General features: G+C 46.0%; 2 protein-coding genes and 1 long non-coding RNA gene across 4 annotated transcripts; all 3 read left to right on the top strand.

The window, feature by feature from the left end:
* Nucleotides 1–60,573: 60,573 nt before the first annotated feature.
* On the top strand, nt 60,574–183,781 carry LOC142803361 (uncharacterized). 2 transcript variants are annotated; one of them, XM_075888478.1, is made up of 14 exons: nt 60,574–60,666; nt 76,035–76,154; nt 77,623–77,728; nt 90,910–91,013; nt 119,542–119,589; nt 121,156–121,239; nt 128,496–128,601; nt 145,878–145,990; nt 148,854–148,901; nt 153,777–153,882; nt 157,594–157,709; nt 162,218–162,265; nt 182,486–182,591; nt 183,547–183,781. In XM_075888478.1, the coding sequence occupies exons 2-14, from the start codon at nt 76,055–76,057 to the stop codon at nt 183,707–183,709; spliced, it is 1,248 nt and encodes a 415-aa protein (XP_075744593.1). In that variant the 5' UTR covers nt 60,574–60,666; nt 76,035–76,054; the 3' UTR covers nt 183,710–183,781. The 2 variants fall into 2 exon arrangements, with proteins under 2 accessions (XP_075744593.1, XP_075744594.1); XM_075888479.1 differs by lacking the exon at nt 182,486–182,591.
* A 19,451-nt stretch (nt 183,782–203,232) lies between these two features.
* Nucleotides 203,233–218,945, top strand: LOC119188285 (zinc metalloproteinase nas-6-like). Its single transcript, XM_075888477.1, has 4 exons — nt 203,233–203,324; nt 204,344–204,464; nt 217,576–217,751; nt 218,636–218,945. Exons 1-4 carry the CDS (start codon nt 203,246–203,248, stop codon nt 218,860–218,862), a joined length of 603 nt encoding a protein of 200 aa, XP_075744592.1. The 5' UTR covers nt 203,233–203,245; the 3' UTR covers nt 218,863–218,945.
* A 19,684-nt stretch (nt 218,946–238,629) lies between these two features.
* On the top strand, nt 238,630–244,771 carry LOC119159953 (uncharacterized). Its single transcript, XR_005108177.2, has 3 exons — nt 238,630–238,765; nt 241,088–241,124; nt 244,567–244,771. It is a non-coding gene; the product is annotated as an uncharacterized LOC119159953 (long non-coding RNA).
* Nucleotides 244,772–288,358: the final 43,587 nt, after the last annotated feature.

Genomic DNA, 288,358 nt, shown 5'->3' with positions numbered 1-288,358 from the left:
TTGGTAGACGCGTCTTAGGCCGGCTCTGGCGTAGAGTGGGCTCAGACGGCATGCTGGGCAGCTGTTGAGTCGGTACGGTATGGGGTTGCAGCTGTCGGCGTTTGTTCGCTCTCTTGGTAACAGTGATCCATGGATTTGCGTTGTACTCATTGCTCACCTGCGTATCGGCGTCTTGACTGGTCTGCGTATCCATCATGTGGTCCGTGTAGCGAGAGGGCAATGAGTGCTTCTCGTCGGCTGCGACGCTCCCAGAGACGCTCGCCATCCGCTGTAGAGCGGGGCGGCGTTCTGTCCAAGTCGCGTCTCCGGCTTGTTAGGTTTAGCAAGGTGGACCTCTTCAAGAACTTTCGAAAGCGTTAAAACGTTTAAAACCGCACTCACAGGTTGAAGTCCGATATAAGCTTGACAGTGGTGATGCTAGGAACAAGTTCCTATCGTTGCAACAGGTCGCCAGGAAGAAATTCTTCTTGAAATTGAACCTGAGCCGGAGCCGATGTGATTCGCGTCCGTCGCATGCTCTCGCTACTCGGCGACTCCCAGATCAAGGGCAGTTCGAAGAAGACGGGGCAAGCGGAAGGTCGTCACCGGACCAGGCGCTCAAGATGGGCCGTCGGGCGTCGGACCCGAGCCTGCAGGACTTCAACCGGCCGGGGCCTCCTGCCGTAGTGTTCCCGCTCGAGAGGACCGTGGCCATCCGGTCCTGAACTCCTACCTAGGGCCTGGGTACTTTGGTTTCAACAAGTGAGCAACAGCCGTCGGGCTACGGGCCTGAGCTGTGCGCCCAGCTGCTTGGCCAGGCTGACCCTGGTTCCCTGACGTGTCGCCACCAGCCTGCGTTCTCTCGTCGCCGACGGGTACACACTCCTAAAGCCCGAATCACCGCGTTCCGGTCTGGTTTCTCGACGTGTCATCAGCAGCCAGCGTTCCTTCATCTCCGACTTGCCCGCGTCCTGAAGTCCGAATCACCGCGTTCCGGTTTGCTCATCGTCGTCGGAATTCAGCGTGTGGGTAAGACCAAACAGATATCTTGCCCTACTCCACCGCGTCGCCCCATTCGGACTTTAGATCCAATTGAACACTTTTTACTTCTTTGTTGAGTGTTGATAGATGGATTTCGCCATGTCCAGTTAACTGTTTATTAGTTGTTTCGTTTTATGGGTGATTTTCGTCTTTTTACTTGTGAATTAAATTTCTTGTTTGAGTTTTGGTACAAACGGCTTTGTCTCTTCGTTAAGTCTCTCGTAGGTTTAAAGATTAGAGAGCTCTTCTTACTAAACATCTAAAAGAACCTTGCATGACGAATTGGCGTCCGCGACAGGACAGAGCCATTGGTGTTTCATGTGGATTTTTCGAAGCGATGAAAGTCATGAAAAGCACTTCGGAATTATTAGATCTGGTGGAGAATATGGGTCTCAAGGAAGCGGAGTTCAAGGAGTGGTACGACAAGCAAATGGCGCAAGCGCAAGAGGAACGGGCTGTGATATGTGATGCTAAAGAGAAGTAGATTGTATTGTAAACACACGCTAAGAGAGAGGAGTTCTAGCGAGAAACACGGGCTAGGAGAGAGAAGCTCGAGCGAGAGACATGCGCTAAGAAGGAGCAGCTTGAGCTAGAAATGCGTGAAAAAAAAAGGCTGCTCGAGATAGAGATGCGCGAAAAGAAGAGACTGCTGGAACTGGAATATGAGGTTTCGCAGCAGTGGCTTAAAAGGGAAAACCCTGAATATGCGTGGTCTGAAAGCCAGAGTAGTCAACCAGTCGATGAGGTGTGCTCTGACAGCAGTTACATTGGGAGCGATTTGAGTTTACCTGAGGCTGACCCTCTACCTCGTCATGACCTTTCGCTAGAAAAAAAAACTCTGAAAGAGTATGACAGGGAGGTAAACATTCAAAAGAGTAGAAGACTCGAGAAGCTTATTGAAGCGCAGGAATGCTTCGTGAGCATGGAACAACAACGTTTCATTCAGAGTAAATGGTGTTTTGAAACCCATGAGAGGTCAAGCGCACTTTATGCAGAGGTAGGATTGCCTCTGAATAGCTCCGCTGAAGGAGCAGTAGAAAGTGTCCTAGGTAATGCCGGCGAATGCCATAATGAAAGCTCTGATGTAGCTGCTTCTGTTGTTTTGGGCCACTGAAGATAGCAACAGACGCTACGTAGATGGTTTTTCACAATGATTATAGCTTGCCGATACAGAGAGATGACTTGAGTTCTCGGGAAATTGTAGATAATGCTTCTATGAGAATATTGAAGCAAAATGCAAAAGCCCATGTCGAAGAACAGAGAGTAGAGTTGCAATGCAGGTCAGCTATACGTGACGATGAGGGTAGTCACGAAGACCCAGACAGAAGGGTTCAAAGTTTTGATGAACAAGCAAGACAAAAAGCTGAAGTGATGGAAAGTGAAGCAGAAGGCAGTAATGATCCAGCAGGTAATTGTACGAGGAAGGAAGCCGACTGGTGCTCTCTGGCATCTTCGGTTGAAGAGGTCACTTCTAATAAGATGTCTGAGTGATTAGCGGCTTACGAGCTCAAGCAAGGCGTTCCTGGGAAGGATGAAGTCATTCAGGCGTGGTTGTATTGGTGCGCCTGGAGGGAACGCTTCCGAGTGACATACAGACATTCCAGCGTGTATACATGTGATCTAGAGGTTGGGCGCCTGGTGATACACAGCTTTAGGCTGAGACGAGCTTACGGTCGAGAATTCTTCCACTGGCGTCCGAATCCTTACTGTTATCAAATGGTTAGAGCCGTTAAACGTGTTGTTTGGAACGCTATAACTTAAGCGTCAAGTTCGAGTTCCCGGTGGTTTCTTTTGAATCTTGATTGCGGACAGCGGAAGGGTGTTGCTTGTAAATATTGTAAGAAGTTGCATGCAATGTAACATTAACATGATGTATAGTTTTTGAGATGATAGAGTATATATGAAAAAAAGAAAACGTGGTGTACTAAACAGGGTAATTTGGGGATTTTCAGGATCCTCTAGATGTGTCCATATTTTTCTCACTTCTTGCGTATTTTGAGGTTAGTGAATGTGGACCTTTGGAAAATGCAGTGAACTGTGTGGCGGACATATATGTGGGTAAACTGTGGTGTAGTGCGAAACGCGCACTCAATGGCACTTTTTTTTCTCGAAAAAAAAATTGATTTAAAGGGGGGCCTATGTGATGAGTGGAGTGCGCGTTCATAGTGCGTGCCTTTGGAAAGTGCGCGTCACAAAAACAGAAGAGAATAGAGTTCACGCGTGGTGCTGCCTAGACAACTACAATGACGACGGCAGTGAAGACAATGCATACATAAGAACGCGTGGCACCCCATGAACAAAATAAAAGACAAGGTGACCAATGATCATAGACCACGGAGATTTCGAAGCCCAATGGCTGGGTACCACAAAAGTACAGAATCTCCGATGGGGACAAGACAAGTGGACCCGAGTGGAAGCAGAAGCCTGAGCAGAGTAGATCAAGGGGAGTTTGAAGAAGACGGGGCAAGCGGAAGGTCGTCACCGGAGCGGGCGCTGAAGATGGGTCGTCAGGCGTCGAACCCGAGCCTGCAGGACTTCAACCGGCCGGGGCCTCCTGCCGTCGTGTTCCCGCTCGAGAGGACCGTGGCCATCCGGTCCTGAACTCCTACCTAGGGCCTGTGGACTTTGGTTCAAATAGGCGAGCAACAGCCGTCGGGCTACGGGCCCGAGCTTTGCGCCCAGCTGCTTGGCCAGGTTGGCCCTGGTTCCCTGACGCACCGCCACCAGCCTGCGTTTTCTCATCACCGACGGGTACACACTCCTAAAGCCCGAATTACCGCGTTCCGGTCTGGTTTCTCGACGTGCCATCAGCAGCCAGGGTTCCTTCATCCCCGTCTTGCCCACGTCCTGCAGCCCGAATCACCATGTTCTGGTTTGCTCATCGTCGCCGGAATTCAGCGTGTGGGTGAGACCGAATAGACATCCTGCCCTACTCCACCACGCAGCACCATTCGGACGTTAGATCCAATTGAACACTTTGAAATTCTTTGTTGAGTGTTGATATATTTCGCCGTGTCCAGTTAACTGTTTATTAGTTGTTTCGTTTTATGGGGGATTTTCGTCTTTTAAATTTTCAATTAGGTTCTTGTTTGAGTTTTGGTACAAATGGTTTTGTCCCTTCGTTAAGTCTCTCATAGGTTTAAACCTTAGAGAGCTCTTCTTACTAAACATCTAAAAGAACCTTGCTGGACAGTGCTATACGTTGACGCTTCCAGGTATAACTGGAAGCGCTGCGTCGTCACTAAGGTAAGCAGCGACACGAGAAGCATGGTGTCCAGCGCATCAGTGTACACTACATCGATCACCAAGGACGAGTGTTTCGCCATCGCATTGGTGATTAAAAGCCGAGAGTGCAACGACGTCCAGACGTACATCACCATTCTCTCATCACCTTACTCTCGGCTATTCACGAAAGGCCGCCTCTCATTGAACACTTGAAAACTTTTAGGCGGCGAATTGGGCAACACTTATAGGTTGGTCTGGTGCGCACGACATTCAGGCCTAGAAGGTAACGAGAGGGCGGACACTCTAGCTTGAGCACTCACGAACCAAGCGGAGCAGCAGCCTTTTTCGCTGTTACCACTACCCAGCACTACGCCGGACGGCTTTCGCGAGGAGGAGGAAAATGACCCAGCTTAGAGGGCTCTGCGAGAGCTTCTTGCTCACCAGTGATGCACGCGGCAGAAATATGGCACCCGTCACAAATATCTTAATTAGAAGACGCCATAGAACTCCGTAAAACTCAAAGGGGACTTTGTACAAATTTATTACGACTGCACAAAATTCATCTAACTTTGTATGGGCGTGATTGTCCGTGGTGTCACGGCTCGTTACCGACCTTTTACCATATCTCGTGGAATTGTGCTAAACTGCCAAAGGAACTCTATCGTTTACAGCGTATGTATAGAATGGAGGACTCATTGGAGCAGTGGTAGGCACTCCTCACTAGCTCGGACCCAGAGGTGCAACTAGCACTCCTAGACCACGTCCGGCAGGCGGCGCAAGCCAGTGGAGCCTTGGACATGGGGCCCCACCCACCTAGCTCATAAACTCATTCTTTTTTCAACCGAATAATGTTATTTCTCTCTCTTTCTTCGCCATAGACAAACGTTAGTTGCGCACAGTAATCCGAAATTCGCGCCAGTGAAACCAAAACAGGAAGCGCAGGTTAGTTCCTCTCACCAACCACAAGGTGCGCTGGGGTCGATTGGGCCACAAAGGTCTATGGAAGTGTCCGCTCTTCTTTTCTTTTTCTATGGGACGGCTTTATTCTCTCCCATAGGGTACCTGGTACATTAGATCTTCACCCACGTTTTCCAAACCCTCTTCCACCTCCACCCCCCCCCCCCTGATTTAGTGAAGCCCACCCAAGGGAAGTCTTTCAGGTCTCCTATAGTAGTGTACCGAGTACTCTAAATCATGAACCACATTTTCTAAAGGCACTTATTGGTAAATGTTTAAATCGCGTGTTGAGGTGGTAGGGGAAAACTTTATTCGTGTGAAGGCTAATATGCAAATTAATGTTTTAAATAATTAAAAACCAACGTTGTGGGCAGCCTTCAGGTTGCCGGTTGTGGCGTCCAGGCAGTGCCTAGCCCCGACGTCTTCCGCTCAAGCCACCAGGCAATGTTGCAGGTGTGGCCTGGTGCCTGACACGGCAGCCTCCTACTCTTGCAGACTTCTGAGGTGCCAAGAGGCAGGGGGCAAGTCTAACGGACAGGAGTCAAATATGTGTTGATAGTTGGTGATCGAGGTGCACACATAAGTGGCAGGCCGGCGATTACATTCCGGGGTGGAAGAAGGCAAGACATGTGGGTGCAAGAAAGGTGTGGGCCTGAAGTTGGCGCCACAGGTGGTGTTGGTGCTGGGAAAAATAGTTGTGTGGTTGGGGGAAAGTGAGGTGGTAGAGGCGATAGAGCAATGTGTGGTGCATGGTGTAAGATTATGCAAGGTGCTGACACTCTCCCCGCCACGCGTTGAAAAGTGCTATCCCAGCATGTTCAGACAATGTTCGGGCCGTTATCAGTTATCTCGTATATGGTGCTACGACGAACGGGGTCAGCCATCTCGGTCTCGGCAACACGCTCGGCAGAAACGTGCATGCTGCTGATTCTGGGTCTGTTTGTTAGCATGTGTGACCACGCTGTTTTGAAGCCAGGTTTTCTTTCTTCGTGTATGCTTAATCTAATTCTGTCGACGAAGGGGACATCAATCGATTTGTGGGGTTTAACGTCCCAAAACCAACATATGATTATGAGAGACGCCGTAGTGGAGGGCTCCGGAAATTTTGACCACCTGGGGTTCTTTAACGTGCACCCAAATCTGAGTACACGGGCCTACGACATTTCAGCCTCCATCGGAAATGCAGCCGCCGAAGTCGGGATTTGAACCCGCGACCTGCGGGTCAGCAGCCGAGTACCTTAGCCACTCGACCACCGTGGCGGGGGACGAAGGTGACATCAAATTGCTGAAAGGTTCTCGAAATGGCTGGAACGTGTTTTGTACCTAATTGTCGTTTTTGCTTCGTACTTGTGCGGAGCGTGTGCTTTTCTTCAAAGTGCCGTCTGACAGTGATCGTCTGACGGTGATCGTCGACATAAATATGTGAATTCGCATCGCAACATCTAGACATGAACAACCGCATTGCTTTGGCGTGCTGTATTTAAAATACTTGCGTGGTTCAAATATTTATATATTTTATGCAACAAATGCATTGCTCTTGTGTGCTTGTTCTAGAATACTTGCGCGTTTCAAATATTTTTTTATATCGCGTTCACACTCAACAAGCGCGAACGTTCCAACGATTTCCTGGGTAAATGGAAGCAGTGGTACGCATGAAATGCGTTTCTGGTGCAGTAACGATTCTTTTTGAACCCTTTCAGACGCCACCTATGAAGAACTGTTTGTAAATATGTCGAATCACAACAACGTTTCTGCAAGGCACTCAATATGCTATTACGACAAGAATAATGATATAGTTTTCGGATTGACGGGTGTTATAACAGGTCATTTTAATTAACTTTTAATTGAATATCTCTTTACCCTAAAGTCATTGATGGTTACTTTTCACCTAATTGAAATAAGCTCTCAAGCAAGGAATTTAGTGGAAGTATATTTTCTGTTATGCTCATTTTCGGCCCAGAAAACTTATTTTCAGATTGCTCGAAGGAAGGGGCTCGTCGCACAACTTGTCGAACGTGGTAGTGCCTTCAGAAAAGTGACCATATGTATCAGCACACAACTAAATGAGGTTAGATAAAAACTAATTTATTATGCAGGAGGTTCAATTAATCCAAAGTATAAAAGATCTTACTCTTTCCTAGCATTTATTTGATGCAAATAGTGAAGGCGAGTAACGTACACAACTGTGTACATAGCGTTTCAAAGGGTTAACAGAGGGGTAATAAATAATAATAGGAGTTTATGCTTCAAAACCATGCTTTCATTACGAGGGACGCCACAATGGAGGGCCCCTGCCTAATTTTGACCATCCGGGGCTGTTTAACATGCACCTACATATAAGCATGCGGAAGTTCCTTGCATTTCTTCATCACGGGATATTATTTTGATGGAAGCATAGTCCATCAATGACAATCAAATTTAAGTTGTCGCATACGACTACGCTTATGGCATCAGATATCGCTGCTATAAGAGCCGCTTTGCAGTATCTTTTTCAAGAGCGTCCAGGAAAGTGGGTCATATTCTTTGATTCGAAAACAGCTCTCGAGAATGTGCAGTTTTCCATGCGTAAGAGAAATCATGAGCAATTTATGCATGAAATAAGACATTGCCACGATCAAGCTCAAGCATTAGGACACTATGTTGTAAGTCTGTGGCTGCCTGGACATATAGGTATTACTGCATATCAATTTGCTGATGATGCAGCCCGATCAGCCCATAAAGGAACGAGTGTGTTCTCTATTTCCCTATCAATGATTGATGCAGCAAGGCAACTTTACTTGCTGGCTCGAGATATTACAAGCACGTTTTGGTCGTCCACCAGCTTCCAAAGGTTTGACTTATATGAACTGGATCCTTCGCTCAAGTTACAGCTACTGTCGTAACTTTCTCGCTTAGACGCGACACTATTATACCGCATTTGGTTGATTGTTGCATTCACAAAGGCGTACACCTTTCGCATCACTATGGCAGACACCTGTACATGGGACTCCTGCTGAGCTAAAGAGACCATCGAACACGTTCTATGCAGCTGCGCTTGCTACGACAAGCAGCGGTGACAGCTTCGGATGGTTTTGAACCAACTCGACTCTAGACCATTCTCTCTGCAGAAGATTTTGGGACTTTGAGCGTGGGTCCCAATAGCAGAAAAAGTAACTAAAGTGCTATTTCAGTACCTGAACACAACAAACCTGAGCGACCAACCTGTAGACTGCGTGAGCTCCCCTGAGTTTGCTCGTGATTGTGTGTATCTTTATTTCCTCTTTTCAATCTCTTTTCTCCCCTTCATTTTTTGCCCCAGTGCGGGGTAGCAAACTGGACGTGCGTCTGCCTAATCTTACATTGCATCTTTGTCTCTCTTTCTCTTAAGCTCGGTGTTCTTATGTATATTTCCGAGCCACGAATGGCCATTTCGAACACGTCCCTCTGTGCGATTATTCTGTTCTGTGGAGGTGGTCTGTTGAAATGTTATTTTATGTCCACTATCTGTGAGTATAAACATGGTCCCTCAATACTTTTTACTGGTCATGAAACTCCCGCGAAAGTTTCATATAGACACAAAAGTGGCCACCAGAGGTGCCACCGTATACACGAGGGCATTGATGTGCCGCGCTTGGTAGGGCAGGTGCGCGTTCGCAGAAGCGTTTGCCGTCAAATACACTTCTTCAGATATTTTCCTTCTCCGTGTTGTCGCTAACAAATCATAGCAGTGATTAGTATTGTAAATATTGTACATGATGGGCGTTGTCAAATTGCCCAAGTCATTGATTGCTGGCAATGTTTTGACTGAGAGTATCTGTCAAGTGACGCATGTGTTCGGGACATTTTCTACATTTCTCGATTTCTGTATAGTCGATTTCGGGCTTAAACCGAACACTTTCTTTTCTTTGTCCACTTAGATATCTCTTTCAATTTTTTTCAGCTTTTTATGTGCGAAATATTTCTGCCTAACGGAGATAAATTTGTGTGCCACTTACCTAGCAGTGGGTAGCATTTTGAACTTTGCAACAACGCTGCGCCTTGCAAGGAAATGTGGGCGAAATTCTCGGCATATTTTTTTGCTGCAATTACTGGCAATTGTCAAGAATTCCAAACTGCCATGAGCACAGGTACATAGAGTTTATTTAAATGTGCGTGGATGAAACTGTGGATGAAAAGTTGGGAGATAGAGTGAATGACACAAAAAAGATCTCTGAAAAAATAAATATATGGCCCTGGTTTCCTCCCTCCTCTGGCCGGACAGGATGGGTGACCAACAGCACGAAACAGTTTGTTTTGTTCACACGTAAAAAAGTGCAGACGGCACCTAATAAAAAAGTGCACAACTTCTGCCGTGGTGCTCACAAAATGTGTTCCACAGGCAACACTGGCCGAGGAAGTGCGGTCGTCCAGCAAGATGTTTTCCACAATGTTCATGTAGACATTGGCACAGGCTATATTGCCTATGGTGCGCATTTCAACATGTTCCTTCACAATTGGCAAGAGGCGCAATAGTTGCTCCGATGGCACTTGCAAAAATCCTGTCGTCTTAATTGCAGTCAATGCAGTTGGCTCTCGGGAGTTGCTTCTAAGTGTTTGGGGGCAGTCCTTGCAGCTTATTTTAGCAAACTTCTTTACAACATAGCCGCCAAGGTAATCCAAAATGCAGTCCCTCGTCGACGCCAGATGAATCATATCTTGCATGCATTCAGCAGGCTCCAGCAGTATATCATCAAAAAGAACCGCCAAGGTATCAATCTGAAACGTAAATATTGTTTCATCCACAATGGCAAGAGTGAGAAATTTGAAAAGTGAAAAAGCAGAATAGAAGCTCGTTGTATATCATACGACCAGACGTGCATGTCATTAGCATCAAAGGGCTATTCAGCACATTTCCTTACGATGAAGAGACACCCTACGAGCAGCGTTGGTGTGCTATTAAAATGTTTACCTGATTAACAGTAGGTTCTTCATGTTGAAAGAGGTCCTGAATTTTTAAAAGGAGATGTTGACCATCCCCTTCAACTGAGGCTCGCTGTGGCGGACGGATCAAGTTGTTCACCGAGAGCAACCGGTAAATGAACAAAAATTGCTGAACCGTTGGCTGTCCCCCTGCTCAAGCAACATGCCTTGCTATGCCAAAAAACCTCTGAAAGAGAGAAAAGTGCAAAGAAAATGTCTTCAACTCGCGAAAACGTTTAAATTTACCTCGAGGTGGTCTTGTCCAAAGTTTCCAACTAAAACATAGTGAAAGCCACATTTCAACAGCTTTTCGACAAGCATCACTGTGCTGTGCAAAGTCATTCTCAGAGCATTGGATGTTGGCTTGCTCAGAAAGAATAGTTGCTTTTGCTTTGGTAAACTCTTGTTGTAAGTGTGCCACCTGTGAAGCCACTCGATGTTCTCCTTCAGTGTCTGAAAAACAATCTGATTTAATTGGAACTTCAAAGGAAGTGACCATAGCTTTGAAATATTAGGGCTTACAGCAATGTGTTCTGCTTCATCATACTGCACATCTTGTGGCCTCTTGAAATTTAAGCAGTCGAATAGAATATTCGTTCGTCTCGCGAAATTCGAGGTTGCTTTTGAGGCACGAAGTTTCACACATTCTTCTGTACTGCAATAGAAGTCCATTGCTGAAGCGGTGCTTTCACTGAAGAGCTGAAAGATTTTAGAGAAGTTATATGGACGGATCAAGTTGTTCACCGAGAGCAACCAGTAAATGAACGAAAATTGCTGAATTATTGGCTGTCCCCCTTCTGGCATTCTGTAACTTGCTGGCATTCTGTAAAGTGCTTCGCACGCTCGCTAAAACCTACAAAGGTGACATTAGAGATTTTTATTTTGTCTGAATACTTTGCATTCAACCGTCAGAGGCTGATAGGTGGAGCCATTGATGGCACTAATATGAACCAGGCAAGCACAGAATTCTTATTGCACAAAGCTAGTCAATTTGACTTGACTGTTGGTGTAAGTTCCCAGAATACCAAAAAAAGGGTAGCCTCTCATTGGTGATATTGTAAATGGTCACTGGAAGCAGGTTACAACTCATTTTCATTCAGTAACAGGCGCAGAACCAAAGAGTTTTCTGGCATGCGGTCACATACAATGCTGTGCCAACATGGGAATTGCAGATTTTCCTGCTGCATGTGCCTCAAAAGGCGGTTTCTTCGATTCAGACTAGTTCCCAAATGCCAAAGTGGAATCAGATTCATTGAATGACAGTCACTGAGGCTAGAAATCGCTTACAAATTGAAATTAAGAATCTTACTGGGGAATATCTTCCCACAAGTGAGCGCGTCACTACAATTGTGACTGGTACAAGGGTGACAGTGATCAGGTGTGTATGCTTATCAAGCTTGTGAGACATGTTTATTCTGATGAGAATACGTTTTGGTCAAATAATTTTCGCATTCTTATTTTTTATTATTCATTAATAAACAATGCTTGTATATTTATGAAATTTTTTACTTTATGGAATGGAATGAAAAAAACTTTATTTCAGTCCTGCAGGACGCGCTTAGCGCGTAGCGGGCATCTCCCACGTAGGGACCGACAGGGAGTACCTGGCGGCCGCTTCGTGGGCCTGCTGGACGGCCCATTGCTGGTCGGCGAGAAGTGAGCTCCTGAGGGACCTCTCCCACTTGCTTGAGGTAGAGTCGGGAGGAGTTGTTCTACACTCCCAGAGCATGTGTTCGAGTGTCACTGTGTGTCCACATTATGGGCATGTGTCGCTGGGGTATGCATCGGGATAATAAACATGAAGCGTGGCAATGTTTGGGTACGTGTGTGTCTGTAATAGGCGTAGGGTTAATGCCTGCGGTCAGTTAAGTTTCAGATGTGGGGGTGGAAAAATGCGGCGTTCCAAGTAAAAGTGCTTTGTAATTTCATTGTACGTTATTGGTGCATCCCGATTGGTATCCAACCCAGCAAGATGAGGTTGCCCTGTGGCAGTGCGGTCGGTAAGTGCGCGCGCTGCATCATGGGCGATCTCGTTGAGGTTGGATAGGGCACCCGGCACCTGGCCGAGATGGGCGGGGAACCAGATGACAGTGTGGTGCTTCAGGGCACTCGGGTCCGCTTTGCGCAGGATACGTAACGCCTGGTCGAAGATGACTCCGCGTTCGAAGGCTTTGATAGCTGGCTGTAGAAGTCGCTGTTGATGAATTCCCGTTTGCTGTCGAGCATAGCTATAGCTATAGCTACTTACTTTATGGTCACTCTTAAAAAATTTCGAGAAAACTTTTTTCAAATAGGACGCTCTAAACATCTTAAATACACCAAAGAAAAAAAAGGCCCTAGGTAGTATCATTTGATAAAAATATTGGAGCTTCAAAGTCTTATGTGGTTAGCAAACACATTAGGCCCTATGCTCATCATTTGGAGATATGTTGCAACTACTTTGCATAATAATTGGTACATTTAAGTAAGGTGCTTATTAACGAGGTTTTTGTTTTATTGATGCAAAGTTAGCAATTATGCTTCAGAGATAACTCTTAATTTTAAACATTTAAAATAACTTTGAATATACTAATCATTACAAGCAGATATATTTATGCATGACAGTTCAGACATGGTTTACAACATCCATGAGGATATATAGTACATCTGTATTGGGTGCCTGCTGAAAAAGTGGACAAAAAGACATTTTTTAAATTCACGTTCTATCATAAATGGAAAACTAATGACATGCGTCCACAGGGCATGGGAGGAGTCCATGCCCACTGATGCCATGCATAAGGGACCCTCACAGCCAGTGTATTAGAAGTTAGCGGCAGGGTTGTGCGCAATATCTCGAGAAATATGACATTAGGTGCATCGTTATCCTATAAGCTATTCAGCATTCTACTCTTGTCCCTTTGTTCAGTTTAATGTTTTGCGAGGTGTCAGCATTCAACTTTGGATGTCCCAATGCCTGCACAAAGTTTACCCATTGGCATTCGCTGCTATGCACGTTTCTACTCTACTGGTAGTTGCCTTATCAGATAAATAATTTGATTGCACAGAAAAGACTTGTCACATATATGCATGACTTCACGTGACTCCAATTTTGGAAGCCCCGCCGCGGTGGTCTAGTGGCGAAGGTACTCGGCTGCTGATTCGTAGGTTGCGGGATCGAATCCCGGCTGTGGCAGCTGTATTTCCGATGAAGGCGGAAATGTTGTACGCCGTGTGCTCAGATTTGGGTGCACGTTAAAAAATGCTAGGTGGTCGAAATTTTCGGAGTCCTCCACTACGGCGTCCCTCATAATCATATGGTGGTTTTGGGACGTTAAACCTTACATATTACTCAATCCAATTTTGAAACTACAGTTCAGACTTTCCTAGGGGAGGCATTTTTTAGCTAGCAGTTCCATCAGATGGTACACAAAGCAAAACTGGTGTGCGCTTACAACCGTATAAAGTTTAGATAAACTGAAGTTCAAATATACTGCTGTTTATACCGACAATCATTCTGTGAATGTAAGTTTGCATCTTCATTTTTCTTGGCCAGGGATATGGTAGACTCGCGGAATAACAGTGCGGGTCAAAGAACTGCAGGTGGTACAAATAGCCGAAGCCATCCAGTATGATCCCTGTCGTAGTCAGAGTTACCTTGGAACATTAAAACCGACAAATAACTCAACGAACCAGTATGTGTATGTGTGCTTCTAGCTTGTTAGTATAAAATAATATTTTCATAGATGGCGGGGGGGGGGCATCAAGACATGGGGTGAACTTCGTGACAGTCTCATCTAGTTGATATGAGCGCAGAAAGTAAGGAGGGGTAGCACCACTACTGAAGTTCACCCATGGTACTTGGTGGCGTAAGACTGGCCTTGGGTCTAACTCCATTTCCCCGATGTCTGTCTTTCATCTAAAAACATGAGTATACATGCTGCTTTGAGTGTAGCATTGTTAAATAAACAATTAATTTTCTTGCTATTTGCAAAAGCTCTATGGATGAGTCTGTCTTGCCCATGCATTTGTGTGCTTTTAATAAGTGCCAGTAATAAACTGGGCTCATCTAGTCAGACCTTTGCCAGATTGGTTTCTTTGACATTCCACTACTTTCAAAATTGCTTGTAGCCTCATTTGATATAATGGCCACTTGTTTATGGCTTTGCCAAAGTACAGTGGGCTTGCAAAACTAGTCATGGCTGGTCAGGGATGATGAGAGAAGTGATTGATGCCATCCTCAATGTTGTGGTAGTGGCATTTGGGCACCAATGGCATTGATTTCAAAAGAGCAGCTGTACTAATTGAACGAGCTAAAGGTAACAAGAATGACGGCATGTATTGCACATATCATTCTTTGCCATAATATATACTTTTCATAAACTTGAAATACGTTGCATTTGCATTCATTTCTCATAAATGTTTGTTCTAAAATATATCTGTTGCATTGAGTAGTTGCATAAAAACAAGATACACATCAATTCTGCCCCGCCACGGTGGTCTAGTGGCTAAAGTACTCGGCTGCTGACCCGCAGGTCGCGGGGTCAAATCCCGGCTGTGGCGGCTGCATTTTCGATGGAGGCGGAAATGTTGTAGGCCTGTGTACTCAGATTTGGGTGCACGTTAAAGAACCCCAGGTGGGCAAAATTTCCGAAGCCCTCCACTACGGCGTCTCTAATAATCATATGATGGTTTTAAGACGTTAAACCCCACAAACAACAACAACAAACAATCAATTCTGGAATTTCTAACCAATTTACATAGTTTTGATTTCATATTTTAGAAACAAATTGTGAATTTGTTGATTATATGCTGTAACTTGAATTTGATAACATTGTTTCTGATGTGCACTTAGAGAAATTTGGTTTCAAACACTTTTCTGGATATTTTTCTAACAGATTATGTGTAAGGTTGGACCATTTAATACATGTGAAGGCCCTCAGTCCCCAGCAGCTGCGAAGCAACTGACCACGGCGGCGGTCAGATCTGCAATGCAGCAGAGGGTGCCGAGAATCTCTGGATCCAGACAGGCCGCCATTGGAACCTGAACTTGGCAACCTTTAACGCTAGAACCTTATCTAGTGAGGGAAGTCTAGCTGTACTATTCGAGGAGCTAGAGGGTGTTAAATGGGATATAATAGGGCTCAGTGAGGTTAGGAGGACAGATGAGGCTTATACGGTGCTACACAATGGGCATGTCCTTTGCTATTAGTGCTTGGCAGACAGAAGAAAACTGGGAGTGGGGTTCCTAATTCTCAGAAACATAGCTGGCAACATAGAGGAATACTATAGCATTAATGAAAGGGTGGTAGGTATTGTAATTAAACTGAATAAAAGATACAAGATGAAGGTAGTACAGGCTTACGCGCCTACATCCAGCCATGATGACGCTTCAGTTGAAAACTTCTATGAAGACGTGGAATCGGCAATGAGCAAGGCAAAAACACAGTATACTATAGTGATGGGCGAATTTAATGCAAAGGTAGGGAAGAAGCAGGCTGGAGACCAGGCAGTAGGAGATTATGGCATCGGTACTAGAAACACCAGAGGAGAGCTACTAGTAGAATGCGCAGAACGCAATAATTTACGGATTTTGAATACCTTCTACCGAAAACGAGAAAACCGCAAGTAGACATGGAGGAGCCCTAATGGCGAAAATAAGAACGAAATAGACTTTATAATGAGTGCACAACCAGGAATTGTGCAGGATGTGGAAGTGGTTGGCAAGGTACGATGCAGTGGCCATAGAATGGTACGGTCTCGAATAGACCGATCCCACCAGCCGATCAGCGCATGCGCCGGTTTTTCGGAGTTGCCCCGCCGCCATCTTAGTTGTAGTCAATCGGTCAACCAGACTACAGCGACTACGCAGTGGCCGCCGCTTTTTCAGTACTGCGCCGGAGCTTCGCGGACGTCTCTCCGATTTCACCAGCAAGAAAAAGTCGTCATGTGAGTATTTTCAATACCTACATTGTCTGTTAATGGGAGCAGGCGGCGCGAATTTCGGTCATAAGTGCCTGCTACTCCTTCGTTTCGGCGGGACTTAGGAGAGCCACCCGTTCATTGCCTGTTGAGTACCGTTTTCATTTGAGTGATGTATGTAAGCGGTTGTTCTGCGCGACTGTTTTTTTCGCATGTGCATCTCGGGGATTGCAACGTTTGTTTGCACAGTGACGTGCTGTTGGGGACAGGCTTTATATGCGGCGCCGAACCTTTCGTGTCTTACGGCACTTACGTGCACGAGTGTCGCGTTCAACAAACAGCATTTGGTAGTAATAATATTTGAAATTCTTAATTTGGGTGGCGTTCTGATTTCAGCCTCACTCGACTCACTCAATTTTCAGCCTCACTCGACAACGCCACACACAGGTAAATTATACAGCTGTTTGTGCCACTCATCTGCATAGGTGCAGCGAAATCGGCCGCGTGCATGCACCAGATAACTATTTTACGGAAAGGACGAGATTACAGAGGCACCGTTTGCATCGAGGGTGATCCGCGAAAGCTAATCGCCGTTTGGCACAACGAGTTCTGGGTAAGTTGTTGCAAGCGTGCCGTGAAGTACGTTACGTCGTTTCTAAAAAGTAAGGTCTCGATGTACGGTAGAGCTATTAGGAGAGCCTCGTCAATGAGCTTGCCTTCCCCTTATGCCTGCATGCTTGCCACTTGCGTTGTAAAAAAAAAAACGCAAGCCGCGTACGCGGTGCTGCACTTGCGCAATATGAAAAACTAAAAGACCTCAGCACTACAACTCGTAATAATAATAATATTAGTTCGCAGCGGTAACAAAAAACGCTAGAATAAGGAAGATGCGCTAAAAAATGACCGGCATGCACAAACGCGAACCGCGGCTGAGCTATCCGGTAAGAGTATACGCAGGCAGAGTGAGCAAAGATCATATTCTTTGGTATGCTAAGCTTCATGATTAAACATTCACATAAAAAAAACCACCGCAATACGCTTATTTAGTTTCAAAGCGGCACTATACATTTAATAAGATGTCTTACCTGCCGCCCCGTCCAGCCCTGTTGATACGCTGAATCCACGTCTCCCGAAGCTTTTGCTCTTTAGGAAAGACGTAGAAACCCAAGCCTTTATCCCTTGTGCTGTTGTTGTAGCATCCAGGAACACAGCACGTAAATCCTCCCATCGTAAGACGGCTCCACACGACCGAAAAATCTATCGAAAAGGGAACGCTCAGGCACTTCGGCTGGCTGGTGCGCCCGGACGACTACAAGTACCGGCATGCACCGCGGCTGCCGCGGCAGCGGTGGCGTCGCGAAACTGGCCTGTGGGATCGGTCTATTCGCCTAGACTTGAAGAAGGAACGACAGAAACTGATACGCAAGAAACCAATCAATGAGCTAGCACTGAAAGGGAAAGTACAGGAATTCAGAGTGTCGCTGCAGAACAGGTACTCGGCTTTTAGTGAGGAAACCAACCTTAGCGTAGATACAATGAATAATAATCTGACGAGTATTATTACGGACTGTGCAGTGAAAGTTGGAGGCAGGGTAGTTAGACAGGACACTGGCAAGCTTTCCCAGGAAACGAAGAACCTAATTAAGAAGCGTCAAAGCATGAAAGTGTCAAGTACAACAGACAAAATAGAACTGGTAGAGCTTTCAAAGTTGATTAATAGGCGTAAAGTATGCGGTGTAAGAAGGTATAACATGGAGATAATTGAACGCGCTCTGAAAAACGGAGGAAGCGTCAAAGCAGTGAAGAGAAAACTTATAGGCAAAAGTCGGATGTATGCACTAAGGGACAAAGAAGGCAAAATAACTACCAATATGGATAGGATAGTTAAATTAGCGGAGGAGTTTTACAGAGATCTGTACTGTAGCCGAGACAACCACGACCTTAATACTGTAGGCTTATGCCACAGGAGCGAAAGAGAGACACGCCTGAACGATAACCGATGCCAGCCTGGAACGTGAGCCGTGGCTTCACGTGCCACGGCCTAGCGCCTTCTTTATTTTCCTCTGTCGCCATCGCGCGCTCTTCGGTTTGCGCGCCGCCCGAACGAGGGCGCTACAGGGCCCCCCGTGTAGACTGGAAGTCGGAATGTGACATGCCGTTTGTGGTATTCCAACGGAAGATCAGTCGTAGATGAGAGGCTTTCTAGGGCGGTCTCCAGGTACGCCGGCTTGAGTCGGTCCAAGCTGACTGTCTCTTCACAGCCGTTCTGAAGTAGAGTGGCAGTTTTGGGGGTGCGGTAAAGGACGCGGAATGGTCCGTCGTAGGCTGGTGTCAAAGGTGGGCTGACCGCGTCGTGGCGCACGAAAACATGTGTTGCAGTGGCCAGATCAGGGTGGGCGAATATGGTCTTGTGTTCGGAAGGTCTGGGTGGAGTTGGCCGGAGGTCTTGAACGCAGTCGAGGAGGCGTTGTAGGAATTGCTGTGGCTGGTCTGGTAGCTTCGTTGACGTGAAGAAGTCTCCCGGAAGCCGTAGGGAAGTGCCGTACACCAGCTCTGCTGTTGAGCACTGCAGGTCTGCTCGGATGACAGCTCGTAAACCTAAGAGCACCAGTGGCAAGGCATCAACACAGGTGGCTCTATTGAGGCGGGTAGTCAAGGCGGTCTTCAGTTGTCGGTGAAGGCGTTCCACCATGCCGTTGGCGCAGGGATGATAAGCCGTGGTACGGCAATGTCTGGCTCCGAGGATGCAATTAAGGCAAGTAAACAGCGAGGACTCAAACTGACGTCCACGGTCTGTTGTCACGGTGCCAGGACAGCCAAAACGGGATACCCACGTAGAAATGAAAACGCGGGCGACTGTCTCGGCTGTGATATCTTGAATTGGAACAGCCTCTGGCCAGCGTGTGAAGCGATCGACCATGGTCAATATATAACGGTACCCCTGAGACACTGGTAGAGGGCCCACAATGTCTAGATGAACATGGTCGAAACGACGGCCGGGTGGAAGGAAAGGTTGGGGCGGCGTCTTAGTAAGACGGGAGACCTTTGTCATCTGGCAGGGCAGGCACATGCACGTCCAAGCGCGCACATCACCGTTGATTCCGGGCCAGACATAGCGCTGGGTGAGAAGACGTTGAGTAGCCCGAATGCCAGGGTGACAGATGTCGTGTAAGGAGTGGAAAACGGTGCGTCGTAATGAAGCGGGAACAAAAGGGCGGGGAAGGTCAGCTGAGACATCGCACCACAAGCGCTCAGATGATAATGGATGAGGCACCAGGCGTAGTCGGAGAGAACGGGGGTTCTCCCGAAAAGTGGCAAGCTCCCTATCATCCTGCTGTGCCGAGGAGAATGAGGCCCAGTCGATGGTTGGCGATGGAGAGCCAACCGCGGCTATACGAGAAAGGGCATCTGCGGCGGTGTTGTCAGCTCCTTTCACGTGGCGGATGTCAGTCGTGAACTCCGATATATAATTAAGCCAGATGGTGGAGTTCACGGGGCACGTACTTGGATGAGTTAGTGCGGAAAACATACGCCAGTGGCTTATGGTCAGTCAGCACGTAAAACGAGCATCCTTCCAAAAAATTCCGAAAGTGCTGTATTGCAGCGTAGATGGCTAGTAATTCCCGGCCAAAGACGCTGTAGGGGGTCTCAGCAGGAAGTAGCTTCCGAGAGTAAAACGACAAGGGTCTCCACTCGGAGTTAATGCACTGTTGTAAGACGGCTCCGACGGCCACGCTGGATGCGTCCACCATCAACCGAGTAGGGGCGTTGCTGCGTGGATGAATGAGAAGCACGGCGTTAGCGACCGCTTGCTTAGCAGCAGCAAAGGCGGCCTGGGCCTCTGACGACCAAGGAATGGCGGAGGACGGGCCGGCGGTCGACCGAAGGAGGTCGGTGAGCGGTCGTAGCAGTTCGGCGCAGTGTGGTATGAAGCGCCCGGAAAAATTCACAAGCCCCAGGAATTGGCGTAATGGGCGCAGTGTTGTAGGCTGAGGATAATCCTGAATTGCTTTAACGTGGGACCGGAGAGGGCGTATTCCTTTGGATGATATGTGATGGCCCAAGAACTCGAGCTCAGATGCGCCGAAAGTACACTTAGAGGCGTTCACAACGAGGCCGTATTGCTGAAGACGTTGAAACAGAGCGCGTAGATGGTGCTCATGATCTTCAGGTGTGCGGCTGGCTATGAGGACATCGTCAAAGTACGCAAACACAGTAGGAAGACCCCGTGTGACCTCAGAAATGAACCGCTGGAAAGTTTGAGCCGAATTGCGGAGTCCAAAAGGCATCCGCACGTATTCAAACAATCCGAAGGGCGTCGTGATGGCGGTCTTAGGTATGTCGGTGGGCTCGACAGGAATCTGGTGGTACGCCTTAACAAGGTCCACTTTGCTGAAAATTGTGCAGCCGTCGAGGCGCGATGTAAAATCCTGGATGTGAGGTAGAGGATAGCTGTCGTGGACAGTCTTGGCGTTCAACGCTCGATAGTCCCCACAAGGACGCCAGTCACCAGGATCACGCTTTGGCGCCAAATGCAGCGGGGAAGCCCAAGCGCTTGACGACGGGCGGATAATGCCGAGCTGCAGCATGTGGTCAAACTCCCGTTTAGCAATAGCTAGGCGGTCTCCGAACAGGCGGCGTGGTCGAGCGGCTGCCGGTGGACCCCGGGTGACGATGTGGTGTGTCACCGTATGTTTAGGTGGCTGAGTGAGGTTGCACGGTTTATTTAACTCCGGGAAACTCGCCAAGATTTTTTTCGAACGGTGAGGAAGGTATCAGCATGCGGATGGCCATTGGAGCGATGTCGGACAGGACTCCCGAGATGGAGAGACGAGTGTTACCATCTATGAGGCGGCGCCGCCGTACGCTGACGTCCAAATCGAAGTATGAGAGGAAGTCCGAGCCGATGATCGGTTGAACCACGTCTGCGATGACGAAAACCCACCGGAAAATGCAGCGAAGGCCGAAGTCGAGGGTGAGAGATCGGAGCCCATACGTTGCTATAGACGAGGCGTTGGCAGCACGAAGCGCTTGCCCCTGTGACTTTGAACGATCAGCCTTAGTCGGGGGCACAACGCTAATTTCCGCACCCGTATCTATAAGGAACCTGGCGCCCGATAGCTGGTCCGTGACCATGAAAAGGCGGCTGGGACGAGAAGGGAGATCACACGCCGCCGTCAGTGATCCCGGCAGGCGTTTCCCTGCCACGAACATGGGGGTGTACACTTCGTGGCTCGGTGTCGGAAACGCCGGTGGTACCAGCAGAGGGGTGGAGGGCTGGGACTCCGAGCATCTCGTGTGCGTGGAAGAGCTCGACGACCGGAGCGAGGCGAACGAGTCTCCTGCAGGGGGCTCCGGAGTGCGGCAATGGAGGCGGCGAGTTCGTCGATGCGGGCCTCAAGGCGCGAAATCGCTGTGTCTGCTGGTGTTAGGACAGCGTTGACAGATGGGGAGGTCGCTTCATGAACCTGATCGGCGAGCTCCGCCAGGCGGTCGAGATTGACGTCGCCGGCCGCCGCGAGGACGAGGCGGATTGGCTGAGAAAGGCGTTGGAGGAAGAGCTCGCGAAGCAACGCTGAGTGGGCAGAGACGTCGTGTTTTCCAAGAAGCTGTCGCATTCGGCGCAGTAGTTGGGAGGGGCGCCTGTCGCCAAGGTCCCCCTCTGCAAGGAGCTGCTGTAGGCGGACGCGTTCCGAAGGCATGAATCGTTGCAGCACCTTGGTTTTAAGGTGCTGATATGGCGTAGTGTCCGAGGGGTTGGAGAGGACGTCGGAGAGCTCGCTGGCAACGTCAGGAGGAAGGACGGAGGCTACGTGGTAGTAGCGTGTCGTTTCCGAGGCGACGCGGTGCAGGGAGAATTGCGCCTCGACCTGATGAAACCAAACTTGCGGGTCTTGTGGCCAGAAAGATGGGAGACGCAGTTGCACGGCCGAGACGTCCTGCGGACGGGAGGCTTGTTCGGTTGAGGGTGCATTCGAGTCAGTCATTGTCTTCGTCCGAGGTCACCACTTGTAGGCTTATGCCACAGGAGTGAAAGAGAGACACGCCTGAACGATAACCGATGCCAGCCCGGAACGTGAGCCGTGGCTTCACGTGCCACGGCCTAGTGCCTTCTTTATTTTCCTCTGTCGCCATTGCGCGCTCTCCGGTTTGCGCGCCGCCCGAACGAGGGCGCTACAATACTATAAGAACTAGCAATAACCCAGATGACACCCCACCAGTATTGATAGAAGAAGTCAGAAAAGCTTTGGAGAGCATGAAAAGAGGCAAAGCTGCTGGTGAGGATCAGGTAACATCAGATCTGCTGAAAGATGGAGGACAGATTGTGTTAGAAAACTAGCAACCTTGTTTACGAGGTGTCTCCTGACGGGAAGAGTACCAGAGTCTTGGAAGAACGCTAACATCATCTTAATACATAAGAAAGGAGATGACAAGGACTCTAAGAATTGCAGGCCGATCAGCTTGCTCCCTGTAGTATACAAGCTATTTACAAAGGTAATTGCTAACAGAGTAAAGAAAACATTAGAATTCAATCAACCAAAGGAACAAGCAGGATTTCGAACAGGCTACTCAACAATGGACCACATTCATACTATCAATCAGGTAACAGAGAAATGCTCAGAGTATAACCAACCACTATACATAGCCTTCATAGATTACGAGAAGGCGTTTGATTCAGTAGAAATATCAGCCGTCATGCAGACACTGCGGAATCAGGGCGTAAATGAAGTATATATAAACATTCTGGAAGAAATCTACAAGGGATCAACTGCTACCATAGTGCTTCATAATGAAAGCAACAGAATACCAATCAAGAAGGGTGTAAGGCAGGGGAACACAATCTCCCCAATGCTATTTACCGCGTGCTTACAGGAGGTTTTCAGAAGCCTAGAATGGGAACAGTTAGGGATAAGAGTTAATGGAGAATACCTTAGTAACCTGCGCTTCGCCGATGACATTGCATTGCTGAGTAACTCAGGGGACGAATTGCAACTCATGATTACGGAGTTAGACAGGGAGAGCAGAAAGGTGGGTCTTAAAATTAATCTGCAGAAAACGAAAGTGATGTACAACAACCTCGGAAAGCTGCAGCGCTCCGAGATAGGTACTAGTGCACTTGAAGTTGTAAAAGACTATGTCTACTTAGAGCAGGTAATAACCGCAGAACCCAACCACGAGATTGAAGTAACTAGAAGAATAAGAATGGGGTGGAGCACATTCGGCAAGCACTCTCATATTATTACAGGTAGATTGCCACTATCCCTCAAGATGAAAGTATATAACAGCTGTATCTTGCCGGTACTTAGCTACGGAGCAGAAACCTGGAGACTTACAAAGAGGGTTAAGCTTAAATTGAGGACGACGCAGCGAGCAATGGAAAGAAAAATGGTAGGTGTAACCTTAAAAGACAAGAAGAGGATTAGGGAACAAAAGGGGGTTAAGGATATCGTAGCTGAAATCAAGGAGAAGAAATGGACATGAGCCGGGCATGAAGCGCGTAGACAGGATAACCGCTGGTCGTTAAGGGTAACTAACTGGATTCCCAGAGAAGGCAAGCGGGTTAGGGGGAGACAGAAGGTTAGGTGGCCAGATGAGTATAAGAAGTTTGTGGGTATAAATTGGCAGCAGCAAGCACAGGACCGGGTTAACTGGCGGAACATGGGAGAGGCCTTTGTGCTGCAGTGGACGTAGTCAGGCTGATGATGATGATGATGATATGGCAGAGCGCTGTATTTTCATGAAGGAACAACACTTTTTGATATATACTAATTTATAATGACACATGCTAGAGTAGACTTGCCTGGACAGCAAGTTTCACACTCAGTTTTTGGAAAGCGTTGGGCCTGATGTGTGCTTTCGTAAGCTTTGGCACAGCCCGAAGTCCAGCTTGCTGCTACTCGTAGTCTAGCAGAGCTTCAAAGTGGAAATGCTGTACTTCTTTGTCACCAGGCAACTGTTAAATTAAGAAAAAGCCTGTGAGACAAAACAGCCAGAGCACTTTGATGACTTATCTTAAACTGTGTTGTACCCACCAGGAATTTTCGAGCCTTCAGAAGGTTATTCCTGATGCACTTGAAGATGCGAGGTGGGTCAATTAGGACCTGAATGACTTCGGAGGAGTCACATGGATGCTCAAATGACGTTGATACTCTGGCGATATCGCCGCTGACACGTAAAAGGAAGACATTTCTATTATTAGAATCACGTACTAGATACCATGAGGATAAATAGTGTCTATAAATATTTACCCAAAGAGTTCAATGCTGATCGGTTCGAAGTAGAGTTATCGCAAGTGACTGCGTCCACAACGACACCGGCATTCGACAGGAGTACAATGCAAAGCAGGAGCAGTTTAGCAATAGCGGAGCCTGGTGCAGCCCCTGACGCGCAAAACTCTCCGACAGTCTGCGACCAGCCACCGAGGAATGGTCGGAAAAGGAACACTAACACATGGTCACCATCTTTCACTTGGTCAGTAGGCTTCGTGTGCTCTGCTAAGTTGGCCCTTCCAAGCATTGTCATATCCGATTCCCTTACATGAAGGCTCCTTCTCACGCTCATCTCGTCAAACATCAGGACCCCTAAAGAAAAAAAAATTATTATTTCAGCTGTTTACCTAAAGTCCAGAAAAATCAAATGCAAACAAATAGAAATTGATACCTCGGCGTTCTTTCTCTGGAATATTTTCCACTTTGTCTTTGAGGATGGCAAATAAATTTTCATCAAATCCAAAGCCGGCCTTCAGATTTTTTAGGTAGGAGTAGAGTGTGCGAGGGTGTGGTAGAGGCAGAAAATATTCTCGTGAAGAAATGTATAAACTTCTGTCGATTTGATTTTCAGCAGTAAACAGTCGTAAATCCATTCTTTTTTATGGCTGCAATAAATAAAATGCAGAATTTTGTGTTCACGATTCAGCGACAGCACCAGCAAACAGCACTATCAAAGCAAAACAAAATATTTCATTTTGGTCCACAGCATCACATTTCAGTTTCTATCATTATCCAGAAAGAAAACGCACACACTCCGAAAACCGAACTTCACATAAAACTCCAAACACACTTCACAAACGGGATCTTACCGTGCTGCTTTCGTAGACTTTATACTTGCCTTCATGATGCACTGGTCTATAATGAGCTTCTCGTGGTCTGACAGCTTGTGAATATCTCCGTACATTCCACCTTTTTTATTCGCGTGCGCCTCCGCTTTTGCGAGTTTCCGCTGGCGTGATTGAAGCTGTTGCTTCACGCTGCGAAGTTGCGCCTTCACTCTCTGCAGCTCCAATGCTGAAAAAGTGGTACCTCTGTTTGACACTCTGCATCAGCGAAGCCTGGGCGATTCTCAGTTCTTACAACATCTGCAAAGACTGACAAAGAGCAAATTTCATATGGGAAGGAGCCAATTTTGTTAGCGTGTAGTGAGCGAAATTTGTTAGTGTAGTGAGCGGTTAGAATACTTGCAAGCTTTGTGCCAGACTTACCGTCGATTTCTTCGTCGGCTGCAGTGGAGACGTCCGCATTCTCAACTGTCGCATCACAGTCTGGAGAAAGCTCTCGCGGCCTTTTTACAGGTGGGCGCTTTGTTAGTCCACGCGAACGCTGTTTTGGTTTGGAGAGGTAAGCAGGCAAACCTTCGAAATTTCTTGACGCGGCGCCTTCCACCAGCCTTGGCCAATCTCAAGGCAGTGAAACGATGTTCCCATTCACTGTACACACGTCCGCACGTACGATGTCACTTGCATCGAAATGTTTTTCGCACACGCGAACATACTTCGAGTCGAACGAAAATCCGACAGTCTCCTGTCGCGGGATTGCACGTTTCCACCTGTCGCGTTGTTCTGCGTCGGCTGGTAAACAGAACAGGGAGACTTTTTCGACGTTGCCCCTGTATCCCGAGCGATAGCCCGGCACACAGCAGGTGTTGGGCATCGCGGTCACGACGAGGTGACCACGAAAAGAGAAAAAAAAAGGTGCAAGCAGCACAAACAACACCACTCCGCGCTCACACTCGGCTAATGGCGGCCAGCAGCAGGCGGCTTCTTCGTCCCCCTTGTAGCTACGCCAGCGCCGCGGCGCGAAAAGTGGGGGCGGTATATGAAGCTCTCCCATTGAGTTACGCGGGAGTTTCATGACCAGTAAATGTATTGAGGGACCATGGTATAAATGTCCCCAAACACAATTTTCGCAGAGATGACAACTGGAACAGCTTATGGCTCTCTCATAGTAGAGTAAGTGTAGTGCTCTAATGTGTTCACAATTTAATGTAAACACACAACGGATTGTTGTGAGAGTGGCGTGTTTTGTCTGTCTGGGAGTTTGGTATCAGAAACGCACAGCGTAATACCGGATAGAGTAGCTGCCGTAACGTCAAGTTGAAAATTGCACCATCGCCCACTAAAGAGAACCATGAGCAGCATGCGAAGCAGCACATGGGTCGACTTTCAAGTTCCGTTCACCACGGGCACCTTGCCGAATGGTAAGGAGTCCTTGAAAGGGGAGGAAACTATGAATTCACTGTAGTTTCCGTTGGTGTTACTCATCCCGAACTCTCGTTGAAGCACGCCATGCGGGTTGATCGCCGCGCCACACGCGGCACGTGCGTTCGTCGCGCACCTGCAGAATCTAGTTCCACGATGCCATCACGTGATTGCTGACAGAGCGTAAGGGCGAGTGGCCACAGCGTCTTACCCATTCCCTCACACAGGCCGGAAGGCGCTAGCGGGTGAGCGCGTTCTGGCAGTGCTTGGGCCAGCCGTTGCGCACGCGCAGTAGGGGTGTTTACGCACAAGGGATTGAGCTTCGCCATAGGCTTCTTCGCATCTGAAAATCGGGCACGTATCTGCGCGCTGCCGTGCGAGGAATGCGGAAAGACGATGGTCTTCTGAGTGGACTATGGGGGGAGGGAGAATAAAGCGTTTATTTGATGTTTTGCGTGAGAATATTGGCGAGTGCGGCGTGAGGTATTGAGCCATCTGGTAGCAATTAAAGAAACAAAAATAGTTTTTAAAAAGGAAGCTGCTGGTAGATGTCAGCGCCAGGGCGTTTTAGCGAAGCGTAGGAAACACCTGTTTTTTCAATCATGGCGTCAAATTGTCAGCGCATCGTAATAAACAATGTTATCTTCAGAATTACGTATCTATGCAGAACTAAATAAAGAGACACACTACCTCATGCGTAAAAATGATGTTGTGCCTCAAATATGCGTAATATTTGCTTTTTGATTGACAGTGCTCTCAAGTATGAACGCAGCTAACAACTCAAGATGGGTGGGTTTCGAGCACGGGCTTCAACTTTCCCTGAGTGGCTAACCGTTGGACAGACAGACAGACAGACAGACAGACAGACAGACAGACAGACCAAAACTTTGCGTTGAACATTCTAAGCCAAAAGGGAGCAACGGGGGTGTAGGGGTTGCCCTTTTCAGGGAGCAATTGCATTGCCACTCCCATTACTCTCCTAAAAGAAGTAACTGCAGAGGGATGAACCGTTACTATCTTTTCAATTCCTCCTTCGGAGGATGAACAGTTACTCCCTCCAGTTGTTCCCCTAAGACCAGCGGTTAGTCTTTACCGTTACTTCCGCGTGTTCGCAGTTACTCTCTGAGGACCAACTGCACATGCTTTAAGTTGACCTCTAAGCCAAAAACGGTCGAAATGGGAGCAACGGCTGCTTTTAGTCCTCCAGACCATCTGTTACTCCCAGAAAAACCCAAGCGAAACAAGATGGCCGACATATTTAAAAACGGGGGAGCAACTGTATTAGTCTTAAGTTTGTAAGGGAGCAACGGAAGAAGGAACCGGTGCAAATGCTCTCGTCACGCAATGGTTACTCCCCTGAAGGACACCGCGCACAAATATGCATGCTGCCCACATTGATGCTCATGGGCCAGATTAGTATTTGTTCTGTGTACCAAACTTTAACAAACCGAAACAGCAATTTAGCATCCGCTGATAATAAAGTATCAGCGCTGGCTGAACACAGAAGGCCGGAGAATACAGCTACCGCAAGTGCCTAACATACGCAGCAGCAGCATGGAGAGTTGGCACGTCAAAGCGGACCAAACCCCAAAACACCACGGAAAAACAAGGATATTAAAGAAAAAAGCCTAGGCGCGCCGTTAGTCCGCCAGGAGGCAAAATCGATCATTCACCGAAACACGTGTGAAACAACCCCCCTTCCAATATATATATATATATATATATATATATATATATATATATATATATATATATATATATATATATATATATATATATATATATATATATATATATATATATATATATATATATATATAGGCAGGCATGGTGGTTGAGTGGCCGTAGCGTTGCATATAGTCCAGTAGATCCTCCGTGAGCGGTCACAACGTGGTTTATTTCGACGTTTCGGCCTAGAGTCTGGCCTTCATCAGGATCCTGATGAAGGCTAGACTCTAGGCTGAAACGTTGAAATAAACCACGTTGTGACCGCTCACGGAGGATCTACTGGACTATATATATATATATATATATATATATATATATATATATATATATATATGTATATATATATATATATATATATATATATATATGTATGTATCGAAGGAAAAAAACAGACCCAGACGCGCCTTTCTTCAGTCGTTAAACTTGGTAGCACGCTTCAACGTGTAGTTATAGGGCAGAATGACAAATCTGCGCCATCTGCGGCTGCACGGCAAGCGTGGCGCTAGCATAGTAAGCGATGTAATTTACAAAGTGATCATTAATCGTTGTTTATGTGTACTAGCGCTAAATAAAAATGAAGCTCAATTTTTATAAGTAAACATGAGTTTTAGTGTACCTAAGTTTTTTTATAAGCGTATTAGGAGAACACACTGAAAGCATTGGCGCTGACGCCTGTGCTGCAACTGCTCGACGTTGTTTTTCGGCGCAACTAGGTTCACGTTCACACTACTCATATTGATTTGGTTGTGTGCTCATATTGAGAGCTTGTGTGCCACGTTTTGATCATGCATGTGTGTCGCAGATTTGTGTTTCTACTAATTCGTGATGAAGGTTAGGGCATATTTATCTTTTGAGAGCGCAGTGTTGTTGTGGATTTCACTGCTAGATGGAACAAACGCAACGTAAACACGTCTTCAGCTATCTGCAAACCTGTTCGCTCATGGGACAAAAGACTGTGCATGCATCAGCTTGCAGGTGAGTGGCATTTTTAGCTACATTTGATTCTCTTACAGGGTGGGTAATTACAGTCTAACATTGGCTGGGGTGTTTTCAACGCCCAAGTTTAGGCCTGTTCACTGCTTGTGAAAAGTGTTGAGTTCTCAAACAACTGGTTCATTGTTCTTTTCTCCGAAGATATTGAGTGGTTGCGCCATGTAAAGATAAATGATTTGCTTTTGCTTATTCACCGTATCAAGTGCTAGTTGTATCGGACTAAATTACCTCTATTATTACCACCTGCATACCCTCTTGTTGTCTCTGTCACCACTGCAGTTCCAGTGTACGTTTGCTGTTAAAATTTCCTTTCGGCGACGATACCTAGTTCAAAAAAACATTGGGGCGAGGTTGTTGCTGCCTTCATAGTGGTACTTGTCTCTCATTCGCTTTATGTAACGTTAATGGTTGGGTGTAGAGGTCTTCGGCAACACTTTTTAGAACTGTAGAGTGTAAGTAGACCAGTAAGTGAACAAATTATTTTTGCATCACTTCACTGGCATAGCCAGGTGTTGGCACATAAAATTTTTTTTTAGGCCAGACATAGGGAGCCCAATATGACGACCATATTTGCTTCCCGACCTTCAATTCAGATGAACGGACCCCCCTCCCCGCACCCTTCAAAAAAAAATGACATCACTGCGTCACATACCTTACGTTGAACGTACTATTTTATAAGCGCACCATCAAACGAGCACTTTGCATATGAACAGAACAACGGGAGGAGAAATGACCCAAATCTTTCATTTCAGATTTCTTTAGTGATGCAAAAGCTTCGCAAAACCGGATATTGTGAAAGACAATAGGGAGTTTTAGCTTGTACGTATACTTCTTTACGTTACCGTGTTACCGGTTTACGTTTACCATGTTACCGGCGCCCGAGTTTTAGCAGCGTTTTGCTACACATACGGGAACCTTTACGTTCGTACGTAAAAGTTTACGTTCGCCGATGATGATGATCATGGATGCACACATATTCGTTTTCTTTTCAATAAAACTTAACCAGCGCTGCGGCGCAAATATAACAACTTTTAACATGTAAAATTATCAAGTGTTTTGGTGCTATATAATCACCTAACCCATTAAAGTTGGCTGCGAGCAGAAGGCTATAAGGAGCCACCGCATAATTCTTTAAGCCTCTCTGGCTAAGCCTCTCTGGTTGAACGGTCAGTGGCTAGCCGCATTCGCAAAGAAGTGGTCGTCGATATGGCAATGAGTATGCTCCAAGATTCATTCCTGGCTCAAAATCTACCGTGGAAGTACATCGACGATCTACTGATTATGGATCTGCTACAGCCGCAGCCGCGGAGGAACCTTCACGAGAACGGCGTGTTGGATATCGACGGTGGATTGCTTCGTGCGTCGTCTGCTAGCCACGCCATGCTTCTATGTGCGCGTACGTCTTGGAAATTTTCAAAGTGTGGTTTGTCCAGTCATGTCAGTGCGAGTGTAACTGTTTTACCTATGCCTATAACTACGTACGAGAGCATTTTATCTTTCGGATGCTTATGCGTTGTAATAAGATCAGCGAGTGGAACTTTCCAAAGTGCCGTTTATTGTCGTTGTACCCTCCCTTCACCAGAATAATTTCAGAGTGGGTGTTGCTTTCTGTTTCAAGCATATCACAAAATGCTCTGGGCATCTTCCCAAACATGAGGGCTATTAAGTAGTGCATAAATGCAGCGTGTTACTATAGAGACTCGGTAGCAAAAAAAAAAAAAAAAAACAGGCTCTAGGCCATAAATTTGGGTGCTGTTGGTAGGTGTACAATTACAGCACTGTAGTTTATTGATCGTGCTAGTAGCCTTAGTTGTGTTTATTTGGCCGTGGTATCGCTACATAAGAATATTACTACCACATAAACAGTGTCACATCGGTACTTAAACTGTACTGAAAACAGAGTTACCGCGTGCAACCGTGTGCTTAGATTTAAGAATGCTTTAAAGAAGCCAGACATTGGAAATAATTCAGACGGCATGCCTTATATGTAATGTCGTGTAACTTAACTGAAAATTTCATCTTTGTTACATTGTCTTCAGCGTTTATGTGGCATTGTTAGTGACTGACTGAAGGCAGAAATAACTTTTGTAAAAAAAAACATGCTTGTCTCATTAATCAGGCTTTTGTTGTACCACTGTCATGCACGTAATCAATCGATGAAAGCTTACTGCTGAACTCTTATATAAGATTTTTATGTTATTACTGGTGCGAGAACATGTGCGTACATGTGGTAAATGCAGCATAGTGTCAGCCCCTGAGCCACTGAACGAAGCGCGGCTGCGAGTATTTGTATATGCGCCGTCGACCGCCTATCCACACTTGCGCGGGTGCGGTGCGGGCACCTATAGCCCGATCTTTGGGAGGTTGCCCGATATGACAAATTCTTGAGCCGCTAGACACCAATGGCTAAGGTACCCTTTATTGGCTGCTGTGCTTCGCTTTAGGCATCTTCTTCATAATTTACCTTGATGAGATCAGCTCCTGTGTCATCCCTTCTCTCTGCACATAACAGTATGTTAAAAACAAAGTAGTGCACAACTGTCTGACACTAGGCATGTAGCTTATGCTTTTCTTCATGACTTATCTTCAGATGAAGGGGTGATTATTTCTACACTGTTATCTTCTGTCTTTTTAGGTGTTATGTGTTCTGGTTTAAGTGCAGTTGTTCTCTAGTGGTGTCAGTTCTTCAAGGAGTGTTTAGAAGACGCCTCTGACATTCCAAAAATAACAAAACTTGCTCGTTGTGCCAACAGAACCTAACAGCTACTCATGTCTGCATTTTCCCATTAGTCTATTGTAAGATGGTCTGTTAAAGGCCGCGATTAAGTTTGATGAACTACATGTGTGTGTGTGTATGCACATGACAAGGTAATCATGGTGGTGTTATCGGGTCGCTCCACACCTAAAAATCTCCAACTTTTTTTATGAACCACGACTTAATGAAAATACGGGGATGAGAGCCAGACACCTTGCTATGTGGAAGGAGTGAAAGCAACTACCTGTAGCAGCACCCTCTGCCGATGCTCGTGCTCTAAACCCATTTTTATTTATTTGCAACACACCTTAAATGTATTTAGAGCAAAGTTTTATGCCCATTTCGCAAAATATGCAGATATATATATCCATTTTGATGCACATAGCTGGGCAATAATGGTCAAATATTTTGCAAAGGTTGCTTGTGCTAAGTCTGCGAAGTAGCGAGTGCCAAAAATGAGACACCCAATCAAAATTACGCACCACGCAGAGTTTCACACCGATGGCACGCTTAATTATGCTTGTTGAGTGATTCTGATGGGACTTCGTACACGACTTTGAAGACTTCTGTTGTGTCTGTTTCAGCATATCTTGTTCACGCATACCCAAACACACATAAAAAGGCCCTTAAAATACTTTATGCCTTTTAGGTTATGCATTTTTAGGATTTGTGGTTACATTGATGTATAATTGGATGGGATGTTTGCAGTTGCATAGATGTATATCTGTTTGGTGCTGAAAGATGTGTATACTTTATGCAGGTTTCTGCAGCTGTGTGAAAATGAAGGATTGTTCAGTATCTCACCCAGTGTCGATGTTTTGAAATGGCATAGAGTAGTCTAGAGTAGAAAAATCATGGCCTAGGGTAGAGACTCATTGCTCACTCAAAGTCGCAAAGTGTGCATGAAATTGTGACATAAACCTGGTGAAAAAAATATTTGGTTTTATTTTGTTTCACATATTTCATTACTAAAGTCACTACTCCACTGGGGCACTCAAGCTTTCCAAAGCATCTTTGTAAAATTTCAGGTACAACAAGCATCACAGAATGTATCACATGAGACCTCAAAATGAAAACTATTTTAGTCCAGCCAGAAACTTTGATCTACAAAGTGAAAGCAAGAGGCAACATCTGAACAAGAGCCGGCTAAGCAATGTAAATATACATGAGTTTATTGTCTATCACATAATTAACCGACTAGATTTATTGAGAAGTAGCTCGGGGATATTCAAGATCTTAAGTACATGTAACAAACTTCAGGTACATCTAGTATCACAATAATATATCATGATAGCCCCTGCAATGAAGACACTTTCTGCACAGCCAAAAAATTTCATCTAGCTTTTGACCAAGCTGGGTATGCACAACACCTTAAAAGAAATAGCCAAAGCACAATGCATTTCGTAGCTTGAATGCGTGTCAACCACTACTATAGGGAAACAAATTATGGACAAACTTGGCACAATTTACCACCAGCATAGCCAGAAAATTTATATCTCAACAAAAATTGAAAACACCGTTGCAGTGGCTAATATTCATGGACACGTGCACCTCGACTACAACAGAGGCCAACGAAAGGCCAAAGCGGAGGCTTTGATTTGTTTTTTTGCATGCTTGTTGACGTGACGGAGTATTGTAATAGTGACAAGGGTCACAATTACACTGCCGTAAGAATAGACAGGTTTCAAAGCTGAAATTACAGGCAGCATACGCATGGAACATTCGGAATTAGCAGATGAAGTAGCCATATTGTTGCAGAAAAAAAACATGCACACGAGTGCAGAGTTGGTGTTTTGACAGTATTTGTAGTGATTGCGCAGGGTGTGATCAGTCAGGTCAATTTCCTCCAATCTAAGTGAGCTTTCTCCTTCTTTTTAGTGCAACATCATCCTCCCGGAAAGTGTAGCTACTTCCGGGTACAAATCATGGAGCATTAGTTAAGGCGATGTATGTATGGTTTGAGCCTGGCGACATGAACGTCACTATCGACGTGACGTAGCAAAAACACGTCAGCTGGTGCTATTTCGTATACCATGTCACAAAATTGGCGTAAGGTCTTGTACGGACCAGAATGACAAGAGAGCAGTTTTTCCGCCGAGCTAACACGGCACGAGGGCGTCCAGAGCAGTACAAGAGAACCAAGAGGCAATTCTGTCTTTGTGCTGATGATCGTAGCGTCGCTTTTGAGAAGGTTGCGACGTCTTGACGAGCGACCTCTCGGGCATGGACAGCCGAAGTGATTGCATCGTGGGCGTAATTGGTCATTGAGAATATAACACCAGATGGTAGGAATGTGTCGAACGGCAAGACAGGGCCGCAGCCATACAAAAAAAGAATGGGGAAAATCGAGCGGTTTTGTTACAGGACGAATTGTAAGCAAAATGATTGTACAGTAAATCGGTGGACAAAGTGATGGGTATTGTCGGAAACGTACATGGCCAGCATGTCAGTTAGGAGTGTGGTTCAGTCGCTCAGTGAGCCCCTTCCTTTGATGGTGGTATGCGGTAGCAATCTTGTGTTCAGAAGCTCAAAAACGGAAAGGGCCATCGTCGACCTTTGACAATAAGTAACGGCCACGATCCGTTAGTAACTGTGGAAGGGTGCTGTGGTGTAGAGTAACATCGGGGAGTAGAAAGTCCACAACATCTGCTGCACAGCCGGTCGGCATTGCTTGTGCAATGGCGTATCTTGCTGCATAATCTGTCACAATGGCAATCCACCTGTAGCGAGAGAGGAAGACGGCACTGCGGCCAACGTGGTCGTGTCAAACTCGCTGCTTTATTTGATTGCCGAAGTGGAGCGGCGGCGGCTGCCACGCCAAAACCGCCAGGCGCGTGAGCTTGTTCTAATCCTCGCGCAGCTCGAGCTAGCATCAGCTGCGCGAAAGGCGCGACGCGGTGATCGAGAAATGACAATGATAGTCATGCGTATAGGCCCCTTCCCCCAGCGCTCTGCGTGATTAGAAGTGTATATAACAAAGAAAGAGACTATACACGTGAACGACAATCCGCAAGGTGTCCGTTTGGGAAGTCCAGTTTGTCAACATGTACTGACCATCGAGAAGCAGTGGGTCTCTGGTGGGCGACACTGGGAGTTGCGCAGTGGACGAAGAAGTAAGCGTTCGGCCGCTGTGTGTGCAACACAAGTGGGTGACAAGATGACCAGCTGGGGCCAGCTGGGAGCGCACAGGGTGTCGAAAGTGAGCATTGCAGGTAGAGGTGCGTTCAGGGTGAGATGAGGGCGGGTGTACAAAAGTTGATTTGGCCCCTGCGCGCGAAGCAAGAACTCAGTAGGAGGCATGTCATGTGATCCAGCAGATGTGAATTCTGGAGAAGGCTCTGTGGGCGTACCTTGACTTACCACCTTCAGCACCTTCAGTAGTCGGTGCACGTGGGTTCGTGCGCAGGTCAGTATGGAGACGGGTGCCTGTATGGCAGGCGTGAGATGTGCGGTCTGCTGTGACATAGGCGGACCAGGCACATCGTCCTCAGGAGCGTCGGTCATACTCGCAGCGTCTCGGAAGTTTGGCCGTGGTCGATGGCTGGTGGCTTTAACTTCGGCTGCGGGAGACTGTAAGGGCGATGCTGGTCGCTGCTGGCAGGACGCCCAGAGCGTTGAGGCTGGTAGAGAGTCCCCTTCGAACATTGGGGATGGTGAAGGTTCAGCGACCGGGAGGTGAATAGCGGGTGGAAGGATGTCTGCGCCAGACTCCGAGGCGTGCGGCCAGGTAGCCGTCGTAGAGTCGGATAGGGCCACGGTGTTGTGTGCCGTCGATGTCACGGAAGATGTGCATGTGGCAGGCACGTGCGACGAAGCTGCGCATGGGGGCTCTGAGGGAATGTACCTCTCGGAGGGGAGGTAAGTCGCAGTCTTCTACCTTGTGGTCATAGTCAGATGCAGGAGTGGATGTAGGAGTGGATGGGGACAAAGAGTGGTGCATGAGCGGCGAACGTGTCCGATGACCTGGCGAAGACGGGGAGTGGTAAGATTTTGGCGAGAAATGGATCTGGCTGACGATAATGATCTGGTTTGGCGTGTAGTGCGAGAAGGTATGATCATCAAGCAGCAGGTGGTTGCGACTGGCATAACCATTGACGCTTGGTTTGCCATTGTCGCTGACTAAGACATTGGCTGTCGGTTTTCCAGGGTGGCGGCAAGCACATGACGTTTACTGCAAAGCTCCATCGTGGTACCCAGCACATTCACCAAATGTTGCGGGAAGAGTTCATAGGCACACGAGGGCATAGTTGGTATATTGACAATAATTTCAGCAGTTGTCCAGGGGGTGACGAGTCGCGTCATCTGCTTCCAATCTGAGCGAGCTTCTTCGTTCTCTATATTGCAACAATATTCCACTGGTCCAAAAAAATCAGGTATGCAAAGTTGTCTAATGCAAATCCGAAACAGCAATAAAAAAACTACGCTAAAAGCACGATTCCCAAGGAAGCCTTGGACATTCTGGCGAAAGCGGGCAGATCCCCAAACGTGAGCTCAACCATTTTGTAGTTCCCCACTCACATCACCAACGGAACGTGATATCCTCCCAAATAAAAACGAGACTACACACTTGATGGCCAGATACATGCTGCGCTGAACACGGACATGCCTCTCGTACAATAAGAAACATACCTCATGTATAAGGATAGAATCACTAGCTATAATGAGAAAAACAAAAGCATATGTTAACACAAGAAGGATATTCCCACCGCTTAGTCCCAAACAAAACAGCAGACAGGCCATTTTCTGGTGGTAGCTCTAGATGAACAACTTCCCTAATCCAGTCCGTCTAAGATGAATATATTTGAACAATTATCAGGACGACACGTAAAATTCGTACCAGAAAGGACGTGCAACACTCTAACACATGTTACAGGGTTGTAGTTATGTTGCCAGAATGCTTGCAGTTACTCTGGAGACCCTTTCATTGAGGTTGGCTACTGCTCTGCACATCTCAAACTTTGGCGTCTAAATGTGAGCAGTCCAGCAAGCTCACGAGGCGGCTTTGAGGCAAAGCTTTGACGTTTCCCCGTGCGAGACCAAGCCGATATTGCATTAAGCCTTGATAGACATTCGATAAAGTTGTATCTATAATGAAAAAATTGGAAGCGCAAACCAACGGGACACAAGAGAAGAGACAAACAAGCCTGTTGTCCCATTAGTTTGCGCTTCCAATTTTTTCATTATGAATTGAACTAACGGGACACAAGAGAAGAGACAAACAAGCCCGTCGTCCCATTGGTTTGCGCTTCCAATTTTTTCATTATGAATTTGTACCAATTAGCCCGCCTGTCAACCCTTCTGAAAGTTGTATCCTTTGAAACATAAAGTGAGAGAAAGAGGCAACATCTGAATCTCGAGCTTGTGTCCCATAGCTAAAATGTCTCAGCCTGAAATAAAATTAGGGAAACAACAAATTCCACAATGAAGAGGAGGCTGTAACTCAATGAAAGCATATATTCACCTGCAGGCATCATATGAGGTCGGTTAGAAAAGTATCCAAACTTTGGTGGAACAGCAAAAACGGGCATTATTGGAGCATTGTAAACCTAAACACCCTCAAAGTAGTCCCCTTGGGACTCTAGAGACTGCTCTTGGAGGTGCTGCCATTGCTGGAAGCATTCTAGCACTGCTCCAGTCGCTCCCTCATTTTCCTTGCAATGAAAAAACAATGTGAGCACTGTGCATACCTCACTCAAACACTGCATCCCAGCGACTGACGAAATTGCCAGGCGGGAAAAAATTCACACGTGCACACGAAGGTTCAAAATCGGCTAATGCAAGCGCGCTTGTTCGAAATTCATGAAGTGCTTGCAAAAAAAAAAAGGGTCGGATACTTTTCTAACAGACCTCGTACATTTTCCACTGGCCTTATGTGAGACAGAGGGGCAATGTATTGGCAACAGCAAGTGGCAAACGGGAGGCGCTATCTGCAGAGCTTGTTGAACAGCTAACAGCAAGGCATCATCAAGAGCAGCTGTTGCAGTTTTGTACAACCATAAAATTGTTCATAAAATATGCATAAACCTCCATGTAACAAAGTACAAATCATCGCATTGAAGGTTCTTCGCATAAGAGTTGGTACTTCTATGGCGAAACCCTCTGCAGTGCTATTCAAGTGATTTTATGACTTCTGTATTAGATTACCACACTGCAGTTTTTTCTACTTCAACTCTTTCCAAAATTTTGAAAAATGTATTCCCCTTCAACTGTAGTGGCTGGTCTCTGTTGCACGGAAGATGACTTGACAAACGCTAAAACTACATGTTTTGACCACTGGCACTAGCAGATGTTTTAGTGTATTGCCTTCCTTTATCGATTTTTTTATAAAGCGCATGGACATTCACGTGCTAAATAAAAAATGAAACTTCACCCTTAACTTTCTCCACGAATAATTAATTTCCAACTGTGAAACATGGGGTTAGAGTTCTCAGAGTGCAGTTTGTCAACCTAAAACCAAGTCATTGTATCTCTTTATTGTTCATTCCAAGGAGCCATGACAAGCAATTTTCATAATCTGTATTATAAAAGTTGGTCCTTTGCTGTTGACAAATGAGCTGATGAAATTTCAGCACATTTGGCTGAATGCTTAATTTATAATGAGGATTGTTATAAACACGCATGTGGCCCGGTAGCCTCACAACAGTACATGTGAACCATGACATAATAAGACACTTGCTTTGTGAGCGTATCTATTCCGCCCAACAACTGTTTCATGGTCAGTTGCGGTACAATGGAGCTACTTCAACTTTTGTATGCCTTGGAATTGAAAATTGAAGAATTTGCACTGGCTGAAGTTTGTGAGAAGACAGATCTCCTGCATGAAACACATGACGTCCCACACCCCGTGGCAACATAACGGTAGCTGGCAGTAGGCGGAGTTTATAGCTGGAGACTTCTATAGCTGACTTAGCAATTAGATATTATTTTTTAATGTCTGTTTTTCATACATTTACAGGCACAATAGACGCTCCACAATTTTTAGCTGAGAATAGCAGTACGGAGGGTGACCTTGTCATGGCCCCGAATAAGTACTTAGTTATGGCGGACTTAGTTACATGGAGGTTTAAACGGATACATCTACTTATTTGTGAATGACTTTATGATTTCAAGCTGCGCTTCTTGATAGCTCCTGTTGTGCCTGCGCTCCTCAGCTAGCGCCCCTAGCTCAAGCTCCTTTAGCTTGAATTTTGTCTCCTGCTCCGCCTGCCTCTGTTGAAGCTCCATTTCCTTCAGCTTCATTTTCTCCTCATGGCGCTTTATCTTGAACCGGAGTCGGTCCTCTTCAAGTTGGAGGCGGCGGTTCTCCATTGCAGTGTCCCGATCACAGCGGGCCTCAATGAGGGCATATGTTGCCTCAGCGTACCGCTGTGGACCTGCACAAATTTACAAAGAACAGTTAACTGTCTTAGGCTCAAATGGATGAGCAAGTGCAACAGTTTACAAAGCACCATGATATTCTACTGAGCACACATGGTTCTTTTTAACACAGTAGACTCTCAGTAAACTGAAATCCATTAAAGGGAATTGTTGCTTAAATGAAACAACTTCATTCAACACGGTTGCTTTCGTACTTAGATTCTCCACTTTTTTTTATCTCGGAGCTACTGTTAAATGAAAAACATTTTCTAGTCTCTTCACATTCCATTTAACGAGAGTCTACTGTATAGTACTATTTCAAAACACTAGACGTATTAAACACAGGCAGGTAAATACTGTAATAATAGTCAAGCTGCCTCTGTACCCACAAAATTGCTTGCAACAAAATGTTGCTATTACTTAAAAAAGTATTGGGAGAAATCCTATAAGTTGTTTCTATGCATCAAATGAAAGGTCAAGCCCTCAAAACCAAGAAAGTTCACTTATACACTTGACTACACTTTAAAAAGCAAATGCAACACGTTTTTAAAAAGCTGGTTCTGTTTCATATACTGTATACTGACGTCAAGACACACTGTAGCCACATGAGTTGGCAACATGCTCACGCTAGATATGGTGATATGGTGACATTACACGGGCGTTCCATCATCTATTGCTATACACATATGGGTCAAAGACGGACCAAGTATTGTTCTGGCTGGCATCCAGTTGCTGCACACTTGTTGTAGCACCCAATAGTGAACGAATCTATGGAACTTGTATCTATTGCGGCCTGTTTTGCTACTGAAAGTTTATACAGGGCAAAATGTTGCTGTCATGACAACAAATCACAATAAAATTATTTCCTTGCCTTGTGATCAATTTAGACGATGTTGGAATGCACACACAATGACAGAAGCCATGTTTTACTTAGCTCGATTGAAAGGTATGATGAACTACTGCAATCGAACAGCGAGGAGAAGTGACAGGAAAAGCAACATGTAAGCAGCAATTTCGTATGCTTTGGTATGTGACATCGCATGTGTTCATTTGGGTGTGTGAAGTCACCAGAATTGATACTGTAGCCTGACGTCATGCATGTACCATTCAAATCTTAGCAGCACTTCCGGACCTTTATATTCGCTCAGAGACGTGTCTGTACACAGGAGATTTGTATAAGAGAGTAAACCCAGCTTTGAAAATCGGTGTTGGTGCAATTACAACTGCCTACATGCATACCTCTGATTGGAGTGGCTCGGGGCCGCACTGGAGTTGAAGTGCGAGTCGCAGCAGTCAACGGTGAGCATGGGCTACTTTGAGCCCTGCGCTGCTGCGAATCAACTGGCAACTCTGAAAGGGCAATCAGTAACTGAGTCATGCGAATTTATGCAATACATTTCAACCCCCCCTTTTTTTTAACTGGCTGATTCTGTCCGATTTCTGATACAGTAAAAGCTCGTTAAGTCAAACAACACAGGACCAAAAAATGTTTTAGTTATTTATTCTTGAATTATCAATAGTATCAAGAAAACGAAGAAATGCCTGTTATACCCCTATCACACCTGGCAATATAAGTGCACTTCGAGTGAGTACACTTAGCTGAGAGTGTCATTTGCGCGTTGTCACACGAGCAAGTTTAGTGTCACTCGCCGCAAAGTACACTTGCTGGCAAGCGCGTTCCCTAACCTCACTTCGCTTTGACCAAGTTTGTAGCCTCGGTCCCAGTGGCTTGCACAGAAATACGCTGTTGCCTAAAGCGGTCCTCATACTATTTTTAACTATTGTTTTCATTATAAGGAATTCTGCTATATACTAAAACAAGTCATAAATCAACAACTCTCGCTACTCTCTCCCTCAGGCAGTTTGCGGCCACATCCGCTGTGGGGATGCGGCACCTCATGCTTGGTGGGCTTCGCGGATCATTCATATTACCCACGTTGGAACCAAATGTAACAGAATCAACAGGTTTGATGGCAATAAACTATACAAATACTGGCCGGGGCCAGGAAAAACTCCCGTCATCCAATTTCTACGTCATCTGATTTTCTTAATAATTCATTGAGCTCAAATTAACGAGCTTGTTCTGTATTACTCAGAAAGCTGCATGGACTTGTGCTAAAAAATCATGCACAAATTTCCAAAAATTAATCTTAAAACAAAGATGACCTACTCTGTGTCTATGGCTCTTTAAAGTTAATGCAAAGGCTCTCTGGCTCGACACATTATATATTTTTTGGCAGCGGAGCAAAGGTGATGACATTTTTATTAACAATTTAGTTCTGGAATATTTACTGGAATAGTTCCATAGTCTCCTAGTGCAGCAAATGCTTCGTATCAATCGTAATATGCAACACTTCACTGCACTAAAAAGTAGCGCCTTTTATTGCCACCTTGACTTCACTGCAAGTTCACATCATTGCAACCGACTGGAAGATGATTACGCGTGCTCAAACATTTCTCACAGTGAGAGTGGCCACATGTCCCATAGAGTGTGGATCTATTGAAGGCCACAACAGCACCCAGACAATGGCACACCTAAGCACATGCCACGTCATAAATTTGCCTAACATAAAAGGACACATGAGACACCAGTTTGCTCATGTGTCCTTTCCTGGCCAAGACTAAAGATGCGATAAAGCCATACACTCGGAGATTTTAGGGGACAGAGAAATAAGCTTTCTCAAAGAACGATTTACTACACAATTAAAGTGTTTTTTTTACTCTTGCCTTCAATAGCAAGCATCTTCATTTACAATTGTATACCTGCTTTTTGAATGATACTCTTCTACTAGGCAAAATACAAGATACACTGATATGACCAAGCTTTCTTTTTTTTTGTTACACACCTTGCAGAGGCACACGAGTGTTGGCCACCCGTCTGGTTTCACCAGTGTGGGAATCAGGGGGCTCCCATGCACAGTTGCATTGCCTGGTAGTCCAAGAGGTCACAAGTAAACAAGTTCAGAAGGAGGCTGCTACTTGACTCTAATGCACATAAAGCAAAGTTATTCTCAGGGAGACAAAGAAAAGATAGAAAAGCAGCAAGGGCAACTAAAAGAAGTGGATTCATGATGAAACTATGCAACTAGTTTTTGAACATTGATTGATTTGTGGGGTTTAACGTCCCAAAACCACCATTTGATTATGAGAGACGCCGTAGTGGAGGGCTCCGGAAATTTTGACCACCTGGGGTTCTTTAACGTGCACCCAAATCTGAGTACACGGGCCTCCAACATTTCCGCCTCCATCGGAAATGCAGCCGCTGCAGCCGGGAGTCGAACCCGCGACCTGCGGGTCAGCAGCCAGTTTTTGAACATACTAAAACTACTTACACTTATTAGATACTTATTCTCTTATCAATTTATTATTGCATAGGACAAAAATACTGTACTGAAAAACAAAACATTGTCCTTCGCTGAGCTCATATTAATTTAATTAGGGACTTGGTGCAAATGTTAGCAACAGCTAAAATCTGACCCTGTATTTCTTTCATAGCACAAAATAGAATTTTTCAGGCGATCTTGAATGATTTCCTAGACTCAATAGCTGCACCTAAAGTCGCTTTTGTTGATATGGAAAGCACTAATGACGAAAATCATTTGAGTCTGTAGGCATGCACCAACAAAACTAGGGATTACAAACCTGCAGCAGCAATATCTGAAGGACTAGATGTTGGAGTTTGAGCTCGACTGGGTGCAGCAGTTGTGATGCGGTCAGGTGTTGGGCATGAGGCCGTCCGGTTGTCTTCGAGTTCTGTACATCACAAGTGAACCAACTTAAGAGCTGTGCTGTGTGCTTTGAGTTGAACCCAGCTTTCATTTCCAATACACATCGGCAATAACTCCTCTCATGCAGCAGCTCTTTTGATGAGAAATACAGGCTCTTCCTAGTGCCTTATTTACATGCTGGAGGCTAGGGCTCAATAGTGCCGGTGCAATTACTTGAAAAACCTTATTTTCTATGATCTCCCAGGTATAACATGGACCCCAAAAATGACAAACAACACAGGGTGATGCACAAGCTATCAACTAGCCCCTATTGCCGCCTTAGTAGCTTCAAAAACCCACTGCAAGGCTAAAAATGACAGGTAGGAGAAAAGAGAAAAATAATGAAAAGTAATTTCAGGCCATGCTGAGAGGCCCACCTGACTGGAAATGATTATTTAGAACTATTTTAAGGGATCCATGGTGTTGCCATTTCTTCCGTGTGTTTGTGTACGTGCATTTTTCAGTTTTAAAATGAGTTAACACCAACTATCCCAATTTTGCATGCTACAGCATCCACTAGTTTATGCAACAGTGTATTCAGCACGTGTGTAATGAAAAAATTTTAGTGTTTCTCACTGTATTTTCACTCACCACAGTCAGGCAGATCCATGTGAATCGCTATGTTCTCCGGTTCATACATTGAATTAAGAAGTGTATGAGCGAGCCTGTGACGTGCTTGCACCATCTGCTGGTCAGGAAGAAAACAAATTTTTATTGAGCTCTACCTAATATAGCCAGCAGAAATTTGATTTGTTATAACATAAGGGCTCTAAACCAAGGAACAAGAAACAAAAGAGAGGGAATACAAGTACTTATAATAAGTAGGTTACACATAAATAAGAATAATTATATAAAAATGGAGAACCATGCTAAAAAACGTCTACAAACTCCAGCTAGACAATTATTTCAGGTACACTTATAAATACTCTATTTCAGCCTTGTGCAAAGCTGTTGAAGGCAAAAGTGTCACCTAATTCCTTGAAAAAAAATTTATCACATTCACCTGTTGCTTGATCCATAAATCTAGCCAGTACCTCAGCCCAACAATCTGTCTGACATTGAATCCCACTGTTTGGTTCAGAAGAGTGAAGTTGTTCTAATCTTTGCTAGACACTAAATGGTGTATCACAGCCTTCTTTGGTGAGACAGCTATTCCTCAACCTTTGGCAGAATAGTTCAAGCTCTGACCTAGTAAAATGTTATGTAACTGGTGAAATGATTATGTAACATTGAAAACAATTGCATATTCATAAAAATTTCATGTCTACTGCAGAATGAAGGCTTGCATGAAGATATTCCAATTCGCCCATGTTGTGCAAGCAGACTGCATGCCATGTCTATAGCATTGTCAATTTTGCCACTTGATATAATTCATGTTCAAGGTTCTCTGCGTGACTCTTTTCTGAGCATGTGTGTGTTTGTGAGTAGACATATCTTTTTGCACATGTGATCCTTTTTTACATCACGGTAATCACCTGACACCAGAAGTAGCAAGCTAGGCAACCAAGCAAACATTTCCAGGAATCTTATTAAACATTGCTATATCTCTGTCTCCACCTATCTGGTAAATATACCACAGTGCCACACAGGTAGCACCTAACTAAGTCATACAACAGGCCGCAAAGTGTGCTGCAAGCATGGCTGCTGCCTTCAGATTTCACACAGAAAACTTCCAGAGGTTGTGCCTGCTATGATCGTGCAGAAAGCAAACGTTTACAAATATTTGTCCAGTTTGTTACTCTCTTCTTAACTTACTCAACCGGTGAAGCACTGTAGTATCGTGCAATTGATCAAGTGACACCACCTGTAAATTCAACGCAGGCCAAGTGTACGGCTCACTTGGCCTGCGTTCACTATCAAAACTATCAGTTAAGTGCGAGTAAGAATTGCGAAATCAGCACATTTCTTACCAGGCTCAATACCGTCCCCCGCTGTTAACTCCGCGTAGGCCGCCAGGGCATCTTCTTCCCTGTTGTCGACGCGACGTTTCGCTGGCGGTCGGGCGACCGAGTTTCTTGTGGCTCTTTTTTTGATGTCGTCGCGTTCAGCGAGCTGTCGTGCGGTTGACGGCGGTGGCGTGTAGCCGCACTCACGCGCTATGTCAGCCGCTTGCTGCAGGAGGTTCTCCAGTTCGGACTGCTCCTCTTCTGTACCGGAGCTATTGCGGAGCCAGTAATCACAATTTTTATCAATGGGAAAGAACAGTACATAACAAAGTTCAATACGAGACGCACTTACCTCTTAATTTTCTTCTGCTGATCTCGCAGAAAACGCAGGAGGATTAAGTTAAGCCTTTCCCTGACACTGCGAATGCTGAAGCACCCCCCGAGCACCTCGGAGAGCCGATCGGCTATCTTCAGCCACCTCTCAGGGTCAAGGAAAGGGTTTACATATAATACCTCCTTTACTAGAGCGATGTCATCGCTGAGAGTAAATCGCTTGCACCCAGACATCGATTCCGCTGATGACAGAGCGAATGTAAACAACGTGTTCGCCGTTGGCGCTTCTGCTTCGGCTTGTCTTGACTCGGTGGCTTGCTCCGGGCCGTGAACGTAAAGCCTATCCGGCGAGTAGTTTACGTTACGTAAAGGTTCACGTTCCGTAAAGACTCGCGCATGCGCAGATTCTATCCGGTATCCGGTAACACGGTAACGTAAAGAAGTATACGTACAAGCTAAAACTCCCTAATCATAAATGCTGTTGGTTCACGTTAACGTTGTCGTTATTCTGCATGATAAAGTCTGTATGCGCTGTGAAAACTTGGCAAGCCGTTTAAGTCACATTTTGACGTCAATACCAATCGGCGAAAATTTCGACAACTTCAATAACGCCGTTTGGGATTTGGCGCATGCACATAATCACTCGGCTGTTCTGAACCAAACTTGACTGCTACGAAATAAAATAATATTTGATGCATGTCCTTTACTACTTTTTTCAGGTGTTTGACACAAATTTGGTTATACTGCAGTTATTGAAGCCCCCAATGATGCTAAAGTACAGAAAGCAAGTGAAGTTTGGTTAGTGCAGACTTTTTGCACTACGTATATGAAACCATCACTTTTGGGAGGCAAACTGCGCATGTGTTGGCGAGCGAATTGTGCATCATGCCACATGGTTACACTGGCACTTGCAATTCGACATGGCTCCGCTGGCCCGTGTGTGTGCTTACGCTGTTACCTTTAAGATAAACTGTTCATGTTTTCATTGCAGGAATTGCTGTTTGTACTAGAAAGCCAATGGCCAAGATATGTTTACAATGGTGCTACTAAAAGTGCGTTTTCCTTATTTACACGGGTTTCGGCTTGCATAAAGCATAATAATTGGGTCTAGATTCAAAAAGCTGTCCGTGCGCAGGCCTTCATAACAGTGTTTCTTGACTCCTTCTCACCCTGTCTTCTGCACTTGTTTTGTGGGTTTAAAAGTGCGACTGCATGTTGACCTTTCTCACTCTGAAAAATTCCCGTTTAACGTTTTGCAAGAGTGTGCTTAATTTTCTTGTGCACCTTCTTGCCGTTCCAAGATCCTGAACTGTTATACTCTTACTATAGGACTTACTGTTCTACTTACTGTTCTGAATGTTTGTATTTCCATCACGTTGACCAAGTATGCGATGTGGGCTTGAATGGTAGCACATCCTCAGCAAATGTCTTTGTGGCACATGTAGTACGCAGTACATTCACACCGGGCGCTAACTTGTAGTAATGCTTTTTTTAGGAAACCACAGTGCACTTATTCCAACTTTTCCAATAGAGCAGTAACCTGTTCATCTGTGAACCAACAAGGCGTCGAAATAATAAAAGCTTGACATATTGTTGTGCTCGGATATATGTGTATCGGCAAGCTATTTGTGACACTGTCAAACAAATAAATAGAATATCTGTTCATGCCTTAAGACACATTGCTTCGTTCACAGATCTCGTGGCTGTGACTCGTCAACCAAGTGAATACGTGTACCCCAGTTTCCTAAATATAAAGCATTGTTTGAAGGTAGCAAAGTCTATATTTATTTGCTTCTATAGTTTTGTCTAGCTGTTTCCGTCAGGTACAAAGAAATATACTGAATATCATCATGTAGCCTCTGCAAATGGTTTCTTTCAAGCAGGCTTTGCATGCTTGGCTTGTGCCTACAGGTATTGCACATTTCATGACGCAGCAGCGTATGACAGAACAATAGAATCGAGGGCAACTATGTGCACGAGGTAAATATGTATTTTAACATGAGTGGACGGTATGTGTTATTTGCCACACACATGATCTTGCTTAGAATGCCCATTGGTGAATAGGCTCATGGAAATGTCCCTCAGCTGTGTATAGGAAACAAGTTAACATACCTAAGGGTAGCTTTAACTGCTACAAATATAATGTCTTCTTGAGGTACCACATCAGCATTTATATAGCTTGCCAAGTAACGTTTGGCCGAACCTACCATTTCTTTTTTCACATTTCATTTTGCAGTAGACACCCTAGAATGTAAACGCTTCTGCAGTGTGATTGATTGATTTGTGGGGTTTAACGTCCCAAAACCACTGTTTGATTATGAGAGACGCCGTAGTGGAGGGCTCCGGAAATTTTGACCACCTGGGGTTCTTTAACGTGCACCCAAATCTGAGCACACGGGCCTACAACATTTCCGCCTCCATCGGAAATGCAGCCGCCGCAGCCGGGATTCGAACCCGCGCCCTGCGGGTCAGTAGCCGAGTACCTTAGCCACTAGACCACCGCGGCGGGGCTCTGCAGTGTGTGTGAATCATTGTTATGCATTGATTCTGGCATGTTAAACCTCACACTTCTATTCTTTTCTTGCAGCAATGAGATGCTTCACATATGCCTGCGGTGACATTCCGCTGTGCTAGCCTGATGGAAACACCAGTCCTGCGATACTCGAGTCCTTCACAATTAGAGAAGTTGCCCTTCTCTCTCCAATGATGACACAGACTGCTCTATGCTGGAATTTCAAGATTGCTTTTTCACGGAAGACGCAGAAAACCTTTGATGTATTATGCAGCTTGGTTAGTATTGGCTTCGGTGTGGCGAAGTCTACTTGTACGTGTGCTCACACGTCGCCTAAAAAAACAAAGAAATAACAATAACGAATTTCTTTTCCGTTCAATTTTGTCCACATTTTGTGTTAGAAGCACCCAAGCAGGGCTCTGCCAAGGAGCTCTAGCCTTGTGTTAAGCGTGTGAGAAGCATAGTTGAGATAAATATTCATTTCCTCAAGGGGCATGCGTATCCCAAGAACAGCTATTATCTTTGAAAAGGTGCATATAGCTAGGTATCAGTGCCTCTTATTAGCAGACGTCAAACCATGAAATACTCAAGTGCAACAAATAAAATAGAGCTGGTGGAGCTTTCTAAGTTAATGAATAGGCATACGGAGGAAAAAAAAAGGTATGGAGAAACCAAGATAGGCGATACAGAGAGAAGAGAGAGATAAAGGAAGAAATAGAATAAAAAGAAAACACCTGTAAAACAGAAGGTACACAAAGAAAGAGAAATAGATGAATGAAGAGTAATAAAAAGACAAGAAATGCCACCCAGATGCGCTCTTGCGTTAGGCTTGGCACCGTTGGTGCAGAGCTGCCACAGTTGTTTCAATTGCAATTTTCAACTAGTACCACATTACGAATTTTCGTTAAGCATTCGTATACTCTCTGTTTGCGCGTTAAACTATACCGTATATTTACTGTTCTTGCAAAGATGTCTGCACATTTAGAGGGAGACGTGTCAGGGATCTTTAATCAACGGAATATTCTTGCGAACGGTATAGCTGCAAGGCTCAGAACCATGCTTGTCTTCAAAGTTTACAAGTAAGCGTGCAACACTTCATGAAATGAACACGTCTTTGGTGCTAGTAATTTTATGTTGTGTTTTGAAAAGGACTACCACGTTTATTGCAAATGGCTACCGCCTTATAGAGAGAGATAGCTTGATTCTTGAGTAAAAAATTAAAATGAGGCATACATGGAGCCAAGAAGTTGGTGGTACTGATACGTGGAAAGCGTGAATGGCCGTGGTTATAAAATTTTGCTTACGTCCCTTATGCCATCACCACCTACAAAGTATGCAAACTCTCTGCACATATTTTTGTACCTTACAATATTCTCTTCACCGTCACACCGCTGGCTCCGACGCGTTTTCCTGGGGAGCTACAGACCTAGGGGGACAATATTTACACGTGTAATCTTTGAAGAAGTCGTCATAAACAATACCGGGCAACGAATGTTCTGGTGTGAGAGCGTTTTGTTCAAGCTCATTGCAGCCTTCTATAGCTTCTTGAACGCAAACTATAGTACAGCATCATTGCATTGGCAGGATTCCTTGTTCCCGACTTGAAGCGTTACTGCAAGCTTGAAAACCATAGTTACCTTGACGATCAAAACCTGGGACCTATGTAGAGCAGAAAAATGTGTCCTCTACATCGGCTTCACACCAACGCAGAGAGAGCTTTACTTGAACGTAATTTCATGTAATGTGTAGGAGGAAATTTCCAATTCTTACTGCGTGCTCTTGACCTGCCATACTCCGCTCTTTCCAGTCTTTTAAGATTGCAGTAAAAAGGGGAGCGTAGTTTACATGAACCAGCATTTAAACATTGTAAATAAAGGAAGTAGGTTAAAGAACGTCTTAGTCGGAGAAACGAAGCTGATGAAAACAGTAATTTTACGATCCCCAAACTTTTCGAACTGTTTTTTTTTTCTGGTCGAAAACATGAGAAACTGCGGGAACTAAAGTACGGATGCACAGTGTGCGTAACGATGTCTTCAAAAGAAAGTCACCTAATGCGTTATATGTATATCCTTAAACCAACAAGTGTATCCTATTTTCGACGCTTGCGCTCCATGTATAAATCGCGTTGCGCATTCTCCTACCTTTCTACAAGTGGACCTGTCTTCAAAGCTATAGACCCCCCCCCCCCCCCCCCTTGCAAGCGCCAATGTTCTGCTTTCTGACGATTTTTGGATGAACTGGCTATAGAAACAAAAGGAAGCGCGCGTGAAGCCATGCACTGAACTCAATGCATTTGACAACATTTATCAGATCCTTTCAACAGCTGTTTATTGCTCAGTAGCTGTTTAATGCACGCAAACCGTGCTTCAGGCTACTGATTGAAGTGGCGTATCAAGTACTATATATATATATATATATATATATATATATATATATATATATATATATATATATATATATATATATATATATATATATATATATATATATATATATATATATATATTTATGAGATCTAACAGACAGTAATGCCAAGGAATGTACAGGGGAAGTTACTAGAACCAATGGAATGTAAATAAGAAGAAAGAAAAACGGATGAAAAAATAACCAGCCGTGAGCAGGAAACGAACCTACGACCTTCGAATAACGCGTTCGATGCTCTAACCACTGAGCTACCACAGTGGCCTTCCCTCCATCCACTTTTTCGGGTTTATATGTGAATTTAGAAGTAGGAGTGACAGTCAGCGCCATCTATAAGCCAAACGACGAGTGTGAAAACACTCTTATGCGCATGTTTGGCGTCACGTAGCACGTGAACTTATTATGAGCGGGCAGCTGATTGATTGTCCCTCTTATACAACCTAAACACACCAAGCCTGCCAGTACGAGACTCTCGTTCAATGAAATAAGGGAAAGAAGTGTATACGTAAGGGCTCGTTTTTCCGTGTTTGAACACAATATTAATGAGATCTAACAGACAGTAATGCCAAGCAATGTACAGGGGAAGTTATTAGAACCAACGGAATGTAAATAAGAAGAAAAAAAAGTGGATGAAAAAATAACCAGCCGTGAGCAGGCTCAGTAGGCAGTAGTTGCTTGATAACAAGCACATTTATGAAATTAAAATAAAGTTTTAGGTTGAGCCGTTTAAGCTATATTCTTTCTTATTGTCTCATTTTCACACCATAAGGTTTAAGAGCCCATGTTACACAACTTGCAGTGTCAGTGTTGGCATGTATACACACAAGGATGGGCCGTGCCAAAGATACATGCATCTTGCAGACTATCTCTGACACATGCTTGGTTAGCCAGTATTTCTGTCACATTACCTTTGACAGCGGAGGTTTCAGTGTATGAATTTCCCTACAACGCACGCAATATCTTGTATTTCGAAATACACCTTCAACACAAGTGACTGAGCTTGTATATATCAATTAGGCACAGTTCAGTTTTATAGAAAAAACTGAAATTTCTAGTTGAAGCACGAATATCTAAGACAAACGATGCGGTGCAATGGGAACCTAATTATTACATTTTTTGTGAACTACCTTCAATACTGCTTCTTATGCGAAAAGTTGTCGTTCGAATATATTATATATTCTTTATCCTACCCGTCAACTTTGTATTAGGTGGGTAAGAAAAAACGTGTCGTAAATTGCATTTTCATTCCAGCTAACATGTTTACATGAATGATATGGCGCAGGCAAGACGCATACTATCTAGAGAAGCAGTGTCACGGCCGACTTAAATTGCTGTGGCTACATTTAGCTGCACCAGTGTCATTTACAGATATGTACATGCTCCCACGCTTCGTTATGCTATTTCAATTATGAAAGCCGGCGCTAAAAAGGAAAGCATTGTTTTGCTGCACTCATTTCGCTTGCAGAAAGACCGCGCTGTTGCTGCTGCCACATCTCTCTTAGCCATCATGCTGTCTTAAGCCGTGCGATTCAGGAAAAGCTATTTGACAGACTTTGCCATAACAGCCCTCGCTATAGTGGTTATTCAGCAGTGTCACGAGTCCAGATGTACCAATGTACTAATTTCAAACTTTGTGGCCAAAGAAAGGACAAAAACTGCGGAATGTGTCTGCTTGGCCTTCAAGAGCAGATCGTGATAGTGTGTATACACTTGGGATCCCTGCGCATCGCCTTCTGATCTGCTAGCTTGCTTCGGTTCTCGGTGCATGCCCCAACCATGACGATAGGAAACGAATTACTGTGCGCGTAACACTGGCCGTATCAAAGCGATATTGAAAGCCGATGCGTAGCACATTAGTTAAGTAGCCACAATTGCTCCTTTTGCTAAGTAGCGAAGGCCCCCCTCCACGCGTTTGTTAGTCAACATGTCAACTATATACGCAGCGGTCCATTTTATTGACGCTTCTGCTGCTGATGATGATTACATACGCCGAGCGCTTTTTTGTTATGGGGGGCAATTTTCGTGATTAAAAGGCGGTAAAATGTAACTAATCTCTTGAGAATTGTGGTTATCAGGTTATTACGGCCATTTGAAATAGGACCTCAAAAGCATTTAACTCGTAGTCCTAATTTATTGTAATGCCTAGCGTTACGATTTGATTTATTTATTTTTGTTATTTAAGTCTCTTAACACTTTCGTATAACCTTTAACATTTTCATCTACTCAGTATCGGTGCATCCCCCAGAGTGGCTAAGTGCAATTGCTGTTATTGGAAAAACAGAAAAACCAGCAATACGCGTTGCCAAAATCACATTTTTTGACGCTAGGTGGGATTATGCGCTTCTGCCACGCAAGATATGATGCGTCCTTTCGCTAAACAATATTCATATAGTGTTTTCTTCTAAAGGCATTTCAACGAGTTTTGAGGCGGATAATGACGACTGATTTGCGGTGCTCCCGAATTTGCGAGTATACGTTGACAGCAATCGAAGCCATTAACACTGTCTTCACTAGGTTGGTTTATGTCAAACTATTTGAAGAAAAAAAAACATTGGCCCCATATTTGGATGTTTCACTGCAAATGTCGTCGAAAGACGATAGTCTTGCGTCTGAAGAGAGTGAACAAAACGTTTATTTGATGTTGTGCGCGAGAAAAATGGCGAATTGTATTCTGGAGGCACTGCGTTAGAGAGTCTCGCTCCGTGCAGCGAAAGCGAACAAGCACATCGAGGCACGTTACACACGAGCGCTATCTGGCAGTTATCTTCGAAAACGAAGGAAGGCGTGCGCCTGTCTCGGAGGCGATAAGGTGTAGAATGCAAAGCGACGGGCAGGTGCCACCACCGTGTCGTCTTAGGAAAGCATTGGAAACACTTGCATTTTTGTTCATAGGGTTGGATTCTCAGTGCAGCGTGATGAACGCTACAGTCCTTAGAATTACTCATGTATTGATTGATTGATATTTGGGGTTTAACGTCCCAAAACCACCAGATGATTATGACAGAAGCTGTAGTGGAGGGCTCCGGAAATTTCGACCACCTGGGGTTCTTTAACGTTTAAATATAAGCACACGGGCCTATAGCATTCTCGCCTCCATGAAAAATGCAGCCGCCGAGGCAGGGATGAAATCCCGCGACCTGCGGGTCAGCAGATGAGTACCTTAGCCACTAGACCACTGCAGCGAGGCTTATTTATGTATGCCTCTATAGTATAAAGATACACCTAGAGAATATTGACGTGTTGTTATTGTGCCTCAGATATGCGCAAAAATTGCTTTTTAATTGAAAATCGCACAAGTATGAACGCTGAAACTTGAGCAATGTTGGTGGGCGCCGTGGATAGGGTTGGCCGTTTGGAGTATCGTTTGGGGCATCGTTACAGCGGACAAACAGACAAATGTACAGGCAAACAGACAAATTTACAGACAGACAGACAGACAGACAGACAGACAGACAGACAGACAGACAGACAGACAGACAGACGGACTGACGGACTGACGGATGGACAGGCAGGCAGGCAGGCAGGCAGGCAGGCAGGCAGGCAGGCAGGGAGGCAGGCAGGCAGGCAGACCATAATTTTTACGTCGAAGACCCCAAGAGTGAGTGAGTATGAACTTTATTAAGGTCCTGAGAGGAAAGAAAGCGGTGCCGAAAGCCCCGCCATCAATCCGGCGGCTCCACCCAGGTCGGGACCGGTAGACAGAGTCTCTCGGCGACGGCCCGGGCCCTCTGGACAGCCTTGAGCTGGGCGATGAGCTCTGTGCTTCGAAGGGCGGAGTCCCAGGAGGACTGGTCAGAAAATTCTGTACCCACGTTGGCAGGGCACAACCAGAGCATGTGGTCGAAATTGTTATACTCGTTTCCACAGTGTGGACATGCAGTGGAAAAGTCCGGATTAATCCTGCTTAGTGTCGTTGGTGTGATGTACGTACGTGTCTGCAATTGTCTGTAAGTGATTGCTTGTGCTCTGTTCAGATCTCTGTGAGGAGGAGGAAAAGTTCGACGTTCTAATCTATGATGTGAGGTGAGTTCGTGATATGATACAAGTGGGTCTTTGTAATCGAGGTTCCTGCAGGCTGCATTTAAGCGAGGGGGCGAACCACTGACGCGGAAAGTGAGCTCTCGCGCCAGTGTGTGTGCCCGCTCGTTTGGGTTGCCAGCAAAGCCGGAAATGTTTCCCATGTGGGCTGGGAACCATGCGATGTGTGTAGACCGAAAGTTTTCCTCCTTCGTCTCGTGGTTGAAAAGCCTGTTAACGACCGCAGCTGCCTTCGAAGAGACTAGGGCCGCCGAAAAAGTTCTTATAGCTGTTCTAGAGTCCGAGTAAATGACAGAGGCTTCAGTGCAGCTTCGAAGGGCTAGCGCAATGGCCATTTCCTCTGCTTCATGGGTGAAGTTGGTAACTACCGTGGCTGCGTTGACGAGCGAGCCGTGGGCGTCCACCACAGAGACTGCATAGGCACCTCGATTCCAATATTTTGCGGCATCAACGAAGAGGACCTGCGTATCGTTGCACATGATCTTGGCGAGTATTGCCTTGGCTCTCGCTTTTCTTCGTCCTTCATTGTGGGTTGGGTGTATGTTTCTGGGAATCGGGTCAACTGTTATCGCTTTCATGGCTTGTGTGCAAAGTTGGGACTTTTCTGGCGGCATGAAGAAAGGCTGAAGACCGGCTTCAAACAATATCTCGTTGCCCGCCTTTGAGAGTGAGAGCCGACTAATCTGTGCATGCCGCTGTGCCTCAAAGAGTTCGGTAGCTGTATTATGCAGGCCCAATTGTAAGAGTCGTTCCGTACTAGTATTGCGAGGGAGGCTCAGGACCCTTTTCAATCCTGTTCGAATTAATGTATCAATTTTGTTGAGCTCTGTCTTCTTCCAGTTGAGGAAGGGGGCGGCGTAAGTCACGTGGCTGATGAGAAAGGCGTGAAATGCTTTCATGAGGTTGTCCTCTTTCAGACCAGCCCTTCTACTGTTGACCCTTGATAATACCCTGGTGAAGTTGAAGACACTTTTCTCTATACGTTTGAGGGCCTCCGCGTTGTCACCGCTGTATGCACCAACTACCATGCCCAGGACCTTGATTGTGTTACTTATTGGGATACTACCTCCGTCCTTGGTGTGTAGGTGAACGGGGAGGGAGCTAAGGAGCTGTCCCTTTCTGGGGCCGTGTTTACACAGAAGGAGCTCTGATTTGCTCGTAGATAGCTTCAGCCCCGTATTTTGTAGGAAAGCTTGTGTGGTGTCTAGGGCATGTTGTAGGTTCTGCTCCAGGGAGCCTAGTGGGCCACTTGTGGACCAGATGGTAATGTCATCTGCGTAAATCACGTGTCCTACCCCATGAACTTTCGAGAGTCAGTTCGCCAGATCGTGCATTGCGATGTTGAAAAGAAGTGGCGAAAGCACTGACCCTTGGGGGGTGCCGACGTTTCCCAGCTTGTGCTTACGGCTTCTGATTTGTCCGATGTTTATGGTAGCCGTACGGTCCGCCAAAAACGATCTGACATAGTTGTGAAATTTTTCTCCGAGATGTAAACTGGAGATTTCGTTGAGGATATGTTCGTGCCTGACCGTATCGAAGGCCTTCGTTATGTCGAGCGCCAGGATGCCCTTTACGTCCCGTGATTTATTGTCTATCACAGCACTCCTGATAAGGAGCATGGCATCTTGTGTTGATAGTGATTTTCGGAATCCTATGAGATTGTGGCGAAAAAGGCTGTGTGCTTCGATGTGCTCTGCAATTCTATTGTGAATGACATGTTCGGCGACCTTTCCGAGGCACGAAGTAAGGGATATTGGTCTCAAGTTCTCGGCATGGAGCGGTTTTCCGGGTTTGGGGATGAGAATTATATTGGCAGTTCGCCATTCATCCGGTACGCGGCCCGCCGTCCATACCTCGTTTATTTTCTTTGTAATGATTTGTATGGCTTGGTTATCTAAGTTTCTGAGAAGTTTGTTAGTTAATCCGTCTGGACCAGGGGCCGAGCGGCCGTTAAGGCCATGAAGGGCGTGCACAATCTCTGAGACCTCGAATGGACGATCCAGTGAGCGTTGAGGTGTCCCCTTGTACTCGCATGCCGGGTCGTCCCAGGGGACTGATTTGCTTTCTGTCGGCAGGTATATGTCTGCCAGGGTGTTAGCAAAGTCCTGAGGACTAGTGCCTTCAATCGTGTGCAGGTGGACGAGTCTGTCGAGCATTATTCGAGCATTGCTCTTGGTCGGTTTGTTGCTGTCGGCGAATAGGTTTTTGAGGAGGCTCCACTTGCTTCCCCGTCTCATTTTACCATCCGCCTCATTACAAACCTCATCCCATTGTTGCGCACTCAGCTCTCTGGAATGTTCTTCGATTTTTTTGTTTATTTCCCTTAGTTTAGATCGCAGCCTCCTGTTTAGCTTCTGCTTTTCCCATCGTCGTCTTAGCGCATTCTTCGCCTCCAGGAGGTGTGCGAGTCTGGAGTCCATGACTGGAACCTCCAGGTCCAAGGTTATTTCTTTAGTGGCTTTTGCCACCGTACTTTTCAGATTTTCCAGAAGCTCTTCAAAGGTTTCCCCTTGGCTGTCCTCGCTACCCCTTATTCTTCGGAAAAGGTCCCAGTCGACGTATCTGTACGTCTTAGGTGGAGCGGGTGTGATACGGACGTTGATTTCTAAGATGAAATGGTCGCTGCCAAGGTCCTCTTGCAGATTGTCCCATGACCCTTCCGCGTTTCCGAGGAACGTCAGGTCGGGGGTGGTGTCTCGCTGAACAGAATTGCCTCTGCGTGTCGGAAACCTTGAGTCCGTGATTAACTTCAAGTTGAGGTTGTTTGCACACTCCGCAAGGTTAAGACCTTTCCTGTCATTGGTACTGTAGCCCCAAACGTTGTTGTGCGCATTGAAGTCGCCGGCAACGATCAACGGCCGGTCCTTGGCTTGCGACACCGCCGATGACAGGAGTTTGGTAAAGTTCCTGAGTCGGTCGGTCGGAGAACTGTATACGTTCAGTATGTAAAGGTGAGCTTTAAGAGTTCGACTCGGAATGATTTCTGTTATCATGGATTCCAGGCCTTTCTTGTATGTCGGGGTGTCCCTTTCCATAAAGCTGATGTCCTTACGGATGAGGGTGGCAATGCCCCTGGCTTGTTTGAAGTCGGGGTCCAGGGTTGGCCTGGAAACCCTGTACCCCGAAAAGGACATGTTTTGAATGTACTTTTCCGCCCCGCACTCCTGTAAAATGATGACATGTGGTTTTTCTTTACATGATCGTACTAATTGCGTTAGGTTAGCTTTCTTTTTGTTGAATGAATTACAGTTCCATTGCCAGATCTTGAAAAATTGTGGTGTGCTATCCATGGTGCTGACTTGGCATGACCCCCTGTGTGTTCGCTTCACCTATTGGACCTGGTGGCTGAGGGGATGTCGGCAGCGCAGGTTGGGGTCCCTGGGAAGACATGGACCCCGGGTCCGGCGTGGGAATTCTTCTCGTGGCTCTGGGTTGAGCAATTGGTCTTTCCAGACGATCGAGTCTACCGCAAATTTGTATGAGTGCCTCTTTAATGTCGGCAATTGCTGATTGGAATTTACTGAACTTACTCTTCGTCTTGCGGTGCTTTTTGGCTTTGTTGTCACTAGCTAAGGCGTTAGAAGGAGCTTCGCTGACGTCGGACATAAAGTCGTCTACGTCTGATGTGTCGTCATCTGTCTCGGTGTTTACGGCTCTGCGTTTATTTGGGCTACATGATGCGACCACAGATCCTGATGATTGAGGGATGGGTGGCGGTGTGTCTTTTAGGATACGTCCTTCTAGCCTGGCGAGAGTTGCCTTCAGTTCAGCTAGTTCCTGTTTGAGTGCTTTGTTTTCCCGTTCTAATGTGTGTATTCGTGGATCTGCCACATGCTCTGGCTGTACCTTACCTTGCTTTGAAGTTGTCGGTGTTGTCGGTGCAGAGCCGCTGTCGCGAACCATGTCGGCCCAGGTCGTTTTCTTGCCAGGACATCTCGACCAGGATCGGCCCCTGGAGCAAGAGCGCCCGCTGGATTGAGAGTGCGCTGTGGAACGGGAGCGCCGTCTGGAACGGGTGCGCCGTCTGGAACGGGAGCGTCCTCTGGAACGGGAGCGTCCTCTGGAACGGGAACGCCCTCTGGAGCTGGAGCGCCGCTTGGGAGTGGAACCATCTGCCATCTCCGGTTGCATGTCCGCGAGGTCGTTAACCTCGTCAGCGTTGGCTTCTTTCTCGGAGCGGTGGCGTCTTTGTCTTCGGCGTCGTCGCACGACATATGGGATGTGGTATCTTTTGCTGCAGCAACGGTCACCTGTTGGGTGATCACCTTCACAGAGCTTGCATTTCGGAGTGCAATGGTGGGCTTCTGCAGCATCGTTTGAGAGTGCGTCTCCGCAGTTGTGGCATTTACTTTTCTCTGCCTTGCTCTGGTGGCATACGTCGGCCCGGTGCCCGACTCGGCCGCAGGCGTGACAAACATCGACTTGGCGTTTGTAAAGGGAACACGGCACTAAGGCCGTTCCGCACATGACGTTTTTGGGAACTCGAAGCCCATCAAAGAGTATCACAACAACGTGCGTGTTTTTGATTCTCTTGACTTCAATGGCGGTCGGGTTTCGTTGGTTGACAATCATGCCTCTGAGGGTGTGCTCTTCTATCGAGGGGTCAACATTCCTGATGACGCCTTTACAAGTGTTTTCCGGGGCGGCTAAGTAGGCAGAAACATCAAATGCGCCGACTTTCGTGTGAAGTTTCTGAATTCCAGCGTATGCGACTGCGTTGGATCTGACCGGAGTCGAAATAACAAGAATATTCTGTACCTTGTTGGGGCAGACTGTATCTTCCGATGCTTCTTGGTCAGTGAGCCCAGCTGCCATAGTCAGAGCTCTCGACAGCAGTACCATGTCCGTCTTCGAAACGTCAAGCCCTCCGCGGGGCCGTACAATGACCTTTATCTGGTCTCTCGGCAGCCGAGGGAGTCGCGAAGCGGCTACAACCTTCTGCACTGTTGAGAGGGAGCGAGCGTTGAAACCATGCTTCTTTGCTGTGTTTGCCGTAGACTTTGCAGCGGTAGCAGACGCTGCGTTCCTTGCCGGATCTCGTTTCCGCCGGGCGCCAAGGGCGGTGGTCCACCCCGCTCCGTCGAAATCTTCCGGAGTGATATCCATGCCTTCAACTGTCACCATCTCGGGCATCCTCGCTGCCTAGTCAGGTGCGGCAGGGGCCTGACGAGGCCCGGCGCTGCCTCGAAGTGAACCCTAGCTCCGTGCTCGTAGCCGAGTGGTTAGTCCTAGAGACGCGTCCCTCGCTTCGCACACTTGAAGTTCAAAAACTCGCCGAAAAGTTCACTCACCCCAGCGAGAACGATGTCGTGAGATAGCTTGCACAAAACTGGTTTAGGAAAGTCCAATGGATCGGTGGAGAACACAAGAAAGATGTCCGAAAACATTTAAAGAAGCGGGAGCAGACGCGGCCACGTCTGCACTCCCGGACGCCACCTAACGGACCACCAAGACCCCAAGAAATACTATTCTCTTTAAAAGAGCTCTTCATCTTTGCGACTATATGAAGCTCGACACTCTCGCACTCGATGTAGTATAGGCAAAAAGAACCAATGCCTGGAAGTTTTCTTTTCGGCCAAAAGCCATAATACAGGGTTCCCATTTTGTGCCATCGTTTCCGAGAATGTTGCTAGGCGAAAGTCGCTTTCCAGGTTCTTTCTGCAAAAGCTCGACATTCTGACAGGTGATCACCCTTCTCTTATTAGAAATTCAGACCATCTCATTGACATTGTAAGGGCTGACAAATGAAGGAATTCAGCCTTTTGATACCTATTAGGTACCTTTTTTTTGCTGAATCCTTCAAAAACTGCTAAGAATCGCATTCAGAACGCGATTGCCGGGCGCTTCAAAGGTTCGATTCCTAGCAGGAGAAATTTCTCGCACAGGTTTTTCTTTCTTATACCCTAGATTCATTTTATTATTCTCATATCCATGACGGAAGTACGTCTGTAAAGTTTTGGTGGCCCCTGCATAAAACACTTTGGTGTTAAAAAAAGTCCACTGCCCTTTGTTTTCTTTCGATATTTATTGGCAAGTTGGATATGCGCGTTACGAGCGAGACATATTTGTTTTGAATTCTACTCATCCATCACGATGACTATTTCACATATGTTGCTTCTCGCAATTTAAGGAGAAATGTAATACATCAAAAACTGCATGTTATTGTGGCATTTCAGAAATGCAACCGGCTTTTAAATGACCGCATCAGCTCTATGCCATTTTTCACTTGAAGTACAAGTGCATGACAGCTAAATGCCTGCCTTTCTAGTCTTATTCGGAAACGTGATCGCGTTGGTTGACTTTGTCCGCTGAATTTTACTACCAGTTGAGCTGCAGGAGATCTTGAGGCTTCATCGCTTTACAAGGTAGATATATTTTTCACTTCCATAAATACATGCTGTTGTATTATACGCAGCAGTGTAAAGGCTGCTAGTCACACCTGTGACTAGCAGCGGTCGCGCGAACATTTGCGACTGGCGACCGAAAAGCGACTGATGTTCACACCGGCAGAGGCTGCATGCGAGCGACCGGAAGTCGCAATACCGGAGAGTCACGTGCGGATCTCGTTATCAGCGAGAACTCTGGAGACCGGCGTCAATCAGCTGATCGCCACCAGCTGAGTGAACGGAGCAAACCGAGCGCACCCCATTTCTTGTTTTTATCCGCTCTCGCCAGCGCAATGAAAAAAAAACAAACAGCAAAAATTGAGCATGCTGATTGGTTCCAGCAGCTTTGCGACTGCAGTCACGCGACTGAAAAATTGGTCATGAAGCGAGTAGCCAAAGCAGTCGCTTTGCGACCGTTTGCGACCGTTCGCGACTGTTTGCGACCAGTCGCAACTGGTCGCGTGATTCCTGCTAGTCACCGGTGTGCACCAGCCTTAAAAATCAGTCGAAAGACTGAAAACTTAATGTGTAAGCTAATTGGCTTTCCCGAAGTGGCGCTCATGCATAAAATACTAGTTTCAACAGTGGTGTCACTTTTAGTTTACTCGAACTCTTACAAGGGTCTACAAGGTGGGCTCATACTGCACGTTTAATATAACAAAAAAAAAGGCCAAATTGGACCGATTTTGTAGGAACGCCTTATTCGTGTACTTGCAGAGTGTTTAGTGGGGCATCATTCTTGTAAGAATCATGTAACACTAAAATTGAAAAAAAAAACGACCTTCGGTGATGTGGAAACATTGGTCTTTGGCAGCACAGCGAGCGTATTCAAAGTTAAGCAGCCGGGGAGGAGGTACGAAAACACACTGCAACGTACCGAGACACGTGACTCGCAAGAACATTAAGCGGCACCGTTGGCATGTGTGCGTGGCATACGGCTTTGACAGCAACGTGCCATGCCATGCTCTACTTTATTTAAAGGGCCTGTCAACAGGCTCCTACGCGTGCGGGAAAAGCTCGCGCATTTTTCCTGAGCGTGACTAACCTCCTTCAACGCGCAGTGACTTCAACTCGGCGATCGGTGACGTTGACTTCATTACTGTTGGTTGAGACCTGTTTTGTTAAGTTGACTTCATTAATGTTTGACTTCATTACTGTTTGTTGAGTTCACGTCACTGTGCTTTGAATGAGGTTAGTCACGCGCAAGAAAAATGGGCGAGCTTTTCCTGCGCGTTTAGGAGCTTGTTTACTGGCCCTTTAAATGCAGATGATCATAGTGTTGACGAAAATAAAAAGTATAAATAAAACTCTACAATGGTTACTACATTGGCATTCATTAGCAATGCCATATCAATCACAACGCTTTCTCCGATCAAAAGAGATAAACTACTAATCTGCTTTATACAAAGAAGGTGAAATAGAGTCCGCGATATGGTTAGTGGTTAGGACGAAACAAACGGAATTTGAAGCGCTCGTTTTCTTTGTTAGACACACCATGAATGACCATGAAATAACGTGAAGGCAATGGAATAACGAGCGCGTAACGATATCATCTATAGTGATTATGATAAAACTGTTAAGAAGTTACAATAAAAGAAAGATATCTTTCCGCTCTCAAGAACTTAACGGGCAAACTTTAAATAATGTACCGGATGCTTTTGCAATTGAGCTACGGTGGCAGTCGTCCCCACGTCATCTTTATTGGGTATAACTTCACGCTTAAACATGGCGACGTTAGTCAGCCCCACTTGTAGTCATTACGTCACATTGACACTCTCAAATGTGTAGGGCTTGAGATATGGAGTTTTTTAAGCCTAATTTACCAGCTGGAATGGTTCGTTGGCATGCTCCTTTTCCTCACTGCCCTGGCCAGCTCAAATAAGTGCAGAGCCGTACAGTCACAAAACCGTCGAATAACATTTCTTGGCCACATTTGGGTGCTCTGACCATACAACTGTTCGTGATGGAACGTTATGTTCAAGTGGAAGGTTTAGTGTTTTTTTGTGCGTGAAAAAAAACAAAACAAAACAACTGCATTGCCTTAGCATTTTGAATGAAAACACTACTTCGTATTTTAATTTTTATGGAATGCATTTCTTCTTTCGAATAATTGCCTAAACACAGCTTTGAGTGAAGAGAATAGGTTAACGAAGCCCGAATTTTGCAAGAAATCTGATTTATGAATGACAAGATTTAGGTGCCTTTAAGAAAATACAAACCAAAAAACCGCCATTGCGGGCTACAATGACATTCTGAAATTTAGTTGAATATTTTATTTGGTCAACGTGATGACTCCATCGTGACAGCTACGTTTCACTCGGTACTTTCTTAGCTTCTGCAGCAAATAACTCTATCAAGTGGCTGCTATTTTCCATCTATTAGCTTGAGTTTTGTGCAGTCCTTGGAAACTGACCAATGGAGCACTGTTATTGGACCACTCTTCAAGTCGTATGTGCTCGAAACCAGTGAAACCATTCCAGACAAACGTTTTCTATAGGCAGTACAGTGTCAACCTTCTCGGGCATTAAAAAAAAAGAGAGACGCTCGTAGCAACGTATATGCAGCGGGACAGAGCACAGCTTCAACACTACTTTTGTTTCCGTTACGAAGCCCACTCGACGAAGCCCACTCACTGCGCTTGTCCTTGTATCTTCTTGTCGTCCGTGTTTACTACCGCGCAGTTACATACGTTGTACATGAATCACCAACTCGCCCAATCGTCCACCTCGACATGGCCGCTGGACTTTCTTCGCGCAGATTTTTGAGCTTTCAAGCACTGCAAGAATTATGCTAAGTTGTTCAGCGGGTTTATATTTACACGTGCTTGTCATAGTGCAAAGACCAAGGTGTAGTGAGATCACAGTGCACGATTTATATCCAAGAAGTAGGAAGATAAAACTATGATACGATTCTGGCGTCCTCGGTGTTGCGGGTCCCACACCTAGGCGTTAGCCAGGAGCCTTTGAGCTCTGGCAGTATACTCGGCCCATCACACTTCCCAGAGCTGTTCCACTGGATCTGTGTTGAGCAGCATGGTCTCCAGACCATTGGTCATCATCAGCAATTGCGCGAACCTGCCAGAGTGCCTCTTGGAGGTTCGCAGGAAGTGAGGTAGGTCCACACGTGCATTCCGGCGGGTACGGGCACGTGTTTTTACAGCGAAAGATGTTATGAGATCACTTTTCAGGTCACGTGCAGTTGCATGTTGTCCGCCACCGCCGCCGTCTCCGGTGTTCGTCACCACATCGCGCGAAATTAGAAAAACAAAACTTCGCACCTATGACACTGTGGGGCTTGAGCCCGGGTCGGCTGCGTGCCAGCCCAATATTCTACCACTGAGCTACACCGATGATTGTGACTTGTTGTCAAACTTGTCTTAGGCAGGCATGACCTAGCACCAATAGCACGGTGGGGCTCGAGCCCGGATCCACTGGGTGCCAGCCCATTATTCTCCCACTGAGCTACACCGATGCTTGTGACTTGTCAAACTTGCCTTAGGCAGGCTTCATGTCAGGAAAGCAATCGCGTTAAGACGAGTTATAAAACATTTTACAACAGTGAAATAACAACCAGTCGTTGCACAATGCGAATAGCATAACGAGTGGGCCGTCCAATGTTCCAAACCATAACAAAAGCTTGTTCTTGTTCCCCTATTAACTGTGGCGGATTCCCACTTCAGCCCTAATTTCTCATCATCGCCAACCACTGCCTGGACAATTCGCACAAAATTTCTTGCGAGTGTTTAGCGGATACCACGCTTCTCAGAATAATGACGAAAAATAGCATAGCAAATGCCAGCCTACTACCCTAAACTTTATTGTTGATGCCCTAGTGGGTACCAAGCAAGTGTGCTTGAAGTAGTTATCCAATGAGTGCTTTGAAAAGGCACTGAAAGGCTGGAAGGCTCTGACAGGCCTGCGCGGTAGGCGCAGCACAGTCACAGCTTTTGCTGTGACTCTGTTGCACCTACCGCGCAGGCCTGGCGTTTTGAAGAGGCACCAGGCCACAACATGCTGCTTGATAATGGGCCCCTAAATGCAAATAAAGTTTGTTAGAATGAAAGCTTAATGTATCGCAAATTATAAATTGTCAATATTATCAACAGCAGTGCACTTACTGAGAAGTTACGATATATGTATCACATGGCATGTGGCACGATTGGGACGTTTCGGAAACGATCCCAATGACGTGAGAGCGTCCGACTAAAATTAAACACCAGTGATCAAACTAACTGCCATGAAAAAGAACCTTCCACGCATGAAAACTCGCATTAAAAAGCTGTTTGTTCGTTTCTGTTTCATCTATATATAAAAAGAGAACCGCCTGGCGTTACCATGTAGAATGGCGTGAGTGGGAAAAAATTTCTACTTTCGCCTGGTTAGACTGGATATGTGGTGCTATTGAGCGGGACTCAATTTAACTAAGCAAGCAAAAGATTGCTCAATCGGCATGGTTGCTGTTTGGATCTTGCTACTTTCACTCTGCTACTAGTGTCGACGGCTGCACAGTAAATGCGAGCAACGTTGGGCATGACAACAGTGACGTCAGAAAGACTGCTTTCAGGAAGATGATTTGAAGTGCGCTGACGTGATGCGGACCGCGAAAACGTGATTTAATTTCAAAATAAGCATTGCCTGACACAAACCTAGCACTACGAGGTTTTTGGACCACTATTTGAACCATCAGCGTTGATTTAATGTCTGAATTTAGTGTCTTATAACGCGTGGAATGGTACCGTGGGATTTTCAATAAGTAATATTTCGTGATTTCTATGTAGGCAATCATGCGGCCTGCTCTCGACCACCTCGGGAATGTCTGTTCGGCTCGGTGTGTATGTCGTTGAGTCGCGGATAGAGCCGCCTCGTTGCCGGTAGGACAGGGGTGTGCAGGTACAGAATTAGAATTGTTTTTGTTAGACGCCGGCCATGGCATTGCTGACTGTATTTCTTGCTTGCTCGAAACATAAGCTCGAGTAATCGCGCTGAAGTGCTTTTTTCATTGGTGGCTTTGAAGTCTTGATAAAATATCCCATGGTTAGTGCAGTTTCACACATACACATAAGGACCCAAACAAAGCTAAACTGAGATTGCCACTTACATATCAATGAAACACCCGGTAAAGGAATTCAAACTCCTAAGACCTGCAAGTACTCGAAGTTACTCTGTGCTTAACCTTAAAAACTGTTTCTTCCATGTATTGTGACCTTGATAAGAAGAACAAAAATTTTGTTATAATTTGTTAAAGCGCCGCTGTCACTTCTGAGTACTCTGTCGTTCTCACCCTCTCCGTCTATGTCATAGTTCACGGTCCAACTTCATAGAGAGCACTTTTACCATTCGAAAAACAGCTTTACACACTATAGGTTACTTCTGTTTAAAAAAAGCATGGGAGGAGTTTGATACAAAATGTAGTGACATGCTCTTTTACGGATTAGGCATATTGCGCACTGTGATGTATTGACAAGAAAACGACTAGCACAGACGTCTACGCTGCTCCATTAGCCCGGTCCATTTTCCAAGGATCACAAAGTGAAAACTGCAAAATGTCCGCATGAATATTGAGTAAATCAACGCAAAGTCTTTAAGGCTCTCTTTATTGAGAAACGAATCTGTTTAATAGTAGTTAGTCATAATATTTATAAGGTTAAACTCGAACTAATGCCGTAGGCCGTAAAAGTGCACTATTTACAACTCTTACGAAGAATAATATTGCCAGTGATAAAGCTGCCGGCAAAGCTCGCAATCACGAAGCTGAGCTTGTGGCTAAAAAACCTTGGACGCTTTCGTTCGGGAAAGTTGCAAATATGTTATTTGCATAACGGTAAAACTCGGCGGTTGTGGCAACTTTGCAACGGCATTTTTGCATGGCCATATAGATAGGTTGTTTCATATTTTCACGTTTTCTATATGTCTAAGCGATTGTGCTTTGCACGTATTAGCAAGATGGCTAATTTGTACGCGCTTTGGTCAAGGGAAAAGCAAAGTCGAAAGAAAGCCCTTTCGTCAAAAAAGGACCTGGCCAATTGACAACGATTGTGAAGTGGATATGCTCTAGCGTTGATTTTTTCTGACGGTAGTGAGGGGAGCGTGATGCCACGTCTATTTGTTATCAGCAATTCACGTCTTTAGACGAGATTTAAGCGTCCATGTGTCAGCCATTCGTAGCATCAACCTTGTGACGGCACGACTGCGCTTATGGCGCGTCCTGCTCCGATTCGAACGCGCACTGAGCATCTGTGCTCATGCTATTACACTAAAGAAATAATAACACGTTTATTTGATCGCTTCGAACGTGTTCAAGTCAACATGTAGCCGCTGTGAAATTTTTAAAAGAAGGAACACTGGTTTGTGACGTCCTTCAGCTTCATCTGTTATTTTACAAGAATACTGAATGCCACGAAAAGCAGATATATAAAATTTGACTTCTTCTACACAGCTCTTGTACATATAAAAAAAAAAGGTTTCAAGAGCAACCTTTTTCGGATAGGCTTCAGCGCAATTTAGACAAAGACCATAGGAGACACACAGTCTGTGTTCTTTGTGTCTCTGTAACGAGCTGTATATGGCAAGACCGAGCTCTAAACAAAACGCTCGTATTTGTGTGAAAGGAATCTCGATTACTTAACCATCACCGTGACAATAACGAGGCCGTTTATGCATGAACAAAACCGATGTATTTACAGAGGATGATAGAACTGTAATGGTAGTAAGGAAAATAGAACAAGCGCTAAGAAGGCTAAAGAAAAGTCAATGATCGAACCAAGCAAAGAATGAGTTCACTGGGGGCAGCGCCGAGGTCAAGTGCCGGGAAAGTGCTGACGGCTGAACAACGCTCAGGGAAAAAAGACACTCGATGCTTGGGTGGCGCCTTAGTTGTGCTGCCAGCCGCGGTCAGCAACGTATCTCACCACCGGGATCGTTGACCTTGAACGTGCATGGCTCCTTCCACGCTGCTCACGAATGTTGGCTGAGCCTCGCTGTGGTATACGCGTGTCTCGCCTGGTGGGAACGTCCTGGCGACGTTTAAACCCCGCCAGGCCCGAGGGGGTCTCAAGGCTGGTTCGGCCCCAGGTGCGTAGACGGCTGGTTTGTCCCCAGGTGGGAGCCTGCTGCTACCTCGTGTCCGGAACCCGACATGTCTCTGCTCCCCCGCCCTTGTTCTTTGATCGCCAGCCACGTCTGCCTATCTTCGTCCTCTTCTTTCTCGGTCTCGTCCCACCGCATCTCGCACCACCGCGTGCTCCTATTACACACGTCGCCTTTTTCGATGGTCTCACAGGTGCGCAGTTCAGATGTGTTTCCCGCGCTTCACTGTTCACTTGGCCCTTCACACATGGCCCGCTTATCACACATGCCCCTCCTTCGGGAAACAGTTTTTTCTCCCTCCCCCAAAATAACTTTTCAGGTATGTTTTAGTCACATCAACCACTTGTCGCGCAAGAACACTGCTGTGCCATGGTGAACACACGTCCACAAAAAGTCCACAAGGAATGTCAGAATACACAGAAGAGAAAAAAATTGGAACACTTCCGTGCAAGCTTATGTTACAATCAACTGACGAAGTAGGCCTCTATATTCTCTGACCTTCTACTATGTCTAGTAAGAAAAGCATCATTTTGTGTTTCTCTTTTCTATTCCTGGGGATATTTGTGGGGATAGCTAATATTTTGTGAAGTTGAATTTATTTCTCTTCATCCAAACTCTCAGCTGTAGGTATCGCTTCCAAGCCAACACTTTGGGCAACCTTGCAAGTTGCTAGAGGTTTGTCTGTTTCCTCCTCTTCCATGACCACGAAAGATGCTGTGTGAGAGGTTGTTTGGGGCTGCCGCTTTTTATCGTGCTTTAATTTATTTATGTGGAACAGTTGTTGTCATATCCCAGATCCAATAAATAGTCGGGGTTGCCCCTTTTCCCGACGACTCTAAAAGACCACTTTCTCTGCAATAATAACTTGTTTTCCATGACAGGAAGTAAGATAAGAGCAAGATCTCCAATTTCGAGCTGAAAATTCTTGCTCCCCCGAACGTAGTGTCTCTTTGGAGTTTTCCTTGCATGTGATAGCTTCTCATGAGCTAGTTGCAATATCTTCTCAAGACGATATCAAAGATCTAAGACGCAGCCATATGCTGTTTTCATTTCGTCGCTGAAGTGTTTTCCTGTCCACATCTCCTTAAGTATGCTGCGAGGGCTTCGAACGTATCTTCCATAAATAAGTTCGAAGGACGAGAGTCCCATGCTGGTTTGAGATACCTCTTTGTACGCAAGCAGGAGTAGTATCAGCAGCCGATCCCATGATTTCGGATCCTCTTGGCACAGTTTACACAGCATCTGTTTCAGCGTGCCATTGAATCTTTCACCCATCTCATTGCACATGGGGTGGTAGGGTGTCGACTTCGGAAGCTTGATGGACAGTCAGTCTCTGACTTCTCTTATCAACTCAGACCTGAAGCAGATGCCTGATCGCATAGCATCTCACGGGGAAATCCAGTGCGCGAAAACATTTCCAACAAGCCCTCTGTCACAGTCGCCGATTCATTATCGGGCAATAGCGGGTGAAGTCAACCATTGTCAGTATGTATTGGTCACCTCTGTTAGAGAATGGTTTCAAGGTACCGATAATGTCTACTGCTACTCGCTGAAATGGAGTATCAATCAGTGGCATTTGGCGCAGTGGTGCCTTGCTTACTTTACTTTCTGGATACGTTCTTTTGCATGTATCACATGATAGAGCATAACATTTAATTTCTTCCAGTATTCTAGGCCAATAGAATGATCCCAACACACGATAAGTCGTTCGTTTGACGCCTTGTCGTCCTGACATAAGACTTTCGTGAGCCATCTCAAGCACTTGGCTACACAGTTTACTGGGACGACCAGCTGCTTCACTGTTTGCCAGAGGATAACCGGTGATGCGGTAGAGTATCCCCCTTTTCGCGGTAAATGAATACCGTGTTGATTCCCTTCTAAAATGAACTTGGCCGACTTTGTCTCTGCAGGCATCCAAGGTTTTATCTTCCGCTTGCGAAGCTTTCAGATCCTCTTTAGTCATCTTCAAAGGGTCGACCTTCAGTGTTGTTGAGTTTGAATGGGTTCTTGCACTCTTGAATGGGGCTGCCACTCAGAAAAGGCTTCCAATGTACGCCTTTCTTCTTATCCTTCACATGGGTTGTGCTGTCCGACTCCAACTTCACTGCAGCTAGTCTCTCTTCCCGTGTTGAATCTGGATCATGAACCTGACCTGATCTAGGCATATTTCCCACGATGATGTCATACACTTCATACATTCATTACATTTTATGGTGCAGAGACCTGAAAACAAGGGCGAAAAAATTTCCACCATTGCCTCTAGAACCGTAATTTTGGTTCTGTCTGCCAAGAAATACGTAGCTGTGGTTCCCGTAAGTGCTTCGTCTGACACAAGAGAACGACGCACAAACATCGTGTCACTTCCCGTATCTCGCAATACTGACAGCGTCTTTCTAAAGATGATGCCTTGCAACACTGGCATCGGTCACTTAGTCATCTTAGGTCTCATATTCACCACGCTAGTCATACAATATTCGCTCTTGTCATCATCCACCTCCTCAACTTCCTTACAATTCGGGTTCAGCGACCATATACATTCATGACGTCTCCCGTGTGGTGGCGGTTTTCTTGGTGCACGCTTGACTGTCGTGTAAGGGTTTGTCACAAAACCCACAGAAAGATTGCCTTTTCCGAGATCGGTATTCTGCAGCGATGTGGCCAGACTTGTCACACACAAAACATCGAGTTGGAACCTTTGATGTGTTTGTGCCTTTTCCTACCGAGGTATTTTCCGCTTTTTCACGGAAAACCAGCAAGTTTGACTGTCTTCGACATCTCGACCCATCTGTCAAAGAAACTTGTTAGCCTCGCGGCGTACTGCACGCCCGTTTCACCACCATGTCTTTTGCTGTGCCGGAATTTTCCACGGTATCCCTCCGCGGTGAACCGATACATTTGCAAGAGCGCCAGCTTGGTTTTGTCGAAATTGAGTGCCTCTTCTGAAGACAGATAACCGAAGACCTTGACCGCTTTTCCACTCAAGCACAAATTAGGGACGTGGCCCACTTGTCTTTTGGCCAATCTTGACCAGTAGCAATATTGTGATATGTGGGGTTTAACGTTTGAAAACCACCATATGATTTTGAGAGACGCCCAAAACCCCCATATAAATATGGGAGACGCAGTAGTAGAAGGCTCCGAAAATTTCGACCACCTGGGGTTCTAACGTGCACCCAAATCTGAGCACACGTGCCTACAACATCTCCACCTCCATCGGAAATGCAGCCGCCGCAGCCGGGATTCGATCGTGCGACCTGCGGGTCAGCAGCCGAGTACCTTAGCCACTAGACCACCGTGACGGGGCAGGTAGCAATATTCTCAAATCTCTTCAGGTACTTGTCTAAGTCGTCCCGGTTCTCATTGAACCCTGGTATAAAATTGTTAGCATTGACGTTAGACGATGCTCGAACTTGTCGGCCTTCGTCAGCCACCACTGATTCCTTAATGCCTTGAGCCTGAGCAAGTTGAAGGAGCAGCTGTAAAGTCCTGTGAGCTTCGGTTTCAAGTTTCCGCTCTTGAGCCATCTGCTTCATCTCCTTGATTGCTTCGCTTTCTGCCGCCCTATTCTCTCGAGCTCGAGCCTCTCGTTCCTTTACCCAAGCCTTTAGCTCAGCTCCTTCTAGTCCCATGCGCAATGCCAGTATCGCCAGATCCAAACTCATCTTTGATTGATCTTCTATACACGTAGCCAAATGCAATAACCCTTGCGACTAATAATGGAATGAATGGCTTCGTCCTGTCGCCTTGGACGCCAATGTAACGAGCTGTATACGGCGCGTTTAAGTAGCCGTGGGTGTAGGGCCAAGTGAACAGTGAAGCGCGGGAAACGTGTCTGAACTGCGCGCCTGTGAGACCATCGAGGAAGACGACGTGTGGAATCGGGGCACGCGATGGGGTGAGACGTGATGGGATGGGACCGAGAAAAAAGAGGAAGAAGATAGGTAGGAAACGACTTTTAGATATTCCATTTGCGAACCAAGGTTTAAATTTAACCACAGAAAACCTTCTAAGTTTTGGTGCCTCTGTTTTGGAAAATTGCCACAGAGATGAATTCGATGCGGTGTGTAATTTTATTCAAGACTTTAAACGTTTTTCAACATAAAGCCCACGTTAACAGATACTCAAAAAAAAGGGTCGAAAAGTAATTTTAAATTCTGGATAAATCCGTGACATACCAAATTAATCGGGTTTGGCAAAACCAGCTGTCTGGTCGGCTCCCAAAATCAAGTTGTAGCTATTAGTGTCTACTTTGTTGTTGATTCTTTTTTCTCACTATCTAAATCTTTGGTTTCTTTCTTTTTTTAACATACTGTCTTCACTATACAACTCCCCCAACCCCCCCCCCCCCTTTTTTTTTTCGTTATAAGCAATAATGCAGTTATCGTCCATATGAGACTATATGTTCTCTTGGCCAATCCCCCAGAGTGGGTACGAGCCATGGATTAGAGGATACAAACAAACAAAGAAACAAGTAGCCCCATTACAAAAGCTAGGAATACAAGTAAATTTACCAGTAATTTTATCACTTGGCGGAACTTCATTTGGTTACTGCCACAGGGATGTATGCTCCACTGTGTTCGATTACATCAACGCAACTAAAAGATTACCATGCTAGTGAACCACTACCTTTTCAGATCTTTAGTTTATAATTCGTAGTTATGTCTTTCAAAAACAAAAGATGGTTTGACCGCTTGCTCAGCACACATTTTTTGTTTTTTGGTAGTATTATTTTAAGCTACTTTTTCAGATTGGCTCCATTTTCAGTTTAGTTTCATTTAAGTATCCTGCCGCCCGGTTCTTGGCCCATCCCCCTTTGTGGGTAAGCGCCATTCTTCAAAGGTCATCAGCATCAGCATCAAGCAGACGTGGCTGGCGATTAAAGAACCAGTGCGCGGGAACAGAGACCTGTCCGGTTCCGGACTCGAGGTAGCAGCAGGCTCCCACCCGGGGACAAACCATCCGTCCACGCCCCTGGGGCCAAACCAGCCTTTCGACAACCTCAGGCCTGGCGTGGTTGAAACGTAGCCAGGACGTTCCCGCAAGGCGAGCCACGCGACTCCCACAGCGAGCCTCAGCCAACATTCGTGAGCAGCGTGGTAGGAGCCATGCACATTCAAGTTCGACGACCCTGGCGGTGAGCTGCATTGCTGACCGCGGCTGGCAGCACAACTAAGGCGCCACCCAAGCATCGAGTGTCTTCACTAAGCGTCGGTGAGCCCTCAGCCCTTTTTAGAGACTTGACCTCCGCGCTGCCCCCAGTGAACTCATTCTTTGCTTGATTCGATCATTGACTTTTTCAGCACTCTTAGCGCTTGTTCTATTTTCCTTCTTACCCTTATAGTTCCATCATCCTCTGTAAATAAATCAGTTTTGTTAATGCATAAACGTCCTTGTTATTGTCGTCCCGATGATGGTTAAGTCATCGAGATTCGTTTCACCCGATGATGGTCCCGATGATGGTTAAGTCATCGAGATTCGTTTCACAGAAATAGGAGCGTTTTGTTTAGAGCTCTTTCTCGCCACATACGGCTCGCTACAGTCTCCTACGGTCTTCGTCTAAATCCTGCTGAAGCCTATGAAATTATTTACCAACTCTCCCAAGTCAAATTGGTTTCGGTACAGACCTTTTTTGGTCATAAAATTAGGTAACATTCTGGCCTCGCTGAAACGCTAATACAAGTGCGCTAGAGTTGTTCATGCCTTTGGTTTTGCATAGTGTGTGAAAATCTGCACACCTTGACAATTATGAAAAGCGTGGACGTCAGAAGCGAAGAGATGAAGAAATGTCATACGAGTAAACAGCAAGGAGAGGTATGAAATACACTGTTAATTTTAGATGCGGAGCATCTTATACTCGTGCCTTGTAGTGCGCCGTCCGCGCCGTCCGCGCCGTCCGCACCGCTTCTCGAACATTCGACAGCTGACGCGCGCGCATGCGCCGTCGCGCCGTCGCCCACTCTTCCACCATCTGTGCATCCCTTCCTCCTCTACACACCGCGCGCGCTTCACTCCTCCACCATCTGTGCACCCTTCCTCCTCTACACACCGCGTTCGACATCTACAATTCTCCTGATTCTCCAGTGGACGCGCATGTGGCGTCGCGCTTCGAGAACATTCAACAGCTGACAGTGCATGCGCCGTCGTGCTGTATATATACTCAAGGTCGGCGCTCGCTCGCTCAGTTGCCGCTCGTCGGTTGGTTTGTACGGCGCGTCGACGTCCAAGGTCGCGGTGAAATGAATTCCAACGAATCCACAAACACAATGATCGACGTCCCTTCGACCAGCGCCGCCCTTTCGCATACGTGTGTACGTGTTCACTCATTTTACCCCCTCCTACAACCACGTTAACCAATTTAGCCATCGACCCAAGTAAGTCGCAATTTAACACCCCATTTCACAACCACGTTAACCAATTTAGCCATCGACCCAAGTAAGTCGCACTTTAACACCCCGTTAACCAATTATATGGTCCGCATCCTCCTCAGTGTTCCCCCGAGGGAAGCTGCGGGCAATTTTTTTTTTCATCTGATCAAATTAGTGACTGGCAGGGAATGATCCGGCAATACAATTCTTTTCATCACGTATCGCAACGTACACATATTGGCTTTACATTAACCTTGTTGCTTCTTAGAACTGAAAAGAAACGATGTACTATGGTCAGTATTTTTCTCAGAGCTGCCAGTATCCTAGCAGCTCTGAAATGCCAGTTCCCTGGCATTTCCTACAAAGGAACAAACGCGTTTAAGCTGTGTTGTGTTTCTGAAGACAAGTATCTGCGCATAAATATCAGCTCATCACGCCACTTGAATTTGTGCGTTCTATTTTATGGAGAGGTTGTACTGGAGGAGGCTGTCGATTGAGCAGTTTACAAAGTAGGAAAACCATTTCTTTCATCATCTCTCTTTCGAGATGCATTAGCATTACTAATGTAACACGCCAGCACTATGAGGTTTTCATGGCGTAGCTAATTGTTGAGGCATGCAAGAATCGTATGTCATTAAAGTGCCACGCGTGCTAGTTTTATATAACCTGGCACGACCACGTGACAATACCGGTGCCCAAAAGGTTAGTCTCTTCACAGTTGTCTTAAAGCAGTCTCTAACCTGATTTGTAATCAAGGCCACATATCAAAAGGACATTGATTGATTGATATGCGAGTTTAACGTCTCAAAACCACCATATGAATATGAGAGACGCAGTAGTGGAGGGCTCCTGAAATTTAGACCACCAGGGGTTCTTAAAAGTGCACCCAAATCTGAGCACCCGGGCCTACAACATTTCTGCCTCCATCGGAAATGCAGCCGCCGCAGCCGGGATTTGATCCCACGACCTGCGGGTCAGCAGCCGATTACCTTAGCCACTGGACCACCGCGGTGGGGCTATCAAAAGGACATATGGGGACTTCCTATGCTCGGTGTTGAATTCGACTCATTGCACTGGTGTTATTAGCGGGAAACATGGTGATAAAACAATGGCTGAGGTGATGTAGCGAAGCAAGTACCTGTCGCAGAAAAGCGCCTTTAGAGGGAAGAACCAGAGACGGAGGAAAGTGGAGCAGCTTGGGTGTCACAGAAGCAATACGCCAGTGTTCGGAGGAGGGGTGCAGTTGCTAGATGATGTTCGTAAACAACGTCACTTTTTGTGGAGTATGTTCGAATGAATGTTTGACAGAACATAGTAATGGTACGGTAATTGTCTTGTATGTGCTAAGTAGGTGAAGGTTTAATAGGCGAGATTCTGCAAGAAATGGCTCAGGGGAGCGTACGTTAACACTGTTGGCGTACACTTAATCATATAGCCTGTTTTGAAAAAAAAAACGCCACACACAGATCTCCAGAGCAATACAAGAAAGACCTAGTGTATTAGAAATATTCTGCGAGCAATATGATGAGTGACACAGTGACTCCTAAGACGTGAGGCTCTTCATTGTGTTCGAGAAATAGTGAACCGAACCAAAATCCTAAATCACCTCGCGCAGGCGTTTCGGCTTGTACATTACTGGATCAGGGCCAATGCTCGAGGCCAATATTCTAAAATTTAGTGCTTGTGTGTTCGCCGTTGTTAAAATGCCTCCTCCCCTAACGAAAGCGAAACCTCTACTTTCGACTCTGCTGCATGCAGAACGCCGCTATCAAAATATTACAAAAATACTTTGCGTGATTTGACTGCAATTTCCCGTCATTGTTTCAATTTATTGCTGTTGTTAGGAAAGATAATCGTATTGTTTTATTTATGGTACATAATATAGCATATGTTGCAGAGTAAAGTGTGAGAAGATATATGGAGTTGATATCGTGTCTAACACTGTACTATTTCTGGACTGCGTTGTTCTGTTCAAGAGGACACGCACATGAAGAAGAAGCCGTCGCCTTTGTGAGACGTAAGTAAACTTCACTGCAGTATATGCTAGCCCTATTCTTTTTCAGTACTCACGGGATATAGACACAGTTTTAAAATTTGCAGGGAAATTTTTCAGCCACTCAAGCTGTTTTTTGGTAACAGGGCAACTTCGAAAAATCGACGCATGCAGAAATAAAATTCCGCTATTCATTCATCTCCTCGAAGTGAATCATGACGAGTGGACGAAACTCTGGGTATCGTATTGGTGCATAACTGTACGTTACCTGATTGTCGCCTCTTATATTGTGAATTGAGTGGCGTAATTGTATATAGAAATGGGACTTCATGTCGCCTTCTAGTCGTTTTAGGCAATAGAAAGAAGAATCAGATAACTGCTGTTGGGCAGGATAGGACTCAAAGTGAATCGAAGAACCCACCATCTTACCGTCGGCAAGATAACATTTTTTGGGACATAGAGTGCTCGTAGTGTGCCTTAATGTAACAGCTCTTCTTGAGAAGCCTCAAAATATAGGCACAATCTCGTATAAATAAGCTAATCAAAACTCTTCTCTGTAGGTTACTTTCAATGAATAGTTTACATGTATCCGTTGAAGCCTATTGTAAAACATGTTTGTTTGTGTCTTACACATGTTTCGACTGTAGCAATGGTGCTATAGCACGACCACAATGAGAGGGAATGCTAGGTCTCAAGAGCTTCGTACCTTAAAAGAATCTAGTGTTTGAAAAAGCGGTGGGATTCCAGCAACAGGGTGGTGGGTAGGGGGTTTGATGTTGATCGCAGGAATGTTCTTCAAAGTACTAGAGGGCTGTGGGGTATAAGACTCAAACTGTTTCTTCGGTTTCAAATTTGTGTACATCTATTGTGATAGAGTATGCTTTTCAGTTTATACACATTTCTTTTTATGTTTGTCCGTGCAACCACCTCGTAGTCTCAATGCTTGATTTGCCACATTGAATAACCTCCCTGTCCTTCCTCTTTCAATCCTCCACCTTCCTCCTCCTTGCTACATTGAAAATCAGTTTTTGTCGCGCATGAATATCGGCTTAGCATTACACCTTACTGCACACGTGGTTGTTATATCTTGCTGTCCCAGTAATTTTGGTAAGGGACGTGTCACATGGTTGTGATATTCTCCAGATGTATCACTTCTGGGGCATCCTTCACTTAGGGTTGGAGCCTGTTTGATGTCGATGACCATTATTTTGGATCATGTGTACGATGTTTCTATTTATCACGTTCAATGTTTGAAGCATGATGCTGTATTCGACGCCTCTTTTAACACTATTATTCTGCTTTTTGCGAGAATGCCGTTAGAATTATGTATGTGAACACGCTGCCACCGTATCATTAAAATAACACAAGTTTCTGCTTTCCGTGAACACTTTAAAATGAAGACTTAAAACGAAGACCTGTTACTAAAAAAACACACCATCGAAACTACACGCAACATTCTGAAGCTCATTCTTTCATGTCTTCTATTTTCCAGATGCCTGCAGGTACAGACACCATTATATACAGAGTCCGCTTAATATGAAAGATGAGTGTAAACGATTAACGTGCTCCATATCTGTACGGACGCTCACGGTTGAAGTGTAAGTGTTCTTTTTTTTTGTAACGAGCAATCGTATATTTAAATATCCTACGTAATGTTGTCGCCGGCATCAGTGGTCTCCTCGTTTTTGGTGTAGTATTTATGCAAAATCTATGCAGAAGATTTTGAGGAACTTGTGGCACTCATTCGAAGAATCGAAAAAAAATGAGGTGCGCAATATTACGACCTCACGTTAGGATCCGAAAAGTGAGAAGCGGTGGCCGCAAGAGAAGAAAAATAACATAAACTTCAGTAAAATCCGAAGTTATTTACGTCACTCAAAATCAGCGGAAAACTCACGGCAGCTTTAAAAGACGAATCAGTTTTTTAAGCTGACTACGGTTTCGGCTCTAGGTAAAAACGACATTAGAAGGAAATGACAGTGGCAATGACCCCATTCTATCGAGGCATTCTGTAAGCACGGAACCCTGTTAGCTGAAGTCAAGGATGGCAAGGCCAAGGGCAGAATTTTTTTTAGGAAGGGGCACCACCTTGATTAGTACTGGGATCCGCGCAGGCAAGTGTAGATGGCCGTTATTTTGTGCGCTATATACGGTGGGCAAATTTGGAAGGGGGGGGGGAGCACGAGCTTGGTGTGCCATACCTGGCTATGTCACTGGCGGATAGAAACCTGCGTCGTGGGGTACACACATGGCGAGGGACACCCGGGGAGAAAAATGGTGGTGTCGCAGACTGTGGTAAGAGTTATTGTGGCGAAAAAAGTAAGCTTTAGCATAGTCTGGACCACACATGCATGAAGTAGGAAAGAAGGTTTAGTCGAACCTTCTGACCGAACACGCAGAAGCAACTGGTGACGAAATAGGCCAGGATAGGGGGGAAATAAAGAAAATAAAGGAAAATGAACGGGACTTTCGGGCTATATACCTTGACTCTCTGACGATTGCGACAACAGCGTGCATTCTTGATTAAAATGACGGTGATTCCGCTTCCCCCCTCCTCTGCCTCCATGTACGCTCCTGCGTTCTGTTTTAAAATATACATTATCAGAATGTTTGCACAATATTTCATTATTGTGAACGGGGCTCCAGTGCGGAAACTGAAATGTTCTGGTTTTATGTGAACATTTTCGGTCTGTGCTCATTTTAACCCCATGGACTAGAAATGAGAACCATACCAACAAAGAAAAAGAGAGGTGACCATGGCACTGCAAGAGGTCGCGACAGTGGCATCGCGTACGTAGTGCACTCTGGCACGCCACTGGTAACCTTTACTGCTACTTTCCGCATTGTGTATTCGGCAGAAGTTTGCACAGGTTAAGGCAAAGCAATACAATGCTTTTCAAAAATGAAAACACTGCGAAGGCGCCGTTAAAAACAACGCATCCAACCACCATCTTTCCTTCACCAGAGCGAGGCGCGATCACGTGATCCAACCCTGCACGTCACTGCGATTGCAGCACTTGCGCATGCAGTGGTGGGTATCGCGCCCAATACTTTTCAAATAGATCGTAATGTAGGTGTAAAGGCATTTGTGGTTGCAGTACTGGCTATCCAATATTATAAACATTACATATATACTCCTATCGTACATCTGCCACGTCGGGGTAACGTAAAAGCAGCCATACGCTGAAGTTGATTTGTGTTGCAGAGTTGAGGGCTACCATCTTCACGGACACCAGTGCAAGCACCAGGACTGCATATCGCCTTATGCCGCTTGTGGTGTTGCTAATGTTCATGCTGCTGCTTGCATCGCTACGCAACTGTAAAGAACTTTGGTGTGGTTTAGGGTACCGTTCGGGCGGACAATTTTTGTTTTACTTCATATATCGGGACGGCTCAGTGCTCTCCCATAGTTGAGTACGAAGTACTCAAAATCGTCGAACACTTTTTTTCTAAAAACAAGAACTGCTTATATAAAAACACATGGATGTTTAAGCTGTGTGTGTGCGTATATTCTTGCATATACTTAACACCACTTCATAAAGTCCTGCACAATAAAAAAATTAAAACACATTCACCTACCATCTGCCTGCTTCGCATGGCAGCCGATCCGAAGGTAAGTGATCATCTACAGTACTCCTGGTATCACCTCGATAACAGGGGGATCGTCTAGGAAACCGCATAACAGTTGGCTCGACGTTATATATTAAGTCACAACCTGGGCTGCCTTGCAGGATGGCGCGAGCTTCTTGGGTATAGACGAGTTTGCTCGGAGCTGCGGCCATGGCATGAATACAGTGTGGAGCGCGGAATACTAGCGCTGATAAAAATGGCTACAAGAACACGCGTGGCTTGAGAAACGCACTCGGCGGTTATAGAAGAAAGGCCGCGGGCGCATGCACGCATGAAAAAAAAAATGTTAGTACTGGGTCTAGATTAGACCGCGTAGCCCCCGTGGACGCTTCTATTGCACTGCTGGTTCTTGGACTGATATATTTGGTAGTGGTTCTTGAATATTCTAGCTTGAAGTAGAGCTCTTTACCGTAAGTGTCCACACACACCTATATTTCAAAGAAATTTATTAGGCTAATGTGCTGCCAAGACTGGCGCCAACTTATATTACCGGTATGAAGGGGTTGGGACACCGACAAGAAAATGTCATACACAAAACCGATGCACTAAGGAATGCAGCAGTATTCCTCCCATTTTGCTTAATCAAGTGAACAAATGTAGTACAAGACGTCCGCTGCGGTAATGGCTAATAGCAAATTGTTTACAGACCTTGCAGGAAAAACGCCTGTTCTGAAAACGTACGGCCGCGCGCGTTTACTATTTTAATGCCAGAGCCTATACGCTAGTATTGCATATACGCTAGCATATACGCTAGTAATAACACATGACACCTTTATTTTAGAGCAAGAAGAGAAAATGTCGAAGATGGTGCCATTAAAGCGGCTTAGAAATATGTAGTATGGACACAAGTACCTTTGGGTCACGAAGAAAACGAATGTCGACGTCAGCTTGACGAACGGCGCGGTCCCATTTCGTTCTTCGATTGTCTTTGGGAAATGAGAACACTCGCAACTTTGGTCCCTTTGCCACGATAATTTGCCACACAGCATCATTGTGCAACTGTTCAGACTTGCAGCCGTACAAAGTGCGAATATCCAGTGCACAAAGCCCATAATATATCCACGCTGCAGTTCACGGACACAGAAAAACACGGTCTTCTCGCGTCGCCAACATGCGCACCAGCACGCCACGAAACGAAAACTTTCATTGGAATTGGCAATCCTTGTCTCTCGGGCAACGAGAGAAAGCGTAAGCAAGCGCCCAACCACGGTGGTCTAGTGGCTAAGGTACTCGGCTGCTGACCCGCAGGTCGCGGAATCGACTCCCGGCTGCAGTGCCTGCATTTTCGATGGAGGCGAAAATGCTGTATGCCTGTCTTTTTAGATTTGGGTGCACGTTAAAGAACCCCACGTGGACGAAATTTCCGGAGCCCTCGACTACGACGCCTCTCATAATCATGGTGGTTTTGGGACGTTAAACTCCACTTATCAATCAAAGCGTAGGCACATATGTGGAGCGAAACACACTGGAGTAAACAGAGTGACGTTAGAGACTCCTGCAGAAGTGGTGAGCAGGCCTGAAATTATCTAGGTGGCATTGACTAAGGTGCCCACGCAGCACTCTTAAGCTCCTCGTTTATTTTTTCGGGGACCTTCGACGCGAAAATTTGGTCTATCTGTCCGTCTGTACATTTGTCTGTTTGTCCATTCTTAGCCGCATCGGGTACTTGAAACAGTCGACTCCATCCGCAGTGCCCACCAAAGTTGCTCAAGCTTCAGCGTTGATACTTGTCCAATTGTCAATTAAAAAGCAATTATTGCGCATGTCTGGGGCACCATAACTGTATCATATCTGATGAAAGCACATGTGCTAGGTACATGCATGATTGCCTCGTGCGTACACCTGGCTTTCACCTTTTCTAACCATTTCTACTTTGGACTATAACTACCAACGCAGAATAAACGATGGGGCTCACTTGTTTCTCGACAACCCAGCTGTCCAGTCTATTCATTCCACACGCGAATGAAACATGGTGTCAGAAGTGGGCAACGTGTAAGCAATGACATGAATCACCGGAGGTCGCCTGAACCGCTACGTTTGACAGCTGATGGAGGAAGAAATTGGACGCGGTTTCTTCAGCAGTTCAAATTTTTTCTGCAAGCGACGGCATGCCAAGCTAACCCGAGGTCGGAAGCAGCAAAAACGGCCCCGCTCCTCAGCGTTGTGGGGGAGGAAGCCTTGGACGTTTTCAACAATTTTGTGTTCAGCGGAGAAGAAAACAAGGAGGATTTCGTCACCGTAATTGCCAAATTAGAAGATTACTGCCTGGAGCAACAAAATGAAATACACGAGCGATACGTGTTACGTTTCCGCAGTCAGGGTGAGGCGGAGCCCTTTGAGCAGTTTCTACGCGAGCTTAAAAAATAAGCGCAGCACTGCAACTTCAGGACCATGGCGGATGACATGGTGCGAGACCAAATTGTTTTTAAAACAAATTCGCCAAGGCTTCGAGAAAAGATGCTCAGGGACAAAAACTTGACCTTGGAAAAAGTAATCATCCTTTGCAAGGCGGCGGAAACATCAGCTCGTCAAACTGAATTTTGGCAGAAAACAAAGGAAGAACTCGATATGAACGCTGTCACAGCCAGTAAGAGCACCCCTAGAGGGTCCAGGAACGACCTAAAATGCAATCGTTGAGACCGAAGGCATGCCTACAGATGCTGCCCGGCATACGGAAAAGTATGTTACTCGTGTAATGGCCGCAACCACTTCGCGTCTTGTTGCAGTGAGACAGAGCGCGTGTGTGAAGTGCAACATCAGAGCGACGACTTCGAAGTACTGAATGTCGCCAGCAGCTGCGCAAGCAGAGAACGGGACTGGCATGGGAACGCATGCATTGGCGGCAAGTACATCCATTGGCGGCAAGTACAGCAGCTGCGCAAGCAGAGAACGGGACTGGCATGGGAACGCATGCATTGGCGGCAAGTACATCCCATTTAAGGTGGACACAGGATCGCAGGCCAGTGTTCTGCCACTTTCAATGTTTCGCAAGCTCAAGACGACAACCCTGATGCCCAGTAGCGCAGTTTTGAGATCATATGGTGGCAACACGATCAAGCACATCGGTTAGTTTTCAGCGCTTATCGAGATTGGTGGTCGCAAGGAGTGCGCAGAATTTTTTGTAGTAAAAAAGGACCACAGCACTATTTTAGGATTGGACACCAGCGAGAAGCTTGGAATCGTACAGCAGGCTGTTGAAAGCGTGACGACGAACGACACCGAAGAAATCGTCAAGGAGTTTCCACGTCTTTTCCACGAAACAGGATGCGCCCCACGTGAATACAAGATTGAGCTGCACAGGGATTCCGTGCCAGTCATCCAGCCAGCACGGAGGGTTCCCCTGTCCCTGCGTGAGCCTCTACGTACTGAACTGGACAGAATGGAAAAGGAGGGCATCATCCAGAAGGTCAGCAGCCCCACAGATTGGGTAAGCCCCCTTGTCATTGTATTAAAGAAAGGCATACGCGATATGCCACCCAGAGTGCAACGATTTTTCTTGAGATTGATGAAATATGATTATACGCTGACGTACATTCCTGGTAAACAGATGGCCCTTGCTGATATGCTGTCCCAATCACCTGTTCCTGGAATCAAGGGAGCTGCAGGCACGAGTGACTTCGAGATCCATGCCGTCATGGTCGTATCAGCACTAGTAAGTGAAACGACAGCTATAAAACTTGCACAGGAAAAGCTCTCGATCCATATCTTGGCACAGTGCTAAGAAAGCTTGCCAAGGGAGAGCCTGCCGATGGCCCCCTGAATCCGGTGGCCGCCGAGCTATCCGTAGTAAACGGCATACTATTGAAAGGCACTAAAGTGGTGATACCGACAAGCATGCGTCGCGACATGTTTAAACGGATCCACGCAGGCCATCGTGGCCAGGTAAAGGGTAAAGCTAGAGCAAGACAAATGGTTTACTGGCCGAATATAAAATCGGAAATTCAGTCCTTGATCGAAAGACGTCCAACTTGCAAGACATACGCTTATGAGCAGCCATCGGAGCCTTTATTAATGCAACCAACGCCTACTCAGTCATGGTACCGCATCGGTGTCGATCTTTTTCAGTACTCGGGAAGACATTATTTGTGCACCTATGACTTGATGTCCGATTTCCCTGAAGTGGAGCTACTGCCCGATACAACAGCCAGTACCGTCATCGATAGACTGAGTGCAATATTTTCAAGGTACGGCATACCAGCCGAGGTTTCTACTGATAATGGCCCCCAGTTTAGCAGCCAAGAGTTCATTAATTTCGCAAAGCGTTACGACTTGAAGCATGTGAAATCAAGCCCGTAGTACCTGCAATTGAACGGGCTCGCAGAAAAGGGTGTACAAGTTGTAAAACGCATCCTAAAGAAAACAAAAGCTGCAGGCGGCTGCACACACCATTGCCGGACTTCAATCCAGTGTCAGCAACGCTCGTCAAGAAACACCGGCAGAGAAGTACCCTACCTGGCCTCTGCGACAATGACGTGGTTCGCTTGAATGGGACACCATGGGCAATGAAAGCTAAAGTGATCGGATCAGCCGACCCACGGTCCTTCTACGTACGCACAGAGAACAACACTGTGCTGAGGCGCAACCGTCGGCACCTTCTGGCGACGAAGGAACCATATAGTGTTGGTTCATCAGACGACGAAGATTTTGCCAACAACCACATCCAATTTCAAGGTGAGGCGTCATCGACCACCGCAGCCTCGCCCGCGGAAGCTCCGCAGCCGTCGCCTCAACCACTGAGACGCAGTTGACAACAGACGCGGCCGCCAGAGCGTCTGGGTTATGACCAGTGGTTCCAGCAGACAAGCCAGCGGCATCAATTTCGTCAACTGTTTGGAAGGAGGATGTATCATATCTGATGAAAGCACATGTGCTATCTACATGCATGATTGCCTCGTGCGTACTCCTGGCCCTCACCTTTTCTAACCCTTTCCACCTTCGACTATAACTACCAACGCAGAATAAACGATGGGGCTCCCTTGTTTCTCGACAACCCAGCTGTACAGTCTGTTCATTCCACACGCGAATGAAACAACACGTATATAATCTGCATGTGCGTCTTTTACTAGAAAAGGCATGCATAGGTAATTTTAAGGACTCCAGCGCTTATCACGCTGCGCTGACCATGCAACGCTTGCACGAAAAGGCGAGCGTTTCCAACGCTTTACTAAGACGAGACGGTGGTGGCACCTACCCGTCGCCTTGCGTTCTACACCTTACCACCTCTGATATGGGCGCACACACCTGTCTCAAAGTCACGCGCTTTGTTTTTTAAGAAAACTGCCAGATGGCGCTCATGTCTCACGTGTGAAGTGACTTTATGCGCTCGTTCGACTCCCCTGCACGCTTGAGGCACTCTAACGCAGCGCCTCCAGAATACCATTCACCGATTTTGTTGCACAGAAGAATAAATAATTGCTTTGTTCACTCTCTCCACACGCAAGGCTATCGTATTTTGACGAATTTTGCAGATTAACATGCAGATATGGGGCCAATTTTTTCCCCTTCAAATAATGAACATATATAGGAGGGCACGTAGTCACCAGGGGCCCTTGCATCATTACAGTAACGCGAGCGTGAGTGGATACGTCGTGAGCGCGGTGTAATTAAATGAGAGATATTGTAGCCACGTGATGACATAGCTGCGTACGTGTGTGCATAGTCTGCGCGATATAGCTGATACATGAATCGTATCACTCGCCCGAGTTGCGGCGTGATTACTGCTTCTCGGCAAGAGCAAAGGTGGTGGGCGGATCCGATCTTTGCCGCAGGTGTCTGCCAGTTAAGGTGATAGATGTAAATTAAAGTCTATGGAGGCCCAACTTTAATTCTTGGCTATCACGGTGCTGGTGTCACTGTCAAGCGTTTGATGCGGTGAACTCGAAGCAGCGTATTCTTTGCAAGTAAAATAATTTGATCAGCTTGCACTACTTGTGCAGGGCTGGGGCAACAGAGGACTTCCTGACAATTTAGCTTTTCATCTTTCCAAGGCGATCGTCTGCTAATTTGCTGGATCTGGTTCGAAGCGAAGGCTGCAGGAGCCCTGTAATAATTTTGATTATGCTAACTAGCTAGGCATAATGAACGCAATACTGAGCAGTTTTGTCTTGATTGATAAGGTTTTTATTAAAACGGCTATAGTTGTGTTGATTGCAAGCAGCAAGGTCATGATTAGTACCAAGCTATTTAACGTAATACATACTAGCAATATCCTAGTAATCGTCATATTAGTAAAGTCTAGTTAGTATAATTTATTTAGCGTGCTCATGATTAATGTCAAGTTAATTAGCTTGGCTTAGTTGGCGCATCAAGTAGCATGTTTTGTTTGCATTTTCCCAGCTTGACATGGCTTCTTTAGCATGGTAATATTAAGATGTGGGGATAACCTCGGTCTCACTATGACTTAGGTTATAAGCTTGGTTATAACATGCCCTGGCCTAACTGGCCAAGTATGCCACCCAGACAAATAGCTAAATAGCCGGCCACCCGTGCTCGAGAGCTAGCAGACGATGAACACAAGGAAGAGGGCTTGCGGCTTCGTTTGTTACTGGTTACGGTTTCGTTTTAAAGAAAAGAACAAACCCTTTTGAACTTTGCGACCTGATTTGAAAAGGTAAGTCGAAAAAAAGTAGGGTGGTCAAGCGCAATTGCTGAACATTTGATGCTTTTTGTTTTGTGAAAAAAAAAGCTTTAAGCCACATGAATACACATGGAGTCAAAGGCAGGCCAGAAGTACGAAGATTAGACAAATGTGTGTACTACCCATCATTCCCATGCTCGTCGAAGCGCCGTGCGTTGCAGCTCCCATAGACACTGGCGCCAGAGTTCCCTCTAGTAAGTATTCTAGGAAACTCTATGGGTACACCAAGTCCCAAGGATCATTCGCAAATTAGTTTGAGCTTTGCATAAACTGTGCAGTTTATTACAATACTTCAAGGCTGCGAATTGCAGCATATTGCTGCGACTCAGACAAACGTGTTTCGAGCCACCTATTCACAAAGTGACATGCTCTGCCCACTGGACGTCACCGTGGCGGCTGCTCTGGTTGACTGTGGAACGCGAAGCACGGGCCCCGGGAAGGCGGAGCTTAGCCCTGAGCACTCGAAGGCAGAGTTGAGGTAGTTGAGGAAGAAAGCTGAAGCGGAGGAGGAGGGTACTTATTTATTGTTGGTAGCTGCATTATTAAGCGATGCTTTGATTGAATTATGGTGCATTGATTTGATCCAGTAGTGGTTCAATCGAAAACGGAGTGTAAAAAAAATGTGTAAGGATCCCTCTAAAAGACATCTCCAGAAAATGTTTCTTACACATTTATTGCATAGGTGTACCTCAACACTCATTGGAAAGAGAAACAAATCAAAGAAGATTCTTCTCATTTAATAACACCACCTATCTTTGTCGAGCGTCCTTGACTCGATACCAGATTCCATGTAAACCAATGAAACACTGCGCTCTGGGGGCTAGGTTTGACTTTTTCACACTGCGGGCTCATTCAAAAGAGTGTATCGCTGTGGCTCGGAAAGATCCCAAGTTTTAGCCAATATTTAGCCATCCTACATAGCACCCATGGTCTATGCTTGCAGGTTCACACAACATCGATACTCCCGCTGGGTGGATCAGCCAACACCACCTAAATTAGCTTGTGTTGGATCAGCCTGCGTTTATTTTCAAAGTGATATTTTATATATGTTTAATGAGTAAAGAAGTTTTCGAAATTTGACAGGACATGAACAGATACTGTGTGAGACAGGCTGAGATTTTTTGAGACCATGTTGGTGGCGTCGGCTTCAATACGAACGATGTAAAGCAAAGTTATAGAATTAAGTCAAATGTCCCGTGGTGCTCAAGTGAACTTGCATGTGCATTTGGTGCGATAAAAGTTGCATGATGTTTTCAATTACACCACAGATCACAAGCATATGCGACATGACACTGTCATCGCATGACCAAGGTATACGTAAAGTGAAAGCGTATCTTCTATAGAGCCCCATGTATCGAGTAGTTGGCGGCTCGTTGTCACCGTGTTCTTCTACGTATAGAGGGGAAACTAATAACAAACAAAAAATGAAATAGAATAAATTATGACGTCTCAACCGGAAGTGGTAACGATGTCCTACATTTGTCCTAAATGGCGCGAAGCTGAAATTTTCCTTCATTGCAGGCCTTTTACGTATCATTATAAGAAACGCATCTTTATTGCGCCTTATGGCTCACTAATTGCGTGCGCGAAGACCAAGAAGGAATATTGAGGAATAAAAGTTGTTTTATCAGCCAAATAGTAGACTTACAACATACACAGCAAACTTTGTAGAGGAAAAAGTGACACAACTGTTCACGAGCATAACAGTTTGAAAAATGCCATTGCCTAAACGTGGAAAACCAGTGCAGCGAGGCCACAACCTTTAAAATATCACTTCAGAGCGCCTCGTTGCTTAGCGTGTCGCATTCACCGCCCCGAAAGGCCAGGGCACACCAGCCGTCCGCCAGCGAAGGCAGTCACAGGAGCTATCTACGCATTCTGTGAGCTTCTTGAGCTCTGTAATGTCACGCCAGTGAACAGAACATGAGCAAATAAATCAATCATGAAAGATACGCACGAAACCACTACGAAAAAGTGACCTATGTCTCGTCGACCGGCAATGCACCGAAGTAAACACAATGCCTGATGGCAGATTGCCTGGCTACTCCCCCTTTCATTGATTGATATGTATTGGGTTTAACTACTCAAAACCACCATATGATTATGAGAGACGCCATATTGGTGGGCTCCGGAAATGTCGACCACTAGGAGTTCTTTAACGTGCTCCCAAATCTGAGCACACGGGCCTAGAACATTTCCGCCATCATCGAAAATGCAGCCGCCGCAGCCGGGATTCGATCCCGCGACCTGTGGGTCAGCAGCCGAGTACCGTAGCCACTAGACCACCACAACGGGGCCTCCCCCCTTTTATGGCATTTGACGAAAAATTGGGGCTATCAACCATTCAGCCATTGTCAGATAAACCGTAAAGTCTATAGTTAACTTTCCATACATCAAACTATGGCATTAAAAATGGCAGATCCCACGTACAGTGGGAATCGATGATATGCGAAGCACGAATGAGAAATGGGGATATGTCACTTTGTAATCAGCACAACGTTACCAGGTGGAGGTAAATGATGCCGTACATCACTTCGAAGTCATGATTATCATGTTTACATTTGTCGTTTACCTTTGTAATCTATTCACGTCACGTGATACCGTATTTATTATATGTGGAGCTAGCGAAACGCCCGCGAGCACGCTATGAGCGTGGTATGTTGCCATGTTCTTACATGACACGCGTGTTAGGATTATCATTTTTCCACCAGTCAAATATTTCGTCATTCATTGACGTTACATAACACCAAATTTTGGTACATGTGGAGCTATAAATATGGCAGTGAGTGCATCATGAAGGGCCCAATATGCTCGAATGTAGCGTTGACTCGTGCGCCCGCTGGGCACAGCGACGGTGCCCAGCGACGTTACGTTAGCAAAACGCGAGCACTCTATAGACCCATTCCATGTTTGTAAACACAGGTAGGCCGATGTCGACATTATGAATAAAATTGTAGCGACGTCCGCACGTAACTTGCGCCATAAGCGCTGAAGCCTCCGATGTGCTCCAACAAAATGACGTTGTGAGATGCCATAAGCGTTGTGAAAGCCATAAGCGCTGAGAGCTGCGATGTGCTCCAATAAACAAAACCAAGTTTTGAGACGTGACTCCGTAACGCAGTTCCTCGGCATACCGTTTTTTTTTCTCGTTGCTTGACTGAGAACACCACATGCACCATTGAAAACCCAGCAGACACTGCGGTAGACAGAACATTTATTGCCTACCAAGACAGCGCCACCGCATTTTCGTGACGTGTGTCCGGTGGAATTTGTCTATAGACAAATTATTGGCGCCTTGTATTGACGAAATGTATTGGCACATTGACTGTGGCATGTAGTCATGTTCTCACATGACGCGCATCTCATGATTATCATGTTTGCACCAGTGACATACCTTTGTCATCCATTGGCGTCGTGTAATACCGAGTTTGGTACATTCGAAGCTAGCGAAACGGCCGCGAGCGCATCATGAGCGTAGCATGTAGTCTTGTTACATGGCACGCATCTCATGTTTATCATGTTCGCACCAGTATCATTCCTTCGTCATCTATTCACGTCCCGTAATACCAATTTGGTATATGTGACGCTAGCGAAACGGCCGCAAGCGCATCATGAGCGTGGCATGTAGTTACATGAAACGCATGTCATGATTTTCATGTTATAGTGTTTCGCTTGTGTTCGCCATGCAATCATGCCATACTATACCCGTTTTGCAACATGCCATGTGAACGAAACCACCGCAAGAGCAGAAGAACCATGAAATGTAAATCATGACATTCATGACATACATGTCAAGATTTTCATGTTACGACTAGTCAAGCATGTTCTTCATGCAGCCATGTAATGCCATACCAAGTTTGGTATCGATACTATTATCGAAACGGCCAGGAGAGCTAAAAGTCGTAGGGGGCTAGATAGATAGATGGACGAAAAAAACAGAAAAAAAAACAAATATAGAATTTGCTTTTTTGGACGTCACATAACGCAGTGTATTTTTCTGTTTTACGTTTTTTTAGTTTTTTCTGTTTTACGTTTTCTTTTCTTAGTTCTTGACACGTGTTTGTTTCCGGTTGTGTGCCATCGATCATGGGAGTGCATATTTTGTTATATCACGTTGTTGATGATGACAGGTGAAGTTGAGAATGACGTACATGCGTGTGATGTATTTATTAGTGTTCGCTTCGAAATAAAATTTTCAGTTGCTAGAAAGCGCTTGTCTGTGTCCTCTCTGAGTGTGTGTATTTTTAGCGCTTGTTTCGTCATGATGCTTATCACTGATAAACCCAGGGAATGCAGTCAGAAGAAAACGAAAACACACCCGTATTCTGTGGTGCTGACGAGTATTTCAACAATTACCAATCATTATATAGGAGCTCTTATGTGCACTTGCATTTGCTGCCGAGATGAACCGCGTAGCGAGATTTGCTGTCTATCTATTGAGCAGTAATGTAACTCAGTTCGGGTGACGCATGCAGAAATTTACTTATTTGTTCGTATGTTTTTCTTGTCAAGGTGTGCTGATTCTGGCTCAAATAACAATACGTGCCACATGGGAAACGTGCCAAAAAAGCGATTTCCCTTTTGCTGCCAATCTTGTAGTTCTCGAGAAAACATGAGTAAGTCACAGAATGTTTGCTTTTATGTGGTTAAAACAATTACGTTGATGCTTACTTCGGTTTACCATATTCCAAATCATGGCGATATTTTACGAGAAATCCGTGGCCGCTGTGAAGGTTACACCAATTTATGTTTTGAAACATTACTCTCTTGCTTCGGTAATTTAGTTAAATTACGGTAACCCTTAATGATATCATTTGTTATCAAGACTCTCCCAACAACAAACGTCAATTTCGTGGTTTGAGCTTAACTTCGGCAGGTTGGCATGTAATGATTACGTTGATCTGGAAGGTGTGGTTGTCAGCATGGATAGGCAATAAAGGGTGAAGCTCACTTAGACTCAATCACAGAATATATTTGATGCCTAAAGCTCACTCGGACTCCAACTCAATATTGTTTTTCTCAAGCAGACTGTGGGTGGCAAGTCCCTATACGTAATGGGCCACAAGGCGAATCAAACTAAATTTGCAATCATGGCGGATCCGACTAGTAATAGTAACATCGTAGTTTGGCAGTGGAACTGTTGTAGATCCTTGCGTAAGAAGGCGGGCCTTCAGCAATTCATTTGGTCTAATACTAACAAGCCGGAAATTGTTCTACTTTAAGAAACATTGACTGGCTCATTTATTCTATCGGGCTATAGGTCCCACTGCTTATTCGGACAAGATACAAGGGGTATCTACACCTTTGCCACGACGAAGTTTACCACCGTAGTTCAAGATCTTTCCATGAGCCATAGTAAGACTGAGCACTTGCTTGACCAGGTGATACCAAGTGGGCAACTTCGGAACAGCCTGTTCATCCTGAACATTTACAGTACTCCTAGGGACATGTGACAGCGTTTCACGTCGCTAATATCCAAGGCAGTAGGAAAGGCAGCTGGGGCCCCACTCATTATTGCCGGGGACTTCAATTCCCCACATCAGGACAGGGGAAATATCACCCCAGTAACGTTAAGGATAGAGATCTCTTGCAGGCTGCTTCAGAATACGACCTAACTCTATTCACGGATCCTTCATTCCCTACCAGAATTGGAAAGTCCTGCTCCAGGGACACTACCCCGGATCTGACCTTCGTGGCAAACTCGAGGTCGGTAACCTGACACAATCTCAACAAAAGTCTCGGCAGTGATCATTACATTCTAGTCACTTCAATTGAAATACAGAGCAGACCTCCAAGGGAATTTCAGTTCACAGATTGGGATCGTTTCCGGGAAATCAGGGCGCAGAAAGGTTAGAGCCGGGAGTCACCAGATTCTTTCGATCACTGGGTAGCACAGCTCAAGGAGGATGTACCTGCAGCTACCAAGTCCATAGTTACTGATTTTAGGGTTGACAGAATGGACAGTCGTCTAGCGCATTTTTTCGAAGCTAACAACACCCTTCTCTGGAAATGGAAGGGACAAAAATTGAACCGTAGGCGGCGGAAAAAAATCGCTGAGCTGAATCACCAGACTGAGGAACACTGTCAGACGCTCTCTAGACAACAATGCGATAAAGTTTGCAACTCGGTTGATGGCCAGATGCGCACGGGAGGCAGGTGGAACCTGCTGAAGCACCTGCTAAAAAAATTGAACTCGAAATCCAACCAGAGGGGTGCTATAGACTATTTCCTCCATATGGCCAAACAAGATGACTCAGAACAAAAAGTTTTCGAACGCCTCGCGAATAGTTATCTGCCAGTTTATCTCTCGTGCGATGCCGACTATCCCCCTTACAAGGGTCCGCACGTGGAGTCCCTAGATGAACCTTTCAGCACGACTGATGTGAGGAAGGTCCTCATGAAACTGAACAGTCGATCAGCCCCAGGCCCGGATGGTATCTTAAATCGTATTCTGTGTAATTTGGATGATGCCTCCATACAAATACTCACGAACGAGATTAACAAGGTATGGGAATAGGGCACTGTCCCGAAATCGTCGAAGCTGGCGTCAGTCATCTTTATCCCAAAATTGGGATGTCCACTTAATCTTTGTAATCTAATACCCATATTGCTTACATCCTGCATATCGAAGGTGGCCGAACACGTCATTAATAGCCGCATTACTCCACACATTGAAGACCTTGGCTCATTTCTGTACATGATTAGCTTCCGACCAGCATTATCGACCCAAGATTTTATGAAGTGAATAAAACACCAGATTATCGACGGTCAAATGAGAGATGTCAAGGCAATCTTGGGACTAGATTTAGAAAGAGCTTTCCAGTCTCTCCCTTGCTCATACTCTACTCTCGATCTCTAGTTTGGCTTGGGACATAGATTCCACGCATTCATGAGCTTTTTTCTCCAAAGCAGAAAGGCCATGATCAAGATAGTTGATGTCCGGAAACAAACAGTTGATGTCCTGAAACAATATTGCGAATCCTGCAGTATTGCTCGTGTGCAAGCACGTATGTGCGTATGCGTATGCGTGCGAGTTTGTACGTGTGTGTGTATGCGTGTGAGAGAGAGGGAGAAGACTGTTTTAACCGTAGGCAAGCATGGTCAAAATGAGCCCCCAGAAAATGCATTTTAGGAAGTGCTAAGACGTATACGTGGGGAGATACATTAAGTGTCTGGTGTATTGAAACAGAGGTTGGTTTATATTGTTTTTTGCATTTTCATTTAAAGAATGATTGGAATATCTATATTTTGAAAAATAGCAACAATTGAAATAACTGCATTTAAAAATATCAGTCATTTCGAAAGTAGATGGAAAAGTCTTCCTGCTAGTGTCGGCAACTGTAACATTCATGGCTGATAGAGCTGGCACACAGTTGCTTGGGGGGAAGGGGGGGGGTTGAAGGGAGAGAGTACATGCCTGGTTTTGTTTTGATTTGTTTCTCAACACCCGCTTGCACGGCATTATCGCCCCACCTGCTTTTGATTTATAAAGCGTAAGCTGTCAACAATAGCATGTACAAGCAGGAAGCTTCGATTCGCATAAGTTCACATTTTAAGAAAAGGGACCGAGAGAGGAGTAAAACGCAAAAAGTCAGTGTCTTTCTTTCTGCATTAAAATAATAGCATTTGATGCGACATTCAAGCTTCAAAATATTGTGCTCTTAAAGAACAGCGCAGTCTCAGCAGGAGATATCCTATATGTTTTTCCTGACATCAATTAGAGATGGTATAAGGTTCCCTTTCAAGAGGCACCATTCGCTCAGTGGTTGCAAAGATATATATGTGCGCACAAATTTTTCATGAGCCCATTTTCTGGCCGTGTTGCAAAAAACAAATAAAAAATGTTTAGGTTCTGGCCGTAGCGCAGCGAGTCCGTTTGATTTTGTATGAATTGTAATTCAAGCTATAATACACTATGTTGTGTAATTACACGAATCTCATACGGCTACAACTTTTCAGTGTACTTTATTTTAATTTAATTGCTGAGGAGCCTATATGTGGTCATACTTAGCGGCAACAATTCCCGTCAACAGCGTCACTACTTCTGATCGAAGCATACGGGCACATTAGAGAGGTGGCATTTAAAAGCAAGAACATGTGAAAACAATGGTGTGCGTGTGTGATGCAAAAACGTCGAATATGCGTGGAACCACTACGATGACTGTGGCAACGAGGTCTTTTTGAACTCACGAGTGTTGAAGGTGCAGGAGAAGATCACTACAGGAAAAGCTTCAATAAAACACGTCACAAGGTAGGAGTTCCGTTCTATGTCAAAGATCAAATACAAGATTACTATATATCACAAAAAGGCTTGAAGGACACATAATCACACTGCCAATAGTGTCAGATGTACTTGACACTATTATGAAGGCAGTGGCAGTAGCTACGGTCTGTGACGACTAGAGCTGGGGGCAATGAAAGTTTTGGCTTGAGGATTGCAGTATCATTACTCCAACCATGGCCTCCGAGATGGTGGGTGCGCGGCGTGTTTCTCTTCGGCTGTGCCAATCGCCCACTGAGAACGTGTGTTAGGAAATAGGCGTAGTCTGCTCTTTTCTGCTCTCTACGGCGCTCCCAACAAAGATCGAAAAGGTTGCCGCGCTGTTGGCGCATTTTGCATGTTGCGAGAAAAGAATGGTTCTTGCGCATTTATATGAGCTCGCACTCATTTGGATGGGGTCTTGAATTGGCGAGCGTCACCACCACACTCCTAAAATGAACGGACACAGCAGACGCGGTCGCAAGAAACCAACGACAACACACATTTATTTAGCTGAGTTAGCATAACATAAACAGGGGTCAACACGCTAAGACATCCTTACACATCATTAAACAACACTGCACAACATGGCAAACAAGGCGGTGTTGCTAACGCCTGACTCACCACGTGGGCCCACCGCAGACAGCCCGCGGTGCCATCCACGGCAGACCCACCACTGGAGGCAACCATCCGCGCCACCACCCCACGCCAAAAGAGACTCGCTCAACCCTCTCGCCCGCCACCAAGGCTTGCCTACCACTCTACCAATCACGATGATGATAGTGGTGATCACTGCTCGCGAACTCAACGCCACCTAACGCTTATTAATTGTCACTCCCGAAATACGGCTTCTGTGTGACACACATGCACCACGCGGCGCAAACAACTTTACAGGAGGTGTCAATACACAAGCTCTAACAAAATATGACAACCCGTGTCCCTACATAATGTCCGTGCATGATGACACCGCCATCAGTCGACATTGCTGCACTCTCCAGCTCGAAGACTTCACCTCAGTGCCGCTCCAGCAACAGCAACGTTGCTGTCGGCGCGACGAACCGTCACTCGCGCCGACACGTCTTCCAGCTGCGACCAGCATTCATGAGGGCTCCCGACTGCAGGCAGTTGCGCAGGTCCCAGGCATCTCCATCGCCCGACCTCACGACCGCATTCCTGGCCAGCGGCGTTGACGATGTGCAGAAGACAGCCAGTCGCGGGTTACATTACTCCCGCTGCATACATTCTAAATCACTCGAAAGAACAATGCAGTAGGCCAAAGAGAACGAAGCTTCGGGCCCCTCTCCCACATGGTACGATGGTTAGTACTGCTAGCTAATACATTGGCAGTGGCCGAGACGCCCATCAAAATAAAACAAAACTCACTTTTGCTTAACTCGTGCATCACAAGATGAAAAAAATGCCAGATCTCACGTACAGAGGGAATCGATGATATGCGAAGCACGAATCAGAAAGCTTTATATGTCACATTAAAATCAGCACAACGTTACGAGGTGGAGGAAAATGACGCCGTACAGCACTTCGGTGTCATGATTATCATGTTTAGATGTGTCGTTTAACTTCGTCATCTATTCACGTCACCTGATACCGTATTTATTATAAGTAGAGCTAGCGAAACGCCCGCGAACACGCTATGAGCGTGGTATGTTGCCATGTTCTTACATGACACGCGTGTTAGAATTATCATTTTTCCACCAGTCAAATATTTCGTCATTCATTGACGTCACAGAACACCAAATTTTGGTATATGTGATGCTAGCAAAACAGCCACGTGCGCACCATGAAGGGCCCAAGATACTCCAATGTAGCATTGACGTGAGCGCACGCGGAGCACAGCGACGCTGCGTTAGCAAAACGCGAGCACCGTACTCTGACGCCTGGCGCTACCGGAGTGACCACCGTCCATCGGCACGGCCCGATGAAAACCGGCGTGAAATCCGTCATGCTGCATTTCGTGCCGATGCGTTACCAGGACCACACTCCGTCTGCCTCTTTTTGATGAAGGAGGAACGCCGGACGCGCTAAAACGCATGTAATGATCATGTTTGCACCAGTTACACACAGACTTTCATCATCTATTCATGTACCGTAACAACAAATTAGGTTTAGGCATGTAGTCATGTTCTCGCATGACACGCATCTCATGATTATCACGTTTGCACCAGTCACATACCTTCACTATCCATTGGCGTCACGTAATATAATATTTGTCATATGTGAAGCTAGCGAAACGCCCGTGAGCGTATTATCTGTGTGGCATGTAGTCATGTTGTTACATGACACGCATGTCATGATTATCATGTTTGGATGTGTAATTTACCTATGTCGTCCGTTCGCATTGCGTAATACCGAGTTTGGTACATGTGAAGCTAGCGGAACGGCCGCGAGCGCCTCATGAGCGCAGCATGTAGTCATCTTGTTACATGACACGAATCTTATGTTTATCATGTTTGAACCAGTATCATACCTTCTTCATCCCTTCACGTCCCGTAATACGAAATTTGGTATAAGTGAAGCTAGCGAGACAGGCACCAGCGCATCATGAGCGTGGTATGTAGTCATGTTGTTGCATGGCACGCATCTCATGATTATCATGTTTGCACCAGTTACACACAGACTTTCATCATCTATTCATGTACCGTAACAACAAATTTGGTTTAGGTGAAGGTTGCGAAACAGCCGCCAGCGTATCATGAGCATAGCTTGTAGTCATGTTTAACATGACACGCATGTAATGATTATCATTTTAGGGTCTGTCGCTTGTGTTTGCCATGCATTGATGTCATACCATACCTATTTTGCAACATGCCATGTGAATGAAACCACCGCAATAGCTGCAGGATCATAAAATGTAAATCCTAATATTCGTGACATACATGTCATGATTTCATGTTATGACTGGTCAAATATGTTCTTCATGCAGTCATGTTATGCCATACCAAGTTTGGTACCGATACCATTATCGGAACGGCCAGGAGAGCTAAAAGTCATAGGCGGATAGATAGATACGCTCAAAGTTGCCGAAGTTCGCTAAGAAATGCTTCGCATTAAAGAAAAGTTGGGGAAGCAAAGTTGAACACCTCCACGCCACAATCAACCTAGTTGTGTGACGTGTGACAGGCGGCAGCGCACAGCCTTACGCCTAATGAGGTGCTCGGCAACAACCGGCATCTATCCAGCACCCAGCCCAGGAACAGAAGAGGCAGCCGCAAGAAGACATCCACTCTGTAAGGTGGCCCTATCGCTCACCGCACACAGCAGCTTACCGAGCGATCGGCGCCCACCATCCCGGACGGTGTCACGACGCCCCGCCGTCGAGCCGCAAGACAAGACAGCAACGACACCCGGCTCCCTGAGCCGCATGGAATTGATGAAGCTATTTGCAGAAAATCGGACCACCCGCAAAGCTTCCATACTCACTGGCTTCGGGCTTGGCCTACAATCCACGTGCTCTAAGCCTTGCTCACCCCAGGGTGCAGACCACATGGCTCTCGTACTCAACTGAACAACGTTCTTGAAAATCAACCACAACAACAACAACAACATGAACACTTGCGAGCAGAAAAAAATAAAAACTCGAGTGTCGTTAAGCTCAAAAACCTCAGAAATACCGATATCCTCGCTCTCAACAAAGCACACCGCCGATGCTAGCAATGAGAAGTCCCCCTAGGCCTACTCTACCCCAACTCTAACAAAAGCTTGTACCGAACCATGAAAACTGTCGTCCGATGCTCCAAGAGCCCAACGTTGGGCGCCAGTGTGGGGTCTAGAATGGGCGAGCGCCACCACCACGATCTTGAAGTGAACGGACACAGCTGGTGCGGTCGGAACAAACCAACGACAACACACTTTTATTTAGCTGCTTTCAGAAACGACGACATCATCAGCCGAACTATTATAACATCAACAGTGATGAACACACTAAGACATCCTTACACATTATTGAACACCACTCAGCAACATGACAAACAAGCTGGTAGCGCTAACACCTGACTCACCACGTGGGCCCACAGGAGACGGCCCGGGGTGCCGTCCACGGCAGACCCACCGCTGCAGGTAACCGTGCGCGCCACCACCACACGCCAAAAGAGACTCGCTCAACTCTCTCACCTGCCACCAAGGCTTGCCTTCCGCCAGGGGTCACCACAAGCGCTAGAGCTCTATCAAACATGATGATGATAGTGGTTATCACCGCTCGCGAACACAGCGCCACCTATAACTCAATAGTTGGCACCCTCAAAAGACAGCTTCTGTGCAAGAGAGATGCTCCACGCGGCGCAAACAACTTTACAGTGGGTGTCAGCACCCCCCCCCCCCCCCCCACACACACACGTAAATTTAGCCAGAGTTTAAAAAATGTGCCGGAACACGTATTTACGACGCGACCAAATGCATGTTGCTCACCATTGTCTGAAGTTAGACAATTTTTTGTGTTCTCGAATATTGTTTATTATATTTGTTTATTTGACTAAATCTTGAAGTAACGAAGTTAGATAACGAATTTCAATGAGAAAATTGTAGATCGGTTTGCAAAATTTTCAAATAAATATTTTTCAACTTTATATCTGTTAAGTATTAGTGTTTTTCTGCTAATTAGAAATGTCTGCGAAATACCAAAAAATACCACGTGATAAATCCGCCTGCGCGTCAGTGCGCCAATGATTCTAGTGCTCCCTAACGACCCAAAAACGAACGACAGGCTTCCCTAGCACAGGTTTATGACAACGATAAGCAGACACAGCGATTATCGTATTTGTGGCCGATAGCAAAACGCGTTCACCGTAAAGACACCACATCGTTGCGGCCCCGTGAGACAGCACATTGGGGCAAATGCTATGGTCGTTCGTACGCGGAACGTTAGAGAGCACTAGAATAATTGCGCGCACTGGCGCATGAGTGGGTTTGTCACGTGGTGTTTTTTGTATTTCATGGACATTTGTAATTATCAGAAAAACACTAACACCTAAAAGATATAAAGTTCAAAACTTGTCTAGTCAGACGTTTTGCAAACTGATCTACAACTTTCTCATTGAAATTTTTTATCTATATTCGTTTCTTGAAAAGTTAGTTCTTAAACATATCTAGTTAAACAATAATTGAGAGCACGAAAAATAGTAAGACTAACTCCAGGCAACGGTGAGCAACATGCATTTGGTCACGTCATAATTATGGTTTCCGGCATATTTTTAAACTCTGGCTAAAGTTACGTGGGACACCCTGTATATTCTCAAATTGGCTTTTTGCTGCTGATTCGAGCCGTCCATATTAGAACACTTATAATCGCGGTGCTGCTGCAAGACACTCGCATGTGCTGGGAACTTACTACACTTCAAAGTTTTCGAGTTGTATAGTAGGGGGAACTGGCAAAGAAGAAAAAAAATGACAGCCCGATACAAAGCGAAGTCAGAACAGTGCCGCGCTATACGCTGGCAGTTTACACTCGATTAAACGGGTTAGTTTTTTTTTTTCATTTCATGTAACTAGCGCTGATGGTCATGGTAATGCCGTTTCGAGAATTTTCGCAGACACGCTAATGCATCACAGTTACCTCTCGCCATAACACAGAAGCAGAAGACAGGGAGGAGGGTGCAGGTGGTCGCCACACGTCTAAACTGAACGTCACCGGTTCTGCGACGACCACGTGCTCCTTAAAGGCGTGTTTTAGCGCGATAGCGTCGATAGCGTTAGAGAGCTCGTGTCGCAGACATTCCGCCGTCAGCGTCGGCACCGTTGGTTGTGAGCGAAAAATTGTCCCTGAGTGAAAAATCAAGAAAGAAGCAAATAAAATAAACAATAATTTTTTTGGTGCCATTGTGGATCTAACACGGGCCGTCCGCGTGGCAAGCAGGTGTCCCGTCACAAAGCCACAATGTTACTTGCAGCTGCTTCGGAAAAATACACCACATAAATGCCATGTAGTGGAAGGAGCCATCTTAACGCATTTTGTTCGACAGGTGTCACGACGAAAACGAGACCATTCGGCGATTTGAAGGTTCATTTCGAAGCCAACAAGCTACGTCAAAAAAGGCAGGGATGATGCAGCCATCAGCGCAAAAATACACACAGGAACTTTGAGACAGTTATAAAAATGGACAGGTATATCGATCTAGTGGAAACCATATCATGCCTTTCCGGAGGCGTTGATCAAGCAAACAGCAAATGCTAGATAATGTGCTGTCATCTGTGAGGCATTTTGAGACTCCTTATGGCCACCGAGATGGCGAGCACACGGCGTGTATCTTGGAGGCCAAGTGACTCTTGCGTTAAAGCAAAACCTTTATCTGTGAAACATTGTGAAAAACGTGTCTCGACTGTAGCGGAGCACCGTTCTAGCAGAGGGAAGTGGCCACACTGCCCAGTCGCTGCATTACTACAGATACGTCACGCTTTCGCGCACGCGCGTTTGTGTGCGTGTGTATGTGTGTGTGTGCGTGCGCGTGCGTGCGTGTGTGCGTGCGTGTGTGAGTGTGCGTGCGGGCGCGCGCGCGTGTGTGTGCGTGTAACAAAACATTATAAGTATGCACTTAGCGGTTGAAGGGCACACCAGAGGCCGGGTTTCACTATCGTGTTCAACTATTTAAGGCAAAGATTAAGGGCCCCACAATTTTTGGTCACTTTGGTCACCCATTCGCAGTCTGATTTTTAAGATGTTCTTTGAAGTTTTTAGGCACTGAAAGAAGAAATATTGAAATTTTTTGCTCATTCAAGAACACAACACGCGTTCAGGGTTTGGTGTACCTGGTATGAAACACTGTGCGTTGCATAGCTGTGATACTTTGCACTTTTTTCTCTAGCAGTTTACATAAACGAACACTTGGTTATCATCAGAAAGACGTGGTTCTGCAGCATGTGCGACCTTTTGATTTGGATGTTGCCGAGAGCAGAGTAAATTGACACGACAATGGCTTTGCCACGAAAACATAATAAAAATTCAGATGACAAAAAAGGTGACGATGACAACTCATGCAATTTCATTGTGAAAGACGTGTGAAGTAAATGTAGATTGGCTAATCGAAACCTTCTACTATATTTCAACAAAATTACTTATCACCGTACTATTCGAAACCTTGTAAAATTACTTATCACCGTACTTCGGTGACATGACCAAGGCACTCAGATATCTAGAGCACAACTGTGCTTCAGTTGATCACCTGATAAATATCATTATATGATAAAAAAGTGAAACAATATTATATGCTAGCCAAATATGATTAAACAACACAATTAGCCCAGTTTTACCAATATATGTCTCTAAAAGGGAGGATTTCTAGAATGCCTTTATATTCCTCAAGTCGAGGTATTAACACCGAGACAAAACAGACCGTATCGAAAAAAAGTAATACGGCTACAGACTAATTCATACTTTACCTATATGAGGAAAGTTTAGTAGTTGCGTTTTTCTTCTTAAATGGGACCAAAATAGATGCAGTAACAGAAAAAAAAATACTTGCTTTCAGTGCAGCCAGGATATCATGGCCGTCTCTCTTGTTTGTACGCGATAAAAAAAGCGCACACTAGAATTTTGCGCACTCTGTTTTCTGTCACGGTTTCCGCCGCCATCCGTACCCACAGTGAATGCGCCATCTCGCGGTTTCTGGGCGCTCGAGGCAATACACGTTGGTGTTGCTGGAAAGCGTTGCTTTCAAGACGGGTGGAGAGAAACACACCGCGTGCCAGCAATCTCGCAGGCCATGCTCTCCAACCAAGCTCTGATTCAGTCCGGAATGATAGTAAATTAGTTCAGAATGATAGTACACACACACACACACACACACACACACACACACACACACACACACACACACACACACACACACACACACACACACACACACACACACACACACACACACACACACACACACACACACACACACACACACACACACACACACACACACACACACGCACGCACGCACGCGCGCGCACGCACACACACACACACACACAAAGAGAGAGAGAGAGAGAGAGAGAGACATCTTTTCATTTCAGCCCTAAGGTGGGTAGCCTCCTCAGTATGGGTAGCCATGTCTCGCTTCCACTGCTGGCGCCCTCTTCTCTGATAGCACATGGTCAAGTTTGTCTTCTCTACGCGCTCTTTTCTCTTCGTTTTCACTTGGGATTGATGACAGCGTTGCGTCCAGTTTGTTTGTGGACTTCCTCACCATGTGGCACAAGGTTATGCACGTGAATGAAATGAAATATCCGATAGTTGTTTGGTCTTGCGTCCACAGAAACTGCACCCCATGAGGGTGACAGAGACTTCAAAAGGGCGATGAAAACGGTACATCAATGGATGCGGTGACTGATTGAACATCCTAAACTTTGTATTACGCAGTGAAATCTCGATTGCGGGAGGATTCGTAAACACAGTTCAATCAAATCATGTTGGGCATATTGTTTCCTAACAACTCGGTTTCGACCAAATGTAGCCGCAGAAGCACAGAAGAACATACAGAACAGCTCTTTGAATGCGAAGCATTCCTTAGCGAACTTCGGCGACTTTGAGCGTATCTATCTATCTATCTATCTATCTATCTATCTATCTATCTATCTATCTATCTATCTATCTATCTATCTATCTATCTATCTATCTATCTATCTATCTATCTATCTATCTATCTATCTATCTATCTATCTATCTATCTATCTATCTATCTATCTATCTATCTATCTATCTATCTATCTATCTATCTATCTATCTATCTATCTATCTATCTATCTATCTATCTATCTACTTACGACATTTAGGTCTCCTGGCCGTTTCGATGATGGTATCAATACCAATTTTAGTAAGCCATAACATATGACTTTAAGACGAGCATAAGAGACTCGTCATAACATAAAAATCATGACATGTATGTCATGAATATCATGATTTATATTTCATACTCTTGCTGCTCTTGCAGCGGATTCGTTCACTGATATGTTGCAAAAGTTGTATTGAATCACACGACTGAATGAATGATATGTGGTGTTTAACGTCCCAACACCATCATATGAATTTGAGAGACGCCGTAGTGGAGGGTCCCGAAAATTTCAACTACCTGGGGTTTTTTAACGAGCACCCAAATCTGAGCACACGGGACTACAGAATTTTCGCCTCCATCGAAATTGTAGCTGCAGTAGGCGGTATTCGATACCACAACCTGCGGGGCAGCAGCCGAGTAGCTTAGCCACTATACAACCGCGGCGAGGTGGTATGACATGATTGCATGGCGAACACAAGCGGCAGACCCTAACATGAAAATCATGACATGCGTGTCATGTAACAACATGACTACTTGCCACGCTTTTGATGCGCTCGCGGCAGTTTCACTTGTTTGAATGACGAAGATATGTGAATGATGCACACATGACAATCATGAGATGCGTGTCATGTAAAAATATGACTACGTGACGGACTCATGATGTGTTTGCGGCTGTTTGGCTAGCTTCACATATACTAAATTTGGTATTTCGAGACGTGAATGGATGACGAAGGTCGATGTGACTGATGATGACGATGTGACTGGTGCAAACATGACAATCATGAGATGCGTGTCATGTTACAACATGACTACATGCCATAGTCACGATTCGCTCGCGGCAGTTTCACTAGCTTCACATAATCTAAATTTGGCATTACGTCACGTGAATGGACGACGAAGGTATGTGACTGGTGTAAACATGATAGTCATGAGGTGCGTGTCTTCTCAGAACATGACTACATGCAACACTCTAGGCGCCAATACACTTCGACCTAACCCGGCGCGCGTGCGTGCCGGCGCTCGTTTCATCGTGTCACGCCGGCGATGTCACGCCGATCTGCCTGCCTCATACTCGGAGGCGCTCGCCGCGCTGCGTTGCCTTGACGCATGCACGGTTGAGCACGCCCGGCGTCCCTAAATCAGCATGTTGCGTTTCGCGCCGGTTGCTGCCAGGCCGCACTGACAGACACTAGTCGCGCCTTGCGTCAGACTGTAGAGTGCTCGCGTTTGGTTAGCGTAGCGTCGCTGCGCCTAGCGTGCGCGCGCGTCGTTATTACGTCGTAGTACATTGGACCCTTCATGATGCGCTCGGGGCTGTTTCGCTAGCTCCACATATATTCACTTTCGTGTTATGTGACGTCAATAGATGACGAAATTATATGACTGGTGCAAGCATGATAATCATGACATGCGTGCCTTGTAAGAACATGACAACATACCACGCTCATAGCGTGGTCGCGGCCGTTTCTTTAGCCCCACATTTACCAAATTTCGCGTCATTTGACGTGAATAGATGAAGACGGTAAATGGCACGTCCAAACATGATAATCATGATATGCGTGCCATATAAGCCATGGCTACATTCTACTCTCATAGCGCGCCCTTGGCCATTTTGCTAGCTCCAGATATACCAAGTTTGGTATCAGGTGACGTGAATATATGGCGACGGTAAATGACACGTCCAAATATGGCAAACATGGCATGGAAGTCATGTATGGCATAGTTTACCTCCGCCTCCTAACGTTGTGCTGACGTTAAAGTGACATATAAACATTCCTCGTTCGTGCTTCACATATCATCGATTCCCGCTGTACGTGGGATCTGCCCATTTTAAATGCGAAGCATTTCTTAGCGAGCTTCGACGAGTTTGAGTGAATCTATCTATCTATCTATCTATCTATCTATCTATCTATCTATCTATCTATCTATCTATCTATCTATCTATCTATCTATCTATCTATCTATCTATCTATCTATCTATCTATCTATCTATCTATCTATCTATCTATCTATCTATCTATCTATCTATCTATCTATCTATCTATCTATCTATCTATCTAGCCGCCTACGACTTTTAGCACTCCTGGCCATTTCAATAATGGTAATAATACCAAACTTGGTATGGCATAACATGACTGTATGGAGAACACGTTTGATTAGTCATAACATGACAATCATGACATGCATGTCATGAATTTCATGATTTACATTTCATGGTCCTGCAGCTTTTGCGGTGGTTTCGTTCACATGGCATGTTGCAAAACTGGTATGGTATGACATATTAGCATGGCGAATACAAGCGACAGACCCTAACATGAAAATTATGATATGCATGTCATGTAACAACATGACTACATGCCAAGGAGATGATGCGCTCGTGGCTGTTTCGCTAGAGTCACATATACCAAATTTGGTATTACGGTACGTGAATAGATGATGAAAGTATGGGACTGATGCAAACATGATAATCATGATATGCGCGTCATGTAACAACATCACTACATGCCACACTCATGATGCGCTGGCAGCCGTATCGCTAGCTTCACTTATGCCAAATTTGGTATTAAGGGACGTGAATGGATGACGAAGGTATGATACTGGTGTAAACACGATAAACATGAGATATGTGGCTTGTAACTACATGAATACATGCTACGCTCATAAAGCGCTCGCAGCCGTTATGCTAGCTTGACATGTACCAAACTCGGTATTACGTGATGCGAATGAATGACATAGGTAAATGAAACATTCAAACATGATAATCACGACATGCGTGCCATGTAACAACATGACTACATGCCACACTGATAATGTGCTCGCGGCCATTTCGCTAGCTTCACATATGCCAAATTTGGAATTACGTGACGCCAATGGATGACGAAGATATGTGACTGGTGCAAACATAATAGTCATGAGATGCGTGTCATGTGAGAACATGACTAGCGAGAGAGAAAGAGAGAGAGGTAAAGATGCAAAGAAAGGCAGGCAGGTTAACCAGATGCACATCCGGTTTGCTACCCTGCACTGGGGAAGAGATGAAGGGGAGAAAAGAGGTTGCAGAGAGATGAGAACGTACACACATCACGAGCACACTCGGGGAGTACACACAGTCTACAGGCGGTTGCTCAGGTTTGTTGACTTTAAGTAAAGTAGCAGTGCTTTAGTCGCTTTCTGCGCAACTGAGGCAGATGCCCAAGGTCCTAGTACCTTCTGCACACAAAATGGTCTGGGGTCAAGTTGATTCAAAACCATCCGGAACTGGCATCGCTGTGTGTCGTAGCAAGCGCAGCTGCACAGGACGTGTTCGATGGTCTCTTCAGCTCCGCAGTAGTCGCATGTAGGAGTGTCTGCCATACCAATGCGAAAGGAGTACACCTTTGTAAATGCAACACCCAACCAAAGGCGGCATAACAGTGTCGCATCGGAGCGGGAAAGTTGTGATGGTAGCTTTAGCTTGAGCGAAGGATCCAGTTCATAAAATTAACACCCTTGGAAGCTGGTAGACGACCAGAACGTGCGTGTGAGATCTCGAGCCAGCAGGTAAAGTTGTCTTGCTGCATCATTCCTTGATAGAGGAATCGGGACTACACAGATTTGTTCATGGGCTGAGCGGGCTGTATCATCGTCTAATTGATTTCCGGCAATACCGATATGTCCAGGCAGCCATTGATATATAATATCATTCCCTCGTGCTAGAACTTCATGATGGCAATGTCTTATTTCTTGTACCAATTGTTCATGACTCCTCCTATGCATGGCAGACTCCAAACTCTGAAGCGCTGCCTTCGAATCACAGAATATGACCCATTTTCCTGGACGTTCTTGAACGAGATATTGTAAAGCAGCCCTTATAGCAGCAAGCTCTGATGCCGTAGATGTAGTCATATGCGACAACTTAAACTTGATTGTCGTTGCTGCAGCCGGAATCACAGCGGCACCTGATGAGCTGCTGGACGAGACGGACTCATCAGTGTATATCTGCGTTCGGTCTAAGTACAACTCATGTAATAATAGCAGTGTTGCTTGCTTCAATGCTACTCTGGAGTGATTGCTTTTCTTTTTGATTCTCGGAATTTCTAGACGTACTTGCGGCTGGTAGAGGCACCACAAAGGACATGCCATTCTCGCAGCTGGTGTATATCCTGATGGAATGCTGTTTAGGTGCTTGGGTATGACGCCTGAAAACGTAGCACGTGGTCTTCCGGAGGGTAGAAAGGCCAAGTGGTGGTCGGGGACACGGCTAGCATGTCGAATGTGCGCTCTGAGGCAATCCACAACTCTATATGTCCTGACCGGATGGTCTTTGGCAAGCATGATTGTGGCATAAGTAGAAACACATCGGGGCAGTCCTAGGCAGATACGCAGTGCCTGACCCTGCAAACTCTCCAATGAATGAATATTGGATTTGAAAGTGTTAGTACCGGCAAGCTGTATCGCAATAGACCCAGAAATAGGGCCCTGTACAGCTGTAGCATGGAGGCCACAGAAGTTTCCCATGCTTTCCCGCACATGAATTTCATTATATGCAAAATAGATAGCAGTCTCTTCTTCAAGTACGCACAATGCTGGCTCCACGAAAGACTTCTGTCGATTATTATGCCCAGGAAACGATGCGTCCGTGCATATTTGACACTCTGCCCATTGATGTGAACAGAATATGGCGTCATTGGTTTGCGTGTAAACGCCATCAACGCGCACTTCACAGTTGATATAGTTAATCCTTGTTTCTGAAGGTAGGCTGTTTTGAGGGTTGCTGCCCGCTGTATTCGTGCACGCACCTGAGGGCGAGTAACTGCAGCACTCCAGAGGGAAATATCATCGGCGTATATGGATAGGCACACCGACTTTGGCAGAACCTTCACCAGACCAATGAGGGCAACATTGAACAATGTGGGGCTTAAAACACCTCACTGAGGTACTCCGCAGTAGGTGTAATGTTCAGCAGTTGTACCCTCATATGTTTGCACAAAGAAACCCCTGTCAGTTATATAATCTTTTATCCATTGAAACATTGGTCCACCAATGCCCATTGCTGCGAGAGAAGTGAGGATGGCATCGTGAGCTACATTATCACATGCACCCTTCACGTCAAGAAAGAGTGCCACTGATATGCGCTTGCGAATTTTTCTTGTTGAACAAATGTCGATAAGTCAAGGACACAGTCGATGGAGTAGCGGCCCCGACGAAAGCCTGCCATGCAAGAAGGGTATTTGGTGTATCGTTCCAAGTACCACTTGAGACGAAATACAAGCATTCTTTCCATCACTTTTCCGAGGCAGCTTGCGAGGGCTATAGGGCGATACGCTGTCAAGTCCAATGGTGATTTTTCCGATTTCAAAAGTGGTATTAATCGACTTATTTTCCATTCTCGGGGAACACTGCCGTTGAGCCAGGAGTTGTTGAAACATGTTAAAAGTTCTTTTCTGGCTTTTTGTCCAAGCTGTCCCAACGCACTATAAGTAATACAATCAGGACCTGACAATGACATGCGTTTAGAAGCGACTAACGCACCTTCCAGTTCTTCTATGGTGAATGGAATGTCCATTTCTGGTAATCGCGTCTCAGGAGCGATCACGGCGTGGATGCTCTCGTTCATAATATTCCCGGCAACTCTCGTGCAAAATTTTTCAGCCACCTCGAGTTCTGTTTTTCCATGATGGAGCGCCAAAGTTTTAAAAGGGTGCCGTTGTTGCGGAGAGGAGGGAAGACCCCGAACTGCTCTCCAGATATATGACAGCGGTTTATGAGGGTCTAGAGATTCGCAGAATGCTTGCCAGCGTTCGCTCTCCAGCTTGTAAATGCGTCGTCAAATCTTTTTCTGGAGCTGTCTTGCTTCCTTCAGATCGTAAATTGATCTTGTGCGTCTATATCGTCGTTCAGCACGCCTTCGTATAGCTCGTAATCTTTCCAGTTCGATGTCAAACTGTGTTATTTCAGAACATGACTGAATGCCACAGTCAAGTCACCAATACATTTCGACATGACGCGGTGCCCGTGCTCGCCGGTGTTTATTTCGTCGCGTCACGCCGGAGTTGCCACGCCAGGTGCCTGTCCTACCATATACTCACAGGCGCGCGCCACGCTGCGTTGCTTTGACGCATGCGCGTTTCAGCACGTCTGGCATCCCTCCGACACGAAAAGAGGGAGACGCAGTGTTGTCTGGGTAACGCATCGGCATAGAGTAATGTTACTTCATGGTATGGGCGCGAAGTACAGCATGTCGCATTTCACGCCGGTTGCCATCGCGCCTGGCGTCAGACTATAGAGTGCTCGCATTTTGCTAACGTAGCGTCACTGTGTCCAACGTGCGCGCACGTCAACGTTACATTGGAGTATATTGGGTCCTTCATGATGTGCTCGTGGCCGTTTTGCTAGCTCCAAATATACCAAATTTGGTGTTACGTGACCTCAAAGGATGACGAAATGCATGACTGGTGCAAACATGATAATCCTGACACGCGTGTCATATAAGCACATGACAGCATACTACGCTCATAGCGTGCTCGTGGGCGTTTTGTTAGCTCCACATATACTAAATTTGGTATCACGTGACGTGAATAGGTGAAGAAGGTAAACGACACATTCAAATATAGTAATCATGACATGGAAGTCATGTATGGTATCATTTACCTCCACCATGTAACGTAGTGCTCATTTTAAAGTGGCATATTAACATTTCTCATTTTTGCTTCGCATATCGTCGATTCCCACTGTACGTGGGATCTGCCATTTGTTTTCGTGCTATACTAAAAAATCATAAGTACAAGCGCTTTCGTAGTGTGCGAATCTGATAACATTTTCGCGGGAAGTCACCCAGCCTCGCAATTTTCTTGTCTGGGCGCCATCTTGCAGGTGGCATCATGTATCACATAGCACGCCACCAATAATTCGTGGAAATTTGCAAATAGTAAGCAGGAATGGATGTGTGAGCGCTTGTGTGATGTGTGAGATTGCGCTAAATATCTTAAAATATGAGGGATGCCTGGTGCAGTCTTGATGCAAGCTTTCTATTTTTGGCCGAAGCACGTGGGCTTGACCAGTGAAATATGGGGCTTGTGGATTTGACTGGCCACGTGCCGTTTACTGGCGTCATATTCGTACCAGTACATTTTTTTTCATTGAAATCACCTGTCTAACCAGTCTACTTGCTGTAACACAAATTTTGGCTTATGGTGTAAACCACACGAAATATATTCCGCTCGACAAATTATTCTTTACACTCGCAAAAATGTTTTCAAGATTCCGGGTTGGTAACTGTGCTGACTGTCGTCGAATGCGCGACGCCATCGATGTTTCTTCTCGAGCAAGCGCTGGTCATCGGCCCTACACTCATTTCGGCCACATTTTAAGGTAGACTGGATTACCGTGACACCTGGCATGCCTCATTGTGAGCACCATTGGTTCTGTATACGCGTCGCGTCTGCCCCCTAACACTGCTGCGTGCCAGGTGTTGTTGCCGTCATGTGCTCCTTAAGCCTTGGTCAACATCAGTGGAGCGCCTGTGATTAACGCTCGATGTTGAGAAAGAAAGAAAGGAAGATATTAGCAAAACATAAGAAAGTAGCAACAGCCAGGGCTATCTAGGTGCCAGTCAGCTGCCAGTGCAGGCTAGTTGATCTTCAAGGGCGCTATAATGCAGGTAATTTTTCTATAGGGCCTTTCAGGAGAAATGCCTCACGGTATAAAAGAGATTCATAATTCTCCTTCTTTTATTGTCGCCGTGGGCCGAGGTAAGTATTTGATGTTATGAACTGGTGTGGGTCAGAAACTAAAGGTGGCAAGTCTGAAGGAAAAGCGTTGCTAGGTAGCGTTCCCTCAATTTTATTTTTTCCTTTCTTTCTCCTATTTGTTTTTTTTCTATTCGTTTCTTATATCCGTTTTTAATATGTTGGTTTCTATTTCTTGTTCTATTTATCTGTATCTTCCTCTTTTCTTTTGTTTCCTCTTATCTTCTGTTTTTCTCTCTCACTTTTTTCTTTTTCTCAGTTTCTTTATTTTGACTTATTTCTCTATTTACTCTTCTTTCTCTCCTCCGCTATGTTCTTTCTTTTTTTCTTGTCACTTTTTTTCTCAGCTATGTGCAACTGTATTTCTTTCTCTTGTTCTTTGTTTACCTGTTTCCTTCTCTTTCAGCCTTTATCTCTGGTTTTGTTGTCTGACTCTTGCTTTAGCTTTCTCTCTCCATCCATAGGCGTGGCAGGGTTCCTCTTGAGAGGGGGTGTGAAAGTTCGTCACAGCGCCCCCCCTTGTTATTATGTCAAAGTACAGTGCTGACTTTTTCACCCACCCTCTAGCGTGAACAGGAGAAGGGGGCGGCCACCCTCACTGCTCTGCCCGTGCGCACGCTTTTGTCTCTATCTCTTTCTCTCTTTCTTTTTTTCTGTCTCGTTTTTTCTTCCTCTCTCTCTCTCTCTCTCTTTCTCTCTCTCTCTCATTCCCGTGTTATAAGTGCTCCACTTCACCGAGCAGAGTTTTCGTTTAACGCTGGCAACTGCTGTACTCGGTAGTAGGACTATTCTTGTGGCACGGGTCCACCTGTGATTTTCTGCGGACTCCAAAGCTCTTACGGCCGGTTGAACAGCTCTGATGTTAAAAGCCGCTAGTTCTGAGTGTTTAAGAAAGGTGCATAAATACCAAATAATATTCCTTACTACAACCATTTCGACATTTTGCAGCTGAGTTGTGGAAGTAACGACAAAAAAGACAGACCTAGATTTTCGGACCAAAGTAACTTGGAATTTTCTTGAACCCAGTTTCGAAAGGTGCTTTAATTCTTCACATCGTGTTTTCATTCCGAAGCATTCGCTATTCCTGTTTTTGTTCATAGTTCTATCGTGCAGAGTTAAATGCTTGCTTATATTATGCGCCATAAAACATGAACGTTGAGAAGATAGGCAGGAAGTTATGGCGTTTTTGCTTTGACAATAAAGGAGCCCTGCCACACTTGTCTCAGTAGCCGTAGAATAGATTCAGTAAAGAAGCTTATTCCCTCATGAATTCACCATCATGAAAATGTCTAAAATTGGTACAAAACGGTCGGAGTTACGATGATAGGTCACACATGGCAAATGATTTCTTTCTTCCCTGGTCTCGGCGAAAGCGCTGGAAGCAATACAGGGGAGAAACTTTCTGATGCGTACGTCTTTAACATGAGTACACTTGTTTTCTTGTTTTGTTTGAACGTGTGACTTTTCAGTGCGATCGCACGAGCACGCACGGACAGGTCGCTGCCTCCCGTGAAGGCCCCAGTAACTCCCGAGCGCGCCCTGCTCAAATCAGCCAACGGCGTGATACTGGCCAGTGATGCAATAATTTTTTAGTATGTCGCATCATTTCTCGAGAGAGGAAAAATTGATTTTAGGGAACTTTGGCTATTTATTATACACTTCAAGCCACGTGCTGTGCTATATTATTTGGATCACCTGTTCGAGAGCCTCGACTACCGATTGGCGGCGTTTTCTGGCTATTTTATTCAAAAAAAGCCCCAGCTTTTCCGCAAAGACGAAGCAATGAACACGTTAGCAACAAATTGGAAGGTCACGCGAAGAATGGCAAGCAGAGGAAAACAATCCCCGCGTTTCCCACGCACAAATTATGCACAAAATAATCACAGGTTTATATAAACGCGAATAATTTACGACAAACGGTGCAGAACCTGCATAGCGTGCAAAACCACTGGATACATAGCTGTGTCTCGAGAAGCTTTATCGTTGGCTTTGAACAGTCGTGCGCATGTTGTCAAGGGCAGTTCTCGACAGTGATAGAGATGATTGTACAAAATCAACTTCACCGGAAAGGTTAAACAATGATTGTGATAGTGACGATTTGCAATGGTATACTGCCACAGCAAATTGTCACTGCTCCACGCAATGCGGACGTCGGGAACCAAGTGAAACGCTAACGGCACGACTACGAGCGACGAAGCCAGCCGCAATGCATGAGCCGGCCCTGCATGCGCACGGTACGCCACCAAACAGCCAACGCGCGTGAAGAAGAAGAGAACGAGGGTGCTCGAGGCAGAGGCTCACGAGGACTACCCACCTTCAGATCTTCTTGATTGCTGTGCGTCGTTCACTTTGGACACAAGTTAGCCCTTAATAAACCGTGTAAATAGAACATCCATGTTGTGAGGCTGCTACATTTGGTACATTTTCTGGTGGATGTGCTGGGTGGATGATTCCAAACCCCACGAAAGAACGAAGCCCAAGCCCCGACCATCCGCGAGCCGCAGAGCTTACGCCGGTACACAAATGAACCAGTCGCCGTATTCAAGGGGATTCACCAGAATTCGGACCACTTCGCCCTGTGCTAAGGGCATCGGCGACGGAGACAAGAAATGCCACCACCATGGCTAGCCTAGTTGCACCATCAAAGCTCATTGTCAGCCAACCCGTCATACCGAAGGCGTTCTATGGGGACCCGTTCGAGGACACCGAAGACTGGCTGGATCATTTAAAAAGTGTGGCGAACGTAAACCAATGGATTGAAGCAGGCAAGTTGCGCAACGTATACGTCTCTTCGGAAGATGCAGCGCGAGTGTGGTACGAAAACCACGACGCATTTCTGACGTCCTGGTAAGAGTTCCGGCGGCAGCTACTGTGTACGTTTGGCAACAATTATCGCCGGGAAAAGGCAGCAGCAGCTCTTCGTGCACGGAACCAACGCACAAACGAGACTGTAGTTATGTACATAGATGACATGTCCCGCCTGTTCAAGCGAGCTGATCCCAACATGACTGAAGACAAGAAGGTGCGTCAAGTCGTTCATGGGGTAAAACAAGAGCTGCTCGCGGGACTCGTTCGCAATCCGCCACACACTGTTGCTAAGTTTCGGTCGGAAGCAACAACAATAGAAACGACGCTGCAGCAGAGATCCCGGCAATACAATCGTGACATAGCCTGTTCATCAGCAGTAGTCTCCTCGGCAGACGTTGTCGATAGTCTTGACACTCTGCCGCACCTCGTCCGGTCAGTTGTCGGGGAGGAACTACGCAAGCTGCAGCCACCCGCTTCACCGGAATGGTCTATTGCGGATGTTGTCCAAGAAGAAATTCGGCAGGCCATACGGGAGCCGCAGAGTGATGCACCACCGACACGATGCGTGGTAACTTATTCTGAGGTGCTCAGGCGGCCTGCTGTCCACTGTGCGCCTGTCGAGACACCAGGTACTTGCGCACCGAAAACATGTAGCCCGCGCCATATTGTAGAGGCAACTCGCCGCGCACCTTTTTCGACAAAGACAAGACCTTGGAAAAGAAATGTATGGCGAGATGCGGAACGTAGGCCCCTGTGCTTCCACTGTGGAGAAGCTGGCCATCTGTACCGGTTTTGCCAATACCATCAAGCTGGTTTTCGAGGATTTGCGGTTAACGCACCGTGTCCACGAAACGGCGAAGGGCCGTCCGACATCGAGGAATACCTCTGCTCACGTCAGAGCTTCGACCTGCATCGTCGTCATCAACCGCGGTCCCCACCCCCTCTACGTCAGCGCTCACCAATCCCATGTTCTTTTCCAAACGTACCCAGGCATCGTTCGCCTAGTGCAAACCGGGAAACTGAAGTGGGCGACCTGTGGAGGTGAGGCCACTGGTGATTCAAAATATGAAGATCTTCCACTGTGACACCAGCGTGACGATGACGACGACTGTCTCCAGGTAAAGAAGTGCAGTAATGAGAATATAACTTCAGGCTTGCCATTGGTAATTGACGGGCTAGAGCTCATGGCTTTAATCGATACCGGTGTGGATTACTCTGTGATAAGCTACGATTTAGCGAAGTGCCTCAGGAAAGTTGTGACCGAATGTAGTGGACCTCAAGTACGTACGGCAGGCGGTCACCATATTACACCTCTCGGCAGATGTGCCGCAAAAGTTGAGATACGAGGTTTCACTTACGGTGGTGACTTTGTTGCCCTACCCGTATGTTTGGGAGAAGTTATACTCGGAATGTATTTTCTGCAAGCAAATTGTGCCATTATTAATTTGCAGAGGTCCAGCGTATCATTCTCGACAGAACAAGCTATAAAGGTTGCTCGAGCAGACGAGCGATACACCACTCCACTGCGCATCGTCGATGATGATGTGACTGTACCGTCGCAGAGCAATGTAATGGTTCTTGTCAGAAATGATACGTTTGGAGACTACGAAGGTGTGGCAGACAGCAACATGGATGTTTTCCTGAAAAGAGGTGTTTGTTTGACACGAGGGATTATCCAGCTACGAAACGGGTACCCAGACATCCTCCTGACCAATTACGGGAACGAATTCCAGGACATCGGAAAGGGGACAACCATAGCCTTTCTTTATGAGGTTTGTGAAGCCACAGAAATATGCAGCCTTGAAACAATGTCAACGGATATGAAACCAACATCTGATGTCTTCAACGTAATATCTCTAAATCCTAACCTTTCAGTGATCCAACGTGAACAGCTATACGACCTTGTACGGGAATTAGGCAGCTGTTTCTCCAATAGTTGAAAGGTACGACGCACGAGCATTACAAAACACAGGATGGTAACAGACAAGACAACCATGCTGGTACGCCAGCACCCATACCGTGTTTCACCAAAAGAAACGAAAATTTATCAAGAATCAAGTACAGGAGATGCTTGAAGATGATGTTATTCAACCTTCTAGCAGTCCGTGGGCATCTCCTGTAGTACTTGTCTAGGAGAAGGATAACACGCTAAGGTTTTGCGTCGACTACCGGAAATAAATGCTGTGACTAAACCGGATGTATATCTCCTCCCGCGTATTGACGACACATTAGACAGACTTCGGTGTGCCAAGTTATTCTCATCACTAGATCTGAAAAGTGAATACTGGCAGATCAAACTTGATGAAAGAGATCGCGAGAAGACTGCTTTTGTTACCCCGGACGGACTCTATGAATTCAAGGCTCTCTCTTTTGGTCTCTGTTGTGCGCCGGCAACGTTCCAACGCATGATGGACACTGTACTTACCGGATTGAAGTGGCAGTGTTGCTTAGTGTACCTTGATGACGTGGTCATCTTCGCCGCTACATTAGAGGAGCATATCAAGCGCCTACGAACAGTGTTAGAAGCAGTCCGTTCGGCAGATTTAACCATCAAGCCAGAGAAGTGCCAATTCGGTTTCGAAGAGCTTAGATTCCTTGGGCACGTTGTCAGCGCCCACAGTGTTCGCCCTGATTCTGAAAAGACAGACGCCGTTGCAAGGTTCCTGGTGCCAGCAGACAAAAAGTCAGTATGAAGTTTTTTAGGTCTGTGTGCTTACTAAGACGATTTGTCAGAAATTTTTTGCAGATTGCAGAACTCTTGACGAAACTTACAAGATAAGATGTACTTTTCCAGTGGGAAACCGAGCAACAAAGCGCTTTCAACGAATTAAAAAAACGGTTGCAAGAGCCCCCAATCCTTTCTCATTTCGATGAAACAGCTCACAGGGAAATACACACAGACGCCAGTAACATCGGCCTTGGATGCATCCTAATACAGTAGAAAAATGGCGAAGAAAAGGTGATAGCATACGCCAGCCGGACTCTAACAAAAACGGAGACCAGTTATTCGGCAACAGAGAAAGAATGCCTTGCCGTCGTCTGGGCCATCAGTAAGTTTCAGCTTTACTTGTATGGTAGACCATTCAAGGCAGTCAGCGATCACCATGCGTTTTGCTGGCTCACCAACATCAAGGACCCATCCGGACGATTATGGGAAGGTGGAGCCTCAGACTCCAAGAATTTGACAAAACTGTGGTATACCGATCTGGCAGGAAGCATACCGATGCCGACTGTTTGTCAGGGGCACCTGCAGACACAGCACTATTAGAAGAAGAGGACTTTCCATTCAAAGGTGTTGTCGAGACTTCTCAGATAGCCGAATTTCAACACGTGGACGAAGCATTGCTCCCACTCCTCAAACACCTGGAAGGAGCGGACGTACAAGTACCTCGTATATTTTCTCGAAGCCTCGCATCGTTCTGCTCCCGAAGAAATGTCCTCTACAAGAGAAACTTTGAGCCGAACCGTGAAAAATTCTTGCTTGCCGTTCCTGCAACTATGCGGCAAGAAAGATTACAAGCGTGCTACGATGAGCCTACGTCTGGACATTTGGAGGTCACTCGAACGCCTCCACGAATCAATCTGCATTATTATTGGCCCAAGCTATTGTCTTCAGTACTGCGCTATGTTAAACATGCCGCGAGTGCCCAAGACGGAAAACGCCTCGTGCTAAGCCAGCGGGCCTTCTGCACCCAATAGACCCACCGAAAGCACCTTTCCAAGAAGTTGGAATGGACCTCCTTGGACCATTCCCGACATCTTTACTCGGCAAGAAGTGGATCATTGTAGCGACTGATTATTTAACTAGATACGCGGAAACAGACTCCTTGCATCGAGGAACAGCAGCTGAGGTCGCGAAATTCTTTGTACAGAGTATAGTGCTATGGCATGGCACTCCGACTGTTGTAATCACCGATCGCGGACGGGCTTTTACAGCAGAACTCATAGAATACCTGCTGAACATGACCCACACTGTTCACAGGAAAACCGCCGCATATCACCCTCAAAGCAACGGCCTGACTGAACGCCTTAACAGAACTCTAGCTGACATGATATCTATGTATGTGGATGTCGAACACAAAAAGTGGGACGAAATTTTACCATACGTCACCTTCGCCTATAACACCGCCGTACAAGATTACCAAGATTACCCCGTTTCAACTAGTTACAGTCGTGTAGTTACCACAACACTGGACGCTATGTTACCTATAGACCAAGATGACTACCCTTCTGATCTCGATGACTATATAAAGAGAGCGGAAGAGGCCTGCCAATTAGCAAGGTACCGAAGATGTCACCAACAACGAATCGATGCCGACCGCTACAACCGAAGAAGACGTGAAACATGTTATGAAGTTGGTGACAAGGGTGGATATGGACCCCAGTACGACGACGAGGCCTGTCTGAAAAACTCATTTGTCGATATTTTGGTCTTTACGAGGTAGTACAATGACTCAGTGACCTCGTTTATGAAGTGAAGCCTATAGGACACGGGCATTGCAAACAACGCAACCCCACCGAACGTGTACACAGCGTGCGCATGAAATCGTAACTATGACCGATACGAAGACTAGCCACCCCACTTGCTTGCGGTACTTCACTCTTGCAAACCTTCCGGGACAGAAACGCTGCATACATCATCATCAAAAGCATCGGGGCGATGCCTCTTGAGAGGGGGATAATGCCACAGGAAATTACCATTGCTTCGCGCAACGCGGACGTCGGGAACCAAGAGAAACGCTAACGGCACGACTACGAAGGACGAAGCTAGCCGCAATGCATGAGCTGGCCCTGCATGCGCACGGTACGCCACGAAACAGCCAACGCGCGTGAGGAAGAAGAGAACGAGGGTGCTCGAGGCAGAGGCTCACGAGGACTACCCACCTTCGGATCTTCGGATCTTCTTGATTGCTGTGCGTCGTTCACTTTGGGCGTTATAACGTTTATAACATCACTGGATTCATAAATTTGCTCGATGGTAGCACTATTTTTGTGTATCTGTAAGCAAATTTTTAAAGGTTTTATTAATTTGCAGAGCCCCATTAGCTCGAAAAATGACGCTGCAAACTAAAAAAAAAACTGTCGTCACAACCACTGTATCAGCCATTGGCTGATTTGAGCATGGTGTGCTCGGTCATTACTGGGGCCACCACGGGAGACCGCGACTAGTTCACGAGTTCGTGCTCAATCTCAATGAAAAGTCACTTGAAGAGCTCAAGATCACAAGGCACGCGTGTCATGTTTTTTCTCCGTACCTTCCCTCACTACTTAACTTTCAGCGCTTTCGACGGGGCTAGAGAAGCGATAATTGATGTTCGCGACAAATTTTTGTAATTGCACGTAATAGACGAGTTATAGAAATTTGTGCGGTGGTAAATTCAGGTGGCAACATGCCCTTTTAGTGATTTCATTCTATTTCCATTTTAAAAGATGCTGCAAGGCATCTTTAAGGCAGAAAACCTAAGGAGGAGGTATTTTGACGCCTTTCCTCAAGTAATGCAAATAAGATTAGGAATTCATTATCTCGGCAATGATTTCTGTAAAAAAGTTATTTAGAAATAATATTGATTTACATTTACAGCTATAATCGATGTCAAAATCACGCACTATACAGCAGATGGAGCCCCGGGTGAGTTTTCATGATAAATTTTTACGCCAGCTACATAAACCTGTTCTCGAAGCCAAATCTTTGAAGGAATTGAAATTAATTACCTTCCTAACTCACAAATAAAGCAAACAAATAGATATAATGCTGAAAGTAAGAAATGTGTGTACTTCGGTGCTGCTTTTAATGTCTATTCGAGTGGGCTCAACCAAGTGCTGACATACGAACGGGCGTCGTATTAGAGACGAAATTTGACCGTTGAACAGAACGTGTAGGTAGTTGAACAATTGCTGCTTAATTGCGTAAAATTTTACAGCTATAATCATAATTTGTCTCCAAAAAAGTAAAAATGCTTGCGGTATGGGCTGAACACAGAGTCTGACCAAATTGATTTCGGTGATCAGCCATTGGAGAGCTCCTATAGGGCAACATCACAGTTGCAGAAAAAGTGTTCCTCGTCGAGACTTGCACATATTTTCCTGCCACTAAGCGGCTCTCTCTCTGAGGCCTCCCTATTGACTTCCTTGTAGCACCGGGCTACGAACGGGTAACGATATCAGTTTCCCTTCTAATAACTTTCTATAATTTGCAATATTTTGTGTCCACATTCTTGCATTTTTAGATCAATTTGCCTTCACACTGCGTATTCCCAGATTCCTTGTTAACTGAATTCTTAAAGCGAGCACCTCCGACAGATGTTAGTCCCGGATTCGACACCCGACTTATTATGATATTTTCATCCACTAAGAAGCTTTTTTTTTCTATAAATGAATTCTGTATGAATTTTGTTCTGGCTTCACGCTATGAAGAGTTGGTTGTCAATTCTATTTCTGAGTATTTGAATTACGCTTTAACCTAAAATATCGTAGCAATGTTGGTGACATGATACTAAAATGAGGGAGCACGGGGCTGTTGTAATCTGGGGGTAGCAAAGTCACTTTTAATTAGATGTACGCATGTTGTGATGGGCACTGTAGATTAAAATACCTTGCCATTCCTTCATAAAAGCATAAAAGACTGTCAGGTCATTGTGTGAATGTTTGATGAGCACGAAAATTCTGCTATCTAAAATATATACAAATAAAGTAAACTTAAAGCACATCTGCTCTTTCGTGATGCCTAATGTCTATAAATGCTGTACGTATGCAAGGTTAAAAGGAACGCAATCTAGTAATCAACGCAAAGCTTCAGACAAGCATGAGACCTAGTGATTTGAGCAAAACAACACTCTGATGCCTGGGTGGAGCACTAATTATCATCATAACAAACTTGCACTTAATCAAAATTAATGATACCTTACGGTTTTCTTTTTTTATTAGAAACTGACATTGTCATCAGGTAAGTCGAAAGACGTCCGCCACATTTGAGAAATATGTGACGTCCGCCACATACGAGAAATATTATTTAGGTAAAGAATGATCAGATGATAATTTTGGCCTGTTCAAATAACATACCCAGACAGTCAGTCACTATGTCCTCTTGTTGAAATCCGAAGGTTGTAGCTTTGTTAAATACTGCTTGAAAAGTTTGACCCTGTTGAATGGTTATATGCGACAAGCGTCACAACATTCATAACATCACTGCCTTCAGGATCTTCAGATTACGCCCCTCCTGTAAAGTCCACAGGTCACTGGAGTGCTCCTGCGAAGTATATTTTTGGGGCTTGTAGGAATGGTAAGTAAACTATGTCTTGTTTCGTTTTGTTCAGGCGCATCTTTCGAAGCCTTAAAAATCTGTCGGCGTCCCGCTAAGCCTGCGTTCCATAATGCTCACGAAATACACTTATGCGCAATTGATGCATTCTGATGACAACGTACAAAAATTTTTTTTTCACACAACATGCTAACTGCTTTTTGCAATGTCTGTAAAAGCTTCAAGGCGCATCACTGGAGGCAGTGTTTTCATGCATTAAAAAGCACCTTTTAGGCACCTTAAGTAGTCAAGCAAAACAACGGTTAGGTCTCCAACGTCGCAAATATACGTGCAACGACTCTTTCATTATATGTCCATGATTTCAAGCAAATACGTGCGTGACCTACTCAAACGACAGACACAACCAAAAAACTTTATGGTGACACCGAGCTCCAAAATGCCATGCAACTGTGAACTGTCATGCAACCAATGTGCTTAACTCAACATGAGCGCTGTTTGCATGTAGAGATATTGAACACCAGTGTTCAATAACACTGGTGTTCAGTGGCCATTGAACACCAGTGTTCAATGACCACTGTTCCTTACTCGAGTGCCTCATATAATGAAAGAGGCATGAAAAAGAATTCAAGAATGCCGAAAATACTGATTCAACACCCTATTTTGTATCTTCCTGACGCAGTGAATGCGAGATTATTAGAGCTTAAATTGCTTTTGCCTGAAGATTGTCCGGTACAACTCTGGCGATTCGCTCATGTGCAATGACCCTAGCCTAGTTGATGCAGGGCGTTATAATATTCCTAAGTAAGTTTATGCCCATTTGAAATGCACTTGTTTGAAGGAATCTGTTTAGACAGCACACGGAACTTAATCTAAGAGCTGTGAGAAATGTGGAAACGATAGCTAGCTATTACCATTTTCAATTTTTTATTTCAAAATCCAGCCTCTTGTAACTTAAAAGGAGCTGGCACACTGAAAAGAAACATTTTACATGAACGTATGCTACTAGGCGCAGTTGTATTTGGGAGCTTTTCATGACTCAACCAACATTGGTAACTTAGAATGCTCACCAGCAAAGGCTATTCAAGGAAGTAAAATTTGAAAACCAAGTGTAACTTCCCACGTGCCTTTCAGGCTACTGCATGGTTCTTTTTAAGAACAGCAGAGAATAATGTGCATGGAAATCTAGTGCCATGTTCGTAAGTAGTCTCTCCCGAACATTCGAGTGCCTTGTTGGTGTATATGAGAAACATAAAGTTGGAGCAAAAGTAGGCGTATTCACCTCGAAGGCTCAGTTTTCCTGGCTGTAGAACTCCCGTCGCCTGAAAAGCCGGTACGTACAACCTTGATGTCCAAAAAGTAGCAATTGTAATATTCAAGAACTTTCAGACTGGCTGCTCTGCATTTTGTGATGGGATCCGGAAAAAGGGTACGTGCTGCAATTTATTCTTTCGAAGTTGGTTGAACTAAATGACTAAACGAGGGAAGCATTGTGTACTTGTTGGTTAGTCATGCTTATACGAGTAGAACACCTGTGTGTGTACGTTTCTTTTTTGTCTGTTGATTTTGTTGTTCAGCTCGAACAAGTATAGTCAAATGGCTAGGTTGAATCCCCAATAAGATCGGAACAGCGCCAGTATTTCCTAGTGACATTAATAACGGTCTCAAACGATGTCAAAGTAGGCTTTCACGGGTTATATGTATGTATATATATATATATATATATATATATATATATATATATATATATATATATATATATATATATATATATATATATATATATATATATATATATATATATATACAACAAGAAGCAGAAGAAGGAGAGGAAATAGAAAGGAGCGACGGCGGCTCTCCGTCGCTCCTTTCTAGTTCCTCTCCTTCTGCTTCTTGTTGTCTGCTGCTACCTCGTTCGCCCGTTTGTCTCTTTTTTTTTTGGAGGGTCTTTAAACTGTGGGGTGACCCTCTGCTACGGGAACTTGTATCATTTCGCTTACATCCTCCGAAGAAGGCTGGTCCACCAGCCGAAACTGTTAGGATTAAATAAATATTTTATTGTTTTGTTTCCTATACTGCACTGTTCTCGAAGTTTATAACTTTTTTTACGGTAGCCGGAAGAAACCTTGATCATTTATATATATATATATATATATATATATATATATATATATATATATATACAAACTGAACGTATGAAATGCGCATTCCCATCCGCTCCAGGCATCGTTTTCCAACGAACACGCAACCTCATAAACACACTTGTCCACTTTCAAATCAATACTTCACCCCCCGATAATTCGTGCCGACCTTGTCTAAAGTCACGATGTCTTGTGTGTAAGGCAAAGCGAGAAACGCACAAAGCAACCAGCACACGATCCAAGTTTTCAATTAACATACGAGGAAACCTAACATGCGAATCCTCTAATGTGGTATACCTACTCGAATACAACGTGTGTAGTATGCAGTACATCGGACAAACAGAAACACCATTTAGGATGCACTTCAATAATCACAGAGCCCATGCAAGATCAGCCCCAAATCTACCCCTACCAAAACATCTTAATCTTCCCGACCATGCATTCGACAAACTATCAGTAACGCTCTTAGAGACGGGATCTAAATCAGATCGAGAACGTGAACAGCGAGAATGATACCTTATCCACCGATTTAACAACCTCGATAGAGGAATAAATGAGAATCCTGGTACACTTGCAGCAATTAAAGCATTAGAAAACAATAACGGCAATAATGAAAATAGTAACTAAGTTTGCGTCACTGCAGCTGCGAAGGGCACTGGATAACTCAAAACAATTCCAAGTGGAACTACTCTTCCCAAGTACAGCTGTCGTCTGTTTTCTGTTTTTACTTTACCACCCAATCAATTGTGCCAAGCATGACATACCCAACAGCAACCCTGTGCACAGTGGGGAGGCCCCTACTGCACGCGTAATCCAGAAGCGGGCAAGGAATTCGCATTGTGCCCACTTACCAGCCTCTGCCGCAATACGCGGCACCCCTCTTTCTACGGGGCGCTGAGTAGTTAAAGGGTTAAACTTCTTAAAAAAAGATCTTTTTGCCCCACACCGAACCGCCAGAGCCAGGAGGCGCTGTGTGGTCGGGAAGAATGCGTTAGTGAAAGGAAGCATACACAGACCGCTGACATCAGAAAGGTGAAAAGGAGAAAAGGGAGAGAGATGGAGGGAGAAGTGGAAGGAAGAGTGGAAGGAGGCGCCCGGGCGGAGTCCACCTCAAATTCTTTTGCTCTCTTTTTCTTTTTTTTTCTGTCTTTTTCCCTCTTTCCCTCTGATTTGAGATTGTATGAAGCTGAGCCCCAACAAACTGTACCTTGAATCCTGATGAAGGCCAGACTCTAGGCCGAAACGTCGAAATAAACCACGTTGTGACCACTCACGAAGGATCTACTTGACTATATGCAACGCTACGGCCACTCAACCATCAAACCACCATGCTTATATATATATATATATATATATATATATATATATATATATATATATATATATATATATATATATATATATATATATATATATATATATATATATGTAGTTGAGAATGCAAGGAATAAAAAAGTCATTTGCCTGAAATGAGGTCTCGAGGTATCGCTCAAAACATTTGGTATGTCATCCTTAGAGATTATGAGACTCTTAGATTCTTTTGCTGCGTTTAGATAACTGTTAAATACGCACACTTTCGTTCATTGCTGTCTGTATAGTAATGACAACAAAAGCTTGAAAAAAGACGGTCATGGTAACACTGAGAAAATTAGAACTCATTTTGATGGGAGCGAGCCTGCCATGACGATGCAAAGTGGGGACACTCAAGCTGAACTTGTTCATCTACAGTAATGAGTGCACATAAAGTGGATACTATAACACAGTATACCTGCAGGAAAAACCGAAATGTTAAGGAAAGAGTATATAGAGCTAAGGCGAAAGCCACTTATATGGAATCTGTGTGAAATTTCTACGATATGTGGTTGTGAGAGAATACTGTTGTACGGACATAAATGGACATACACTTGTAGCAATTTCTAGCCGCGCTATGTAAATATGAATAAGAATATGAATAAGAGAAATGAATATTAAGAATATAAGTAAGAGGATTATATGAATAAGAAAAAGAAGCTGAAAGCTACAAATCGTAATTAGTCGGCTCAGGAAATATAATGAAGTAACCGCAGCAAGACTTAAATTCGGTTGAGTAACCAGAAAAAGGTCAGCGTTACCGAAAATAGCATGAAATGAACACGCAAGGAAAGAATAGAAAATTTACAGTGTCACTGAATGATTGGCCTAAGATAACTCGACGAAAAAAGCAATAATCTTCTTTTTTTCTCCTCAGTCAGCTATACAGTGACACTTCCCTTCCACCTTCATTAAGCTCTTCATTCGGTATCGCTCCGCCTTTGATAATGCCATATGTCATGATGATGTCAAAATCTTGGAGATCTGTGATGGCATGATCACGTTATTACTACATGGTGAGACGGGCATTCCCAATGCCACATTCAAAACTGAATAGAGCACACGCCATCTCATTGCGCTTACTTCAAACGCATTCTTACCCGTCGTTAGCATACCTAAAGACAATTTACCCTCACAAATTCCCCGATGCCGCCTGCGCCGCTTGCGGGCAGACCAATACATTAGCACACATGCTCTGGGAGTGCGGGTCGCTTGGACCAACTTATAGCAAACCCGAGTGGGATGCGCTTCTGCACAGCCCAGAACTTCAGGACCTAATCCTGGCCGTCCAGTGTGCCCGCGACAGGGCTGTCAGGACCTGACGACCCCCACGTGGGAGTAGCCGGGTGACGCGTGGCAACTTCAGCGTCTGCACTGGACCACAATAAAGTTGTTCTCTTTCTCTCTCTCTCTCTCACGTTATGCCTTCGCATCTCATGTACCTCGTCTCGCAGTCTTGTGTGCCATCATATAATTTTTAGTATGATTCGTGTTCCTGAAAGTTCGTTTTCCCATTTGATGAAATCTGTAAGGCGTCGAGTGAAAAGTGTAGGAAAACACCGGGTCTCTTTCATCGCTCTTTGAGCTCCGCACGATGCGGTGGTAAACAAATTGAGCCATGCATCAATGAAATAGTGGGCCTGAGCACACATTTTTTTTACTATAAAGCGTACTTCAGCGGTTTTCATTTTTATTGGAAGAAGTAACTTGGAACATTTCCGCAAAAAATAAATGCTTGATTCTGAGGTCGTTTGAGTTGCATTTTAAATATGAGAGCCATCTTTTGAGTAAACAGGATTATGCCAATGTGCAGTAGGTATACTTATAGAGCAGGTCTGGTTCACGGGGTGGGCAGAGGCAACCGTCAAGATGGAAGAACTCCCGGCCCACCAACCGCCATCGCCTTCCACAATCTTATGCAACAAAAAAGTTTTTTCATTGCTTTCCTCTAAAAGGTTTGTCTTCTTCTACTGTGAAGCCGATGACACTGGTATGTATACGCTTACAAGACGTTTCTCTCACCTGGTTCTGAGACAAACGTTGACTCTCTGGCTGTATCTTTTCCTTCGCCAGTGGCATTGCCGGTGACGGTGCTGAATACCTTCGCTGCTAATTTTCTGCTGTCGATTCCAAAGACCTTGAAGAAGCTACACGTCCCACAGCGAGAAACATGTGTTAACATCATGCCATGTATCATCCATGTATTTTTTGTATGCATGTTTGAAATACAGACTCAGAATCAGACAATGATTATCATCTCAATTCACTCTGTTGTTGTCGAGACTTAGAGAATTTACACTTGAAATACAAGCAAGGCAGTCTTGTCTGTGCCTCATGAAAACCAGGCACCTTGGAGATATGCCAACATACAGTTTTAAGATGTTAAAGTCTGGTTAAACCCGTTTTTGTGTGTTGCAAGTATCAACAAATGGGATCACTTAATCTAGCTGCTCAGTGTTTGTTTCGCATTAGAAGACTGCGAAAACGTGCAATGAGAACCACTAGGAGCCATCTTCGCACTAGTAAGATTGGAGCCGACATCTTGACGGTGCGTACCACAGTGTTGAAATGTAGGAAACAGGTGAACAAGGAATCTCTTGCGATAAACATGGGTCGGAAAATAGAGTTTTGACGTGTGTTCAGGATTTGCTTTTTAATGAGGTCGTGCTGACTTTTTATCGCGACAGGAGAAGTTTGTGTGAGAAATGTTGGCATACTTGGACATGAGGGTATGTTTAGTATAAAATTCTCGCTTGTAGGTTAAATTTTTCTGCTGCATAAAATGATGCGTAAAATGCTGCAAATCGCCGAAACGAAGAGAAAATTAAATTGCCGAAACTAAGAGAGAACTAAGTACGTGAGGATATGAGCGCCTCATGCCATTTGTTGGCTAGGGCGACGGCACCCAGCTATGAGTGAATAATAGACAAATAACTAAAAGAAAAAGACAAAAAAGCTCCTAATGCAATGGCCTAAGATGACTTCAAGTCAGAAACCACGTCTTAGGTTTAAATGCGAAGCATCCCTTGCGCACAGCAGGCATATTTAGCATCTATCTATCTATCTATCTATCTATCTATCTATCTATCTATCTATCTATCTATCTATCTATCTATCTATCTATCTATCTATCTATCTATCTATCTATCTATCTATCTATCTATCTATCTATCTATCTATCTATCTATCTATCTATCTATCTATCTATCTATCTATCTATCTATCTATCTATCTATCTATCTATCTATCTATCTATCTATCTATCTATCTATCTATCTATCTATCTATCTATCTATCTATCTATCTATCTATTTTTCTGCCTGCCTGCCTGCCTGCCTGCCTGCTGTGGATATGCTGTGCTGGCTACGCCACCGGAAGAACGTGGAGTTGTTTGGCCATAAGGAGCTTCGCCCCTAAAATATACATTCTAGGAAGCTACCGTACTTATTGCAACGGAACTGGTACCATCAAAGTAACGCGATTCTTTGAATTGGTGTCTGATCCATAAAATAGACAGTCGTCTTTGATGAGCATATTTTTGCGAGGTATAAAAATTGTGCCTGTTTCCCATTCAGTTGCGATAGCGTGCTGTAGCCACCGCCAAAAGATGGCGCCTAATAAAGCGTCTCCCCATATATCAGTTCTGACTGCCTCGAAATATCTTGTAACATAAGTGTAACAAAATTAAACTAGTCTTCTGGTGTCTGACAGGCGCAGAATACTCATCGCAGAACTCGCTCATATAGCATAATTTACTAATATGTGACAATTATCTTTTACTCGTTTCAGGAACTTGCCACTACAGAGGACAGCGAATAATTCGGGAAACTAAGCTGAATACGCCGTGTACAAGCGTGAAAACTTACAAGAGAAATACTTACATCAGAGTCGAAAAGTAAGAAAAGGCAAAGCGTGAGGTTTCTTCAAGTGTGAACAAACTGAAGTGAAGCGACCTGAAGGGCGCGGGTTCGCTTACGGTCAATGCGGTAGCATTTCGATACTAGTCAGCTGCTAGAAGGACGTGTATTGTGTGATGTCAATGCACGTTATAGAACACCAGACAGTCGAAATTTCTGGAGTCCTGCACAACGGCCTCCCTCATAATCATATCATGGATTTGGGTTGTAATAACATTATTGATAATATATTATTATTATTATTATTATTATTATTAGGTGCGTTACAAACATAAAAATGGCCCCTCATGTTTATTACTTTCGCTGATTCGTCGACAGCTTAGCTACCTTGATTCTTGGCCAATCCACCGGGTCAGTGTAAGCCAGTAGCATAGGACATGCTTTTTCCCCTCAGATCCTGTAATATTGTCGTGAATATTTTTGCGCATATCTAATTTCGTTAGATGTCTGTTTTACGGCAACTGCTTTATTTTTCACACCCGACTCGAACGCTGTTGCTTTGCGCTGTACAAGTGGCTCCGTGTAGAGTGAAAAGAGGTGAAAATGAGCTGCGTGTGGCTTGTAGAACAGAACAGCAGACCATCTAGTCCACCACTTTATCACGACACCAATTATATTGAGAAACTCGGCGGACTTTTGCCGGCGCCCTTGTTATCACGTCGCGGATATGTATGCGTATGTACACATAAAAAGGCGCGAAAACCATGAAGAAAAAAATCCGAAGCCCCCTACCGGGGATTCAAACCACAGACTCCTCGCTCCATAGCCGTTGCCTTAGACAGTCATACCAAGCACCTTTCTCTCGCCGTATTATAACGACGCGCTATATATATATATATATACACACCTTCTATCGCTGGCGGTACGCAGTCTCACAGAAGTTTGACCACCTTTTTGTATCACGCAGCATTCCTACATTTTTTCTAATTTGAAAACTGCCGCTAAGACGCGTACAAAAAGTGACTCCCTTCAAAAACCTCTAGTGATGTTAAAAAAGGCAGGTCGTATGTATAGTGAGAATCAATGATATGTGATACACGAATGATTGATTGATTTGATATGTGGAGTTTAACGTCCCAAAACCACCATATGAGTATGAGAGACGCCGTAGTGGAGGGCTCCGGCAATTTCGACCACCTGGGGTTTTTTTAAAATGCACCCAAATCTGAGTACACGGGCCTACAACATTTTCGCCTCCATCGAAAATGCAGCCACCGTAGCCGGGATTCGATCCCGCGACCTATGGGTCAGCAGCCGAGTACCTTAGCCCCTAGACCACCATGGCGGCGATGCTAAACGCGAATGAGGAATGATATTATGTCAATTTAAAACCAGCGCAACGTTACGAGGTTGATGGATGTAGTTCACAGTAAACACTAGTAGAAATGTTACGCGCACTCGTGTATCTAGTAAGATGCAAGAATACCAAATTTGGTATATGTGAAGCTAGCGAAATGGCCGTGAGTGCACTATAAGCGTAGAATGTAGTCATGTTTTACATGACACACATGTCATGATTATCAGGTTTGGACGCGTCATTTATCTCGTAGCCTATTCACGTCACTTAATACAAAACTTGGTATATGTGAAGCTTACGAAACGGCCGCGAGCACACCATGAGCGTAGCGTTGTGATGCAGGGTTCTTGTTGCTGATTTGTTTTTCTCCCGGGCTGAGCCTCAGAGAGTTTTGTTAATAAGGACAAAGCCGTTCGGTTTCCAAGAAACACACAAAAAGTTTAATTGAAAAGTAAAAAGGCAAAGATTCCTCACAAAACAAAACACTTAATAAACAGTTGACTGGACATGACGAAACACATCTGTAAACACCCAACAAGAACGTTCAAAGTCAGTAACTAAACCTAACGTTCGAAAGAGGCTGAGTGATGGGAGTAGCGCAAGAGTACCGGTGCAGTCTCACCCACAAGTTGGTTTTCGGCGGTGATGAGAAACCGGAACGCCGTGACTCCTGCGTCAGTGCGTGGGCTGGACGAGGACGAGGGAACGCTGGCTGCTGGCGACACGTCGAAAAGCCCTACCAAATCGTGATGGTTTCGGCTTGAGGAGCGTGGACACGTCGGAGACGGGAGAACGCAGGCTGGTGGCGACGCGTCCGGGAACTAGGGTCGACCTAGTCAAGCAGCTGGGCGCACAGCTCGGGCCCGGAGCCCGACGGCTGTAGCTCGCCTGCCGGAACCAAAGTCCGCAGGCCCTGGAAAGGAGTTCAGGACCGGATGGCCACGGTCCTTTGGAGCGGGAACCCGACAGCAGGAGGCCCCGGCCGGTGGAAGTCCTGCAGGCTCGGGTCCGGAACCCAACGGCCCATCTTCAGCGCCCGGTCCGGTGACGACCTTCCGCTTGCACTGCCTGCCTCGAATTCCCCTTGCTCTGGTCCCCCCAGGCTCCTGCTTCAGCTCTGGCCCACTTGTCTCGTTCTCATTGGAGATACTCCTGTTTCGTGGTGTCAAGCCATTGGGCCTTGAAATCTCCGTGTTCGCTGCCCATTGGATGTTTTACCTTTTGTTTACTTCACGTCCTGCCACGCATCCTCGTGCTTGACGCTCTTTAACGTCGTCATTCTTGTTTAAGCAGCACCGCACGTGCACTCTGGTATTTCTCCTTTTGTTTTTTTTTTTCCGTGACGCGCACTTTTCGAAGGCGCGCACTTTGAACGCGCACCACACATCACATACGCCCCCCTTTTATTCAAGTTTTTTTTTTTTTTAGAAAAAAAAACTGCCGATGAGTGCGCGTTCTGCACTACGTCACAATTAAACCACATATTTGCACCACGCAGTTCAACACATCACCGGGCTACAGTTCGCTACATCGTCCAAATGTCCACACTTAAACTTTAGATTCACCCAATTGCATTTAAAAGTTCTGAAACCCGGAATAAACCTTTTTAAATAGGCGTCCAAGTCGTCCCGGCTTTCATTAAATCCCGGTATCAACTTATGAGGATTCACGCTGCATGAAACACTCCTTTCTTGTGCTGAGCCTGGTGCTGAGTCAACAGTTCTTGTCTCTACACGGCTATTCTCAGCTTCGGCAAGTCTAAGACGCAGTTGCAGGTTTTGGTTCTCTAATTCCAGCTGCTCCTTCTTTGCGCGTGTCTCCAGTTCGAGCTGTTTTTCTTTTTCGCGCGTCTCGAGCTCAAGCTGCTCCTTCTTGGCCTGCGTCTCCCGTTCCAACTGTTCCTTTCGAGCTTCTCGTTCCGCAGCCCGTTCCTCTCGTGCTCGTGCCTCCTTCTCCTCGTACCATGCTTTAAAATCCGCCCCATCAATTCCCATGCGATCCGCCAAGGCCATTAGCTCTCGCATATTCGACATGATGTCAACCGCGTCAATAAATGAAGGTGTCAAACCAACGGCTTTGTCCTGTCGCTGCGGACGCCAGTTTGTGATGCAGGGTTCTTGTTGCTGATTTGTTTTTCTCCCGGGCTGAGCCTCAGAGAGTTTTGTTAATAAGGACAAAGCCGTTCGGTTTCCAAGAAACACACAAAAAGTTTAATTGAAAAGTAAAAAGGCAAAGATTCCTCACAAAACAAAACACTTAATAAACAGTTGACTGGACATGACGAAACACATCTGTAAACACCCAACAAGAACGTTCAAAGTCAGTAACTAAACCTAACGTTCGAAAGAGGCTGAGTGATGGGAGTAGCGCAAGAGTACCGGTGCAGTCTCACCCACAAGTTGGTTTTCGGCGGTGATGAGAAACCGGAACGCCGTGACTCCTGCGTCAGTGCGTGGGCTGGACGAGGACGAGGGAACGCTGGCTGCTGGCGACACGTCGAAAAGCCCTACCAAATCGTGATGGTTTCGGCTTGAGGAGCGTGGACACGTCGGAGACGGGAGAACGCAGGCTGGTGGCGACGCGTCCGGGAACTAGGGTCGACCTAGTCAAGCAGCTGGGCGCACAGCTCGGGCCCGGAGCCCGACGGCTGTAGCTCGCCTGCCGGAACCAAAGTCCGCAGGCCCTGGAAAGGAGTTCAGGACCGGATGGCCACGGTCCTTTGGAGCGGGAACCCGACAGCAGGAGGCCCCGGCCGGTGGAAGTCCTGCAGGCTCGGGTCCGGAACCCAACGGCCCATCTTCAGCGCCCGGTCCGGTGACGACCTTCCGCTTGCACTGCCTGCCTCGAATTCCCCTTGCTCTGGTCCCCCCAGGCTCCTGCTTCAGCTCTGGCCCACTTGTCTCGTTCTCATTGGAGATACTCCTGTTTCGTGGTGTCAAGCCATTGGGCCTTGAAATCTCCGTGTTCGCTGCCCATTGGATGTTTTACCTTTTGTTTACTTCACGTCCTGCCACGCATCCTCGTGCTTGACGCTCTTTAACGTCGTCATTCTTGTTTAAGCAGCACCGCACGTGCACTCTGGTATTTCTCCTTTTGTTTTTTTTTTCCGTGACGCGCACTTTTCGAAGGCGCGCACTTTGAACGCGCACCACACATCACAAGCGTGTAGTCATGTTCTTACGTGACACGCATGTCGTTACTATCATGTTTGCACCAGTCGTATACCTTCGTAATCCATTCACGTCACGGAACACCAACTTTGGTGTATGTGAAGCTAGCGAAACGGCCGCGAGTGCTGTATGAGCTTAGCATACAGTCATGTTTTATATGACACGCATGTCATCATTATTATGTTCAGACACAGTGGTTTTGTTAAATTCAGCTGCGCAGTCCCGACGCCGGCAATAGAGGGCAAGATGCGTGGATGGGGTACCTTTCAGAAAACTAGCACGCTCCCTTATACGCACGTTGAGATAATGTCTCATCTTCCCAATGTACATGCAACCGTAAGACAAAGCCACTGTGTTGATGAAGCATAGAGGCTAGTGCACGCGCAAAATCACTGAAGCGTATGAAATCAAGAAAGCAGGAGACAGGTGCATGAGCCAACCTTCAATCGCTATTACAGATGCTGAGATTTTGTATCTACAGCATACTTGATGACGTGCTTTGTGGGGGGTGGCAAAGTTGCTTATACTTTCATGTTTGCAAATATATATATATATATATATATATATATGTATATATATATATATATATATATATATATATATATATATATATATATATATATATATATATATATATATATATATATATATATATATATATATATATATATATATATATATATATATATATATAATAAAAGAGGTGTTATACGTCGAAAAAAGTTCAGACGCAGCTTGGCAAAATATGCTTTATCAGGCAGGTCGGGCTAATGGCGAGCGGCGTGCGCGAGCTACTACTACAGCCACCGATCATCATCGTCTTCTTCATTGCCAGCAGAGCGTCCGTTATTCAGATTCAATAACTCATTACAATTACTCCGCGAGAAATAAGGAGCCATCCTGGCGACCTATGGACAAGTAAACACGGGAGGGTCGTAGCAGGGCTTAAGTCTCGAGACGTGGACAATTTCCTGGCCGCGACGACGTTGGTCAGAAGATGGTTCCAGTGGCTCAATGAGGTAATTCACTGGTGACGTTTTTTGTAGCACACGATATGGGCCGTGATACTTGGGGGCCAACTTGGTAGAAATACTAGGTGTAGCACAAGGGACATGCAGCCAGACGATTGAACCTGGATTGTAGGAAGTAGTGTTATTTGATGCGTCATGGTGGTGCTTTTGGAGTCCTTGGTCTTGGGTTGTGAATGATCTTGCCAGTTGGCGGCATTCTTCAGCGTATGTAGCGGCTTGAGACAAAGTCGTGGACTCTGAAGAGTCAGGTTTGTACGAAAGAATGGTGTCCATAGTGCAAAAAGGTTCGCGTCCGTTAAGGAGGAAAAAAGGAGAGAACCCAGTAGTGCTTTGAATGGCGGTATTATAGGCGAACGTGATAAACGGGAGCACTCGGTCCCAATCGGAGTGGTCTGACAAGATATACATAGACAGCATGTCACCAAGGGTGCGGTTGAAGCGCTCTGTCATTCCATTGGTCTGGGGATGATAGGCGCTTGTAGTGCGGTGAACGACGTGGCACTCACGCAGCAATGCTGTGATGACGTCTGACAATAATACGCGACCACGATCGCTCAGTAACTCCTGAGGGGCTCCATGACGTAACACGATGTTGTGAAGTACGAAAGTCGCAACGTCTTTTGCTGCAGACGAGGGAAGGGATGAAGTTTCGGCATACCGCGTGAGATGGTCGACGGCAACTATGATCCAGCGGTTACCGTCAGCAGCGTTGGGAAGAGGACCATAGATATCGATGCCGACGCGGTAGAATGGTCGGGATGGGCATGGTAAGGGTAACAAGGTACCGCTGGCGTGATAAGGGGGAGTTTTTCGTCTCTGGCATGCCGAGCAGGCCCGAACGTATTGTCGTATAAAACGGTACATGCCACGCCAGTAATATCGTAGACGTATGCGAGAATAGGTCTTCAGGAAACCTGCGTGTCCACATTGGGGGTCGTCATGAAACGTGGAACAAATTTCGGATCGCAGATGACGTGGAATCACGAGTAGCCACTGACGTCCACCGGGTGCGTAGTTGCGTCGGTACAGCACGTCGTCGCGAGTGGCGAAGTGCTCGACTTGCCGACGCAACGTGCGAGAAGGGGGGGAAGCTGTCCGCCCAGCCAGGATGTCTAGAATCGAAGCAACCCACGGGTCCTTGCGTTGCTCAGATGGCATGTCGGCGATGGTGACGGCAGTGGCATCACAGGTTAGACTTTCGCAGCAGTCCGGGTCAGGGGGTAGGGGCGAACTGGATAGGGCGTCTGCGTCCGAATGTTTCCGGCTGGAGCGATAGACTACGCGAATATCATATTCTTGGAGGCGTAATGCCCATCGGGCGAGGCGACCACTTGGATCCTTCAGTGACGACAACCAGCAGAGGGCGTGGTGGTCAATCACGACGTCAAAAGGGCGTCCGTACAAGTAAGGTCGAAATTTCTCTATCGCCCAAATAATGGCCAGGCATTCATTTTCAGTGACGGAATAGTTGATTTCGGCTTTGCTAAGAGTTCGGCTTGCGTAGGCAACCACGTACTTTTGGAAGCCGTCTTTCTTCTGTGCAAGAGTAGCGCCTAGCCCGACACCACTAGCGTCGGTGTGGATCTCTGTGGGTGCCGATGGGTCGTAGTGTCGCAGAATAGGCGGCGACGTGAGGAGGCGGCGCAGTTCATTGAAAAAATCGTCACAGGTGGCAGACCAGGCTGAAAGGTCTCTAGAGCCGGCGAGGAGCTTGGTCAAAGGAGCGATGGTCGTCGCGAAATTGCGAACGAAGCGCCGGAAGTAAGAGCACAGGCCTATGAAGCTTCGGAGCTCTTTCATGGTGGTCGGTTCGGGAAAAGCTGAAACGGCTGTAAGTTTGGCAGGGTCAGGATGAATGCCGTCTTTTGAAACCACGTGGTCAAGGGTCGTAAGCTTTCGAGCGGCGAAATGGCACTTCTTCAGATTCGGTTGCAGCCCCGTGGCAGAAATACACGCGAGGACTTTCTCGAGGCGGGTTAAATGGGTTGCGAAATCAGTTGAAAAGACGACAATGTAATCTAAATAACAAAGGCAAACGTTCCATTTGAGGCCTCGAAGGATACAGTCCATCATTCGCTCGAAAGTAGCTGGCGCGTTGCAGAGGCCGAAGGGCATGACTGGGAATTCGTAAAGCCCGTCGGGCGTGATGAAAGCTGTTTTCTCGCGATCGGCCTCTGCCATGGGTACCTGCCAGTATCCAGAGCGCAGATCTAAAGAAGAGAAAAAGTCGGCTTTCTGTAGGCAGTCCAAGGCATCGTCAATGCGTGGCAGCGGATAGACATCCTTGCGCGTGATTCGGTTGAGACGTCGGTAGTCCACGCAAAACCTGATGGATCCGTCCTTCTTCTTCACCAACACAACTGGAGAGGCCCAGGGACTGCTTGACGGTTCGATTATGCCACGTGTAAGCATGTCGTCAACCTGTTCATGGATGGCACGGCGTTCGGTAGTTGACACACGATATGAACGCTGCCGAAATGGCGTCTCTTGACCGGTATCTATACGATGAACAACAGTTGACGCTCGACCTAAGGAAGGCTGATTGTGGTCAAACGAGGCCCGAAAACGCTGTAGGAGCTTGATCAGCTGTTCCTGCTGCCCAGGCGTGAGGTTGCAATCAATGGACTTGCGGAAAGAATCCATAGGTCCATTAGCGTCAGTTGCGGGTATAATGGCACAAGTCGGTAAAAATGGCTTGTCTGGATAGACCGGGTCTTCGAAAATACAAGTTAAAGTTTCGAGGCTCCCCAGACACTCGCTGCGTAGCAGGATGTATGGGCAAGCAGAAACGTTGCACACATAAAGTACCGCCGAACCATTGGAAAAGTTGATGACGGCAAACGGGAGGACAATGGTTCGGTGTTGCACACTAGCTATAGTTGGTTGGAACAGGAGCGTCGAGTTAGTGGCAGCAGGGGAAAACACAGGCACTAGGACGGCGGACAACGACGCGAGGCGGACGTCAGCTGCGGCAAACACTTTCGAGGGACTGTGGTGGTCAATATCAAGCCACGGATTCGTCAACGTGAGTTCAGCACGAGCGCAGTCGATGAGGGCCTGACGCGTAGAAAGGTGATCCCATCCTAGTATGACGTCGTAAGATGAACGTGGGAGAACAACAAAGTTGACGGCGTACCAAACATCTTGAATAAAAACGCGTGCTGTGCACTGAGCTGTCGGCGCGATGAAATGGGAGGTGGCTGTACGCAGAGCAAGATTCGCAAGCGGCGTTGTAACTTTTCTCAAATAGCGACATAGTTTTTCACTAAAACAGAAACGACGGCGCCTGTGTCGACAAGCGCACGTACAGCAACACCTTCTACTAGCACATCAATTTCGTTGGTCGGACAAAGAGGAGGTCTTAGAAAGTTCGATGACGACGCAGTTCTTGCCTCCAGAACTGCGGCTGTCAGTTTTCCTCTCGAGCGGGGCTCGTGCACCGAAACATCGGGGAGACAGATCGGCGACGGGGTGGTAATGACCGGCGAGAATCGACAGGGCGTCATGGGGACAATGAGTCGGTGATAGGAGAAGATGGTTGCTGGGGATTCTGGGCAGCTTGGTAATTTGCAGAATTCCCATGATCTGGAGGCTGGAAGTTGCGACGGCGACAGTAGCATGCTATATGTCCCACAAAACCGCATGCGAAACAGATGGGTCAATTATCCAAGGTGCGCCATGGGTTAACGACAGAAGGTGCAGGTGGCGAAACGGGATGGGGTGCCGTGTATGTAAGCAGCGTCGTAGGGTAGGAGGACCCGGTGCCCCGGTATGCGCCAGAGACAGGTGGGGCTGGGGGTCTAGCAACGACGGCAGCGTAGGTCAGCGGCGTAGGGACGGGTGGCGATGGAGGCAGTGCCTGCGTGACCTGTGTCTCAATGACCTGGCGTAAACGTGAGTCAAACGAGGTCACTGGCGCGGATGCTTCGGCCACAAGAGAAAGCTGACGCGCAACTTCTTCACGAATGAATTGTTTGATGTGGGGCAGTAAGACGGTGTGATCAGCAGCGACGTCATGCACCAGGGCGGAAACTTCAGCCGTATCTTCAGCGGCCCTGCGCGTCGAGACACGCTGCTTACGCAACTCGTCGCACTCCTGACAGAGCTGGACAACATCGGTGACGGTCTGTGATTTCCTAGCGACGAGCATCTGGAAGGTATCGTCGTCAACTCCTTTGATGATGTGCTTGATTTTTTCGCGTTTGGTTAGAGATTCATCGACGTGCTTGCAAAGAGACAAGACATGTTCAATGTAACTTGTAAAGGTCTCGTCTCTGCGCTGGACTCGATCGACTACGGAGACGCTGTTCCGTGCGACGCCGGCGCACGGCGGGACGACCGAAGACCGCGGCGATGGTGGTCTTGAAGGCGGACCAGTTGGTGATTTCGCCTTCGTGGTTCTTGAACCAGAGGCTGGCCACATCAGCGAGGTAAAAGCGCACGTTTGTGTGCTGGTCGCAGGCGTTCCACTTGTTGGAAGCACTTACGATTTCCTACTCGACGAGCCAGTCCTCGACGTCTTGTTCGTCGTTGCCGCGAAAAATTGGTGAGTCGCGTTGCCGAGGTACGCCAGTACAGTAGACTGTCGTTGGTAAGGCAGCTTGAGAAGGGCCAGGAGCAGTCATGGTGAACGGTGAGGGTAGCGTCCGATTGCGAAGTTCCAGGCTGATGGGAACCCCGGCTCCTCCACCACTTAAAATAGAGGTGTTGTACGTCTAAAAAGGTTCAGACGCAGCTTGGCAAAATATGCTTTGTCAGGCAAGTCGGGCTAAGGGCGAGCGGCGTGTGCGAGCTACTACTACAGCCACCGATCATCATCGTCTTCTTCATTGCCAGCAGAGCGTCCGTTATACAGATTCATTAATTCATTACAATATATATATATATATATATATATATATATATATATATATATATATATATATATATATATATATATATATATATATATTTATATATATATATATTAATATAATATATATAAACGTGCCGTATATATATATATATATATATATATATATATATATTGTGGTAAAGCCTTTGAACAGTGGGTCGTCCTCTTCAGCGCCTTCTAGTGGGTCGCCCTTTTCTCAAGAAGAAGAGCAGCTCGCGCAGAGAGTCGATCCCCGCATTGACTGTCGCTGTCGTTAATCATCGCTGAGTGTCCGCCAGTAAACCGCTTAACAATTTGGTGGAGAGTGCTGAGAGTGCTCTGCCCTTCAAACACCTTCGGTCCGCATTCGATGCCCTTGGAGCTTCGATCCCGTACCGTGCCTCCAACCATGCACCAAGACGCCGCCCAGCAAACACTTCCTCCTACGCCGACGCCATGTCCCGGTGTCCCCCGCATCCGCGACCCTCCTGTCTTCACCGGAGCGGATGGCACCGACGTCGAGGACTGGCTGGCCATGTACGAACGCGTGAGCGTCCCCAACCATTGGGACGAGGCAGGTAAACTCGGCAACCTGTTTTTCTATCTCGCGGGTGTGGCCGGCATGTGGTACAACAACCACGCATCTGATTTCCCGACATGGTCCGCTTTTAAAACCGCTGTCGTCGACGTGTTCGGCCGCCCGGCCGTTCGTAAACTGCAAGCTGAACAGCGTTTACGTGAACGAGCCCAGCAGACCGGCGAGTCCTTCACGAGTTATATCGAGGACATCCTTGACTTATGCAAGAAAGTCGACCTGAACATGTCAGAGGCTGACAAAATCACGCATGTTCTAAAAGGCATCGCCGACGATGCCTTCACCATGCTCCTGGCAAAGAACCCCCGCACTGTGGCAGAAGTCATCATGTTATGCCAAAGTTACGACGAGCTGCGGCGGCAGCGCTTGATGACCCGTCGACCGCCACCACGTGATGCTGATCTCTCGGCCTTGTCAGCAATTCCTGACCACGCAACCTTGCTCGCCGAAATCAAGTCGTTCGTGCGTGAGGAAGTTGCCCGCCAGGTCTCTCTACTGGCTTTTGCTTCCCCACAACATGCTCAACAGCCATCAAGCACACTTCTACCTCCGCTCCGCCGAGCCATTCAGCAGGAAATCGCGGAGGTCGTCCCTGAATACCACCAGCCGCCTCCTGCATCTGTGCCACTCAGCTACGCCCAAGTTGTTGCAAGGCCGCCCCCACCGATTTCTGCAACTGTTCCCCTAAATTACACCGAAACCGTCGCGAGGCCCCAGGCCTTTGGAGAAACGGTCTCGCCTACATACGTCGGCGTCACCCACGTGCCCCGAGTGCCGCCTACCATGCACTCATATCAGCAGCCGGCTCGCCAATCGCGTTCTGCGACATGGATGCGACCCGCAAACCAATGGCGCACTGCTGACAATCGCCCCATCTGCTTTGCTTGTGGTTGCGTCGGTCATGTAGCACGCTATTGCAATCGTGTGCAGCAACCGCAGGTCGCCTCCAACTTTCCCATCCAGTCAAGGCGCTCTTATGACCAACCGCCGCCTATGTCACCGTCGTCCCGCCCCGTTCCGTCTACCCGCCGTTCACCATCTCCACGACGTCGCTCACTGTCGCCAATGCGGCCACGTCCACTCGAGGGCGACCAGGAAAACTAGTCGTCGCAGTTCACGAGGCAAGGGCTGCGACGCTGTCGAACTGCGGAAGCCCTCAGGAAAGCCCGTCGAACGTGATAGACGTGCTTGTGGATGGCGTTCGTGCATATGCCCTTGTTGATACTGGAGCCGCCGTATCCGTGATGGACGAAAAACTTAGCTGATTACTGCGCAAAGTGACCACGCCGCTTTGTGGGCTCTGCCTCCGTACAGCCAGCGCCCAAAGTATTCACCCTACGGCGATGTGCACAGCCCGCCTTATGATTCAGGACGTGATGTATGCGGTCGAATTCATCATAATTTCTTCATGCTCTCACGACGTCATCCTAGGATGGGATTTTCTCTCCCGCCACGACGCCGTCATTCATTGCGCACCAGCAGAAATAGAACTCACGCCATTCTCTTCTTTGACGCCGGCCGACAGTCCATCCGCTGCAAGCAAGTTACTCGTCAGAGACGACACTCAAGTGCCTGCAAACTCGTCCGTTGCGGTGTCGCTATACTGCGCAAGCCTTTCTGACACCGCTGCACTCCTCTCGCCATCTCATCGTGTCTTCATAAAAAAAAAGCTTGCTGGTTCCTTTCGCGACCGTGCAACTCACTCATGGCAGTACCACTATTTTTGTTGTGAACTCATCTCCGTACAGCGTTACGTTGGTGCGAGGGGAATGTCTCGGCAGCGTGGAACCCATCGAAGACGCGCAAGTTATGGATCAACCCGATGACATGCACTGCTCAAGTTCCTGTACGCTTGGTGCTGTTTCGAAATCTGATTCATCATCCGATGATATATTCGGTCCCTGCATACCCGACGACCTCACGCAGGGCCAGCGTTCCCAGCTTTTGGGCCTGTTGGAAGAATTCCGCTCTTCTTTCGATGTCGCTCAACCTTCTCTCGGCCGCACATCCACCGTTACGCATCGCATCGACACAGGCGCACAGCCACCGCTGCGGCAACGTCCATATCGCGTATCTCCCACAGAACGCCGTGTAATCAACGAGCAAGTCGACGACATGCTTCGCCGCGATGTTATTCGCCCCTCTAGCAGCCCCTGGGCATCTCCTGTCGTTCTCGTCACGAAGAAGGACGGTTCTGTGCGGTTCTGTGTGGACTACCGACGCCTCAACAAGATCACTCGTAAGGACGTGTATCCACTACCGCGGGTAGATGACGCGATTGACAGCCTGCAAGGAGCAGAATTCTTTTCATCCCTCGATTTGCGCTCAGGGTACTGGCAAGTACCTATGGCTGAGGACGCTCGACCGAAGACCGCTTTTGTCACTCCCGACGGCTTGTACGAGTTCAACGTTATGCCGTTTGGGCTGTGCAATGCGCCCGCCACCTTTGAGCGCATGATGGATACAGTTCTGCGCGACCTAAAATGGCACATGTGCCTGTGCTACCTCGATGACGTCGTCGTTTTCGCTCCTGATTTCTCGACGCATCTTCAACGCCTTCGGCATGTTTTAACGCGTCTGAGCAACGCCAGTCTGCAACTGAACCTAAAGAAGTGTCAATTTGCAGCTCGGCAGCTGACAATACTCGGCTACGTCGTGTCCAAGGACGGAATTCTCCCTGATCCAGCCAAGCTTCGGGCCGTGACCGAGTTCCCCAAGCCGACATCCGTGAAGGAACTGCGCAGTTTTGTAGGACTGTGTTCCTACTTTCGGCGCTTCATTCGAAACTTCGCGACTATCATATCGCCGCTGACGAAGCTTCTCGGAAGTAACGGGCCTCTCCATTCGTGGTCATCACAGTGCGACGACGCTTTCAGAACACTTCGTCGTTTGTTGACGTCGCCTCCCATACTCCGCCACTACGACCCTACGGCCCCTACAGAGGTACACACGGACGCCAGTGGTGTCGGCCTCGGCGCTGTCCTTGCGCAGCGCAAACCAGGGTTCCCGGAATATGTCGTGGCGTACGCGAGCCGTACGCTTACTAAAGCCGAGACTAATTACACAGTCACCGAGAAGGAATGTTTGGCAATCGTCTGGGCCCTTGCAAAGTTCCGACCTTATTTGTATGGTCGCCCATTTGATGTCGTCACCGACCACCACGCACTATGCTGGTTGTCGTCATTGAAAGATCCCTCAGGCCGTCTCGCCCGGTGGGCACTTCGCCTGCAAGACTATGACATCCGCGTGCTATACCGCAATGGAAGGCAACATGCTGACGCCGACGCCCTGTCGCGCTCTCCCTTGCCTGACGACAATGCCAACAACTCAGTGTCTCACCTTGCCATTTCTTCGATTAGCATTCATGCCATTGCTACTGAACAGCGCAAGGATCAATGGATTGCCTCACTGATAGACTTGCTGACTGATCCATCCACTCCATCCACTCGCGCGTTGCGTCGTCAAGCCCACCATTTCGCGGTTCGCGACGACCTCCTCCACCGACGCAATTACAACGGTGACGGCCGCCAGTGGCTACTAGTCATACCTCGCAGTCTGCGCTCTGACATATGCGAATTCTTTCATTCTGATCCGCAATGTGCGCACTCCGGGGTATCGAAGACTTACCACCGCATTCGCCAACGGTACTTTTGGCGCGGCATGTACCGCTACGTGCAGAAATTCGTTCGCTCCTGCATAGAATGTCAGCGCCGCAAAACTTCAACGCAACTGTCACCGGTAGGTCTGCAACCTCTACCTTGCCCTGCCAGGCCGTTTGGGCGCGTTGGCATCGATTTGTATGGGCCACTTCCACTAACGTCAGCTGGTAACCGCTGGGCCATTGTTGCTGTGGACCACCTCACGCGATACGCCGAAACTGCCGCTCTCCCCGCGGCTACAGCGAGCGATGTGGCCTCCTTCCTGCTCCAACGATTCATGCTGCGACACGGTCCACCTCAGGAACTGCTCAGTGATCGAGGCCGCGTCTTCCTGTCTGAAGTCGTCGAAGCCATTCTCAAAGAGTGTAACGTTGTTCACCGCAAAACTGCTGCTTACCACCCGCAGACGAATGGCCTCACGGAACGCTTCAACCGTACGCTCGGCGACATGCTTTCCAAGTACGTCGCCGCCGATCACACAAATTGGGATGACATTCTACCCTTCGTCACCTACGCATATAACACCGCCCCTTAAAGCACTACTGGCTTTTCACCTTTCTTTTTATTATATGGAAGGCACCCGTCGCACACCATCGACACTATACTTCCGTACAAGCCAGATCCGTCCGAGTGGGCGCCTATTTCTGCTACAGCCAAGCTTGCTGAAGAGTGTCGAGAGCTTGCAAGGACATTTACAGCGCATGATCAAGAGCGGCAAAAAGTCATTCGCGCTGACGCCAGCACTACTGCGCCCACGTTCCTCCCTGGAGCGCTCGTGTGGCTCTCGATCCCTACTACTGCAACTGGCCTATCTTCAAAACTATTGCCCAAGTACGAAGGCCCCTACCGTGTCGTCAAATGCACTTCCCCAGTCAACTACTTGATTGAACCCATCGAACCATCTTCGGACATGCGTCGTCGAGGACGCGACATTGTTAACGTGGAGCGCCTGAAGGCCTACCATGACCCGCTCATTGTAACCACCTGTTAGGTCGCCAGGCGGCTCCCTTTTCGTACCCGGGGTAGTTGTGGTAAAGCCTTTGAACAGTGGGTCGTCCTCTTCAGCGCCTTCTAGTGGGTCGCCCTTTTCTCAAGAAGAAGAGCAGCTCGCGCAGAGAGTCGATCCCCGCATTGACTGTCGCTGTCGTTAATCATCGCTGAGTGTCCGCCAGTAAACCGCTTAACAATATATATATATATATATATATATATATATATATATATATATATATATATATATATATATATATATATATATATATATATATATATATATATACGGCACGTTTCTTCCCTTAAACTTGCTGTTGTTAGGCAGCGCTTGTGTCGAGCGCTTTATTGTGTTTTTTTGTACTTTTAGTGCACTGTTTGTGATGAGTATGCTCCAACTGGCCTGTTTGCTACTATACTTTAGAGCAGAAAACAGCTACGTCGCCTAGGGTCATACACTGCTGCAATATTTGCAAGTCCATTATGAAGGTTCTACATCAAAATGGCTCGTCATCCTAGAATGTTGCCCGTGCCACCATGACCAGACGTCCACGAGGTTCCGGTGACTGTTCGACAGTGACGGAAATGGGCTCTTCTTTTATTGAACAGCTTGTCGTCGCAACGTGTTTGTCACTGACCTCATGTAGGTACATGCGATATAGTCGACAATTACTTAGAATCTTGCGCGTGGCTGGACACTTGCCTCGAGAGAGGCTGCCACGAGGTCCATCAGTCTGGTGCAGCGGAATCCCAGCATGAAAGAGTGAAACTGATACGAGATGTCATTAGCATCTTCTCTCTTTGAGCGGGCCCGAATGATGTATTCCAGCTAACTTTGCTGTGGCGAGTTGCCTGTGAGATGGGAAGAACAAAACGATGTGAACAAATTTTACTGTAACCATGCAAGTCAGTTGAGACCCTAGCAAAAAAAAAAGTAAGGGTGCATGACGGAACATCGGGAAACTGTACGAAGCATGGCGCATTCACTTTCACGCAGCCGTTCATTCAAAACACCAACACTTCAGCATTTTCTCACCTGTGTATGCGTGATTCTTTTTTTTTTATGAACGTAGCGCTGCGATCGTATATGCTACGCAATTCTTACGGTGCCCTTACTGTTGGCAATGCTTATTGTCACACGACAAACCTCGCAAAGAATTACTCCTTCAGAGAACGCTGACTTTTCGAAAGCGCGAATACTTTTTTACGTAGTTGCCGCAAGCCTTCCGTTTTCCGTTTCGAAATTTAGGGCAATACACTCGTAAAATCACAAGCTATAGCAATAAATCCGAGCCCGTTTGGGTAAAACGTATAGTGTACAAAAGAAAACGCGCACTGGATATTAAGCCTACTGGCTGAAATGCAATGACTACTAAGTTTCAAGTAATGCCAGTTATTTTCTTACTGCGTGTTCTCCACCTTGATTAAATCTATAAATGTAACTGGTTCAATGCCTTTCTTTACGTCCGTTCTTTTTTGTTCGAAAGTGTTTCAACTTTTTAGGCGTGCATTAGTAACCTAATGGCTGACTATTATAGCATGGCAGTGAAGCTTCCCAATAAAGACAATGCATAGCTACTAAAGCGCCCAATCTTTCAATTCATCAACCATAATTCATTTACTTGCGTCTTTTTTATAGGTGTCCATTGTTTCCAGAAAGCGAACTTACTAACTGTACAAAATTAAACGATGGTGACAAAAACAACAGGTATCCTTATTGTTGCCCACTGTACATGTGTCCTCCACGAGGTCGTAAGTATAAAAAATATGTATGAAAAAACTAACACAAGTTCGCATAGTATAGTTGGTTTAATAAGCCGATGAGAGAGATATTGCACGCCTAATATTATATATATATATATATATATATATATATATATATATATATATATATATATATATATATATATATATATATATATATATATATTATATATATATATATGTGTGTAACGCTATGAGGAATGGCAGACGTGGCCCGGCTCATACTCCATGTTTATTCTATAAGCACTTCTTCCTTCTCGGCTTCTACCAACCATCGCTACCTTCATACGTCACATGATCCCCCTCCCCCCGAAAGAATGCGCGAGGTACAAACTATGAAGCATGAACAAGTGGTGTCTCATCATAGGAAAAAATATCACAAAATAGAGTAGTTCCATGTAACACGGCAGTTCCATGCACTTGCACAAATCTTCACAGGGAAGGCAGTCCAGTGACATCTATAGGAGACCTCAGGTGGACGAGGTTGGCTGTTGCGTTCTGGAGAGAATAACCCTGCATTCGACGTGGAAAATGGTGATGACACAGCCTGGATAGTAGCGAAAAACGAACAAGGTTGGGAGTCCTTGTAGCATTGAAAAGTTGGACGTCTAATGCGTCGGATTTCCAGTCGTGGCTGCGACAGACGCATTGTATCTAGAATGCGTGCTTCTTGAGAGATGGTGACGGCTAGATGCCTATGTGCTGGCGGCGTGCAAGAAGTGCTTCCGCGTCTCTCTGGGCGTTTTCCGTGGTGTTGTCTGTGTAACCGCAGACGCAGAGAGCGTCTGTGGCGATGTTCCTTCATACGGAAACGTCCTACTTCTTGAAATGACCCTTGGATCAAAGTCCTTAATTTTTTAAGTTGTTCAAGTCGTGAGTGTGCTTCCGTTGAAGTTTTCGTTCGTCGTCGTATTTTCTTGGTTTGGTGATAGCTCTGAGAAAATTGTGGTTGGTCATCGTCGTTGAATAAGGAGACGCTGTCGGTATTGCCAGCATTCTTTACGAGTGGGATGCAAGCATGATTTCTGTCAAGAAAAGCAGTAGATACATTTTCGTTTTTATCGGCGAGACTCGCATTGAATGGTGACTCCGTAATGTTTCCACTTTCGGTTGGTCCGGTTCCTGAGAATGACATCGCCGCAAACATCGCTTGACGTGTTTCCGATTCCGTAGGTTCGTTTCTTTGCGGGAGAATTGAGCCAAGCGTTCCTGAAGTACAATCGCTTTCGGAATGGCAGTGGCTTGACAAGGTATTTGGCCGATATTTCAGGTGGTGAGTTGCGTATGTGGCGATATCTTGAGGGGTGCGATGAGAGTGACAAGCACCAGACGAGCTACTTGGCACAAAACCAGGTGGTGGCTTACGTAAGGAAGATGAAGAGTCAAGTACATTCGGTGCTTGAATTTTGTCTTGATTTGTGTATTGTATGGAAGAGTTTAGCGTTGGTGATATTTGTGTACATAAGAAACCAGGTGGAAGGTTCGGCCTTGTAGAAAGACGGCTAGGATGTCTTTCTATGAGCAGATGACTGACTTTGCCTGACGGGAATCGTAAACTTCTGCTCTGTGCTCGAACGCGTGAAGGCTGCTTATGACTGCGATGACTGAGATCGAATGCACTGAGAGCGTGTGTTCTAATTGAATCTTCATTGGAGTCTTGAAACCAGACGATCATTTCTTCTTTTATTTTTTGCCAAGACTCGTCGTTGTCGAATATGTGAGTGAGGTAAAATTTAAATGCCTCACCGGTGACATAGTCGCTGAAGTTCGTAACCATCTCCCGTTCCGACCAAGATGCAGCGGTAGCGTGGAACTCGAACAGGTCGAACCAGTCCTGTACAGGTCCATCGTCCGCTGCTCCGGTGTACTTGGGGATGGGAAGGTCGTCTGATGCTGCTCTCATGATGCTTGGTGGTCATACGTCACACATATATATATATATATATATATATATATATGGTCTGGTTTCCCTTCGGACATCATTGTATAGCTATAGAAATGTACAAAGCTGAGCACTCCTTCCTAACATTGTGAAAATGGAAATAGTAATATGTACCAGTAACTTTCGGGATGCAACTGCCTTTTCGAACTGCGGATACGTATGGATACGTATGGTTCGAACTGCGGATACGTATGGTTCAAGAAGTGCAGCCGAAAATTCTATCCCATAGGAATTGATTAGGTCACTTCCAGTCTTTGCATGTATCTCGTCTTTATATGTAGTTGGAGTTACTTAAAACAGCAAATAATAAACATGAAGGAAAAGAAAATAACTCATGGGCTTGCTTTCTTTGTAAGATACAGTACTATTGAAAAGTAACAGGCAATGATGGCCATGAATGCAAAGAGGGAATATATATATATATATATATATATATATATATATATATATATATATATATATATATATATATATATATATATATATATATATATATATATATATATATATATATATATATATATATATATATATATATATATATATATATATATATATATATATACGAAGACCAGACTTTGGCTGAAACGTCGAAATGAACCATGGTTGACTCATGCATCGAGAACCGAAGCAGGCTAGCAGTTCAGAAGGTGATGTGCACGATTCCTGATAACGCTATCGTGATCTGTTCTTGAAAGAGAAGCTCAATCATCTCCCAATTTTTCTTCGTGGTGTAGCTTCATCGGCTTTGTGTTTCGCTATGAAGGATATTCGGGATCAATGCTACTCACAAGCTCGTTACTTGTTTTGTAATTGTGGTTGCCATTACAATTATTAGGAATGAGGCGGTAAGCATTTACCTAACTTCTAATGCCGCGCATTTTGTTTCTGATGCCTCGAATAACCTAGGAGAAAGAAGGAACTCTACAGAGTGGGAACACCCTGAGTGGCACAAGGGTAAGATTTTTATCATTGCTACATTGTTTATACTGAATGCTACTCTTTGTACTCTGCAAGCCTATCAAGTTTTCCTCAGTAGAGCAGGGGCAGTATGTTTTAATATCAATAGTCTCACCTGCCCGACGCAAATTGTCGAATGAAAGGCTATCATGAGTGTCTTCATGAAATTTCTGCTTATTGTGTAGCAACATATGACAGCTTGTACAATTTTCATTGGCGTTTCGCAGCTATATCACCGTTTGACCTGGACAGAGCCACACTGACACCTTGTGACTCGTCTCCATTGCGAGAACTACCACCCATGACTATGATATAACCGCTGTGGCAACTGAAGTGTGTAACGTATACAAGAACGCAGCGTAACGTTTATCTCACACAAAGAATACATCAACAAGCAGACCTTAGATACTGCTACACGATATGTGTGTTTTCAAAAGAAACCTGGGAGCATCTCCCCGAAGAGAATTCTGAAGGGATTAGACGAAGTAGCACTGCACACGGCTGGCGTCACGAGTTTAATGTTGCTAACGCGGGTGCTGCGGTGAGTGCTGGAAGATTTGTTTGAAGCAATGGCTGGCATAGGTCTTGCAGGTGACACAAATGGACGTATTTCAACGCGTACGCTGGGTGCGCGTCGGGTTTATTGCGTGTGAACCGACGAGTCGTCTGTGTAGCGAGCGCTGGTCGTGGCAGGTGGCGTTGGTAAATGGACGAGGCGGCAGCTGTGGGCGCGGCGGTGAGTGCGCGGCAGGCGAGCGTGACGTCAACGCGCAGCAGCGGCGTGACCTACTTGACACCACGCCATCACCTGTGGTGCGTGGTGCGGTCGTATGGTGGGACAGCGCTACACAGGCTAGTCAAAGAGCTGTTTCGCATATAAAACAGAACGCTGTGCGCTTTTGAAACCTACGCCAGCGTTCAAGCATACTGCACTTCAGTAACTCGAGATGCACAGATTCGTAGCTTGAGCCGCAAACACGTGCTGACATTCCACGTCCTGCTGGCCGAAGTTTCGCACTAGAAACTCACAAAATTCGCCCGTCGACATCGTTGCCTTGCTGCAGTGCTTATTGCAGCAGTATTGTCCATAATCAGGTTCTATCACACTCGAAGTAGTTGGCGGTGAAACATCGTTGGTGCATGTGGAAGCTGCACTATACTTCAACAACGAGCTGTCCAGTGCTAGGAAGAAGCAAAAGGCAAATGACATAACTGCGTCGTCGACTCTTCGATGCTCGCACCCTTAGAGTTTCTCACTGGCCCTGCTGCGGTGGTCTGGTGGCTAAGGTACTCGGCTGCTGACCCACAGGTTGCGGGATCGAATCCTGGCTGCGCTGGCTGCATTTTCGATGGGGGCGAAAAGACTGTAAGACCACGTGCTTAGACTTAGGTGCACGTTATAGAACCCCAGGTGGTCAAAGTTTTCGGAGCCCTCCACTGCAGTGTCTCTCATAATCATATGGTGGTTTTGGGACGTTAAACCTGACATATCAATGAATAAAAACATTAGAGTTTTGCATTGGTATAAGGCAGTTAAAACATGACCTCAAAGACTACGCCCCGACGCGTAGTGTCATATGACAAGCTTTAACTGCGTGACGCTGCATTACTTCGCTTGAGTACTCACAGACGGCGGCACCACCCCGCTTCGCCAACAGAGAGCACAAAGCGAAAGGTAATGTATGGAAGATACAAGGTGCGCTCGTACGGAACCGAGCAAATGCTTCAATAGCACAGTCGGTAGCGCACCATCCATGCGCTTATCGTCGTTTTCCAATGAGCCGGAGGTTTGACGCCTGGCAGGGGAGCTTTTTCTAGAATGTTATTTTTTTCGCTATTTCTGTGTAAATTTTACAAAGTCATATCCGGGATGAAAATACGTCACTGAGGTTTTGCGGATCCCTGCATACCACACTTTTGTGTGAAGAAAATGTGAAAATTGGGGTAAAAAAAAAAAGAAACGTAAGTGCTATTTGAGATAGTTTGGTGCAGCGGACAGTGAAGTAAAAGAGAAAACATTAAACTGCATACAGGCATAAGAGCCGACATGCGGCTCGGCCAACGGCTCAATTCGCCGACTCCGAATTGTGTTACGAATTGTAAAGGCTTGAACTTTTGTAGGCCTTCTTGCTGGTGGCCCAACTTCTATCTTCTATCGCATGGAAGACAAAAATGATCATCTCCAAGGAGCTGAATTATCGTCTCTTAAATTGCGGTTAGGGGACCAGCAAGTGTTCGTGGTGGAAATCCTTCGGCCGGGAACAGCCTTCATCAAGCCTGATGGCTTGTACGTATTTAACATTATGCATTGTGGACATTGTAATTCCCCCACGACATTTGGGAGCTTGATGTACACAGTTCCCAAGGATTTGAAATAGCACAGTTGTTGGTGCTATTGAGACAACGTCTTCATTTTCTCCCAAATTCACTGCGCATCTCGAACGACTTCGGCGTGCCTTGACGCGATTATCAAATGTGAGCCTTGAACAAAATTTGAAAAAGAAAGTGCCGATTCACTGTACGCCAACTCCTGATACATAGCTTCGTCATATTCAAAGGTGGTATTCACTTCCATCCTGCCCAACTCCTGGCCTTTGCTGAATCGCCAAAGCCAACAGCAGTTACAGAATGGACCTTTTTGACGAGCGCCATCTGCGCATACGCACAGGAAATGCTTTAACGGTGCCGCCCCGAGGCATTTTTGGTGACCAACGCCTTCCCTATTTAGATGCTTGCCGCATGAGAAGAAAAACAGCTGCCACACCCTTTCCCTCCTTCAATTTAGAATGTTCTCGGTCGCTAGCGTCACCTGTGGCGGACGGTGCAACGACGCAACACTTTGCATAGCCTCCGAAAGAGTGATGTACAGTTACAGGTCCCGAACATCTCTCGACTGACGCGCCCCTACAGGCCGCAGATGAAAAACGCTTAGCTGGTACCGCCCGCTGCCGTGATGATAGTGTCGGTCGCGAGCGACACCGCGCCGCACTTGTTTGAAACTGAAGGCAGGCCAACTCCGCTGGGAGCGCGAGCCATTCCTGAGGCATCTTTCTAGAGGAGGCGTTCTTGGTGTCTCGTGGCCACCGAAACCTGCCGGCGCATCATCTAGGAGGTACTGGGTGCAAGAGAACGCGCAAGCTCTCACGCTGTCGCGTTGACCGGAACGCCACATGTTTGCTTTTAAGTGTGAACACACTTTATAAGCGACCCCAAACCATCCACCGCCGTCGGCGGCGTCCGCAGTCTTCTCTCTATCTTTAAAAGAAAGAGGACTTTAAAAGTTCTCTCTATCTTTAAAAGAAAGAGGCGGGCCGCAGCGCGACGCTCTACCGAATAAGCCACGGACGCGACGCTGATATCGGTGTCAGTAACGCGCTTTATACCCCCTCCCCCTTCGCTCGCCCCTCCACTCTCCTCGCTTGCTGCAGCTGCGCGCGCACCCCTCTCTCTCGCGCGCCCGCCTTCTCTCTCAGTCTCCCGTCGAGAGCGGGTCGTGAGGGGGAGTAAAGTTAAAATCCGTTGGCATTCGCCAGTGAGTGAACGTAAACTCCACTGTGTGATCAAATTGCGATTCCCAGGAATCATTACACCATAAAGGCACCATAGTGTGATTAATAAATATAATAGTGCGAATTAATAAATACCCCTCATAGCATCACCCCGTGTATTCGCACTTAACCATGTTCACCTTCGGAGAAATGCTTGGGAGTTTTTTTTTTTTTTTTTTGCTCTTGCCGCTAAGGGCGCTGTACCTGTCGTGAAAAAGGTGAATTGCGCAGATTTTTGGCCTGCATTTGTAAGTACGAAAGCAGGCCAAAAGCACAGACGCTTCAGACGTAATTTCGGCACCACAAATTCAAACGTGACAAAGCTCCAAAGCGCTGCCAACAGTCAAGAATGGTCCGCCTTTTTTTCCTAGAAAGACCACTCATTCTACATGTTTAGTCATTGCCATTACGCCCATCCAGCGCAGGAAGGCATCGAGAGAAGCATGAAGATGCCATTATTTATGGCGCAAAATACTCCTAATTTAGTCGCACTGATTCTGACTGCCTTTGAAAATAATTCACGTGCAAACGAAGTGTTTTATTATATAACAGCAAAATTAAAATTTTACTCTGGAATATTTATGGTATTGAGCTTTACAGACTTCAGTGACATTATAGATTCGGGTCAGTTTGGTAAAACAAGTACACTGGAAACAAGTGGTTGGACCATAACCAACGTTATTGTCAGTAGTAAAAAAACGCCACATAAATAACTTAGGCAATGTAAGTACATGAGGCATGCGCGTATATAACACAGATTGACATTTTATTGATACTCAACTTGAACAGGGTGGCTTGCACCACATACTTGCTTCAGACATGGTGCCGGAACCCCGATAAGCAAAAAAAAAAAAAGAGGCTAGCAGGCATCCAGAGCTTATATGAAAACTTAGATTGGGGATTGCTTTTTCCCACCCCAATAACATTACGAGGATGCACATGAGCCTATCTTCACTTGACTAGCCGTATCTTATACACTGTCTAATATTTCTCATCATAAAATTTTACTGTAAGTCACATAAGTATAAGTGATTCGAATGGGCACAATACTCCGGTATTGTAGACACGAACCTCAAATAGATCTATACAAAGGGGCATAAGCGTCGTCCAGCTTGCATAACACTTTGAGTTCAGCCAGTCATATGTTGATATTGAAACAAAATTATAGGCCGTAAAGATAGTAGGGCAGGACTTCTTACAATAGACTTCGTTTTGTTCCTTATCTGGTGCGCCTTCACCCTAGATCATGTATCGGTTCATGTTATGATAGACTACTAAAGTATCTTGTTTTTTTTTTAAATTAGACAACACATTTTCCTTTCAGGGATGTGCAAATATGGGGGAAATGCCTTCGCCAACTACTTTTCAAGTTATGCCCCTTGTCGTACTGCAATTTGTCACACCAAGAAACGTGCCGTTGAAGTTGTAACGTAAGTTATGAGAAGACATATTACAGATATAAGTGTACAACTAAGCCAGAATTCTTTTGCAAAAAAAAGCATTTGTCGCGGAGTGATTGGTTGTGGCTGCGTCTGTGAACAATGCATGGATACACAAAAAAAATACGATTTTCCACAGGGTGTTTGTGGACACAACTTTCAATAAAATGTTGCGGTCACTATGCGGAACAACGATAATAATCATGCCCCGCCGCGGTGGTCTAGTGGCTAAGGTACTCGGCTGCTGACCCGCTGGTCACGGGATGAAATCCCAGCTGCGGCGGCTGCATTTCCGATGGAGGCGGAAGTGTTGTAGACGCGTGTGCTCGGATTTGGGTGCACGTTAATGAACTCCAGGTTGTCAAAATTTTCGGAGCCCTCCACTGCGGCGTCTCTCATAATCATATGGTGGTTTTGGGACATTAAACCCCAAATATGAATCAATCGACGATAATAATCATGGTATGATGTGTGGTCGAGAGAAAATTGAAAAGGCAGTGTTAGTCTCAACATGCAGCTCGAGAGCCAGTTCGAATATTTTTTTTCGCAATTCTGGTTGTTGCCATGCACGTTTCTTATTTATACTATTGCTTCATTCAGTTTTCGCCCGCAATGCCTGTATGGAATGCTCAGCACAAACTGCGCCTCATTGTTCGAGAAGGTTTGCCATCAATGTAGATTGCGCGCAACATGCAAACGCTTTGGATAATTCCTGAGTTTGCACGATGGCCAGTGATAAGACTGAAATATTTGACGGCACATGAATAAATTCTGACACGCTTCACCACTGGTCAGTTCATCGATGGCCGATGCTCTGTTTGCCGCTATGAGTGCCAGTGTCTCGCTGACTTTTCATTTACGTGACCACAAGTTCGGCCAATAAACAGTTTAACCTGAACAACAGTCTGCCCCTTTGTCCGCATCACGACCCCCTGACAACATTTAAAAGAAATGTGAATGTATGTACTCCGCAGAAACAACTTGCACCAGGCGTTCCAAGTTGCTTGTGCTCGTTTATGAACATAAATTTCAAGCGAAATTACATTTATTCGAAAAGGTGATGAGAAAAACTTTCATGGGTCACAGCCTTACGCTGTGAATGAAAAAGGTCTTTGGATTGTCATAGACGTGACGCCGTTTTGAGATAAGTAAATTTACATTTTCCCAGAAGGTGTGTTGCGCGATATACTGCAATCAGGGAGTTGCTCTATGTTTTGGTTATCAGGACGAATGCATTCAATGGTGTTGTCTGTTTCATTCTTCCTTGTTCAGTAAGTTCGATATTGCGGGCCTTCTAAACATATTTTGCGCTTGTGCACTGAAACGGCTGAACACTCCTGCCTTTCACATTTTGGCTTTTCATTCAAGGTAAACGTTGCATGCTGAAGAGTAGGTATCACTGTAGTCGTTACATAATACAAGAGCAAGGTTGAACACATGGCGTACGTAGAAACAGTGTGAACTTGGCTGGACCTATCACAGGGTTTTAGATAGCTCGAGAGAACGTTAGCGTCAAGAGGGGCCGTTAAAAAAGGACAAAGTAGGTATGACGTATACGACCGAGATCTTGTATATATTAAAGCACCTACATTTAGCATTTCCTCGAGGTAATTACGACATTTTATGGCTAGAAAGAGAGCAGCACAATCTTATCAAAGTTGTACTTACCACTGGGATATTAAACGCCTGCTGTAAAGAAAATACAGCTATTCGGTTTCAATTTTTTCTAACAAATATAGGTGGAAGAAAAAGGGTCTACCAGCACGAACGCTTAGTTGAGTATTAAAATTATTATCGGGTAGACTTGATCCCTTAGACATATTTTAATGCAATAACGTTAAAGAGTTCATTTTGCAGAAATTGTCGCGTGGCGGTGTCTAGGGTGGTGAGCGAGAAATCAGCGTTGTCCGTGAGTTAAAATGCGAGGTAAAGGCAACTTAAAGAAACATTTAGAAATGTTTGGTTTGAGTGTGACCAGGGATTAGAACCTGCGACCGCTTTCTCTATGGAGTGATGCGTTTATGTACTTGGCCACCATGCATACATTCTCTTCCATACTAACAGGTAGCTATTTATATGAGCCATTTCGAAGTTATGCAAGCGTACTTCTCGGAGGTTCTTCAGTGGCTTGACTCAACACCCGCGAGACGGCGCCAAGCGCCCCCGCCGAGCTTTTAAACGGTAGCGCCCTGCCATGTGGTTGTGTTTCCTAGTGTTTGGTCACACCACATGCATAAATATAACGCGGGACTCATGGCACGATTCAGCATCCGATCCGACTAGCGTCGTCGCACGTGTTGTACTCCGATTCGCGACACATGGGGCGAACGAGCCACGAGTGCGCAGGCTCCGCCTGCATACAGCACCAAAGCTTGCAAGCTGGGAAGAGATCATATCCTCTTCAATAAGAACCAAGCGAACAGCCTCACAAATTGTTCTTCGTTGTCAAAGAAAGCTAACAAAACATTCGCGAGTGATAAACATCGCAACAGCCCACATTTGCTACTCCCGACTCCAAGCGTCCTAGCGAGGCCTAAGCTCTCGGTAGCGCCGCTTGCGATCAAGTCCGAGTTTATCGTAGGGCGCCTATTTTGGCCAATGCGAGAAAAAGCTGTACCCTTATGTGTCGCGTTCACCATGTATTTAGACGCCTAAGCATTTTTATACCGACTCTACAAGAAGATGGGCGGCCTACAAGGATAGCTTTGATTAAAGCCCCTGAAATGGTCCGGTAAAACAGATTGGCTGACTTGCAGTCAGCGTCTAGCATGTGTGCAAGGCTCGCTTTACGTAAGACTTCGGAAATAATCACTAGCTGAAACCAACAAATGCATTGTGGAGGTAAAAGCGGCGGGTCAGACTGCACAGGGCTAGACTGCATAGGTTAGACTGCATTACGAAATAATTAATTGTACCCTACTGATATACTTGAAAAAACATACAGTCACCTAATTAGTATCCGTGTAGAGTGGCAATAACATGAAAACTTAAAAAAAGGCTTGAAAAATTCTGTACTACTGGTTAGCAGGCAATGAAAAGAAAACATTAAGACGTGTGGATGATAGACATAGCAATAGCATGGTGGTTTGAACGACAAGTTTGCACGGAGAGTTTATTTTTAGTCGAAATTATAAGCAAAGAAGGTCAAGAAGTATTACGCGTGTCGCTAATAACCTAAATAACCAACCGTTTCCATTATCAAGCGATAGATTTACCCAAAGCGAAAGTGAGGAAACAGCCGCGCGTAGCGGAAAGTTGTGCGATGCGATAAGATACGAAAAACCGGCTCTTTTAAATGGCATAGAAGATCAACGCAAGATGCCGTCGTTCTCCAGTCGTTATAGATATACGCTGATAAAAATGGTAACTTATAGTAATAATAACTACACTGATGCGTCGTGCTGTTTCTGCCATGCACAGTGCTCGCAAACAGGAATTTCCAATAATGGATGCCTACACATAAGTCCCGGTGGTATGGAACTTCGAGAGTGTGACTGCTACAGTACCGTACCTTATTCCGAAAGCTTTTGTTATTGTCACATCTTTATTTAATGTTTTCTCGTGGTTAGTCAAATGACGTAAATGCTCGTGATGGGCAAGCATGCATATTGGCTTTGAGCAGATACGAGAGCAGTTGCTGGATGGTTTAGACTTGAAGCTACCTGAATAGTACATGTGTGCCTTATTTTGTCGTAATTGCAGGTGCTTACACAAGGAGGACCTCAACTGGACGCAATGCAGAGCTGTAGTACCAGTCAAGCGAAAGTTCGGCAACCATCCTGTGTGTTGTCCAGACTACCTATGTCCGGATATGAAAGGTAATCGAAAAAAATGATAAGCAAGTAATAATGCATTGTCGTGAATGTTGAACAAACTCTTCAATTATAATTTACTATCGTCTAGAGCATAAAATTATATTATGGATGAAATATCTTCGAATTTCTGGGTCTGGCGTTCCGACAAGTTGCTATTGTGATAAAAACAAGTGCAGTCATTGAAACATTGCCTTCAGCGAGATAGTTGTTGACGATTTCGCACCACTTCAGGTTTCCATGTTTCTCTAAACTTCTGTATTGAAATAGAAGAAATTTATTGCTTTATTGATAAGATTCTGTCTTTCGAAAAGTTACATACGGGAGAAAACAACTGCTCCCTACACACATGTGCTATGATGTAGGTTGCATTGCATTGAACTTGCATACCACTATGCATATGCGTGGTTATACCAGGAATATAACGCACCGGGTCTCTAGCACATTCACGCAAGAGGACTGAAAGTGAGATGCATCTTCTTTTTCTTCTCAGTTGGTGTATTGACCCAGCCTTCCCCATGAAAGTTTTCCGAATCTACCAAGGATTTGCACTGCTGGGCCCTCCCTGGCTCTCTCACATTTTGTATCTAGCATGGGAGGCATCGCCAGATTTTTTTCGCGTCAATTGGTGCGGGGTTGCCTCTGTGATTGATGCATCTTCAAGAACATTTACCACCCCCCGTTCAAAGATGAGGGGCCAGTTTTCTTCTCTCCTTCGCTACCCTTCTCAAACGCCATGCATCCGTCTCGCTCCCTTAATTTCTAAAGCACATGAACAATGTCTCAACACTAAGCGCTAGAGCCTATCAGGATTTCGCTCTTCTCGGCTACGCGCTGTTATCTCCGCTTGCGCAGTTATGAACACACAATATGAATTGCGATTGGTTGATCATGCACGATACTCATTCGATTCAAGAAGAAGAACGAATAGGTGGCTGCTTGGCAAAGAGTGCAGGAGACAAATCACTGTTGATATATTGCGTACGCGGAACAATGAAGAGCGTGTACACTATATCCTTCACGGAAGCTACTGTCGATGTCACAGAAGTATGCAAGAAGGACAAGAAATACCAGGAGAGAATATTGCATTTTTTTAGAGAGCCGGGTGAGAGGTCCTCTAACCCTGCGGTGCTATAATTTGATGACCTCATTGTGTGACGTCACGTTCAACACCTTCTCTGCCTCCAAGATTTAAGAATTTTGCTTTTGTTAATAGGGTCTCTTCGTAAAGCAATAAAACCCGGTATAGCAAAAAAGTCACAGCATATCCACAGAGTGAATGATGATTGGTGGGGAGGCGGTAATGCTTCTGGCCGTGCTTCCGTCCGTCCATTAGTTCTTGCTTCCGTCCGTCCTTATGCTCATCCATGCACGCGACCGTTGGTGCGCCCATCTGTCTATGCGTCCGTCCGTGCGTCCGCCATTCTGTCTGTCTGTCTGTGCGTCCATCAGCCCGTCCGTCCATCTGTATGTCCATCCGTCTGTCCGTCTACCTAGTGAACACTCCAAGTACCGCCATCTCACATCTTTTCATCATGTATTCATCATATACAAGTACCGCCATCTAGCGGACAATATAAAGACCGCTCTTTCGGGTATGTGACACCGGTGGTTACAAACGATAACGGGAGACGAATTGGTGATGCCATAAGGAGCTTCGCCCTTAAAAAATAGCTGAAAGCAGGCAAACACACGTTTGTGAAATTTAAAAGCAGCGGAGCTGCCGCGAAAGCGCCACCACCTAAGCGACGCTGAATTAGTTTTCTTCACCTCCTTATTTCTTTCATCTTGCTTTATTTATTTTTTCCTATACTGCACTCTTTCAACCGTTTGCTCTTTCTAGTCATCAGTGCCCCTCATATTCACCTTTCTTCCCCACTTCTTTCTAAGCTGCACTGTGCATGGATATCATATAGTTCATCCTTTCTGATTCTTATTTTCCCGATCTTTCTCTCCTCTTGACCCTTCCACGATTTCTCACTTACATTTCCTTTTCCATTTTCTTGCTAAACTGTACCACACAAAGCTATGCTTTGCCCCACCTCCTTTTTTCTATCATTACCTTCACATAAATCCACCGCATCTTCACTCTTCTACACTCTTTCTATATAAGACTGTGCAACGCTATGCTAGGCTAGGCGTTTCTGTAGGCAGATAAATGCTTTTTGTAGCGCATAGCCGCCAAGAAGGAGCAGCCACGACGAGATACCCGTGTTCTGCGCAGTGTAACAATATAATCGAGACAGCATGAGTCTTTTTCTCTGCTGACATACCAACGCTTTCTCCTTTTTTTTTATCTCTATACTCTTACATCGCAGTCCTGCCCAGCCCTGGGCGCACGAAAGCGAGCGTGCATTTCAGTTTGCCGTGTACGCAGCGAACAATGCTCACCGTGTGCGCAGTCCACTGCATATTGTAGGTAGCGTGTTATGAACCTCTCTGGCACAACGTCATCTGTGAAGTTGGCTGGCGGTGACTTCCACTCGACTGGAGACACCTTGATCTATCATGGAGACGGGATTTCGGCGAAAAGGTTAACAACAGCTCAAATAAGCAGCGCGACGATGTCTAGAGCTGGCGACACCTTCACAATGGGCTGCTGTGGTTTTTATAACATGCCGCGATGCTCCTGGCCCGATTAGTGTCGGAGGAGCTGAGGCAATCTCCCCGTCCGACGCCGCCTAAGTGCAATCGACCACTGGAACTTCGCTACATCAACACAGTGCAACGACACATCTCTGACAGTGTTGCGTTATTATGCAACTGGCGTCTTGGTGTGTGGCGTCTTGCGTGCGATTGGCTACGAAATTTGAAGGCTGGCCTGAGCTGTTACAACTATGTCACAGAGCGAGAAAGACGTAAAAGCGGGCTCTGCATTGCAGCTGTGACCTCTCAGGCTCTGAGACAAGGCTTTATGGCTCACCCAGTCACTATTCACTGAACTCTTTCTATGTAGACAATTGCGAAAAGCTTTACGAAACCTGCCTGTTTTTCTTGTACGGTTTCCTGAGTCTTTCATAATCCGCAGATTCAGGCGTGCCAGAAAGCGAAGTTTGGTTATGATGTAACCCCACCCTTAAACGAGTGATGACTGTGATGGGATGGAGCTTATGATGGGGCCTTACGAATGCCACAACGGCGAGCAGAAACGTGACTACCATGATCCCGTCAGCGGCGGGGGTTTGGTGGTTGACGTTAGCATTGAATTTTGAGTGCGCAGCAAAGCACGGAAGTCTAAGTAAGCTGATCGATGCGGGAAACTTTAGCGCACGAGTGAATGGGAAGTAACCGGCTACTTTGCGGATCAAGGGACTGACGTCACAACGGATAATTGGGTGAGTTGGTGTGCTTCCATCTTAAACAAATATTAGCGCGACAAGAACGGGGACGAGAATAGAATAGCTGGTATTTATTGCGCTTCTCTTTGGAATAAAATTTAGCTTTGATTGATATGTGAGGTTTAACGCCCCAAAACGACCATATAATATATGATAGAAGCTGTAGTGGGGGGCTCCGCAAATTTCGACCACATGGGGTTCTTTGACGCCCACCTAAATCTGAGCACGTGGGCCGACAGCATTTCCGCCTCCATCGGAAATGCAGCCGCTGAAGCCGGCATTCGATACCGCGACCTGCGGGTCAGCAGCTGAGTACCTTAGCCACTGGACCACCGTGGTGGCGCAAAATTTAGCTTCGAGTCAACTCTATATTTTGTCACTTCTATTCTTGTTCCCATTTTTGTCGTGCTGACATTCGTTCAAGATGCAAGGGGCAACATTGCGAACACACACCCTTGAGACTCACAACACTGAAAACTAAATGAACAGCCCTTATTTGTCTGTGTCGTCTTTTTTGTGGGGAGTATGTTCGCGTTGTTATTATTTGCTCTGCAATGAGCCAGTTCGCCGAAAAAAGAAGTAATGCAGCAGCCCACCTATTCCTAAGAAACTAACAAAAGAAAGTGTCAAAGCGCTCGAACTTGTAACCTTGGCGCAAGACCTTGGGTCTGTGCCATTCAGACCTCCCATGCGGCTGCCTGCGGGTTCATGAAAGTGAAAGGAAAGAAAAAGGCACCGAGAGGTGTACCAACTGTTGCTGGTAACTCACATAAGCTTGAAAGAAAAGAAAAAAAAATCTTTGGCTACGGCTAATCTGGGGGGCTATAAGTAGTCTAATGGCAAGGCTATTCTATAAAGTATACCAGAAAAAAAGCTTGTGGGTCCTCTTCGATGAGCTGTTTGAAAACGTCGAGGAAAAGGGAGGGAGAAAGACACACAAAGAAAACTTAAGTAAACAGATGGCACGAATGAATGAAAGACAACAAGGTGCTGAGGCCTGTGCCCCATCTTCGCCCAGTGTTTTAGCGCTGTTTTCCAACCAGTAACCATGAACCAACCAGCCAAAATTCGTGCCGTGCTGTCTCTGCAGCACAGTAAGCAGTGAAACCAGCTTTTGACTGTACTTTGAAGGAAAAAGAACAACCAATTAATTTCAACTGCTGTCTTTCTTCCCAGTGCGTAGACTGCCTCTGCCGGAAACATTCACATCACGAGTTCAACTAGGTAAGTTTCACATACACACTTGTCGTCTTTGCTTGGGTGCTAAACGAAAAATCACAAACAGCTAGAGAAAAGTTTTCAAATAAAGATATGAACGTGCTTCCTTGATCGTGCCATACAGCAGCACGCCTGAAGGAGAAAGCCTTCAGTGTTGCAGAAGAACGCTTACGGCCTTTAATGTACAATTAAAAAATAATGTAATCTTGGATTTGGTGGTTTGTTGTGACAGTACAGTGGCTTCTGAAAAAGCTGTTCAGGTGACCCATGGCTGGTAAGTACTCATGGTTACAAGTCCGTGTACAGCGATACGGGAAACGAAACATAGGTGCTGTACTTTTTTCAGTGTGAAATTAGGTTTGCTCTGTAATCAAACTCATGATTACTTTGAACAGGAACGCGATCTATTGCTGCGAGACTAATGGCGTTAGCACACATCTGAAAGGGCCACTCACTGCGTTCTTAGAGTAGAGAAAACAAGCCCAAAAAACTAAGAGCGACAGAAAAGAGGCTCATTGTGAGACAATTCAGATATTATTCGTTATCCAGCTGCGCAGACACACAGCAAATGAACACACTTTAGCGAATATTAGAGGAGGTTATTGGTGTTTGAGCTATAAAGGAGATGTGTGTTTATTGCTTGTTAACAAATATTTGACATCAACACACGCTCAGACAGTGTTAGAAAGATCTATATGATTACCACCACGCAAACTACACGTACTAAAGAAGACACGCAACTAACGTTGACTCGGAACTGATAAATTTACTAGAAGAAACTATAATATGAAGAGGACTGTGCAGCTTGCCCGAATTACCCTTATTTTAATTTACCCAACACTAAATCTTTGATTCACCAGTAGGTGTTTATGTGTCTCTTTCTACGTCCGTATTGGAAACCAGCTGTTGGTCTTCATTAAGGTTTCCTATAATAATAAAGTGAATCCTGAAAAATTATCTACCGTAAATTTTAGTCGGTGTTATTTACGATGCGACTGTCATGTTGAAACCACACTAACTAGTGAAGGAGTCGACCTTGTTACTTCATAAAGTGTTTTCCTACATTGATGGAAAGTGCGCAGGATATTGAGATGGGAGTACTAGCTATAAATGCCTACATGTCTGGGAACCGCTATTTCCTTCACAGTGAATATCACCTTTTAAACTTAGAAGAATGTTATATTTGTTCACTCTCTATCACACTGATAAGGTATACAATGTATGCTGATATATTATTCACCATTTCAGTAATGTGTTGGCTTTATGTGTGGTAATTTATAGTTGCAGAATTTAGGCCGCAACTGATAAGTGTGAATGCTGTTGTGAAGAGCGCATAATTGGTAACGCTGCGCTGAATCCAATCAACAAACAATATCGTGACGTAGTGGTTTGCGATTACCTTCACGCCTGGAAACGTTGGTGCAATTCTAACAGCAGACCTGCTTGGTCTGGCATATTGTTACACGACATCGGCAACGAAAGAACATCATAGACGACGAAGATGATGAAAGCGACCGTGCTCGTGTTGTTGTTGCTGCTGTTCTTCCATCTTGGCTGCAGCTGCCTCTGACTTTCCCTGTATATTTTGTAAATATATTTATTTCATTCATTCTCTCACCCCCGTAGCATATGGTGGTGGTGCGGGGTACAACACGATATAACGGAGCTCCGCAGTGACCGACACTTGGATTTTTCCACGATGGCAAACCAGGGACCAGCTGTCACCGAGGCGACAACAACAACAACTCTTGTCCTTCTGCAGCTAAAAGATCCTCGCACGTTCTGTGGCACGGATGATGTCGACATCGAAGAATGGTTGCCGTTGTACGAACGTACAAGTAAGAACTACCGCTGGGATAAAACTCTTACGTTAGCCAATATCCTGTTCTACTTGAAAGGAACAGCAAAAGTGCGGTTTGAGAACCACGAAGATGAAAGTGGAAGCTGGGATGCGTGCAAAGAAAAGATGCGCGCCCTTTTCGGCAAGTCTGTGGGTAGAAAGGCAGTGGCCAAGAAGGATGGCATCTCGTGCGCAAACGCCATCAGAGTCCTACGTGACTTACATACAGGACGTGCTTTCCCTTTGCCAAAAAGCGAACAATGGTATGGAAGAAACCGAAAAAGTAGCTCACATATTGAAAGACATTGCAGATGATGCATTCAACCTTCTCATATGCAAGGACTGCAACACGGTCGATGCCATCATCAAGGAGTGCCAGCGTTTTGAAGCCGCAAAAAGTCGACGTATCGCCCATAATTTCACTCGACTACCAAACACAGCAGCAACCTGGTCGTGCGAAGACAGGCCTGCGCTACAGACGCTGTTCACTGCAGAGCACGTGACCAAGATCATCAGACGTGAACTTGAAGCTCTGTCTCCTGCGTCCACGTGCTCCCATGCCTGTGACTCTAGCCCTCAGATGGTGCCACTGGTACATGCCATTGTGCGACAAGAGCTTTCCAATGCTGAACTGGCCTCCGAGTGCACTACAGCTCCCTCTCAGCCGATCAACCGTCTTCGACCCAATGTTTCGTATGCCGAAAGCCAAAACCTTCCGGCACATCCTCGCAATCCAGCCGAGTGGAGGACTGCTGACGATCGCCCGATTTGTTTCAACTGCCACCGTATCGGACACGTGACCCGCCATTGTAACACTCGGTGGTATTGACATCAGGCATCCTATGGGTACTTCCATCGGCCAGAGAGGGATTATGAACGCTTTCAAACTTACCGGGAGTCACCTCAGGCCACCAGTGAAGACGTTCCTTCTATGCCGCCATATCGTCGTCGCTCTCCATCTCCGCATGCTCACCAGTCCCATTCACCGCTCTCCCGTCGCCCATCGTCTCGCTCGCCCCGATTTCGCCGACCAACGTCGCCGACTGACCACCTGCCGCGGGAAAACTAGATGATGCAGCACCCGGAGGTGATGCTGCATCGACCACTTGCCCGCCAAATCCTCCGACCATGCTGCGGACTCGACGCAACCTTGTTGACGTTGAAGTAGATGACACACCCATTGTTGCACTGGTGGACACAGGGGCTCACATATCAGTGATAAATTCAGAACTTCGTTGCCGCCTTAGGAAAGTTTTAATGCCACCCACAGTGCCACTCATCCAGGTCGCCGACGGTGGCACGTTTCCCGTGCTTGGAATGTGCTCCGCGCGCATAAGTGTGGCTGATCGCTCCACGACAGTGCTATTTGCTGTGCTCGAGAAATGTTCCCACGAACTTATCCTCAGCGTGGACTTTTTATCCGCCCACTCTGCCCTTATTGATTGTGTAACCGGTATGCTTCAACTTGATTTACCGTGTTACCATGACGACCTAACACCAGCTCAACCCCGTCTGTGTTCTGCAGATCACGTTCGCCTAGCACCTCAAGCCGTTACTTACGTGAACCTGAGATCTGTCCCTCCTGTTCTCGATGGTAACTACATGTTGACACCTATTGCTGACGTTCTGCTGGCCAAAAATGTTGCCGTGCCTCACACACTTTTGACAGTCACGGGAAATACAGCATCTCTTCCGATCCTAAACTTCAGCTGGTGCACTCAAGTTATCCCAGATGGTATGACTTTGGGAAACCTTTTTTCTATAGATGCTGCTATTTCGGCGTTCGTTGTCGAATCTTCTTCGTCCTCTGCTCCGTTTTCATCCTTGAAGAGCGCAGCGGATGCCACCATCAACAAGATGATCGCTCCGGACCTTCTTCCAGCACAGATAGCTGACATCCGGCACCTGCTGAAATCCTACCACGACATCTTTGATTTTGATGACCACCCTTTGCGTCAGACATTCTTTGTAACTCATAGGATTAACACTGGAGACGCCAGCCCCATCCGACCACGTCCTTATTGCGTGTCTAATGCTGAGCGACAAGTTATCCAGCACGAAGTTAAAAAAATGCTCACAAAAGACGTCATCGAACCTCCCTGCAGTCCATGAGCATCGCCGGTCGTGCTAGTCAAGAAGAAGGATGGCAGCTGGCGCTTCTGCGTCGACTACCGTCACTTAAACAAAGTAACACGTAAGGACGTGTATCCACTGCCGCGGATTGACGATGCTCTCGACTGCCTACAAGGGTCTGCCTACTTTTAATCTATCGACTTGCGATCAGGAAACTGGAAGATTCCTGTCGATCATCGATACCGTGAGAAAACCGCATTCATTACACCGGGTGGGCTTTTCCAGTTCAAGGTTGTGCCATTCGGATTGTGTAATGCGCCAGCTAGATTTGAAAGAATGATGGACTCTCTCCTGCGTGGACACAAATGGACCACGTGCCTGTGCTATCTCGATGACGTCATAGTATTTTCACCTACATTGGAAAGCCACCTTAGCCGCCTAACGGCTGTTCTTGAGGCTTTCCGGAAAGCAGGACTTCAGCTCAACTCTTCCAAATGTCGCTGTGATGGTTAAAGAACGTTCGTCACTATGTTTGTTGATAGCGGACGAGAAAGGATTAACATGAACTTTTTATTTCATGACATGGGTGGAACGGCTGACGGCGCACGGATACGCTACCCTGTGCAGCGCCGTTGAGTCGGACGTCGCGGTCAACCCAGCAGTCAGGGTCGCAACTCCGGAGGTCTAGGATCAGGCCACGGCTTACGACGACCACACCCGGTAGGCCTCGTCCACGAACCTGCTCGCGGCCACTGCACCCAGGCAGAACCGTTCAGCAGGCCCCGTCCTTGGACCTTGTACAGGCCGACGGACTCGACCTCGAACCGACACACCGGAGCTCGACCTGGCCGACACGTACGGGTCTCACGTCCGGCTCAGGAACGCTGCCAGGAGCTCGTTCTCTCGAACGGCGCACCGCTTCCTCTGCCTTCATGGCCTCAACCCTCGAGCTTTCTTTTCCGCACGTTCCTTCTTCTTGGCCAGGGCACCGCCAGGTACCCTCGGGTGCACACTGCAGCTCATGAGCTCGCGGCCCACGTCCAAGTCTGGCGCGTCGCTCGGTACGGCTCGGCACCGCTGGCGATCCTCGATTCAGCCCGCAACTCCCCTGGCCCCTGGATCCTCGGCCACCCTGGACCTCGCCCGGCTCCGTGGTCCTCCGTGCACACGCCCGCGTCTCGCCCGGCAGAACGTCTCGCTCGTCCCTTGCCGATGTGCGACACTCTGGTGACACCGGCGCTTGATGGCATGAGTGCGACTACTGAGCAGTCAACCCGCATCGGAGACGTGATGCTCCATGCGGGGAATGGCCAGCCCGTCCAGCGAAGAGCGTGCGCCGAGACGCGATGCTCGACGCAACCATGACCATTAGCCAGGCCACGTTCATCGCTGTGTCGAACGGCTGACCGTGGAGACGCCTCGCCGAGATCCGCGATGCCCTCGGCAAGGAAGAGAACAGTAGGCCAGGCCGCACCCCGAGATGCAGTACTCGTGCCGGCAATGCCGCCCCAGCTGGTAGTTGGACGGCAGTAGCGTGGACAGCCGCGTTCACCGGCCGGAACCTGGATCGCCTGCGTCCGACGCTTCGGCCCTCTGTCTCCCGTCTGTCGCTGCCCCGGCTCGTCCCCAGCCACACAGCCTACTGCCACGTAATGGTCGCACGTGGCCCAATCGTGGCACGCCACCTCTATGGGCCACCACTGGTCATCAGCTGATTGGCGCACAGTTGCCTCGTAATCGCACGTGCCTTCTTCTTCTCTTCTTCATTTCTTGTTGTCGCCTTCGTGCCACCTGCCCTCCGCTCGTCTTCTTCAGTTTTGGTTCGACGCTCCTCGGCGTCTTTAAGTCATTTTCTTACAGTCGCTTTGGCCGTCGGGAAATCACTGTGCTCGGCCACCTTGTCAATGCTCGAGGCGTGCAACCTGATCCTGACAAAATTCGCGTTGTAAAAGTTTTTCCCTTACCGCGTTCCGCAAAAGATGTACGGAGTTTTATCGGCCTTTGTTCTTACTTTCGACGTTTCGTGAAGAATTTTGCTGACATTGCCCGACCACTTACGGAGCTACTGAAGAAGGACATGCCTTTTTATTGGGGTACTGACCAAGCAACTGCCTTCAGCACCCTTACAACATCACTTACTTCCCCACCCATCTTGGCCCATTTCGACTCGTCAGCCCATACTGAAGTTCGTACCGATGCCAGCGGACATGGAATTGGTGCTGTTCTCGCCCAGCGGCAACGAGGACAAGATCGCGTCATTGCTTATGCCAGTCGCCTCCTCTCTCCTTCGGAGAGCAAATTTTCCATTACAGAGCGTGAACGCCTCGCATTAGTCGGGGCAGTCGGAAAATTTCGACCATACTTGTTTGGCCGCACCTTTTCGGTAATTAAAGATCACCATGCCTTGTGCTGGCTGTCGTCCCTTAAAGATCCAACAGGACGACTTGGCCGTTGGGCCTTAAAACTACAAGAATACAGCTTCGACGTGGCATACAAATCTGGCCTAATGCACCAGGATGCCGACTGTCTATCCCGTCACCCCGTGGACGCACCTGACCTTTCAGCACATGATTCTGACCCTTGTGTCTTCACCATGTCGGCGTTCACCGACATACGCAAGGAACAGCTCAGCGATGTCCACTTGCAGTCTATCATACAGAGTCTACGCTTGCCCCATGTAGACCCGTCGCTACACTTGTTCGTTCTACGCGATGGCATTCTTTACCGACGCAACACCAGCGCCGAAGGACCAGAGCTACTACTCGTAGTTCCTGCGACACTCCGTTCCGCTGTACTTGAACAGCTTCATGACGCCCCAACCGCGGGACATCTCGGGGTCACGCGCTCGTACGATCGCGTGCGGCGTAGATTCTTCTGGCCAGGCCTTTACCGTTCTGTGCGCCGATACGTTGGTGCGTGTGAGTCCTGTCAGCGCTCCAAACCTTCCACCTTGCCACCAGCTGGTCCGCTCCAACCAATAGACATACCCACCGTTCCCTTCTACCACGTCGGTCTTGATCTCGTTGGACCATTTCCAACTTCTGTCACTGAAAACAAGTGGAACAAGTGGATAGCCGTAGCCACTGATTACGCCACAAGATACGCTATCGCACGAGCACTACCGACAAGCTGTGCCAGTGACGTTGCGGACTTCTGGCTTAATGACGTAATTCTTCACCATGGCGCTCCTCGACGGCTTCTGACTGATCAATGTTGTAGGCCCGTGTACTCAGATTTGGGTGCACGTTAAAGAACCCCAGGTGGTCAAAATTTCCGGAGTCCTCCACTACGGCGTCTCTCATAATCAAATGGTGGTTTTGGGACGTTAAACCCTACATATCAATCAAGCTTCTGACTGATCGTGGTCGCTCATTTCTTTCAAAAGTAGTAAGTGACATCCTTCGCTCGTGTTCGACGTGTCACAAGCTCACTACGGCCTATCACCCACAAACAAATGGTCTTACCGAGCGCCTTAATAGAACATTGACAACGATGCTCTCCATGTAGGTTTACAAAGATCACCTTGATTGGGACAGTACTTTGCCTTATGTGACATTCACGTACAATTCATCACGCCACGACACCGCTGGCTTCTCCCCCTTCTATTTATTGTTGGGCCGCCATCCAGCGCTACCCTTCGAGACTCTTCTCCCATCAACGACGCAAACGGTTACAGAGTACGCCCGGGATGCCACTTCTCGGGCTCAAGTGGCCTGCCAAATCGCACGGGAACGTCTTCTTGGGTCGCAGCTCTCTCAGAAGGCCCGCTACGATAGCCATCACAGAGTAGTTTCCTACTCTTCAGGATCATTGGTCCTCCTCCGGACACCATGCCGCCCCGTTGGCCTCTCTTCGAAGCTCCTGTCTCGCTACTCGGGGCCTTACAAGGTTTTACGCCGGCTTACCTATGTCACATACAAGATTGCTCCGTTGGACAGTCAGTCATCGTCGTCCGCACCTGCTACTGACGTCGTCCACGTGACCCGCCTCAAACCGTACATATCCGCATATGGCCCTACTCTCCTTTAGGTGCCGAGACGGCGCAGCCAGCAGCGGGGGGTTACTTGTTACACGACATCGGCAACGAAAGAGCATCATAGACGACGAAGATGATTAAAGCGACCGTGCTCGTGTTGTTGTTGCTGCTGTTCTTCCACCTTGGCTACAGCTGCCTCTGACTCTCCCTGTATATTTTGTAAATATATTTATTTCATTCATTCTCTCACCCCCGTAACAATATATTCGCCATGCGTAACGCCCAAATTGGTACTAGCATGTGCAGTGCGGCAAATCGGGTGGCACGCTCTCTCTTCATCATCGGTTTCACTCCACGAACAAGTGCTTTTGCTGTTTTACCACTGCGCCGATTCGTACAGTGTGAAATGCAATAACTTGAATGGGTAACAGAGCGCGCGTATAGAAAGAAAAAGACCAATAAAAAGAGGCGGAGATGAGAAATAAAGAGAAAGGAAAAGAAGAAAGAGGAAAAGCTAGAAAGGAAAAGGATGGCACACTAGAGAAAAACTGAAAAAGAAAACTGAAAACTGAAATAGAATGAAGAAGAATAGGAGAGAACTGGTGAAATAGAGAGACAAAAAGAATGAGAGAAGTAGAAAAAAATTCGAAAGAGTCAGAAAAAAGATGGATTCTTAAAGAAAAAAAGAAACATACAGAGAAAGTGCGAGAAAAATATCAAGAAAAAAACAAGAAACAAAAAGTTTGTGAGAAAGAAGAAAAGAAAGAATGAGAAAAGTGAAGAGAAAGAAATTAGGCCACCTGCTTCGCTATCCTGCGATATTCTGGCACCGCTAGTGCAAGGCTGTGTATGCCATGAAATTGGGGACTCGCTCGCTGCCCTCGTGATTTCCGACGTCAGCGTAGCTCTCGCCGTCTGGGCTGGCCCTACGCCATCTCCTGACGCCGATCTCCGACGACAGCGTATCTCTGACCTACTGAACTTGTTCTACGCCATCTCCTGACGCCGTCAAGATCTCTTGCAAGTGGTGGCTCGTCCGCGGACTCCTGTGACCGTGTTTCCATCTTTCCTATCTCTCCTATCCCCACGATATGTCGTCGCTCGCTAGCTTACCTCATCTCTCTTTCTCTCTCTCCACACCTCTATTCATAACCTTTTAATCCCTCCTCACCCCCATCCCTTGTGAGCTACTGCTTAGGTGTCGCACCCTGATGCAGACAGTTGCGGGGCTCACTTTTCTCTTATTTTCGTTCTTATACATAAACACTCCCCCCCCCCCCCCATGAAATTGGCTTAGTGTTTGTGGATGCATTCGACAACACCTAGAAGCGCACGTTGCACATGAAGAAGTATTTGTGCTGAACCACAAGCATTGTCAGGCCAGTGTTGTTGTTAACCCCTCTAAGAGCGAAAATTTCTTTGTAATTTTCTCGCAGTTTTTGTGACCTCTGCGGCCGTTGCCCGGCCGACTACGTGTAACTTCTATATTGATTTCGGCTTGGCTGCTCAAATAAAAACTATCCTTCCTATACCCCCGTAAGCCGGATGATCTAACCACTAGGTTGTCAGCAGTCAATCGTTTCGGGTCAACGCCAGATATATTATTATCTATGCCGTTTATGTTAGTCGTATTTTTGTGCCGCCAATAAGAGCAAGATAGGTAAGATCCTGTGTGGCTTTTCAGAAAGCTCTCACCATAACTGGTTATATGCCCCAGAAATCAAGTAGATTCCACTGCTCACCACTTGTGCACTAAAAGTGTAGAAGGCACCAGGTAGTCCTGTTGACAGAAAGAAAGCTATCATAATCGAAATTTTGTATGTGCCAGAGATGTGTAGATTCCACTATATACCATTGATATACTAATAATCAAGAAGGTAACAGTTGTTCCAACTAAATTCTACAAAGCAGTGTGCTGAAGACACCAGGCCCGTCTAAGGAATGGTAAATGCAACAATAACTGCAACAAGATCCCGAAGCGATAGAAGGCCTATGCCAACTGCGACATGCCAATACATCTATGAGGGGTACGAACGCTTGGTTTCTGCATGGGTTTCTCTCTCTGGAGTTAGGGCCCCCGTGTCGCGTCGTTGACTGTCTGTGGTTTAGGTCGAACCTCTGTGTGCTGAGAAACAACGTAAAAACAACCTAGTTAAAGCTTAGCAACGACCTAGGAACAACCCAGAAACAACTTGCATTCGCTAACGAAGGCCTCAACAACCTACAGGCAAATCGGAACAATCGTTAAAATCGGGCAGTTTGGCTGTTTCAAGGCTTGAACGGCTGAGCGCAAACTTCACATTTTTCTTTTTTTCCATGTCCTTCGATATATGGATGAATGTATTGTCACAAGGTCGTGACTTCGACGAAGAGAGCAGGCAGTAGGTTGATTGATAGATATGTGGGGTTTAACGTCCCAAAACCACTGTATGATTATGAGAGACGCCGCAGTGGAGTGCTGCGAAAATTTCGACCACCTGGGGTTCTTTACCGTGCACGCAAGTTTGAGCACACGGGCCTACAACATTTCCGCCTCCATCGGAAATACAGCCGCCGCAGCCGGGATTTGAGCCCGCGACCTGCGGGTCAGCGGCCGAGTACTTTATCCACTAGACCACCGCGGCGGGGCAGCAGACAGTAGGTTGAAGATTAAACTGTTTGTTTGGCCGACCATGTAGCCACCTAAAAGGAAAGTAAGATTACAGCAAGGCACTGCACTGACAGCGGTGAACTAAGCGTTGGCCATCGATCAACTAACAAGTGGTCAAGCGCGTTGGCATTTTTATACACGAGTCGTTGAATACTGTAGCGTTATCGCTTGCGGTCACACAGGTTCCAGAAAATAATATGCCATGTTCGCTAAGTTGGGCGTGATCTCATCGAAATGGTCTACTACCGTCGGGAACACTACAGGCGTGGTTTGCGCTGATAATTATGTACAGTGAAACGGGGCGATAACAAAACTTCAGGAAAGAACGTGGCAGTATGGTTGTATGGGCGTCATGAGCGTCCCCGCTACCGGTGATCCAGCAAGACTTACACGACTTTTCTGTGAATGCCTGACACTTCAGAAGCTACCAAATTTGACTGCCAACTTGACTACCCGAATGGCTAGCGAATTCGGGGCAGTTTACGTTACTCTCCCAATCTTGGCCGAATAGTGCATATTACAAAAAAAGGGGCGGGGGGGGGGAGGTTGCATTTACACGAGCTGCAATATTTGGGCAAGTGAGAACTATCTTTTTTGTCCTACGATATCCTATGTTTGGCTGTTTCCTAGGTGTCCTATGTTCTTGTAACCTGGTGTTGACACATCTTCCCGTTCGGCCTATGGAGCTGAGACCACAGGACAATGGTACAAAATATACAACACCTGTTCCACACTTAACATGCGACTGCCTATGATTCACGTCGCATCATTCTCGTTATACGATAGAAGACTGACGCAAAACGGTAAGGGTCGAAAATGAGGATAATGTGACTTGAATCATAGCCATTCGTATGTTAATTGTGAAACAGGTGTTGTATATTTGGTACCATTGTCCTGTGGTCTCATCTACATAGGTCAAACGGGAAGATGTGTCAACACCAGTTTACAAGAACATAGAGTATCATTGGACACAAAAGATTGTTCACACTTGTCTAAATGGTGTGATTTCTTTGTTTGGGGACATTGTCGAAGGAGAAGCGGACATCCTAAGAACGCTGTTGTCGTTTGTGCTGCTGTCGTAGCCGTTACCTCGGTTGACATAGCTTTGACTTCTATTTTTCGTATCCCTTTTTGCTTCCAACCTCGAAAATAGTCGAAAATGAATTAAGTTCTACGGTAAGGGTTCAACTAGTTCCTGCCCGGTTGTCCTCGTTGAACCCTTGAAATAGTATACCAGCTGGCACATTACCACGTGGAACCACCGGATGCAAGCTTTGGAGAGTGAAACCCAGGGTCAGAACTCAAACTAGAATTTCATTCAACGTAAATATTGCCCGTTTCCTAGCAGAACTAATTTCTTTTAAACATGAAAGCCTTTGGTTCTGCTATGACCTCCCTAATGTCATTTCCGCCACGGCTATAACGTTGATATACTACACACTAACCATTGACAAAAAAATTGCAAAGAAGTTTATTTGAAACGAACCAAATTTGCTGTAAGAATACTGTTAGACGCTTTTTATTAAACAATTGTGTAAAAAATGTGTGGTTCTTGGTGAACTCTCAGCTGGATGTGTGTCAGAAATTCACGGATCTACTCTGCCATTTGTTGATTCGGATAACCCAGGGGTTAAGCCCTCGACATCTCGTATAGTCACAGTAGTTGCTGGGTGCATTACCGGCTTCACTAACAGTGTAAATTAAAGAAATTTTCAAGCGCGCTTTACATCTCTGTCACCATTTATTTTTCACAGTACTCCTGGTTGGCGGCACCTGGGTTGCCATCCAAAAGGGCTAAAAAGCGGTCCTTCAAAAAAAAAAAACAGCATATCTACGGAGTGAACGATGATAAGTGGGGCGAAGCGTCCATGCATCCGCCCATCTGTCCGTCCATGCGTCCGTCCGTACCTCCATTCGTTCGCCTGCCTGTCTGTCTGTCTGCCTGCCTGCCTGCCTGCCTGCCTGCCTGCCTGCCTGCCTGCCTGCCTGTCTGTCTGTCTGTCTGTCTGTCTGTCTGTCTGTCTGTCTGTCTGTCTGTCTGTCTGTCTGTCTGTTCATGCGTCCGTCCGTATGTCCATCTAGTGAACACTTCAATACCGTCATCTCGCATCTTTTCGTCACAAATTCACCTTGTAAAAGTACCGCCATCCAGCGCATTTTCTAAGCCCTAAACGAGAGGTGCCTACTACGACGAGAACATGGGACGCACGACCCATGGCGTAAGGAGCTTCGCCCCTAAAAAACTGGCAGCTTTTCAGTTCTTACAACGCAGCAATGGATTTCTGAGCCACATTGTAGGAAACTCTACGGGCTCCGTATTGGGGCGTTTGCGGCGATTAGCTAAGTTCGTTGAAAACGCAGTTACGTGATTTGCCTTTCGCGTCGTGTTAGCGGGTGACATGTCATCGGCAGAGTAGTACAGCTTTCACATACACCAAACGGTGTTTCTCAACTGTATACTGTAATAGCATCGAAGAATGAAATTTCTGCAATAAGAGCCACAGCCAGGCCACGAAGTCTACAGGCGTATGTCACGCAACTGAGTGCTTTGATGAAATGAGAGGCATACCAGCGGGAATTGGAACGCCTTCGTGCATTCATGGTTAACGCTGCCTCTCGCGTTCTTTAAGCGCTGTGGTGTAGTGTATGCATACGGTGTACTTGAATGGGGCAGTCTGCCACTTGACGCCGAAAGATTGGATCTTTTTGCGATGACAGCGAGCGCTGCCGGAGCACACCATACTAGTGTACCGCCACCTGTCTGCGCCCTGAGAAGTAATTTATGAGCAGCTTAAATACAAAGCCTCCAACGTTACTAGTTGTAGTTGCCACGCTGGTGGTAAAATGTATAAAATGATTTGTGCAATATATAAAGAAGCAGAGCACTACAACATTGAGCGTTATTTTTCTTCAGTCATCGTGACTACTTACTCTCCTGGCTAATGCAGGTGGTCGTAGAACTTATTTGTTGATAACGTTATCCTTCAGGGCCTCTTCGTTTGTTTCGTCACGTGGCTTGGTTAGTGTGATAGCTGGGCCGGGGTACATGCAAACCAAATGAATAGCAATGTGCTTTTTTATGCATTTTGGAATAAGAACAGTAAGCAAGCAGACGATCTGGGACTTTCTGCTGCGATAGGAATTCGGCGAGCTCGGACTACGCAGAAGCAGAATTATTCATCTCGCTAATGCATTCACAAGTGTTGGATGTGTTTTAACCTTACAAATGCTTCTCATTTCAATTGGGCTATGCGACTATTCTCAAGAGTTGCACAAAGGCCGGCAATGCAAATTTGAATCACGCGACCTGCGCACGTAATTCTATGATGGCGCCTGCTGCTGGTGCCATCGCGAAAACGACCACCATTGTCCCATATTGCACTGCTGTGAAGACGCCTCATTTAATTACATCATAATATGCATGAGCACAAGCGTTGGTTCTATTATTGGTGAGCGGACACTGGTTAGGAAGCCTTCGTGTGTGTTTTACAGCGAAAGCTGTGCATGACTAGAAGAAACGAATAACTATTCGGCATTAGTTTCACGAGTGGCCTCTGTTGGCTGTGCTATAAATTACGTCGTTTTCAGTTTCGTACCCAAGCGCGTGTTATATTGGCTGCGCTGTGTGTGACGTAGTCCATCCCGTCACAGCCGCGGTGCCAAGCGTGCGTGCATCAGTCTCTACTAAGACATTTCACATGGGTAAACCCCAGATCCTAAGAACTCTCGAACAGTGGAGAGCTTTAGAAGAGCGCCGATAATAGAAACGTAAGAGAGCTCGGATTCCGCGGGTCCACGCTGCACTCCGGGCACAAAAACAGGCTCGGGAGGCAAAGGCCGGCCGCAACTGCGTGCCGATGTTCCGGCGGCCTTCCAAGCTGCTCTAAAACACGAACGAGAATGCGAGCGCTGGTGGTGGCTGGATCGTGCAAACTACGCCTCCGAACCAGCTCACGATTTTAAACGCTTGCAACAATGGCGTGCCGAAAAACACAACAACATTGATGATTGCTAGAGCGCGTTCGCCGGAGGGAATGCCTGCTTTCGGCGGGAGTTTCTTCAGCGGCACTTTGGCTTTCGCTAGTTAAGCGTTTGTACGGAGTGCTTGGGTGGTGATCCTTTTGTCTTTGAATGAATTTGGCTTTGAAAGAGTACATATCGACTACAATGAATCAAAATTCGGCAGATTCCACGTACCTGGGAATCGACGTTATGTGAAGCATGCGGAGAGAAGGTGACCATGTTGCAATTTGTTATTGAGTGACACGTGATGAAACGACACTAAATATATGTGCAAATGTTGCACACAAAGACATATGTAGAAGAATTGCAGATGTTTATATAACCATTTGTTTGCACTTGCGCAACGATGCCAACTAGAACATGCATATTAGCAACACCAGAAGCTAATATGAAGCACTGATGCTCGCGAAGATGCTGGCCCTGGTTACTGCTACATAATTCAACTTAGCGCATGGCACCTAACCACAATTGACCTTAACCCGACGTGACGGCTGTATCAAAGGAGTACAGATGTAATGTTTATAAAATTGGGTAGGCAGCACGTGCTGCAAGCACTATTGAAGTTTCACGAAGATTGGCGCCTATTTGCAAAGTAGTTCCGAGACCTTGCGTAGCTCTGTGGTAAAATGCTTCATTTACACTCAGGTTACTTGGGTTCGATTCCAGCTGAGACCCTGACGTTTATTCTTTGCATTGATCGGGTCGACACTACCAATGTCGATTATTTCTTAACGCTCGCGCATTAAAAATTGTCCATGTGTGTTCTCTTCATACGTAGGTATACACTAAGTGTCACTCACCTGTGGCACATAACAGTATATATTCCAGCAGCACAAGCCCACCCGTGGGTATGTGCGACTGTCTGGCGGGACGTGTTTGACGACGCACGCAACGAGATTGTGACATTATTCATGTCTTGACCAGTGCGTCATATTCGTCAAACTTCTTACCCTCCCATGCTAATTTTGGTTCACGACAAGTTAAACAAGTTAAGGGAGTGAGCACAAGAGCCCCCAAACGTAAGCGGCTAGATAGATAGATAGATACGCTCAATGTCGCCGAAGTTTGCCAAGAAATGCTTCGCATTCAACATGTTCATGTTCACACAATATTGTGCGGCATTCAGAGTTTGCTGTGCCAAAGTGCATGTTAGCTACTTCAGTTACCAGAAAGGTCTAATGTAAATCACGTGCATTATTACCGCAGTCGAGATGTCCGACTATCAGTAAACGTGAGTACATGCACGTCGATTTGAACTATAGCTGCCAAACTCGAAAACACATTGTGCAGGCTTCGTATATATCAATGTAGTTTGAACAATCAAAAATATAAATATAAGAACACACTGCATTTGCTTGTTACAGCTATTGCTATTACCCAGAGAATTATTCTGCTTTCCTAAAAGGGCATGCAATATTGCCTTAATTTTTTACATTTCGCTCCAGAGTTACATATTATGTTTCGTACCTTTTTGAATTTTCTTTCATTTTTCCCTGTGCACACTGTGGCTGTTTGTAAGTTGCGGTCCGCGTGCGTAGAGAGTGGTTGCAACTGATGCCAATGTGTGTTCGAAAGTGCTATACTTCTCAGCAGGATTAATTTCGTTTGTAATGGTTTGTCGACGCCATGACTGATGAAAAAAGTGCGGCTTACAGTGAGAATTCTTTAATAAAACTGTGTGAATATAACCACATTGTTTTTAGCTCAACGGTAACCGCCATGATGGAGCAGTGGTTGCGATGTTTGGCTGCTGACTCTAAGGTCGTGGGCTCGATCCTGGCCGCAGCAGTCACAATTTAATGGAGGCGAAATTGTAGCGGCCCGCGCATTGTGCGATGTCAGTGCTCGTTAAAGGACACTGAATGAACCCAATTTCCATAGTCCTTCACTACGGTGTCTCTACGGTTTTGGAACGTGAACCCACAATGAATAATAATAATAATAATAATAATAATAATAATAATAATAATAATAATAATAATAATAATAATAATAATAATAATAATAATAATAATAATAATAATAATAATAATAATAATAATAATAATAATAATAATAATAATAATAATAATAATAATAATAATAATACAAATATCTCGTGCAATGACATCCTTAGCTGCATCGAGTGGTATACGTCTCACTTGTGAAGCTTTTTACACTTAAACACAGCCTCACAGGTTCTACGGTTGTATTAATTACGAGGCTCAGAACTTAGAGGACACGTGAGCTTCGCGATAAGAATAGAAGGCGACCGCGTAATCGGGGCCCACGCACATCGTCCTTTTGATTGGTAGCCTAGCTTCAGATCTCGGTGCATGTCTTGAGTAAAGAATGACTGTGCGTGTAATATTGGGCGTTTCAAGTCCTCCCATGGAATGCCTACTGGAAGTAGAGTTGTTAAGCTCCTACTACGCCCTAATTCTTCCCTTTGCGAATGAGCGGAGGGCCCACTATGTGTTCATAAGGCAACACGTGAAGCTACGCACCTGTTTTGTTAATGCTCTGGAAGCTGGTGAAGAAATATATCTGAAACTTTGCAGTGGGAGGGCGATTAAAACACGCTGACTGCAATATAAATGCTTTTATGTCTCGCGATTCTACGCTTCTGCCACGCAGTCTTAGGTTTATTAAAGAGACTGTTAGCACTACATGGTATTCATAGAGCGTTTCTTTCGCCCCGCCGCGGTGGTCTAGTGGCTAAGGTACTCGGCTGCTGACCCGCAGGTCGCGGGTTCGATTCCCGGCTGCGGCGGCTGCATTTCCGATGGAGGCGGAAATGTTGTAGGCCCGTGTGCTCAGATTTGGGCGCACGTTAAAGAACCCCAGGTGGTCGAAACTGCCGGAGCCCTCCACTACGGCGTCTCTCATAATCATATAGTGGTTTTGGGACGTTAAACCCCACAAATCAATCAAATAGCGTTTCTTTCGAAGCACTCCTTATCAGTATCATCGCTCTGTGGTATAACTTCTTAACGCGTGCACGGCTCGGGTTAGATTTTCACTCGCACCAATTATTTTTATGAAATGAAATGACAAAAACCTTTATTTTAGTTCTGCAGGACGCGCTTAGCGTGTGGCGGGCGTCTCCAACGTAGGGTCCGACAGGAAGTACCTGCCGGCCGTTTCGTGTCCCTGCTGGACGGCCCAGTTCTGGTCGGTGAAAAGTGAGCTCCTGATGGACCTCTCCCACTTTTTTTATGTGGAGTCGAGAGGAGCGTTTCCATACGAGGAGCATGTGTGGCTGGGTATGCATCAGGATAATAAACGTGAAGCTTGGAAAGGTTATAGTGTATGTGTGGGTATGTAATAGGAGTAGGGTTAGCGCCTGCAGTCTGTTAAGTTTTGTAGGGGGGGATGCGACGTTCAAGGTAAAAGTGCTTTGTTATATTGTACGTAATGAGTGAATCCCGATTGGCCTCTAGCACAGCAGAGATTGGGTTGCCCTGTGGCGGCGTGGTCAGCCAGTGCGCGCGGTGCATCATGAGCGATGCGGTTGAGGTTCGATGGGGCACCCGGCACCTGGTCGAGATGGGCAGGGAACCAGATGACAGTGTGGTGCTTCAGGGCACTCGGGTCGGCGCTTCGCAGGATACGTGACGCCTGGTCGGAGATGGCGCCGTGTTCGAAGGCTTTGATGGCTGGCCTGGAGTCGCTGTAGATGAATTCCCGTTTTCTGTCGAACATATCTATAGCTATAGCTACTTGCTCCGCTACTTCGGGGTTTCGGGTGAGGATTGTGACAGAGTTAAGAATCTGCTGTGTGGATAATACCGTGACCACGGTGAAGGCTCGGTTGTTGTGATTGGCAGCGGCGTCCACGAACGAGACGTTGTCCGATTCCATGTCTATGCGCTTGAGAAAGGCGATCCCAGCGCAAGGAACCTGCCTCTGTTGTATTCGGGGTGTACATTTCACGGAATCGGAGCGATCATGACAAGGTCTCATGGGGAATTAGTGTCAACTCTGGGGGATCCCTGGTCATCGAGGAGAAGAAGCCGAGCTCGCGCAGAATATGGTGGCCCACCTTGTGGTCGTGAGTCGGGTCAATCGCACGCATTCCTGAGCTTCGGCGATCTCTTCTAGCATGCTATGTACGCCAAACTCGAAGAATTGGTAAGTTCGAGAGGTGATAGAGAGACCAACAGCTCGTTTGACCACCTTGCGAATAAGGGCAGTGAGTTGATCACCATCAGCACGCAGCCATTTGTGTATAGCAGCGACGTAGGAAGTGACACAAAACGAACGCGTGTGCAAGACGCAGGAGGTTGTCATCTTTGAGGTCATGGTACCGGTTGGCTACTCCACGCACGAGTCGTACGGCATTCTCAGTTTTAGTACTGAGCTTCTGTACTGTTTGGGGGTTGGTTTTGCGGTACTCGATGATCATGCCGAGGACCCTGATGGTCAAGAGACAGTGGGATTGGGGGTGTCGGTATAACATCATAAAGGGTGCTTACCAGCGCAAACGACAAGGCAGGAGGGGACCCTGGGGACTGTACCCTGGGGACTGTACGACCATCTCTGGTGTGGAGGGTGACATTACGTTCCACCGGAGGTATCCACGCTTTGGACTTTGCACCCCAGCGTTTGGGCATATTTATCAACAGCTCCGACTTCGCGGATGAGCACCTGAGACCTGTGCGGTCGAGGCAGGACTCGGTGGTGTCGACAGCCTCTTGCAGGGAAGACTCAATGAAGCAACCCGAACCTGTGGAGCACCGTATAGTTACATTGTCCGCATAGATAGTGTGGTTTACCCGTCAATATTTGATATTTCGGCTAGCCCGATCATCACAAGGTTGAAGAGTGTGGGCGAGAGGATGGATCCCTGAGTAGTGCCCCGCTGTCCGAGCTCCACTTCTTCCGACACTAGGTCTCCCACGCGGAGGACGGCTCTGCGTCGAGTGAGAAAAGAGTAAATAAAGTAGTAGAATCGATGCCCCAGGCCGAGGTATGCGATCTCTTTTAAGTTTGATGAGCACGTTATGGTATCGAATGCCTTTTCTAAATCGAGACCAAGTATTGCACGAGTGTCCCGAGTGTTTCCGTGATCTAAAATTTGATGCTTTATGAGTAACATGGCGTCTTGAGTGCATAACCCTGGTCGGAAGCCAATCTTGTGGTGCGAGAGGCAGTCCTTATCTTCGAGGTATCGACCAACCCTGTTCAGGATGACGTGCTCAGTCACCTTGCCCACGCACCACGCGAGAGATATTGGGAGTAGGATATTATTTTTCTTATTTATTTTAGTTGCGTCTTTCTTGATAATGATTTTATACTCGAAACCAACAATAGAAACGCCAACCCCGACGCTGACATTTCTGCGAAACGAGTTCTTTAACGCTTGGGTAGCGATTACAGCAAATTGGACAACGATACGATCGAACGAAAGCAAGCGCTGACTTCCAATTAAAGTTTATAGTGAAGAACAAGTGTTTTATGAAAAATGCCAACGTGAAATTGAAACCGCAGCATGTGACAGAAAATGTAGTCGTCCCAAACACGAGGCTAAGCCTCTCTTTGTGGGATTCGAAGGTGCTCGAAAAATTCGAAATTTTTATTTGCTACAAAAAAATTCAATTGCAGTTGACGCATCATCTGTTTTTTAAAAGAACAAGTTCAATGTGTTCTTCTGATTTAAATTATTCCTTTTTTTTTGCCCAGATGTCTGCATATTTAGAGAGAGATACTTTAGAAACTTTCTATCAACATCAGATACTTGCGAACTATACAGCTGCAATGCCAAAGAACAAGAAGTCAAAGTTTACAGGTAAGTATACACTTATTTGTCAGAGTGCTTTTGTAATATGGTTTGTGAGAGTTGACGTAGCATATGATTGAAAATTGTTGTTATCGTGCATGAAGACCTCTTATTCGAAATATGGAGCACGAAGAAAAAGAAGCAAGGATGATGCCCCCAAGAGATGGTGCTAGCGTACATCAAAAGGGGAAATGTTGGCGTTTGTCATCTTTTGCGTATGCCACAAATGCCATTAATCCAGTTGCAACATACATAGTAACCGCAGATGTCCTTTTACGCTGTAAAATCCTCTTCGGACTCGCAGGTCCTAACGTCTTTTTTGTTAGGTTTTCTTTAACAAATAAACATTGAGGGGCAAAGGCATTTGTGATATGTGAAGAAATGCCTAGAGTCTGCAATGGTAAACTGCTATTCGCGCGGCAGAATGCTTTTTTTAAAGAATATAGGGCCCCCAGAGTCCATGTGACGCTGCACAAGGCACCTATTTCTATTTACCTGATTTGCTGCTACCTTATTATTAAAGGAATCCTGTAACAGGTATTAAAACATGCATACAAACTTGCAGCTGCATGCAATAGCAGTTGTAAAAACATCTCTATTCTCTGTTCAATAATGACATACAAAATAGACACACACACACACACACACACACACACACACACACACACACACACACACACACACACACACACACACACACACACACACACACACACACACACGCACACGCACGCACACAAACACACACAAAGACCTTGAATCGGTTTCCACCCTCTAAACAGCTCATAAGACTGCTGATTTACAACTCATTTACAACTTTGCAATGTGATGCGTTAATGAGCTGCGGTGACATTTTTAAAGATGCTTTGATCGCACTAATACATGACTTGTGGAAGTAGAGCCTTTGCCATGAGCTCACAGATGCTTTACTTTTAAATGTTTATTTTGTTTTCTATACGTACAGCTGCGAGCAATTCAATGGAACCCTTGAAGAAGGTTGTACACTAGAAGTAAAAAATCCAAGCAAGCCTTACCCAGACTGCTGCGAAAGGAAAGTTTGCAGGCATTACTATTCAACATATTACCCTGGTTCTCACATTGCGCCTTCACCACTAAAAGATATTTAGTGATTTATAAAGTAGCCACCATTGTCTAACAGAGAGTACCATTACAAAATAAAAATATATATTGAGCCATTTCACCTGCCTTCTTTCTTACTTTTTCTATTTACCGCAAAAAAGTAGAAGTACAAGTTTACGTGCTTGACGCACTTCTGAATAAAACCTTTCATACTAAAAACAATCAAAGGAGCTAGGGGTGTGAGCACATGAGGCAAACACCATTGAAATTGGATAAGCTATAACGAAACTGCGGCTTAGGCGCATAGTGTAGCTATAATATAACCACTCTATATCCTGATTAGTGACAAATTTGTTATTCCGAGTAGCGTACAGTATTGAAACAAAAGTCACAATCTGCATACTCAGCTGCACAACGCGTTTGCGGCTGTGATCAGGAATGGACATCATGGTGCTTCCTCGGTTGTGTGGGGATGCAGATGAGTCGACCAGAAATTATTAGGCGTGAAGTAGCATCCGTCTTGCGCTTCATTTCTTTCTATGTGCCGAGATGAATCTGGGTTTTGCGGCACTGGAGTACTATTCTGTATTACATCCTCCTCAAAGGGTGTATGATTACAGAATAGGAAGTCCAGAAACAATATTTGCCGGATGGTTCAAAGAGGGGAACCTCCTAACAGGGAATGAATTGAAGCGCATGCTATTGTGGCACATAGCATCACTTAAAATAAAAAGAAGGAGCGTTCATGAGGAATAACGGTGAACAAAAAAGACATCCACAAGGAAATTTTAGGTTGTACCACGTGGACAATTATTACGCTTGCCAAAAGGCTTTGTGTTGAAAGATTATGGCGCCCATTTCTCGATGTCGAGCTGGATTTCATTTCATACCAGCATGCAAGAGAATGTGTTCCCGTGTATTTCGTGCTAGTGAGGTTCAAAAGTACTGGAAACAATAGAGAGAAGTTCCGTCTTCTCGCTATCATGTACAAAATGGAAAGAATGCCAGAAGCAAGATAACTAGTTTTATGTGCAAAATAAACAGGATGGTAGCACAAAAATAAAAACTGTTATGTGTTGCCTGCGTGCGAGTAGTGAGTGACAGGAACAACTGACAAAGATAGGCAAGTACAACGGCCACCCAGGAGGTGTTGAATACAGTGGATATGGGGAAAACAAAATTTTCATGTTATGAGTTCACGCATATGTGCCATGAGTGGACTTGCTTGGAGTCTTAACATAGTTAATATTTGTGGCTGAGCTTGATCGTTTTGAAGAAGTGTCACAAAAAAAAAATTGCGGTAGCTACGTGCTACCGATGTGAGGACTAAGGCTGTATTGTATCCGGTGGCCTTCTCTAGCAAGTCTGAAACCTCAACTCGCCTCCGCTAATCTACGCTATGCTCCCTTTCTCTCTTCTGCTTCCCACGTTTCTCACTGTGACATTATTGCTTCTCATCCTCACTTAATTTTCTCACCTGCCTCTGCACTATACTACACATTACATCATCATCATCATCATCGTCATCATCATCACGACCACCACCACCACCACCACCACCTTCCTCTTGAGGAATATTGCCAATCTACCTGTCAAATTGTTGCGTAAAAATGACACGAGGTGTGTCTATTTAAAATCTATATTCAAAATGATGCGTATGGCGTCGACTAAGATGAAAGCAGCACGCACAACCGACAGACCACTTCCTCGTTGTCGTCTTTTCACCCACCGCTGATACGTCAGCTACGTAGCATTACACCCCCCGCCCCCCCCCCCCCCCGGCGGTAAAAGCACCGTCTCGGTGCACATTAACTACGGTCTTCAGTAGGCAGGTGGTAAGGTTTTAGCCTGCTGACGTGCACAACATCACTGGGTGTGGTTGCAGACAGGCTTGTGGTCTCAGATGCAGGAATGATCTCATAGGTGACGTTGGTTACCTGGCGGATGATACGGTAAGGACCCATGTAGCGAGACAATAACTTCTCTGATAAGCCACTCGACGAACTGGGCACCACAGGAGAACAAGAGAACCGGGTGAGAAGTGAACGTCAGCATGCCGGCTGTCGTAGATGGCTTTCTGGGTGGCTTGCGAAGCCGAAAGTCTAGAGCGGGCGATCTGACGTGCGTGGTCGGCATGGGCAATAGCGTCGCGTGCATATTCGGTTGACGGCGTTGTAGTGGTTGAAAGTAAGGTGTCGAGTGGTAATGTCGGATCACGGCCATAAAGCAAATAAAAGGGTGAATAACCAGTGGTGTCGTGGCGCGAAGAATTGTACGCGAAGGTCACGTGAGGTAGCGCCAGGTGCCAGTCATGGTAGCCGGAGGACACATACATCGCGAGCATGTCCGTTAGGGTCCGATTTAGCCGTTCGGTAAGGCCATTTGTTTAGAGATGGTAGGAAGTGGTCAGCTTGTGGTGCATCGAGGAAGAGCGCAGAAGATCGTCGATCACACGGGACAAAAATGCGCGGCCACGATCTGTAATTGGCGAGGCGCGCCACGCTGTAGGATGAAGTCGTGGAGCAAAAAGTCCGCAACGCCAGTAGCGGTGCTGGTGGGGAGCGCTCGAGTGATGGCATACCTAGTCGCGTAGTCTATAGCAACAGCGACCCCATTGTTGCCCGATTTCGACTCGGGAAAAGGACCGAGAAGATCTATACCAACACGGAAGAAAGGTTCGGTTGGGATCGAGATCGGTTGAAGAAGTCCAGCTGGGGGCGCAGTAGGTCGCTTCCTACGTTGGCATTTATCGCAGGAGGACACGTAACGGCGAACGGACCGGATGAGACCGCGTCAAAAGAAGAGGCGACGCACGCGGTCGTACGTCCGAGATACACCCAGATGACCAGCAGTTGGTTCATCGTGAAGCTCGTGCAGCACGATTGAACGCAAATTTTTCGGCACGACAAGGAGCTCAGGGCCATCTGGCTGGAGGCTATGACGATACAGCGTGCCATTTATGAGGACGTACATGCGAGTGACGTGTCGTTCGGAGCAGATTCGAGACGGTCAATAATTTGTCGCAGAGAAGCATCACGACGTTGTTCATCACCAATCTGAAGAAACTGGGACATTGACATGACGCTGAGGCTAGGCTCGATGTCTGGTTCGTCGAACTGATCAACAGGGTAGCGGGATAAGCAATCGGCGTCCAGATGGAGACGTCCAGACTTATAAGCAACCGAGTAGGAATACTCCTGTAGGCGTAATGCCCAACGACCAAGTCGTCCAGTGGGGTCCTTCAGAGAAGAAAGCCAACACAGTGCGTGATGATCTGTGATGACACGGAAAGGGCGGCCATAGAAGTAAGGACGGAATTTCGAAACCGCCCAAACAAAAGCGAGACATTCCCGTTCTGTTATAGAATAATTGCGTTCAGACTTAGAAAGCAGACGGCTCGCGTACGCGATTACAGGGTCGTTGCCCCGCTGAATTTGCGCCAAACCTGCACCAATTCCGAGACCACTCGCGTCTGTTCGCACTTCTGTGGGAGCATCGGGGTCGAAATGTGCGATATGAGGTGTTGTTGGAGCGGTGGTTAGCGGAGAGAAGGCGTCAGCTTGAGGAGGGCCCCAAGAAAATGGAACGTCTTGTTTGAGAAGGTCGGTGAGTGGCCGTGCGAGTGCCGCAAAGTTTTTCACGAACCGGCGAAAGTAGGAGCAGAGTCCTACAAAACTGCGAACATCATGGGCAGAGCGTGGGACTGGGAAGTTTGTTACAGCGCGTACTTTCGCCGGGTCTGGCCGTACGCCGGCAGCGTCAACAAGGTGACCCAATACGGTAATCTGACGAAGACCGAAGTGGCACTTGGAGGAATTGAGCTGCAGGCCGGCCCGTCGAAATATGGATAGAATGGTCGAAAGGCGTTCAAGGTGGGTTGCAAAGGTAGATGAGAAAATGATCACGTCGTCCAGGTAACACAAACATGTCGACCATTTAAATCCTTGTAGGAGCGTGTTCATCATTCTCTCGAAGGTCGCTGGAGCGTTGCAGAGCCCTAATGGCATGACCTTGAATTGGTAAAGGCCGTCAGGGGTAACGAAGGCGGTCTTTTCTCGGTCCATGTCATCTACAGCAATTTGCCAGTAGCCAGATCGGAGGTCGAGAGATGAAAAGAAGGTGGCGCCATGGAGGCAATCAAGGGCATCGTCAATGCGTGGTAGAAGGTACACGTCTTTTTTGGTAATTTCGTTGAGGTGGCGATAATCAACGCAGAAACGCCATGAGCCGTCTTTCTTTTTTACTAATACCACGGGAGATGCCCAAGGGCTCGTTGATGGTTCGATTACGTTTTTCGTAAGCATTTTGGCCACTTCTTTCTGAATCACTTCTCGCTCAGATGCTGACACGCGGTACGACCGACGGTGAATGGGCGCAGAGTCACCAGTGTTGATTCGGTGAGTGACAATTTTAGTCTGGCCCAAGGGACGATGGTCGGTGTCGAAAATGTCACTGTATGAGGCCAAAACTTGGCAGAGAGCGTCGGCCTGGTGAGGCGACAGCTCCGATCCAATCATGTTTCGAAACATACCATCGTCTGAGCTGGGTGACCGTGAGACTGCGCTTTGATCAAGAGCAGATACAGCGACAACACTGACATCGTCCTCTGTTATGGCAGTTAGCTGGGCTAGAGACATCTGGCAGGGCAACACTTGAGGGGTGAAACCAAAGTTAAGGAGCGGAAGTAACACACAGTTATCCGCTATGGTCGCGATGGTATAGGGCACAGTAACACTGCGCGTCAGCCGAACGTCAGTAATTGGCGTAACGATATAATCACCGTCAGGAACGGGAGGGGTCGATGACAAAGGCACGTACGTGACGGCTCGAGGTGGCAGGTGAACGAAAGTGGTTGGGCTCAAGCGGCTGGTGGGCTTTGCAGAGTAGTCGGCAAAGACTGGTAGTTCAAGGCTGAGGGTACCAGACGAACAATCAAGGCCGAGTGAGCCGAAAGGAAATCAAGGCCAAGTATGAGGCCATGAGGGCAGCAGGCTAGCACGGCAAAAAGGACCATGGCGTGACGACCGGCAATGCTGACACGAGCAGTGCACATTCCGATTACTGGTACAGTACCGCCATCGGCAACACGTATTGCCTGCGTCGTAGATGGCGTCATAATCTTTTGTAAGCGGCAGCGTAGAGAAGCGCTCATAATAGACAGATGCGCACCTGTGTCAATGAGGGCGGTCACAGGAACATGGTCGACTTGTACTTCAAGCAGGCTATAGTGCGTGGGAAGCGTCAGTAGAGGATTTTCGGCCGTCATTGGTATTGCAGCTTCACCTCTATAAGCTGCAATATCTAGTTTTCCTGCTGCGGTCGTCCAGAGAAGCTCGGCGAGGAAAAGCGCCGAGGTGGCGGAGAGCGGGATTGGCGACGTAGCGGCGACGGGGAGCGAGAGCGGCGACCGGGCAAAGGGGCGTCAGTGGAAGGCTCGTAAGATGACGACGAATAGAAATTGAAGGGTGTGGCGTATGAACGTCGAGGGGTCGTCGGATGCATGAGCGCCGAGGTAGAGAAAGTCTGACGTGGTTGGTTTAACCAACCGCGGCGGCAATAGCGAAAAACGTGCCCAGGCTGGTGGCAGGAAAAACAAATAGGCCGGTCGTCGGGTGTTCGTCATTCCGACGGGTTACGGAAGGGCATTGTTGGACGTGAACGGCGAGCGTGTCCTCGCGAGTAGGACGAGACTTCAGGGTGAGTCAGGGGACATGCTGATGGAAGTCCAAGGTTCGCAAACTCCTGCCTCACCACAGCTTGTATTAACGCCACTGACGGCTGTTGTTGGTCAGAGGCGAGCGTTGCGAAAACGGGTGGCTGAAGAGGAGCTGGACAGGCGGCTTCGATTTCCCGACGAACAATACGTGTGACGTTGTCATACGTGGGGGACTGGCGGGCGGCTTCACACGATGAGGTCGCGGCCGTGTTGGGCAGCCGGGTGAATCGCTGAGTAATACGGCAGCTCTTGGCTTCTTCGAACCGCCGGCACTCTTTAGTGATGGCGTCGACGGTGGCAACGTTGTTGTAAACTAGTAGATTAAATGCGTCGTCTGCTATGCCTTTCAGTACATGGGCCACTTTCTCAGACTCACTTATGTGCTCGTCCATCTGGCGGCATAGGGCGATGACGTCGTGAATGTACGCGACGTACGACTCCGTCGACGTCTGTGCACGGGCCGCCAGTTGATTCCGCGCTGCGATCTGCCGCCCAATGGTGTCGCCAAAAAGGTCGCGGATCTTTTCTTTAAAGGAGTCCCACCTCGTAATCTCTCCTTCGTGCGTCTCGAACCACACGCGCGGTGGGCCATCGAGGTAAAAAAGCACATTGGCAAGCATAAGAGTCGGGTCCCACCTATAGCTTACGCTGACCCGTTCGTACCGGTTGATCCATTTGTCGACGTCAACGCCATCCTGACTGAAAAATACACCGGGATCACGAGCAGGAGGTAGAACGACGTATGTAGAAGTCACGGTAGGGGCAGGTGGCGAAGACGATGGTTGTTCAACCTGTGACATGGTTAGACCTATGATGATGCGGCCGTTGCGGAGCTTCGTGATGAAGACGGGGAAGTACCCAGCATGTCCACCACAAAGATGTTACATAAAAATGACACGAGGAGTGTCTATTTAAAATCTATATTCAAAATTATGCGTATGGCGTCGACTAAGATGGAAGGAGCACGCACAACCGACAGACCACTTCCTCGTTGTCATCTTTTCACCGCTGATACGTCAGCTACGTAGCAATATTTTGAGAGTGCTTACCAAATGTGCTCCATCCCATTATTATTCTTCTAGTTACTTCAATCTCGTGGTTCGGCTCCGTGGTTAATAATTGCCCTAAGTAGACATAGTCTTTTACAACTATGTCTACTTAGGGCAATGTCTACTTATGTCTACTTAGGGATTACTCGCGTGAAACACTCAGAAAACGTAAATTGCTATGGGACAGTGCGAAAGCAGAAAAAAAAGAAGGCAAGAAAGTCGCTTTGATCGACGAGAAACTGCGAGTCGATAACGATTACTTTATATGGAGCGATCCCACCAACAGCAGGGTTAAAATTCATAACTATCGTAGCACTTCAAAAAAGGACTGACTTCCTCCACCTCGTGATTTCCGAATTTTGAACATTAATGCACGAAGTGTTCTTAATAAAACTGATAAGCTTGAAGCGGTTATTCTTGGGCATAACCCACACGTGGTCGTCATACCGGAAACTTGGTTGCATGACGAAATAGATGATACGGACGTCTTTCCCTCTGATTACCGTGCTTTCCGTCGTGATAGGCATACAAGGGGTGGTGGTGTTGCTGTATTGGTGAGGCAAGATATCACCGCAGTTCTCCTACGTCAGACAGCTAATCTTGAAACGCTTTCTTTAAAAATTTTATGCCGTAATACATCTTTTCTATTATTGGCTGTTTATCGAGCCCCTGATTCCCCTCCGCAATTTCTTCAAGATCTGCATGAACACATGGCATCTTTTGTACACAATAAAATTTTTTTAATAGGTGATTTCAATCTACCGGGCATTGACTGGATTCGCGGTACATATAGCGCTGATGTGAGCGTAAACAATGAACATTTGCGTGACATTATTTTGATGCATAACTTACAGCAAGTGGTTACTGAGCCTACACGAATTAGCGCTGCTTCTGCTTCAATACTTGACCTTATATTTATTAGCCAGACTTTTCAAGAGTTTTCTGTCTCTGTTGAACAAGGCATTTCTGATCACGAACTTGTGGCTTTTTCCTGTACCATCGATCTTCCCAAGTCTACTAGTTGTAAAACTGTTTCTGTAAAGGATTATTCACGTGCCAATGATGTGAGCGTACTAGATTACCTTGATGATAGTCTGAGTGCTTTTGGGGGACATGACGCTGCTAAACTTTGGGACGAATTTAAGAATATTTGTATGCACTGTATCGACAACTTTATTCCAAGCAGAACTAAAAAAACATCCAAACCTACTCCCTGGATGACACGTGAGATAGTGCATGCGAAGAGAAAAGTCAAACGTCTGAGACGACGGGGTATTTCTCGTGACGAAATCGTACCATGCCAAGCTAAATTAAACAAGGCTGTTAGGGCAGCTAAACTTCGTTACTTTCAATTTACCCTGCCTAACTTCATCCGAACTGCTCCCAGCAAGTTTTGGAGCTTTCTCAGCAAAAAAAGTAAACCAGTTGACCATATTATGCACGAGGGCAATCCTGTCGTCACTAAACAAGAGATCGCTGTTCACTTCAATGCTTATTTTAATAGTATATTTTCAAACTCGCCTGTTCCCCGTTGCCTGAATCACACATTGGTGAAGGATGACTTTAGTTTTGTTTCTTTGCCTGGCGTCTTTTCTATGCTGTTGAATATAAAAACAAAATCATCACCCGGGCCTGACAACTTACCAAACGTGTTTCTTCACAGATACGCCGAAATGCTATCGCGTTTTCTTGTTATCATCTTTCGTGCATCACTATCTTCAGCAGTGCTTCCGAACGACTGGCTATCTGCTCGTGTCATTCCTATCCTAAAGAAAGGCGATCCATCATTAGTTCAAAACTACCGCCACATATCACTAACCTCCTCTTGTTGTAAACTTTTAGAACACATTATTGCTAACGAAATCACTAGGTTTCTTGATGATCGAGCTATTTTAACTCCTATGCAGCATGGATTTAGGAAGGGCCTCTCCACTGTAACCCAATTAACTACTGTAATTCACAGTCTCGCTAGCGTTGTCGACAAATCAGGACAAACTGACGTCATATTTCTGGATTTTAGGAAGGCGTTTGATCTCGTGTCACACGCGAAACTAATCGAAAAACTTGTTCATCTGGACGTTCCCTCATACCTAGTAAATTGGATTTCTGCTTACCTCACTAACCGTAGGCAATTTGTTGCAATTGATAATTGCTGTTCGAGTGACCTTGCTGTTACTTCTGGAGTTCCCCAAGGAAGTGTTCTTGGACCTTTATTATTTAATATATACATTAATGACATAGTTGACTCTATTACTGAACCTGTACAGATAAAATTATTCGCTGATGACTGCTTACTCTTTAATGAAATTACCTGCCAGCAAGACCAAATCACCCTAAACTCTAACCTTCAAAAAATTTTAACATGGTGCGAACGCTGGGACATGCAGCTTAATATTGATAAAACAGTATTTATGAAAATCACCAAAAAAATTAATAAACTTTCGTTTACGTATAATCTTGCATCCATGCCTCTTACAGAGGTTGATGAATATAAGTACCTGGGTGTCATCATAACTAATAATCTCAGTTGGAACTCCCACATCTCTCACCTTTGCGACTCAGCCTTCAAAAAACTCTGCTACCTCAGACACAAATTAAAACATGCTCCTCCCGAGACCCGTCTAACCGCTTATACCTCTCTTGTCCGTCCTAAGCTTGAATATGCAGCTATCGTATGGGATCCTTACACTAAAACTAACATCGATGCGCTAGAAAGGATCCAACGTAAAGCAGTAAGATTCATCTTCTCCAAATATCGCACCAGTGACTCTCCAAGTGACCTTATGGCCCAACACAACATTCAGTCCTTGCAACTAAGAAGAAAAATTCACAGGCTTAAATTTCTATTCTTACTTTATAATAATAAATTGTCTCTTTCTCCTGAACCTTACATAAAGCCTCTCACTGCTCGCCGAACAAGACATCGCCACTCTGCCACATTAACGCCTTACAATACCAGAACCAACAAAAAGTATTCCTTTTTTCCTCGAACAGTAGCCGACTGGAACAGCCTACCTCTTAGTACACTCAGCAACACCGACTCTATCGCATCCATTTCATCTTAGATCTAGCCCTTCCTCTTTCAATACAGTGATCCAGTATTTTTTTCCCCTGTTTATTTTTTTTACTAACTCCTTTGTACATTGATTAGATAGTTCTGTATTGTTTATCTTCTCATATTGTATATTATTTTTCTTTGTATCACATTTCTTTTAGTGCTCATTTACTTGTTAGTAGATTCACTTTGTTGTTGCTTTGTATAGATCCTACTTGTATATATTCTTGATATTTGCAGACTTTGTACTTTTGTTCGTACTTTTCCCCTCCTGCCTGGGCCTATTAAGGCCTGCAGTATTCCTAAAATAAATAAATAAAATAAACTTGAAGTGCACTATTACCTATCTGAAAGCGCTGCTCTTTTCCGAGGTTGTACATTACTTCAGTTTTCTGCAGATTAATTGTAAGACCTACCTTTCTGCTCTTCTTGTCTAACTCCGTAATCATTAGTTGCAATTCGTCCCCTGAGTTACTCAGCCATGCAATGTCATCGGCGAAGCGCAGGTTACTAAGGTACTCTCCATTAACTCTTATTCCTAACTGTTCCCAATCTAGGCCTCGGAAAACCTCCTGTAAGCAAGCGGTAAATAGCATTGGGGAGATTGTATCCCTCTTTCCTATCCCCTCATTTCCCCCCTCCTTGCCCTCAGATCACTTCTCTTAACCGTGAATTTTTTTCGCACCACTTGACATACTCAATTAAACATGGCTGTTTTACACGCTGGCCTTTTCTTTTCCGTCTTTCTCACTTTAATTCCACTTATTCACCCTTACTCTAGTATACTACCCATGACTGCTGCTTTCCACCGCCACCTCCTGTTCCCCCTCTTCACTCCAACATCACTTTCCAACCATGTTGCTCTACTGTACGATACTTTGCAATGCACTTACTCTTCTCCACCTGTCCTACCGATGCATTACCATACTCGGCTTTCCTCCACCCCCAAGTTCGCTCTCCCCCACTTCGTCAGTTATGCGTGGGTGGCGCCGCTGTGAGTATAAAAAGCTGCGCGTTAAAAGTTGCGCAGTTTGCACTCAGTAGTGCCAGGGTGGGTTACAGAAAAGCTGGTCAGCATGCGCCTGACCCTTGCCTAAGCAGACACACGCGCATTCACGCACTAATGGATTTTGTGTTCATGTAATCGCGTTTTCATTCACAAAGATTGGCTACGTGTTGATCTAGTTCATTTGTTTGTGTGTTTCGTTTTATTACTTTTACATCAGATCTGCTGAAAGATGGAGGACAGATTGTCTTAGAAAAACTAGCCAACATGATTACGAGGTGCATCCTGACGGGAAGAGTACCTGAATCTTAGAAGAATGTCAACATCATCTTAATACATAAGAAAGGAGATGACAAGGACTTGAAGAATTACAGGCCAATTAGCTTGCTCTCTGTAGTATACAGGCTGTTTACAAAGGTAATTGCAAACAGAGTAAAGAAAACATTAGAATTCAATCAACCAAAGGAACTAGCAGGGTTTCGAACAGGCTACTCAACAATCCACCACATTCATACTATCAATCATGTAATAGAAAAGTGCTCATAATATAGCCAACCACTATATATAGCCTTCATAGATTACGAGAAGGCGTTTGATTCAGCAGAAATATCAGCAGTCATGCAGACACTGCGGCATCAGGCTGTCGATGAAGTATATATAAACATCCTGTAAGAAATATACAGGGGATCAGCTGCTACCATATTGCTTCATAAAGAAAGAAACAGAATACCAATCAAGAAGGGTGGAAGGCAGGGGGGATACAATCCCCCCAATGCTATTTACCGCTTGCTTACAGGAGGTTTTAGGACGCCTAGAGTGGGAACAGTTAGGCATAAGAGTTAATGAAGAGTACCTTAGTAACCTGTGCTTCGCCAATGACATCACATTGCTGAGTAACTCAGGGATCACATTGCAACTCATGATTACGGAGTTAGACAAGGAGAGTAGAAAGTTGGGTTTTAAAATCATACTGCAGAAAACGAAAGTAATGTACAACAACCTCGGAAGAGAGCAGCGCTTCGAGATATTTAATAGTGTACTTCAAGTTGTAAAAGACTATGTCTACTTAGGGAAGGTAATAACCGTAGAGCCGAACCACGAGATTGAAGTAACTAAAAGAATAAGAATGGGGGGAGCACATTCGGCAAGCACTCTCAAATCATGTCAGGTAGATCGCCACTATCCCTCAAAAAGAAGGTATATAACAGCTGCATCTTGCCGGTACTTTGCTATGGAGCAGATACCTGGAGACTTACAAAGAGGGTTCAGCTTAAATTGAGGACGACGCAGCGAGCACTAGAAAGAAAAATGGTAGGTGTAACCTTAAAAGACATGAGAGCACAGTGGATTAGGGAACAAACGGGGGTTAAGGACATCATAGTTGAAATCAAGAAGAGGAAATGGACATGGGCCGGGAATGTAGTGCGTAGACAGGATAACTGTTGGCCATTAAGGGTAACTAACTGGATTCCCAGAGAAGGCAAGCGTGTTAGGGGGAGACAGAAGGTTATATGGGCAGATGAGATTAAAAAGTTTGCGGGTATAAATTGGAAGCAGCAATCTCAGGACCGAGTTGGCAGGCGGAACATGGCCGAGGCCTTTGTCCTGCAGTGGACGTAGTCAGGCTCACAATATATATATATATATATATATATATATATATATATATATATATATATATATATATATATTGTGAGCCTGACTATATATATATATATATATATATATATATATATATTTGCTTTGCCCATTCATCGTTTTCTTTCTTGCTAAGAATGGCGCTACCATGTAGGAGTAGTGTAGCGATGGGTTAAATCCTAACAATAACTAGCGCCTACAGTTAAGACTGCATGAGTGCGTTAACATGGAGAAGGCTTCAGTACGGAACAGCATGCGTTGACAGCAAGGCAGTTTCTGCTATGATTCTGGACACATCAAATCAATCTACCGTGTGTCGTTGAATCAAGAGCGCAGTCGCAACACGCAGTAGTTCTTTCCACACGCCACTTACAGTTCAGCCGAATTTTCCACAACACAAAGCACTACAGAAAGGCGTGCAGTTACATCAGTGTGCGATTCTCGCGAAAGTGATCGTGTTGGACCATCGAATTGCAACGTAGTCGGGAGCAGAACGCCTTCGGGCATTCAAAGCGCTCATTTCTGTGTCTCGCCTTTCTGAAGCGAAGTGCGTGAAAACTTACCGGGCTGGCAGACACAACGGAGTGGGTCAGAAAAGTTGGCAGCTTCATCGAAGCATTTCTACACCACGTTGCCTCGTTTCAGGTGAAGCCAGTCGCAGGCCCACAAATAGCGTATCCCTAGCCACGCAAAATCACCTGTTCGGTAACCCGTCTTATAGAGATCCTTTTTAAAGACGATGGTCTTTCTTGGGACCTTCGACACAAAAATTTGTCTGTCTGTCTGTCTGTCTGTCTGTCTGTCTGTCTGTCTGTCTGTCTGTCTGTCTGCGTGTCTGTCTGTCTGTCTGTCTGTACATTTGCCTGCTTGTCCCTAACATTACTCTAAACGGCACCAAACGATACCCCAAACGGCCTAACCCATCCGCAGCGCCCACCAATATTGCTCAAGGTCTAGCGTCCATACATAAGCGATTGTCAATTAGAAAGCAATTATTGAGCATATCTGAGGCACCATAACAACACGTCAATATTCTGTATGTGTGTATTTTTACTAGAAAAAGCATACATAAGTAATTCTAAGGACCGTAGCGCTTATCACGCTGCGCTGACGATGGAACGCTTGCTCTAAAAGGCAAGTGTTTCCAACGGTTTGCTAAGACGACACGGTAGTGGCACCTACTCGTCGCCTTGCGTTCTACACCATATCGCCCCCGAGATGGGCGCGCACGCCGTGCACTTCGTTTTCTAAGATAACTGCCAGATAGCGCTCATGTATCACGTGTGACGTGGCTTTATGCGCTCTATTGCCTCCGCTACATGCTCGAGGCTCTCTAACGCCACGCCTCCAGAATGCCATTCACCAATTTTCTTGCGCAGAACATCAAATAAACGTTTTGTTCACTTTCTCCGGACGCAAGACTATCGTCTTTTTACGACATTTGCAGTGTAACATGCAGATACGGGGCAACAGTTTTGGCATCACATGTATTGATTGTTATCTGTGGTGATAGCGGCATATACAATGGGCTGTGTGCTGCTCTTGCGTTCGTCAATTCAGCAGGCGGTTCGGCTCTATAGCTTCCACAGGGCTGTCAAGAAAAGCTGTCGCCGAGTATAGTACAAGAGCTTTGTGATGGTTGTGCAGAGTGCTTCATCACATAACATGCATGTAAAAGGCACACATGCCGGTTTAGCAGCAATACACCATGTAAAAACTGTAGCGCTGAACGTGAACCAAAGCCGCAAGTACCTCCAGAAAGAGGCGCTTTACTTTCGCATGGTGAGCGATTTCTGTCATACCCCCCTACACGGTATTTGTTTGAACCTGAATTGTCTACTTCCGCTATTTGCCGGAAATAAGCTGCGTGTTGAGACGACCTCTAGAATACGTAGTTTTTTTTCGCTTCAGCAATGTTTACAGCGTTCTGTACTACTTCCGGCAAGTCTGCAAAACTGCAGAGTATTGAAATAAAATAATGCTATGAGATACATTCGCATGATGTGCCAGTGTATTTGCCGCACATGTTGCCGGATACGACGCGTACGCTCCAGTTTCGTCGACTGCTGTTCCCATAACGGTCTATATTTTGGCGTGAGCAACGTACCAAAGCTTATCAACCACGTTTTCATGCCTCGTTTTTTTAGAGCACTCGCTGAAATTTTGAATTCGGTGACCTTGATTATACGACAGCTGCGGTGGCTTTCCAACACCTCGTAAACCACATGGGTACAACCTCTTTGCTAAACGCGTGACACTATGCGGACTGTGCTCGTCTGAGCTTTTGGCGTGCGTCTAAACTAGCGTAGACAACATCGGGATCTGCGTGGACTGTACTGAGAACAATGACCGAGGCACGGACGTCGATAATTGCTGTTGTGCTGCTATTGTCCGCAGTATCGACGTTGCGAGGAGCTCCGACCACTTACGCAGAACTTCCGTGGCGACTCGGAGGTATGATGTGTCCGTATAAATGTTAATACAGACAAATACTTCACTTTTTTTCCCCAGTTCACTGTGTCGACGGCTGGTGATCCTCGAATTTTCTGTATGCTGCCTTCATGTTTGTAAACCTGCCATATGTTGTGTTAGGAAAGTGCTTGGCTCTCACACTTTTGCATGCGTGTGAACCACAGTGACGCGAAAAATGGGATACAGCTCCTTCTAATAGTGTAAGTTATTTTCAGGTCGGGCATCACAAATTAAGAGCTAGCTTGCATGCTATTTTGTATTCGATGAAAATATCCAATCTAGGTACGATTTTAAGGAAAATCCAAATAATAATGATTTCAAGGAAGTCTAAACTACGTTATTTGTATTGTATTATTTGTACCGCAGTATTCGTAACGTAGACGTGAAGAAAGTAAAGTAGGCGAAGAGACAACTTGATTCCTGGAGGGAGCAAACGTGCGATTTTCAGATGGCATGTTCGGGGCGAGCCAGCGGCTTGTTGATTCTTGTTCCCTTTACATTCGTCGCTTTACTACAACACACTTCATACGGTACTATTAACGTACCGTTCACTTCTTTGACCTCATTACCTCCTGGTTTTTATTCAAGTCGTGTATGATATGATATGTAGGTATGAAAATGTTTAATTATTGCGGCTTGGCTTCTTTAAAGTATGGTATGAGTAATATATACGCCACGAAAGAAAGTAGGAAAACAACTTGAACAGTAGTTTGGGAAACTTTCAAAATATCCTAGCATGCTTTCATTTATTTGTTTACTCATATACGCATACCAAACAGTCTCTAAGTGAGCATACCACGCGAGTGGAACTACACAATACTTTTTAGCAGAACAAAGTAAAGAAAAATAGATATTAAATCTATGTATTGCGCAATTGGATAATGTAGTAGATGTGGTGTATCACAGCGCTAACACTGCAGAGTAATTGGTAAAACAATTAGCGTATGCCATAGAAATTTCGTGAGATTCCGAGATACCATTTTGAGAAATGATAAATTGTCATTAAGATGAGTGAAGACGCATTCACGAACAGAAGTGTAGACCGTGATAAATGAAAAGTAACATAAAAAACGCCGAAAGTTATATGATTGTGCTTACTGCCGTGACGAAGGGTGCCATAACAAAATTTCTACAGAGGAAGCGAACGGGAAAAAAACCGGTGACGGTGAACAGTGACTCTTTCATTCGTTTTGTGCCTTCATCCTATCAGCGAAGTGGGCAGTAGAAAAAGCGGGATACTTTGAAGGAGACATCGTACTGCCAGAAGGTCAAGCAACCACGGTAAGCACTCGACCTCCTACTGAAAGTTCTTCACGGGAGCATGTCATTTGAAAACTTTAAAACAGATAAAGCTAACTATAAAGTTGTACCATGCCATTAAACCGCTGTCAGTAGAATATGCAGGATGATCAAACTTGAGTCTACAAGTTTGCTGTAGGCATTGAGATAAAGACTACATATACAGTAAGGTGGTAACTCCATAAGAATGGAAGCTTGAGCAAATTGGCATGCGTTCATATTGGTTGATACAGCTCACGAGACGACGAGGATGGCATAAAGAAAGAAAATAGACAGGTGCGGGCTCGATACTAAAATTCACTTTGAAAAAAAAAAACAAGCATACGTACATATATACTGGTGATGTAAATCTTTCACCAAAAAAACAAAACAAAAAAGAAACAAAAAATTCATTCGTAAAACATCCAAATAAGTCGCATGCGGAATAAACCACACCTTAAAATATACAAAATGCAAGAAGTATCAAATTCTGTTATCATGCAGTAAAGCAATGGCCAAGGTGGAAAGTTCATCAATGTTCGTTTAGTCTGTTCAGTAGTACACTGTGTTTAGTATTAAAGCATAGTATGTTTTCATGCAATTTTGGTTTCGGTTTCACAAGCGCATGCAATACGAACATTTTCAAAAGATAGGGTAATACGGCTCTAATATTCACAAGTCTTGAGATATTCATGGGTGCACCAGAAAAAGGAAAATACATGGTATCGTTGCTGTGCTCTTTTATATATTCTATTACAAGGGTAATACGCCAGGGGTTCAAACCTGCGTGCAAAGTGAGCACCATACAGTAATGCTTGCATTTGTTTTTTTCGAAATGAATGATGTATTTTTATTTAAGGAACACAGCGAGCATCTTTTTAGAAACGGTGAGATTTATTTTTGAGGAAAAAAATGACGCGCTTGAGCAGAAACTCTGGCCTTGAGCAGTGGCCAAGGGGCTCGGCTGCTGACCTGCAGGTAGCCGGATCCAGTCCCGGCTGCGGCGGTAGTATTTTCGATGGAGGCGAAAATGCTGTAGTTCCATGTGCTGAGATTTGGGTGCACGTTAAAAAACCCCAGGTGGTCGAAATTTCCAGAGCCTTCCCCTACGGCGTCTCTCATAATCATATGGTGGGTTTGGGACGTTAAACGCCACATATCGAATAATCTATCAAAGGCGCACGCATGTGCTAGCCGAAGACGATGCGAACGCGAGTGTCTGTTAGTGGTTCACGGGCCTGGCGTTTTGTTGTTTGCCCACGAAGACCAAACAATCCCGAGGTCCAGCTTCACTGGGATAAATTTACCACATATCTGTGCGCTTCACTGCAAATGTTGTCGAAACACGCTTGTCTTCGGCCAGCCTGGGCGGCATCTTCTGGACAGGCTCTCAATGAACCCGATATCTACTCCACCAACCGATTCCCCCGTTTCGTAGCTGTGGCAGCAGAAACTTAGAGTCGAGCCTCTTCCTCGCAACATGGATCCCAGTCAACCCACAGGCAGATGCCTAGTCCAAACACAATTTCTCCACAATTGACACTCCAACACTCCTGGCGTGTTCTATGTGGATGTATCAGACCCAACTTACTCGGGACCCTTTACAGCCGCAGTGATCCCTGAGGGTCACCACATTGACGGTCTTTCATTCCGGTCACCTAATGCAACTCAGTCACCTGATGCACCTCATGTCATCGCTTTGGCTGCCTCTCATGGCTCAGCAAGAGTGATCATCACGAACTCGTGCTTCATCTGTTCCTGATACCTGCATGGTATCATAGCTCTTCTGTCCGCCGGCCTTCTCCAGGCGCCCTTATAGCGGTTTGAACCTCACTACATCCGCATAGTCTGGTCTTTTGGCCTGGTGGGTCTTCCCGGTAACGAAGCGGCTCATACCACTGCCTGTGTTTCTCTCTCCCTGGCCGTTACATCTTTCGACACCACGTCTCTCCCAGGTGCGTCAGCTCTTACGAAGTACGAAGAAATCCTTGATTGCTATTGAACATCGGGCTGTCTTTACCTAGAACATGTACGGGGTGTCTCTAAAGCGGACGAGTGACTTCTGAAACGCTTGCAGATGAACACCTGTTTGTGTCCAGTGGCCACCCAGCAATGCCGGGTATACGCGGCTACTGGGCGAACCGTGGGTTGCTGGCTGACCCCCACCACATGATTGTGCATTGCTCTGCCATACCTCTTCCTTTTTCATCCCCCTTCCCTAACCACAAGGCAGGCTTAGGAGGAGTTCCTGCTCGGCGGCTCCACCCGGGACGCTCAGCGCTTCTTGTTGGCCCGGGCCCGAGTGGTGATGATCTCCAGTAAGCTTCTAGAATAAAGATACCACTAAAAGGCACTAGTGGCACGACTCCCAGAAACTTTCTCAATAATTGGTTTAGGAGCGAAGCTCCTTAAGGTATGGGTCATGCGTCTCCTGTATGTGGTATCCACGTCTCATTTCAGTCCTTGGAATGTTCGCTGGATGGTAGTATATGATGAACACATGATGAAAAGATGCGAGATGGCGGTACTTGGAGTGTTCAATAGCTTGTCGGACGGACGGACTGACATGCGGACAGACAGAAGGATGGCCATACATACATACATACATACATACATACATACATACATACATACATACATACATACATACATACATACATACATACATACATACATACATACATAAAGATGGACGGAGTGGCTGACATACAGACGGACAGACAGCAGGACGGACAGTCGCGGCCAGCGGATGATTCACGCTTTGCCCATAACACCTTTCGGAGCTTGGCCCCCACTCATCATCATTCACTCCGTGGATATGCTGTGATTTTTTCCGCCACTACATCTGCCAGTCATCTTTTACTTGCATAATTGATTGATATGTGGGGTTTAACGTCCCAAAACCACCATATGATTATGAGAGACGCTCTTTTTCTTGCATAGCGTCCTGTTTGCAGCAGAGCATAAGAAACACTAAGGTCTTTAGAAATATGTATTTATGTATTTAGTAGGAAAGAAACACACCACTCATTACTCGTGTAATAATGTTGCGCCTCAAGTATGCGTAGCATTTGCTTTTTGATAGATGATTTTCACAAGTATGAATGCAGTCGTCCGTTCAAGATTGCGGCGCGTTCAAAGTGCTTAAACTTTGGCCATGAGACTGTATCGGGAGACAGACAGGTACATAGAGAAACAGACATGCATACCAAAATGCCTGCGTTCAAGTATCCCATGAAAGATTGTCGTTTTTATAACCTGGCCACCTGACTTCAAACCCCCTGTATGCGGCGATATTATAGGCATAATAAGAAATGGACGCTCGAAAGACCTTTTGAATAACTTGCTCCACACGTATGCAAACCTGGCATGCAGAGAAATGCGGTGGCGACTGGAAAGCAGCTGTGGCCCGGAGGTGTGATTCCCTACACTGTGGATATGTTTTTCAGTAAGTGAAAAGAGTACTGATAATATAAACTGGGAGCAGTACACGTCAATACATTTTAGCTTAATAAAAGGGCACCTACACCGCGTGTCAATTTTCTGCCATACACTAAGGCGTATGTCAGAATTGGCCATGGATAATGTCTCGTGCTTGGCGTATCCGCAATGCAGCTGTGAAAGGCACAGCAGATTGAAATAATTTTGTGTGATCGCGACTTCCCTTCACAACCGAATAATGATCCCGGCGTCAGAAAAAAAAACACCAAGAAAAAAAAGCAAAATAAAATCACTAGAAGAAACTATAGTTATTATTGTGGAAGAGTTCTTTAGTTAACTAATACATTTATTTTTACCATAACTTACCGACTTGCAACAAGGTACGTGGGTAGATATGACTCAAAACAGTTGCACCTAGTTGGATGGGTGCATTATAATAGTGGGTGGAGATCTATACAGTGACCACATGAATTGTAAAGCAAAACAGTTTTCTTTGACTAACATATTACATACAATGACATGGTGACTACAGCACTTCTTCCCTCAGGCTATTTGGTCCATTGAAGATTCGTTTCCCGAATAAATTGTAAAACACAATACTGAATCAACAGATAGTAACAATATGACGTAAATGTTCGGATTGTTACAATTGAGATGCATGCACAAAGACTAGGATGACAAGAGAAGCTAAATGCATTTGCTGCATAGGAACCAATAGAGCGAAAAAAAAAACAAAGCTTGATGACCATTGTCGTGAGTACACGGGAACGAACATATCATCACCCAGTATTCGGATAACGGTACATTTTGAGCTATATTATTATCCAGATAGCTCATGCACTCGCACTTTTCTGAAAAAAAAACAAAGTGACTTCTGGCATATTTCTGCAGCCTTGAGCGTATGTACTGCACTGGTCATTGAGGCTGTTAAATTTGATTAACTGCTGGCACAAACAATTTTCGTACAATTTGTCTCTACATGAAGAAGAATTATGGTTATAAATCTTGCGTGCATCATATTTTCAGGACAGGAAGGAAAGATGAATCATGTCAGACAGTGGATGAACATGGTCGAGTACCTGACCTGCCTGCGATTTGTTGAGCGCACGTGGGAGGAACACTATATCCACATTTACTCCGGTATCGGGTGAGTTTCTAACTTAACTCCTAACCAGGAGGCGTAGATGTGGCTTCCCTAGAAGAACTCAAGCGTAGTAAAATATACTCGAGTCGAACATCCAAGACAATTTCAGGAAGGCCTTCAATACTAGGCCAGCAAAGAAACTAGCTCTGCCTCGAGTGCTTTTAGAAACTCGCATAGCAACTCAAACAGAGCAACTCAAAATGCCACAACAGTGCTTTTAGACTAGAAGCAAAACTGGTAAACATTTCGCGTCAAGAGATGAGAGGTATTTCGATGCTTGACCTGCTCAACGCATGCCTGGTGCTTTTTTACGCAAAAACAGGTCATTTCCAATAACCCCTGAATCCGCAGTACCGAGTTATTACAGGCAGGTGAGGCAGTTATTTTCAGTCAATATTTCCTTACCAATATGACGGCTATTTATACCCCACCCCCAACATTTTCGAAAGACCCTTACCCTTTTTTTCGTAAACCTCTTTTTATAACATTTTTATGGTACTTGGTTGCACTATCATAGCACCACACCACTGCTCAGTGAGAGGACAGGGGCGAATGCGCGAGATACGTTACTACAAAGCCTTTCAGCTCACCAATCAAAATGATCTCTCTGGCTTATGCACCAATCGACGGCTTCTATCATTCTGACTTCACCTTCATTGCCATGCCAGTCACACAAATTATGATAGGTAGACCAAAGAAATTTTCGTTAAAAAAAAGAGTTTAACTCTTGTTGTGCTCTGCGAAGGGGATACGATGCTAGCCGTGTGTGCCAGTCATACCTAAAACTTGTTATAGGTAGCATGAAAGGTGTTCTTGTTTCTCTTCGCGAATGATAACCTAAATTCTGCGCGTGTTTCGAACATATAAACAAAAGGGACAGAAATTTATGGGATCAGCTGACTTTAACAAAGCGTTAGAGGGTCATGTTCTCCTTCAGTTACAACAGTGACAATAAAAATGAAAAAAAAATAGTTTATGGTCAAGGGAAGGACGTTGCGAAGACGTAGAAAAACATGACTGCGCGCGTTATTGTGATTGTGTTTCATTAAACCTAGAATTTAGTTTTTTAAAGAAATGTCAGACTTCTATTATACTCAGGCGAAGATCAGTGAAACGCTGCATAGGCATGCTAACTGCACCCGGCATATATCCTTTGAGCAAAGTAGCTCAACTTAGTGGAAAGAGGTGAAGAAAGTTGGCCAACCATGAGCAGCCAGCGAGCATGAAATATGTGTGGCTTGCGTGACAGGTGCCATTCCGTGAAGTGACTCGTACATATGTTGCATTGATGCAGGCAACTGTGGGACTTGCTAACCTTTTATGGCCGGTTATACCTTGAGCATGACATGCAACAAAATAAAGTAGTGAAGGAGAATAACGTGGCAGCTGAGTTGTAGGAAATTTTATCTCATTAATCTCATGTGTACTCAAGAAAGCACAGTTACTTTTTGGGTATAGATAATACAGAAAAAAATATTATGATATTGTTCATTAAAATTGCGGACGGTAAACGTTGCAGCGAGATAATCTTGACAGGACGTTTGGACTCAGTCCTATTTTGTTCTGTTCTATGAGTCATTAAAATTGAGAAAAATGAGTGCCTGTCAAACAAACGTGATCAGTACTCCTTTTTTAAAATTGAACTGAGGTTGTACAATTTATATGTTACACAGACGAATCGCTTGTGCTTCAGCACGAACAAAATAACCTAAGCCAAGCGCAAGAAGCCTATAAGGTGCATAGTTTTGCTTTGCCGTGAAAAGGAGAGACGACGACGAAGTGATTGTGGCGTAGAACACTGCTGTCACTATCTGTAATTTTTCAAAGTTATTCTGCGACTCTGTGCAAGACACCGTTCCAGTGACTGCGGCGATGGACGTGGATTCGCCTGGGCTTCCACCTCAACCATCGACGTCGTCCGCAGCTACCACGAGAAAGCATACGGGCCACCCGAGTGATGCCGACAGCGAAGATACGCTGATTTACTCTACGGCCAGCGACGAAAGCTCCGATGAAGGTGACTTCGTGCCTGTGACAAGGCGGCAGCGAAAAAGAAGACTAGTGATGCCGTCTTCAACAACAAGTAAGAATGTGACGACGACGCGAGGGCCCACGATATACACAATTCTGTTTGTGCCGGTCGATGGGGCTCATAGTCTCAACCGGCTCAATCATCAAGTCACGTCTAGGTTTCTTGAGGAACTCGCCCAGGGAGAGATCGCGGATGTGCGGAGAGATCGCGGACGTGCCGTAAGAATATCCTCGCCGTAGACGTCACTCAACGAAGCACATTGGAAGTGCTGAGCAACATCAAGATGTTGGCTAACATCAATGTTCGCTCATATACACCTGATGGCCGCAACTCTACGGCAGGCGTCATTTACGACGTCGACATTTCCATCAGCGAAAGTGACTTTGCTGCTCTCATCAAACCGGTGTCTGCAGAACTTACTATACTGCAAGCTCGTCGCCTTGGCGAATCACGCTGCGTGAAGCTCATGTTCAAGGGTGATAGCCTTCCATCGCAAGTCAAGGTCAGCCATTTTCGACACACACTGCGACCCTTTGTACCGAAGCCCCTTCAATGCCGGAAATGTTATAGATTGGGACATGTCAGTGCTGTTTGTACAATCCTGGCTGTGTGCTCGCTATGCTAAGATTCACATAGCGCAGACGCTTTCCAGGCAGAACTTCGAAAATATCGAAACTGCCATGGCCCTCACGAAGCATCGTCAAAAAATTGCCCAATCATGAAAAAGGAAATGCAAGTGTTGAGGCAAATGGTCCGGGATGGCTCAACTCACAGGGAGGCCGCTGCCCAAGTACGACGCCGGCGGTCTCGTCGCCGGAGGCCCCTGAGGAGACCCAGTGCTGAAGCAAGGACTGAACCTCACCAAACGACCGCCGGCATACCACCTCAAGCGTCCAGACAAGCCGACAACAAATCCTCCAAGCAAGACAAGAGCATCACCGGCTCGCCTGAAGCATGGCCAGCGCTGCCAACGATAGACCCACCGTTTGAGCCACTGCATCGCTCGTCTACAATCACTTCTGAACGAGAATGCGGTGATAGTCGCGACAAAGTAATCGTAGCCATGGTAAAGGCCCTTATGAATACCATTTATATGCTCCTCACTAGCATTGACAGTCCGGCTGCAAAGAGTGCACTTCAGTTAGTGGATGCGCTGAAGCCGGTGCTATCAAGTCTGGAAAGGCACCATGGCTCCGCCCCTGCATGCCTTTCGTAAAGAGGTCAAAGGAGCTTCGATATTTCAGTGGAATGCCCGAGGCCTCAAGCCCCACATTTCTTATATCCGACAATTTGTGTTTAAAAACCAGTTTCCAATTATTGTTATCTGTGAGCCAAGGCTACACAATGCAATACGACTATCCAGGTACGAAGCCTTCAAGTCCACTACCTGCAACGAACAGAGTAAAGTCATTGTATATATCAGATGAGACCTTATTTATATCGAGCACCGAGTAGCACCTCACGATGACAACCAGTATGTCTGCTTGAAAGTTAAACGTAGAGACCTCACTTCCACGCTTGTAGGCGCATATATATCACCTTCAAACCGTTTTGAACCTGAAAGACTACGTGCACTGTAAACAGCCACACCTGGACCATGGATCATCACCGGAGATTTCAACGCTCACCGCCCACTATGGGGAAGTCAGAAGACAGACAGTCGCGGAAGGCAAGTATTCTCCTTTGCTCTGCAGCAGCAGCTGCTTTGTGTAAACGACGGTAGCCCAACTTTTCTACGGGGAACGACATACAGCAGCTGCCTTGGCTTGACATTTGTGTCACGAAGCCTAAATGGAAAGGTCAAGTGGTTCGCAGACTATGAAACTCATGGAAGCGACCACATACCAACTTATTTGAAGATCAAGGGCCTGTAAAAATTGCCAAACTACGACACTTCGACTCGCATCGACTGGACAAAGTTCAGGTCACTGACAGAAAAAAGGTGTCAAGAAAATAAAGCGCCTCCTCTTGACACCCTCGTGGATATGATTAGAGGTGCTACTCAAGAAGCGACCTATCATATTCAGCATACTTCAGAATATTGTCAACATCAAGCGGAATTGGAACGGCTCAGAGCGATCCGTCGTCGCGCAGAAAGAAGATATAGGCGCACTAAGTCCATTCACGACTTGAGGGAGGCAAGGCGCCTACAGAAAAAAATTCAGCGGCGAATCATTTCACTTCAATCCTTTCGCTGGAAATATCTGTGCGAATCTTTGAATCCACACAAGCCTTTGAAGCAGACATGGAGGATTGTCCGTGGCCTACGAACATCGCCACATCATCCACATCGCCCCTTCAAGTGTCTTTCTCTCCACCAAGGCCGCACTGAAATTGAGGTAGCAGAAGATTTCTGCATGAAAGTTGCCGGTCATGCGTTCGCGTGCACCACGCGCCACCTAGAAAACACTCCAGTTTCCAGAGATTCAAGAATGGACACCTTTTTCTCTCTAGAGGAACTATTAGCGGCCTTGACGGCATGCAAACGATCTTCATTGCCTGGTCCGGATGGGATCACGTACATGGCTCTTTGCAACCTCGGAGAAGCAGCTCGACGGGCCCTTCTATCCGTGTACAACGACTCGTGGAGCAGCGGATTTATCCCTCATTCATGGAAATCCAACCACCTCGTCCCTGTGCTTAAACCAGGTAAATCTCCTCTGCACTTGACCTCTTATCGCCCCATCGCGCTTACCAGCTGTTTCGGGAAAGTGATGGAGAGGGTGATTTTGACTCACCTAGAGTGGTACCTGGAGCGCCACGAGGTATGCCCTCATGCTATGACGGTCTTTCGGCGTGGTTGGTTCGCAATTGATAACGTTATAGACCTGGTCTCATCTGTTCAGCATCAAAAAAGACTGAAACGTTTATCTGCGGCGTTGTTCTTGGATGTGAAAGGTGCATACGATAACGTATCACATGAAGCCATTCTGGATGTCATGGAAAATGTTGGATTAGCGGGTCGGGTTTACCGATGGATCCACAGCTATCTGAAAGGCAGAAATTTCTTTGTACAGACGGAGAATGGCACAACAACGCACCAATGCAACCGTCGAGGTGTGCCTCAAGGTGGTGTTCTTAGCCCCACATTTTTCAATCTAGCACTATTTGGCCTGGTTGACGCACTTCCAGAATCTGTCCATCTATCAATATATGCAGACGACATCTGCATCTGGGCGTCAGGCGTAACACGCCTTCATTTGCGTGCCCGGCTTCAGAGAGCGGCTACAATAGCGATAAAGTACCTGGAAGAACGGGGACTAGAGCTGTCATCAGAGAAATGCTCGCTTATAGCATTCACGCATCAGGCTATGAGTCCATATGTTATTAAAATCAACGGACACACGATCAACCACGTGAAGACCCACCGATTCCTCGGAGTCATAGTTGATTGCGACCTCTCCTGGAGCCCTCACATCGCCCACATGAAATATAAACTCATCATGATCACCCACGTACTGAGGTTTCTTGCTGGAAAAACGTGGGGTGCATCGGTACGAGCAATGCTCCAACTCTACACCGTTCTGTTCCTCGGTTATATGCGATACAGCTTACCCGTGCTTTGCGGGATCAGAAGAACAAACTTGCGCGTCCTCCAGTCAATCCAAGCCCAAGCCCTGAGAGTATGCCTTGGTCTCCCGAGATGCGCGTCTACAACAGCGACAGTCATCACTGCGCGTGATTATCCAGTCAACGCATACATCTGCGTAGACGCTTTGAGAATGCACATAAGACATTTCGCTCGGCTTCCATCTTATCACCTCGCCTCACTTCGAACTTCCAGGCCCCACTCAGCGTTCAGCGCAACTGTAGCTCAGCATTGCGCAGTGCTTCCATTGCACTTCACGCATGCAGCACAGCCGCCGATACCATTATGGTGCCTACACCCACTCAAAGCCCTTCTTACAATTCCTGGCATCCAAAATAAGAAAAAGTCGTTGCATCTAGCCCTGAAACAGGCCACATTACTTTTCCTGCAAGAGAAGCACAACGGACGCCTTCACATTTACACGGATGGCTCGGTGTCTTCAGTAAGCTCTGCAGGGGGATGGTTATTCCCGCGAGGCACATCACAATTAAATTCATGACATCGCATTTGACGTCGTCGACAGCTGCAGTACTTGCAGCCATACGTGCAGCTCTGGAGTTTATAGTGAAAGAACCTTCGAGATTTGGTCTATCTTCTCGGACTCGAAGGCATCTCCTCAATGTCTTATGTCACCCTTTCGCCATGGACCTAATGAACAGTTAGTAGCTGAAATAAGGCTTCTTCATCACCAAGCAATCGAAAAACAGCACAGCATAGTGTATCAGTGGATACCAGGTCATTGCGGTATATATGGCAATGACCGCGCAGATGAGGCCGCTAGATCTGCACACGATGGTACCCAATACACAGCCATCCCGTTCTCAAGAACCGACGCAGCTACAAGACTTCGTTCGCTTGCACGTGACCTCACACTGGTAAAGTGGAACTCAACAGACTTCACAAACGCGCGCCTGCATAACTTGGATCCCGATCTGCAGCTTCGTCTTCCCCCAAGGATATCTCGAGCTGAGGAGACTCTTCTATGCCGCCTGTTGCTTGGAGTGGCCTTCACGAACGCATACTCTTATCTAATTGGGATGGCCAGCTCTCCTACATGCACTAACTGCAGTTGCGAAGAAACCATCGCGCACCTTCTGTGTGAGTGCACCCATTTCAACGTGCAAAGACAAGAACTCACTGCAGCTCTGGATAGACTAGACGATCGGCCTTTGTCGGAACAAAGGATTCTGGGTCATTGGCTGAGCCCATCCTCAGCCCAGAAGGCTTTGAAAGCTTTGCTGCGCTTTTTGCGGAGAACTGGCCTCAGAGACAGACTTTAGTGTCTTATACTCTTTGATGTTGCCTTTCCTCTGTCGCATTTTTTTTGTAATTTCTCCCTCTCTTCGCAACATTTCTTTTTAACATCTTTCATTCCCCTCACCCCTTTCCCCAGCACAGGGTAGCCAGCCGGTCTAAGAACTGGCTAACCTCCCTGTCTTTCCGCTTAAACTTTCTTCCTCCTCCTCCTTTGCTGTCAAATCGAATGCCGGTGTACTTTATATAATACAAAGGAACTTCATGGGAGAATGCACGTGGCTAGTTATGAGCGTTGCCTCAGAGGTTGAACCAGCTGTTTTCTTTAAAAAATACCGCTTTGTTGTTTTTTGCGACTCATGTGGCTGCGACAGATGTCGCTGTGGATATACGAGAGTGCATTGATGATGTTTTACTGGTTGCTTCTGAGCCATTTTAAAAACTTAGCAGAAGGAGCAGAATGATGAAGGTATGATAGGATGCTCTCTGCCAACAAGAAATAATCATAGGACGAAACGAATGCGGGGATCTTACTTTCTGTTTTGAGCCAAGAAACAAGTTTTGTTTCGCAAAGCAAAAGGAAACATCATAGTTGCTGTACTGAGGAACGATGACAGAGTGTAGTCGTCCTGCTTTGTAACCTAGAGACCATCCACAGAGAAAAAAAAACTTGGTGTAACTACCTAGCCTCTTCAGCAGATGTAACAATGACATAAAAACATAGCTCACCATACTCACTCATGAGTACACTCACTCGCACTCATTCATACTCATTTGAATGTGGTGAGTGTGAGTATGAGTGAGTACTGATGAATATGAGTAGGAGTGAGTAGAACGTGAGTGGGTGCTCATGAGTGTCAGTAGGAATGAGTATGAACGTGAATGAGTACTCTGAGTGTGAATAGGAGTGAGTATGAACGTGAGTGACTACTCTGAGTGTGAGTATGAATGTGAGTGAGTACTCTGAGCATGAGTAGAATTTAGTATGAACGTGAATGAGTATTGAGTGTGAGTAAGAGTGAGTATGAAGGTGAGTGAGTATTTTGAGTGTGAGCATGAGTGAGTATGAACGTGAGTGAGTACACATGAGTGTGAGTAGATGTGAATTGGAACGTGAGTGAGTACTCATCAGTGTGAGTATCCGTGAGTATGAAAGTGAGTGAGTATTCATCAGTGTGAGTAGGAATGACTAGAGCTTGTGAGTGTGAGTAGGAGTGAGTATGAACGTGAGGGAGTACTCTGAGTGTGAGGAGGAGAGAGTATGAACGTGAGTGAGAACGTGAGTGAGTAGGAGTTTGAACATGAGTGAGTACTGATGAGTGTGAGTATTCGTTAGTATGAACGTGAGTGAGTATTCATGAGTGTGGTTAGGAGTGAGTGAGAGCTCATGAATGTGAGTAGGAGTAAGTACGAACGTGGGTGAGTACTCATGAGTGTGAGTAGACTTGACTGCGAAGGTGAGTGAGTTGCTGTGAGTGTAAGTAGCAACGAGTAGGAACATGAGTGAGTTACTATGAGTGTAATAAATATTTGTAACCATCGCAACGGCGTCCTCAATACATTGGAAATTACGGGCACTTTGGCATGCAAGCTTAATGTACGTAAAAGCCTTCAGTTAGTTTGGAAACTGGGGGAGCCATCCTACATCAGATGGGGGGAGGGGAGGGGCGAGATGACTGCGCAAAACTCGATTTGAGGGTAGGCGTCCATTTTATTGTAATTTGAATTTTCTAGACTCAATAACTTTGAACTGCCTGTCCCTATAGCTACCGTTCTCGCTGCACTTGCCTTTTGCGCCTTCAGTCTACGCAACCCGCTGATAATACATGTAAAACAAGGTCTTGAGAAGCCCTTCAACAAAAATCGCCACGCGAGCCGCTTCAGAAAAAAGAAATGCACTGCACAAGCGACAAAAAAAAAAAAAACCCGCTGAAATGGCCCGCGAGAGAAAGCACATTGTGTGCGCGACGCACATTGTGCGCAGCGATTTTGCAGTTTCTATCTCTGCGTTGTCCCTCAAGTGAAGGTTGCCTTGAACGAAAACCTTAAGTGATCTCATGACCTCTCAAACGCGAAGCTGTGTGCAAACTTCGCCTTCTCAGTGCCCCATTAAGAAAAAAAAAAAGGAAAGCTTGGAGGGCGGTTGAGCTTCGCCGTCAATAGTATAGTATGCGATAGCGTAATCGCACCCTCTTCGCATTGCCGTTTCAATCTCTACCCTTGCTTCACTTTTCGGCGGCTTATTATGCCTTCAACGGTGTGCAACAATGTGCAATAAGCGCCCAATCACCCATGATAATTTATTCTATCATTCACATAATGCTGGCTAATACAAAAACACACATAACGCAACTCGTTAATTACCATTTTATTCGGCTGTCCGTGATAACCCTGCGTACGTACACTGCCAATGAACGTTAACCGCGTCCGCAGATCCATAAATAAGGCCCCCTGCAGTCGTCAGTGCCGGCACGGAGCCAACGAAGTCTCCGCGTGAGCGCGACCCACACAGGAAGGAAAACATCTCCGAAGATGCGCACAATTTCTCGAATGCAAAACTGCCGTACGCGACGCATTCCGTCTGAAGGCGAGGCAGAGAGGGGAGGCGCCGTCTCGACGGTCGCGCCGGGCCACAAAACACCTACCAGTGGCCGGGGTGGCCGCGGCGCCGCGGCGCCCGCCTGTCCCGCTAGTGCATTCAGAAGGGGCTAGGGGCAGCGGAACGAACGAAGCGGCCGAGCCGGATGGCATGGCAACGTCTTGGGTTCTGGCGGGTAATCAGCGGCGGCCGTGTAGTATACTGCAGCTCGAGAGCGTCTCTATTTCGCGCGCGTGCGTCGAAGCCTACGAAAGCGCGTTTTGAGTGCTTGTAACACATTACTGAGATTCTAGACGGTGTCTCAGCGTCTCCTACGCGTCATGGCACACAAATGAATGTGCAGGTGCGTCGTAATTGCGCTGAGTCATTGCCTGTTTGTGGAACCTACCGACCCTTAAAAAAAGCGACAATTGTTCAGCTCGATTGTTTATTGAGTAACCTGAGTACACGTAACACTACCTCAATGTTAATATTCATCATTGGCCTGACAACATCCACTGCAGAACAAAGGCCTCTCCCATGATCCGCCACTAAACTCGGTCCTGTGCTTGCTGCTGCCATTATGTACCCGCGAACTTCATAATCTCATCTGCCCACCTAACTTACTGTGTCCCCCTAACCCGTTTGCTTTCTCTGGAAATCCGGTCAGTTATGCTTAATGACCAGCTGTTATCCTGCCTACGTGCTACATGCCCGGCCCATGTCCGTTTCTTCTTCTTGATTTCAACTATGATATCCTTAACCCCGGTTTGTTCCCTGATACACTCTGCTCTCTTCTTGACTCTTAAGGTTACAACCACTATTTTCCTTTCCATTGCTCTCTGCGTCATCCTCAAAATAAGCTGAACGCTCTTTGTAAGCCTCCAGGTTTCTGCTCAGTAGGTAAGTGCCGGCAAGATGCAGCTGTTACATACCTTCGTCTTAAGGGGATAGTGACAATCTACCAGCCATGAGCTGAAAATGCTTGCCGAATCTTCTCCACCCCAAGTGACAATCTACCAGCCATGAGCTGAGAATGCTTGTTGAATCTTCTCCACCCCACTCTTATTCTTCTAGATACTTCAGTCTCGTGGCTCGGCTCCGTAGGTACTACTTGTCCTAAGTAGACGTATATACCTTTTCCAACTTCAAGTGCACTGCCACCTATCTCGAAGCGCTGTTTTCTTTCAAGGTTGTTGTTCATTACTTACGTTTTCTGTCGGTTATTTTGTAGATTCCAAGAGAAGGAAAGCGGGAAAAGGGGAGACAAAGTTTGGTGGGCAGATGAGATTAGGAAGTTTGCGGGTATGAAGTGGCAACAGCAAGCAAAGGACCGAGTTGACTGGCGGAACAGGGGAGAGGCCTTTGTCCTGCTGTGATGATGATGAGTATGTGAATGTAAAAGTACGTGGGTGAGTGCGCCTGAGTATGGGTAGGCGTAAGTATTAAGGTGAATTCTTATGTGAGTGCGGAGGTTAGTGAGGGCCTATGATCTTCAGCAGGCGTGAGTATGAAGGTGAGTGAGTAACTATGAGTCTTAATTGAGGTGCACGAAAAATTGAAGAACGAAAAGGAGACGCCTGGACACGGCGCGCTGTCTCGAGGTGTCTTCCTTTTGTACTTAAATTTTTCGTGCAACTCAGTTAAAATGAATTACAAGTTCGCGCAGCAGTCCATGTTTCTCTAAAAGTATGAGTAGTCGTGAGTATGAACGTGAGCCGTGAACAATGAGTGTGTGTGGCCGTGAGTATGAGCGTGAGTGACTGTGAGTAGGCGTGAGTATGAACATGAGTGAGTACTCATCAGTGTGAGTAGTCGTGTGTATGAACGTGACTGAGGGCCTATGAGTGCTAGCTGGCGTGAGTATGAACCTGAGTGAGTACTCATCAGTGTGAGTAGTCATGAGTATGAACGTGAGTGAGGGCCTAGAGTGTGAGTTAGCGTAAGTTTGAACGTGAGTGAGTACTCATGAGTGTGAGTAGGAGTGAGTATGAACATGAGTGAGTACTCTGGGTATGAGTATAAGTGAGTATGAACGTGAGTGAGTACTCATGAGTATGAGTAAGAGTGAGTATGAACGTGAATGAGTACTTGCAGTGTGGGTAGAATTGAGTTTGAACGTGAGTGAGTACTCATGAGCGTGAGTAGGACTCAGTATGAACGTGAGTGAGTACTCTGAGTGTAACAAGGAGCGAGTATGAACGTGAGTGAGTACTTTGAGTGTGACAAGGAGTGAGTATGAACGTGAGTGAGTAGGAGTGAGTGCGAGTAGGCGTGAGTATGAACGTGAGTGAGTATTTTGAGTGTGAGAAGGAGTGAGCATGAACGTGAGTGAGTACTCTGAGTGTGACAAGGAGGGAGTATGAACGTTAGTGAGTACTCATGAGTCCGAGTAGGCGTGAGTATGAACGTGAGTGAGGGTGAAGGCTGAAAAAAAATGTTGTGAGTGAGTATGATTGAGTAGTCTCTCAAAGTGCCGACCTATGCATAAAAGGAGCAGAGCTCAGCGTTCAAGCTGCGAATAACTACATAATTTTCATCCTTGAGAAAAAGTTGCACCAGCCCTTATTTACCACGATCATCCGAATGGCCGCAGGCAAAGAATACATGGTCTGATACTGCACTGGAGGTTACAGTGAAACGTTTACATACTTCTTATCCTTTAGAGACCTAATAACCAGACATTGTGGTACTTTAGGGACCTTAAAATGAGCCTTGTTGTATTTAAGTTAGTATTAGGCGCTCATTAGCAGCGTGTTGTGTGTGGCGCAACTAATGCGGCTGCTGCAAGGAGCGGAGGTTCAGGTTTGGACTCGGGCAGACGCCTGAGGTTGCAATGAAGCATCTCTTCGCCGGACTACGGCTTTTCCTTAGCGCTGCCACCGAGCACTCGAGTCATCGAGGGGCAGCCATTCCAAACCTTATTAAACACTTTCCCTCCTTAGCTATTGTAGAAGCTAGACAAGGAGAAGGAAATCAACTACTTAGAAAAAGTATCAAAAGATGCCCAGCGTCCTCTGCGCTTGCTGTTGTCCTCTATTCATAATTCCATCTTCACAAACAGCTTGCAAAACAATTGAGGTCTGTTAAAATAAATCAAAATTGTGTTGTAGGAAGTGGGAAGTCTTCCTTTTCATAAGGCGCTGGTGCTTCAATAAGTGAAACACACGAAGATAACTGTGACATTCGTTTGACAAGGACCCATATAGTTTATTCTCCATTCTTGCATTAGACCAGCTTTCCTGCTGCTTTGTCGAGGGCTCAGCGCACTTTCTGAAGCAGATTACCATAACTTCTGGAAAAATATCACGGTACTTTACGAAACTTTACATGTGCTGTTTTCCATTGAAATTATTTGAATGTGTGAAATCTCATCAAAGCCATACCAATAGTTTTGAAGGGGGTTTTAAAAAGTGAGGTTTGTTATTTCGTAACATTTTTTCCTACGCACAACAGCTCACAGATTACCGCTTAGGTTTACTATAGTCACTTGCGCGATTAACAAAACACCAAGACAAGTTGAAAAAAAAACAGGTCGAGTGGCACCAGTTTCTTTATATTCTTCGTGTTTTGGAGGCCAAATGAGAATAAGGAGAATGAGAATGTGCTACCAGTTCTCCCTGATTTATGCTTAATGTGGGTTGTATGTCATTGGCGGCAGGTGCTACTCCTATGTCGGTCGCATTGGAGGCGAGCAAGCTCTTTCACTAGGCCGAGAATGCCTATACGAGGGCACAGTCGTCCACGAGCTGCTGCACGCAGCGGGATTATACCATATGCACTCACGACCAGACAGGGACGAGTATCTGGATATACTATGGAACAACATAGACCCCGGTAAGCATATTCTCTCGAGCATACTTTGTCGTGGGTAGCGTTTTAGAAGTGAAGGTGAACCCGGGCGCAGGGCTATTGCAATTATTAAGCTCTTCAATACTCCACAAAGAACAAAAAGTGACAGTTGGTTTCAACACGAAGCAGGCCAAAAAGTAGCAGTGTTGTCATTGTGACTTTACAGACCACAAAAGTTAGTCACAGATGTGCGAAAGGACGCCGAACCAGCCGTGTTTTGTTGCGGCGCTTGAAGGTAGGGTCGAAAGCGGGGGCCCCTACGTGACCGCGGGAGAAAACCAGCGCTTTGGTGGTCACGGGCAGGGGGAGGGGGAGAATTAGCAAACGACTGATTCCTTTGTACGTGTCGCAAATATTGTAGTCAAGTTCGCATCGACACTGCAGAAAGCACAGAGGCCACTTAACTCACTACAGCGGGCGCGCTTGGAGAAGCAGTGACTTGCTAGCTTTTTGTGTAGTGTAGTGTATCCTTCGTCTAACGTGAAGCACCAAACAGCCAAATCAAGCACGTTGTTAAATCACGAAATTGAAATCCGCACAGGTGTGGCAATTAACACCATGGTGGCTCTAGGCTGTACCTAATTACGGTAGTCTAATACGGAGCTTTGGTGTATAAGAACTAAACATTTAGCACGTGAGGGCTCAACACAGTTAACAGGAAGTTTGACTAAAGTTTCCTGCGCGTAGAAGCAAGCTTACGTTTATTCTTTCAGGAAGGCCAGTCATGAAACAAATATTTGATCTGGAAGCTTCCGGCATTGTAGAAAAATTCATTGCGATCAATTACCATCTTTCAAAAAGCGACTGCATGCCATCTGAATGTCATAACCTACTCTGCGACTATAACAAGCCCTGTTAATTTTAAACAGAATACATCGACCACTTCGATAAGTACAGCGCCGAAGATGTTGATTCGATCCTGCCATTCGACACGAAATCGGTCATGCTGTATTCTGCGGACGCGTTCGCTCTTCATCCAGGCCTTACGACTATGAAGGTGAAAGACGGAAGTGATTTGCCTGCCGTCTACAATAAAACAGGACTCAGTGATAACGACATTCTGAGCATCGGTATGTTGTATAACTGCTCAAGGTGATGACAGCGTCAACTTACACCACACCAACACAAAGATCACTGTACTTAAGATATGCGCATAAATTGTTTTGGTAACTCCTCTTGAAAAATGTAGTCCACAATTTTTTAGTATGTCTTTGATCATTCGAACACTTACGTGGTCTTTAGCTTCCCTTGATAAGTAAGCTGACTCATGCATCTACTCACTTTGCTCGAATAACATTGTATGAATGTTTATTTTTGCACAGCAGTTTTTCTTTGAAGAACCTAATAACCATTCTGATTCTCGGCGTATGTAAGCATAGCATGTTGTACGGCGCATGTATGATCTCGTTGTGTTTTCTTCTCACCGTTAGATCTCTCCTCTGTTTGTTAAGACTGGACACTAAAGTGATTATAATAATATGTGGGGTTTAACATCTCTAAACCATGCATCATAAGAATACGAGAGACGGTGTAGTGGAGGGCTCCGGAAGCCTTTCGATCACTTGGGGTTCATTAACGTGCACCCAAATCTGAGCACACGGGTCTACAGCATTTCCGCCTCCGCCGAAAGTGCAGCCGCCGCCGCCGGGATTCGATCCCGCGATCTGCGGGTAAGTACCTTAAGCGGGTAAGTATCCGAGTACCTTAGCCTCTACACCACCGCGGCGGGGCGACACTAAAATCAAGTATGTCTATTTACAAGAAATATAATTTTCTGAGAACATAATTTTCAGCTAATATACGATAATAAATTCGTCATACAATGAGTAAAGCTCCGTCAAAAATCACTTTGTCGATCTTCGTGTCGCAACCCCAACGCAGTATATTCGTGGGAGTTAGCAGATTAAAAAGGTAATAATTTTTTATTCAACCAGGTTCATTCAATAAAAGTTTTGGATACTTGGTAAACCGCTATGGCTTTTTTGAAGTGCAACGAAATTTATATTTAGCTACAGCAATTATAAATTATTTACTAGCCAACGCCATCAAAATATGAGATGTCATGACGTGTTGGCGCGATAACTACAACGCTATTCATGTTTTACAACGACAGCTGTATATGGCTCGGAGAAACGAAAAACCGCCTGGCAGGGGCTTCATGAGTGGTCTCCATGGGCTGTGTTATCAGTTACGTCGTTGACAGCCTCCTACTCATGCACGCCTGCCATTGGCTGCGTTTTGAGTGTCGTAAGGCATCCGTCCCGTTGCAGCCATGGCCCATAGCACGCGTTAGTTTTTCTTGAAATGTTTCACATGGGTACGGCACGTAAGTTATAGAAGAGCACCGACAGCGGACCTGTCAGAGCTCGCATTCGTCGGGCCGATGGTGTATAGTACGGGCATAAAAACAGGCTCGGCCGGCCAGTTGTCGGCAACACTGGCGTACCGATGATCCGGCAGACTTCGAAGCTGCGCTAAATCGCAAACATGAATGCAAGTGCCGGTGGCGGGTGGATCCTGCAACCACGCCGCTGACTGAGCTTGCGATCGCTCACCACAACGCGGTGTTGAGGCGTCAATGATGATTGCGGGAGCGTGTTCGCTGGGGCGGACGGCCGCTTTACGCCGGAGTTGCTCCAGCGGCACATTGGCTTTGCCTGCAACGTCTCTGACCGCATGTGGTTATAGAACAACCACTGTGATTAACGCATTGCGAAATGCATTTAACCGCTTATTACACTGCTGCATGACCGTGCTCATGTAAGGCAGAGCGTGCGGCATGTGCAAAAATAAACACCGTTGTAAACCCAAGCCAAACATGTGTCTATCCTCATTTGAAAGAGCGAATATCTACTAAAGGACCACTCGCCAGGTTTGACCATTTTGAGCTGACAAGCGCAAGGCGTAGACGAGGCCTCATGATCACGTCTGCCAGACTTTGCAACGCTACGCGCCGCGGAAATGGGTCAAATTTCATGATGAAAGCTGCTCCCCCTTCCCTCTGCCAGCGCACGCGTACAGAATGAGGGCATGACGTAGGCGTAGGAATGGCCCTACGCACACGGCAATACAGTGACGTTGGTCCTCTACGTAGACGAGTCTGCTCTGACGTTGTCAACAGTATACCGCGTGGCATGGCAAAAATTATTCAACACAACATGCGTATTTTATGTATTTGTTGCTTTAAGAGATTAATAAAACATGAAAAAAATGGCAGCATATCCACGGAGTGAATGATGGAGAGTGGGGCGAAGCATTCGTTCGTCCATGCGTCCGTCTGTGTGACCGTCCATGCGTCTGTTCGTGCGTCCGTCCCTGCGTTCGTCCATGCAGCTGCGCCTGCGTCCGTTCACGCGTCCATCCATGCATCTGTCTATGTGTCCGTTCGTCCATCTATTCAACACTCCAAGTACCACCATCTCGCCTCTTTTCATCATATATTCCCCATATAGAAGCACCGCCATCCAGCGGACATTCCAAGGACTAAACGAGAGGTGGCACAAGCACATTTTCTTACGGCTTGCGCTTCGGGTCTACTTGCCACCTTCAACCCCCTTGAGTTTATGATGTATACTAGTTCACTGTATTCATGGCACCGCGGCCCAATGCTCGCTAAACCTTTCTAATACCAAGGAGGTTACGCCCAGCGAGTATAACGTAGCAACCTTTTCCTGTCAGATAGTGCTCAATGTACATGCCAGTGGCTGCTAATGTGAAATGAGAGACAGGAAGATTCAGCTTTTAATTTCTTACGGCTTGCGCTTCGTATCTGCTTCCCCCCTTTAACCACCTCGAATTCATTCATGGTATATACTAGTTCACTGTATTCATGGCCCTGCGGCTCAACGCTCGCTAAAGCTTTCTGAAACTAAGAAGGTTACACCCAGCGAGTATAATGTAGCAACCCTTTTCCGTTCGATAGTGCTCAATGTACATGCCAATGGCTGTTAATGGGGATCGCAGCGTGCTCGTTGACTAAAAGCCGAATGCTCCTGTCTCCCATTCCCCATTAGCAGCCATTGGCATGTACATTGAGCACTATTTTTTATTGTTAAACCACACACAGAACAAATCTCTCACCGGCACCACCTTGGAGGTCAAATGTTATACCTATTTCGGGTATGTGTCACTGGTGGTTACGTACTACGAGGGACGCACAAGCCACGCCATAAGGAGCTTCGCCCCTAATAAATAATGAGACGCAATGAAAAATTGTGCGCACTTTTATTTTTTCCCGTGAAATACTATGAGGTGCGAAGCTAATGTGCCGGCGTTTCGTATACGTTCGTGTCCCCGCGGTCAGCGCATTGAGCAGACGACTGCCGTAGAACGCTCCTACGCGTTCGCGCACTCAGCGTGCTTATCTACACTACCGCGTCTAAGCTAGCGTTTCCAAACCATCCCGCAGAAACATGCAGAAGACCACAAAATAACGCTGGTCAACAAAGCAACGCTGCTCGCGTTCTCGGGAGTTGGACTTGTTTGGGCACGTCATGCGCACATCACCTCATGGTCGGGTGCTGGAGATGGTGGGGAAGAGATTTGGCTTGCGAAGGCTACGCGGAGGAGCGGCAAGGGTTTCAAGTTCGCCTCCTCTCATTCTCGTTGCGTGCCGTTTCAAAAAACCTGTTTTCTTCGCTCGTGATAAACCGACTCGAAAAATTTTTGTGGCAAAATGTTACTCATAGGACACCCAATTACTTCCACAGTCTAACTAAAATTCGGTATGGGGCCTGGTGAGTGGCCCTTTAAGTAATATGTGAAAGGCTTCAGTCAGTTGTTTGCTTTGCCTGATTAAGCTTAAATGGCAAGAAAGTATGCTGTTGACTCGTGGCACTGGTGAAGTATAAGTCAGTACAATGTTTGTATGGGAAGTTGCTTTAGATGCTCTTTTTGGCCTCCTAATTATGTCATTTCAGTTCACGTTGCGAGCACGTAGTATGGCGTCATCAACAATGTCTTCGGGATAATTTTGTTTCGATAGAAAATGCTTCAGGCATTCTGCGTGTCTGTCCGATATCTGTATATCAGTGCATATTCTTCAATACTTCTAGGCTTGAGAGTATAAAATAACGTTTTTTCAATGCTTTGGATGACTGCCGTTGAAATTTAGACACATCTGCTGATCAGTCGGCTTTTTGTAAAGGTTTGTAGACAGCCGGTCATTGTTGACCGAAACAGTGACGTCCAAGAAGTTAATGATAGTTTTAGAAATTCGGTGCGCAAATTTAATCGATGGGTGAAGCTTGTTGAAATCCCTTATGAAACGGAGAATAGTTTCCTTGTCGTGGTTCCATATCATAAATATGTCTTCCAAGAATCACCTATAATAGAAAGATTTCCAGGTGCGCCCCTCAATAAACAGGATTTTAAACGATGCCATGAAAGTGATCGCAAAGTTTGAGTCCATTATCATGCCCATTGCAGTGCCACCTACCTAAACGAAGTGCCTGTCAATGAATTCAAAATGGTTATAACTTAGTACACGTTCCCCCCCCCAAAAAAACAGTATTTCGCCAGTGATACCAGTCGATGAGTCCAACTTTACATCATCAGAAACCAAAGCCGTTATTTTGTCATGGTGGGGTATGCTAGTGTGCAGTTAGCATACATCCGTGGTCACAAGAAAACTACTGCCTGGGATGTTGAGACGATGTTTCGCAGATAAAGTGGTTTGGGTCTTTTGGATTAGATGAAAAAGTTGGTGGGATATCTTTTATCGAAGAATTGATGAATTCTGATATGTTGTCTGTTGATGTGCTGCTACTAGATACAATCGAACGTCCTGGATTGCCTGCTTTGTGTATTTTGGGGAGCGAATAGAATCTAAAAGAAATAAAATGGGCTGGTAGCATTGCTTTTAACATTTTTCCGGTATTTTTTTGTTCCGGTAGAAATTATTTAAGCTTTCTTTTATCTCAACTTCAGATTCAGCAGTCGGGTCTGTTGCAAGTTCTTTGTAGAAGTTTTTGTGTGATAGTTGTCGTTACCCTTCCTTTAAGTAGTCCGACGGGTTGAGAATTACTACTGGGGTCCCTTTATCAGCAGAATTGATGGTAACTTCAGCGTTTTTTTCGTAGTTCATTGAGTACCCTTCATTCTGACTTTGATACGTTGTTTCTATATGGGGATTTTTTTTAATACGCTCTGATGATATTTTGAACAGCTGATATATACATATTAAGGTGTTTGTCCCTCTGCTCACTTAAACACCATGCACGTCACCACCAATCACTCTCTTGTCGTCTGAACAGTCCTCCCGTTTATAAAAGTATTCATGGAGGCGGATATGACGCGCACAGTTATCAAGGTTTTGTTAGAGTTCTAACTAATTGAATTTGTCGGATGATGGATGAAAGGTAAAGCCTCTCGATAAATGTCGCTGAGCGGGTGTAAGCACAGTATTGGACAGAATGAGGATATTTTTCTGATAAGTTTTTGACTGCTCTCGCCTATCACCTGGCACGGGAGTACCGCCGTCATATTCGAGACTCAGGTTGTTCTAATTAAGATTACGCTGTCGTTTTCAGTCCTATGTTGTTCTTCAGAGTCAGGCTGTGGTGCGGGAGGTCTCTGGCATCCTTGTAGGGCCTCATTCCGATTTTCCACCTGTTATAACTCATATCTTAACGAAGATAAACTGGCCCTTGATATTATATATATATATATATATATATATATATATATATATATATATATATATATATATATATATATATATATATATATATATATATATATATATATATATATATATATATATATCTATATGTGTGTGTGTGTGTGTGGTGCCCAAACAAAATGTGTTCACGATTTACGCACTTTTTAAAGGGAGTAGTTTTGTCAATAGAGAAAAATAACGGTGTAGAAAGGGCTTACAAGCACCCTTTTTACACTCTTCCAAGTGAAATTTTACCATGTAGAGTATACTTTGCCAATTAGGGAAAGTGATAAATATGGCGAAATAGGCGATTTGCAACTCCTCTGGCAGTATACGCATTTTAAGACCGTTTGAAATGGCACTTCTTGTGCGCTTAATGTTCCTTTCTTCGCGGTCCCGATTACGCTTGCGCATTTTACTATTTAAATAGAAGCTGAAGCATGCTGCACGTTTTCTGTCACGTACTGCCAAACACATGGATTGAGTACGCATTCCTAATTAGCATTTTTACGTTTAGCCAGGCAACATCAACATGGAGTCTGTCTTCTTTATTCTGGCAGACTAATTGATGAGAACGTTTGGAACCATGCTAAAGAAAGTACTTTTGATGTTGACCGAACTTTAATTATTGATACTAGTTTGAGCAGCAGCTATGGTCCACACTTTATGAATGACATTGGAACTGTTGCTGCTTCTGTAACTGTCTTATAGCCGTGCTCGTAAAACAAAATCTAGAAAGTTGAGGCATTCTTCAACTTATCTTAGACTCTAAAATTATTGTGTGTTCCGGGAGTGTTCCTGCTATACAAATATAACCTTCATATACTTCGTGTACTTTCCTCGCACTATCACAACGGTTACGGCAGTTAGCGGTCACGAACGGCAAATGCGTTATAGGTGTGACATGGCATTCCCGACAAGAAAGTAGCCAGCGCCAGGTTTTCAAGAATGAAAAGCCGAGGCAATGAGATGACGAATATTGGTATGTAGCAAAAAGACTCTTCAAATACTCAAAATCTTTATGTGTATTATAAAAATATGTTGGCAAATAGGGACGCGAGATTTTTACTAAAAATTGTGGTCTGAAAAGGACGCATAACGAAAACTTTATGAAGAAAAGTGTGATTACAAGCACACATAGAATGTAAGCATAGTACGTGAACATGAGTCCAAAGCACGGTAACGCTGTGGGGCCTTTCAGAGTTGTGACATCACAATAGCAAGCAGGGAATTCTAACGCTGACGTTCAACACACATCCATTAGCCATCCTGAGTGACACTTGAAGATGGCATTTACGGGGAGAAATGAAAAATGGGCGCACCTGTTTTATGAAAATCTCTGTGTTGTGAGACTTCTTCTCATGGTTTAAGCATACTTTCTCCGCAGAAACGTTATTGTTTGCTCCTGGGCATTGTGCTCAGCCGCTTGGACTTTTGTGTTTTTTGTAAAACACAATTCAGCTCTTACACAGTTTCTGGATGGATTGTTTATGAAAATTTCAAGCTGGCGAAGCATTTGAAATGCGTACACCTATAACCTTATTTAGTGTTTATGCATGGCCACTGCGTTTAATATACTGAGCAATAATAAAAATATCCAGCACTAAATTACACCTTCGATTTCAAACGATTATCCTTATTTTTCAAACTACTCTTGGTACACTAACAGTAATAAAAAAAACATTAGAAGGTGTACTTATTTAAGTTTATCGCTTGCACAAGCAAATTACTGCACTGTACAAATGTGTTTAGAGGATATACTCGACAACATTTTGTTACTTCCATACTCAAGAGTAGATTATAAGTTTTCATTAGCAGTGATTTTCTTGCTTGCATGTGACCTAATAATATTACGTCCTGTAAAGGAGCCATCCTTTTAGAAATAACTTTAACTACGAGCTTACGGAAAGACTGTGTCTCTCGGAAGCTTCTTTGGCCTCCTGAATCGTCAATACTTGCTTGTCTAGGCCTGATCTAAGCAGCGCATACCACCAACACACCCGAAGGACTTCATTGAAGGCCTCAACCCCTGAATCGCAGAAATATTTGTTCATAAAATATTTGCTGTTGGCTCGTGTGGTGATCACCACTTGTTGACGGCCACTCAAGCTATAAAGCTTTTGGATACAGCGAAGATTTATTATCTCAAGAGGTCGAAAGTAAGAAGAATAAATATGAAATCCCAACGGTTACTTTAAACTAAATAGCCATTGGCATTATTTGGACGTTTTTTTTTCATTTAATGAAGAAATCAAGGTCGGCTGTAAAAGTTACATTTCACGAACTGCCTCGACATTCTAGGAGCAATATCTGTTGCGATGAGGTACAGCTTTAGCTTCGTTCTAGAAATTGCCGCACATCAATTTTTTAAACCAAGAAGGTGTTGCAAGCTGAAATGTATTACAATGCTTCCGACATCGTTTTTGTCTCGGAGAAGCATCAGTAAAAAGCATACAACAGCAATGGTCTACAAGAAGAAAATTTTTGTTTATTCAAAAGAATTGCCGGATGCTCTATCACTGCCATACCAATGCACAAGCAGAATGCAGCAGAAACGCACCTTATATATATTACAAGCATTCTCACAGTTGATTGGCGCGGTGTTGTCGTCTGGCAGCGGTGTGTAGAACTGAATCTTGATGCCGACGAGCACCGGCGAGGAATGCTTTGGTTGATCCAGTTTGACGAATGCTCTTGGTGTAATATTTCAGAAAACTTTATGGTTGATGAAATTACAGTAATGCGGCGTGCGCAATGTGAGAGTTCGGTAACAACGCAGTTGGGTTCTTTGCCTTTCGGGTCGTGTTTGCTTGCCACACCTCGTCAACAGTATCATGAAGGTTCATCATGCGTAAGTGGTGTTTTCACGCCATAGCTGATAAAAACACTGCATCACGCGCCTAGGAAAAGGCAAAGGTGGTGCGGAGAGAGATGTACTTATAGGAAGCGGGCCGCCTTGCCACGTTCACTGCTTGACCGAGGCACTTTGCCTCTCACGTTCCCGAAAGTGGTGTGTAGATGTGTATACGAAGCCAAAGCAACGCATGGCGGCGCTGCGACTCTGGACAGGCAGTGTAATCTTTGATAGAAAAGTAAAAATTCTATATCGCGTGTTTTTCTTTCCCGCCAATACACTGCCGCTCGCTTACGTGCTCGTGCAGAGAGCACATGGTGCGTTGGCACCTGCAGTGCGGCTTCATAAAGATATCTGTGCTGGACAAGCTGGACAGCGAATATTTTGTTAATGAAAGGAGTAAAGCTCGTTATTCAAGGAGCAGACGAAGGAAGACGAGGACGCCCGAGTCACAGCAAAATGCGTTTCTCAGGTCCTCAGTGATATTACCGTGTTTGAAGTATGCCTCAAGGTAAGTTTCATTTCGCCTACATGAATCCGCGCACTCTATCGATGTGCTGTGGTGACGTTTACGGAAACAATATAATTGTTGCTTTGATGTGGTATCTAGCAGTAGCAGCCGTGTACTGTCATATGCAAACGTTTGCGGTGTGCTAAAAAAAGAGATAAAAACTAAAGTTATATGGTCATGGCATTAAAACGTCCGAGAAGGTTTTGAGTCATGTCCTCCGTGCCGTGGGAGTGCCACCCGCTGACGTTACCGCGAAGCGGCTAGCTGAAGTTTAACCATAACTAGTTAAGTTAAAGTGCTCACCTTGGTTTTTTTTTCGTTTTTGTTTTTCGGTTCTCGTGTCATGCGTGTTCTGTCTTTCGCCAACGTGGCTGTGTTCGCCGGCTGTGACTTGCTGGGAAACTGATTGATATGTGGTGTTTAACGTCCCAAAACCACCATATGATTATGAGAGACGCCGTAGTGGAGGGCTCCGGAAATTTCGACCACCTGGGGTTCTTTAACGTGCACCCAAAGCTGTTGCTGGGAAACTAATACAGCTGATTGACATGTGAGATTCAACGTCCCAAAACCACCATATGAATATGAGAGATGCCGTAGTGGAGGGCTCCGGAAATTTAGACCACCTGGTGCTCTTTAACGTGCACCCAAATTTGAGCACACGGGCCTGCAACATTTCCGCCTCCATCGGAAATGTAGCCGCTGCAGCCAGGATTCGATCCTGCAACCTGCGGGTCAGCATCCGAATACCTTGGTCATTAGACCACCACGGCGGGCCGAAACTGATACAGCTTTACACGTGGAGAGCATCCCTTGGTGTTGTCTGCATTGTTGTGGCAGCCCACAACATAACAATACTTCGGACCTCGCCGACGCTTCCGGGCGGAAAGGCAAGTTCACACAGCGAGCGTCTCATTCATAGTGTGGTCTCGTTTCAGCGCGCCAAGCACGTGTTGCACGCGCTCCCGTTTCGGTGAAACACACTGACGCCGCCTCGACCTCTTCCACGTCTCTCCTCAAGTTTTCCGGAGCTCGCCGCTAGGGCCAGGTGCGGCGTTGTCGGCACTCTGCACACTTCAGCTTCGGTTTCATATAAGCTTATACATCTTCGTACACAGGTACAGGTTACTACTGTGCACTAGTGCGTGTTTCCCTGCGAAGGGGCATATGATGTGTTCAGATATATCTTACTACTTCAACTACAACTATGGTTTGTCGTTATAATGAGTATTGGTCATCCGGGATGTAAACGTGCCTCTGGACATCAATGAGGGTGAATCCATGTGAAACGATGCCATAGCAGTCAAACGTGAATAGACCATGAACCATATTGATTCACAACAAACTAGCGTGCATTTCTTTGAATACACATTTCACATTGGTGTTATGTTGATTCCTATGATGGAGGGTTGAAGCATGTTTTTTTTTCTTTTTTCAAGTGGAAAAAAAATGCTTGAAACTAATATGCCGTAGTGTGACGGTGGCGCCCAAGCAATGTTATTTTCGACGTAAATAGCATCGCAGCACATGGTGGGAACAAGAAATGTTCACGACTGCACTCATTTGGTGAAAGACAAGTATTTTCACGCTTTTTTTTTTAACGGAACTGTGAAGCCTGGCGTCAAAGCTGATCAGGAGAGAAAACCATTGGAGCGCTCCAGCAGTTCATGCTGCCGAACGAATTAAGTGATCACCATTACATGAGCTTCACTGTGCCTATGTGCAATGTACACATTTGTTTTTCTTTTGTTTATCCCTCTCTTTTGTATTTCCATCATCTCCCTATTTACATTTCAAAATAAGCTACGTATATACTCAGTCAATTCAAGCTGTTTTACAGTGCGCAAAATTAGTGAGGTTTATGGGTAGATCGCGCGTGCTATAAGACAGCTCTTTATATATATACTCGACACAAATTTTCACTAAAGTGAGCATTGTGATAAATCCACCTATTATCTGCACTACACCCTGTATGTCCTCAGTGTAATCAGTTTTGGTAGCGTCCGTAAGAAAACCCATTATGCAGAAATTCATATATGTATCCAAATCCGATAATGGTTTCTGTTTTGAGTTTAATGTATAAACAAGTTTTACTTGATCCTGACACACAGGAACCTCATAAAATTGATGAGTGTTCCAAAGCTATAGGAGCTAGTGAGAACAAAGAAGATATTGTGCAAAGATGCACAGTCTAGCTCTTTCTTGTATAAGGAAGGCGTCTTGTACAGCTTTCTGAAAATGCAAATTTTTGTTTGGCGATGGATTGCATGTCAACTTTTGCCTAACCAATAAAAAGGGCAAGGATGGTAGCATCAATATGGTGTGCTTTGCCTTGCTTTGCTTTGCTTGCTTGCTTACCTTGCTTTTCTTGCTTACCTTGCTTGCTTTGCTTACTTTGCTTTTTTTTGCTTTGCTTTGATTGCTTGCATGCTTGCTGCTGCTTCTGCTGCTGCTGCTGGAGGTTTATTGGTGAGGTTTGAAGGCAAAAAGCCACGGAATTCGAACACCCGAAGTTCTTCAACGTGTGCCTCAATCTAAGTACACGGGCCTGAAGCGTTTTTGCTTCTATCCAAAATGTAGCCGCAGTGGCCGGTACTCGATCCCGCGACCTGAAGGCAAACATATTGTCACGTTACAACGTCATTGTAACCTGTAGATAATAACACACAAGGACGTCAAACTGATTCGAACAACGGCAATACGACTTTATCGTTTTTATCTGCACGCGCATCTTCGTCCTCTTTTGAACAGTGGTACATACAAGCCTGCCAGCATCTATGGAAATAATACTTTCAGAACTTGTACTAGGGCATTACCCCCCTTCCCAAAGAACATCGTCCCGATGTCACAACATAATTACCAGATGAAAATAATAGACATACGATAAGCAGTACACAAGGGGGTGCTCACAATCACTGTAAGTCTACTCAAGGAAGTTTGAGGAATAGTCATCGTTGGTAAAATGGTTTCATCCTCGAAACATGGACGACGTGTGGATGTTGTGAACGGCGGGATTTACGAGCCATGTCCTCGTGAAGAACCTTGTAGCTTACTTCGCTGAGACGGCGGAGAACTCTACAGGGACCAAAATAGCGGCGTAACAACTTTTCCGACCAGCCCCGTTGTCGAATAGGAGTCCACAACCATACTCGTTCTCCGGGTTGGTAAGAGGCATCGCGACGACGAGCGTTGTACCGCAACGAGTCGATGCATTGTGTCTTGTGGATTCGTTCGATTGCAAGCTTACGAGATGCGTCTGCCAGCCTGATGAATTCGTTCGTCTTGACACTAATCTGGCGTCTGTCTGGTAGAAGCATGGCATCCAGCATTGTAGTGACCTCCCTGCCGTGAAGCAACCGGAATGGTGGGATTCCAGTTGTTTCTTGCACAGTGGTGTTGTAAGCGAAGGTGAAGTAAGGGAGGATGTCATCCCAGTTTTTGTGGTCTTGGTCAACGTACATGGATAGCATGTCAGCGATCGTCTTGTTTAGTCGCTCTGTAAGGCCGTTGCTTTGTGGGTTGTAGGCAGTAGTTTTTAGATGTACTGCGCCGCTAAGCTGCATGACGTCTTGTATCATCCGGGCGGTAAAAGCTGTGTCACGATCAGTTATGACAACTTCTGGTGCTCCATGTCGGAGGACGATGTTCTTCATAAAAAAGTGGGCAGTCTCAATGGCGGTGCCACGTTGTAATGCCTTCGTTTCGCAGTAGCGCGTCATGTAATCAGTAGCGACTACAATCCAGCGGTTGCCATCACGAGACTTGGGAAAAGGTCCGAGTAGATCCATGCCAATTTGTTAGAACGGTTGTGTCGGAGGAGTGACGGGCTTCAAAAAGCCGGCTGGGCACTGATGTGGTGCTTTACGGTGCTGGCACTCGTGACACGTCTTCACGTAATGCTTCACGTCTCGATTAAGCTTAGGCCAGTAAGAGTGTTGGCGAATCCGGGCCAAGGTACGTGTGAATGCTAAGTTGCCTGAGGAAGGCTCATCGTGACAGGCGGACAAGACATCGGCTCGTAACGCTGGCGGGACGACGAGCAGGTACTCAGTCGCGTAAGGGTCGAAGTTTCTTTTATAGAGGATATTTCTGCGAACGCACAACGATGATGGCGAGCGGGCGAATGCTGGTGGTGGATGCGGCGTACGGCCTTCGAGAAATTCGATGAATTGTGAAAGCTCTGAATCGTTCGTCTGCTGTTAAGCCAAGTCGGATACACTAACGGTGCAGAGAAAACGGCCGTCGAGATTGTGATCACCTGACGCTGTCTTAAGAGAAGCTCGGGAAAGGCAGTCCGCGTCAGTATGCTTCCGGCCAGACTTGTACACGACTGTCAAATCGAACTCCTGAAGGCGTAAGCTCCACCTGGCCAGACGTCCGGAAGGGTCTTTAAGATTCGCCAACCAGCAGAGCGCATGATGATCGGTAACAACTCGGAACGGGCGACCATACAGGTACGGTCTGAATTTAGCTATTGCCCAGACAACAGCTAGGCACTCCTTTTCAGTGGTTGTGTAATTCGCTTCCGCAGATGATGAAATCCAACTCGCATAAGCAATAGGGCGTTCGACGCCGCCTTGCCACTGGACGAGGACTGCACCAAGGCAGATGTTACTGGCGTCTGTGTGTAGTTCAGTGTCGGCATATTCGTCATAGTGTCCGAGTAAGGGCTCAGACTGGAGGCGCTGCTGGAGCTAGGAGAAAGCGCGTGTTTGCTGAGGGCCCCATACGAAGGAAACATCTTCTTTTGTCAGACGAGTGAGGGGTTCGGCAATGTTTGCGAAATTTTGCAGAAAGCGTCTGTAGTATGCGGAGACGCCTAAAAATCGACGCACATCGCGTTTGTTGGCAGGCGGTGGAAAATCTGCGACAGCCAATGTTTTGTCTCGGTCCGACCGAATACCATCAGGGCTAACAAGGTGGCCGAGGAACTTTAATTTGTTGTAACCGAAATGACATTTTTCTGGTTTCAGTAATAGGCCTGCCGTGCGAATTGCAGCAAACACAGATCTAAGTCGCTGCAAGTGCTGCTAACGTTTGCGAGAAGACAACGACGTCGTCTAAATAAACAAGGCATGCTTCCCACTTGAGGCCGGAGAGCACTGTATCCATCATCCTCTGGAATGTCGTAGGGGCCGAACACAGACCGAAGAGCAGCACCTTGAATTCGTACAGACCATCAGGCGTTATGAATGCTGTTTTCTCTCGGTCGCGTTCATCAACTTCGATCTGCCAGTAGCCACTGCGTAAATTCATAGAGGAGAAGTATCGAGCGCGTCGGAGGTGGTCTCGTGAGTCGTCGATGCGCGGAAGCGGATAAACGTCTTTCTTTGTAACATTGTTATGTTTGCGGTAATCGACGCTAAATCGGAGAGTGCCGTCCTTCTTCTTTACTAGTACGACGGGGGACAACCATGGACTGTTCGAGGGTTGGATTACATCATATTCGAGCATCTGCTTCACTTGAGAACGTATAGCCTCTTGTTCCTTTTGTGATACTCGGTAGGCGTGCTGACGTATGGGTCGCTCAGCATGGTAAGTGACAATGCGGTGCTTTATGGTTGGCGTTTGCTTCATCTTGGATGTAGACGCGAAATAGTCGCTAAACATGCGGAGAATGCAGCGAATTCGCTCTTTCTGCGTACATAACAGCTTCGGATTGACATCGACTGTATCGGCTACCACGGTGTCACTTTCAACGGCTTCAGAAATTGGGGCTATCGTTGGACATGCTTCATCGTCAATGGCTTCGAAATGAGCGATAGTTGCTCGCTTGGCTAAATGTTGGTATGCTCCACTAAAATTGGTAACCAAAAACTCAGTCGCCTCACGTTTAAATTGAATTAGGCCGCGGGCAACGCAGATTTGCTGTGACAAGAGCACCGAGAGGTTGGCTTAAGCGATACCACTACCGTCATGGTTTATGTGACCCTGTGCAGTAACGAACATACTGGAGCGTGGCGGAAGTGTGACGGTGTCGTCGACAATGCGAAGCGCAGTCTTCTGCGGATCGGTATCTCTAGGCTTCGGGCCATAGTCGTCAGCAAACGTTACGAGGCAGTCTCGAAGACTTATAACAGCGCCGTGCTCGCGAAGGAAATCCATGCCAAGGATAACTTTCCGGGAGCATTCGGGAAGCACAACGAAAGAAGCAACGAACGTCGACTCACAGATTTGCAGCCTTGCGGTGCATCTCCCGATTGGTGTCAAGAGATGACCACCTGCTGTCGGAAGGTTTGGTCCACGCCACTAAGAAGTCGTGACTTTCCTGAGTTCAGCCACAAGTTCATCACTGATAACTGAGTAGTCGGCGCTGGTGTTGACCAGAGCAGTCACTGGACGGTTGTCGACAAGGACGGCAATGTTAGCAGATACGGGTTCCTCCGCGATGCGAGGTGTCGGCTGAAAGGAATCGTCGAAGGTCGGCGGATGGGTCGGAGGAGGCTGTTTTGACGATAGCTTAACAGCGGTCCCACCCCGGAAGGCCGCTGATTCTAGTTTCTCCGGCGTGGACTTGGGGTCCTAGCGGATCGTCCCGCAACAACATCGGCGAAAGTAGAGTATTGATTTGCGGACGTCGAGCGCCGAGGAGACGGAGAGCGTGATTGGCGTCGCTGAAGATTTGGAGACGGTAGACTTGCTAAGTATTCTGCGATGGCGCGGGGTTGTTCCCCGTCCCTGGGCCGACAAGCGTCTGGCCGAAATCCAGGTAGGCCCATCTGTCTGTACGAGCACTCCCGGTACAAGTGACCTGGCTCACCACAGTGGTAGCATAGTGGCCGATTGTCGGAAGCGCACCACACGCTAGATTTCCGCAAATTAGGTCGCGGATTCTCATAGTGCGGCGGGCCCGAGGAGTACTGTGGCATCTGCAGACAAGTCGCTCGTTGGGTTTCATGGTGTGGCAGGCCCGAAAAGTGCTGCAGCGTCTGCAAGCTAGTCGGTCGGGGGAAATAGCTGGCTGCCGGTGCAGGAGTGCGTATAGCTTCCGCGTACGTTAGCAGAGGAGCTTCAGTTGGAGGTGGCACTAAAGGTCGTACCAGCTGCCGCACTTCTTCACGGACGACGTCTCTCAGAGCAGCTACTTGAGGTTGTGAAGGCACTGCGTGAAGCTTTTGCAGCTCGTCGCGTACAATGCTACGGACTAGCTCAGCAAGGTCTCTCACGCTCGCGTCATCGGGTGTTACCAAGGGTGCTGACAGACATGCAAGGTTGTCGGACCGCTCATACTACGAAGACCGCTGTCTCAGCATTCGCTCTATTGTCGTCGCTTTACGGAAGAATTCTGCCACAGTAGCTGGTGGGTTTCGCACAAGTCCGGCAAACAGCTGCTCCTTGACACCCCGCTTCAGAATGCGTACATTTTTGTCTTCCGTCATTGCAGAATCCGCTTGACGGAATAGACGAGACATCTCCTCAACGAACATGGCCACGCTTTCATTGGGTCTTTGATTGCAAGAATTGAGGAGACGTTTGGCTTGTTCTTCCCGGTCGGCGCTACCATACGTGTTCCGCAGCTGAGTGCAAAACACCGGCCAGGTTGTCAGGGTGGCCTCGTGGTTCTCGAACCAAATACGCGCCAAATCTTCAAGGTAGAAATAAACATACCGCAGTTTCTGGTGCTCGTCCCACTCGTTGGCGACGGTGACTCGATTGTATTGGTCCAGCCAGTCTTCAACGTCTTCGTAGGGCTCCCCATGGAAGGGCTTTGGCGTTCGAGAAGCTGGTAGCCATGGAGCTGGCGGTCTGTTCAGTCTGGCTTGCAGTTGTCGCATATGCCATAGTTCTGGAGTGTTCCGGAAGAGGGCCGAATTGGGTGGTAGGCCTAGTTGCCGCTGACTGCGTCGAAGGTTGGCTGTTTCTACCAAGGCGTCGATGTTGGGGCCGAGATCTTCCTCGTGGTAACAGTGCATAGACTATTACCCAGCACCTCCATCAGTTGTCACGTTACAACGTAATTGTAACCTGTAGATAATGGCACACAAGGACGTCAAACTGATTCGAACAACGGTAATACGACTTCATCGTTTTTCTCTGCACGCGCATCTTCGTCCTCTTTTGAACAGCGGCACATACAAGCCTGCCGGCATCTGTGGAAATAATACTTTCAGAACTTGTACTAGTGGCAATATCGAAGGAGAAGAAAGGTAAAAAATACGAGTATGGAAGAAGTATACTAAGGTAATCCGACTTAGGAGATATTGCGATCAAAGTGAAAGTCTAAATAGGTCGACACATGATAGAATTCACGGCACTAACTGGAACTAAAAAGTCAAACGCTAGGCTCGATTTCTATCTTTTTTTATGATGGCTTGTAACCGCTAAGGCGTCAATTGCTTACATTATATTCAATACTGAATGCACAATTTAAAGCGGTGTTAACAACATCCGTTGAAACAAAAAATGACTCCCCTGTTAACTCATCTGAATTTTACTATTGCGGATTTTTTAAACATAGCACAAATATCAGATACAACGGTGATGAGCTGTCACTCTGCCAAAGCATTGCAATATTATCGCTCGCTCATTGCAGTAAAACTACAGAAAATTGTACAATGATGTCCCGTTAGTTATAAAAAAAGTCACTTTTAGAGCACACGCGCTAAAGTTGTAGCTACGGAAGTTGATATTTATCGGTAAAGTTTACTAATCTTTTTGTGTTATTTATTCTGTCCGCTTATTGCCATATTCTTGACACTGAATAAAACAGTATAAATTGTAAATCACAAAAACATTTCGTTTTTTTTTTAAAAACAGTGATTTTACTCAATGTAATTTGTTTGTTTAGGTGTCTTGCAGCTGCTTTCTGAAAGCGCAGCATACTGTAGATTTTTTTCGTAGCCGTCTCCTGCAGGAGGCAAATGTAAATAAAAAAAGCTATGGAATTGAATAACATTAATGCTATCACGTAATTAGATAGATTCTCCGTATGAATGGTGATATATACCAAGCTGTTATAAAATCATTGTTTTACGATTTATGTGTTTTGCAGCTAGTTATTGACCTTGACAAAACTTTCTCATGTAAAACGAAAGAGATGTGCCCTTTATTCTTGCTATATATGTGATTATTTAGCTCGGAGTCTCATTAGGTGCTTTTTACTCTTGTTTTCAGAGCTCATATTCAATGGAAAGTGTATTTATATTATATGAATTATATCAAAATCAAGTACGTATAGCGGAGCAAACCAGACGCGCATCTAATTGACCTTCCTACCTTCCTTTCTATTCTTCTTCCTTCCTTCCTTCCTTGCAGAGATAAACACTGCACAATGTTCACGGTTACATGGCGCCACAAATATCTCACTTTGAGTACTGCAGCGTTGCATATAAGATGCGGCTGAGTGCGCAAAAGCAAAAATAGGTGTCAAATGAAAGTATTTATCCTAAGTATTTGTTTAAACGCACATAAGCTTGGAGGATGCTTAGGCTTTACGTTTGAGATTGCAATGTGAGAACGTAGACAGGCCCGTTCACACCGCTCTCTCACTCGTTTGTAGCACTTCATTTCTTTGTGAACATCCCAACCATGCCGAGAAAGAAAGAACACCTGTCCGCGTTACAGTGGTGGCTCCAAACACGATTTTTTTTCTATACCACATGATTCCTGGAGAATCTCCTAGGGTAAGTGTGCAGTCAAAATTTCAGGATCTCTGATACGATTGAGGGATACTCGAAGTACAGCTGTGAAACTCCACTGTAATGTAGCATACGTAGACGTATGCTATGGTGGACCCTGTTGATTTTGTCATTGACAATGGCAATGATGCCTTTTCTCGGATCCTTGCTATGTGTTGGCAGCTCTAAAGTGTCATTTTCTACGTGATTCTTCGTATTAACACCTGCCAGTGGATCTGCTTTCAAGACATGGCGCCCTCATGGACTTTTTCTTGAAGCAGCTTTAAAGCAGTAGCATAGTTCTTAGGTTGACTACTTGACTACGCTAGAGAATACCTGAGTTAATCCGAGAGAGAGAGAGAGAGAGAGAGAGAGAGAGGCTATTAGAAAAACAGATTTTTTCCCGGCGTCTATATATCACTGGAATGCTAATCTTTGCAGGGATGGGGACTAAAATATTTCAGCAGGCAGGGAAAAATTATGAAAAAGAGCTGCGGTCAAGTGAGCGTGATAAAACTATTTTCAATTAGGGCATCAGGTAGACCCCTAATGCCCAAGTATAGTGATTGGCACTTTCAGTTGAATTGAATTTTGTCTTGAACTGCCTTTTTTGTCAGGCAATTTCGCCCCCCTGTCTAACGCCGCCAACATCGAAAAGGCATTTTAAAGACACAGGCGCCGTAGGACTATCGTGTTAAAAGTGCACTGCCACACAATATGTTGCACTATAAGCTGTACATAGCGCATGCCCGTGTGCTAGAAACTGATTTTTTTTTGTGAGACACTTTTTGAATCTCAGAGACACATATAGTGCTTTCATTATGAAATTAAAATATAAAAACACATTAACGTTGTTTTCTCTGTGATAAAAACAATTTTAAACTTGAAACAACACTGACTGTACAGTATTTAGACATTCGACTAGCGTCGTACTTGTTGTCCGTAACAAGCTGAATTTTGCGTGGTTGCGTAAATTTGCTCCCTCTGGTCTCTGCTAAATACCACTGCAGCGTCATTTATAGGTTTCTATGGCCATCTGTCTTGTGCTATTCTGACGAGACTCTTGAGGACACGTCATCTCTGAAAAACGCCGACATTCTTTTTGACATAGAGCAGCTTGGTTTGAAAGGCTAGCATAAAATTTTCCAGAAGCTTGTTTTCAAGAACTGAATAAAAGTTTCACGTCTGACTCTTAAGTTCTGCACAACAGGCTTCAAGCATATAAAACAGCAAAGGCGAAATCTCCATCGTGGAGGGACTATGTGTGGCTCTGTTTCAACATACCTGAGATTACTCTGAAGGAACAATGAAAGCACTGCAATTGGTATTGCTTTTCAGCATTATGACGATTGTTATGTAAGTATCTGGTTCCCACCAATCTATTTATCGCTAATTGTAATAAAGTGCCTTGAAAATTAGGTATTACAAGACGTTTTCAACGATAAAAAAATAGTATCAACTTGTTTGTTTCATGAACACGTCAAGATATGTAGCTTGAACTATATGTTATCCAACGCTGACATTTGATAGAAAACCTTTCTCAGATATTTTACACGGTATACGTAAAGAGTAGATTTTCCGCCTGTCTGAGGAATTCTGATCTACAAAATGACTGATATCTTGAAGCCAATTCAGAAAAAAGTTCCCCACCAAAAAAAAAATAAATAATGACTGATTACGATCGTATCAATGAAGCACACGAACGCAATTTTTAAGCAAACAAAAAAAATACGAGACGAATATAGTTATGTTATAGACGGCTGCTGGGGAAGTTTCAAGGAAATTTCAGACCCTGATCTGCGTAAGAAGTAGCATTCGTTTCCCAAGTATTGCACCTCTGCCTCAATTTAAAGGCCCACTATAAAAAGGAAATGTCTGTATTACTAAACATGCGAAGCCCGTTGATGGAAATCGTGATGGTACATCTCATTGCCACATCTGACGGTCATCGCAAAAACAGTTCATTCCCCTGGCATGAAGAGGTCTGCCTAAATAAACCTAAATTATCTTATGTCTATACCATTTCTTATTACCTGGCTTAACATCGAATACTCAAAGGCAGCATCACAACACTTTGAGTGTGGTATCCCACCACCCTGTTTATTAAAAAGGAAACAACGCGTGTCAAAGGCGGTCCTGTTGCACACGTTTTTTCTTCATCACTGAATCATGCATTAATAGCGGCAACTGTAATGCTTTCTCTCGTTCTTGATATTGCTAAATTACTTTACGCTGTTCTCCCGCAATTGTTCACTACTTACTTTTTACGTAAGCTACAGTACAGGTGTCTCTTTCTCTCTCTCTCTCTCACACAAACACTTATATATATATATATATATATATATATATATATATATATATTGAATAAGGATTCAAGAAACACCAAGGCAAATGTTTTAAACGAATTGTGATAGCCGCTCACAAGCTCAACGACCATGCTTTTGTGCTTTTGTCCTAACTGGTTTGGTCAGTTGGCAATAGAGTAGTACTTTACTGAACAATCAATAGGGAGTTGCATACGTTGAGCTGATCGACATATGAAGGGCTGCAGCGATCATCATGTTAACCTTAGTGTTACCTAAATTAAGATATTCAGGAGCATCTCTCACGGCACTCTGTGCTTTGATTTGCCTTTGAGGCTCCTGTTTGTTACGTGGCGTTTACATATGTATCTCTGTTTTCTGTCAATATTGTTGCGACTGTGTGTCATAAATAATGTTAGTTCTACCTGCAGCTTACATAAGACTACATTGTTTTGCAAAAAAATCTATATTCTTTATCATATCATCAAGTTTTTAGCAACTCAACCTAATTCATTGATGTGGGGAGTTTAACGTCCCAAAACCACCATATGATTATGAGAGACGCCGTAGTGGAGGACTCCGGAAATTGTGACCACCTGGGGTTCTTTAACGTGCACCCAAATCTGAGCACATGGGCCTACAACATTTCCGCCGTCATCAGAAATGCAGCCGCCGCAACCGGGATTCGATCCCGCGACCTGCGGGTCAGCAGCCGAGTACCTTAGCTACTAGACCACCGCAGCGGGGCAACTCAACCTATTTGTTTTCGTGGAATAGCTCCTATAGATTTCAGCACAGCAGTAACAATTCTTTCGCGAAGTTGAAGCGTTTCATATAATGCTTTGCAAAGCATTTCAGTATTACATCATGTGGTGTGTCGAGATATTTTACAGAAAAACTGCAAGAAAATTGGGACCTTTCGGTGATCTTTTATGGCGCGTATATACTTCAGTGCAACCATGGAAAGTTGATCACACAAGATTAGGCTTGCTGATTTTAGTTGACTATGTTTCTGCCATCTATGGTTCCATTTGCAAAAAATAAGCATTTTACAAATGACTGTCACTCCATCTAAGCACACAGTAATCTGGAGAAGTACATAAATAACTCCAGATTTTTCATTAAAAAAGATCTGCAAGGAATATTTCCACGCGGAATATGTGTGAAAGATCACTAGTTATTTGAAGCACCAATTTAAAACATATATTTCGTACCTGGATTCCAAGCACCGTCACAGAAGCTGCGCCAGACCCATGGACTGCGATATAAGTTTCCTTAAGGAATTCAACAAACTATCCTGTAATAATTAGTTGTGATCTTGCAAGCTTACCATGCTTAATAAACCTCAAGACACTTTATGCGTTATTTTATGCAGGGGCTCCATCTGGGACCACAAGAAGTGCCTTTCATTTGTAAGTGCCTTCTACGGCTATGTAGAAAAAATATTATAATGGCATATGCTTATATAAAATTTGACAAATAGGCAATTTCCCAAACTTACTATATCACTAGCAAGAGCTGTCAATAATTTGCATGGCTAAGTAAAGAAATATTTTACAAATTTGGGGCATCTGCACTGTCGTGCAATGTGGTTCCACACATAAGGAGTGTGGGCGTGCCTTCTCGTTTTACCGAGATTCCACTTTCGTTAGTCACGTAAATCTATGACGATCAAAATAAACTGCCGTTCGATGCAGGGTACCAACAAAATTATGCTTTAAACTCTGAAGTTCCGTACACTCTGGAAAGATACCGATCGGCATAATACAGAGAATAGTACAGAGGATAAAGTTGTTTTTGTGCTACTAGCTATAGCATTCGTGTAGACTATGTGCCTTTGCAATACCGGCATAATCCTCCCTTCGGCACCAAAGGTAGCAAGGAGGCCTTTTGTACTGCAGTTTTGTCTTTCTCACATAATAACAGCAGCATTACCACAGAACTTTTATGCGAACGTGATGAAGATCACCGGCTTATCTTTTTCGCATTAGAGTAAACTGAGTTGTCGACAGAGCATCCCATAGTTTTTTAATTACGCGGAAATCATCACGCTTAGTGTCTAAGCGCTGTTCAGGAAGAACAAGCTAGCTTCGTTCTTGGGTCCGCGGAAGGGCACCTCATGTCATGAACTTATAATTGCCACTATTTCTTTAACTTACTTGCCAAACGCAGTGTGTGCTGAAAAGACATACGAATAAATCCAAAATATCTCACAATGGGTGAAAATCATGGGCCGGCATGTAGAATCAGCTGTTTGTGGCCCCCCCTGTCGTTCGTGCACAATCAGTCAGTCTTTGCTTAACAAATATTGTGATTGACGTGTTCTTGTTTGTTTCTACTGATTCATTCATCTTGTTCCCTCAAAGGTTCCGTGATATTTTAGTCTGTATTTGCTACAGGCTTTTTTTCGCTGGCTTGTGCTTATACGCCTGTAAGCAAAGGGAGAGAGAGAGAGAGAGAGAAAACAACAGCGGCGGCCATGTTTTCAGAGGAAGCGAAAATGCTTGACGCCTGTGTGCATAGACTAAGGAGCACGTTAAAAACGTCAGATGATCGAAATTTTTGAAGCCTTCCGCAACGGCGTCTCTCATAAGCTTATAGTGGTCTCAGGACGTTAGAACCTCAACAATTAAAACAAAAAACACAAAACAGCGATTGGTAAGATTATGCGACAGTCAACACAGTAATGGTAAGCCATCATTTGAGTGGTAACTTCTGTAGTAAAGCACTATGCAGACGCATGTAGGTTGAATTGGTGCCGCGGTGGCAACCCCATGATCCCCTAGGCAAGTGTTTGTGCTCAACAACAACGTTAAATCATAAAATGGAAAGCAAAGGGGGCTGCTTCATCTGCATCGATGATTTCAGCGTTACCATTCTTGTTTTCTAAGGTTTGCCTATACTATCTTTAGCCCTACTTTACGTACCTAGAAAAAGAATACCCACTTTGTCAGGCCCGCAACATGCACATTGACATGTATTCACTGACACGACAAAAAAAAGTTTACCAGTTCGTATTCCTTAGCACGCTGAATTTAATTCAAATACATAAAGAGCTGCATTTACAAAAAAAAAATGTTTGCACAAGTATCATAGGGCACAATCAGCGCGTTGCTTTCTACTAATAGTAGATACATACATAGGACGCATAGTAATTACTTCCTTGCGGCTTAAATTATGCTGCTTTGATTTGCCTTTTATTCCAGTTATGGCGGCCAGTATTGGTCCAACTTGACAGGGCAGTTGGACCGAAATCTTGCTGTAAATAGTTTTTTATCGTGATCAATTTGTTGGCGCTCATTGAGCCGCAAATAATTAGAAGTGTTGTCAGTAATTGTCTGCACCAGGTGCTACGTGCTCTAAATTTTGACCCATATAAAAAAAAGGCCCTGCAAATCTCGCACTGCAGTGGCTGCCCTGATTCAACATGAGGTCGGTCTTCGTGGGAAAAACACACGTCATTCCTTCCTCATTTTTGTTAAAAGTAATGGTGAAATACATAACTAAATCGTGAATAATAAGTGTGGAATAAATACAAATATGACGCATGGCTATTGGCTCAACTGAAGTGCATCTTGCTTGCCACAGCTGCTATTTAGGATAAAAACAAAGTGAAGGAGCTTGCACGTGTCGCGAGAAACCCGGAAAGTGAAGCTGGTCGATCAAGTGGCGTTCTTTTATTGGTACTAGATTAGAACTTGGGAGAAGCTAGGTTTGAACTTCAATGGTCCTATATCGATGCTCGGCTTGAACTTGGCAATTGCTGTTGCTAGGGTCAAACTTGGCTTGGACCAACACAGGTTGTGGTGAAGTACGAGCTCTGCTTAAAATAAGCTTTCCTTCAATGGTTACGATGACCGTCAGATCAAACAGCTCCATTGTTTCAAGTATTTCACGGCCAGAGAAGGCTTCTTTATTTCATAAACGGTTGCTAGGTGACACCGACATTAAAAATGGTGTGATCTTCACAGAGCTGCTGCGCGCTGAATGCGCGGCTTCACGTGATGCTACCGCAGCAGTGATGTTCCGTACGACGTAGAAGAATTGCCATTCAGGGGCATGAAAATTCCCTATTTCGGGCAATGTTTCATGCAAACGTTCAGGAAATTTCCAGCCGAAATCCCGGCACCACAGTACTGATTTCCACCCCATCCATGCACACACATATAATAATTACAAGTGTCTCACGCACTTGCACCTTTAGAAACCATGGCTAGTCCGTCCACTGCCGCAGAACAAAAGCATAACCTAATGATTCCTATACTGTCAGAACACTTTACATTGGGGCTTCAAGTCTAACACCACTTTATAGTGAAGTAGAAATCGCTCCGCGTAAATACCAGAAACGAATCTCAAAGGCTGTGCGTACGTAGTGCATGCGCCAGAACCGATTAGGGCTGACGAAGGCCCACCGTGACCGCTAATTATCGGTTGTCGTAGGAGAATATAATCATTTCTGAAATTGCCGGCTATATCACAAAGATTCCCTTTCCCACATTGGCTCAAAATTACAGGCAAGAATTTTTCGAAAAAGGGAAAGTTTCCTGCACGGAATATCACTGCCCCTCAGCGGCCGCGGTAAACAGGCCAGGCGCCGCTGCTCCTCTGTCAACTTGGCGGCGGTGGGGCTTCGGCGCATGCGCGACTTGGTGTGGCGTCACTGTAGCGAGGCCCGACGAGGTCGTGTGGTGTACAGCTGTGGCGAATGCTATCGCCGTAGTTTTCTCTGGCGGATAGCTGTCTTCACTGTTCGGCTAATAGCTTCCCCATTAAACCAAACGCGTATTACAAGAAAATACGAGGCGTCCTGCAAGTAGACTTGCCAAAACAAAACTTTTTTGCTTTCTCTCTCAGTGCCGACCCAAAAGTGACAACGCTACCAACTGCGGCACTGGTTGCAAGTGCCATCCTTTCCGCTATATGCCGATGATTGGAGGCTGCCTTGACGTCACTCTTCCGGTTCCCTGGATGTTTCGTCCGATGCGAAGGATCTTAGGAAAGTAGCCACACGGTTTAAAGAAAACAAAAAGGGTACAATAAACAGCTAATGCTATTACAATACCTGTTGACTTCTATTACTTTTCTAGATGAAGTGTGCCTGCGGAGCCTCTTCTTTCTAGTGGGGTAAGCTGACCTTTCCCACAAGAGATTTCGAGATTTCTGGCAACCACTGCTAAGTGATATTGGGTTAACCATGGCAGCTTCTCATTACATTAGTGTGAAAATGGCATGGAGATAGAGTGTATAACTTGTTGGCTAAGCTCATTTAGACGTTTTTTTCCTGCACTAAACCTTGCCATCAGTGTAATGTGGGCTTTATAGCAGCTGGCCTTTTCTTTCCTCCTAGCCTAGCTACTGTGAACTCTACCTACATTCAACAAGATTTCGCAACATCAATGCAGTAGAGAAGCTTTATTATATTGACCAAAACGCCGCTAGTTGTGGGCAAGATTTCGTTTTGTCTCCATGACATTAGGTAACTCTGCACCCTACGGAACCTAGTGTCTGCGCAAGAGCACAGAGGATGCTTCGCCTTGTTTGTGAGGTAACTTTGCTGGTGAAACGTGCCACTGAAAAAAAAGTACACAGACGCGACCAAACATTGACGTACAACTGGTTATTTTTTAACACAAGTGAACAGAAAGGAAATGCGCGTGTGTGTGTGTGTGTGTGTGTGTGTGTGTGTGTGTGTGTGTGTGTGTGTGTGTGTGTGTGTGTGTGTGTGTGTGTGTGTGTGTGTGAAGATGAAGGTCGGGAGGTTAACCATGTATGAACATCCGGTTTGTTATCTAGCACTGGGAGTGGGGAATAGGGAACAATATAATGAACATACAAAGAGAAATCAAATGAGAACGATCTAAATACTAAAACTTAAATACTCTAAAAACCTATTCCCGCAAGAAAGATCAGAAGCTCAGTACATCCATGCGGCCCTGAAGCAACGTGTTATTTGCTACATCCTTTTCAAATAATACAACAGGCAGTGATAGGGACGATTAATACGCGAGTACAGCTAGGCCTGCAATGATACTCGCTCACAGTTAACTCGCCATTCATCTCAGGATACTCGCAGTGAAAAGCCGCGTCCGTATGATACATAGGATTGCCCCGCCGCGGTGGTCTAGTGGCTAAGGTACTGGGCTGCTGACCCGTAGGTCGCGGGTTCGATTCCTGGCTGCGGCGGCTGCATTTCCGATGGAGGCGGAAATGTTGTAGGCCCGTGTACTCAGATTTGGGTGCACGTTAAAGAACCCCATGTGGTCGAAATTTCCGGAGCCCTCCACTACGGCGTCTCTCATAATCAAATGGTGGTTTTGGGACGTTAAATCCCACAAATCAATCAATCAATGATACCTAGGATTCAATTGTGGGGCACACAAGGTTGCCATGAGAAGTATTTTTTTCTGTACTTGAGCGTATCTCTGCAGCGTCTTTATCAGAGAACGGGATGAATAAGCCAATGGGTGCCATCTTCAATAATCACGGCAACAGTTAAATATTGGTTGGCGGCTATTAGGGGTGATTGTTTTTTTTCTTCTGGTTGTACACTATAATACGGGAGCCTTTGCAAGTGCTTCACGCAAGGTCTCGAAGCTGGCGTGACGTCTGTTTTCCCAAACCCAACCAGCATTTTTTCGAAACAGGTTATGAAGCGAAGCTGTGGGTGTGGTACATCAAAGAGGAACGTTTAAGGCGGTGGCTAGACCCACCGCGGTGATCTATAGTGGCTCAGGCTCTGAGTTGCTGATCCGCAGGTCACGGGATCGATACCGGCCGCGGCAATGGTATTTTCGATGAAGGCGAAAATCCTCAAGGTCCACGTGCTTGAATTTAGGGGCACGTTAAAGAACTCCAGGTGGTCGAAATTTGGAGAGCCCTTCACTACGGCGTGTCTTATAATCATATGTGGGTTTTAGGCCGTTTACCCCGTTAGTGTTTATGAGGTGGTGGTTTGATATATGACAGAAGGGTGTGGCTCTCAGCCGGCTAAGCGCGCATGCATCATTGCGCACTACGTCACACCCACAGGCCAATGGCGTGAACGTCAAAATAGATAAAGATATCTAAGTGGTTCAGCGGGCCCGGCGAATGAGCGGACACGGACAACCGACGGAAGCACTCGACGTAAATGGAATTTGCATCACTCCGCGGCCCGTTAGACACTGCACTGAACACGTTCACCAACGATAAAACGCAACTAACAATTTCGTGCACAACAGACAACGCAAGCAGACCCAGAACACTATACGAGGTGGGGCATCTTCGCAGACGAATTTTGCGAGCGGACCTAGTCATGTATACCCATGTAGCGCAATGACTGCACTGAGTAATAATAACGTGGGCAGAGGGTGGAAAAAAGATTTCTCGTAATTACAGACACCGTCATAACTTCTTCGTTCATTACGCGTACATAACATTGTTGAGGAAAATAAATATCATTCGTAAAACATATTCTCCGACTTTCAATCAAACTTGTTTTTCTTTCACTATTAGTGTTTGTTTCCTCCCCACATATATGCGCTGCAATCGCAGCTTCCATAACTCTTTATCTTGATGTTGCTGGAAATACCTTCTGAACCACTTTTCAACCGAGCCTTCGCGGCCTATTTAAATAGACCTTGGATGAACACTGAACATTGCTACACCGCTACATTAAGTAACTTCATCTGATGGCACTTAACTACAATTGACGTTAAAAAGACGTGGCTGCAGTAATACAGGAGTACACGTGTAATGTTTACAAAACTGAATAGTCGGCACTGCCACCACAAGTACGTCGGGGAGTTCACGAGAAGCTCATCCACGATACTACGGGCCACACAAGGAGGCTTCGGCGTATCAGAGTTCTAGACTACGAGGTTATACGAACTATCACTGGTGTCTTTCGCCACCAGAACTCACCCAAGTCGTGCACTTTAAACCGTTTTACGCCCGTTAGCAAGCCTTAGGATCTTACTTTTTGCCGTGTTAGAGTACTACCTTGATTTTACTTACTGCCTCTTGCACTTTTTTGCTTGATTACTGTAGTTTAATCCTCCGTTACATTGCCGTTAACCCCACCGCTTTCAAAGGCAAGACAGTAGTTTTTTTGATCGCATTCACTACCCGTTCTCCGAGGGCTATGTCGTACTCGCCATTGATTTCTTCATAAATCACGTGGATTGACAGCACTGAGCGTGGCGCCAGTCAGGCTGTGGCACTTCTTGTCTACGCACTGCTATTTCCACTTGCGTACTTGCAAACTTGAAAATTGAAGTGAAATCACATCATCGTGCATGATAGTATTGCGTGGCAAAGAAGAATGGGCATGTGAATGCATGGCAAAGCACGGTAGGAGACAGTTACAACAGATGTTTCTTGCATAAGGGCCATCTGAGAACCCAATTCAGCCTAGCATCACGTGAACGACTTGCTGGCGTCACGAATTGTTACATAAAGGCACGAAATGCCGCGAGATAGTATTCAATGCCACCTAAAAAAATATTTTCCGGCCTTATAACTGCCACCGTGTCGTCACTCGTTTTGGTCGTGCCAGTGTGCGAACGGGAGGCTGTGAATAAATTGCCACGATCGTCTTCCGTTAAAAAAGAAAGCGTCTGCGGCAAGTTTTACTTGCTTAACAACTTTATTCTGCCTTTTGCACCAAGAGACGCGCTGGTTTAAGTAATGTATTGTGCATGAAAGTGCTTGGAGATTCACCTGTAAGTTAGCTTCTGAAAGAAAACGTGAAAGATTGTGCGCTATCAAACGTGTGGTCGATCTATAGGAGCGAAAATTGATTCACCAGCAGAAGTACGATTTAAAGAGGTAATTTTCTTAATTTACACGCACGCGCACACATATTATCCAGAACACACATAAAAACAGTTCATGCTCATTTAAAAAATTTCTGCACCTTTATTTTTACTCTTCCGATCATCTGTTTTCATAGACACGCAATTATTGAGGAGAGAGTGCGCTGCCACCAAAAGTGCGTTATTTAGCGCAATTTAAGGGTAATGATCATTGCAAGACAAACCTAAATCTTTCGCGTCACAAAAATTTCTTGTGATCGACGCAAGTAGTGGCGTTCCTTCTTTTGCTCTGGCCCCTTCGCAATGGTGCGTAGTAGCGCATATAACTTAGGGCCTGGAAAAAATTTTAGTACTGGCTCTATATTAAACTGTTTAGCCCCGTGAGCACTTCTTCTTTCCTCTGTACTGGCGGTTCTTGGATAGCTATATTTTTGATAGTTGCTCTTAAGTATTCTAGCTAGAAGTAGAGATTACAAACCTGAAAATTATTTTAGAAAGCGCTTTACCGTAAGTGTCGACACCCATCTAACTTTCGAGGAAACATATCAGATGAAGGTGCTAGCAAGACGGGCGCCAAACTATAACACCTCAATAAAGTGCTAGGAACACCGGCAAGAAAATAGTATGCACAAAACTGACGCACTAAATAATGCAACAGCATTCCTACTAGTTTTCTCAGCTAAGTAAACGGGTGTAATACAAGAAGTCCGTGGCGCTAATCGCCAATAGCAAAATGTTTACCGAACCTGAAAGAAAAACGCCCGTTGTGAAAACGTACTACCACGCGCGTTTATTATTTGAATGCCAGGGCTTACGCCAAAAAGTCCGAAGCACACATAATATCTTTATTTTAGAGCAAGAACGGAATATTCTGGAGATTGTGCCATTGTAATGACTTAGAAGTATGTAGTACAGACACACGTACCTTCGGTTCACGAAGAAAAAGGATGTTGACATCAGCTTGACGAACAACATGTTCCCAAGTCGTTCTTCGGCTGTCCTTAGGAAACGAGAACACTTCCAGCTTCGGTCCCGTTGTAGGAACGATTCGCCGCGCATCGCCCAACCATTCGTATTTGCAGCCGTACAGATTGCGAACGTTCAGTACACAAAACACATCACAATTCCACGCTGCATTTAGGGACTCAGAAAAGGACGGTCTTCTCGAGTCGCCAATAAACACACCAGCACGCCACGAAAACGTTCGTCAGGCTTGGCAATCCGTGTCTGTCGAGCGACGAGAGTGAGCGTATAGGCACGTCTGTGCAGAGAAACACACCGGTCTTAATGGAGTGACGTCAGAGCCCGCTGCGGAAACAGTGAGCAGGCCTGAAATTGTAAAAGCGGAATAGCGATGATTCGTTCGTTCTTCGTATTTTCACGGGTTGTTTAGGGGCCCCTTAAAGCATCAGAACGATACGTTTTCCCTGTGGGGCAATGCCACGCAGACTCCCTTCTATATCATATGCTACCGGGCCATCGCACGTATAGATATTCCCTTGGACAAACCGTCACAGAATGTCTTTGCAGGAAACCAGGTTACGTAAGGATCATCAGTTAAAGTTGAGTGCGCAAACGCGATCATATGGATTCATTCTCGTACAAGCGCGGCCACCAGCGATAACACTCGAATGTTCAGTGCCGCATGTATAAATGCCGATGCGAGGAGCCGCGGACCAGATTATCGAAGGCCCATGCTCCATTCACTGATATACTCGAGTGTACAGTCTGCACAGCGTGCCTGAGTTCGAGTTTCCAGTTGTAGGTAGCAAGTTATGGCGATATCTATAATATCATTAATGATATGCTATCATGCAGATCACATATGTATTATGTCATCCTAAATCCTAATGCAATCTTTCATATATTCATGTTTCCTTTCCATAATAGGAGTTTCTTCGCAGTTGTGCTTTCTCTAAAAATTGTTATTGTGCTTTATACTTTCTTTCGTTAGACCCCTACTAGTCTATGGCTATAAGTCTAATCAGTGTTGTAAATTTACAAGAACTGTATCTTTTTAAGCGACATCACTAAAGCCTTCAAATTCTTGAAGTTGGGCCAAATGAAAAGTTTGTCAACGTCAGGATCCCGTGACAATTCTATTTCAATATTTCTTCAAGCTGGTGCCGCAATTCTTTAGCCATTTGGCAAAGACTAGCCACCCTCCCGTATGTGTTTGTGCGTGCGGTATTGAGAAAAACTGCTCATCAGTAGCCAAAAAAAACGCGGTTGATTTGACATGGTAAGAATCAATATAACACGAAATTCAAACGTTTTCTTACGGAAAGAACTAAATGTTTACGTACAATGCTAGAAGGTAGCTTGCACGAGAAGAATCTGGTGCTGAAAGTGTTTACGCTGATGATCCCATAGCTTCATCACAACTTGGCGTGCACTCTGGGATTAGAAAATCTGTCCCTAAAAATTGCAAATAAAGTTAGGGCATTTTCGGATGCACTAATGCATCGCAGTGTTTATGCGCATTATTCAGATGATTTGACAAATTGGCGCATTTTGCTATAGAGACGTGAGAATCTACCATAAGCTTTAATAATATTGTTACGTGGAAAATAACAGTTGTCAGTCTGCAGCCACAACGCAGCTCACCGACAACGTCCGCTTCCTCACTCTCAGTCTGAGGCACCTTACTTGGGTATGCCCCACTTTGCCCTTTTTCAGTCAGACGAAATCACGTAACACGACCCCCGGCGGCAAAAGCGCCGACCCGGCGAGTTTACGGGGCCACAGTAGGAGCAGTGTGGTAACGCTTCAGCCTTGATACGTGGACGATGTCCCTTGACAGCAGAGCGGAAGAGGTTAATGGACTATCAGGGACAATTTCGTATGTAGTGTCGGTCACTCGTCTAAGCACGCGGTATGGGCTCGTGAAACGAGAGAGAAGTTTTTCTGAAAGGCCTGCATGTCGCGTAGGGGACCAAAGAAGAACGAGGGAACCTGTTGGAAAGTGTTCGTCGTGATATCGCTCGTCGTAACGATGCTTCTGCGAGTCTTGGGACGCCATTAATCTGCTGCGGGCAAGCTGACGAGCGTGGTCAGCTCGGGTAATACCGTCGCGTGCATATTCAGAAGTAGATGATTTTCCTGCGCATACCTTCCGCATACCGCATACCGGATACCTTCCTGCGCAGCGGCTGGCAGGAAGGTATCCAACGGCAATGTTGGTTCGCGTCCAAACAGAAGGTAAAACGGCGAGTACCCGGCAGTGTCATGCCGGGAGGAATTGTATGCGAAAGTCACGTAGGGTAGTGCAAGGTCCCAATCACGATGGTCGGCCGACACGTATTTCGATAGCATGTCTGTCAGAGTGCGGTTTAACCGTTCTGTAAGCCCGTTTGTCTGGGGGTGGTACGATGTCGTGAGCTTATGTTGGGTAGAGCAGGAACGCAAGATATCGTCAACCACTTTCGAAAGGAACGTACGGCCTCGGTCTGTCAGCAGTTGACGAGGGGCTCCATGCACTAAAGTGAGATCGCGTAGTAGAAAATCAGCGACGTCTGTAGCGCAGCTTGTTGGCATAGCTCGCGTAACTGCATAACGGGTCGCGTAATCCGTAGCCACCGCGACCCGCTTGTTTCCGGAGGCAGATGTTGGGAAGGGACCGAGAAGGTCCAAACCAACACGGAAGAATGGCTCCGTTGGGATGTCGATGGGCTGAAGATATCCGGAAGGTAGTTTGATGGCTTTTTGTGACGCTGACAAATTTCACAAGCGTTGACATAGCGACGTACAGAGCGTGAAAGGCCAGGCCAGTAGAATTGGCGGCGCACACGGTCATATGTGCGAGAGACACCAAGGTGACCCGCGATTGGCGCGTCATGGAGCTCACGTAGGACTGTGGAACGCAGGTGCTTTGGAATGACCAGAAGTAGGTCGTGACCATTGGGCGATAAATTACGCCGACATAAGGTGTGGTCCTTTAAGGTAAACATGCGAACAGAAGCGTCTTGCGGTAAATATTCGAGCTTTTGTATTAGGCGGCTGATATCCGGATCGCGACGCTGCTCGTCCCCGAGATGAAGCAGCTGGGAGATGGAAAGGACGCAGCCCACAGAATCAGTGCTTGTAGGATCACAGTTGGCCACAGGGTAGCGTGACAGACAATCCACATCTTTGAGCAGTTTTCCCGATTTGTACACTACGGTACTCCTGGAGGCGGAGTGCCCAGCGGGCGAGACGACCTGTGGGATCTTTGAGGGAGGCGAGCCAGCAGAGAGCGTGGTGGTCGGTAAGAACTATAAATGGTCAGCCGTATAAGTAAGGGCAAAATTTCGTGACTGCCCACACCAGCGCTAGGCATTCGCGCTCTGTGATGGAATAATTACGCTCCGAGGTGGACAGCAGCCTGCTGGCATAAGCTATCACGCGATGCTGCCCACGTTGTCGCTGAGCCAACACAGCGCCTATTCCGCGACCGCTGGCATCGGTGCGCACTTCGGTCGGTGCCGTAGGGTCGAAGTGAGCCAGCACAGGAGAAAAAGTGAGCAAAGTGGTCAGGTCGGAAAATGCTGCTGCTTGCGAGGAACCCCAGGTAAACATCTCATCTGGTTTGAGTAAATCTGTTAGAGGCCGAGCGATTTCCGCGAAGTTCTTGATGAACCGCCGAAAATAGGAGCAGAGCCTCACAAAGCTGCGGACATATTTGGCGGTTTTCGGCACAGGAGAGTCCTTCACAGCTCGAACTTTTTCTGGGTCAGGCTGTACGCCGTAAGCGTCAACAATATGTCCAAGTATTGTAATGCGACGGCGACCAAACCGGCACTTGGATGAATTCAGCTGAAGGCCGGCGAGACGGAATACATCAAGAATTTTCGACAGTCTCTCAAGGTGTTCTTCAAAAGTGGGAGCAAACACAATCACGTCATCCAGATAACAAAGACACGTAGACCACTTGAATCCATGGAGCAGGGAGTACATCATTCGTTCAAAGGTGGCGGGGGCATTACATAAGCCGAAAGCCATGACTTTGAATTGGTATTGGTAGAGGCCATCGGGTGTTACAAAAGCCGTCTTCTCTCGGTCCATAAGGTCCACGGCAATCTGCCAATAACCAGAACGAAGATCGATGGAAGAAAAGTAGGCGGCACCATGGAGGCAATCAAGGGCGTCATCAATGCGGGGCAGAGGGTATGCGTCTTTCTTGGTGATGTTGTTAAGGTGGCGATAGTCCACACAAAATCGCCACGATCCGTCCTTCTTTTTAATTAATACCACCGGGGATGCCCAGGGACTGGAGGATGGTTCAATAATGTCCTTCGCTAGCAACTTGTTCACCTCCTTCTGAATTATGCCCCGCTCAAAAGCAGACACTCTGTAGGGACGGCGGTGAACAGGGTTGGCATCACCTGTGTGTATGCGATGCTGGGCAAAGGACGTCTGCCCAAGAGGTCGGTCACCACAATCGAAAATATCCTGGTAGGCCTCGAAAAGATTTTGTAGGGCTTCAACTTGCGGAGGCGGAAGATCAGTGACGATCATGCCTACAATTTGACGGCTGCCCGAATGTGTTGCGAGTGATGTGCGCTGCGGTGAAACAAGTGTGTCTAAGGCAAGCACTTCAATTTGTGAATCGAGCAACGGACACAGGTGGGCCACATAAATGCCTTGTGGAAGCACATGATTGATGTAGCCGAAATTGACAAGAGGTAGACAAGTTTTGTTATCTGTGATGCTGAGCACCGTATAGGGCACTGCAACATTGTGCGCAAGGAGTACGTTGGTGAAAGGCGTAGCGTAATAGTCATCGTCGGGCACAGCTGGTGAGCACAGAAAATCGACGTACGTCACAGTTTTGGAGGGCAGGCGAACGAAATTGCTGCATTATAATCGGCATGTAGGTTGGTACGGGGCGGCACTGATTTGTGGCCGTTCAAGGCGGAGCACACCAGCGGAGCAATCAATCAGAGCAGAATTGGCGGCAAGAAAATCGAGGCCTAGTATGAGGTCGTGGGGACATGTTGCAAGCACGGTAAAAAGGACGGCCACTTGATGACCGGCTACGGTAAGTTGAGCTGTGCACATACCGACGACAGGGACTTTTGCACCATCTGCAACTTGGACGACACTGGTCAAGGGAGGCGTGAGGACCTTCTTCATGCGACGACGAAAACGCGAACTCATAATACAGACGTGAGCGCCCGTATCTATCAAAGCTTCAACAGGTTTGCAATCAACGTATACTTCTAGGGTGTTCCGGTTCAAACGTAAGGGCAACAGAGGATTTTTTGGTGAGGTCGACAGGGCAGCTTCACCTCCAGGAACTGCGCAGCCTAGTTTTCCGAGGACATGCGGCGGTTGAACGATGGCGAGGGAGAGCGGCGACGCGTGTTTGAACGAGAAGGGCGGCTTTGAGGCGGTGGCGACGACGAGGCAGGGTGGCCGTAGTCCTCAGGGGCAGTAAATGCTGTAGACTCAGTGCGGGTCCGATAACAGTGGTTCGGTGGACGGAATGAGTTACTGTAAGCGAGGTACGAGCCAAAAGACATAGATGGCCATTGGCTGCGGCAGTAACGAGCGATGTGTCCTGCGCGACCACAGCGGAAGCAGATTGGCTTATCATCAGCTGTTCGCCATTCAGGCGGGTTCCTGGTTCGAATAGAGTACGGACGGCGACGTCTCATGTCCACAGAAGCTATCGAGGGACCAGTATTATTCAGTGTGGATGTAGTGGGCAGGGTACCAAGGTTAGCACATTCCTGGCGGACAACAGCCTGGATCAAGGCGACACCTGGCATTGAGGCGTCGGGCAACGTCGGTTTGTTGGCAGCCGGGTAAGCGGCCTCGAGTTCACGTCGGACGATGCGCGTCACGTCTTCGGTTGTAGACGGATGACAAAGAGTGGCTTCGCAAGACGACGTTGCCGCGGTGTAGGGTAGGCGCTGAAACGGCTGCAAAATGCGTCGACTTTTCGCCTGCTCGAGACGGCGGCACTCTTTGATCACGGCGTCAATGGTCGTTACGTTGGTAAATACAAGCAGGCTGAACGCATCTTCGGCGATTCCTTTTAAAACGTGCGAAATCTTGTCGGCCTCAGTCATGTTGGGGTCGGCCCTTTGACACAACGCTAAGACGTTTGAATATAAGTCAAGTAGGGCTCAGTGGACGTCTGTGTACGTACAGCCAATTGCTTTCGGGCATCAAGCTGTTGACCAAACGGTTTGCCAAAAAGGTCGCAGAGCTGTTGTTTAAACATTTCCCAGCTTGTGATTTCGTGCTCGTGGGTCTCAAACCAGATGCGAGGGGTCTTGTCAAGATAGAAAATGACATTCGCAAGCATAACGGTTGGGTCCCAGCCATATTGCTTGCCGATGTGCTCGTACATGCTACGCCACTTGTCCACATTCGCGTTGTCCTCTCCAGTAAAGGTACCGGGATCACGAGGTTGCGTTAGGGTGACGTACCGGGTTGCTGTCGTTGCTGAGGTAGGTGGCGAAGCCGTATCCTCACGCGGAGCCATGGTAGCAGACATAAGGAGGCGTCCACTGCGTAGCTCCGTTGTCAGAAGAGCACCCAGTACTTCCATCAAAATGTTACGTGGAAAATAACAGTTGTCAGTCCACAGCCACAACGCAGCTCACCGACAACGTCCATTTCTTCACTCTCAGTCTGAGGCAGCTTACTTGGGTATGCCCCACTATGCCCTCTTTCAGTCAGACGAAATCACCTAACAATATATTCGGAATGTATACAAAGCGTTCCGGGAAATGCTGAGATGTTAGTGTACTTGCATTCTGTAAATATTTCTCCTAAACAGCTAGTCACCAGGAATTATGTGGCCGTATAGTCCGATTTGCTTGAAGTGCTGGCCCGATTAAACACCACCTCACAGGCGGTAATGTTTAACTCACGTGGGAGCACTATTGATAACAATCGTTTGCCGAACAATTGAAATTCAAAATCAGCGTTGGAACGGCTTCGATGGGGCTCTCAGCGACGTGACCCATGTATTAGTTAAAAAGTGTTCGCCTCAATGAGGTCTCGAAGGTCATATCGGCATACAAGTTAATGAAGCTCGGGAGCAGTTGTTACAGCACCGTTGCTACGATGCTGCATAAAGTTTTCGCAATTAACCTCAACTCGTTTTTTACGGAAACGAACACCCGAATTTAGTGTGAGGAAAGCATCAAACTACATTACGAGTGAGTGAGTACATGAAAAAAAAGTCACAGCTTTACCGCGAAGTCGAAGCAATGAACGCAATAGCAAGAAATTGGAAGGTCATGTGCAGACTTGCAAGCAGATCGAAACGTGTCCCGCTATTCTCACGCACACAGGACGCACGAAACGTACTCACAGGTACAAATTAACAAGAATAAGTATCTGAGTTCTTACTTCGCTGTGTCTGAAAAGCGCGCCTTTTTCGCAAACGAAGGCTGTGCAACGATAGAAGTGACCTTTGTGCGCCTGTTAACTACAACAGAATCGTTCCGAGGAAACTCAAAGGCTAGTCAAGACGTACGATAAGGGCGCACGTTTGAGCGTATACAGTACTCCTCCTTATTCTCAACGCGGGTCAAAAAATGCGTGAGAGATAAGAGCCGCCACGCGCTCACTGCCCAATTTTGCTGATAATCCTGAAAACACGATAGTATCCACCGAGATGCCCGCCAACAGCGGTAAGTGGTAGATATGAATAGCTTGCCGTTTGACCTCTCAGTGGCTCAGAGCTCAGTACCTATCGGTGGCTCAGTGATTAATGCCCCGCATTCACGATGGGATTCACGCTCAAATCCACGCTCCGGAGTCTATTTTCTCGAATTTTCCTTCTTTCTTGCGTTTTCATATATATATAGATACGTATGCATATACAGTGCATGACATCGATGCTGACACCGACGCTCCCGCCAATGCTGGTGGCGAAATTCAGCCGAGAGTGTCTATATAATTGCTATCGAAATAAAAAGCAAATACAACTGCTTCGGTTGAATTTTCAGCCATGCACTTTGCAGATGCCTTGCGAGCCTCACTACTGCATGGGTTTTCGCAACAGCGCGTAGAGCTTGATACAAAGGCAAAAAAAAAACTGCGGCCAGATAGTCACATGTGTCCGATACAAATACAGCTTTCGGAATTGAGGGCACCGTATTTAAAAAAAAAACCCGCTCGGGAAGAAAGGGTTGTAATGATGTAACTACACTGTGTTATATGTAAAAATCCCGACTTGAATGCGGGACATGCTGTAGAATAACTCTGTATCATAGCACAAACATGCCCTTACTTTTCACTCATGTCGGTATGCAGCTGCCGCGGCCGAGAATCGAACCATTCCTCGAGTTTAGCAGCACGAGAACACAAACCTGATGGAAGTGTATGGTGGAGCACGGTAACTGTTGGTGATTTTACTAAACAAAGGTTTTTAGCTGTTTTACTAGGAGCATTATGTTTTCGTCATTCATTTGAAGCTTGAGTCAAGTGAAAAACAACTGCAAAGAGCGTAACAGCGTACGATGCCAGCGCATGTCATAGTAGGCGCGCCATGGCAGGCCTCGAAGCATACTTGCCGTGACGTCATCTCGCCAGGCAGCGCCACCCCAACCTTTCGGGGCTAATAGGCAGGCGCACAACGCAAATCATTGCTGTGAGCGCGGTGAATGCTTGTGCTACGGTGGCCACCTAGCGGTGTGTCAAAGGGCCAGTAAACAGGCTCCAACTTTTTTTTACACCCCCCTTACAAGCTCGGAAATTCGTAGATTAGACCACAGCGATCACGTTTTCTGAATTTTACAGCGCTGCGCCCCGCGCAGAGCCTCTATTTCGAGAAACGATTCCCGTGCTTCTTTCCTACGCCTGTCCGACCCCCTTGCACGCACAATGACGTCAACTCAGCGATCGGCGACGTGACGTAGCACACAGCTCGCCGATTGGTTGAAATGAGGTGTGAAAAACAGTAGTGAAGTCAACATCAGTTCCTGCTTCCACGAACAGCTACGAAACTGGCCCTTGTTTTTTTGCACTGTGGTGAAAGAACCAGCCTCGCAGTTGTCGAGTGCACGTGTACACTCCTCGCTCAACCAAAGCGCCTGTGCGCACATACGAACATACTTTCACCCTTCAGATGAGCAACACGGGTAAAAAGCGTTGCTCTGTCGTCGGCTGCAAATCGAGTGACTGGGCAGCGGAGAAGCATCGGCACCGGGTGCCTCACGATGGGGCCCTGCGCGCTGCATGGCTGAGGCTAATCGGCCATCCAGCGACGTACGTCGGGGACCTGATCGTTTCTGGTGGACACTTCGCACGAGACGCTTACGTGGTTGACTCGCGGCTGGTGCGGCCAAAGGTAAACAAACAAGCACGTTTCGCAGCAAGCGGAAGTGCGTTGTGACTGATCGAGCACGTAGATGACGTCAATCGCTGACGTGGTGTCACGTTGCCGAAGTGGGCGGTGTCACAACGATGGGCTACACCTTCCCCTTCTTGGAAGAGAGAAAAGAAGCGAGGCCGCGCGAAAATTTGAAAGCAGCTTAGACCGATGTTCTAAACCCTGTACCTTCCTTATTATAGCCTGTATTCGCAAACTTCTTGCGGCAGCATGTTCGCAAAGAAAAACTGCACATATATCTCTCTTTTAAAATTATTGGACCTCAGGGCTGTTTACTGGCCCTGTAAGGCGTTCGTAAAATTGCATTTTGCTTTTGGAAACCAGCTGATTCCAACGGACACGCGTAGCTACGCGTTGCAGGAGCTAATAGCGGTGGACATGGCCATGATTCATACCTTCACCGCCGACTGAAAGCCCTGTCGGAGGAAAGTGTGTGTTATAAAAAGTTTGTACAGCCTCCAGAGCATGCGACCATGGCGAAGTGTAAGCGTACCCAGCTTAGGTGTCGTGGAACGTGACGTCATGAGTTTGTCTCCCGTCGGGATATTCTTTTTTGTGATCTTATTGTGTGCGCTTTTTGGTGTAATTTCTGCGACTGAAATGCATCATGGAATCACTAGTGTGCCTTTGCTTGGTTTGTCACGTATCTAACGACTATAAGGACAGAAGTTACTGACGCAGTATTATGCTTTGTGTGAGGCCTAATTTATACCCCATAACATCTTCCAGACTTCGCACAGTACATTCATATCGTATACTAACATTTGGTTAACCTCCCTGCTTTCTTTTTTCTTTAATTTCTCTTTAGCAAAGTACAAGATGCAAGAGCCATAAGTATTATTGCTTTATTACTTCAGAAATATGCTAAAATGACCAGAATTCACTGCTCACGTTTGAGAAAAAACAGCGCTGGTATGTGGATTCGCTAGGACTTATCAAGCACTACGTCCCGAGAATAGTTCAGGAAGCTTTTTCAGTGGACCAAACCACGAAGATTTTTCTTCATCTTCAGGCTTGCTGTTTTGTTCTTCACTAGAAGATGAGCCAGAATCAGAAGTCGTCCTGTTTGAGTCTGCCTCCTCTTCATGCTTTCCACCTCGGCTACCACTGTTTTCTTCGGTCGTGCTTGAACCAGTTTCCGTAGTAATCTCGTTTGAGTCTTCCTCCTCTTCTTTCTCTTCATCCTTGTTGCCACCGTTTGCTTCGGTCGAGATTGAGGCAGATTTGGTAATGGTCTCTGCGGAGCCTGCCTCTTCTTCCCGCTCTTCACCTTGCCTTCCACTTTTTATTTCAGTTGTAGTTGAGCCTGATTCGGTCGTCATCTCGTAAAAGACTTCTTCTTCTTTGCGCTCTTCAACTTGGCTGCCACTGTTGGCTTCGCCTGAGGATAAGCCAGATTCTGTAGCAGTTTCGTTGGAGTCTTCCTGCTCTTCATGCTCCTCATCTTGGCTTCCACTGTTTTTTTCGGCTTCGGTTGAGCCAGCTTCTGTAGTTTTGTTGGAGTCTTCGTCCATTTTCTGCTCTTGGCTTCCACTGTTGGCTTCAGACAAGTTTGCGTCCGTTTCTGCAGCTTCGTTGCTGGATTTCTGCTCTTCATTCCATCCATCTTGGCTTTCACCATTTTCTTCAATTTCGGTTGAGCCAGCTTCTGTAGTTTCGTTGCAGTCTTCATCCGTTTCGGGCTCTTCATCTTGGCTTTCACTGTCGGATTCAGTCGTGTTTGGGCCAAATTCCGTACTTATGTTCTCGGAGTTCTGCTCTTCATTTCCTTCATCTTGGCTTCCACCATTTTCTTCGGTTATGGTTGAGCCAGATGGTTTAGTTTTCTTGGAGTCTTGGTCCTCGTCATCTTGGTCTCCACTGTTTTTTTCGGTTGCCGTTGAACCACACTCGGTCGTTTCATTGGTGTCTTTGTCATCTTCGTGCTGGTCATTTTGGCTTCCACTGTTTTCTTCGGTTTTGGTTGAGCCAGCTTTTGTTGTTTTGTTGGAGTCTTTGTCCGTTTCATCTTGGCTTCCACTGTTGGCTTCGGTCAAGTTTGAACCAGTTTCTGCAGCTTCGTGGGTTGATTGCTGCTCTTCATTCCATTCATTTTGGATTTCACTGTTTTCTTCAGTTTCAGTTGAGCCAGCTTCTGTTGTTTTGTTGCAGTCTTCATCTGTTTCGGGCTCTTCATCTTGGCTTTCACTGTCGGATTCGGTCGTGTTTGGGCCAAATTCTGTACTTACGTTCTCGGAGTTCTGCTCTCCATTTCCTTCATCTTGGTCTCCACTGTTTTCTTCAGTTGTCGTTGAGCCAGATTCGGTCATTTCATTGGTGTCTTCGTCATCTTCGTGCTGATCATCTTGGATTTCGCTGTTTTCTTGTGTTTTGTTTGAGCCTGATGGTTTAGTTTTCGGGGATTCATCGTCCTCTTCCTGCTCGTCGTCTTCGTTTCTACTGTTTTCTTCGGTTTTGGTTGAGCCAGCTTCTGTTGTTTCGTTGCAGTCTTCGTCTGTTTCGTGCTCTTCATCTTGGCTTCCACTGTTGTCTTCAGTCAAGTTTGAACCATTTTCTGCAGCTTCGTTGGTGGATTGCTGCTCTTCGTTACATTCATTTTGGCTTTCACTGTTTTCTTCAGTTTCGGTTGAGCCAGCTTCTGTTGTTTCGTTGCAGTCTTCATCCGTTTTGAGCTCTTCATCTTTGCTTCCACTGTTGGCTTCGGTCGTGTTCAAGCCAGATTCTGTACTCACGTTGTCGGAGTTCTGCTCTCCATTCCCTTCCTCTTGGCTTCCACTGTTTTCTTCGCTTATGGTTGAGCCAGATGGATTAGTTTTCTTGGATTCTTTATCCACTCCCTGCTCGTTGTCTTGGTTTCCAGTGTTTTCTTCGGTTATAGTTGAGCCTGATTTTTTAGTTTCGTTGGATTCCTCTTCCTCTTCATGGACTTCATCTTGGCTTCCAACGTCTTGATCGGTTGAGGTTGAGCCCGAGTCTGTAGTCTCCTCATTGCAGTCGTCTTCCTCTTCGCGCTCTTTATCATTGCTGCCACTATTTGCATTGGTGGAGACTGTGCCAGGTTCTGCAGTCGTTGCGTTGAAGTGTTCTTCATCTTCTTCGTTCTGTTCATCTTGACTGCCACTGTTGGTTTCAGCTGAGATTAGGCCACATTCTGTAGTAGTTTCGGTGCTTTTTTCTCCTTGTTCGTGCTCATCATTTTGACTTTCAATGCTTTCTTCGGTTGAGGTTGGGCCAGAAACATTAGTTTGGTTGGAGTGTTCGTCCTCTTCGTGGACTTTGTCTTGGCTGTCACTGTCTGCTTCGCTTGAGTTTGTGCCGGATTTCATGGTTTGTTTAGAGTCTTCGGCCTCTGCAAGCTTCTCAACTTGGCTTGCACTGTCTGCTGCGGGTGTGGTGTAGCCTGATTCTGCATTCGCCTCATTGCAGTCTTCCTCCTGGTCATTTACTTCATCCTGGTGGCTGTTGCTGCTTCCTTTCAATGTTGATGTGCTCGTCTCTGCATCACTTCTGCTACTTTCAATTAAGGGTGTTGGCGTTCGAGAGCCTCCACCAGCGAACTCATTTTCGTCTGGTTCAGAGTATTCAGACGATTTTCGCTCATGTGGCGCGGTATGACCTGAAATTCGAAGGAAGAAACGTTTTGGAATAAGCTCTAGATTTAGCACAAAATATATAGCAGGCTCAGCATTAGGGTAAAATAACAAATACATCAGCTCACAGACATTGAAAGCTATCAATCACAACATTTGTTAAACTTAATGCCACTTGGTAAGAATGGTTCTGCAACTTTAAGGCACGAAACATAACGAACGTGTACAATGAACTTCTTAATATATTGACAACTTTTCTGCTTATCAATTGTACTGGCAATGATTTTCCTCATCGTAATTTACCCGAAGCAGTTAGAGTGTTGTTCGTTATTATAGTAAGATGTTATTACCTATTTACACACCACGGATTAAGAAAAAAACATGCTTACAACCAAAGTTCTACCAGTTGCATATTAGTGGTAGTCGTATGTACATACAGATTGATTTTTTATAATTAAGAGTAAAATTATTAACTTATTTAGGCAACTTTTTTATTTTTACTGGAATCAAGAAAATGTCGACCTTATGCTTTACGTCGCCTCATTAATTTATTTTCTGTTGAAATATTTTTGATTATTTTTTTCGAGAAAAAACAAGAGCGCGCAGAACACACGAAATGTGAAATAGACGCGCGCTCGTGCACCGCGGCTGTAGTGCGTTCAAGCATTTTTCAGGGGTGAAGCTTCTCTCAGTCTAACCTTGTCCTGCGTCAACCACAACCGGAAGCATCTCCAGAACAGTGTGCTGTTTCATCACCATTTCTCCTCTCCTTTCATAGATGGCGTTGGTGCAACGGAAATGTATGAAACTGAATGGACGAACGCACGCACGGATGGACGGACGGACGGACGGAAGCATGGAAGGATGCCTGGGCGAACAGAGGACGGACGGACAGAAGCATGAACAGATGGTTGAAAGGATACACGGAGAGACGCATATATGGACGAACGAACGCACGGACGGACAGACGGATGGATGCTTCGCACCACTCATCATCCTTCACTCCATGATTATTCTCTGAATTTTATAATTGATACAGAACAGAGGTGGTTTATTGTCCAGGGCCTCACTCTGTTTGATATACGCGCATCATAAGACGCTGCTGGCGCGCTCATCATCGATCATGAAGCCTTGTATAATGCCCTGACGAACGAACACAGTCGTGTGTCAACTTTAGAACTTTTGGAAGGTGGTCGAGCAGTGGGGCATAAGCACGCGTATATTTTATAGCTAAGGTGTTTTACGTGCTTGTGTCTTAAAAAAAAAGCCACCAGGCCTGCGTGAAATGTGTAGCAATCATCACAGCGAAAGCTGGAAGAGTAGCCTTTCAGAGACTTTTCAGAACTATATTTCGGTAACGGCTACAAGAGCACTTGCAGGGTACCCACTACATCATATATATTCACGATCTTTATGTAGTAGGGAGGCAATCATGACGCTATCCTGCATCAGTCTTCAGAGAATATTGCCGTGGAAGGAATTCTGTGCAGTTTTTTTTTATGCTGTGGCTGACGATGGTGAAGAATTATATCTGAGCCTTTTGTAATGAATTGGAGCATTCGATTGCCTACTCGTTACGCAATTCGCATTGTATGTCGCCTGGTTATTTCTTTTGCTGTTCTGAAACGCGCTATTCTCATATTAACGCGTTTTCTTTCTCTACGTTAAGCCTGCCTAAGGCCAGTTTGCATCGCGCCTTCCTAAGCACCAGCGTAGCTCAGTGGTAGAATACTCGGGTGGTACGCAGGTAGTCGAGTTCAAATGCCATACGGTCCTTACTGTGTTTTGTTGACGAAGGTTTTTTTTCTGATTTTGCGCGGTGGTGGTTACGGACACCTGCCACGCACAACTGCGGCACACGTGAAATCTGTTATGATCTCATAACAGCCTACACTGTAAACAAGACACTTGCGAAGCTTCTTCGGCTAGGAGTCTCCCTTCCGCCGCTTCATCAGATGTGTGGCCATTACACAAGCTGATGACGTCAGACACAGCATCCACTTGAACGGACGGCTATACAAACAAGTTTTATTTTTATGTTGTGGGCCGAGGCTCTATAGAATGAACTGCCGGCTAGAAGTTTTTAGAAATTATTCTGTTGCATCACGATGCACCTTGCGGGCTCGTGAGGGGTTGCAGCGAGACTTTCTGCACAGGATGCTTGACGAAGTACTGAGAACTTGGGGCACAGTACACAAGATGTCATGTGCCTACCACCCCCAAGCTGGCTTATAAACTGCATGGTTGCACTAGCCGACTCGATATCAGTGCACATTGAACTAAACCACCATAACTAGGACATTATTGTTATTTGTGTAAAATGCCGCTATCGTAAAAAATACCAGGCAATCACGTTTCTGCATCGTCTGTCCTCATTTCACTAACAATCACCATCGTCTTTCTTCAATGTACTAACGAAAACATCTAAGACTAAATCTGATGAGCTTGTCTCTAGAAGGAATAGATATTGTCAACGCAATCCCCTCAGCACAACTCTTCCATTTCTGTATTTGTAAAACTTTGAACCACTCATTTTCACCAGCGGCCAATAGCAGTCACGTCTTAATTAACGACTAGCGACAAAACAACAGTTGAAGGTGATCGATGATCATCCCACTGGCTAGTGCGATGTAATGGTTTTTCCCCTGAATTCACGTCTGCTCGTAGCGCCCTGTTTTTGCAAAATGAATGAATCATTTCATTCTTCGCATCCTATTGGTTAAAAAACTCGTGACTGCAGTTTGTGCAGAACAAAATGAAGCAGTGAGTGAATGAACTGGAGCTTTTTGCCTAAAGCAGTGTCTGCGACTAGTTCTAGGTGACAATAAAATAAACTTTAGAATGGAATAAAGGCGCAGCTTGAATATACACAGAAACGCCTGAAAAAATGGAAGCAAAGCAATATAACAGCGCATTTGTAGTTTTGTTTAACCGTGTTTTATTTTTTGATGTGTGGTACGTGTTGTGAGATCTATAGCTGCTATCCTACTACAAGTATAAAATGAGTGGGCTGTTGATTAATATGTGAGGTTGAATGTCCCGAATCCCCCATATGTTTATGAGACACGCCGTAGTGGAGGATTCCGAAGAAATTTCGACCACCTGGGGTTCTTTAACGGGCACCCAAATCTGAGCACACGGGCTTACAGCATTTTCACCTCCGTCAAAAATGCAGCCGCCGCAGCCGGAACTTGATCTCGTGACCTGCGGGTCAGCAGCCGAGTACCTTAGCGACTAGATCACCACGGCGGGGCTGAGTCAGTTGTTGATCTCTACTTATTGAGATTGCAAAAATTCTCTGAATAAGTTTTTCTTGTACCTGATGAGCACAGTGGCGTTCGAAGACATTGCAAATGATACCTTCAAAAAGTCGTACATCATTACCTGCTCCTATATACCGTTGCTTAGTGTACCTGCATTTCCTGCATTTCCACCAATCTATAAAGAAATGATATGTGCAGCTGCAGTAATATTACTTATCCAGAAACGAAACCAGCAGCTAACCTAAGTTCAGGAGAACGAATGCGGCCAGGGCGACGAAGACGAGCCGGGGTCTCATTTCTTCTTCAGTAGGACCTGAAATGAAGGCGTATGATACTGTTTCACGTGACCATTTTATTAAGACGCACTGTTTCACTTTGAAATCGATATGCTCGCACCATTTAAAGGTAGGCGAAAAGTAATACTGAACACCAAATTCGAAACGCAATACAACTGTCATTTGATCTATCTCATGCTTCAAAACTACACCCCATGAAATGCTGGACGGTAGGTCGTACGTCATGGGGTGTACTGTAAGTCGCAGTTGGGCTCAGTAGAGATAAAAAAACAGAATTTCAGCGATTCAAAATTCACTGAACCCATTTTGGCAACAGCCTAACCAGTTGTATTTCCGAAGTTGCACGTGCCGACGTCCTTACTTGAGTACTCGAGGCACGTATCCGCAATAATTGCGAAGTGCAGCAGCTTTGTTAGAGGACCAATCCACGAAACGCAATGTTGTGCCTGAATAATGCGCATTCTCTGTAGGAGCCAAGCTTGGTGTGTTTAAGCGAGCGAGCCTTTGTATGAATGCGAGAACACGTTATAGCGACAGTCTTGCAGTCAAAATTTGGAATAATAATTTCTTTTGACAACCACTTTTGCTCATGTAGGAGACCCTTCATGTCATCTGATTGTGAAGTGGAGAAAACGGGTGTGGTTGGAGAGATATTTAGCCCGCGCTTTCGTGAAAGGAGTGAAATCGAACGTAATGTAAAAGTTAGAACAATTGCGCAACAAGTGGCTACCGAAGGCGTACCAGATGTGTGCGTGGTGCCTCTTCTGTGGTAATTTGTTTACATTGTTGCAGTACGTTTAACTGGGAACCAAATTGCGTAGAAGGAAGTATTGTCGATGTGCATACCTTAAGCAGATAATATGCTTTTCATCTCAGTACATACAATTGTGATTCACATGCGAGTAACTTTAGACAAATACACATAAAGTGCCTCTGATGTTATGTAAGATTTAGGTTAACGCGAAGGTGCGTACACATTCTCATACTCAAAAAGCATGCTTGTTTTACTGAATGTTTGATTTCGTAAATACGTTAAATAGGCATACTTAGAGTGCTAGAAGCGGTAAAAAAAGCTTAGGACACCTAAGCGTTACTCAGGTTACCCCACCGGTCGCCGTTCCGAGAGTCTCCCTTTTCATGGTCCCAGTGTGTGCTTCTCAATAGGGTATTCGTGAATTCTGCTTACACACTGTGCTCAATCAAGACCCAATGGTCCTTAGTTGAGCATGTGTGAGCCGCGGCCAACATCCATGAGCCCCAGTAAAGGAGTGCCCACCTAGTGTTTGTAGAGGGTGGCCCTATAAGGACCAGTTCGACCCTCCCTGTACATAACATACACAATATATGTTTTTCATCATCCTCATTATCATTATCATTATCTCGTGCACCTCTCAATTTCTTCAATACAGGACTATCTTTGAACGCTATGCTGGCGAAGAAAGTAAAACAAACGTGTCTACAGTAAACGTCTAAGAGAAGCAGCTAGCAGAGTAACCATACAAGGCTTCCGAATAACAACGAAAGTTTAATTGGTGAATTCGTAGGCATCGCATTTCACATTTGTAACTTATTTGTTTCATTGAAATTCAAATAATTATGGCACGAATATCTAATATATAATTATCTTGAGTTCTTTAGAGGTAGATGTGTGCCGGTGGTATGTATTGATACGCACTACGTCCTACGTGATTCCTGGTTTTTCATAATAAAGGCACTAAAACATATGAGCGTGTGTTCACGTGTGCGTTACTGAACTCATGTAAGTCAGAATCAACGTAGATTTCAAGCTACAGCACGACTCGGCAAGTCGTATTGTCGAATGTGCTCATTAACTAAGTGAGTACGATCTTTAGCAGCCCTGAGGGCCGCGAGTGTTTAAGAAGGCAACATTTATTCATTAAAGATTTTAACCAACCGATAACACACTCTAGCACCAATAATGAGTGTCATCAATAGCCATTTAAAACCTTGAACATCAACACGTTTTCGGCTTGAATACACGAGCCATTGGGAGACTGTTAAATATTAGCAGTGATACTCACCTCGAGCACTGAAGAATCCTATGTAGGATGCGTGTTGCATTGTAGAATCGTCTGCCTTTTATACAGGTTTCATAGGATGGCGTGGGACTCGAGAAACTTCTACCGAAAAGAAAACAAAACACACACACACACACTAAACTACTTCCTTCAACTACATCACGAAGCATCACCGAATTGCAGAGATGCTCCATTAAGCAAGCATGACGTCAAGTTAGCCACTCAGTCAGGTACCATGAATCCTACAGCAGCCAGTACATCACAGTTTCATACAGTAAGGCAAGTGCTCATCGCGAACGTTACGGTTGCTGCAAAATGGTACATGACAAGGTATTTTGACAATGAAGCATTAGCCTCACACCATGCCTCATTTTGAATAAATAAAATCGAGCACTGTTCGTGTACATGGGAAAGCTGTGGATTGACACAGAATCATGTTGCAATACACACGACGCGCAGTAACTTGTTCCTTATTGCTTCGCAGAAGAAAGCAATATGTATTTTATAATATTAGCGCATTGTTCATGTTGGCTGAAAATATAGCTTAGAATCTTTGCGTGGCAAGAAAGAGAATTCCACGCGTGGGGTCAATAACCGGAGTTATTGGATATCTCATACGTGTGATGAGACCGACAACACTCCCAAGACAAAATATATTGTTTGATGCCATTTTAAACTCTACGCACCACTCTACACTCTACGCCACAAATCTACACGACGCCACGACATGTAACCACGGTAATGCCGCCATTGTGCCGAGTTGATCTGGCCGATAAAACGTTTTCTCCACACATTTCAGCAGGAGCTTGACATTATCGACTCCGAAGTTTTTGGGTAGCTCCGCCCATCGCGCAACACACTCCCAGTACGTGTTTGCTTTAGGGGCGAAGCTCCGAAAGTGGTGGGTCGTGTAGTAGTAGTAGTAGTAGTAGTAGTAGTAGTAGTAGTAGTAGTAGTAGTAGTAGTAGTAGAAGCAGTGCGTTGTAGCAGTGGGTAGCCACCTCCACGGCCGGACTGAAGAAGCAGCACGTGCGCACTCTTTGGAATTGAGGAGAAAAACCGCACACGTTAATCATGAATAAAACGATAGTTGTTTCTCATGAAACAACTTAGAGGCGAGTATCGTTGACTTAATCTTTAATAAAACGTGCCTTGAATTTGATGCTTACAAAGAAATTACAGCATATTCACAGAATGAATGATGATGAGTGGTGCGAGGTGTCCGTCAGCCCGTCAGTGCTTCCATCCGTCCGCTCGTTCCTGCTTCCGTCCGTCCGCGTGACCATCCGCGCGTACATTCATGCGTCCAGCCGTCTGTCCGTCCGTAGGTCCTCGCGTCTGTCCATCTGTCCGTCCATCTTCTAGTCTGTCTGTCCGTCTGTCTGCGCGTCCATCAAGTGAACACTCTAAGTACCGCCATCTTGCATCTCGCATCCCCTGTGACAAATGACCGCTCAATGCGTACGTCCTTCCGTCAGTCCATCTGCTATTGTCCGTCAGTGGCACATACCCGCTCTAGAGCGGGTGTGTGCCACTGGTGGCTACGTATGACAACAACGGAGGAAGGACAGACCCAGACCTTAAGGAACTTTTCCTCCTAAAAAACTATTAGCAGAACAACGCACTTTGAGCCCTATCTGACCTGAAAGGTTGCCACGTTAAACTCGCTCGGCGTAACTTCCTCGGTTTGAGTAAGGTTTAGCGAGGGTATGGCCGCCATGCCATAAAATAGCTGGGGTGAAAAGTGTAAACTAGACGCAAAGGGCAGGCTCTAAGAGAGTGCGCGTGTGCCACTCCTCTAGTCCGGCCGTGCCACCTCTCATTTACCCTTCAAATGTCCGCTGGATGGCGGGGCTTCTATATGATGAATATATGATGAAAAGGTGCGGGTAGGCGGTACCTAGAGTATTCAATAGATGGATGAACTGATGGCACGGACGGACAGACAGACATACAGATGCACGTACGGACGCATGGACAGATGGATGGGTGGCTGCAGGGATGACCACATGGACGGACGGACAGGCGGATGGACGGACGCACGGATGGACGGTTGCCCAAACGGACGCACGGGTGGAGGAAGCGTGAACGAACTAACGGATGCTTCGCCTCACTCATCATCATGGAGCCCGTGGATATGCTGTGATTTTTCATATAGGCTATGCAATTCTGTGTAAAATCAGGCGAAAATCTAGCTGTAAGAATTTGTTTTCGAAGATATATGGAAGATCGTTGGCTATTCCGACACTAAAAGAGACGATACGGGCCCCCGCCATCTTTGTGAGGACTCCACGAATCGCAACACAGGCATGATACGGGCACTTGGTGACTTCAACTTTGATTACCTGCATCATTATTACAGTGAGAGTTGTATGTGAATAGGAGAAAGAAAACCCTGTCCGGCAGTGGGGTCACGAGTGGTCTCCATTGTCTGCGCTATTAGTTACGTCATTCTAAACGTGCTATCAAAGTTCGCACACCATTCGCTACGTTCTTAGTGACGTCGCCCCTCTCGTCGCAGCCGTGGTGCTGAGCCCAGACGCATAAGTTTCTCCTGAAACATTCCACATGGGTATGCCATGGACAACTCTAGGAGAGCCCCGTCGGGGCGAAAGTGAGAGATCCCGCATTCCGCGGGCCGTTTGTGCTGTCCTGGCACAAAAGCAGGCCCGGAAGGCAAGTGGCAGCAGCAACTGCGTACCCATGATAGAGTGTACTAGACGTGTTGAGTGCGTGGCCGCGGCGGCGCCGCCTGATGCCTTCCGCGTTGCCCGTAGTGGCCGGGATCTACGACGGAAAACATTTGGTCTGTCTGTCTGTCTGTCTGTCTGTCTGTCTGTCTGTCTGTCTGTCTGTCTGTCTGTCTGTCTGTCTGCCTGCCTGCCTGCCTGTCTGTCTGTCTGTCTGTCTGTCTGTATGTCTTTACATTTGTCTGTTCGTCCACCCTAGCGATACCTCAAACGGCACCGAACAGCCAACCTCTTTCGCAGCGCCCACCAATATTGCTCAAGGTTTAGCGTTCATAGTTGTGTGATTGTCAATTAAGAAGCAATTATTGCGCATATCTGAGGCGCCATAACAACATTTCCAAATTTTGTATGTCTGCCTTTATACTAGAAGAGGCACACACAAGTAACTCTAAGGAATGCAGCGTTTAATCGCACTGCGCTGTCAGTGCAACGCGATGCTCAGAAAGTTGTTTACAACGCTCGTGCTACGACGTTAAGCTGGTGGCATCTGCCCGTCGCTTTGCGTTCTACACCTTATTAGCTCCGAGACTGGCGCGCATCTTTCTCCGCGGGTCGCACACCTTCGTTTTTGAAGATAACTGCCAGATGGCGCTTTAGTCTAACGTGCCTCGATGCGCTCGTTCTCCTCCGCTACACGCTCGAGGCACTCTAACGCAGCGCCTCCAGAATTCTCTTCACCGATTTTCTTGCGCAGAACATCAAATAAACGTTTTGTTCACTCTCTTCAGACGCAAGATTATCGCCTTTCGACTACATTTGCGGTGTAACATGCAGATTTTGAACCAATGTTTTATGCACATTTTTAGTACCTGCCCATCATTCATGTCTAGCACACGATGTCATAACACTTGAAGTATGACACGCCAATTTACTGAATTTGAGCTCCATAAAAGTCCCTGTGAGAGATCGAAAATTATTTAGAAAGGGCGTGTCGTATTCTGATTTTTTTCTTTCAACTATTTCTTCATTGAGCAGGCGTCTACAATATTAAAAATAACTGAGTAAATTTATTGGAAGGTAGCTGCGCTAAGAAAGCTGTGATATGAAAAAGAAATACCGTGTCAAACGCACGCAAAACCAGGAGGCCGTAGTAGAGAGGAACGTGGAAAGGAATCTGAACCCCTTACACCGCGAATTGTTTTCGTAATGCAACTTTTCAGGGTATACCAAAATATTTACACGTACTCACAGCGACCACCAATCGCCAAAGTTGGTAATTCTGCTGCAAATTCATAAAAAACAAATCCTGGGTAGCCCAGCGCCGAACGTTTAAAGTTGGCGAAGCTGAATATAGCGTGCCTCTGTACTAATGCGCACTGCAATAGTAACCTTTTCGACAATATGAGGTCTCAAAACTAGTTCAAGTCTAACACATTTGGACAAAAAATGCACGGCGTAAAAGTAGCGGCTGTTCTAAGGGGCATTGCTTGGATGTTAAAGGGGCGGTGACGTGTGCCTTAAATGTGTGTACTGCTGGATATATATATATATATATATATATATATATATATATATATATATATATATATATATATATATATTGTAACGGGGTTTATTTGCAGAGGAGAACGCAGAAAGCGAAGCAGTCAGCAGCGTCCGGCCAAGTGCAGCAAGCACGAGCTTATGCTGATGGCGATGCCCCTGATGCGCCGAGAAATGCTGCTGAAGCTTCTCTTTTTCACTACAATCGCCCTCCGCACAAAAAGACGCCATCCTGGTGGATTAGGGAGAATAAACTACTAATGGGTCGTAGTATGGCTTGAGACGAGAGACGTGGACAGTGTCGCGGCTGCGGTAGCGTAGGTCTGTGGATGGGATGATGGGCTCCACGATATAGTTGACGAGTGACGTTTGCTCTACAACGCGGTATGGCCCGATGTATTTGGGAAGAAGTTTTGCGGAGCGGCCAGGCGCGGTAGCAGGTGCCCGAAGCCATACCAATGAACCAGGTGGAAAGTTTGGAGCCGAACGGTCTCCAGTCTGGCGGCATTGCTGCTGCCACTGGTCCTCGGTAGAAAAAGAGCGGGCAAGCTGGCGGCATTCTTCAGCATGTCGGGCAGCTTCGGACAGAGTTGTACTTTCGGACTCATAAGGTTTATATAGAAGAATAGTGTCTACTGTATTTGAAGGTTCTCGTCCATACAGAAGAAAGTATGGCAAAAACCCAGTAGTAGCTTGTACGGCAGTATTATACGGGTAGGTGACGAACGGGAGAACTTGGTCCCAATTTGAATGATCAGAGGCGACGTACATCGACAGCATACTGCCAAGAGTACGGTTGAAGCGCTTCGTCATGCAATTTGTTTGAGGGTGGTACGCTGTACTTGTGCGGCGCACGATTCGGCATTCGTTGAGTAATGCCTTCAAGGCGTCAGAAAGGAAGACACGGCCTCTGTCACTTAAGAGCTCGCGAGGGGCACCATGACGCAGAATGAAACGTTGCAACAGAAACGTTCCAACGTCACGGGCTGTGGCAGTCGGCAGCGCGGCTGTTTCGGCATAGCGTGTCAAATGGTCTATCGCAACAATAATCCAGCGATTACCAGCTAGAGTTGATGGTAGTGGTCCGTAAATGTCAATGCCGACGCGATCAAAAGGTCGACTAGGACAAGGAAGAGGTTGTGACGGGTAGACTTGCCCGGGAGGTAACTTTTGTCGTTGGCACTGAGCACACGAACGGATGAATTTCCGCACGTAGTTATACATGCCACGCCAATAAAATCTGAGTCGAAGCCTAGCGCATGTCTTGAAGAGGCCTGCGTGGGCGCACTGTGGGTCCGCGTGAAAAGCTTCGCAGATAGCAGCTCGAAGATGCCGTGGTATCACAAGGAGACACTTGCGACCGTCATATAAAGGTAGTTGCGTCGATAAAGAAGATCATCCCTGAGGCAAAAGTTGCTAGCCTGGCGGCGGAGAGCGCGAGACGGCGAAGGAGTGAGAGGATCAGAAAGAATGCTTATGAGGCCACTGATCCAGGGATCCTTTCGTTGTTCCACCGTCATGTTGCGCAAGGCGGATGACGTAAGTGCAGGCTCGAGGGAAGAGAGGCAAACACCTTCATCTGATATGGGTCAGCGAGAAAGGGCGTCGGCGTCCGTGTGCTTATGACCAGATCTGTAAATAACGCGGATGTCGTATTCCTGAAGTTTGAGTACCCAGCGAGCAAGTCGTCCGGAATGGTCTTTAAGTGTGGATAGCCAACAAAGGGTGTAGTGGTCAGTGACGACGTCGAATGCGTGACCATACAGGTAGGGGCGAAATTTTCCAAGGGCACAAGTAATAGCTAAACACTCTTTCTCGGTCACGGAGTAGTTAGCCTCGGCTTTAGTCAAAGTTCGGCTTGCGTAGGCGACGAAATATTCATCAAACCCTGCGTTTCGTTGCGCGAGCACAGCGCCAAGTCCAACACCGCTGACATCAGTATGAACCTCCGTGGGAGCGGCAGGATCGTAGTGGCGGAGAATGGGTGGTCAAGTCAGCAGGTGGCGTAATTTAGTGAATGCATCGTCGCATGCTGGTGACCAAGTGAAAAGGTCCTTGTCGCCGCTAAGAAGGTCCGTAAGGGGCGCACATACGGAAGCTAAATTTCTAATAAAGCGTCGGAAGTATGACGACAAGCTGACAAAACTTCTAAGTTCCTTCAAGTTCTTTGGCTTCGGAAAATCGGCGACTGCTCGAAGCTTGGCGGGGTCGGGAAGTATGCCGTCCCGCGATACGACGTGGCCAAGAATGGTGAGCTGCCGGGCACCAAAACGACACTTCTTGACGTTCAGTTGAAGGCCGGCGTCAGTGAGGCGTGTGAGGACGTGCTCGAGACGATTTAAATGGGTGTCGAAATCGGTGGAAAAGACAACTACGTCATCGAGGTAGCATAAACATGTGTTCCACTTGAGGCCTCGTAAAATAGTGTCCATCATTCTTTCAAAAGTAGCTGGAGCGTTACAAAGGCCGAAAGGCATAACGGTAAACTCGTATAATCCATCAGGTGTGACAAATGCTGTTTTCGGTCGGTCAGATGCTTCCATAGGAACTTGCCAGTATCCAGACCGTAAATCCAGCGAAGAGAAGTATTCTGCTCCCTGCAAACAGTCAAGGGCGTCGTCTATTCGCTGTAACGGGTAAACGTCCTTGCGGGTGATCTTGTTTAAACGTCGATAGTCCACACAGAACCGAATGGAGCCGTTCTTCTTCTTAACAAGAACGACCGGTGACGCCCATGGACTGTTACAAGGCTGTACAATACCCCGCTGGAGCATGTCAGCAACCTGGTCGTCAATAACACGGCGCTCCGACGCTGAGACTCGGTAGGGGCGCTGCCGTACAGGCATATGGCTTCCTGTGTCAATCTTGTGAGATATGTTCGATGTGCGACTGAGACCAGAAGCGTGGCTGTCAAAAGATGTACGAAACTTTTGCAGCAGGTTCACTAAGTGGCTTCGTTCTGAAGAAGACGTTGTGACATCGATGGAGCGGTGGAAAGCGTCAAGGAGTGACTGGTCAACAACAGAGTCAGAAATGAGTGCGCTGAGGTCCGTAGAAAGTAAACTAGATGGAGCGTCAAAAATGTGACGGGCGTCGATCGGATGCACGTGACCGAGACATTTACCATAGAATAAAAGTAAACGCCCTTCTAGCGTATTGTACACAAGCGTCCTCGGGACGCCATGGTGGAGAGTAAGGAGAGCAATGGGCAGTGGAGAACATTTGCTTTGAATGAACAGGGCAGAGGGCGTAAATAAAACATCACCGTCGGAAATAGCGTCACACTATACAGTCACCAGCAGAGAAAAGCGCGGTGGTACGATGGTGTCGTTGGAAACAAACAGTTTATAACACGGCAGGGAGGTTTCGACAGCGTCAACATCAGGAAGTGCAGATAGCTCAAGTTCCGCGTGACAGCACTCAATGACGGCATTATTATTCGCAAGGAAGTCCCAGCCGAGTATCATGTCATGGGAACACGAGGGCAGCACTACGAATTCGACGATATACACAATCCCTTCGATGACGACTCGTGTGGTACAGGCTGCGAGAGGTGTTACACTTTGTGCGTTAGCCGTTCTAAGAGAGAGGCCAGATAATGGCGTCAGAACTTTGCGGAGTTCGTGGCACAGGTTGATGGAAAGGACGGATAGAGCGGCCCTGGAGTCGACAAGCGCCATGACGACGATACCATCGACTGACACTTCAATGACGTTAGCTGGACAGGGGCGAGGACTTGTGCATGGCGACGGGGACGCAGTTCGTGCCTCGGGAACTGCGGCCGTTAGTTTTCCTGGTTGGTGGGTCCGGAACGGCGACTCATAGGGGAAAGCGAACGCCGACGTGGAGATGGGGAGCAGCGGGTCGGGCCGTGTGGACGATCAGAAGGAAAGGAAGAGAAAGGAGGGCTTGAAGGCGTAGAAGAATGTTCTGAGCAGCCAGAAGAATGTTCTGATCAGCATTCGTCGAATGTTCTGAGCAGCCTGGCGACGACGACAATAACGTGCCACGTGCCCAACACCACCACAAGCAAAGCATATGGGACAATTGTCGTAGGTCCGCCATTGATCCGAGTAGACTCCGACTTGCGGCTGGGGGGCAGAAAACTGCGGCCGAGGTGGTATCGGCATAGGCGGCGGTGAATAGGTCGGCGGCGTAAAGGGCGGCGACGAATACATAGGCGATGGCTGGAACGCAAGCTGTCGAGGTCGAGCAACGGCCTCGGCGTACGTGAGAGATGCGGCGACTGGCGGCGGTTCACGGGCGGGTGGAAGAACTTGTGCGACCTGGTCTTGAATGAAGTCGCGGAGTGTAGATGTCAATCTGCGTGGTTGATCGGGTACGCAGGACATCAAAGAGAGCTGACGAGCGACCTCAGCGCGGATGAACTCTTGGATCTTGGAGAGAAGAGGGGCATGGTCTTCTCCTATTCCAAGGGTGGAAAGGCTGGACGAAGAGTCGTCGAGCACCGAGGGACGTCGGGTGAAAAGACGTTGCCTGCGCAACTCGTCAAAACTCTGGCATAACTCGGTCAGTTCTAGGACAGCGCGAGGACTCTTAAAAAGCAACATTTGAAAAGTGTCGTCCTCAATGCCCTTCATGATATGCTTGATCTTAAGCTCTTCGGACATCGACTCGTTGACTCGCTTGCAAAGGTCCAGAACGTCCTCAATATGGCTTGTGAAATTCTCACCAAGCTGCTGGGACCGAGTATGTAAGCGTTGTTCGGCACGGCGTTTGCGTACGTCAGGCCGCCCGAAAACTTGTGTGAGGCTCGTTTTGAAGACCGACCATGTAGGGAGTTCCGCTTCGTGGTTTATAAACAACAGCTTGGCCACGCCCGACAAGTAGAAGGAGACGTAGGCCAACTTGGCGGCGTCATCCCATTTGTTGTGAGTACTCACTCGCTCGTACATTGAAATCCAGTCGTCAACGTCCTTGTCTTCTGTGCCTGAGAAAACAGGGGGATCTCGCAGACGCAGAGAACCGGTGCAGAGAACACTAGGCGGTGCCGGTTGAGGAGTTGTAGCGGCGCTAGCGTCGGTAGGCATAATGGATGGTAATATGCGATTCCGAAGCTCCAGGGTGATCGAAACCCAGCAGACTCCACCACTTGTAACGGGGTTTATTTGCAGAGCAGAACGCTGAAAGCGAAGCAGTCAGCAGCGTCCGGCCAAGCGCAGCAAGGACGAACTTATGCTGATGGCGATGCCCCTGATGCGCCGAGAAATGCCGCTGAAGCTCCTCTTCTTCACTACAATATATATATATATATATATATATATATATATATATATATATATATATATATATATATATATATATATATATATATATATATATATATATATATATATATATAAAAGTGTGTGTGTGTTTGTGTGTGTGTGTGTGTGTGTGTGCATATACAAGTTACATTTCTCAAAACAAAATGCACCACACACTATTTATACTTCACAAAAGAACTACACATATAATTCTAAACATCGTCATAAATTTTCTCGCTTGCAACGGCGTCACGCCAATATAATACTAGGAAAGCAGTACAGTTTAAGCTGTTGATACAATATGAGAACTGCTTACAGTGAATTTACGCAGAGTAACAGACAGGCAATGTATACTATACAACTGGCACTCTTTAATATGTTTAGGATAACCCCTTTCGCATAGGGTTCTCGACTAGGAGGTGCAGGTGTTTAAGGGTCGAAGCTCCTTATAGCGGCACCCGTTCGTCCCTCGTAGTCGTGGTGTGTAACAATTGTTACATTTTGACCTCCAAGGTGGTGCCGGTGGGAGATTTCTTCTGTGCGTTGTTGAACAATAAAAGATAGTGCTCAATGTACATGCCAATGGCTGCTAATGGGGAATGAGAGACAGGAGCATTTGGATTTTAGTTAACGCGCACGCTGCGATCCCCATTAGCAGCCATTGGCATGTACATTGAACACTATCTGACAAGAAAGGGTTGCTACGTTATACTCGCTGGGTGTAACTTCCTTAGTTTTAGAAAGGTTTCGCGAGCGTTGAGCCGCAGTGCCATGAATACAATGAACTAGTATATACCATAAACTCGAGGTGGTTAAAGGTGGGAAGTAGATCCGAAGCGCAAACCGTAAGAAAGTGTGCGTGTGCCACATTTCGTTTAGTCCATGGAATGTCCCCTGGAATGCGGTGCTTCTATATGGGAAATTTATGATGAAAAGATGCGAGATGGTGGTACTTGGAGTGTTGAATAGATGGACGGTCACACAGACAAATGCATGGATGGGCGCATACATGGACGCAGGGGTGGATGCATGGACGAATGCAGGGATGGACGCACGAACAGACGCACGCATGGACAGGCGGATGGACGCATGGACGGTCACACAGAGGGACGCAAGGATGGACGGAAGCAAGAACGAATGGACGGACGAATGCTTTGCCCCACTCTCCATCATTCACTCCGTGGATATGCTGTCGTTTTCTTTTCAGCTCGGCTCCCTGGCTCGGCTTCCTGGAGCTTGCATAAAAGAAGCAAAGTGAGTGCGAAAGCTGGCAATTAAATCAAGAAAGATTTTCAGAAAGCAATAATTATTATCTTCCACAAAACTGAGATGATAAAACTAAGTCATCACTGATATCAATGTTGTGACAACATTACTTATAATCGGGTTTCTCATCAAACAATCGAGCGCGTGTGGACTTATATGAGGAAGAATGCTCTGGATATAGAAACTGCCAACCAAACGAGCGTATGTATTATTAGCGGTTTTGAAACTTCCCTCTTTGTAGCTAGCCAGTAGTCACTTATGATGTAGCGCCGCTCAAAGCGCTGCTTGATTGAAAAGTTAGGCGTATCTGTGCAAATTCTGATTGTACTACATGTTTTCTTTTGGGTCAGCAGGCTCTTGAAAAAGTGAATGTTCGACGCAATTTCTGCGTGTCTGCATCTTTACTCGTGCACTATTGCGCTTAGTAGGTGTGCATACAGTAATAAAAGCTCTGAAACGCATTAAAAGCGCTAAAAACAAAGAAAGACATGCTTTTGCGGGCTACTCGCGCGCGCTCCCAATGTAGACGCTTTTGATATCTTCAGTACCATGCGACTCTAGCGCCGCCGCTACTGTCACCCGCCAGAGAATCAGCTGAGATATGGCGCGGCCGCCTCGTTCACTTCACTGTTCCCTTCTAGTACAATGCACCCATGATCCGGATGCCTTCCAAGCCGCGCTATATCACGAACGGTAACCACAGCGCCGGTGATGGGCGCATCCTTCGAACCACGCCGCCGAGTTAGCTCACGATGTCAAACGCTTGCATCAATTCCGCACCGAACAATGAAAGTGTTGTTCTTGAAGAAGGAAAAAAGGCTCCTAATTTTTTTGCTGCCTATAGACGACATGGCGCAGTCTCTACGCCAAAAGAAGTGGTGTTGCGGCGTGAACACAATTTTTGTGCGAGCGCGTTCACCGTGGCAAATGGCCGCTTTCGACAGGAGTTTCTCCAGCGGCACATTGACTTCGGCTGCGACGTATGTGAGCGCCGATGGTTCGAGAATAACCACGGTGATGGACGAATGTTCATAAGCATTTAACCGCTCATCACACTCCTCCATGACCTGATCATGCGAGGCACAATGCGCGGCACGTGACACTAGGCAGTTTCAGTTTTACGCGCGTAGGAACTCGAGGTACGCAAACGTGAAAAGTCCATGTACGCTAGGCGCAGCCATCTGAAACGATTTTAACGTCCCATACATATCGCGCACTGAGAGCTACCACGTAGCCGCATCTGCTGGTCATCATGAACACTTTGTACTGACCTGTCTTGTTCGCATTGTGCGTTGCACGCTAAAAAAAAAAAAAAACACCGAGTGACTTCAGCGTTGACAAAAGGCGTTGACAAAAGTGCACTGCCTTTGGATACGTGCCAAACAGGACCAACGCATAAACATGAGGCGTTGAAGGAACTAATCACTGGATTCATGGTCAGGATGCATTACAACACTTTACTATGAGCACTTTGAGAGGACAGTGGTTTATGTGTACCTACGATCACAGTGCAAGCATGACACACAAAAAAAGTTATCACTTGTCCTTTTGAACAGCCGTTGTTATAAAACCTCCTTGCAATAGTTCATAAATATGTGCGCGAATCAAAGACATTACCTAAAACATTGCAAACATCTACATTGACATCAAAGAGAGTGGATAATTATCTTTTATTTACTTGAAACTATGGTAAAACATACATTTTCAACTGATCTTTCTTGTCCCGTGTCATCCGCATTTAATGATTGCTAGTTTCTTGTGTTATTCTCTTTTCTTCTCTTATTAAATTTTTTATTTAAAGAACTTTTTTGAAATTTTACTGCTTAAATGCCATTCAATTTTGTGTGTGATCTTGAGCAATTTTCTTTTTTTTTTGAGTAACGGAAAGTCTTTTTACGGATTGTGTTCTATTTTTTATAGCTTCTTTTACGTAAATAGGTCGCATGTGTAGTCATCTGCTTTTTATGACAGTTGTATTCTTAGTGATAATATTATTTTTCTTTTTTTATCATTGTCGCTGTTAGGCGTTGTACATTCATTGACAATTTTCGTATGTTATTGTTTGTGTGTAAGTTGTGAAAAAACCTATTTATCTATTTATTTTTGATGCACCCTCTGCACAATCCACTGTTGGGTCTGTAAGGTATTTGCAATAAAGAATGAAATTAAATAATTAATCAATAAATATAGAATGTGTGTTGTGAAAAGCTACAAAGCATGTGAGCATGGCCCAGTTGATGGCGGGCCCACCATCTGCAGTGTCGCCGACAGAGAGGTCATGGGTTCTACTTTACTTGATGGAAGGCTTTTTTTTTTATCTTTTGATCGTGTGTACTTTTTCGTTGGCCTTTCTGTTACGGAAATGCGTCGCTGAAGTCTCGGGTGAATACAGACATCAAACACTGTCGTGTTAAAAAGCAAGTCAACCAAAAGTTGACCGGAGTGAGTTGCAGTTGGCGTGTTTGATTTTGTCAAGAGCGATCGCTTGGTGGCAGTGCCAACACATGATGTCACTGCCCCAATAGGGGCACGCGGGCATCATCACCTGTCATCGCTCGAGGACTGTGGCAAAAAGATGAAAGAATGTCCCAGCATTCTGTTTTGTTCAAGTGTGTTAGTGTCAGTATTACCAGATTGAGGGCTGGAGTCCTCATACCAATATTTACTATCGCATGGCGGTTTTAGCATAGCAGTATCTTGAAGTTTAAGGTACTTGATGCATCGCTTCATGTATTTGTAGCACAGTACTATAGTGGTATTTCAGACGTATTGCGATAAAGACACATGATACGAAATCACTACCATACGTGTGTCATTCACAGTGCTACCTTGCCTTGTAGCAGTTCTGACGCTGTGTAATTGCATATTACGGACAATAGGCGAATCTCCCTAGCTCTCTTTTAATGCCTGCCGAAACCTAGTGGCTTCACTTGTGGCGTGTAAACTGGGTAGTCCCAACTTGGGTGTGCTACATTTTCTCACACTTGGCAGCGCAAAGTTCAGGCTTCCCGGGCAATTGATTAGGTGCGCATAGCTTCCTGGGAAAGCAGCACCCAAGTGAGTCTTGACGGGCACGGTGCCATCTTTCCGATTGAATTTATCCGGGAGGCAAAATGCTATATCGCGGTCAGTTTATCACAGAGGCTGGCTCCGGGGGCCTGGTTGATCTGCAAGCCACATCAAGTCGTAAAGTGCTAAAGCCATAATAAAACTTTTATAACAGATTTATGAAATCTCCCATGAAAGAAATCTTCATAAATCTTCCATGAAACCCACTCTCACCTAGTGAAATGAACAAGCGCTCAAGGCGTTCATTAGTTAATTCGGGTTTTATATGCTACTTCCAGAATCTTTGTTCTTGCTATATTTCCTAATAAAATAAAAGCTTCAAGTAATAAGTACAGGATTACAGAGCCACACTCCACATTAAGTGCTAAAAATGTACCCTGTATGAAGGTCTGTACGCGTCTGTATTGCCCAATCACGCACACTTCGTTATACGCTTCATAGGCGTGCTGCGATATAGTATAACTACAGTGAAATTTGCGCATGGCACACGTTCTTTTGTTTTTGTGTTCATTTGTGCCTAACAGTAGTCAAGACTTACACAAAAGAGAGCCAAGAAAGAATTTTCTAAGGTTTCGGTTGTTCTAATTAAAGCTGCGCCTAAAACATCAGCCCCTAAATTTCACCTTCACCCTTTCATATGTGCATAGACTACCATTAATCATTTGAGAATGTCTGCCGAATGTGCCTCCTCCTCCACCCGTATGCTTATTCTTTCAGTTAGTTCAATGTGATGGCTCGGCTCTCCAATTATTATCTATCTTGTACTCCTTTACGCCTTCTAGAGCCTCGCAACCAATTGTGAAACGCTGTTCTCTTCCAAGACGGTTGTTCATTGCTCTAGAGTTTATTAATTTTCAGACCTATCATTCTGCTATCCGTGTCAAACTCCGCAATCGTGAGGTACAGTTTGTCCTTTGAGTTACTCATGGGCACAAAGTCATCACAGATTTGCAGGTTACTGAAGTACCCCCCCCCCCCCCCCCCATGAACTCGTATATATTGCTCACTGTTCCTAATCCAGGACTCTGAAAATACTTAGAGGACGCTCAAGCTTCACCCTCAAGAATAGAACGCCACGATAGCATAAGTTGTCTTCGTTCGCATCGTCTTCTGTATCACTAGCATTGCTTCGCTTCTAGGTGGGAACCAAAACTGTGCCGCAAAGAAATCAATGTAACGTGGGTATTTCACGTTATCCTCAACGCCTACTGCAATTATTATTATTGTTTGATTTGCATACACAGGTACATAAGGACACAGAGGAAACAGGGAGAGAGCAAGCTGGCAACTGCTACTTGGAGGGGCACAAGGCCTGCTCACTCTTTCGGGAGGAGGGAAAGGGAAGAGGAAAGAAAGATTAGAGGGAAGAAAGAGGAAACAAGATCAAGGAAAAAAATTACGAAGCATTTGACGAGTATGAGTTAAAAACACAAATAAAATTAATAAAAAACAAAAAAAGACCATCTATAAACGGGTGGCCAGTTCCATTCGGTTCATAAATGTAAGGAGAGCTCAGTGGGCCTGGTCGCGTCGGGAAGCACTACTACTCGGAAACAAATAGTCGTCTAAAGTCGCGCACTTAAGTCCTAGGAATTCATATTCCTTAATCAGAAAAGACCGCTGCGTAGCAAATGTGGGACAGTACACTACGAAATGCTCAAGTGTTTCACAGGAGCAACAAGCTGCGCACAACGGGCTGTTCACACGCTCTTGACGGCGTAATCATCCACGCACCAGCACAGAGCCCACTCTTAGTTTGTACAACAGTGCTCGGGAACTAGAGGCAAGCCACGACCACGAAAACGGGGAGGGAACAATCCATTCGCCACACGCTGGTCTGGGTGCTGCTTAGGTGGTGTCGGCGTATAAGCAGACGAGAGTTGTGCATCGTACATAGAATTCCCGGGCAGTCGCAGCCATCATGGTTGCATGACGAAGCAAGGCGATGCGCTTCTTCATTGCCCGCAATACCCACGTGCGAAGGTACATACTGCGCAGCTAGGCATACCCCACGTGGCAGAATATTGTTAATGAATTCCATGATGCTGTTCAGGATAGGGCTATCGGTCTCTTTGCTGGTGAGTCTGCTAAGGGCACCACGAGAGTCGGTGAGGATGACAACCTTCGATGCTGGTAATTCTTCTTGTACGTACTTAAGGGCGACATCAATGGCTGCTAGTTAGGCCGTCACCGACAATGAGGGGTGCCGTATTAAAAAAAAAACCGCCTGATGTTGGTTGAAGGGCAGAAAAAAAGCTGCAGAAGCGCTCAGGCCATCGCTGCACTTCTGTACGGACGCTTCTGTACGCAGCGCAAATGCAATTTCGAAATATGCACTACGATCTGATTCTTCGACTTACGAATTTGCGTGACACCCACTATAGGCGTACGTAAAGCAACACTCAAATTCGCATCCTCTGTAATGAGGGAGCGGTGGTAAACCATGCACTAATTGCTCAAATACCTCGCTTTACCGCTGGTGTGATGGCGATTTTATGGTTTCGACACACAATAATGCATGTGTTAAAGAGATTCCGTCCACCGCATCCTATAGCGTTTATTTTTTTTAAGTAGTTGTAAGCACTATCGTGGATCCTTCGCAGAGCACCTACTTGCCACAGAGTAGTCCTGGCTTCTATTTCCACACTAACTGAAGTCGTTTTGTTTGTTTGTTTGCAATCATCGAAAATTTGCGCTAACGAACAACGCATACATCTATCTCAAAAATAACAGCGCAAGCACCTATGCCGACACCTAAAGTTCTGTGAAACGAGCTGTGAAAACCTTTTTTAGAGCTCCGTTAAGCACGCTGTCAATATTATTGGGGATACAATACCGCCCGAATAATATAAAGGTAATATAACGCATATTTGTCCCACGGCGGCTTATTGCATTTTGTATATGATGCAATTTAGTCGTTTTTTATACTAATCTCGAAGTTTTCGCTCCTCCTAATTTACTAGTAAACAACATCATTGCCAAACCAGTTTTGTTGTAACAAATCAATGCCAGTAATACAGTTTTATTCTGTCTTGGTCATTATTAAAAAGCCACTACAAACCGAGCAAGGTGCCAGACCATTTTTTCACTGGGCCAACTGCTGAAACTAATCAGCCAAATATCAACGCACATTAGAAGTGGCAAAATCGGACAATAGAAATGCATGAAGACACCTATGGCTTCGAATTTTATATAGCAATGAACGTTAGATTAACTACTGTTGTCCGCTTCTTTAGAACAGCCTCATCGTCCTTATTCTTTCTTGGTTGCTTCACAGGGTACCAGTGTAAACAAATTTACAGACTCGGTTCTTGTCGTGTGACAAGTCACCCTGAAAAATAATCAAAAGGAGCATTTCAGAACCATATGGTCGCTGTGAGATCTGTCACGTTTTTTATGTGTTCAGGTGCATATATCCCATGCTGCTTTGCGCAAATATGAAGTCGGCTATGTTGTAGTGCCCCCTTTTCTCGGCCGTTTTCTTGTCACAAAGAAAACGTATACATAGTAGTAGCGGCTTTCAGGACAAGGAATGCGCATATTACTGCAGTCTATAAATGAGCGTTGGTCAGCGTTGTTGGCGGGATTGAGTGGAAAAATAAAGAGAAATCCACAGCACTAATGTTTGAGAAGTGGGTATCTAAAATACCATGTACGAGGACAGTGCATATTTTATCCCACTTAGTGACGCCTCGCCTCGCCTCGTAGTGCACCGTTCATATGGGTGATGGGGCGAATTGAATGGTCATTGCGACAAATTATAGAGTCTTACACAACATATGGTGTGTCATTGAATCTCAATGTTACGTGCATCTCACACAAGCAACAGCCACTTTACTTAGTCCAAAGAAGATTCATTTTGTTGCCTATTTTTGCTGTCCACACATTTAAGATACCCCCGCGCCTCACGACAAACGTGAAGACTGCTGTTCATTAAATATAGTTAGAGAAGAAGGAAGACGAATGTTTGTTCATCTCTAAACAAATTACATTCGGCAGCTGTGATAGTGACTGACATGTATTCCGTATGTTGAATTTTATCATAGTCGTCAGCATGAGCAGTACTAGAAACTTTAAATAATTAATCGCAGCAAACATTCATCTAGCGCGAATGATAAGGGTGCCAGGCCATCATCGTACACTTAAAAATGAGATGGATGACTCACTCGCGCGAGCATTCCTCGATCTTCCGATTGCGCCTATCATGCCTCTTACAGTTTATACGTCACAGCAGCGAGGTTCAGAAAACTTTCCCTTCTTGAAGACTCATCAAAAATGACAACACCGAATCCAGATTTCTCGCACCTGCACTTCCCATGAAAGAATAAATGGTGTCCCATGCGTAAATTGGAAGTATCCGTAACAATATTACGATGCCATGTACCACCTCTTATTTCTACTTAAACAGGTCTAGTATTATGCCATCCCCTCTGTGCTCAAGCTGTAATGAACCGGAAAATATTGACCGATTTCTTCTCACATGTCACTGTTTTAAAAATCGAAGAAAGAATTGCTTCGAAATTTTATTTAAAAAAACTAGGAATCTCTCTTACTACTCCTAATATTTTGTATTTTTGGCTGCTTAATTAGAATTCAGCGACAGGAACATCTGCGGGGCTCTCTGCAAATTCCTATGTGGCTCAAGAAGATTACCTTGCTAAGCCATCGATCAGCTCTCGCTTTTTACTAGCCAATCTAACATTTATTATTTGACTAATAAACTGTAACAACTTCACCTTGAGAAGAATTTCATATAAGGATTACACCTCAGTTACTCGAAAAAATTTTATTATTTCTTTTCTTTCACTTTATTTCACATTGTGCCAAAATATTACCACCAAGTCAGAAAAAAAGTAATTATGTTTGCCTAGTCTAGATAAGCTTAAGGTATTGGCTTACATTAACTGGCGGCTTCTAGGCCAATCCCCCTTAGTGCGTGAGAGCCAGGACAAAGGATCAAGCAAGCAAGCAAGCAAATGCGTGGCCGGAAGGAGCGCATTGGTTGAAGGTTGCTTAAGGTATGGCCCAGTTCTTGACGATTCTTTGTTTTGTTTTCGCTGAGGCATGCATGACTGTTTTGAAGTGGTAGGTAAAGACTTGGTGAATTGTAGAATTACAAATGGCACTCAAGCGATGGTAGTTCGGTGCATTGACGAAAACGGAGGAATCTTATCGACAACCCGGCTATTTTATCTGTCGTTCTGCATGAAAACGTTCGGGGCTATGTCTTTTGTTTTCTACTCTACATTTTTGCCTTTAAGTGGCGTATAAAGGGGCAACGTCTTTTTGCTTTCTTAAGAGCTGTGACTGTGTGTAGAACAGATTGGTTGTCGTTTGACAAGAGAGTAACTGTCCAATGTCTGAGAATCATGCGTAGCGTAAGTAAAGAGCGCGTGTATTGCTCATATATATATAATATGCACAGCAACTGTGAAATTGTCGATACTTACCATAATATTATGAAGAAAAAGTAATACATATTTTACACGCACCAAGCGTTGCAGTTTTGTACATCAGGGCTTCGTAATTTTTCTTCTGTGCGGAGCACCTGTGCTGCCAATAAAAACGATACAATTGTAAAGGGGTGCATAGTATATGGTTCTTGATGCACAGTATATGGTTAGCCTTCGAATTCTTTGTTTATATTGCTACGTGGCGCTATGGATAACTTGAAACTCGATAGGGAAGAAGATGATGTCTGAGCTCTCGTGCAGACTGGGTTCCATCTTGTATGCCTGCTTGTTTTATCAATTGTAAACATATTTCTCGGACGCCTTTTCCCCATGACAATTTGGTGGAGGTGCGGGGTAAAAGGCCTTTGAGAAAGGCGTCTCATTGGTACCTTCCCCAAGCGTGCCTCGTTCAACCACGCGGCATCCGAAGCCGAAAAGGACGCGCACATCCACGAAGGAATCGCGGATGATGCCTTAACTCTCTTCATGTTCCGCAACTTTTCGAGATTGGATGACGTCATTAACGAATGCCGACGCTTTGAAAAAGCGAAAAGTCGTCATATTACTCCTCAATTTTCGCGTATTCCCAACACGGCTGCCACATCTGACTGCGAAGACGCCCGTCTCCCTTCAGCCGCTGCTACTGCCGACAATATTGTGCGCATCGTCCGCCGTGAAATCCAGGCCACCTCTCCTATTGTTGAACATCCTCGTGCCAGTGACGATTCTTCTGCAATGATTTCTTCAATATAGATCATTGTCCGCCAGGAACTGGCCAACGTCCGACTACAGACGCTCTGCCCAGTTAACAGTCCCGACCAATTACCTAGTGTACCTCATATGCTCTGTGGTCCGTACAACCGTCCATGTTATCGGAACTCCGCTGAATGGCAACCTCCGATGACAGACCTATCTGCTTCTGCTGCGAATGAGTCGGCCACATTTCACGTCATTGCCGTAATTCCTGGAATCGGCAGCCATGGCCACACTACGACAATACCCGGCGCCCACCAAATGTTTCCCGCATGCCAATAGACATC

The sequence above is a fragment of the Rhipicephalus microplus genome, chromosome 3 (genome assembly GCF_043290135.1).
Source record: "Rhipicephalus microplus isolate Deutch F79 chromosome 3, USDA_Rmic, whole genome shotgun sequence".
In the NCBI taxonomy this organism is placed as follows: domain Eukaryota; kingdom Metazoa; phylum Arthropoda; class Arachnida; order Ixodida; family Ixodidae; genus Rhipicephalus; species Rhipicephalus microplus.
The sequence above is the reverse complement of the archived record's forward strand: the minus strand, read 5'-3'. Positions and strand labels throughout refer to the sequence as shown.

What these genes read in the sequence shown, in the direction of transcription:
- LOC142803361 (XM_075888478.1), top strand. Translation starts at nt 76,055, where the DNA reads ATGGAGTTGATATCGTGTCTAACACTGTACTATTTCTGGACTGCGTTG. An exon ending in CATGTGTCCTCCACGAGGTC is followed by an intron (nt 145,991 to 148,853) that starts GTAAGTATAAAA and finishes CGAATAACCTAG; the next exon opens with GAGAAAGAAGGAACTCTACA. An exon ending in ACACCCTGAGTGGCACAAGG is followed by an intron (nt 148,902 to 153,776) that starts GTAAGATTTTTA and finishes TTTTCCTTTCAG; the next exon opens with GGATGTGCAAATATGGGGGA.
- LOC119188285 (XM_075888477.1), top strand. Translation starts at nt 203,246, where the DNA reads ATGCAGAGAAATGCGGTGGCGACTGGAAAGCAGCTGTGGCCCGGAGGT. An exon ending in CACTGTGGATATGTTTTTCA is followed by an intron (nt 203,325 to 204,343) that starts GTAAGTGAAAAG and finishes TCATATTTTCAG; the next exon opens with GACAGGAAGGAAAGATGAAT. An exon ending in CACATTTACTCCGGTATCGG is followed by an intron (nt 204,465 to 217,575) that starts GTGAGTTTCTAA and finishes CATTGGCGGCAG; the next exon opens with GTGCTACTCCTATGTCGGTC.